This window comes from Sinohyriopsis cumingii, chromosome 3, assembly GCF_028554795.1.
Source record: "Sinohyriopsis cumingii isolate HCF-2022 chromosome 3, ASM2855479v2, whole genome shotgun sequence".
Classification (NCBI taxonomy): Eukaryota; Metazoa; Mollusca; class Bivalvia; order Unionida; family Unionidae; genus Sinohyriopsis; species Sinohyriopsis cumingii.
Window position 1 is genome coordinate 8,705,913 of NC_142963.1, and position 288,358 is coordinate 8,994,270.

The 288,358-nt window shown below is 35.6% G+C and overlaps 3 protein-coding genes across 6 annotated transcripts; 1 reads left to right on the top strand and 2 right to left on the bottom strand.

Moving 5' to 3' along the window:
- Positions 1-10,341: 10,341 nt before the first annotated feature.
- Positions 10,342-176,626, bottom strand: LOC149802441 (uncharacterized). 3 transcript variants are annotated; one of them, XM_089951665.1, is made up of 14 exons: positions 176,450-176,626; positions 173,933-174,106; positions 167,122-167,314; positions 155,509-155,617; positions 148,786-148,883; positions 140,162-140,241; positions 134,536-134,644; positions 129,312-129,409; positions 125,686-125,760; positions 112,811-112,911; positions 108,656-108,783; positions 70,797-70,952; positions 55,955-56,182; positions 10,342-10,799 (listed from the first exon to the last, which is right to left on the bottom strand). In XM_089951665.1, the coding sequence occupies exons 2-14, from the start codon at positions 174,076-174,078 to the stop codon at positions 10,650-10,652; spliced, it is 1,671 nt and encodes a 556-aa protein (XP_089807791.1). In that variant the 5' UTR covers positions 174,079-174,106; positions 176,450-176,626; the 3' UTR covers positions 10,342-10,649. The 3 variants fall into 3 exon arrangements, with proteins under 3 accessions (XP_089807791.1, XP_089807790.1, XP_089807792.1); XM_089951664.1 differs by having other exon boundaries at positions 176,345-176,626; XM_089951666.1 differs by lacking the exons at positions 173,933-174,106; positions 176,450-176,626 and adding an exon at positions 161,954-161,972 and having other exon boundaries at positions 167,122-167,294.
- Positions 176,627-176,873: 247 nt separating this feature from the next.
- Positions 176,874-196,987, top strand: LOC149802442 (cilia- and flagella-associated protein 299-like). Its single transcript, XM_089951667.1, has 6 exons — positions 176,874-177,028; positions 178,480-178,610; positions 184,829-184,919; positions 191,989-192,131; positions 195,687-195,816; positions 196,374-196,987. The coding sequence occupies exons 1-6, from the start codon at positions 176,921-176,923 to the stop codon at positions 196,470-196,472; spliced, it is 702 nt and encodes a 233-aa protein (XP_089807793.1). The 5' UTR covers positions 176,874-176,920; the 3' UTR covers positions 196,473-196,987.
- Positions 196,988-206,657: 9,670 nt separating this feature from the next.
- On the bottom strand, positions 206,658-236,008 carry LOC149802443 (evolutionarily conserved signaling intermediate in Toll pathway, mitochondrial-like). Of its 2 annotated transcripts, none has more exons than XM_089951670.1 (5): positions 235,906-236,008; positions 220,148-220,676; positions 217,721-217,944; positions 215,676-215,904; positions 206,658-206,981 (listed from the first exon to the last, which is right to left on the bottom strand). In XM_089951670.1, exons 1-5 carry the CDS (start codon positions 235,906-235,908, stop codon positions 206,701-206,703), a joined length of 1,266 nt encoding a protein of 421 aa, XP_089807796.1. In that variant the 5' UTR covers positions 235,909-236,008; the 3' UTR covers positions 206,658-206,700. The 2 variants fall into 2 exon arrangements, with proteins under 2 accessions (XP_089807796.1, XP_089807797.1); XM_089951671.1 differs by having other exon boundaries at positions 220,148-220,690; positions 235,906-235,987.
- Between the last annotated feature and the right edge of the window lie 52,350 nt (positions 236,009-288,358).

Consider the following 288,358-nt stretch of genomic DNA (forward strand, 5'->3'; position numbering starts at 1 on the left):
GAAATTAGATTTCATGATTGCCTCAAAACCCAGGCAAACGTTGGCCATTTTATAGCAGGCTGTTTGGTACAGAGTCAGCTGTAGTTAAGTACCTTGCACAAGGAAACACCACAGTAGCCAACCTGGATTGATCTGATGGTAGGATTTAAACCCACACCAATTTGGTCACAAACCTAGCACACTAACCAATGTGTTACCATAGCTCCTCAATTAAAAATGCTGCATGCTTTAATTCATCGAGGCACCCAAGGAACATATGTACATTTTTGTAAAGCATCCATCAAAAGGTCACCTTTTTATCAAACCCCAAAATTTATGTCCACAAAAAATACATCTATTAGCAATTGTGTACAGTTGAACAGTTACCTATATTCTGAAATGATGCATTTCGGAAGGATGAATTTTAAGTTTAAGGTAAGCAAGATATTTTCGAAATCACTATGCATATCCTTAGGCAGTTTTTGTATTTTACAAAAAATCTGGACAAAACAACTGCCACAGATGATTCGACAAAGTTCATGTAACATACACCTGTCGAAAAATCTGATCATCAACTGCTCAGCATAGGTAAGACATAGGTAAGGCACTTGCATTGTAAAATAAAATTAATACAATATGTATCATTTACAGAATATGTCACTGAGAATTAAATATGTCATAATTTGAAATAAGTTAGAGAGCATGTGACATAGAAATGTCATTAATGAGTACAATGGATGCATCAGACATGAAATTGATCACACTCTTTGATTAAATCTGTCAATTATGTACAGCTATTAAAGGCATGTGCTTTACTGAAAGTTTAAATTCTTGTGTGCAACATAAATCAAATGCCTAAACAATTGCTGACGATGTACTGTAAGAAATAAAATCTCAGGTAAGTAGGAATTTGTTAATAAAAGAGAATAGTGTAAAAACAAAACATTTAATTCCAATTTCAATGAAGACAGAAGTTTGTATCAAATACATTACAACACAGTTGTGTCAGGATGTACTTTCAGACATACATTTCTGGTGTAATACTATTTCATACATATACCATGCAATGCAAAGACTTCTAGAATTTCACTCATTACTTTGTACTTATACATAATCATGTAATCATGCACATGAAAATTTTTACAGTACCATGATGTAATCATGGAACTTTTTACTGTACCATGATGTAACCATGGAAATTTTTACTGTACCATGATGTAATCAAGGAAATTTTTACTGTACCATGATGTAACCATGGAAATTTTTACAGTACCATGATGTAATCATGGAACTTTTACTGTACCATGATGTAACCATGGAAATTTTTACTGTACCATGTAATCATGGAAATTTTTACTGTACCATGATGTAACCATGGAAATTTTTACTGTACCATGATGTAATCAAGGAAATGTTTACTGTACCATGATGTAATCAAGGAAATTTTTACTGTACCATGATGTAATCAAGGAAATTTTTACTGTACCATGATGTAATAATGGAAATTTGAACTGTACCATGATGTAATAATGGAAATTTGAACTGTACCATGATGTAATCATGGAAATTTTTACTGTACCATGATGTAATCAAGGAAATGTTTACTGTACCATGATGTAATCAAGGAAATTTTTACTGTACCATGATGTAATCAAGGAAATTTTTACTGTACCATGATGTAATAATGGAAATTTGAACTGTACCATGATGTAATAATGGAAATTTGAACTGTACCATGATGTAATCATGGAAATTTTTACTGTACCATGATGTAACCATGGAAATTTTTACTGTACCATGATGTAATCAAGGAAATTTTACTGTACCATGATGTAATAATGGAAATTTGAACTGTACCATGATGTAATAATGGAAATTTGAACTGTACCATGATGTATGGTTAATTTAAAAGGAATGTCCACAGAACAAAATGTTTATGGTTCTTAAACTGTAAATTGAACTTTTTTTTTCCATCAACCAGAGGTGACCATAAGAGATGCACTGACTTGTCATACCTGATCACACAAAAACAATTCTACATGAATGGTGAAAAACTTAAATTTTAGGTTAAAATAGGAACAGCCATGGCAAGCTGTGTACATGAATTCAGTGTGCTCCAGGAAGACTGAAGAAAGTGATAATTGTATATCTCAGATGACATATATTTTCACAAGAAATATCTCTAGGAAATTGTGACTTGATGCATCATGCTACATATAAATTCTAACTTCAAAATTGTGAAAATATATATTTAAGTAAATTAAAAAAAATTATTATAGCTCAGTATGTCCCCCTGAGGATTCCAAAGTGCACAGGAAGGCAACAGGGGATTTAAATAATCCTCCTGAGAATTCCAAAATGTACAGGAAAGCAACAGGGGTCTCAGATGATTCTCCTGAGGATTCCAAAATGTATAGGAAAGCAACAGGGGACTTAGATAATCCTCCTGAGGATTCCAAAGTGCACAGGAAGGCAACAGGGGGCTTAGATAATATAAGTAACAGTAGGATTTGTGTAAATCTATGAACAAGGAACCTTTTAGAGATCAAATTTATTTATTTCATGATTAACAAGCTTCTCTTCTTCTGTAATTGTATGCCTCTTTCTTCAACCCTTTTCTTTAAAATCACTGTCAACTATTCACAATATTAAATTCTAAAATTCTGCTGTACAATTAGTACATAATATTCCAACTCATATTTGGAAATCCTAATCAAGCAGAAAAAAGTCCCCTAATTTTGTCAATTTGACAAAAACAAGAATATGTCTTTACTTTATGAAGCTTCAGTCTTTCTTTTAAAAAAACATTGAACATTAGGTAGACTACCTTGATAATACACAACTAATTCAAATAACCTGACAAATTAAATATATCATGTGAACAGAAAGCATCAGGTTACCAATACAGACTGTTACATCAGAACTAAAACTGATACACTGCATGGACATTCACATATGGAGTAATTTCTGATTTCCTGGGAAATTCCCAGATTTTAATCGATGTGCAATACTTTTCATTCAGTTTCACCCATTTTGCACATATAACATTACAGTATTTCATTAATGAGCATGTCTTAAAGATCGACAATGGAGAAAATCTTCGAGATTCTTCATGCTTCTTGCAAAACATTATATGCAGATTAAAACTCCATTTTTCTAGTAAAATTTACTCCAAATTCTCAAAATTTACTACAAAAACTAGTGGAGAGTTGGATTGTCTTAGGTTACTGTTATCTCCAATGACTATAGTTTAATTTGCTGTTATGTGTGACATTGTTGTAGAATAAGCCAGACAGCTACACTGTACTATGAGGAAGTATTTTCAGTACATCATCATTTAAAGTAAAAATGACGAATTTTTGTGTGCAGTATACCTGTATATGGTTACAAACTAATCAAAAACAGAAAAATTGCCATCATTCTCCTTCCTTAAAATTCTAGATGAAGACACAGGAAACAGGATGTACCAATCATACCATATCAATTGGAAATTAAAGTTCTTTCTAACTTATTTTTCTCAAGTGCAGTACAGCAAATCATTGTAAATCCTTCTGAACAAGGATTTCAACTCATCATGTCTGCCATCAGCTGGGGAAAATGAAAGAGCAAGTGATAGTGCATACTGAAAAGTAAGTTGTTCCCTTTTTACTGTACAGAAATCTGAACTGCAAGCATATCTTCATTAAACCTTTGCATTACAGATTAAGGATGGGAAAATTAAAGGGTTACATTTTATGTATTGTTTCAATCATCCACAGTTTATTTCTGAAGCTGATGTTAATAATTTGGACTAAAAACAGGGATCAGACCTATTTTCGCAGTGCAGTAGAAGTCAGAAATAAGCAGAGATTATGCATTTTTTTCATTATTAAAAACAAAATTTTCATAATTCTTTCCAATAATTGTCATACTTTAAAAAAAACAAAATCCTCTCATTTGCTGGTGATGACAATCATTCATATGTCATATTTTGGTTTAAATTTCTTACATTTCCACATGCTCATTGTTCATTTCATAATATTTCACAAAACCCCTGCACTATATTCTCTACAAGTGACTTTACAGTTGTAGTGTCACTATTACCTACACAACAGAACAGATAATACCCATACCAACTTTAAACCCAATTATTTGTAAACAGTGTTGTATAAATTTTGAATTGCCCCTTGTGATGTCCATTTTTATGAGCCAGACAAATAAGGTTGCAATGATTGCCAAGATGTTTAAACATGTACATGATAACAGAAATTATGACATTTAATCAAACTGATTCCAAACCCAACCTCTCCCCTGCTCTTCACATTTGGCGTACAGCTGACAGCTATTTATATGTAAGCCACTGACAATGTGCATGCCAAACCTCAATCAAGCTGTGATTGTTACATTTGCTATTCATCTATTGCCTCTTTTTATGACAGGATTCAGTTTTTAAAACATATCTCTGTTGAATATATCTAGGTAAATCAATTTTGGATCATTGTAGTATTATTTCAAACTGCTACATACAGGTGCAAAAACTGACTGGCTTCTTCATTAAAAGTTATGCCCTGGTCTATATGTAGAAATGATGTTATTGTGTGCAATTCATTATTCTTCCAGTAAGAGTAGCCTTGACCTTTGTTCTTTTGGCTCCAAATCAAAGGGCTTCCTCCTTTCCCAAAGTGCAAGCAATTGATAATGTTGGATAATGATGTAAAACTAGACATTGCTTTGATATTCAGATGGACAATGACATAAAAACGTAGATGGACAATGACATAAAAATACACAGATGGACAATGACATAAAAATGAACAGATGGAAAATGACATAAAATGCACAGATGGAAAATGACATAAAAATGTACAGATGGAAAATGACATAAAATGCACAAATGGACAATGACATAAAAATGTACAGATGGACAATGACAAAAATATATGCTCGACCTTCTGATGGGCATTTTAAAAATTCTTAGACTAGAAAAAAATTATGTGAACATGGGAACAATAATGGAAAGAGCACAAATTATGCTTTTTGTTGGTGTTTACTGAAACTTATATGCTGACTTTGTCTTAGTACGATTGTCTGAAAATGGCAAATTTTGGTTGTCTTATGGCAGACAGTTGCTAGTCAATACTCCCGACAGGTAAATTTATGACCACTAGGGCTTAAAATTGTCTGCTAGTGACTTTACTAATGGGTTTATTACCTTAGAAAGTCAACTGACCTATAGCTGATCTGAAGTGATGACCATTAATTAAAAAAATTCAGACTGACATAAACACTTGCAGATTCTCTGCTTGTATTAGGAATTTCTATTGATTTTCTGATGTAAAAATCTTTTTTTGAAGAGTCAAAGGTGGACAAAACATGATTAAAATTATGTTTGTATGCTCTTTCAGTTCATTAACATATTTGACTTCATTGATGCGTATATCTTTCATACATATTCTATCCACAAATATGTCATGTACATGAAAAGATCTAACATAATGAAGACTGTAATGAGGACATTATACTGAAAAGATCTCCAAAACGTATCTCCAATGTTTTCTGTGGGCTGGCTGTATTAACTCTACTACAAATTCCAAATTGTTTATAAAAGCTTTTTTAAAACTTTGTATCTGGTCACACTGATAGTTTGACCTAGTAATGAAAAGTTAATACAGACCATAATCAGGGTTTAGCCAATCCAGGATAGTCTCAATCAATGATTTTCTAGAGTATTCATGTATTAACACTGCTAACAATCTTTGTAAGCACATTACTGACAACCCAATGCAGCATATTTCAAGGATTTTACACTTTTACCTCTCCCTTTAATTTTATTTACCTTTTACAGAGGTTAAACAATTGTACCTTTTATTTTGTAGTACATACTAGAATTTATCTGAAAAGGTTTGCCATTCTAAAGTTTCTCCTGTTTCTAATTCTTTATCTTTACATTTTCTGAATTTACCTTTTAAATGGCACCATTTAGCTGGCATTGTGCTGACTTGCCATCAAAACACACACACACACACACACACACACACACTCTCTCTCTCTCTCTCTCTTTCTCTCACTTCTACTACTGATGACTGCAATTTTTACAAGACTTGAGGATTTGGAAAAGTGTGAACACATTCCCAGATGTGTGAATGGTTTGAGCAAGCAGTCTATTATTTTATCTCTGCAGTTGTCCTGTAATGCAGACCATTATTCAATTTATCCATTATCCAACTTGAAATGGAAGCCTATGTCATAAATTATCCTTTTCACTTTACAGAAAGTGTCCTGCTTGTATTCTTAATCAATCTAAAGCAATTACTTCTTTAGTCTGTAAAGAATGTACGCATTTTTGCTTTAATATAACTCCTGGACTGGATGATGTGGAAGCTGTGAAAATCCCACTGTTTTGACATAATCATAAACACTGGGTATGAATCAACACTGCCCTACTTGCCATGTTTCAGTGAGGGCTTTTAACCCTGTAACAGTCAATTTTATCACTTTTGTCTCTGGAGTTGGAATTGGTTATTTCTTTGAAATAGCGGTTGCATGCTGGTAGATTTATATAATGAAACTAGAGCTGATATTGAACAGCCTGTAAAATATCCTGCCTGTTTTTGCATAGACTGATATTGAGCAGCCTGTAAAATATCCTGCCTGTTTTTTTTATGCCTGTTCTTTTTTAGACTGATATTGAGCAGCCTGTAAAATATCCTGCCTGTTTTTTATAGACTGATATTGAGCAGCCTGTAAAATATCCTACCTGTTTTTTTATAGACTGATATTGAGCAGCCTGTAAAATATCCTGCCTGTTTTTTTATAGACTGATATTGAGCATCCTGTAAAATATCCTGCCTGTTTTTTATAGACTGATATTGAGCAGCCTGTAAAATATCCTGCTTGTTTTTTATAGACTGGTATTGAGCAGCCTGTAAAATATCCTGCATTTTTGTATAGACTGATATTGAGCAGCCTGTAAAATATCCTGCCTGTTTTTTATAGACTGATATTGAGCAGCCTGTAAAATATCCTGCTTGTTTTTTATAGACTGGTATTGAGCAGCCTGTAAAATATCCTGCATTTTTGTATAGACTGATATTGAGCAGCCTGTAAAATATCCTGCATTTTTTATAGACTGATACTGAGCAGCCTGTAAAATATCCTGCACTTTTTATAGACTGATACTGAGCAGCCTGTAAAATATCCTGCAATTTTTATAGACTGATATTGAGCAGCCTGTAAAATATCCTGCATTTTTGTATAGACTGATATTGAGCAGCCTGTAAAATTTCCTGCATTTTTTATAGAATGATACTGAGCAGCCTGCAAAATATACTGCATTTTTTATAGACTGATACTGAGCAGCCTGCAAAATATACTGCGTTTTTTATAGACTGATTCTGAATTAACTCTGGCAGAAGGTAAAAGTTAATTTTGTGTAACATAAAGTCATTACCAAGAAACATCCATATTGCAAACTTGGTGGCAACAACTCAAGAAAATGGATTACAAATAGTGTTTAGAAGCGGAGAAAAAAACCATCTGCTAACTAAAGGACAATCAGTTGATAATCGATTAAAATATCCACATGATGCACTGCCAAACCAGCCATTTTTATTTTATTCAAAAAGACTAAAGCTGATGTGGTGGGACCGATGTAAAACTTTTTGGGACCAAACTTATCACAAAAACTGAAATTGATTAATTTACCAGTTCAATGAAAGTGACTAATGCTCAACCTGATCAATGAACTGGAACAGCAACAGTTACAACCTCATTTTTATGTGTGATAAACCATTCTGTATACACCCACACTGTACAGCCAGTTACAACCTCATTTTTGTGTGATAAACCATTCTGGATACACCCACACTGTACAGACAGATACAACCTCATTTTCATGTGTGATAAACCATCCTGGATACACCCACACTGTACAGCCAGTTACAACCTCATTTTCATGTGTGAGAAACCATTCTGGGACACACCCACACTGTACAACACCAGTTACAACCTTGTCTTCATGTGTGATAAACCATTCTGGATACACCCTCACTGTACAGCACCAATTACAGTCCCATTTTCATGTGTGAAAAACAATTCTGAGATAAACCTCCACTGTAAGCCAGTCCTCATCAGGCCTGCTGATATGAGGGTATCCTAAGCATGCTGAATTGATTGTTGAGGGGTGTGTGTGTGAACGCTCCGGTGGCCTGAGCTGTAAAAAATCTGCCTTGGATGCGGGAGGTTGCGGATCATACCGAGTCATACCAAAGACTTTAAAAAATGGTACTAACAGCTGCCACGCTTGGCGCTCAGCATTAAGAGGTTAGTGCTAGGACTGGTCAGCCTGGTGTTAAAATTGTTAAAGCTATGTTAAAAATCACACACACACACACCTATACAATTTGAGAAGCTATGTCCTTTAAATAAGAAACAACTTTTTGTCAAATTGTCTTATATTAGTTACAATTTTTTTTTTTTTCTAAGATGGGGATGAATTTAGGGTATGGATGGACAGTCACACAGAGAGACATACAAATGGACACCAAACTGACCACAAGGTTAAGCTTCCTGCAGGGCATGCTGAACCAAAACTATTAAGTTTGTGGCCAAGGTGCTAAACTGACTGAACTAGAATCACCTTTGTAGGATTTGATTAATCTAGAATCACACTTGTAAGATTTGATTATTCAAGCTGAAGAATAATGAAGGTAACTGAACTGTTATATGTGCCAGTTTGTTTTGATCAGAAATTCTTGTAGTTAACAGTCAAACCTGAATGAGAGTATTCAATATTCTAACACCAGATTGTTTGGATCAGAAATCCTTGGAGTTACAGTCAAACCTGAGGAAGTATTTAATCATTTGTTTGCTTTAATCAGAAATCCTTGGAGTAACACTCAAATCTGAGTGATAATAATTAAATACCTGTTTAAACAACAGCTACATTTTTACAAATTTAACAAGAGACAGGCAATGTATTAAACAGCCAAGTGACTAAGAAACCACTTTTCTCCACACATGACATGACAGGTGTTGACAGTTGATAGTTAGTGTAGGCATAAGGGTAATCTACTTGTAGGTTTGATGATACTGATGATAATTTTACCGTAACAAATCGTAAAATATATCATCGTTATTGCCGCCTTACCTGTAAGAAGACTGTTACTTTATAATTCATTTGCAGCATCATTTGAATATGACATGAGATGCTGATGAAATTGAGTGTTATTATCTTTACCATTATTGAGATCATCCGTACTTCATCTAAGAGCTGTGATTCTAGAAATGTTCATTCAGATAATATTTTATTGTCATAAAAAAATGATGTCATATGAATTGTTAAGGCCACAGCACTATGCAGACTCTTCCACCTCTGTAATGAATTGCAATACAATCTAGAAAGATTATTTTCAGAATGCACAAACTGTCAATTTTTGGGCTGAAGGGACATTTTCTCATGTTGCTACTCATATATATATATATATATATATATATATATATATATATATATATATATATATATATATATATATATCTATATCTATATATATATATATATATATATATATATATATATATATATATATATATACATACACACACATGTTAAATAAGACAACTTATCTATCCCACAATTCTGATAATTACACATTTATGACACATGAAATATCATTCCTTATATATCTACATATTTTTCAGATGTAAAAATCAAGATTTTCACATCATGCAGTGTTTTTGGGGTAGGGAACACTGCATGTTCAATTACAGAAAAAATTCAGTGTATATAGAAAAATTACTTTCATTTCCTGACCTAACAGTCACATTTTTCATCCTATGGCACACAAACAGTGGCATTTTCTCTCATCGTTGCATCACTTAGGATCATTTTCATGCTTCTGTATCACATGATGAAATTATTTGTGGTATTAATTTAGGACAAGAACATATCCTCCATTCTGTAAAATGTGGATATTGAGTACAAATGTAAAAATAAACAGGGAATGGTCAATTCAAAATGTAAAAATATGCAAATTTTGTGTTGAAATCAACCTAAAGATCTCTTCTGCTCTTTTCATGCTAACTTTGTTCCAAATTAAATGATTAGTTTGATGAATAATGAATCTATTAAGCTTATTCTGACATCAATCCTTTCTTTAATCAAACATTTGGATCAGATATTCCTTAAAATCAGACAGCAAAATTAGTTTACTTGTTAAATAATTCCTCTGGTTAAAATATTTCAGTATCCGTAAGCAGATATAAAATTACAATCTATTATATATATATATATATATATATATATATATATATATATATATATATATATATTTATTTGCATTTGCTTTAAGTCCAACTGTGAACTGCACAGATCAAGATATTTGTTGCATGTTGCATCAGTTGACCTGGGTCTATGCAGTTTATTCGAAGTAGTCAATAGAACAAATACCACAGACCCTGGCCTGCTGGTGCAGTATCTGAGAGGCAGATCAGGGTTTATGTTCTTTGCAGGGGAACTGGACTGATAAGTGAGCATTTATGGTAACTTTGATGATAAATATGTATATCCAGATCTTACAGTACATGTATGAATACAAACATGGTAGGGCCAGTTGATGAGATTAAGTCATGCCCGCCAAAACAGGCCACACATAAAAAGTACAAAATAATACTATTGTTGGCATTTGTTGCTATCAATCGGTCAGATAAGAGCTGGATCGTGATCCAATTCTCAAAAGTCGAGTTTGCTCTCTTTCATGCTCCACCAAATTGTGTTTGTCCTCCCGCAAAATCTGACGATGTTTCTGAAGCCTAAAATAGCTCTCCTCGCGTTCAGCATGGACCTGAAAAATGGAAATATAAAAACTTATGAACATTAGATATTATAAAGCACAGTATAATTAATTCATAGGTAAAGTTCTATATCCTAATTACATTATCATTGTAAAAGATAATATTCATGTACTGTTGAGAAGTCCTGTAACATGTTAACATTAAGGTAAGTGACTGTATTGGTGCAAAGATGCAATGCATACAATGTATCAAGCTAAGACTGCCATTTTGGCATTGCTACTGTTACCAAAGTAAATTTACTGAAAATTAATAGTTTCTGAACTTGAGCCTTCATTCTGATTTCATGTTCAGATTCAGCTGAACATCTTGTGACTAGTTAGTTTATCTTTGCATGAATGCTTTTTTTCAGGTAGCAGAATCAGGCACTCAAAAGGTCAATGCAACACCTGCACTTTGTGCAATTGGACATTTTTTCTCACATTAAGTAAAACATCAATGAAATCATGTAATATCTATTTTGTGTGAAGTATTAACGAACTCAAGATGTAACTGGGAAACAAGAAATTTACATGAACTTTATCTCATAAGAAATAAAAGTTTTCCCTGCCCAGCTAACAATGTTTCCCATTTTTTTAAAACAAGTCTATAAATCATTTAATTTTGTACTGAAGTTCACTTCAATATATTTCTCTCTACCTTTCAAATACCCAGGAAAATCCACTGCTTATATATTTTTATAGAAATGATGAAAAGCAATTCTTTCTTTATTGTCAAAAACACCAATAACAAAGCAGGGTCACTGCTGTAAACCAAAGCTTCTTCCAAACTCAAAACAGATTCTTAATCTCATCCAATTTCAATCAACACATTAAGGTCCAGCTTAAAACCGCTATTCCCCGAGATGGTTATTAGTCCTAATGATATTAACAATAATGATCAATCCTTAGAAGTCTTAATGATAATAATCATAATGGCCAACCCTTAGAAGTCCTAATGATATTAATTATAATGACCAATCCTTAGATGTCTTGATGATAATAACAATGGCCAATCCTTAGAAGTCCTAATGATATTAACTATAATGACTAATCCTTAGAAGTCCTAATGATAATAACTATAATGACCAATCCTTAGAACTGATGATAACAATAACGACCAATCCTTAGAAGTCTTGATGATAATAACGATAATGGGCAATCCTTAGAAGTCCTAATGATATTAATTATAATGACCAATCCTCAGAAATCCTAATGATATTAGCCATGACTAATCCTATGAAGTCCTAATGATAATAACTATAATGACCAATCCTTAGATGTCTTGATGATAATAACTATAATGGTCAATCCTTAGAAGTCCTAATGATATTAACTATAATGGCCAATCCTTAGAACTGATGAAAATAATTATAATAGCCAATCCTTAGAAGTCCTAATGATATTAACAATAATGACCAATCCTTAGATGTATTGATGAAAATAATCATAATGGCCAATCCTTAGAAGTCTTAATGACATTAACAATAATGACCAATCCTTAGCTGTATTGATGATAATAGCAATAATGACCAATCCTTAGAAGTCCTAATGATATTAACTATAATGGCCAATCCTTAGAAGTCCTAATGATATTAACTATAATGACCAATCCTTAAATGTCTTGATGATAATAACTATAATGACCAATCCTTAGATGTCTTGATGATAATAACTATAATGACCAATCCTTAGAAGTCTTGATGATAATAACTATAATGACCAATCCTTAAATGTCTTGATGATAATAACTATAATGACCAATCCTTAGATGTCTTGATGATAATAACTATAATGGCCAATCCTTAGAAGTCTTGATGATAATAACTATAATGACCAATCCTTAAATGTCTTGATTATAATAACTATAATGACCAATCCTTAAATGTCTTGATTATAATAACTATAATGACCAATCCTTAGATGTCTTGATGATAATAACTATAATGGCCAATCCTTAGAAGTCTTGATGATAATAACTATAATGGCCAATCCTTAGATGTCTTGATGATAATAACTATAATGGCCAATCCTTAGATGTCTTGATGATAATAACTATAATGGCCAATCCTTAGAAGTCCTAATGATATTAACTATAATGACCAATCCTTAGATGTCTTGATGATAATAACTAAGATGGCAAATCATTAGAACTGATGATAACTATAATGATCAATCTTTAGAAGTCCTAATGATATTAACTATAATGACCAATCCTTAGAAGTCCTAATGATAATAACTATAATGGCCAATCCTTAGATGTCTTGATGATAATAACTATAATGGTCAATCCTTAGAACTGATGATAATAACTATAATGGCCAATCCTTAGAAGTCCTAATGATTTTAACTATAATGACCAATCCTTAGATGTCTTGATGATAATAACTATAATGGCCAATCCTTAAAGTCCTAATGATATTAACTATAATGACCAATCCTTAGATGTCTTGATGATAATAACTATAATGGCCAATCCTTAGAAGTCCTAATGATATTAACTATAATGACCAATCCTTAGATGTCTTGATGATAATAACTAAGATGGCAAATCATTAGAACTGATGATAACTATAATGATCAATCTTTAGAAGTCCTAATGATATTAACTATAGTGACCAATCCTTAGAAGTCCTAATGATAATAACTATAATGGCCAATCCTTAGATGTCTTGATGATAATAACTATAATGGTCAATCCTTAGAACTGATGATAATAACTATAATGGCCAATCCTTAGAAGTCCTAATGATTTTAACTATAATGACCAATCCTTAGAAGTCTTGATGATAATAACTATAATGGCCAATCCTTAAGTCCTAATGATACTAACTATAATGAACAATCCTTAAATCTAACCATGCTTCTGAATACTAAAGCCATTTGGGTCCAAATCCCTCTTTTTTCTACCTAATACTAAAGCTATTTGGACCCAACTCACTAGTTCCTCCTAATACAAAGGCTCTTTGGACCCAACTCCCAAGTTCTTCCTAATATTAAGGCTATTTAGGGCCAAATCCCTAGTTCTTCATAATACTAAACCTATTTGGACCCAAATCCCTAGTGTTTCCTAATACTAAAGCTATTTGGGCCCAAATCCCTTGTGACTTTTTCATTTTGTACAGCTCTTGTTTCACCAGTGGTCATGAAGACTTCAGAGATACAGGTAAAACCCATTATAATGTGACTTGTTATAATGCAATTCCACTTATAACATGATGGCAGAATGGGTCTTTTTTTTTTAATTTAAGGAGACCTCTCTTTATAACATCCCAAATACATGCTCTCGGAAAAGCCAATTATTCATATCTGTAGCAGATTATATGATCAAGAGGTTAGTTAAAACTGATGCCATTGAAATTTCAATGCACATTTTCTATGGGGAAGATTTCTGAAATATTTGTTAACCTGATCCCACTTACATTGCGATGTTATTCTTTGGACCCTGAGCATCACATAATAATGGGTTTTACATATACAACTAAGAATTAACAGCTCATACCCACACATCCCCTATTATAGTTAACAATTTCTAATTCACATGTTATAGAAAACAACAACATTCTTCAATTTCAGCAAGATAAACTTCCTAAAATGCATACACAAAAATCCACATGACATAATCAACTGCTAATTGTATGTTAACTTAAGATGTCATAAAAATAATTCTTCAATTTTAGACTGCTCCCCCACCCCAACAAACAAACGTGGATCCTTCATGTGGCCTCAGCAGTTAGATCTGCAAATCTCTATAAATGTGCTGTTAAACATTTTAACAGCCTTTGAGCTGACAAAAATAAACACCCAGGTAAACAGAGTGAATATCATGGAGTATTTGTTGAGACTTGAAAAAATCATGGTACAAAATTTGCATGACTCTCAATAAGTCAAGAAAAAATTGATACCATCCTGCTGAGTAAATTTTTGAACACAAACTATTTAATTCCTGAATGCATGGATGCATGGGAAAACTTGCTTTGAAAGATGATAAACCATCTGTGAAGAATTATTAACAAATGTCAGAGAAAACTGTACACTTATGTTTATTTATTGATGCATATCCGGAAACGCAGGTGTGTTGCTTCAGGCGAATTGGAAATCTTGCACTGTATGTAGTCACTTTAAGTAGTACAAATTGTAGCCAATGACAAAATATAATTAAAATTATCTTACGGCCAAACCCATACAATTATGTTATCTTAAGAGCTCAAAGAAACACCATTAGCACTGCAAGTGAATAAATAATACCCCATCTCAGTGGTGTACAATATCACATATTTCAACTCTGTCAAAAACACAACTACAGTACCTATAAAACTTTCTATAATAAGCCACTGGATTTAGACATAAAATCTGACATTTATCCAGTGTTTTGTAATAAGCATTAAACTTGCTCATAGAGATAGAGTTAACAGGGTAATTGTGTTCATTCATGGATACAAAACATCCTTGATCAGTGACCTTAATCCCATAACTTTACCAAGCAGGTTTCTAAACAGATAATGTATTCCAGATAAGGAAGAAAGGTATCAGTTCAGAATGTTTAAATTATATTTAAATTCTTTTTATTTACCCTAGCACTATGCATTTTCTTTTGACCTTGAGGTAAGGGGCCTTACAATGGTGCACAATACACCATTAGATCAAGTTTCATGAAAATCTCTCCACATATTACAAAGTTATGGACCAGACAAGCAAATGTTAATGAATGAAAGATGCACACACACACACACACACACACACACACACACACACACACACACACACACTCCATAATACTTGACTTAAGACACAATTATGAAAATAAGATGATTCATTACTTTGGGAGCTTTGTGGTCTTGTGATCATTGTCTGTACTATCATATTTTCTGAGGAGACTTACATTATTGCAATATAACTCATTTTTGTTTTTAATGTTTAAGTAATCCATAAAAATATCAACATTATAGAATATATTGTTCATTTGATAACCCCATGTCAATATGACCATTTATTAATGATAAGTAATGATATGAGTTTCAATATGGCGGCCATACTGAATGTCCAAGCGCATGTCCAATGGGCACCATTTTCATTATGGCCCAACTAGGCATCAGATAAAGTCTTTTAGTAAAATCTCCACTGATATGACTGTCTATTCTGAAGTAATAGTGCTAAAAGATTTTTAAGATGGTTGCTATTATAGCCATATTGGATGTCAACATTTTCATTCAGGGCCAACAAAAGATCATAACAGATCTTTTAGTAAAAAGCTGGTGTCAAAATGAGCATCTGTTAGTTGAAATAGCAAGAACTAGATTTTCAAGATGGCTATGTGGCAGGCTTATTGGCTGTAAGATCAGCAGAATTTTCATTTAGGACCAACAAGACCTCATTGGATGTTTTTAGTGAAAAACCCACGCTGATATAACAATCACTTGAGGAGGAATAAAAGCAACAATGTAAAGATTTTCAAGATGGTCATCATGGCAGCCATATTAGAAGTCAGATTTGCACCATTTTTATTTAGGGCCAACTAGACATCATAAAAAGTCTTTCTGCAAAAAACCCAATTAGATGAATATCCATTTAGGAGTAGTAGCTAAAAGATTTTCAAGATGGCGGCCATGATGGTTTCGGGAAGAACAGTGATAACTAACTTGTGCTAATAATAAAATAAAATAGAGACAAACAGTCATACATATAATTATATTGTTATAAAGGATATACAATATATCAATTTAAATTATACAATTTTATATAGTGCATTAGCATTAAGTCCATTAGGATACAGAGTATCTAACTTATGAATCCAATAAGTTTCTTTTATGAGTCTACTCATGTCACCATGCACAATATCTATTGGCATGAAAGAAAAATCAAGTAGAGAGTGATTATTGGTGTTAAAATGTGTTGAAACATTAGAGGAAAACTGAGGATCTCTATAATTTTTTATATGAAAGCGATGATTATTCATTCTCTTAGAAACTTGTTGTAGTGTTTGTCCAACATATTGCATGCTACATTTTTTACAGGTTATTAAATAAATCACATCAGTTGATAGGCAGTTAGTGTTATTGTGTAGAGAAAATACCTCTTTTGTATTAGCACTACTGAAAGAAGTACTTTCTCTTATGTTTGCACATTGAGAGCACCGGTGTCTGTTAGATTTAGATGACTAAATATTTAGTTATTTTATCACAATAACTTGTGCTAACAGACATCAGATGATGGAAGGATGGATGGCTGATGGACAAAAAATCACTGTGTAAGCTACACTGGTCACAAACCAATTCAGCAAAAAATTGTTTTTCCTAAAGAAGCATATGGTTACACTATACATTTGTGTGGCCTCTTTTAGGTCAATGCTGGTCTAGGCTTGAAGCAAAAATACTTCTGGTAAAAAAAAGGAACATTATGAGAAAGTAATTAATTTTAGATCTAATGTCTTCTTTTGCATGATACACTCTTTTTGATGAGGCATTGTACACTTTGGATTGAAATGTAACCTTTGAATATTGATTGGGTGTCAAAATACTTCAACTGCTTCATCTGAAAGATGATACACGACCACACATTATGGACAAGGATCTCCTTCTAACCTATAAGAATCCATTAATTATTCAGCATTCCTCGTTTTCCTTTAAGCTTTTGAATGAAGGCTGCACCATATACATTTATTTGCTATAACATGGACAATGGACATATTGAAGAAGACAAAAAAGTATAGGATTCCTCCCCTGTAATTACAGCTTCCCTTGACGTGATCATCAATTCTGCAAATGAGATAATTATTAAGTAGTCTTTTTGTACTTTGGCAGCAAATTACAAGGGTAAACCCAATCAGTACTTTGATATTGGGCTGTAACAATGAGGCCACTGTGCATGTTGTCAAGTCCAACATTGCCTTATTTGTCTTCCAACAATAAGTTGTAAAATGGACATTGTAATGAAGTGCAATCTTTGTATAACTATAAGAGGTAGTCAGTAAATAATAATTCTGCAACCCCATCCACTCAATGTACTGAGATCCTAACCAATGGAGGAGTAACATATATCTTGCTTGCTGCACATACTGCATCTAATGCAACAAAAATGAAACAATATATATTCTTGATAGGTAACAAATAAATGGATCTCTATCAATGCATAATATATATCAAGATTTATTCTGTTACTTCTTCCATGCAAATTGTGTAGTAATTTCTGTTATTCCAATTACTCGAGTAGTCCTATTCTGTTAGTGCATTAACTGTGTAGTCCTATTCTGTTAGTACATTAATCGTGTAGTCCTATTCTGTTAGTCCATTAACTGTGTAGTCCTATTCTGTTAGTCCATTAACTGTGTAGTCCTATTCTGTTAGTCCATTAACTGTGTAGTCCTATTCTGTTAGTACATTAACTGTGTAGTCCTATTTTGTTAGTCCCTTAACTGTGTAGTCTTATTCTGTTAGTCCATTAACTGTGTAGTCCTATTCTGTTAGTACATTAACTGTGTAGTCCTATTTTGTTAGTACATTAACTGTGTAGTCCTATTTTGTTAGTCCCTTAACTGTGTAGTTCTATTCTGTTAGTCCATTAACTGTGTAGTCCTATTCTGTTAGTCCATTAACTGTGTAGTCATATTCTGTTAGTCCATTAACTGCATAGTCCTATTTTGTTAGTGCATTAACTATGTAGTCCTATTCTGTTAGTACATTAAATGTGTAGTCCTATTCTGTTAGTACATTAGCTGTGTAGTCCTATTTTGTTAGTGCATTAACTATGTAGTCTTATTCTGTTAGTACATTAACTGTGTAGTCCTATTCTGTTAGTCCATAATAATTAACTGTGTAGTCCTATTTTGTTAGTCCCTTAACTGAGTAGTCCTATTCTGTTAGTCCATTAACTGTGTAGTCCTATTTTATTAGTGCATTAACTATGTAGTCATATTCTGTTTTACAGATCTAGTCACTTAGTCATGAAACTAAAAAAGCAAAAACAAAAAAAGAAAGAACTCAGACATAAAACTCCACAAATTAAAATTCATACTTGGAATTCTTTAATATTATTCAAATTTACTAAACACATTTAGATAATAAGGAAATTTTCATGATCCTGACCTCTCTTTCACTGAAGTTATAGAAAAAAAATAACTGCTAAATCTGAGCACAAGTTCAAACAGTTTTCATGATTATGACCTTAGGGATGCTTATTTCACAACATAGATCTAATAAAGATAAACATGTAGATTTGTCTGCCAATGTATTAAGTCACAGCTGATCTGGGTCGATACTTTTTGCATTTGGATGGGAGCTACAAAGACAAAAATAAAACATCACCAGCAATGTGCATACTGCAGCAGCTATCCTAATTTACAAACAACTTGCATCATGGTGTTGCAAAAGCCAACTCAAGGGAACTGCAATGATGCTTTTGGCACTGATGATTGCTCAAATGAGTTGCACGAATTAAGTTTGGTTTTTGGTTTGCTGTTTTATGACACATTAAGACAAGTAGGTTATCTGGTGCCAGAACAATGAGAGTAAAGTGCCATGACCAAAGCCATGCCTTGGTTGCCATAGTCCACCTGGGTTCCATTTGGTTGTTAGTCTGGCATGCTAGCCACCAAGTCTGAGTCATTGTGGTTTCTATTTCAAAGAATTGCTATTTAAAAAAAGCTTGATGATGAAGAAACATGAGTTACCTCCCTCAGCAGTGTGTTCATTCCTAAGCATCAGACAAACCATAAACACACAAGATATTAAGGATAGTCTCATTTCATATTAGACATGAATTATTACAGAACATAAAATTCTGCTTTATTTCTCTGTGTAATTGTCAAAATTCCTTCTAGACATGACACTGGCTTCAGGTGGATAATTGGTTTACATATCACACCTTACCTCTATTCGAGTAGGTTTGAGTTTCAACTCAGCCAGTGTGGGTATGTGAGAAAGCTTGCCAGTGGGTCAACGGTTCTTTCCAGTCTTCTTGGGGTTTTAGGCCATCGAATATACTGGCCACCATGTATAGCCTATCGTGTGCTGAAAACTGGTGTCAAACACATGAAACATCAACAAAACCTTCTTAACATATACAAAAAGCATGTGGAATTCTTATCATGCAACACTTCAGTTGCAATAGGTTACATTTTCCAAGGTATAACTTAAGGGAATACATAGACACTAAGTCATGTGTTTAATTTTCCATTAGGCAAAAAAAATCCCCAAAACATATGTTTTCTATTGCAATGGCTTTAAAATGAGGGCAGGTAGGTAGTTGTTTTTTTTAAGTTTTAGTATATATTACATACTAAGTGCTTCAAGTACTGTGCAGAAACGGTGCAATTAGATGCACAAATCAACTTTAGGAATTAAATTTTTTTCCTTTTAACCCTGGGGGGAAACAAATGCTAGGGTCAGTAACAGGGTTGGCTGGCTGACTGGAAACATATTTTGTTTTTTAGGGGCTCTCAAATGTGTTTAACTGTATATTTAAATCAGTTACATTTTAACAAGAAGACTGAATATTTAACTTTCTAAAAGAACACCTAATATATGCTATCAATTCAAATTCTGATAAATTTCCAGAATGGATATTTGAAAAAATCAAAGATGTCATATATATGTATATATATCTACATGTATAAAAATATACACCAGACGGAGCGGAATGTGCTATCCCTGGATTCCTATAGAAGAATGCTTGATAACAGTAGGCACAATTAATATTTTAATACAAATAATACTATATGGTACAGGTTAGAGAATTTTTAATTCGTACTCTACGGAGATTCAAACACAGGTCTGCGGGTAAACAGCATCGATCGCCTTGCCTGCACACGAGCCCATATTCCCTCAAAATAAACACACATCGCCAAAAAATGATGCTACTCAATTGGTGTTACATTCACTCGTGTTTAGCAGACACACAAGTGCATATAACACCAACTGAGTAACATCAGTTTTTGGTGATGTGTGTTTAGTCATGAGGGAAGAATGAGCTCATGTGTGAAGGCAAGGCGATGGGTGCCATTTACCCCACAGACCTGGGTTCAAATCTTCATTGAGTATGAATTATTAATTCTATATATATACATATATCAGGGAGGCCAAAATTCTAATGGCTCTGTCCAAACATTTGTTCCTGAAAGGTAACATGGTAGTAATATATTTGTTAAATATTTAAAATAAAAAGCATTCAATGGATGTATAAAACAAGAACAGTCAGTGACTTAATAAAATGTATGAGAAAATATGCTATCGCCAGATCTGGCTTTAGTATTAGTGCTATCCTTCCATTTTTCACTAGTTTCCTATATAACAATTTTTTATTTAAAAAGATAATTTTTTCTTTCAGAAAGCTGTACTATAGAATTTCATGCAACATGAGTAATTTGTTCCATTCTACTGTTGCTAAAAATTAATCAATAATTGGCAACAAGCAGACTTGCTACCTTGAAAATATATAACAGGTGAATGATGGACATTTCTCATAAGGTTAACCGAGCAAAGTTCTGGAGGATGGTAAAAGTTAGATGTATTTTTCATTAAGTATTTACAATTAAGGTTTACAAACTTGGTTCTAAAATGTCTGAATGGCTGATATACCATGACACATATAGTTATCCTCCCTCCCCCATAAAAATATGGTGGGAAGGACTGATGTAATGTCTCTAGTACAGACCTTGGAGCAATCAGTCAGTCACAAGTACTGTAAAAGTCCAGGAGAGGGGCTTTCACATCTCTTTTGACTTGTTCTTTGTGGCTATGAAATGTTCAAAACAATTGTGAATTTATAATATTAATTATGGGCACCTTATATCTGGTGTCCAACAAATCAAGTTGGCAAATGATTTGACAGTTTTAAGCCCATTTACATGTCCTGCCAATACAGCAATTTTAGGGTCTCTCATATACCAGATATTCTGAAATCTGAATAGTTCTTGTGAGGCATTTTTTCCGTAAATTATGTTCTTGGCACATATTTGTGAAATTCATAATAAATTGCAAAAAACATCAAAAAAAGAGAAAATATTGATATACCTAATTATGAAATGTACTGGAACATTTGTACTTCAAGATTTGCTGCTTTTAGTGTTATCCATGCATGATTGGTTGCTTTTCTCTTGAACTAATTAGTTATAAAACTCACTTTTTCTTTCTTTGAGAAAACTATACAATAAAATTTCATCCAGCAACAGTATTTTATTTCACAATTTAAAAAAAGTAATTAATAATTAATTTAAAGTTGATTTGCTATATTGAAAATAGATAACACCTAATCAACACGCATTTCTGGTAAAGTAAGTTTGTTGTAGGTAGTATCTTTCTTATTTCTGACCATTAGGCTTCGCATATTTTGCTTTCAAGCTATCATGTGCTGACACACCTCAACACAAGCCACATGGCATGAGGGATTGATCTATAAAACAGTGTCTATTATAGAGTACTGACCCTGGGGCAATTGTTCAGTGAAAGGATTTTTGATAAGTCCAGAAGATAGGCTTTGATGCCATTTTTGTTGTGTGTTTTGTGGTTACATAGTATAGTGTGTAAACAATTGTGAAAATGTACTGGCCAAAACAAGCTTTATTGATGACACCACTATTGAATGTCTAACAAAGAAACCACCAATCAGACCTAGCAACCTTTTTCAAATTAAAATTATCTGGCAACATCTTTATTGGTTGTCATACAGATAAACAATCTGTGAACTAGATTTAGTGAACTTTGAATTTTACTATGATAAGGTATTTGTTTGGCAATTAAATGGATAAACAAATCATGTTAATACTTGAAAACTCTAAGGACCAATGTCCCTTTGCTCAAAGGATGTGCTAGTTAAAACTTTGGATTCACCAGACATGTCCAGCAAATACAGGGATTTTAGGATCTATGGCTGAAAAGATGCTTCAGGGATCAATTTAGCTAAAAACAACTGAATGAAGTACATGAACAATCTTATTTCTGTGACACTTATAGCTAACATTACTTTACCCCTAAAACAAGTAGAGACAGAAGTCTACACTTGTTTATCAATATAAGAAAGTAAATGATACACTTGTTAATTTTTTACATTATAACTGTCAACAGAGTAACTCTATTTACACCTATCCTGGTGTTAATTACCAAATATACCCTTTATGAGATCAGCCCAACTACAAATTGCACATACCCAATTCTGCCATCACATAATGCACTGGCAAATCTGGGTCTGTGCAGTTTATTATGAGCAATTAGTAGAACAAATAAAACATACCCTGAACTGCAGGCACATTATGTGACAGGAGATCAGGATCTTTATTGTTTTCAGTTTGACTAGACTTAATTGTGAACACATATGGTAGAAAAAACCCTCCAAACACCTGTCTTGACAGCAGTGCTTGAAAAGAGTAAAGATAAAGGTTTCCAACTAAACCTAAGACAATATACAAAAATATTTCAACCCTAGTATTCCAAATACATTTACCAATCTTCTGTATCTCATTCTTGTCTTTCTGTCTCTTTTTCTGGAGACATTAAGCCTAGTCATCTTTGCCCAATAGACAGTTGACCCTTTATGTGTCACTTATATAAGTACTGTATCCTTTTTTATCGGTAATGTCCAATACAGAATAACTGGGGAGGTACAAGTGCTTACCAACTTAACTGCTTCTTAATTTGAATTTGTCTGCAGCATGTCTGCTACCCTAATGTACTTGTATCATCAAGCACTAAAATCCCAGTCAGGGACATTTTATGACATTTTGCTACATGCAAAATCGGCTATTTTATTTGTAAATATGACATGCTATAGATTTGATTTCAAGATTTCCTCTTTCAAAAATTTTAGGCCTCAGAATTGTGAGTAATTATTTCGATCAAGATATATGTAAAGAATTTTGAATATAACAAACATTGGGTTTGGAGCTGTAAATATGTACTGATTAGACCCTGAGATCAATTTATCACCCAAGCATGACATTAAGGGGATGACCATTCATCTCGAGGGATGATAGGTCTGGGATTTTCTAAAAGAAACACTTCTCGCCAGCCAAATAGGTTGAAAAATATACTCTTGCTTCAATCTGAAGTAACCCTCCCCCCAACTAATGCATCCTTTACATCATTCTTGAAAAAAAATCTCCAGCTAAAATGAAGAAAAGAATCCTAGTTCAAAAGTAACTCTCAAGCTCCCACTGACCATTGCCTAAGATAAGCTATGCAGCTATCTCTTGCATTAACACTTGTCAGGTCATGCTGTATATACATTCCTGCATACAAGCTGGGTTCAACTGTAAACAACATAAACCTTGATCTGCCGATACACAATGCAGTTCAGGGTCTATGCTGCTGGATCTGACTTATAAAGGAGTACCCAAGGTATATCTTATATACTTGCTTATAAGTCTAGTCCAATAGCAAACAACAAAGATCCTAATATGCCAAGGCATAATGTGCCTGCAGGTCAGGGTCTGTTAGCAATTGGACTCAGCTTTTAAGCAAGTATATGCAGTAGTAACAATGTCTGCCACAAGGAACAAGATTCAACTTATACTATTCTGATAAATTTGATGAAAAAAGTTTTCCCATTTCAGGTAGTTGACATTTATAAGATAAATGCTTTCATTATGGTGTTACTCTTGGCATCACTTGTAATCTGATCTAATCACAATTTGATAAATTCTGGGGGAGACTGGATTCAAAATTACATGCTTGTGACTTCTATCTCTTATTAAAAAACGAAATGGAAAAATTGCACTAACAGTTCTACGAACGAAACAATAAAAACTAATGAAAAGTAGACAAGATCTTGGGAAATCTATAGCAGTTATGACCTGTTTTAGATTGATCACACATGCTTTCTGCTGCAATCAACCAGTGATTTCAACAACTGTGTTAAAAGTGAAAACAATTCACTTGCCAATGGCTACTTTTCTTCTTTGTGTTTTTTTTAAGAATGAGACCAGGCAATTTGGATGAACTTTTAAATCCTCATTAATATATGAGCAATTAGTGACAGGCTACTCCCCCCCCCCACTCTTGATATAATGACTCTTACTTGCAGATATATATTCAACTAGGAGTAGTACAATAAAAAATACAAATTTTGGATTACTTGGAGCCTTCACTATGTGTGTGTGGGGTGTGTGTGGAGATGTGTGTGTGTGTGTGTGTGTGATTTGGATTTTGAACTTAGCTTTAGCAATTTCAGTCATATCATTTTGATGTCTGCAGTGTGACAGTTTATAATGGTGTCTAGGACAGGAGCATATGATGCCGCAGACATGTAGCATAATGTCCCACCCAGTGACATTATCCTGACACCTGGCCAACCAGTCCTAACACTGACTTCTTAACACATTAACCCCTGGCAACGAGCTAACGTGGCAGGAGGTAGTAGCCTACTGCTGAGCTCTGTAGCATTATGGTCATGCATGATACACTAAAGTGGGTAGTATTATAGAAAGGTAGACAGATGTAGCTCTACAATGATACCAAATAATCTGGAATTTCTAGTTGCACTACAAAATACAGAAGGAAAAACCTCATTTTATGGACCCAATTTTTTGTCTACCCAAAATTCGCCCGTGGTCAGAATCTGATTTTGTGTCCGGATTTTAGACTTTTTGGTCTCAGATCTAAGGCAAACCGGTATGAACTGCAGACAGACAGATGAACCTTTGCAAAATGTAGGATAAGATGGGTATTTGGAATAAAAAGTGTCTTGATACAAAAATAATGGCTCTGTTTAGCAATAAAAAAACAAAACTAACAAAAAAATTTTTTTTTTACCCTTCTGCTCATGCGCGAGCCAAATAGCCAATGAAAAATGATGTTTCTAACACAACTAGGCAGTATGTTATTGGATGATCACCTGGAAGTTGGTGTTTTCGGATGTATTCAGAAATAGCTATCAAAATGTGTTTCCTGCTCGAATTTCAGGCAAAAACGAAAAAAAACTCCAGGGGTTAATGTATTAATGCCAGGGCCGTTAACTAACCATTAATACAAATTAAAAAAAGCAAATACTCCAATATTTTGCAAACAATCATCATTAATTTACAGGATTAAATGAAGAAATCAACTACTAATGCATTTCAGCAACTTTACAAGGAATAAATTCTGTGTATTTTAGATGATTTATTATTGCTGTCACTTACAAGAAGATTATACTGTCCAGAAATGTATCAGAACTATTATATAGCTATTAACAAAATGAGTTTTAAATTGATTATTTAGCTAGAAGTGAAGTACGATAATTTGACAGCACATGTGTAAACATGGGTATTTATCTCCACTGCAGAACATGATGCTTAGAGAGGCCCAAGTGGGCCTGATATTGCTTACCTGTTTTGCATAACAGCTGACCATTTCACTAAGCAGTCTATGTAGTATTGCAGTAACACATCCTATGTAACCTAGCTCAATTTATATCATGTTGATTTGACCTAATTATCCTGACAAAATTCTATCTGATAAAAAAGGCATAATTAATATGCAGTCTTTTGCTTACAACTGAAGTCATCCAGGATCTTGATGATATCAGCCCAACAGAATACAAGAGGTTTCAAGAGTGGTAACAAGGTCAGTCAATCTGAAACAAACTCAACTCATTAATATGCATGGATCCCTCCTACTTTCAAAATTGACCAAGATATAAACCCATATTCCACTCTGACCAAACTGCCATCAGAATCATGGCTTCCAGAGTGGCAGCCCATCACATACAAGATTGCCTCACACATATGCATAGTGTTTGCTCATTGCTCAAACGGTCTAAGATCATGACAATATAAGCATATTCCAATTCTGATCAAAACTGGATAAAAAACATGGCTTCCAAAATGGCACAAATCTTTTCCAATCATAAGCAAGATTACATCATTAATATGAGTAGAAGCTGCTCATTAACGAATTGATCCAAGAACTTGATGATATAAGCCATTATTTAAAGTCCTATGAAATCGAATTGATCCAAGACCTTGATGATATAAGCCATTATTTGAAGTCCTCAGAAATCGAATTGATCCAAGACCTTGATGATATAAGCCATTATTTAAAGTCCTATGAAATTGAATTGACCCAAGACCTTGATGATAAAAGCCATTATTTAAAGTCCTATGAAATCAAATTGATCCAAGACCTTGATGATATAAGCCATTATTTAAAGTCCTATGAAATCGAATTGATCCAAGACCTTGATGATATAAGCCATTATTTGAAGTCCTCAGAAATCGAATTGATCCAAGACCTTGAAGATATAAGCCATTATTTAAAGTCCTATGAAATTGAATTGACCCAAGACCTTGATGATAAAAGCCATTATTTAAAGTCCTATGAAATCAAATTGATCCAAGACCTTGATGATATAAGCCATTATTTAAAGTCCTATGAAATCGAATTGATCCAAGACCTTGATGATATAAGCCATTATTTGAAGTCCTAAGAAATCGAATTGATCCAAGACCTTGATGATATAAGCCATTATTTAAAGTCCTATGAAATCGAATTGACCCAAGACCTTGATGATAAAAGCCATTATTTAAAGTCCGATGAAATCGAATTGATCCGAGACCTTGATGATATAAGCCATTATTTGAAGTCCTAAGAAATCGAATTGATCCAAGACCTTGATGATAAAAGCCATTATTTAAAGTCCTATGAAATCAAATTGATCCAAGACCTTGATGATATAAGCCATTATTTAAAGTCCTATGAAATCGAATTGATCCAAGACCTTGATGATATAAGCCATTATTTAAAGTCCTATGAAATCGAATTGATCCAAAACCTTGATGATATAAACCATTCTTTAAAGTCCTATGAAATCGAATTGATCCAAGACCTTATGATATAAGCCATTATTTAAAGTCCTATGAAATCGAATTGATCCAAGACCTTGATGATATAAGCCATTATTTAAAGTCCGATGAAATCGAATTGATCCAAGACCTTGATGATATAAGCCATTATTTAAAGTCCTATGAAATCGAATTGATCCAAGACCTTGATGATATAAGCCATTATTTAAAGTCCGATGAAATTGAATTGACCCAAAACCTTGATGATATAAGCCATTATTTAAAGTCCTAAGAAATCGAATTGATCCAAGACCTTGATGATATAAGCCATTATTTAATGTCCGATGAAATCGAATTGATCCAAGACCTTGATGATATAAGCCATTATTTAAAGTCCTATGAAATCGAATTGATCCAAGACCTTGATGATATAAGCCATTATTTAATGTCCGATGAAATCGAATTGATCCAAGACCTTGATGATATAAGCCATTATTTAAAGTCCTATGAAATCGAATTGATCCAAGACCTTGATGATATAAGCCATTATTTAATGTCCTATGAAATCGAATTGATCCAAGACCTTGATGATATAAGCCATTATTTAATGTCCGATGAAATCGAATTGATCCAAGATCTTGATGATATAAGCCATTATTTAAAGTCCTATGAAATCGAATTGATCCAAAACCTTGATATAAACCATTCTTTAAAGTCCTATGAAATCAAATTGATCCAAGACCTTATGATATAAGCCATTATTTAAAGTCCTATGAAATCGAATTGATCCAAGACCTTGATGATATAAGCCATTATTTAAAGTCCGATGAAATCGAATTGATCCAAGACCTTGATGATATAAGCCATTATTTAAAGTCCGATGAAATCGAATTGACCCAAAACCTTGATGATATAAGCCATTATTTAAAGTCCTATGAAATCGAATTGATCCAAGACCTTGATGATATAAGCCATTATTTAAAGTCCTAAGAAATCGAATTGATCCAAGACCTTGATGATATAAGCCATTATTTAAAGTCCTATGAAATCGAATTGATCCAAGACCTTGATGATATAAGCCATTATTTAAAGTCCTAAGAAATCGAATTGATCCAAGACCTTGATGATATAAGCCATTATTTAATGTCCGATGAAATCGAATTGATCCAAGACCTTGATGATATAAGCCATTATTTAAAGTCCTATGAAATCGAATTGATCCAAGACCTTGATGATATAAGCCATTATTTAATGTCCGATGAAATCGAATTGATCCAAGACCTTGATGATATAAGCCATTATTTAAAGTCCGATGAAATCGAATTGATCCAAGACCTTGATGATATAAGCCATTATTTAAAGTCTGATGAAATCGAATTGACCCAAAACCTTGATGATATAAGCCATTATTTAAAGTCCTATGAAATCGAATTGATCCAAGACCTTGATGATATAAGCCATTATTTAAAGTCCTAAGAAATCGAATTGATCCAAGACCTTGATGATATAAGACATTATTTAATGTCCGATGAAATCGAATTGATCCAAGACCTTGATGATATAAGCCATTATTTAAAGTCCTATGAAATCGAATTGATCCAAAACCTTGATGATATAAACCATTCTTTAAAGTCCTATGAAATCGAATTGATCCAAGACCTTGATGATATAAGCCATTATTTAAAGTCCTATGAAATCGAATTGATCCAAGACCTTGATGATATAAGCCATTATTTAAAGTCCTATGAAATCGAATTGATCCAAGACCTTGATGATATAAGCCATTATTTAAAGTCCGATGAAATCGAATTGATCCAAGACCTTGATGATATAAGCCATTATTTAAAGTCCGATGAAATCGAATTGACCCAAAACCTTGATGATATAAGCCATTATTTAAAGTCCTAAGAAATCGAATTGATCCAAGACCTTGATGATATAAGCCATTATTTAAAGTCCTATGAAATCGAATTGATCCAAGACCTTGATGATATAAGCCATTATTTAATGTCCGATGAAATCGAATTGATCCAAGACCTTGATGATATAAGCCATTATTTAAAGTCCTGTGAAATCGAATTGATCCAAAACCTTGATGATATAAACCATTCTTTAAATTCCTATGAAATCGAATTGATCCAAGACCTTATGATATAAGCCATTATTTAAAGTCCTATGAAATCGAATTGATCCAAGACCTTGATGATATAAGCCATTATTTAAAGTCCGATGAAATCGAATTGATCCAAGACCTTGATGATATAAGCCATTATTTAAAGTCCGATGAAATCGAATTGACCCAAAATCTTGATGATATAAGCCATTATTTAAAGTCCTATGAAATCGAATTGATCCAAGACCTTGATGATATAAGCCATTATTTAAAGTCCTAAGAAATCGAATTGATCCAAGACCTTGATGATATAAGCCATTATTTAATGTCCGATGAAATCGAATTGATCCAAGACCTTGATGATATAAGCCATTATTTAAAGTCCTATGAAATCGAATTGATCCAAGACCTTGATGATATAAGCCATTATTTAATGTCCGATGAAATCGAATTGATCCAAGACCTTGATGATATAAGCCATTATTTAATGTCCTATGAAATCGAATTGATCCAAGACCTTGATGATATAAGCCATTATTTAATGTCCGATGAAATCGAATTGATCCAAGACCTTGATGATATAAGCCATTATTTAATGTCCTATGAAATCGAATTGATCCAAGACCTTGATGATATAAGCCATTATTTAAAGTCCTATGAAATCGAATTGATCCATGACCTTGATGATATAAGCCATTATTTAAAGTCCTATGAAATCGAATAAGAAATATATCTTCCAAAGTCTCATCCAACCAAATGCAAGATAAGCTCATTAATATGTGTGCATCTTGCTTGTTAATGAATGGGCACAATAATATAAACATATATTCCAAGTTTGATGAGACCAGAAATATGGACTCTGGATTGGAAGACATGGATGACATACAAGACAATACACACAATGGACTTGGCACCATACCATAAGCTCAGATGGTGTTATGGCAAAATGAGTTTAAAATTACATAGCAAGAATATTTGTTGATTTCAATTTCTGCGGTCTAATGCAATTCATAAAAAACTGAATTTAATTAGCTGCTTACATGTCTGGTTATGCGATACCTTATCAAAGAAGCTGCTTTAATTTTAAGTTTTCACAAATTCTTTATCTGCAAACTTTATGCAACTTTTCACTCTTCATGCAGATTTTAAGATAACACAGCATTCCTGATTTCTCACTCTGTATCTGCAATTAATCATCTATACAAGTACACAACTGCATCTGTAATTTTCTTCCATGAAAAATCTAAAATATTCAAATTATGTTACACTGACAGATTTTTTATTAATAGAAATACTGTGCAAGATTGGATTATAAACAATATACTAGTACAACAAGATCTACAATACCTTTGGGTTACTCGGTATCAAAATAATGGAAGAACAAGTATGCAAACCATAAACCTTTGTAAATTATTATTCAACAAATAATATGCTTTATTGAGTTCAAAGTTACTTTGCATAATGGACATTTGTTTTCCTAAATAATGCTGAATACACATTTTAAACCCATCCATCTTAATTTATAAATCTGATATCAAATGACTTTGATAAATGACCCCAACATACAAATCATACATATCATCAACAGATCTAAAGCCATAAATTCTTTAAATACCAGGTTTATCTCTTGGGGTCAATCTTCCTTGAAAGTGAATGCAATAGTGTAAGGAAATATGAAATAAGAATAAAAACTATAATTGCAAGTGACAGCTCATATACAATTTCTAACATCTGAAAGGACCCAAAATCACGTTACTAATTAAGTGTCTTTCTTCTTCTATGGTGATCTACTGAATGCCACCCCCACTAAGAAAATATCTCACATTTGGTGCCCCCCTGTGAACATGCGGACAATACACTGAAACTTGACCCAAATGGGAAATATAATATGTTAATTTAATATTTCTTTTATGTTTTTACTGCTGTGTTTCATTTGTTGAAAACTTGACTTGAATTGCCAAATTGATTTTTTATTGATCAACATTGTCAATCACCAACCAAGCAGTTCTGAAAAAAAATCTGTCAGATACCATAATTATCCTGGATGCCAAGATGGCGAAATATATCCATACTTAAAATAACTAATCTTTATAGAAACACATGAGGAGTACTTCTGCAATCACAAAACCAATACATTATCAAGCTTCCCCAATTTCATGTAAAAAAAATCAGTAGAGCTGTTAATGACAAGATGGCAGTTTTTGAGGTAATATTATATGTTGGCAAAGGTTCATCACACTGATTGCCATTCAACCACTTAGACAGCATCAGCTATATGTGTAAATACACAATTGATAAAACAAAATCCAATCAGGAATTTCTTCTTTTGACTGTTATTTATGAAGATCTATTGCAGGAATTTCTTTTTTTGACCCTCTGTTGTGAAGATCTATTGCTATCTGGACAATGAAGATATAAAGAAAAAACAAGGATTCAATTTAGAGAAAGGACTTTGTTCAGTCTGGTGTTTTTTGATACAATAACAAAAGTAGATAACATAGTGTTGAGGCAATTGGAGTAATGTGCCTTGCACAAAAGAAGCACTGCTCCGGTGGCCTAGTGGTTAGAGCGTCCGCCTCGGATGCTGGAGGTTGTGGGTTTGATCCCTGGCCGAGTAATATCAAAGACTTACAAAATTGGTACTAACAGCTGCCTTGCTAGGTGCTTAGCATTAAGAGGTTAGTGTTAGGACTGGACGGCCTTGTGTCAGGATAATGTGACTGGGTGGGACATCATGCTATGTGTCTGCGACATGATGCCCCAGTGCTAGGCATCACTATAAATTGCCACACTGCAGACATCTTAGCAATATGACTGATTTTTAGAAAAAGCTATGTTAAAATCCAAATCACACACACACACACACACATACAAATGAAGCACCATGTACCTTATGCAAGCTGATCCAATGGAAGAATTCAAATGGTACCTTATGCAAGCTGATCCAATGGAAGAATTCAAATGGTACCTTATGCAAGCTGATCCAAGGGAATAATTCAAATGGTACCTTATGCAAGCTGATCCAATGGAAGAATTCAAATGGTACCTTATGCAAGCTGATCCAATGGAAGAATTTAAATGGTACCTTATGCAAGCTGATCCAATGGAAGAATTCAAATGGTACCTTATGCAAGCTGATCCAGTGGAAGAATTTAAATGGTACCTTATGCAAGCTGATCCAATGGAAGAATTCAAATGGTACCTTATGCAAGTTGATCCAGTGGAAGACACCAAATCCACACCCTTTCAGCTACAACTTTGGTGCACTAAGCACTGAGTGAAAATATATTCACCTCTTATGACATGTGGGAGGACACTGGGCTTAGAATGCATCTCCCAAACCCACTGAGTGAAAATATATTCACCTCTTATGACATGTGGGAGGACACTGGGCTTAGAATGCATCTCCCAAACCCACTGAGTGAAAATATATTCACCTCTTATGACATGTGGGAGGACACTGGGCTTAGAATGCATCTCCCAAACCCACTGAGTGAAAATATATTCACCTCTTATGACATGTGGGAGGACACTGGGCTTAGAATGCATCTCCCAAACCCACTGAGTGAAAATATATTCACCTCTTATGACATGTGGGAGGACACTGGGCTTAGAATGCATCTCCCAAACCCACTGAGTGAAAATATATTCACCTCTTATGACATGTGGGAGGACACTGGGCTTAGAATGCATCTCCCAAACCCACTGAGTGAAAATATATTCACCTCTTATGACATGTGGGAGGACACTGGGCTTAGAATGCATCTCCCAAACCCAATGAGTGAAAATATATTCACCTCTTATGACATGTGGGAGGACACTGGGCTTAGAATGCATCTCCCAAACCCACTGAGTGAAAATATATTCACCTCTTATGACATGTGGGAGGACACTGGGCTTAGAATGCATCTCCCAAACCCACTGAGGGGTCAGAGGAAAGAAATGGAATAATTACACATCACAAAGCACCTGCAATCAAATCATCTTTTTAAAAACAGTCCCATGTTCCTGCAATATAGTGATAATTCAGAAATGGACCACTTTCCTTATGACTGTATGAAAACAGTCCAAATGTTCCTGCAATATCGTGATAGTTCAGAGCTGACCCATTGGTAAATTAAAAATAACCCCTTGAATTCTTAGAAAAGATAATTATTTGTTGCTGTGCACAATCACAACACAAAATAATCTAAAATGTTATGAAAAAGATAATTATTTGTTGCTGTGCACAATCACAACACAAAATAATCTAAAATGTTTTGAACAACATAAATAAACTTGCTAGGTCACGCTGTTATTTCATAATTGTGCACAATGATGTCACAAAATAATCTGCTATGACTCAATGGTCATAGGTTCTGTTACCTTATTGATAAAGTCCAAAAAAATGTGTCCAGTGTAAATTATTCTCTGGATGCTTTTATACTGCTTGTGAAGCATCATTTTTTAAACCTCTTTTAATGATATTTTAAATGGCGGGCAAAGAATATCATAAACTGGAGAACAAATAAAAACCTAAAAGACTACCATCTGGTATATGAGATGATGAACAGGATAACATGCAATGAAAATCAACATTTGTTCATACAATCTTCAGATCATGACATTATTTGGATGCTTTCAAACCTCATTCAAAAAAGGCATGGTAGAAACTCGCACAACAACTCAGTCAACTATACATTTTTCCAAGACAATCTTTCTGTTGGTGTCTTTATCTTTGTCAACATCCATTTTAAGATCATCAACACATTTTTGCAGGACAACCTTTTGGTGGTGCTTTTATCTTTGTCAACGTCTAAATTAAAGAACATCAATACATTTTTCATACATTTCAGCATGAAGTTTTATGAACCCTAGTTTTGATTTGATAACTTCCACAGCATTTACATAGCCCCTTCATTTTTATGAACCCTAATTTTGATTTGATAACTTCCACAGCATTTACATAGCCCCTTCATTTTTATGAACCCTAGTTTTGATTTGATAACTTCCACAGCATTTACATAGCCCCTTAATTTATTTCCAGCTGAGTAATTAATAATCTTTCAAAGCAAATACATGTTCTCCACTTTGACATTTTTCATATTACAAATGTATGTTCTTCCTCTAATACTTGGCCATTATTGCTCATTTGTCTATGTTGCTGAAATCTCAGTGTTCTCTGGGACTAATAATAGTTGTCTGACAGCAATGTTTTCAGTTATTTAAATAGCCAAAAATGGACGTCACATTTGGAAAAAGAAATAGCCAAAAATGGATGTCACATTTGGAAAAAGAAATAGCCAAAAATGGATGTCACATTTGGAAAAAGATGTAGCCAAAAATGGATGTCACATTTAGATAAGATACAGCCAAAAATGGATGTAACATTTGGAAAAAGAAATAGCCATAAATGGATGTCACATTTGGAAAAATAATAGACAAAAAGGGATGTCACATTTGAAAAAAAAAACATTATCTTGAAGAGATAGCACCACCTTAAGTGATAATGTTTACTCCATACTAATTATGATGCTTAACGATTTATCTATCAAAGAAAAAAACATTCACTTCTATGGGAATTGGAGAGTTCAAAGAGGAATCAAATATAACAATTGCAGATGGAATGTACAATGAGATAATAATTGTTCTGCAAATGAGATAGAAGAAATGGAATAGAAAAATCAAAATGATCTATGAAATATTTGTAAATGATTGAGCTGCACAAACTCCAAATCACTGTCACATGGTGTAATTTACTATCTGACATCAACAGTAAACAGATTTATTCTGACTGACAACTTGGTAATGTACAAAATCATCTTCAAGATTACTACATGACATCTAGTAAGATATGTCAATCAAGCTAAGTTAGCATCTATTCGTGTTGAGTTCTAGTATGACAATATTCAAACTTATCAATTTCAAGACAACATGCATGAAAATCATTTGACAACACTTCAGAATCTTCTCAATGATGACATTAGCTTTCTTGAATGATTCAACTTTTTTTCTGGTGCTCTTAAACTTCTTTCCTTTATAGAAGTCTTCCGCTTTGTGATCCATTTTGCCTGACCAACACATATCATTTATTTGTGCAGTTCATACTTCTTTGCTGTTCAGGATCCAATTAATGAAATGAAGCTTTTTTAATAATGTAATTCATGTTTAAGTCATCTTCATTGACACCTGGTTGGTTCCTGATAGATTCTGTAGCATCTCCAGGCACATTACTTAGAAAAGTGCGATTTTCTTGTGCAACAATGATATCATGCTTGGAATTGCTTTAGAAATTTAAAGATGACTGTAAGCCACAAATCATTCAAAACCCAGCTGGATAGCAAGATATTAAAATATAACACTAATTAATGAGGGCAATGGGCATGAAAATGGGGTTTGTGATTCCAAATCTAAACAATGCAACATAATGCATTATTTCATATTAAATGATAGGTTCCTCTTTAGAAAATCTCAAATAAAACATTTAGGTACCATGATTCCAATTCATCTGAAAAAGGCCTTCAAACTAAACAATTATGCATCAAAGCAAATCAAACATTAGACCGATTAGGACATAATTTATTATCTTGTGCACTGACTGTGAAAGAATTGGCTTTCAAGGGTTTACTAAGACATATTTCAGACTATACTTGTACAGTCGGGGACCACATTCTCTGGTGTTACTTCAGGAAATTGAACAAATCCAAAAGTAAGCAGCCAGGTTTGTTACATCCAGTTATGTCTATATCCCTGATGGCTAACATCAATATTTAATAAGTCATCTTTGATACCATGAAACCAACATAAACTGGAAAACTGATTAATATTGTATTTTTTACAAAGGTTTGAGAACAAGTGAAAATACCATGCTGCAATCTGATCAAAAACCAAAAAGAACCAGCAGAAATCAACATAACCATCTGATACCTAACAATGAACACCAACCTCACACCTAGCCATGAACACCCACATGATACCTAACCATGAACACCAACCTCACACCTAGCCATGAACACTCACATGATACCTAACCATGAACACCAACCTCACACCTAGCCATGAACACCCACATGATACCTAACCATGAACACCCACCTCATATATCCTAACCATGAACGATAACCTGATACCTAACCATAAACACCCACATGATACCTAACCATGAACACCCACCTCATATATCCTAACCATGAATGATAACCTGATACCTAACCATAAACACCACCTGATACCTAACCATGAACACCCACCTCACACCTAACCATGAACACCCACCTCATACCAACCATAAACACCCACCTCATACCAAACCAAAACACCCACTTCATACCTAGCAATAAACACCACATGATACCAAACCATAAACACCAACCTCATACCTAACCATAAACACCCACCTGATATGTAACCATAAACACTCACATGATATTTACCATAAACACTCATCTCATACCTACCTATAAACATCCACATGATACATAACCATAAACATCCACCTCGTACCTAACCATAAAGACTCACCTCATAGCTAACCATAAAAGCCAACATGAAACCTAACCTAAAATACCCACCTGATACTGATCCATAAACATTCATCTCATACCTAACCATAAACACCCACATGATATCTACCATAAACACTCACCTCAAACCTAACCATAAACTGTTATGTTTTCTTTGAAAGAACAATCAAAGAGTGGAATTCCTGACTACAAATATCATCCACAACTCATGATTATTCATATAACCAGACTGACACCTGTTCAAATTAGTAGTCCCATTTTATTTCTAAACATAAAGTCCTTTTGTAAATGTTAATACAATGTCATTATGATGGACTATCAAATTAATCAAGTTCAGGTTTTGGAAAATTTAGTGGTCCCTTAATTTCGTGTTTGATTTTATATTTTGCCTCAGTGCTTGCAAAATTCTACATGCAGCCAAAGGTGATAACCTGTGTTTTTCATCAGTCAAACATGACTAAAATACTTATTATAGTACTCTCTGTTTTCATCTCCCCATTTTCTCATGTATCATTTTGTACAATAACTATTGACTATGTTAAACTCAGTTATGTCTTTCTCTTCTTGATACTTTTGATAATCTTGAAGTCGATCTCGTCATTAACTCAAATAGATATGATATTATTTTTCACTGTGCACAGCAACATCATAACGCATCTTCCAACTAACCTTTGTGTAGATTCATCACTCTTATCACTTTCCTTGACAAACACATGGAATACAGCAGTGACAAAAAGCAAGATAAAAACAAGGCCAGCAAAGAAACTGAAAAGATAACTTCACAAAGGATAAAAGATGATCCCACTCAGTTGAACTTTGGAAGACAAACTGGAAAATGTCCACATGAAATCCAAAAGACAAAGTCTAAATGTTTTAAGAAATAACAAGATTCTACAAAATCATACAATGCTATAATGACACTAACTAAATGAAACAATACATATTATTATTTGTTGTAACCATCTGGTGCAGAACTGGCCAGTGTCCTCCTTACCCGCAGCTACCACAGTGCTGATTGTGACACGGACCATTCCCTCGTGGCCAGCAAGGTGCGAATATTACCCAAGAAGCTGCACCACGCCAAGAAGAAGGGTCACCCACGTATCAACACCTGCTGTGCAAGCAACCCAGAGAAAACACAGCAGTTCATCAGCAAACTGAAGGAAGCCCTCACCAAAGTGACACCTGATGACACCATTGATTCCAAGTGGTCCCATATCCGTGACTCTGTGTACAATTAAGCCATCACAGCTTATGGGAAGAGGGAGCGAAAGAATGTCGACTGGTATGAGGCAAACTGGGAGGAGATGGAGCCCGTGACTGAGGCAAAGAGGAAAGCCCTCCTGGCATACAAGGCTGTACCTAGCCCCAGAACACTACAAGCCCTAAGGATTGCAAGGAATAACGCCCAGAAGACCGCCCGCTGCTGTGCCAACACCTACTGGCTGAACCTTTGCAACAGTATACAGACAGCTGCTGACACCGGGGATAAAAGAGGAATGTATGAGGGTATCAAAAAGGCGACAGGCCCCCCCAGCTACAAGACCGCCCCCCTCAAGTCCAAGACGGGCGAAGTCATCACAGACCAGGGGAAACAACTGCAGCGATGGGTTGAGCACTATCTCGAGCTATATGCAACCCAAAACAATGTCACTGGAACTGCCCTGGACGCCATTCCAGACCTGCCTGTCATGGAGGAGCTAGACACACAGCCCACCCTGGAAGAGCTCGGAAAAGCCATCGAATGCCTTGCCTGTGGGAAGGCTCCTGGAAGCGACGGCATTCCACCTGAAGTCCTCAAGAGCGGAAAACCAGCACTGCTCCAGCCCCTACACACACTCCTCTGCCTTTGCTGGGAACAGGGATACATCCCACAGGACATGCGTGACGCCAACATCGTCACTTTGTACAAAAATAAAGGAGACCGTAGCGACTGCAACAACTATCGGGGCATCTCCCTCCTCAGCATCGTCGGAAAGGCCTTTGCCCGTGTTGCCTTGGCGCGCTTGCAGATCCTAGCCTCCCGCGTCTACCCAGAATCCCAGTGTGGATTTCGAGCTGGCAGGTCAACTGTAGACATGATCTTCTCACTACGTCAGCTGCAGGAGAAGTGTCGCGAGCAGTGGATGCCCCTCTACATTGCCTTCGTAGACCTGATGAAGGCGTTTGACATGGTTAGTCGGAGTGGACTCTTCAGACTCCTGCAGAAGATCGGCTGCCCCCCACGTCTACTTGCTGTCATGTCATTCCACGAGAACATGCACAGCACAGTGTGCTTCAATGGCGCAACATCTGAAGCATTCCCAGTCATTAGCGGAGTCAAACAAGGCTGTGTCCTTGCACCGACGCTCTTTGCCATCTTCTTCTCCATGCTTCTCCAGTACGCATTCAAGGACTGCAGCGAGGGAGTGTACACCCATATCAGGGCTGACGGCAAGCTGTTCAACATTGCCCGTCTCCGTGCTAAGACTAAAGTCACAGAGGTACTCATCCGTGAATTGCTCTTTGCCGACGATGCAGCCTTGACATCACACACGGAAGATGGACTTCAGCAGCTGGTATGCTGCCTCTCCCATGCATGTAAGGAATTTGGACTGACCATCAGTTTGAAGAAAACGAATGTCATGGCACAGGACACAGACTCCCCTCCCTCTGTCTCCATCGATGGGTACAATTTGGAAGTTGTCGAGAACTTCACATACCTCGGGTCTAACATCTCCAGCTCACTCTCCATTGATTCTGAGGTGGGCGGCAGGATTGCCAAGGCAGCAGCAGTGATGGCCAGACTTAACCAGAGGGTCTGGAACAACCCCAACCTCACAGAGAAGACCAAACTGCGTATCTACCAAGCGTGCGTGCTCAGCTCACTTCTCTACAGCAGCGAAACATGGACCACCTATGCAGGACATGAGAGGAAACTCAACAGCTTCCACCTGAGATGTCTGCGGCGCATTCTGCACATCCAGTGGCAGGACAAAGTACCCAACACAGAGGTTCTAGAACGCGCCAACATGAACAGCATGTTCTCCATACTCAGCGAGAGGCGCCTTCGCTGGCTCGGCCATGTCAAGAGAATGGACCCAGGTCGCATTCCCAAGGACCTGTTATATGGGGAGTTAGCAGAAGGTGCACGACCAACTGGACGACCACATCTGCGCTACAAAGATGTTTGCAAGAAGGATATGAAGACAGCAAACATCAATGTCAACAACTGGGAGAGCTGTGCAAACAACCATTCCAGCTGGTGTCTAGCTGTCAGGCAGGGAGTTCAAAATGCAGAGGAAAAGAGAAGAATAAAGCAAGCTGAAAAGAGAGCTAAAAAGAAGGATAAGCAAAAGCGTACTTTGGAGCTATGCCATCGTCTCTCGTAGACGGATGGATGCCAAGAACCATCTGGTTGGGATGGTGTTGTGTGGGTGGGTGGTTGGGGTCAATGTGTAGTGGTATTGGTTGTGGCATTGAGTACAACTACTTCTAACAGAAAGAATGTCACACACCATTTCACAACATTTGGAATTTGTACAGTATGATTACCTTGTGAGTTGGATTATAAATTCCAGATGATTTAGCAGGTTTCAATTTGTTCTCTTGTAAACTAACTTATTCAATGTTGCATAGTTAACATGTTTTGTTTCTTTTACAACATGCTGCCAATCTAGATAGTTAACAAAAGAAGTTATGTGTAGTTTTGTTAGGAGTAATCAGTAGAACAAACAATACTGACCCTGATCAGCAGGCACATTAAGATACAGCTGATCATGTTCTTTGTTTTTTGCAATTTGACTCAACATATAAGCGAGTATAGAGAGTAATCACTGCATTTGAAATTACCTTAATACAAAATGTAAAAACAGAACTGGGTATAAAAGGTGGATGAACTAAACAATATTATTTCCTGTCTGTGACAGTGCTAAGACTGGCCCTTGATTGATCAATAAATAGCTTACAGCTTTCCTAATTAGTCTTGGTCTCACACTAGATTCAGGTGAAACAATTTTTTATAAACCCTGTTCTTAATTAAGGTGTGATGGAAGGAAAGCTGGATGGAGAAGGGCAACACATCATTAGGGTCTGAAATACACAGCAAGCTGTAAATTTATGTTTTATTTATCTTTTAGTTAATTGTCCAAAAAAATCCAGCAGAAAATATTTGTGACCAAGATTAGAAAAAACTTTTAGTAACACAAGTCCTCAATTGTATTGATTAAGATCATCCATCTCCTGACTAGGATACATTTAAAAATCGTGTAATTTTCCAGTAAGCACCTACACAAAGATGAAGTTGAGGATGTCCTAATGAAAATGTTTTTGAAAAGTATCTAAGGATTAGTGGAATTAATTCCACCCAAATGTACCATATATGTACACCTATAAGTAGAGTCCAACTGCAAAACAACATATACACTGATCTGTCACTGCGTAAGGTACCAGATGATCAGGGTCTATTTTGTTTGTTCCAATGATCATTCCTAACATACAGCACAGACCAAGATCTTCCAGCAAACTATGTGATGGCAGATCTGGATCTGTGAAGTTTGCAGTTGGACTTGACTTATAAGTGAATATATATGGTAATAGCAGACAATTTGCTCCACTTGACAAGTCATTTTGCTAGTAGATTAAACAGTTGTAGTTAACATTTGTTGCCTGCTGCTTCATGCTTGATTCTAAACCTGTACATGCCACTACCAGTCATGGTAGGGCATAAAATGGTGATGCCAACTTTAATGAGGCACCCTAATGAAATTATGCTGCAAACATCAAATTTAGGAGAGCAGTGATCAGGTGTCATGACTTCTCTAACAGATATGATCCAAAATTCAAAAATCAAACTCATTTAAGGTTTCATCCATATAAGACAGCATGCTAGATTTTACTGAAATCCAACTAATGCTATACCAATTATTCAATTTTCATGCGTCAGCAAATTTCAGTTACATTACCAATTATGCAATTTTCATGCATCAGCCAATTTCAGTCACATTACCAATTATGCAATTTTCATGCGTCAGCCAATTTCAGTCACATTACCAATTATGAAATTATGATTTCAATGATTCATTATCATGAAATTCAGTTGGTTGTTGTTCAAACTTATTTTATATTTTATTAATGGAATTCATCATAACAAGTATGGTTGTTATTCAAACTTTTTATATTTTATTGATCCAGTTCATCAGTGTGTGCACACATGTACACTACAGTAATAGAGGTATTTATGTATGTAGGATTTTAATACACTGTGTAACCATTAATAAGTTAGATTATCAAGTAAAATGGCTTATCTGCACTGTGTAGTCTGTCTTGATTATCAAGCAAAATGGCTTATCTGCACGGTGTAGTCTGACCTGAATATCAAGTAAAATTGCTTATTTGCACTGTGTAGTCTGACTTGAATATCATGTAAAATGGCTTATCTGCACTGTGTAGTCTGACTTCATTATCAAGTAAAATGGCTTATCTGCACTGTGTAGTCTGACTTCATTATCAAGTAAAATGGCTTATCTGCACTGTGTAGTCTGACTTGATTATCAAGCAAAATGGCTTATCTGTACTGTGTAGTCTGACTTGATTATCAAGCAAAATGGCTTATCTGCACTGTGTAGTCTGACTTGAATATCAAGTAAAATGGCTTATCTGCACTGTGTAGTCTGACTTGAATATCAAGTAAAATGGCTTATTTGCACTGTGTAGTCTGGCTTGATTATCAAGTAAAATGGCTTACTGAAATGATCCACAAACTTTAAAAAAAGGGAGCAAGAATTATTCAAGATTAACCAATACAAAATCCAGAAATCTATTCTTGAAATTGAAGTGACTGAAATTTTAATACAAATTAGCTTACCAATTCAAAGTAAAAATGTACTTGTCCACAATATACTTTGAATGCTTTTTAAGTTGGAAGAACAGTACCGAGGACCTAAACTGTGATCGACTACCAAAAATTATTGCAATACACAATTAAAATTATACGACTATATTCCTGAAGGCAGTTTTCATTGTAAATATTGAAACACATAAAGTCCAATTTATTCTATTAATGCATTTCACAAACTCTTTATACTTTTACACTAAATATATGTAAGCGTGCTTGACTATTTGTTTTCTTTTTTTATCTTTTTCTTGCACTGGTATTTACAATAGTTTGTTAATCCTAACGACCTTAGGAAGGAAAATAGTACATTATAACTCAGTTACACTCATTAAATAAATTATTTATTATTATTATTATAAATTGCTTCTCGAGTTATTTCACTTAATTTTATTTCTTAGCCAATGTAGAGCAATAAGAATGCGATTTGACATCATTAAATATATGATTTTTATAAGAATGTGATCTGACATCATTAAATACATGATTTTTTATAAGAATGCAATTTGACATCATTAAATATATGATTTTTATAAGAATGCAATTTGACATCATTAAATACATGATTTTTATAAGAATGTGATTTGACATCGTTAAATATATAATTTTTTATAAGAATGTGATTTGACATCATTAAATATATGATTTTTATAAGAATGTGATCTGACATCATTAAATACATGATTTTTTATAAGAATGCAATTTGACATCATTAAATATATGATTTTTTATAAGAATGCAATTTGACATCATTAAATACATGATTTTTTTATAAGAATGTGATCTGACATCATTAAATACATGATTTTTATAAGAATGCAATTTGACATCATTAAATACATGATTTTTTATAAGAATGTGATCTGACATCATTAAATACATGATTTTTATAAGAATGTGATTTGACATCATTAAATATATAATTTTTTATAAGAATGTGATTTGACATCATTAAATATATGATTTTTATAAGAATGTGATCTGACATCATTAAATACATAATTTTTATAAGAATGCAATTTGACATCATTAAATACATGATTTTTGAGCTTTACAAACTATTATAAGACATCCTTTCATGATCGTCACGGAGAACACGGTTCCCTCGTATTTGTAGGATACTTTTCATGGCTCCCATGAAGTACATATTACGAAGAGAAATCATCACACTCCTCAGGATCCTTGCATATACTAGGTTACATGACTGTACAAACAATAACATCCAAGAAACCAATTGATCAGACATGTATATAGTTATAATAGCTTGTAAAGGACACAGTGACCTATGCTGGACTGGTGTGAAAGTTCTCATCAGAATTTGTGCATGTTTCATGACTATACGAGCAACACTGACTGAATAAAAATGACCTAAATATCAAGGATATACATCTGTAGCTAATGTGAAAGATATGACAATCACAAACATTAAGAACCCCTCCTCCAAAAAAAGAGATGTTCAATTTAAGCTAAGTCTGGTACAACACTCTTGTACAAGTTGTCAATATCACTGACATCTGCAACAAAATATTATTGGTTTCTTTCTCCTGCCTTATATCCACCAATGTCTGCCTATTTGACCCTTCCTATGAACTGTGACCAATTAAAACAACTGCCATGTAACCATACAGGTCACTTTCCAAACATTAGGTATACAAATATAATAATCTGAACTTCTGATTCTGCACACAACACAGTCAATTTCTGTAAAATGAACCTTTTTATTTGTTATCTATAGGTCAATATAGAATATCAAATGACACAAAACATGAAATTCTGCCTGAAAATTGCCATTATATTATCAGTGGTTGAAATTATCACTACATGACAAAAACTGTTAGAAAATGTGGGATAGTTTGTGATAAAACTGTCTTCTTAACACAACAAAAGACCCAACTATAACGCTGGCAAATATTACGGCAGACATATTAGGGGTCATTAGTTGTACACGTAGGTTTGACACTAATTATGACAAAGATTTTTCAGATACAATCTTAATTACCTCCCCTTATCTTCTACCACAATCTCCATTAACTTTTTCATAGATTACACAGAGCATGTAGCAATTATGTCACCACATCACAGCACAAAGTTTCACTTATAACAGATTTATCAATCATTCACTTTACTCTTATCGATAATTCATACTCATGGCCTCATAACAATCAAACAAAGTTGTGCAATCATAGTATGTAATTTTTACTTAAATTTCCTTTTGACACTGGTTTATCATGACAAAAAAAGTCAGAGTAAGATTGCATCAAACTGCCACACTGGGTTTATAAAAATCCTTGAAGGGTCAAAATATGTTACAGTAATTTTTGTGAGCTAAATGACTACTATCAAACTTTTTTCCTCTCATATTTCAGACACCAATTAACCAAACAAATAGACACATTGTAAATACATCATTGGCTAATTTGTAACCTCATGATTATACTCCTTGTAACCACATGATCAGACACCTTGTAACCTCAGACACCTGGTAACCACATGATCAGACACTTTGTAACCTCTGACACCTTGTAACCACATGATCAGACACCTTGTAACCAGAGGATCAATTACTGTGACACTTAAAGGGATCCCGCTTTATAACATTCATTGGAGCCAAGATAACAAGTGAGGGAACCATATACTTAGGGATATTTAACAAGGGTGTGTCTAGTTACTGTGTACAAATGCAAAATAGATGGTCTGAAGTCTCTTAATGTCACTTATATTAATGGCTATATCATGAGAATCATATATACTCCCTTATAAGTTAAGTCAAATTACAAACAACAAAGATCCTGATTGGCCATAGCATAATGCACATGCAGATCTGAGTCTATATTGTTTGTTCTATTGATTTCTCCTATCAAACTGCATAGACCCAGATCTCTTGGTACATAATGCGATGGCAGAGCTGGGTCTGTGTAGTTTGCAGTTAGACTTGACTTATAAGCGAGTATATATGGTAAGTGACTTTCCAATGGACAGACCAAGGTAGCAGACATTAGCAGGTATTATCAAACCCATGACCCGTGGAATACAAGTCTAACTCTCAGCTTCTGTATTTACTGATGTGAAATCACATAACCATGAAGTAAGAGCTAAAATAAAGTGAAATCAACAAAACACAATCTGGTCAATCTGACAGAATCCATGACCCTACCCATATTATGAGGTCATCAATATAACGTGGTGCTTAATAGTGAGGGACAAGTTTACGGCATATACAGGTTGCCATGCCTCAACCTGTTTCAATGTTGGAGTTCTTTGTCTCATCTGAAGTAGAACTGTGAGGTCTGAAACAGAACAGACTCAACTGATGGATTTCATTTTATCCACAAATATGAATTATCCTTGAAAATCTTCAAAACTTTCTGTGTGCTATTCTCCAATAAATACATAATGAAATATACAAAATGGGCTGTCTGATGAGGTGGATGGGGTCTTAATTGATTGGAGATGGGGGAGAGGAGGAAAATGAGCAAACAAACATAAAAAGAAATTGGTATGGTGGTGAGGGTCTAAAGTCAAATTAGCAATCATCAATCCCATGTAAATCAATCACTATTTAGTAACTAAAAACGAAACCTCTACAAACATGCTAAGTATGGTAAACTTCAATATATATGAAGACACGTTTAGTAGCCAATATCCTTTGAAAACCATAGAAGCATGACCATTTATTCAGAAAAACAAATCAATAAAATCCATAAAATTATTTGAAAGAGATAAAGATGTCTGAATAGTCTCCTCTTCATTTGTGTTTTGCAAGCTGTTTTTAAAACAAGATAAGAAAAGAAACACTCTTGATCTTTACAGTCATATGACTATATCAGATCATACAGTAAATGCAATAACAACCCAAACATCATGAACATGATCCATTCAGTATATTCAAGAATAAATGAAAAATCATGATCACAATTCATTCAGGACATGCAATAAAAATAAAAGTCATTATCACAATCCATTCAATGTAATAACCTAAAAATCATGATCATGATCAATTCAGTAATGCAATAACCTAAAAATTATGATCACGATCCACTCGATGAAGCAATAATAACCTAAAAATCAAATGATCCATTCAATGTAATAGTTCAAAATTCATGATAACAATCCATTCAATACATGTAATAATTACTTCAAATCATGATCATGATCCTTTCAATGAAATAACCTAAATATCATGATCCATTCAATGTGCCAACCCAAAAATCAAGATCCATTCAATGTAATAACATAAAAATCATGATCATGATCCACTCAATGCAATAACATAAATATCACAATCCATGCAATGCAATAAACTAAAACTCACGATCATGAGCCATTCAATGCAATAACCTAAATATCATGATCAAGATCCATTCAATGTAATAACATAAAAATCATGATCATGATCCACTCAATGCAATAACATAAATATCACAATCCATGCAATGCAATAAACTAAAACTCACGATCATGAGCCATTCAATGCAATAACCTAAATATCATGATCATGATCCAGTCAATGTAATAACATAAAAATCATGATCCATTCAATGTGCCAACCAAAAAATCATGATCCATTCAATGCAATAACCTAAGTATCATGATCCATTCAATGTAATAACATAAACATCATGATCATGATCCACTCAATACAATAACATAAATATCACAATCCATGCAATGCAATAAACTAAAAATCATGATCATGATCCATTCAATGCAATAACCTAAATATCATTATCCATTCAATGCAATAACCTAAATATCATGATCATGATCGATTCAATGAAATAACCTAAAAATCATGATCATGATCCACTGAATGCAATAACCTAAATATCATGAAACTTTAATTAATGGAATTTCCAACAAGTATGTGTGTGTTTTGAAGTGCATTCAAACATACACAAAAATGGAGTATTTAATGAATTACATTGCACTTGGTTCTCATGAACAAAAAACTACAATAAATGGAAATAAATTAAGTGGCAATAGTGCTGCCTCACTAGACATTCAGCATTAAGAAGTTAGTGTTAGGACTGGTCAGCCTGGTTTCAAGATAATGTGACTGGGTGGGACATAATGTTACATGTCTTTGGTATGATGCCCCAGTGCTAGACATCACTATGAACTGCCACACTGCAGAATCGTAGCAATTTGACTGAAAAATTGTTAAAGCTACATTAAAAATCCAAATCACATACAAGACACATACTGAGTAGCCTTGCCAAGACTGTATGCATGTTATAAAATGGGCATCATAATGCGAAGTAGCCTTGCCACAATTGTATGCATGTTATAAAATGGGCATCAGTAGCCTTGCCAAGACTGTATACATGTTCTAAAATGAGCATCAGTACATGAAGTAGCCTTGCCAAGACTGTATGCATGTTATTACATGGGCATCATTATACGAGGTAGCCTTGCCAAGACTGTACACGTTATAAAATGGGCATAATATACAAAGTAGCCTTGCCAAGACTGTATGCATGTTATAAAATGAGCATCAGTATACAAAGTAGCCTTGCCAAGACTGTATGCATGTTCTAAAACGAGCATCAGTACATGAAATAGCCTTGTCAAGACTGTACACATGTTATAAAATGGGCATCAGTATATGAAGTAGCCTTGTCAAGACTGTACACATGCTGTAAAATGGGCATCAGTATACGAAGTAGCCTTGCTAAGACTGCATGCATGTTATAAAATGGGCAACAGTATACAGAGTAACCTTGCCAAGACTGTACACATGTATGTATGTATGTATGTATGTATGTGTATATATATATATATATATATATATATATATATATATATATATATATATATATATATATATATATATATAACACAATACATGGGTTCAATAGAAACTTTATTGTACATATAAAATAATCTTTAGCATAACGGGGGCAAATCCCAACACAGCAAACTGCACCAGACAGCTCTGAATTTTTTTTCTGAAGGAATACTTCTGGATGAGAGACTTGAAAGAGTTTGTAGGGTTGTGAAGAGTGCCTGAGGGGCTGCTACGAGGTATACAGGGACACTGATCAACCAAAGCTCGATAAATCTGATCCTGAGGATTGCTATGACAAAAAAACATCAGCTGATACTCCATACATGCACTGTAGGAAGCGGGTATGAAGTATATGGGCATAATAGCTGAGTACATTTAAGTACTGACACAAATTGGGGGTCAAAAGCAAAATTGTGAATGCACGAAACTTGGAAATGGCCCCTCCCCCCACCCCCCGGACAAAGCTGGAATGGTACACTATGCAAGAAATGCCCCAAATAAACGACATGGTGGAAAGAGGGGACAATGTGATACCATCAAACAAAAACGGAGCCTAAGTCAGCCTGAAATTGGTTCCCTAGCTAACATCTGGCTGATAGCTAAATGCCAAGAGCAGTAGCCGAAGAAAAGTGGGTCATTAGTAGTGTAGCAATTTCTTCTAATGCTGTTGAGTGCATATGTAATGAGAACAACTGTTTAAAGGCTTCTCCATTTCTTATATCTTCATTCATATTTGATTGCACATGAGCATCATTTATCTGATACTGAATGCCAAGAAGCTTTCTGTCAAACTTTACTAAATTATGCTGAGCAGTTTTTTTGAGATAAAATTGTTAAAATGGTTTTCTATTTTTAGTAACAGTGGCTACATATAATATTAAATCAGCATCATTTGTATAAATTTGAAAAGCATTCAAGGTAGGATGCTTTCTGTCGAATTTGGTCACATTCTGTTCAACGGTTTTTGTGAAGCAATGTTTTGTATTTCTGGTAATGACAGCCAAATTTTATGGTGAAGAGGCATCCCTGGTGCAAATCTGAAAAAACTTCATGCAATGGTACTTTTTGCCAAATTGGTTAAATTCTGTCAATCAGTTTTTGAAAAAAAGGCAATTTATTTTTTTATATTTTAGCAACAGTTTCCATATTTGATGGTGGATTAGCATAATTTGTAGAAACTTTAAAGTCCCTGATGGCCTTCAAGGTCTTTCTGTCAAATTTAATGAAATTCTGTTCAAAGCTTTTTGAGAAGAAGTCAATTAAATGATTTTGTATTTTAGTAACAGTGATCATATCTGATGGCAGACTAGCATAAAATCTAGTTGAATTTTGTTGTTTTTGGTTTAATTCTCTATTTGTTTTCTTTATATAGCAACATGCATATCTGATGACAGATCAACACCATACTGAAAGCAGCACATTTGTTGGGTCAAACAAACCACAGTTTGATTTTATTATGGAGAATTAAGAACCATTCATGTCGAAAGGTTCTATATCACTTACTGGTGATTATGCCAGGCCTATCCCTATTAAAATACTAAGGGAAACAGGAACTTATTTTATTATCAGCTACTTTGCCTTCGTCTGAGAAGTCTTTTTCCAGTGAAAGTGTTCTTAGTCAGGTACTGGAATGCAGCTTAGTTAATGTGTCAACTTGGCATCAGAATTAGTCTCAGGACCTGTGACTGTCGGAGTAGTAACTTCTTTATGCAATGAGGGTATTCAATTGTTACCAGGTAATGACCGAGCTGGAGATAACGTTGTGGTAAATCCAATTGTAGCTGTCAATCCATCCTTGTTTGGATCAAAGAGTTTATAAAATCTAAATGAGTGTCTTACTATAAACTCCCATTGTATGACTAGGTCATTTTACAGTTGTTAAAAAAAATCAATCCTGTCAGACATGTCTGGCATACATGACTGATCCCAAAGGCCATATTGCCACACTATAAACTGCTATGTCTCTGAGAGAAAGAGGTAATATTTAGTTGTTGTAGGGTTTAACACCATTTTTCAGCACAAGAAAGCTATACATGGTGGCCAGTAAAATGGTGGGGGAAGAACCTAGGAAAACCATGGAAAGAACCACCTGGCCACAAGAGGTTACTGGCAAGCTTTCTCACATACCCATGCAGACAAAAGTGAGATGGCAATGATCCGTAACAGTGAGCGCTTTAGACCACTTGGCCACTCAGGGCCGCATGATATTTAATTATAATGTCATGAAGCTGATGACATGTTTAGACCAAAATTACTGCCATATCACAGGCACCTTGCATTTATTGCTAACTGGACAAATTGACCAGAGTGATAATAAGGATACCCAACCAGGAACAAATGGTATTCTTATCATATTTCCTACTTCAGATTCTTTGTTGTCTTTAATTACATTTTTAACATATTCAACAAAAGTCACATAAACTTATTTGCAGACTAATGTTTTTATACTCATCTTCATTCAAGCAACATATCACCTGTCCTACATTTTGACTGCAAACAGTGTTGAACATAAATATTCACAACCAAAATGGTGAATAATATGGTGTTTCAATAATAGACGTTGCAAAGTTTCCTCTTCTTTCTCATTTTTACAATTTTCATAAATATTTTACTCAGGAAAATTTGATTTCTGTTTACTGCTATTGCTAATCATTTCCAACTAACTGGTCTTCATAATAAAATGACTTAAAGGTAAGTCTTAAATTGCTCACAGATTCTTGCTGTTTTTAGTTCTGAAAACTTACTAAACAGATTATATGATATACTTCACTATCACTGCAACCTGAATTTAAGCAAATAATAAATGTTTGCTCATTACATAGTGTCCAACCAATGTTCATTGATGACATTTCTAAAAACAAATTTGAAACATACATGATTACAGTGTAAACAAAATATGTAACAGAGTAACAGTTTGGCAGCGATAATCCAAATATGCCAAAAGATGCCCAATGTTGCCATACTCAGCCCTAATGAACAGGCAGTGCTTAATGCCATTAGTATGAACAGCAGCAACCACAATCACTATTACATACTGGGGTGCACATGGGCAAAAAGGCCACATAGTTGTGCACATATGCATGATCTTCCTCTTTCCTCCCCTTCTGGAAAGTTTACAGACAGCATTTTGAGAGTTTTGGTGCTGTATGTGGTATTTTAAAAGAAACAATAAATTGTGTACACTCTTAATATTGAGTAGAAATAAAGTACTGGTTTCAATCACTGAAACAATCACATTTAGCAGATATCAAGGTGCGTATTTACGCAATATAATCCTAGAAAACTATAAATACCAAATTCATTTTGTAAAAATTTAAAAATCATATCTAACCATGGAAAAGACTGAGTTGCAGAAGGAGAAAGAGCATATAATAACTGATGGATACCAATATAGAAAAGACAGAGTAAATGCCGATGGCAGTGCATCATAAGATGCTTTAAACATAATTGTAAAGGGCAAATTAAGGTGATCACAGTGGACACAAGCACTGTGCTTTCTGAGCATAACCATGCTCCAGATCCGGAGAGCAATGAAGCGAAGAAGACCATAGCAGATATCCATCGTAAAGCAATGACCACATTGTCGGCACACTTTTGACCTGTGTGCTAACGGTGGGATACCATCATCAATATAGCATATGAGTATTGTCTATAGTCTAAAAGTAGTTTATAGTGTTGGGTAATATATATATATATATATATATATATATATATATATATATATATATATATATATATATATATATATATATACACACACATATACATACACACACACACACACACATATATATTGAAGAATAATGTCTATAGTGTAAGAGTAAAGTCTATAGTATAGGAGTAATGTCAATAGTGTATGAGTAAATGCCTACAGTGTGAAAGTAATATCTATAGTGTAGGAGTAATATCAATAGTGTATGGATAATGCCAATAGTGTGAGAGTAATATCTATTGTCTAAGAGCAATGTTTATAATGTAAGTGTAATGTCTATAGTATAAGAGCAATGTCTACAATGTAAGAGCAATGTCTATAATGTGAGAGTAATGTCTATAGTATAAGAATAATGTCTATAGTGTAAAAGCAATGTCTATAATGTGGGAGCTATGTCTCTAATGTGAGAATAACATGTCTATAGTGTAAGAGTAATGTCTATAAGGTGAGAGTAATGTCTATAGTGTAAAAGTAATGTCTGTAATGTGGGAGTGATGTCTAGCATAAAAGTAATGTGTGAGAGTAATGTCTGTAGCATAAGAGTAATTTATACAATGTAAGAGTAATGCCTATAGTGTAACAGCAATGTCAACAGTGTAAGAGCAATGTCTATAGAGTAAGAGTAATGTCTATAATGTGAGAGTAATGTCTATAATGTGAGAGTAATTGTCTATAATGTGAGAATAACATGTCTATAGTTTAAGAGTAAAGTCTATAATGTGGGTATAATGTCAATAGCATAATAGTAATGTCTATTGTGGGGGAGTAATGTCTAGCATAAGAATAATGTCTATAGTGTAAGAGTAATGGTATGAGTAATGTCCATAATGTGAGAGCAATGTCTAGCACAAGAATAATGTCTATAGTGTAAGAGTAATGGTATGAGTAATGTCTATAGTGTAAGAGCAATGGTATGAATAATGTCTATAGTGTAAGAGTAATGGTATGAGTAATGTCTATAGTGTAAGGGTAATGGTATGAGTAATGTCTATAGTGTAAGAGTAATGGTATGAGTAATGTCTATAGTGTAAGAGTAATGGTATGAGTAATGTCTATAGTGTAAGGGTAATGGTATGAATAATGTCTATAGTGTAAGAGTAATGGTATGAGTAATGTCTATAGTGTAAGAGTAATGGTATGAGTAATGTCTATAGTGTAAAAGTAATGGTATGAGTAATGTCTATAGTGTAAAAGTAATGTTATGAGTAATGTCTATAGTGTAAAAGTAATGGTATGAGTAATGTCTATAGTGTAAGAGTAATGGTGTAAGAGTAATGTCTATAATGTGAGAGTAATGTCTATAGTGTAAAAGTAATGGTATGAGTAATGTCTATAGTGTAAGAGTAATGGTATGAGTAATGCCTATAGTGTAAGAGTAATGGTATGAGTAATGTCTATAGTGTAAGAGTAATGGTGTAAGAGTAATGTCTATAATGTGAGAGTAATGTCTATAGTGTAAAAGTAATGGTATGAGTAATGTCTATAGTGTAAGAGTAATGGTATGAGTAATGTCTATAGTGTAAGAGTAATGGTATGAGTAATGTCTATAGTGTAAGAGTAATGGTGTAAAAGTAATGTCTATAAACAAAAACCAATTTCTATAGTGTAAGATGTATTGTCAAATTCTGTCTTTCAACTGGTTTTTCTTAAATATTCTTGTACTCTGCAGAAGGTGCCCTTTTCTGTAACGTCTGAAATTCATGTTAGAAATGTGTTTTGCAAAAGATATGTACAAAATGAGAGATTTTGCAGCAACTTTAGAAACCTAAAATGTGTGTTTGAAACTCTTACCATTATGTCTTGGATGATTTGTGTTGCAGAAATCATATTAATTAGAACACACTTGTGAGGCCCATTCAGACAACCCACAGAATGCACATAACTTGTAATTAATGCTGTTGGCCTCATCTGCTATTTGTCATTGGAAGAAAGAAAGAAAAACAATAACTGGAACTTTTCCACCCAAGAGATGATCTGCTGATAATAAAACACGATGATTGATGGCCATGAATATAGGCTATTTGCAAAATTTGCTTAAACATAATTTGGATTAAATTTTCTCAGTGTGAGTCTGCCATTCTGATTTTTATCATGCAATTAATAAGCGCAATTATGGAGAAATCTTCCACCATTGAGTCCTGAGATACAGGTATATATAATGAGAAAATCAATTAGACAGACAGCAATGCTGGCTTCTAAGGCATGTAAAGTGACAGTTTCTTCAATAACAGTATTAGTGTAGAACTGATGTGAATTACTGTTTAATAATGGAGGATTTTCTATTAAACTTGAAATGTACAACAGTTTCATTGTCAATATTTTTTAAATCTGTATTTCCTCTCAAAAACTGAAAACTGAGATAATGGAATATCATATACTTGTGGCTCTCATGTTCAAGTATAATGATTTATTTTTGTTGCATGGGGGAAATCCAAATAGGGGCTGGAAACCATCTGACTGGCATATGTATATAAGCAATGGAGATTCCCAAAATGGCATGTATACATAATCAAAGTGGCTAAGAGGTTAGCATGGAAACTACAACTGGACACTGCACACCCATAATTAACCTGAGGCTTGCCAAAACCCATATTTATTTCCTTCCATATTAAATTTACTCTCATAATAAATTTATTACTAAATCAAGAATTACATTTAAATTTTATTAACCAGTTAACAATGCTTTCACTTAAACTTCCAGTCTGAAAAGAAGTTTGTAGTTAATTTTCTGGCCTTGTTTCATTTCTTTTACAGTTAGCTCTCATGAAACAATCACGACTACATAACTCTTTAGTGGATGATGCTGTGTCAACCTTCATGTAGGAAGCCCATATATGGCAAACCAAAGTAGGCAAAACATATGAAATATATATGGCTGCCCAAATAGCCTGGTTAGGAGTGCCAACAAACATCAACCACAGGATGACAACTCTTGCGCCTGGAACCCTGGAGCTACAAAACTACTAGGTTGGGACTACCATATATTTAAGATTGGTAGACTAGTGGACTACTATATCATATCATGAATTATTCTCGTATTCTTCAAAGGAGATCTACTTTACAAAGGATTTTAATTTTGCTAATGACAGATAAAAATGTCAAAGGATAGTCCTCAAGGCTGAGAGTCTCCTTGCCTGTGTGTGTGGGAGGCTACTGAATTTATACTGTGCTACCAGTGTTTTTTTCCCTGGGCAAGCACTGAAACATTTTGGATTTTAAAGAGATGATATGTTGGGAATAATATAAATATACAAATAATAATCCTGCCACTATGACTTACTAAGAAGACAACATAACTTTGTCTAAAATGAAAAAACTGAAGTCATTTTTGCTAGGTCCAACACTTCAGTTTATGATGTTCTGGACATGTTTATATTATATCTGACTGTCCCTCTTTGGCAGCCATGTTACTAACCACATCAAAATGCTCTCTTACCTTGTCTAATTCTGCCTTTTCCTTTAGAAGTTTTTGTTCAAGATCCTTCTCCAATTGAAAGCATTCTGCAATCTCCTCCTTAACCTTGGATGCATTTTTCTTTCGTAGGTCACTAAGGGCCTGATGAATCCGCCGCACATTCTGCTCTTGTTTCTGCCGATTATATTCACAGTTTCGTACTTTTCCATACAACATCTGCTCCAGATCCTCGCCTTTTGATACCATTTTCTGAAACATAGGAGAAACAAAATCAACGTCTTAGACCATTCAAAACGAACCTTGCAACCTCCAAGAAGGCTTTTGTCTTTTTAAAGGGTGAATGGAAATGAAACTGCAGCCCACCATTTTGGGAAAAAATCGGACTGAATGGAAAACAAAATCCTGAAGAAAATTTCTAAAATTGGGAATTCCGCTTTATTTTGAAATGCTCATCCAGACAAAGACCATTATTAGCACAAAGGAAGCTATAAACAAGCCATGTCTAGTGTCACAGCTTGGCAGGAGTAATAAACATGATCAGGAGAAAGGTGATAAGAAAAATCACATATGTTCTTGCTTGTGAAAAAAAGCTGCTGTCAGATCACGTAAGTATTTTATTTAATTTGCCCTGTTTTATGAATGTAATATTAATCTGGAACACCTCAATCTCTTTTTGATGTGGAGATAAGCGATTCCAACTCAAAAAGACCTGGAGCCAATCAATGTGATACATCCCAACTCAATTTTTTTCTTCTTCTGGCAGATGAACATTCAGCCTGATGTGTGAAGAACAGATTCTTACAAAATGTTGGACTCTGACAACAAATTACACTTTGATGTTTCAACAATCATTGAAATACCTGCACTTTTAATATATAATGTTACCTGTGCAACATAGTAATGAAAACAATATGAAATCATTCAGTTTAAATAGCCTGAATTTATTGCTTATGTTATTGTGACATCATTATGTTTGTCATGGGCTTAACGGCAATTAAAAATGGCCATCATTTTACATCTTAGGCACTTTTTAACATTTGAATGAAAGGGCCAAGGGCATTACATAATATTATGGTGTGACTTCATGTCATTTAAAGACATTTATTGTATTGCTTATGCTCATTAACAACAAGAATTGGTCCACGACTCATTAAATCTTCTGCCTTTGCTATTGTAGACAGCATAACATTCATAATTAATTTAAGTATTGCAACCTCATCTGTCCCCAAAATATGGAAAACTGCAAAAGTAATTCCTATTCACAAATCTGGTTCTAAGGATGATGCTGATAACTACCGACCAATTTCAATACTACCAAACTTGTCAAAATTGATTGAAAAACATGTCCATGACTCATTCATGTCATATTTAACCAAACACTTGCTGTTACACCCTAATCAATCAGGCTTTAGACAGAACCATTCCTGTGAGACTGCCTTGATCTCCCTAACTGATAAATGGCTTCAAGCACTTGACCAAGGTAGAATAATAGGAACTGTATTTGTAGATTTCAGGAAAGCTTTTGACATGGTGGATCATGAAATCCTTTTGAAGAAACTGAAAATCTACCAGTGTGATGAAAGAACAATTAGATGGTTTACTTCATACTTAAATGAGAGAACACAACATGTTTACATAAATAATGTTCCGTCTGAACCTGAAACAATTAGATATGGAGTACCACAAGGCTCAATTCTAGGTCCACTACTATTCATTTTATTTATTAATGACCTACCACTTTTACTAAGAGACTCAATATCATCTACAGATCTCTATGCAGATGACACAACATTGTCAGACATCCAAAACACAAAGCATGAGCTCGAAATTTCTTTACAGAATGCACTAAACAAACTGGAAAACTGGTGCACATGTAATGGCATGGTGGTAAATACTGGTAAAACTAAAATATTACTTATCTCAACACGGCAGAGAAGGACAAATCTTGATAGTGATGAACTATGTCTGACATGGAAGGATACAAATCTGCAAATAGTCTGTCATGATAGGCTACTTGGTGTTCTGGTAGATAATAACCTATCATGGACTGAACATATCAAACATACCAGTAAAAAAGTCAATTCAAGTTTATGGCTTCTCAGTAGGATAAGACATTTTCTCCCTGAAAGGCACAGGAAACTATTTTATAACAGTTACATACAACCCTATTTGGACTACTGTAGTACAGTATGGGGTAATTCAAATGATAAAAACATAGCAAAGCTGGCACATCTTCAAAAAAGAGCATTTGGGCTAATATCAATCCAGAAAGAAAGCAAGGAAAGTTTAGCTGGTAGGTTAAAAATATTACCTATTAAAGACCGAATCTGTTTGAGAAAAGCCAAATTAATGTACAGGATATCTCAGAATAGTGCTCCTGAATATTTACAATCACTATTCCAGTATAGGCTACCTGGTAATACTCCCCACCTGCAATCCATGTCTACCAAACAGTATAAAATTCCCAAACCAAATAAGGAGTTATTTAAAAAAAGTTTCCAATACTCTGGAACTCTGCTCTGGAATAGTATTCCAGCTGAGATTAGAAATGCCCACTCTATTTCCTTCTTCCAAACCCAATATATTCAGTGGCTTCAGAGATGCAGCTTAAATAAATAAATTCCTTTGTATGAGGGCCTCAAGGTAGATTAGTTTTTAGCTAATTGTGTTACCCTCTTTAAATAAGGTCATTATTATTATTATTATTATTATTATTATTATTATTATAAGAAGCAGCACACAGGCCTGATAGGATACATAATGTCATGTATTAACTACATACAGGCCTGCTAGGATACATAATGTCATGTATTAACTACATACAGGCCTGATAGGATACATAATGTCATGTATTAACTACATACAGGCCTGATAGGATACAGAATGATAGGATACAGTATGTCATGTATTAGCTACACACAGGCCTGCTAGGATACAGAATGTCATGTATTAACTACATACAGGCCTGCTAGGATACAGAATGTCATGTATTAACTACATACAGGCCTGCTAGGATACAGAATGTCATGTATTAACTACATACAGGCCTGATAGGATACAGAATGTCATGTATTAGCTACATACAGGCCTGCTAGGATACAGAATGTCATGTATTAACTACATACAGGCCTGCTAGGATACAGAATGTCATGTATTAGCTACATACAGGCCTGATAGGATACAGAATGTCATGTATTAACTACATACAGGCCTGATAGGATACAGAATGTCATGTATTAACTACATACAGGCCTGATAGGATACAGAATGTCATGTATTAGCTACATACAGGCCTGCTAGGATACAGAATGTCATGTATTAACTACATACAGGCCTGATAGGATACAGTATGTCATGTATTAGCTACATACAGGCCTGATAGGATACAGTATGTCATGTATTAGCTACATACAGGCCTGATAGGATACAGAATGTCATGTATTAGCTACATACAGGCCTGATAGGATACAGTATGTCATGTATTAGCTACATACAGGCCTGATAGGATACAGTATGTCATGTATTAGCTACATACAGGCCTGATAGGATACAGTATGTCATGTATTAACTACATACAGGCCTGCTAGGATACAGAATGTCATGTATTAACTACATACAGGCCTGATAGGATACAGTATGTCATGTATTAGCTACATACAGGCCTGATAGGATACAGTATGTCATGTATTAGCTACATACAAGCCTAATATGATACAGTATGTCATGTATTAGCTACATACAGGCCTAATATGATACAGTATGTCATGTATTAACTACATACAGGCCTGATAGGATACAGACTGTCATGTATTAACTACATACAGGCCTGATAGGATACAGAATGTCATGTATTAACTACATACAGGCTTGATAGGATACAGTATGTCATGTATTAGTTACATACAGGCCTGATAGGATACAGTATGTCATGTATTAGCTACATACAGGCCTCATAGGATACAGCATGTCATGTACAAGCTACATACAGGCCTGATAGGATATAGCATGTCATGTACAAGCTACATAAAGACCTGACTGGATACAGTATGTCATGTACAAGCTACATAAAGGCCTGATAGGATACAGTATGTCATGTACAAGCTACATAAAGGCCTGATAGGATACAGTATGTCATGTACAAGCTACAGGATATAGTATGTCATGTAGCTAGTACATGACATACTGTACCCTATCAGGCCTATATGTAGCTAGTACATGGCATACTGTACCCTATCAGGCCTATATGTAGCTAGTACATGACATGCTGTACCCTATCAGGCCTGTATGTAGCTAGTACATGACATACTGTACCCTATCAGGCCTGTATGTAGCTAGTACATGACATACTGTCTCCTATCAGGCCTGTATGTAGCTAGTACATGACATACTGTCTCCTATCAGGCCTGTATGTAGCTAGTACATGACATACTGTCTCTATCAGGCCTGTATGTAGCTTGTACACGACATACTGTATCCTATCAAGCCTTTAAGTATCTTATGTATCAGCTACATACAGGTCTGACAGGATACAGTATGTCATGTATTAGCTACATACAGGCCTGATAGGATACAGTATGTCATGTGCTAGCTACATACAAGCCTGACAGGGTACAGTATGTCATGTACTAGCTACATACAGGCTTGACAAGATACAGTATGTCATGTACTAGCTAGAGAAAGCACTCCTGAAGAACTTTTCTGGAACTAAACTTATGGTTTGATAATTTATAAACAAATTATAGCCATATATTCACTCTCCACACACATGATTTGCAGCCTTTAATGTGAATTAGAATTTCCAAAAATGTTATATTAAATGGGAAATTACTTGTAAAATTTATCTTTATGAGCTAATTAATTCCAAACTAAACTGTAACTACTTAACTCTATTTTAAGCACTTGACACTTACTAAGAGAGCTTCAAATTTCACAACAAATGGTCATTAAACTAAATGTCTGACTATTAAGGGAAACTTGTTATCATTGATTTATTGTAAGTCTACAAAAACACAATCCCACCAATGTAATGGCTTCATTGTTTCAGTGGCTTCCCAGCCTGAACTGTAAGATAATCCCATTTGGGACTGAGTAGCTAAACATAGCACTATATTTTATTAACAGGAATCACAGCCACTAAATTTAGCTATAAATAAAGATGTACCTCTCCATTATTGACAAACAACTATTAAATTTATCAAGATAATTTAGATAATTATATAAAAATTTACCTTCTCTTCTAAAACATAGGTAAATACTATACCACTTAAAATAACTAAATTTTGCCCTATAATATAACTTTCCATCCAGGAGGAATAGTAATAATAAATGTTCTAGATGGCTGCTGTGATGGCCAAATTGGATAGGCATCATTTTCATTTAGGTCCAACCAGGCATCATACAAAATCTTTGAAATGAAACCCCCATGTTGATGTCACCATCCACTTAGAAGGAACAGTCATAACAAGATTGTCCTGCTGTGGTGGCAAAATTGGATATCCAAGCAGAACCATTTTCATTTAGGACCATCAACTAGCAATAACATTTTTTCAAGCTGACTGTAATGGGGGCGCTCACCAGTTATTATGTGCTTTTGAGAGAGTGACGTATGTAAGGCGAAGCTGTTTGCATTTAACACATGCACAATGGAGAGAATGTTGGCATACATCTATGCTGCTTTAATGTAATATGGCTGCCATTTCTTTGGATACTGTACTTTTGGAAACTGTACATGATCTAAGCACACTGCTAACTAAAATGACTGCTCCCTTGTGCTAAAAAAAATCAGCCTGAATTAGTCTAAAGTACACTATCTGTAGCAGCTATTAAAATAGGGAAAATGAATTTTGCCAGACAAGACAATACCAGCTTCTGAAAGTGCAATGAATGAATTACCAAATACATAAAATTTAAAAAAAAGTTATCAGCTCTTTTTTATACAATTTACCTCTGAAGTTCAGGAAGTGAAAATGACCAAGTGGAGCTAGTACTTTTTTGAAAGGTGCACATCTGGGGTAAGGTCAAGCTGTATACTCTATAACCCATATTACAACCATCAATTGTACACCAAAAAAAAGGGAATTAAAGGTTTTTTGAACTATACCTAAGATATACAAGGTCTTTTTTTCTTAAATAGCCAGTATAACCAGTGAGGAAAGCCAGGGAAATTCTTTTTCTTTAAAATTCTCACTCTATGCAAAATATGAAACTATAGAGTGCCACCTATGTTGGATGCCAAATCAGTACCATTTTCATTAAGGACTAACTAGACAACATAAAGTCTTACAGCTGAACCCCCATGCTGATTATGACTAGCCTTTCAAGAAGAGTATTGATAATATTTTCAAGATGGCTGCCATGTCAGCCATATTGGATGTCTTAGAAGCACCATACAGGACACACTATACCTTGGCATGAATGTGTGTGTAAAATTACATTGCAATCTTGCAAGTAGTGATAAAAAGCTTGTGCTAATGGAAAGACAGTCAGAGAGACAACAGATGAGTGTTGTGCATCACTGGACAACAGGCCATGCAATAAGTCTATGACTAGAAGTGATAAATTTTGGAAATATTCAAATATTCAACGAGATTCATAATATGAATAAAACAAATGAAGGTTTATCATTTAAGTGTTTAAAAGGTCAAGGCATGGCTTTCATTATTTTCAGATATCATGTAAACTTATGCTAACATCTTGTACATGTCTGACTGAGGAAACATATTCAATTTCAACAATATGAAAAGTAGTCATAAAGTGCAATCAGTTACAGTTTATGTTGTTTTGCCATGCTCATATACTGTAGATAAATATCAGATATGAAGAAATTTCACAGTTTAAATAAAATTTGCCCAAGGAGACCCAACCTGTTGACAGATTAGACACCTGTTTGCCAAATGGATATTTCTCCTGATATAGTAGGTCCTCACAACATGCTGATAATATCAGCAGCTGAGCACAATGCTAAACCAAATCATAAATCTTCTTCCAATTTGATCTTTCAATGCAAATCTGAAATACAACTTAATTTGCCTCTAGTAATAGCTGCTGGCATCAGTGAGGGAGGTCTAAGGGAGACTGTGACCCCAATTATTTATTTTCAATAAAAAGTAGGGACATATTGGCCTTATTTTCCCGCTGGCATGTTTAGTGCCAGATTATTTTTATTCTCCAATTAAGGTGTTTTCACCTTGGGGTTACTATTGAAGACTCACCTACATCATACAATCTGTACTGAATGGGCACAATACTTCAGTTTCATGCTAAGCTGTGAACTCTGTACAGATTTGCTGGTCCATTTAAGAATAGAATGTAGACACATACAATGGACTTAAAATGATAAAATCTGATTCTTTATAACCTGATCAAGTTACAATGTCCATATAAGAAGACTACTTCCATGCAGGCAAATATGGTAATATTTTAATATCTTTAACTGGATAAATCAAAGTCGACCACCCCTCTTGAAACCTACTGTGTATCAACGTAAGATGTAAACACCCATTTGTATGACATGTTTATCTGATTTGTGGCCAACATGTCTATGAATGGATGTTTTAGAAATTTTAGGATCTTGACCTTTTTTTACATTATCAATTAGAGATAGAGAGCATACTATTCTCATGTTCCAATGTGTTTGATAATGGCATGGAATAAAATAAGAATTGTTCCACATTCTTATATAATATGGCTTGGAGATCATAAATCTCTTCAACTTGAGACTGAGTTGCTCAGCCAATTGCCAAGATATTTACTTTTGTAACATCATTTTTGATTGGCTAATACTCAAGCTCAGAAGCTGTATGATTTCTAGGCCTGGAAATATTTTGTTTCTTTAATGTGTGCACTTCTACTAGCGATATGCGGAAATGCCAAAAAATGCTCAAGTACATGATTTTTGTTTAACACTCTTATAAGTACCTGGAATATAATAAGTACTAAGCAGTTACTCAATAACTGACAATGTAAGAATAATACATGGTTTGCTGTGTACAAAACTTTTGCTGATCATTCAGGAAAGACTCTGAATTCTCATATATATATATATATATATATATATATATATATATATATATATATATATATATATATCCCATACACCAAATAAAACTTGTTTTAGGAACATTTATGTACAAGTGTTAGAGAAATATGAGTGATGTAAATAAATTAATCTTCACATCTGACATTTCGAAAAGTGATTCTGTGATCAATTACTGAGGTGGTTATGGGTCCAATTATGTTTTTCACCTGGTCCACCATTCATGTTCCAGCTGACTAATTAGTTCAGAACAAAAATAAATTAATTTGTAGTGAGACAAAAAATTAAAATGGTTTTTGAACACAATTATTTTGTGGAAGAAAACAATGTGAAATTAATTACATGTACAATATTAGTTAAATTAATTTGGAAAAGTCCCTCCTTATATCTTCACATGTAATGGTACAGATAATTTAATTAATTAATAAACTCTAATTCACTGCAACTGAAAACATCTGATGACCTATATTGTGAGAAAAATGATTTTTTTGGGTGGGTTGTTGTTGTTGTTGTGGTGGGGTTTAACACCATTTTTCAGCACATGATAGGCTATGTATGGCAGCCAGTATTAATGATGGAGAAAGAACCCGGGAAAACCCCCAGAAAGAACCACCGACCCACGAGAAGCTACTGGCAAGCTTTCTCACATACCCACATTGGCTGAATCCGTGACTTGAACCCATGCAGACAGAGATGAGATGGCAGTGATTCATAACGGAGAGCGCTTTAGATCACTCTGCCACTCGGGGCCCCTTGGGTGGGTGGTGGGTAGGTTAAATGAATTGTTGAATTGTAAATTAGTAATTCTTAACTGTTGCTTCTGCATAGCTGGTACTTTTCCAGAGTAAAATACCTGGACCATACAACAAAAGTTTTGTCCTTGCATTACCATCAATCACAACATTCCAGAATAATGGATTGCCTTTGTGGGACACCCTGCACATGGTATCCATGTGAGATTCCAGAATAATGGACTGCCTTTGTGGGACACCCTGCACATGGTATCCATGTGAGATTCCAGAATAATGGATTGCCTTTGTGGGATACCCTGCACATGGTATCCATGTGAGATTCCAGAATAATGGATTGCCTTTGTGGGACACCCTGCACATGGTATCCATGTGAGATTCCAGAATAATGGATTGCCTTTGTGGGACACCCTGCACATGGTATCCATGTGAGATTCCAGAATAATGGACTGCCTTTGTGGGACACCCTGCACATGGTATCCATGTGAGATTCCAGAATAATGGATTGCCCTTATAGGACACCCTGCACATGGTATCCATGTGAGATTCCAGAATAATGGATTGCCCTTGTGGGACACCCTGCACATGCTGTCCATGTGAGATTCCAGAATAATGGATTACCCTTGTGGGACACCCTGCACATGCTGTCCATGTGAGATTCAAGAATAATGGATTGCCGTTGTAAGACACCCTGCCCATGCTGCCCATGTGAGATTCCAGAATAATGGCTTGCCTCTGTGGGACACCCTGCACATGTTGTCCATGTGAGATTCCAGAATAATGGATTGCCCTTGTGGGACACCCTGCACATGTTGTCCATATTTACTGCAATTCTCTATGCTTTTCAACTGAGCAGTCTAGCTTAGTGGGACATCAGTGTAGAACAGGTGGAAGGAATCTGGCAATAGCAACAGGTCAGTATTCCATCATTAAAATTGGTTGTAACCTCACTGAAAATAGCATTACTATCATACGTGTTGATACTGCATAGCTAAATTAGTCAGAGGCTGATGACTGGTGAGTAAAGACTAACACAAGGAATACTCACTCTCATTGAAGAGCAGGATACTACTGTGGGATGGAATCTGCATGGGCCACTTTCTGAGCAAATACTGATTGGGCCCAACGAGAAAATGCCTTTGCTTTTGTGGGTAATTGAGCAAACGTTAAAGGAGAAAAAAAGTAACATACGAGTGCAAAACATGTCTTCATCATATCTTCCAAAGAAAAATGATTTAGACAGGCCCATCAGGCAGGTTGAACCTAATGGGCTTTAATTTTCATGAAAGTCAGGTCCTTGTCAGTAAGGGACTGGTAAGCTCTCTTGACAATTAATCCAATCCACCTAGAAATGGTGAAAGCTGAAATATCAGTTGAACCTTTAATGAGGGGGAAAATATACTTCCAACCCTTCCTTCTCCCTTCCTGATGCTAAGGCAACAAAAATGCCAAAGATCTTGGTTCTTGAAGGAAGCTTCAGCTAAAGATTGCTACTGAAATACCACAAGACACAAGGCATTAAACATTAGAGAGTGAGCCACTGATAATTGCATTTCACAATACCTTGATCAGGTCTCCTAAGTCAGGATCAGTGTCCATTATAACCAGGCCTTTTGAAATATTGAGTGTGTTGGAAATTGTAGCTTGATAGCCTTTGCTTTAATAGTAGAAACTGAGCATGGTTCCTCTTTGGAAAGGAAGAAAATAAGCCAATGCAGTCAGTAGGAACAGCTAGGATTAATAAGTTTCCTAATACGCTAATCACAAAAGCTTCTCCATTTTGGCATCACACACCTTAGATGTCAACCCTCCCGTTGACTTATAGATGCACTCGATAAGATTGAAACCAAGCCCTCCTCCACATACCTCTTATGAGAGATCACTTGTCTTGAGACACCTGTGTGTATTCACATATGAGGTGGTTTCTCAAGACATATTGTACATGTACTATACTGTCTCTTGAGGCTGAAAATTCTTACAACAGAAGGTGATGTGTTAACAATCAACTTTCAGCTGACTGTGTATGGTACCACTTTAACAGGTAAATTTATCGTCCATTTTTGTTAACCCTGTGGCACAAGTTCAAATTTAGACCTTTTACAGGTAATTTACTTGTCAATAAAACAGATACAGCAAATTGGCTGGGTGACAAGTGTGAGTGTTTATGAGCTGACATTAAATTCTTGCTGTGGATGGAATTTTTATCAGTTTTATAAATATAAACCCTGGAAACAGTTTAAATACATTCTTTCTTCTCTTGCTTTGAATGGATGAATTAGCCTGCATTACTAGGTCCACTTACTATGATCACCAAAGCTTGGCTGAAGCCAGAGTATAACTGCTGACCCCTCAGAGCAAAGATTACTGGTTATCAAGTCAAAAAAGCAAATCATATGTACTTGCTTACATGATGAGCCCAAATGCAAACTGCACAGACCCAGATCTACCATTGCATAATGTGCCAGCAGATCTGGCTCAGTGCAGTTTGTTAGGAGTACTCAGTAGAACAAACAACACAGATCCTAATCTGCTGGCACATTATTGTATAGCAGATCAGGATCTTTGTTGTTTGCAGTTTGACTCATCTTATAAATGAGTACATATGGTAAATGACAGAATTTTACAGTAGAATTTAGTTTTACTACTAGACGAAAGGTTTAACATCAGGATTACATGAAATAAACAGTAATACTTTACCAAGCTTTGTACTAGTGTTAGCAATACATACTGTGACTATTTCAACACTGACAAAAGTGATTTTATGCCTGATATTCTGTATGTCACTTGACCACCTCGGGAGGTAGTACAAAACTATAGGTGACAATTTTATGACCTGCCACTGATATATGGAGATTTTCTTCCACCTGACATTTTGACATTTAGAAAAAGGTTAAAATTCCTTGGTAATTCAATACACAGATGACAAGAAAATCAGAAAACCATTTAAGTGGCATATTCATGGTTCAATGTAAAGTTACTTTAAAATGTCACTCAGTGATTTGTTGGGTTTTATTGCACAGCAACACCTAAAGGCTATTTTGTACCAAGGCCATTGAAGTGCCTTGCCCAGGAATACACAATGGCAACCAACCTTGCTGATCAAGTGGCATGTGAATCTGCATGTTGTGAATCTGCACACAGTGACAGCCAACCTGGCTGATCCAATGGCACAATTCAAATCTGTACACAGTGACAGCCAACCTGGCTGATCCAATGGCACAATTCAAATCTTTACATAGTGACAGCCAACCTGGCTGATCCAATGGCACAATTCAAATCTGTACATAGTGACAGCCAACCTGGCTGATCCAATGGCACAATTCAAATCTGCACACAGTGAGAGCCAATCTGGCTGATCCAATGGCACAATTCAAATCTGTACCCTTTCATTCAGTAGTCTGGTGAAATAACCGCTGTAGCTCATCACTGACTAAACAGTCATTATATTTTAAACTTACCTATGGTTGTAAATAGTGCAGTTTGAAAAATCTTAATTAAACTAAAATTGATGGCCTAACTGATGCCAGCACAGACCCCCCCCCCCCCAAGTCCCTTGAAGGAACTGACAAGACCATTTCTTCTTATCAACTGCTAAGTGTTAAAAAATCTCTGATATTCTTCAGCAACAAACACAATTTTCCTGCTGGCATCTGTAACAACCATATTGACTGTTAGGATGTCACCATTTTCCTCTAGGACCAACTAGTCATAATAATGTCTTTTGGTGAAAATCAATATCAACAAATCCTTTCAGAAGGAGCAATGTTCAAAAGTTTTCAAGATGGCTGTCTTGGTGCCCTGAATGGATGTGGTTATGTATTTTTAATTTGTATTGTGACCTTGACCTTGGTAAGCAATTGAGGGTAGAGGCATACCTGACTACTCATCATTTTTGTTTGTTTTTGTAAACAACATATTATACAGCTAATACTTATCTATGATTTTAGATTATATTTTGTAAACAACATATTATACAGCTAATACATATCTATGATTTTAGATTATATTTTGTAAACAACAGATTATACAGCTAATACTTATCTATGATTTTAGATTATATTTTGTAAACAACATATTATACAGCTAATACTTATCTATGATTTTAGATTATATTTTAAGATCATTATTACTTGGAGATAGACTTATTTACAGGTGTTGAGTTCAAGGTCTAGATTTAATGGAAATTAAGAATATTCATGAACCAAGATGTTTATAAATTTTCTGGTAAAATTACCCTCATCCTGGTTCTTTACTGCCTCTTAGCTTTTTATATAAATGTTGTTTACCTCAGAAGTTCTCATTCCTATCTTAACATCATTCTATTGACAAATCAATTTCAGTTGTTTCAGTTAATATTTAACAGGATTTATTCATTTAAATATTCATTGTAATTACAAAGTATTATTTGACTTTTCAGACTAAATCACATAAATAGTCCTTCGGTAAAATCTCCATGTTGGTATGACCAACCATCCATCCAGAAAGCATTGTGACAACAAAAATTAAAAAGATGGCCATCACAATGGCCATACTGGCAGTAATATCAGCACCATTTTCATTTAATGGCCATACTGGCAGTGATATCAGCACCATTTTCATTTAATGGCCATACTGGCAGTGATATCAGAACCATTTTCATTTAATGGCCCTACTGGCAGTGATATAAGCACACTTTTCATTTAATGACCATACTAGCAGTGATATCAGCACCATTTTCATTTAATGGCCATACTGTCAGTGATATCTGGACCATTTTCATTTAATGCCAACATGGCATCATAGCATTCTGGTGAAACCCCACATGAACATGACTTTCTGTTCAGTAGTAATGACAAAATTTTCAAGAAAGATGCTGTGGCAGCCGTACTGGATGTATGAGCAGCACCATTTTCATTTAGGAACCACCTGACTAATCATAAGAAGTCTCTCAGTGAAAACCTTATGTTGATGTTACCATTTATTCAAAAATAGTGATCACAAGAATTTCAAGGTTACCACTACAGTGGCCATACCAGATATCTGAGTGGCACACATTTTATTTAGGACCAACTAGGATGAATGTAAAGCTTCACGACAATCCTCCGAGTAGTTTAGAAGAAGTAGTGATAACAAACTTGTGCTAATGGATGGAACGACAATATACAACAGGCTATCCCATAGGTCCATAAGCTCTTGTCTATAATGAGTTGCAGAACATACTAAGTTGGGATATCTACACTGAATACAGAACATGTGAATTAGTTGATTTTCCAATAGAAATAGTTTAATGGCCTGAATTAAACCAATATTTTTTAACTGTGCTCAATAGATATGAATAACATCATGGTAAAATAATTTGACCCACCATTTTGTCACTGACTTAATCCAGTAGAGTAGAAAATAAAGTCACACATGTCATGAAGCAGTATGCAGTTCAAGTCACATGATACGCTTGATATTATTTTCTTCAACCGTTTTTAAAAATGTGTTTATGCACTTTCTGCCATGAATGAGGATACTACTGACATTTTTCCATGTGAATATATCGAAAAGACAGCAGTACATGAACAACAAATAGCTGACATTAATGTGCAAGATACAATAAGAAATCTACTACTTCAATATGTTCTACAATCTGTTGCTTGCCATTATGTTTGAGCATAAAATGAAAAGAAAAGTTTCTTGTTTTGAGTGAATAATGAATATATTTCATTGAGTGGGCAAAAAAACTTAAGTATTTTCATTGTGGCTTTGCCACTGTAAAAATACTTAGATTTTTCACCCCACTCAATGAAACATATCCATCATTCATCTGATCTATGCAAATTATTAGAAAGGAGATTATGAAAAGTATTTAGTATTTGCCACTAATAATATATCAAACATTTTGTAAGAAAGGTTAAAATCTATGTGTTCTTGTGTCATGATAAAAAATACATTCTAAGGCCAAGGAGTAAGAGGATAATGTTGCATGTTAACTATATTGTCAACCATCCTATATTGAACATGTCTTCTGACGAATGGTATCAATAAAACAGTCTAACAGAGGAGATAACAGTCTTACAGAGGAGCAACAGTATTAAAGGGAAGAATTAATCACCTTGAAAAATTTGAGGGAGTCTTCATGTTGCTTTCTTTGCTCTTCAGCCTGCCTTCGTCTGAACTTTTCTTCCAACTCTCTCTGTTGGATTTCTTCCTTTTCTTTCTTTTGCTTCATGCTGGTCTGCAGCTGGCTGACTCGCCTGGTACTGTGAGCCTGACAAAAGCAAGGAAAATAACTAGTCGTCTTTTGAAGGTTAAAAAAAACTTTTGTTGGGGAGGATGATACACTTTGACCAAAATGTTTCATATCCACTGGTCCCTGATAAATATCTCTTTATTCATTTAGGTGATAAAAACAATTCATCTTTGAAATGTATATAAAAAAACACAATCAAACACCTGCCAAAAGTCTTTGGTTCTTACCCTAGTGCATATTTGATTATCTATATTTTCACAAAGGAACATCTTTGAAGTTAATTGTGATCAAGAGCTCACAAAATACCCATCTTTGTTTAGTATTGCCTGAGAATTAGGTCACATCATCTTAATTTTAACTTTTATTTAATGATGTGCCAACGTGGCAACTTTGCTGGTGTTAGGCACAAAAGCATCTGAATTTAAACCTGCCCATTATCTTTTAAGAAAAGTTAATAAACTTGTAAAAGCAAACCGTTGAGAAAGGCTAACATGGCGCTAACATTGCGTATTTCAGTCTTAAGATGTTGGCATCTATTCATTGTCATTTAACACAAGGTAAACTTAAAATTTATTTTTGTATCAGTCAGATCCATACAATTAACCCTGTTTCTAATTTTTAAATCTTGCTAATTAAAACTTTACTACAACTACTATATTAAATATACTAATTAATAATAGACATTAGAATGTCTGGCCAGAACAATTTCATTTTATTCCATTTGTCTACTGGACAAGTAAAAACAAATTTTTACTTGCCCAGCAACAAATAAACTTGCCCTGCAAAAACATCTTTCCATAAACATTATCATTACTTTACTGCCCCTATTTTATACGCCAACTTTAAATTTTGGGAGTCTTTTATACTGAGCCAATTTTTCAAGGCTTCAGTTTTGCAGCACAAACTTCACATGATTTCAATCTACTGTATCTACTTACTTGAAAATTGAGTAAAACTGCAAACAACAAAGACCCTGATATGCTATAACATCATGTGCCTGCCAGTCAGGGTCTATGTTGTTTGTTCTACTGGCTACTCCTAACAAATTGGACAGACCCAGATCTGCCAGTGCATTATGCAATGGAAGATGTGGCTTTATAAGCTAGTATATACAGTTGAAAAACTACAACTGTCCATGCATAATAAAGAAAAGGACTATACATTCATTCTTCATAATCTAGTAATTGTACGAATATAGATATTAATGATTGCTAACCAACCCCTGAATTTGGTAGTAGTTGTTGTCATTCTTATGACTAGTTGCTGTTTGTATGTCAACATGCTGCACAAGCCAAGAAGGTCTTAGACTTTTAAATGAGTGTGGTTTATATAAAATATCTGACTTCTGCTTTTATATTGGTTTGTATGGATTTGTTTGGGTACCTAAGCTTTCTGGGCACTACAAAGCCATGATTGCGCTATGTGCCATTCGACCAGACACGTACGTCAAATTTTATTTGCATTCCAAAAACAGATCATAGAAATGGCAACAAGTGTGTGTACATAATCACAAAAATACCTTATCATTTACTGTCAGATAAACTCTGTCAAAGAAATATCTCAGCTTTAATTGAATGAACATTCAGATTATCTCTCATTGTTTATTCACAGGTTCAAGTGTCAAGTATGGATTGCCAACAACTCTCGAGGGTTTTTACTTTCTGTTGCAATATGCTTTGACAGAAAGCACATTCCTGGTTAACCAATATATTGCTTACAATCATGACATTTGTACAAACCAATCATTACAAGATTTGTAAGCATCTTTATATTTTGATAATGCAATATAAATACATATGAAGTGTATATTTACTAATTTTTAAATGTTATAAATGATGAAAAATGTTTTATATAAGGATTTTTTTGTTCTGTGACCAGCACATAACAGGAAGTCACAAGACAATTACTAGAATTATTTACATGATTAAAATGTGTTTCTTTTTATAATACAAAAATAAAATATTAATTCATGTAATATTTAATTAATGAAAATATCCTCCAAGGATACAAGATGTGATGGGCAAAGTATCCATCAGATCATATCAATAATATCAATGTGATAGTAATTGCAAGTCTGGATTCGGTACAAATGTCCTCCAAGGATACAAGATGTGATGGGTAAAGTATCTATCAGATCATATCAATAATATCAATGTCCTCCAAGGATACAAGATGTGATGGGTAAAGTATCTATCAGATCATATCAATAATATCAATGTCCTCCAAGGATACAAGATGTGATGGGTAAAGTATGTATCAGATCATATCAATAATATCAATGCCCAAGGATACAAGATGTGATGGGTAAAGTATCTATCAGATCATATCAATAATATCAATGTCCTCCAAGGATACAAGATGTGATGGGTAAAGTATGTATCAGATCATATCAATAATATCAATGTCCTCCAAGGATACAAGATGTGATGGGTAAAGTATGTATCAGATCATATCAATAATATCAATGTCCAAGGATACAAGATGTGATGGGTAAAGTATCTATCAGATCATATCAATAATATCAATGTCCTCCAAGGATACAAGATGTGATGGGTAAAGTATCTATCAGATCATATCAATAATATCAATGTCCTCCAAGGATACAAGATGTGATGGGTAAAGTATCTATCAGATCATATCAATAATATCAATGTCCTCCAAGGATACAAGATGTGATGGGTAAAGTATCTATCAGATCATATCAATAATATCAATGTCCTCCAAGGATACAAGATGTGATGGGTAAAGTATCTATCAGATCATATCAATAATATCAATGTCCAAGGATACAAGATGTGATGGGCAAAGTATCTATCAGATCATATCAATAATATCAATGTCCTCCAAGGATACAAGATGTGATGGGTAAAGTATCTATCAGATCATATCAATAATATCAATGTTCTCCAAGGATACAAGATGTGATGGGTAAAGTATCTATCAGATCATATCAATAATATCAATGTCCTCCAAGGATACAAGATGTGATGGGTAAAGTATCTATCAGATCATATCAATAATATCAATGTCCAAGGATACAAGATGTGATGGGCAAAGTATCTATCAGATCATATCAATAATATCAATGTCCTCCAAGGATACAAGATGTGATGGGTAAAGTATCTATCAGATCATATCAATAATATCAATGTCCAAGGATACAAGATGTGATGGGTAAAGTATCTATCAGATCATATCAATAATATCAATGTCAAAGGATACAAGATGTGATGGGTAAAGTATCTATCAGATCATATCAATAATATCAATGTCCTCCAAGGATACAAGATGTGATGGGTAAAGTATCTATCAGATCATATCAATAATATCAATGTCCTCCAAGGATACAAGATGTGATGGGTAAAGTATCTATCAGATCATATCAATAATATCAATGTCCTCCAAGGATACAAGATGTGATGGGTAAAGTATCTATCAGATCATATCAATAATATCAATGTCCAAGGATACAAGATGTGATGGGCAAAGTATCTATCAGATCATATCAATAATATCAATGTCCAAGGATACAAGATGTGATGGGTAAAGTATCTATCAGATCATATCAATAATATCAATGTCCTCCAAGGATACAAGATGTGATGGGTAAAGTATCTATCAGATCATATCAATAATATCAATGTCCTCCAAGGACACAAGATGTGATGGGTAAAGTATCTATCAGATCATATCAATAATATCAATGTCCTCCAAGGATACAAGATGTGATGGGTAAAGTATCTATCAGATCATATCAATAATATCAATGTCCAAGGATACAAGATGTGATGGGCAAAGTATCTATCAGATCATATCAATAATATCAATGTCCAAGGATACAAGATGTGATGGGTAAAGTATCTATCAGATCATATCAATAATATCAATGTCCTCCAAGGATACAAGATGTGATGGGCAAAGTATCTATCAGATCATATCAATAATATCAATGTCCAAGGATACAAGATGTGATGGGTAAAGTATCTATCAGATCATATCAATAATATCAATGTCCAAGGATACAAGATGTGATGGGCAAAGTATCTATCAGATCATATCAATAATATCAATGTCCAAGGATACAAGATGTGATGGGTAAAGTATCTATCAGATCATATCAATAATATCAATGTCCAAGGATACAAGATGTGATGGGTAAAGTATCTATCAGATCATATCAATAATATCAATGTCCTCCAAGGATACAAGATGTGATGGGTAAAGTATCTATCAGATCATATCAATAATATCAATGTCCAAGGATACAAGATGTGATGGGCAAAGTATCTATCAGATCATATCAATAATATCAATGTCCAAGGATACAAGATGTGATGGGTAAAGTATCTACCAGATCATATCAATAATATCAATGTCCTCCAAGGATACAAGATGTGATGGGTAAAGTATCTATCAGATCATATCAACAATATCAATGTCCTCCAAGGATACAAGATGTGATGGGTAAAGTATCTATCAGATCATATCAATAATATCAATGTCCTCCAAGGATACAAGATGTGATGGGTAAAGTATCTATCAGATCATATCAATAATATCAATGTCCAAGGATACAAGATGTGATGGGTAAAGTATCTATCAGATCATATCAATAATATCAATGTCCTCCAAGGATACAAGATGTGATGGGTAAAGTATCTATCAGATCATATCAATAATATCAATGTCCAAGGATACAAGATGTGATGGGCAAAGTATCTATCAGATCATATCAATAATATCAATGTCCAAGGATACAAGATGTGATGGGTAAAGTATCTATCAGGTCATATCAATAATATCAATGTGATAGTGACTGCAAGTTTGGATTCTGTACAACTTACATTTTGGTAAGGATTTTATCTTGTAAACATTTCAAGTTTTCTGGAATGAAATTTTCCATTAGGTAATATATTTTTAGTATAAAAATGCTGATAGTGACCTAGGTCAAATAGGGGGCTTTATAATCTTGTTTACTGTGAAAATTATTTATTCTTGCTGTAAGATCTTGAAGCAGAATCACTGTTGTGTTTAGTGTTTGATTTGAGCTGAAATTATTTAATTCAAATTGTCCTTTCTGGAAATACAAAGTGCTCTATAATATTCTTTGAATTAGACATTAAATGGGAACAAAAAGTGAATTCAAACTAGGAAACCTTGGATTATACTATTGTGATTCATCAAAAGTCTGTTGGCACATCATTACAATTCAGGACACTGGTACATTAGAGACTACAGGCCATTACAGGCACATCAACACTTTCAGTGTTGGACATTATTTGGAACACCACTCAAGTTTTTTTTCTAGAACTTCATTCATTCAAAACTGTGTTAGTAATTCTATGATTGTTTGGGATATAATTCACAATAGCATAAGTTCTTTTTACATTTTCACTTTTGTATTCTAGGGAAATAAATTATTTGATTAATTTTACAAAACTTGATGGCTTAGCTCTTTTTGATTACTTATTTTGAGACCAAAGAGTCATAATACTGTCATTCATTTACAAACTGGCAACATCAATTATGATTCATTTATATACTGGTAAGACCAATTACCATTTTACATTTATACTCTAGATAAACACTATCTTTTGTTGGATACTCTTAATTGTATTAATGAATACCTACCCAACAGTTACACAAATGTTGCTCCTAATGAACACCTACCCATCATTTGCCTTTTCATGTGTTGCTCCTAATGAACACCTTCCCATCATGTACATATACAACTGTTGCTCTTATTGAGCACCTACCCATCATGTACATACATAGGTGCTGCTCCTATTGAACACCTACCATGCTTTACGTACACAACTGTTGTGTATTAATGAACACCTACCCAATAATTACATACACAGATGTTGCTTCTAATGAACACCTACCCATCATTTACCGTTTCATATGTTGCTCCTAATAAACACCTACCCATCATTTTCCTTTTATATGTTGCTCCTAATGAACACCAACCCATCATTTACCTTTTCATATGTTGCTCCTAATGAACACCCACCCATCATGTACATACACAGGTGCTGCTCCTATTGAACACCTACCATGCTTTACGTACACAACTGTTGTGTATTAATGAACAGCTACCCAATAATTACATACACAGATGTTGCTTGTAATGAACACCTACCCATCATTGACCTTTTCATATGTTGCTCCTAATGAACACCTACCCATAAATTACCTTTTCATATGTTGCTCCTAATGCACACCTACCGCTCATTAACATTTTCATATGTTGCTCCTAATGCACACCTACCCCTCATTAACATTTTCATATGTTGCTCCTAATGAACACCTACCCATCATTTACCTTTTCATGTTGCTCCTAATGAATACCATCCCTCATTTACTTGCACTGATATTGCTCATCATGAACATCTACCCATATTTACATGCATAGATGTTGTTCTGAACATCTATCCATATTTACATGCATAGATGTTGTTTTGAATGAACATCTACCCATATTTACATACATAGATGTTGTTTTGAATGAACATCTACCCATATTTACATGCATAGATGTTGTTTTGAAGGAACATCTACCCCTATATACATGCATATATGTTTTGAATGAACATCTACCCCTCAATCACATGAAAAAATGTTGCTTTCAATGAACATCCCTCATTTACAAGCATAGATGTTGCTTTCAATAAACATCCCTCATTTACATGCATAGATGTTGCTTTCAATAAACATCCCTCATTTACATGCATAGATGTTGCTTTCAGTGAACATCTATCCCTCATTTACATTCACAGATGTTGCTTTCAATGAACATCTATCCCTCATTTACATGCACAGATGTTGTTCTAAATGAACATCCCTCATTTACATGCACATATATTTTTCCTAATGAACTTCACAAGTCTATATAGAAAGTCAGCCTCTTGCACGGAAACAACCTCAACCACATTCCAGAACATGTCATTAGTAAGCATAAATGTTGTAAAAAGAACCAATCCATTTGACACATGATGATCTATGCTTGTAAAAAGAACCAATCCATTTGACACATGATGATCTATGCTTGTATAAAATGTTAGGTCAAAATTTGTATAGATATACAGTTTGTATAGAAGTGACAGGCTCAGCCCATCAAATGCCAGAACAAAAAAAATTAGACATGCTTCCTAATTATCCTAATTACACCCATATTAAATCATTCTGATCTTAATTAACCCAGTGTTTCCCTTTACCTTCATTTGTACTCCAGGGACCTCCAAGATTTTAATTTGATCCCCAGATTTGATACCAAAGTTTGTTTTTTACTCAGTCTGATCCCAGATCTGACACAAAGGGGATTTGTGACTCTCACCCCATAGGGGGATACACTGTTAATCTGTATACATGTATGTACTAAGTCTGCTCAAAATCTGTTCAGAAATATAACATCTGGATTAGTAACAAGGCTTTAAAGGAAGAACAGCTGATTGAGCATGGTCCATAACAAAAGCCACTTTGTCTGAAGACCAGATCAACTAAAAATCTGCAGTCATTTTTTTGTTGGGTTACTTAAGAAATTTAATCACAGACCAAAATAATTTTGAAGTAAAATTAAAATTGTCAATGAAATAATTATCCACAACTGCCAAGCAAAGTATGTGAAAAAAAGGAGGATCAAGAATACCAAAACAGAACTGGGGAAAACCCCAGTATGAACCACTGACCCATGGGGGAAGCTACCAGCAGCTTTCTCACATGCCCACATTGGCTGAGTCCCTGACTTGAACCCATGTGGACAGAGGTAAGATGACAGTGATTGGTAAAAGCCGGTGCTTTTGACCACTTGGCCACCCAGGGCCCCTGAACAAAAACAGTTTAAAGTTTTATTTGTTCTATGTTAGCACCTACAGTCATATCTTATGGCTTCATTTATATACAACTGAAAGGTTTTCATATCAGGGCAAATTCATATGAGTAGTTTTTATAAAGTTTTGTTTTTACAATAAAAAGGCCATAATAGATAGTGGATCCACATCATTTTACAAAATTAAGAAAGTGTTTATGTCAGAATGATTCCTGCAAAATTCTGGATTTGAGAAGAGGATGAATTAGCAAATGTTAGCAGATGGATGGCACACAACAGATGACATCAGATTTACAATGCTTGCAGAATGAAGAGGCCTACCCTAAACTCGCCTGGCCTTATGTCAAGATGAGCTAAATGAAAGTAACAAATTCAAGTCATGCAGTGATATACTTATAGGAATAGTCAATATTATTGTTAAACCATCTTATTTTAATAATTGTTATCAACTGACCATCATACATAACATAAAAATCAGCTATGATCTAAATCCAGTGGTGGTCTCCCAGTGGTTGGAAGAATACTTTTTCCAGTTGTCTTTAAGAATCAAAGTTAACTATTCAGCTGTCTAAATTAGTATTACACAATGACTCAGCAAAGTGTACCTATCAATTCTTTGGCATCTGAATAAAAAAGTTAACAGTACCCCAAACAAAGTCTGGACAGCTACAATATCAAAGCCACAGGTATTTAGTGGGCCTACACCATAATTTATGAGCACTGTCATTTTCTAAATTGCTCATTTGACTAAGTAAATATAAAGTCTCTTGAGGTAAAACTGCCTAACCTTGTTCTGTATCATCGGCCTGAATTGAGTTGATTCATGGTTAATTCAATGCTAGTAACTGTGATTCAGATGTTCCATTGCCTGGTACAGAAAATCAAGTACATGTAAAACAGAGGTTTTTTTCCCCACACAAAGATTTTATTCCTTTTCAAATTATGAAAATCATGTGCATGAATTCAACAGTAATTTTATACAGCAGAACATCATTTATCTGTCTGGGAACAAAAATATACTTGAATATAAGCAACAGTTTACATGAACAAATAAATTTTATCCGCTCATTCAGGGAATATAAATGTGGTTCCAATCAAAGAAACTTTGGATGAACAAGGTTTCAATAACATTATTACACAGAACATGGGAAATTTTAAAGACTTGATAATAAATCAATGACAATATGCATGGGCTTAGACCTTCCTAGGCTAAATCAAACCAAAAAAGACCTGAATAATTACTCAAAACACACCAAATCTTCATACTCCAGTTGCCTCATTTCACACCCAAGAAAATAAGTAGTTTTGAGTATTTATTGTTGCATTACACTCAGGAAAATAAGGCATCAATTGTGTCTTAGTGGCTCAATTTGCTTGACTATGTACAGGTTCATGTACCTTGAAAAGCTGCTTCACTCCATTGAATATTTTCATCTCTCTTCAATATGACAGACATTAAATACGGAATAAAAGCAATATTATCTACGTACATTAAACATACACATAAATCAGTGATTTAGCTATTTCACATTAAGAAGATTTTCTTAAATTGCATATTGGGTACATGATTTCCATAAAGTATGAAAATTAAGATGTCACCTGTCATGCTGGGTATTGATTGCCACAGTGATGATGTTAGAAAGGATGAGCTTGCTTCTGATAGCATCCTATGTAATTCCTTAACTTCCTCTCAGAAAGGGGCATTTAGGATGACAGCTGACTTTTTCTAGTCAAAATCTGTCAACTTGAACAATTACAATGCAAAGTAAAAGTTGAATGGGAATACTACTAAATTGGGAATTTAAAAGTTTAAAATCTGAATAGGTATAGAATATACACAATGTGTGCAACAACTACAGTACAAATTTCACTGGTTGCCTGAGATCAGAAAGGCATGGCCACTTTAAAAATAATGAATCCTACTGTAAGAATATTTGATAGTTGTGTTTGAAAATAAATTCATTATAACATAATACTGATTCATGTACATCTAGTGCTACACTAAAACCTATGCAAAATATTTTACAGACCTTAAGGTCATTGGACAAAGGGTTACAAACAGGTTCTCACACCCAGACTGAACTCAAAATGCCGATAGCATACTGGCTATGCAAAGTCAGAATTTTGAGTTGAATGTGAATGTGAGAACTGTTTGATAACTGACACCAGATATTTTGTGACATAAAAAATATTGCCATGTTAGTCTGCATGAAGTCAATAAAGATTTTCTAAAAGAAAGGAAATTTAGTATAATTCTAAGAAGAGTTTCATTAATCATTTTTCATGGAAATCTATACAATGTCTAGGAAACATGTCTTCATACTTGCGTGTATTTACATCTTTTAGGACTGAACCCTTCAAGAAAACAGTTTCACATTTTATACAACACCATCTGCACTAAATGAGCGAAATTTCCATGTCACTTGGACAAAATTATGGAAAAAGTTTATTATATACATATTGTACCTACATGACAATCCACTGTAATTATTATATAACTAATATGCACCAGGTATTGTAATTGAAATTGATAAATATTAAGGTTGAACAAGCACTTTATGAACCTGTGCTTTATGAAGAAAATACCTGAAATAATAGCCATTTTTGAGGTCTTTACAACTTAAGAATAAACTCTTTATTGCATAATATATCATCAATTAAGTCAAATGAATACATTAATCAATTTGCATAATATATCATCGATTAAGTCACATGAACACATTAATCAATTTGCATAATATATCATGAATTAAGTCACATGAATACATTATACCATTTGCATAATATATCATGAATTGAGTCACATGAATACATTATACCATTTGCATAATGTATCATCAATTAAGTCAAATGAATACATTATACCATTTGCATAATATATCATCGATTAAGTCACATGAATACATTATACCATTTGCATAATGTATCATCAATTAAGTCACATGAATACATTATACCATTTCCATAATGTATCATCAATTAAGTCAAATGAATACATTATACCATTTGCATAGTATATCATCGATTAAGTCACATGAATACATTATACCATTTCCATAATGTATCATCAATTAAGTCAAATGAATACATTATACCATTTGCATAATATATTATCGATTAAGTCACATGAATACATTATACCATTTCCATAATGTATCATCAATTAAGTCAAATGAATACATTATACCATTTGCATAATATATCATCGATTAAGTCACATGAATACATTATACCATTTCCATAATGTATCATCAATTAAGTCAAATGAATACATTATACCATTTGCATAATATATCATCGATTAAGTCACATGAATACATTATACCATTTCCAAAATGTATCATCAATTAAGTCACATGAATACATTATACCATTTCCATAATGTATCATCAATTAAGTCAAATGAATACATTATACCATTTGCATAATATATCATCGATTAAGTCACATGAATACATTATACCATTTGCATAATGTATCATCAATTAAGTCACATGAATACATTATACCATTTCCATAATGTATCATCAATTAAGTCAAATGAATACATTATACCATTTGCATAATATATCATGAATTAAGTCACATGAATACATTATGCCATTTGCATAATGTATCATCAATTAAGTCACATGAATACATTATACCATTTGCATAATATATCATCGATTAAGTCAAATGAATACATTATACCATTTGCATAATATATCATCGATTAAGTCACATGAATACATTATACCATTTGCATAATGTATCATCAATTAAGTCAAATGAATACATTATACCATTTGCATAATATATCATGAATTAAGTCACATGAATACATTATATCATTTGCATAATGTATCATCAATTAAGTCACATGAATACATTATACCATTTGCATAATATATTATCGATTAAGTCAAATGAATACATTATACCATTTGCATAATGTATCATCAATTAAGTCAAATGAATACATTATACCATTTGCATAATATATCATCGATTAAGTCACATGAATACATTATACCATTTACATAATATATCATGAATTCTGTCATATGGTTAACATTAATTCCATTCAGCTTTGTACATCAAAGGTTCATTTAACTCCCAAGTTAAAATGCAGTAACATGTTCATTCAAGTTGTCCATAAAGTTCATCTGCATGATTTGTACATGTGCGATACATGTAGACACATTTATAAAGTTCTTTAAAGGTGGTAGAATGTAGTGGCGTACTAGCATCCAATGCCTGACCCATTTATGTACCATATATACTTGTTTATAAGACATGCCCAACTGCAAACGATAAAGACCCATTTATCTACCATCTATACTTGCTTATAAGACATGCCCAACTGCAAACGATAAAGACCCATTTATGTACCATATATACTTGCTTATAAGACATGCCCAACTGCAAACGATAAAGATCCATTATGTACCATATATACTTGCTTATAAGACATGCCCAACTGAAAACGATAAAGACCCATTTATGTACCATCTATACTTGCTTATAAGACATGCCCAACTACAAACGACACACTCATTTATGTACCATATATACTTGCTTATAAGACATGCCCAACTGAAAACGATAAAGACCCATTTATGTACCATCTATACTTGCTTATAAGATATGCCCAACTGAAAACGATAAAGACCCATTTATGTACCATCTATACTTGCTTATAAGACACGCCCAACTGAAAACGATAAAGACCCATTTATGTACCATATATACTTGCTTATAAGATATGCCCAACTGCAAACGATAAAGACCCATTTATGTACCATCTATACTTGCTTATAAGACATGCCCAACTGAAAACGACACAGACTCATTTATGTACCATCTATACTTGCTTATAAGATATGCCCAACTGAAAACGATAAAGACCCATTTATGTACCATCTATACTTGCTTATAAGACATGCCCAACTGCAAACGATAAAGACCAATTTATGTACCATCTATACTTGCTTATAAGACATGCCCAACTGAAAACGATAAAGACCCATTTATGTACCCTATATACTTTTTTATAAGATATGCCCAACTGCAAACGATAAAGACCCATTTATGTACCATCTATACTTGCTTATAAGACATGCCCAACTGAAAACGACACAGACTCATTTATGTACCATCTATACTTGCTTATAAGATATGCCCAACTGAAAACGATAAAGACCCATTTATGTACCATCTATACTTGCTTATAAGACATGCCCAACTGAAAACGATAAAGACCCATTTATGTACCATCTATACTTGCTTATAAGACATGCCCAACTGCAAACGATAAAGACCCATTTATGTACCATATATACTTGCTTATAAGACATGGCCAACTGAAAACGATAAAGACCCATTTATGTACCATCTATACTTGCTTATAAGACATGCCCAACTACAAACGACACAGACTCATTTATGTACCATATATACTTGCTTATAAGACATGCCCAACTGAAAACGATAAAGACCCATTTATGTACCATCTATACTTGCTTATAAGATATGCCCAACTGAAAACGATAAAGACCCATTTATGTACCATCTATACTTGCTTATAAGACATGCCCAACTGAAAACGATAAAGACCCATTTATGTACCATATATACTTGCTTATAAGATATGCCCAACTGAAAACGATAAAGACCCATTTATGTACCATCTATACTTGCTTATAAGACATGCCCAACTGAAAACGATAAAGACCCATTTATGTACCATCTATACTTGCTTATAAGACATGCCCAACTGAAAACGATAAAGACCCATTTATGTACCATATATACTTGCTTATAAGATATGCCCAACTGAAAACGATAAAGACCCATTTATGTACCATCTATACTTGCTTATAAGACATGCCCAACTGCAAACGATAAAGACCCATTTATGTACCATCTATACTTGCTTATAAGATATGCCCAACTGAAAACGATAAAGACCCATTTATGTACCATCTATACTTGCTTATAAGACATGCCCAACTGCAAACGATAAAGACCCATTTATGTACCATCTATACTTGCTTATAAGATATGCCCAACTGAAAACGATAAAGACCCATTTATGTACCATCTATACTTGCTTATAAGACATGCCCAACTGAAAACGACACCGACTCATTTATGTACCATACATACATGCTTATAAGACATGCCCAGCTGAAAACGACACAGACTCATTTATGTACCATACATACTTGCTTATAAGACATGCCCAACTGAAAACGATAAAAACCCATTTATGTACCATCTATACTTGCTTATAAGACATGCCCAACTGCAAATGATAAAGATCCATTTATGTACCATCTATACTTGTTTATAAGACATGCCCAACTGCAAACGATAAAGATCCATTTATGTACCATCTATACTTGCTTATAAGACATGCCCAACTGCAAACGATAAAGACCCATTTATGTACCATCTATACTTGCTTATAAGACATGCCCAACTGCAAACGATAACGACCCATTTATGTACCATCTATACTTGCTTATAAGATATGCCCAACTGAAAACGATAAAGACCCATTTATGTACCATATATACTTGCTTATAAGACATGCCCAACTGAAAACGATAAAGACCCATTTATGTACCATATATACTTGCTTATAAGACATGCCCAACTGAAAACGATAAAGACCCATTTATGTACCATCTATACTTGCTTATAGGACATGCCCAACTGAAAACGACACAGACTCATTTATGTACTATAACATACATGCTTATAAGACATGCCCAACTGAAAACGACACAGACTCATTTATGTACCATATATACTTGCTTATAAGATATGCCCAACTACAAATGACACAGACTCATTTATGTACCATCTATACTTGCTTATAAGACATGCCCAACTGAAAACGACACAGACTCATTTATGTACCATACATACATGCTTATAAGACATGCCCAACTGAAAACGACACAGACTCATTTATGTACCATATATACTTGCTTATAAGATATGCCCAACTACAAATGACACAGACTCATTTATGTACCATCTATACTTGCTTATAAGACATGCCCAACTGAAAACGACACAGACTCATTTATGTACCATACATACATGCTTATAAGACATGCCCAACTGCAAACGACACAGACTCATTTATGTACCATATATACTTGCTTATAAGATATGCCCAACTACAAATGACACAGACTCATTTATGTACCATATATACATGCTTATAAGACATACCCAACTGCAAATGACATAGACTCATTTATGTACCATATATACATGCTTATAAGACATGCCCAACTGCAAACAACACAGACCCATTTATGTACCATCTATACATGCTTATAAGATATGCCCAACCGCAAACAACACAGACCCATTTATGTACCATCTATACTTGCTTATAAGACATGCCCAACTGCAAACGACATAGACTCATTTATGTACCATATATACTTGCTTATAAGACATGCCCAACTGCAAACAACACAGACTCATTTATGTACCATATATACTTGCTTATAAGACATGCCCAACCACAAAATGACACAGACCCATATGGGACAGTATAGCTGGTTCCGTCCAGTTTGTTAGGAGTAATCCATAAAACAAATAAAACAGACCCTAATCTGCAGGTGCATTATGTAATCGTAGATCTGGAACTTTCTTCTCTACAATTTGACTCTACTTATACGTAAGTATATATGGTGCCTCATGAGCTTGTGTCACATTGGTAAGTTTTCAAGACTGTCACTCGTTCGAGTCTCGGATTCAGCTAATGTGGTTATGTCAGAAAGCTTGCCAGTATCTTCTCATGGGTTGGTGATTCTTTCCGGGGGTTTCCCGGGTTCTTCCTCCACCATTTATACTGGCCACCATGTATAGCCTATCTTATGCTGAAAAATGGCATTAAACCCTAGAACAACAACAACAAATCAAGACTGTCACTCAGATGCCTATGTACTTTGTTGAGGTGGTGCTTCCAAACCATGAAGAACATTAAAGTGCATTTATCAGGAAATCTGACCAACCTGACAAAAAATCAGTAACATTACCAGCCTTTTGATAAGACATGGTTTTAGGATTAAAACTTTGTAAAATCCTTGACAAGACCATTAAATGGCAAAGTTATCACACAAGTGAGGTCCAGTTGAAGGAGACCAACATCAAATGTATCAAGTGTTCTTAATTATTCAGTTTCAACTGGAAAGTTCTTATTGTCATCCAGCATTATAATTTTAACTTAACACATATTATCTGGAACTTCCCTCCAAACAGAGTTTATAATGATCAAATGAGTCAAAATAAAACACTCACTGTGCTTAGGACAGGAGAAATATGACAACTTTTGACAAAAGGCTTACAATTACATTGTTCTGTGTAATTTTAAAGCAAGGAAAATGTTCTTCATGCATTTTTAGTTAATTTATTTGTGTAACATTATGCAAATATAATACTTACCTAAAGTTCTGTAACAATGTTGCTTGAAATTTTTATTATTATTGTAAAATAACCAACAACATACTAATCCTCAAATTCTGATTGCTTTTAGAACACACCTTTTGTTTGCCACTAAGAACTTAAGTTTGTAATGATTTGTGACCTGAGTGAACATAGAAAGACAATGCTGTTATCGCTGGAGCTATCACTTCAAAACAAATAAATCACATTTTATCTGGGCCAAAAATCAAATGCAGTCGGTTCCCATTTTAGCTTCTGCATTGGAAATGTTTTACCAGCAAGTAAACAGCTTGTTATGTACCACATGAAAGTAATATAATCAGGAGTTTCAACTGCTTTGTACATGTAGCCATTGTACAGAAACAAACTTTGTAACATCATGGACAATATCGAATGGTGGACAACAGTGACAACAATAATACAGTACATTCAAGACATTTCATAGAAATGTTAATTTTTTCCCATTTTTGGTGTGGGAATTATAGAAAATATATTTCCTGCATACTACATGCAATAAATAAAATGAAACATTGATTTTTGTGTTTAAGATGGGTTGCCAAGTTTTGTTACCAGGAGCCCACTGGGCTACGATCTGATTTTTATATTTGCCAAAACCGTTATTTTAATCACACATGACATGACCCAATTCATATTTGTCATAAACAAATTAATTCATGTACTATTTTACATGTCGAGTTTATTTTGATGATTAAAAAATGAAGACAACCTATACTCTTTAACCAGAGAGACCTTACATCCATGTACTGTATATACTTGTTTATAATCCAACTGCAAACTGCACAGACCCAGATTTGCCATTGCATAATGCACTAGCAGACCTAGGTCTGTGCAGTTTATTAGGAGTAATCAGCAGAACAAAGAGTATATACATTGATCTGCATGTGCATTATGCTACAGCAGATTAGGATCTTTGTTGTGTGTGTGTATATATATATATATATATATATATATATATATATATATATATATATATATATATATATATATATATATATATATATATATATATATATATGGTATAACACCATCCCTCACTATAGCGTTCTTTAAAATAAGACCCAGATTAGTGTCAATGTGCACCCAATCTATATTCTGAATTCATTTTATTTTTTATTGCTATGCATAAAAATTTACAACTGAACAAAATATTAAGATGCTTCTCCTTGATGTTTTACAGCAAGGAAAACCTTGACTGTTCCATTTTCAGAGACATTTTATACATCAATAAGCGCTATTGTCCTTTTATTTGTATACACTGTGGGAGAACATTTTGATGAATAGTAAAAAAAATGACAGCACATTCAAGGATTCTCGTTAAGGAAAATGAGATAACATTCTGTAAATTACCTTACATTTCTAACCAGTAATGATGATTTGATACGACCCAAGTGACAGAGGTAAACAATAGTTTAAACAAACAAAATCTTTAAAATTTCAGGTTAGGCTCGATTGAAATGAAATGTAATCATCCAGCTCTCACAATGTGGCCTTTGGAAGTAATGATGTTTCCATCCAGGAGATTTTTTTCATTTATTATTTGGTATAATGACTATGAAAATGGTTGGCCAAAAAGGTGTTTGGTGGGCTTATCCAGGGTCACCACTTAAAGGCATGTATTTACTACCTTCCAAAGTGTTAAACACCTCTCTTTAAGGTGCGCTATAATAGCTGTATAATTTAAATGGATACAAAGTAAAATTGTCATTTCATAGTGTTGCCAGATCTTAAAAAGCACACACTGCCGTAATGGTCTCTTAAAATGATCAAACAGTTCACAGTCAAGAACCTTCAAGACTTCATAAATCATGTGATTACCTGGCAATTTATCAGATGATTTTATGAAAACAATCTTTAAACTAAATAAAACTGTTTACAATATTTAAAACCAAATATTTAATTACTAATCTTGGATAAATCAAAAGAATACTTAAAAATACTTGATTCTGTTCCCATTTTCAGTCTGTCAATAAGTTGACATAAAAAGAAGTATTAGAAATTTATGAGGATCTCCAAATGAGGAGAATAACAATGTTATAAACAGTTAGGAGTGATCACTAGTCTTCCCTTGACCTTATCAAAAGGAGTGCATCGGATGTATTTGGGCCTTAGCATGATGTCTTAATACCAGATAAACAGTAAATTCTAACTATCTTAAACATCAGATGTGGTCTTGAAAGAAATTCAAATCTCTCTTGACATGACTAAATTGTGTAAATCAATTACAATATGTTTCTAAAGCCCCTGCATTCTTTCCCTGTTTAATTTACTAGAATGGTTTTTATCAAAATTACCTAACATTTGGTAGATCTCTTTTGGGGGATAAACAAGCAACACGAACACTAGTACAAAAATGATTTAAAGTAATGGCTATATTGAATTTCATTCCATTTCTTTTTTTAACTTAAATGTTTGACATAAAATTTTGTAAATATATTTGTCATCATTGAGAATTGATGACTAAGATATGATACTAACTTACGTACAAGCCATTAGGCATATTCCCTAAAATCTCAAAAATATGCTGCACCAAATTTTTGTTTTGATACGATTTCCATTTTGGCACAATGGAATGTTGAGCTGTCTCTTATCCCCATTTCGATGAAAACGGCATGTTTTTCTATGTGAGCAACACCCAGGCAGTAAATGAAGTTAGAGTTTTAAAAAAATATTTATAACTGAAGAATTCTAATACAGATGGACTAGTGAATCTGAAACTGACTTATGATATTTGTAAGTCTGCATTTTTCATTATTTCTAGTAATGAAATGGATGCAATTTTAGAGCTGTCTTGTCAATGTCTGTATGCACATTGTATGTAACCATATACCAGTATCTAAAGCGCGTGTGCCCAACCTGCAGCCCATGTGCTGCATGCAATCCAGTCTTTCGTATGGTGCAGTCTGAGGCAATGTAGGCAGTCCTTTTGAAAATATGCATTTTAATTAATACACATAATTAGTGACAAGGAACTGTTCTTGATCATGCAGCCCAGGACCTAGAGCATTTTATCCATTATACATTTACATTTAATTTGTATTGTTACTTTTTTTCTCCTGATTATATGGTACAAATAATTATATGCTGGACTTGACCTTGTTAATAGTTAATACTGCCCTAGAAATGTGGGTTACCAGTGTTTCCCTTTACCCTCATTTGTGCTTCAGACATCCCCATATTTTTAACTTGTCCCCCAGTTTTGATACCAAAGTTTACTTTTAACTCGGTCTGACCCCCAGTTTGACACCAAGGAGATTTTTGACTCTCAGTATTGTACCTCTAGGGGATACACTGGTTAAATATTAAGATTATTATCAATTAAGGTAAACATATTTGGGTCTGAGTCATGGGTATCGGTATTCCCAATGGATAAGCCACGTCTACCTGATGTTTACCACATTCCTTATCATAATTTTAGGAACAGATCGTATCTATTTACAATGTAGATTGTTCTAGAAATGAACTTTTGTCCTACATCCTCGCTCTTCTTGTGTGTCTTAGTTATTTTAATATAATCTTGTTTACTTGAAAAATTATTCATTCTTTCTTGCAGAATCAGTCTTATTGTTGTGTTCATTATTTGATTTGGGTGAAATTATTTATTCAAATTATTATTCTCTGGAAATAAAAATGCTGGTGACTGGGAATGGTTCTGATGACTCACCATCAACCACAACATAAGCGAGCACACCATCATGAATTTGCCGAACAATTATGATTAATTTCTCTGGACAATCATATTTTGTCAATATCTTCCAGAAACCACATAACTAACTGTGTCATAGGCTTTCATCTGGTCAATGAATCTTGTGTACAGATTGGAGTTCTGTTCCTGCAATTTCTCACCTGGAGTTGATAAACTGCAAACACCACATCTGTGATTTCTCCATTTTCTGAACCCACAGAAGTCGATTCATCAAGGAGTTTGCTGGCTACTGATAGCAAGAATATGCCCTGACGGTTGTTGCAGGATTGTTTGCTGCCTTTCTACTAGCACAAGTGGAGGATGGATGCATTATTGTGTTCCTGAATTCTGTGCCATGTGCGAACCTCCAGCTTTGTAGACTTCTAGTGGTATAACATCCACTCCAAATGTTTTGCCATTTGACAGCTGGCCAATTGCTTTCTCATTTTCAGTCAACATTGGCTGATCAGCAAGTGATGTGTTGATTACTAGGGGCAGTCATCAGTTGCCCTTTCAGTGACAGATGACTGAAAAGATTGAGAATATTGCTGAAGTGTTTTGCCCATCTTTGTGGTAATGTTTCTTTGTTAGTGAGCAGCCTGGCACTGTCAGCACTCAGTATTGGAGAAATGTTCCTGATGAGTGTGGCCTGCAGGCTGTCTTCAAAGTATCACAACATGCCATTATTGTCTATGACTAAATCCAACTTGCTTTATTGCCAGGAGTCATGCAACTGGACAGTCCTCTTGGTGTATTGGATCAAGCATCTGCATGTAAGATTTACAAGCTGATTCATACAAAACTGAACAATAGTCAATACTAACGACCTGAATAACAGGACAACGACTTTCTGAGTTGCTCCCCAATCGTTTTTTTTTGCCACGACTTGTACTGCATTAATTCCATGGCTTTTTGACATTTGCCCTGGGGTATCTAATATGTAGAAGGAAACAGTTTACAACTAAAAATAAGCCCTAAATATTTAGATCTCCACACTGGGAAAAGGATGGCCATCGAGACAGAGCATTGTGTCATCATGAATATGATGTAATCAACATTGTGTCATCATGAATATGATGTAACAAGCATTGTGTCATCATGAATATGATGTAACCAGCATTGTGTCATCATGAATATGATGTAATCAACATTGTGTCATCATGAATATGATCTAATCAACATTGTCATCATGAATATGATGTAACAAGCATTGTGTCATCATGAATATGATGTAACCAGCATTGTCATCATGAATACGATGTAACCAGCATTGTGTCATCATGAATATGATGTAGCCAGCATTGTGTCATCATGAATATGATGTAATCAGCAGCAGTACATAAAGTCAGTTCTAGGTTTAGAAAATTTGAACCTGTTTTCTTCTGCCCATTTTTGACCCCTTTTTAAACTTATGTGCAGATGAATACTCTTTGACTGAAAGCAGATGAAAAAGTCATTAGTTCTAAGATGAAGGCATTTCACAATGAATTCTGAAGTCGAATAGGATGACTTTCAATATGATACTTAAGTTATACCCGTATCCCGCGAATTATTTTCAGAAAGGGTGGTAGCTTCTTTGATGTTGAAGTTTCCATCCATTCCAAAGTCTGAGATAAAATAGGCGACCCCTCACAAGATGTAGGATGAATGGACCATTCACTGTGCCACACTTCCATATGGTTTCATAAGCCTCTCCAAGTTGAAAAAGACAGCAAATGCTAGTATTATGTTCTTTCTTCAATAAATGCTTATATTTTGACTGATGGTCTATTTTGCTTCTCTGACATCTGAATTGACACAGAACAGCTGACAGTAGTTTGCTGGATTTGAGATACCAGAACAGTCAATCATATTTAGCAAATATTGCATGGTGTTACAGCTTGTTAATGATATGGGATGATAGTTGGAAGAGATGGTTTGGCTTTTTCCAGGTTTGGGTAGTAGTATCACTGATTCTTCTTGCCAAGACTGGGAGAGGTTGATAAGATTCCCATATTTTATTTAAAATGTTTAGAAGCATATTCAGAGCTGTGTTATGTAAGCGTTTTAGAAGTTTACAGTGGACATCTTCTGATTCTCTTGAAGCACCACGGGCCAAACCAAGAGTCTTGTAACACTCTGAGAGTCAAAGGTCATTAGAATCATCACAGTTAGCAGATTTGAAGTTTAGAGTAGTCTTTTCATTCAGGAATTCTGACACAGTGGAAAGTCTCTAAATAATTCTTTTGTGAGCAGTTTTTCTGAGAATATTTCAGCTGATGTATTTTAGATTTCTGTTATCGTTGTGACCATTTCATAAAATTTCTTCAAATGTATGATTCAGCTGCTTTAATTTTGTCTGTTTTTTTTCTGTGCTTATTTGATAATAATTTAATATAGGAGCAAGTGTTCGACTTGGAGACATATGAACTATACTCACTTATGAGATGAAGACAACTGTACACTGCATAGACCCAGATCTGTAGTAGCATAATCTACCAGCAGATCTGGGTCTGTGAAGTTAGGAGTAGTCAGCCAAACAAAGAACACAGACCCTGATCTGCAGGTGCATTATGCTACAGAACAGGATTTTTGTTGTTTGCAGTTTGACTCGACTTATAAGCAATTGTATAAGGTTTAATCTCCATGTTTTCCTCTTACTCTCTCTCTAATAGTATGATTTTAGCTTGTTAGATATGGTATTTGTACAGATTTCCAATTATTGGACAGGCATTGAAACACTAAAGGACCATTTCCCATTCCATCTTGGTATCTTCAGCACGTATTAAATCACGGTTTATTGACACAGTTTTGCTATTGTATTCCCAGCAACATTCTGAAATACCTTTGTAAATATGGGTTCTTGATCCATTATATTGTCAGAGGACTGAGATGTTTCCCACTCTGCCTTGTTTAATTTCCATCTCTGCCTAATGCTTGATCCATTATATTGTCAGAGGACTGAGATGTTTCCCACTCTGCCTTGTTTAATTTCCATCTCTGCCTAATGCTTGATCCATTATATTGTCAGAGGACTGAGATGTTTCCCACTCTGCCTTGTTTAATTTCCATCTCTGCCTAATGCTTGATCCATTATATTGTCAGAGGACTGAGATGTTTCTCACTCTACCTTGTTTAATTTCCATCTCTGCCTAATGCTTGATCCATTATATTGTCAGAGGACTGAGATATTTCCCACTCTACCTTGTTTAATTTCCATCTCTGCCTAATGCTTGATCCATTATATTGTCAGAGGACTGAGATGTTTCCCACTCTACCTTGTTTAATTTTCATCTCTGCCTTGTTTAATTTCCATCTCTGCCTAATGCTTGATCCATTATATTGTCAGAGGACTGAGATGTTTCTCACTCTACCTTGTTTAATTTCCATCTCTGCCTAATGCTTGATCCATTATATTGTCAGAGGACTGAGATGTTTCCCACTCTGCCTTGTTTAATTTCCATCTCTGCCTAATGCTTGATCCATTATATTGTCAGAGGACTGAGATGTTTCCCACTCTGCCTTGTTTAATTTCCATGTCTGCCTTGTTTAATTTCCATCTCTGCCTAATGCTTGATCCATTATATTGTCAGAGGACTGAGATGTTTCCACTCTACCTTGTTTAATTTCCATCTCTGCCTAATGCTTGATCCATTATATTGTCAGAGCACTGAGATGTTTCCCACTCTACCTTGTTTAATTTCCATCTCTGCCTAATGCTTGATCCATTATACTGTCAGAGAACTGAGCTGTTTCCCACTCTACCTTGTTTAATTTCCATCTCTGCCTAAGCCCTTGGGATTTGAGAATGTTACTTCTTAAATATAATGGAAAATGGTCACTACCACATAGTAATAAGAAAATTCCCAGAAAAAAGAGATGGAATGCAAATGGTTACATTGAGATATAAGTAGGTATCCTATGACAGGATGCAGGTAGGTATGCAACTTGATATTGAAAAGCAACTGTATACATGACAAACCCCTACGAGGTACAAACATAATTATTGCTAATACAAGTGACAAAAAAGCACAACTTGGGCTTAAAAAGTTGAAACTATATACTGTATTACATAACAGAATTACACCACCCTGTATGAAAATGATACAATTATTTTTTATACTAACCTGGTCCTGCAGCTTGAAAAAATTCTTCTTACACCATGCAGATCAGAACCAGAATACAAATTATGCTGGCATATTATTTAATATTTAGCGCTCACTTTAACTAGTCTATATGTGTAATTTTTGCTAGATGATCATGAACTTAAAGTGAATTCTGCAATGACCATGTACTCAGTTTGAGTTCTGTATTACAATACTCATATTCTTCCTGTAAAGTGGTGTTGATTTGTCCTTCATTCTGATCTGACATGACTTTAAGTTTGAAAAGATCCATCCACTCTAACATTTTCATTCATATGGTAAAGCCTGTTTTAATTAACACCTGATGCCAGTTTTTTTGAAAGTACAGACTGGTCCGATACCTAACAACCTTATCAACATAATGAATCTGTGAGACAAAGTTTCAAATTGATGAAACCCATCTGTTTTCTTGGAAATGTGTCATATACAGTTGTTATAGACAGAAGAAAAGGAAAGTACATGTACATTTTTGACATCACAGGAGTCTGACATTTTATCAATAAATCATTGATAAAACGTCAGACTCCTGTGGTGTGATAAGGAGATGATAATAAAAGTGACCAACAAAACTTTTTATTGCCTTATTTCTATTTTGTTTTTTAATGTATCAAAAGCATAATCCATATAGAGGCGAGTTAGATGAAACCTCGTGAAAAATGCATAATGATTATGCCAAAAGTGTAATGGTTGTCATGTATGCAAAGATTGTGTTTGAAAGTAAGTCTTTTATCTTCTGACCTCTCTCAATATCTTGAAGTTCATACAGCCAAATGCATATGGTTGCTACTCAATTTGATAAGGATTGGTAATGGGTCAACAAGATGGTCAAGATCAGACTGACCGACTTGAGTGCATCTATTGAGTTTTATGTAGAGACACACAAATGGCCAGTAAATTAGCATTCAGATTAATTTGACTGTAGCGAAGTTTTATTATTTATGATAAGGTACCATCATTCCTCCAGCAGTCTTATTGGCATATCTTGAAAAGCTGCCATGCATGGTTAGTTTTCAAGATCAACTCTATTGTTTTCTTTAACAAATTTCTCCTTAAGACAAAACAGCTATTGGATACATGTTCTTTAAGTAGATTAATTTCATCAATATTTAACTTCAAATTATGGCAATTCCATTGTATTAAAGTGTCATATATATTTATGAAATCGGTGGAATTAAGAGACTTCTGTGGTGCAGTATTGAGGGCTCTCTAGTGTCTAGACTCCCAATTTTACTAAACAGCATGATGGGATTGCCAGATCCTTTAGACAGTCTAGTAAATTCTGTAATCCCCTCTATATTTGGTTTAGAGCATGCATTTTCTCTGGCACCTGCAGTTGGCTGCTCTTTTGGAAATCCGGATTTAATCCATTTTTGTAGAGTAGAGTTATGACTATGTGTGATAAATTGCTGGGTAATCACATGATTTTTGTTTCTTTCAAAAACAAGAGCCAGTGATTGCTGCTCTTTTTGTGTGTTGGGTTTAAGTGCTTTGTCATTTGTAGTATTAGGTTCTTCACTGCTACATTGTCACATTGATTATTTTGATTTGGCTACTATTTTCTTGATTTGCATGGCTGCTAGTATGCATTTTAGTGGCATCAAAACAGAGTTTGGTTTGACTTTCTGGCCATGTAAAGTTGGTCTGGGTACAGCATTTTCTTGAGGGTTTCTTCTCCATTTTAGCTGCACTGGTGGAAGTTTTACTGGCAGTTCAAAGTTGTGTTGTGGCTTCCACAAAATTTCCTGTCATCAAGAAAGCTGATGCCTTTCTTCCATTTCATGAGCTGAATCTTAAGTTTTCACTTAGGGCAGTCTCTAAAGCATCAGAAATGTTCTACATGACAATTCAACAAAAGAATGTCTCTGAGTAGGATGATATATTGTCACCTTCTTTCCCATATCTGGGAGTGACTGGTTTTCTCTTATAACCATCTTTGTAATGGCCATATTTTGGGGAAGTTGAAACACTATGAGGGATTAGGAATGAAAGGGTCAATAGGGATGTTCAAGAACCAGACTTTGACCAATGTAGGCAAATCCTTTTGTACTTTTTTCAGCAAACATTCATGCATAATTTCTTAATGTAAACTAAAGCTTGTTTTGGCATTAATTCCTTTTCTGTTTAGCATATAGCCCTTTACTTTGTCCATCTACTGATAACTCAACAGACTTCTTCCTGATCCCAAATGCATGCCATCTACAAAGTCTGGTTAGCAGAGGTGATGGCAAACTCAAGTTATTGTGCAGAAAGCACTGTTCTTCTGTCAGTCAGTGATCTTGCGTTTGTAACTGTTGACCCTGATATTCATGAAGTTCTTCCTTACCCCCAGAGCAAGCCATCTACAAAGTTTAACAACCAAAAAAAACCTCAAGTTATTTTGTAAAAACAATTTTTCCTCTTTCAGTCAGTAATGTTGATCGCTGAAATTTCTTACTCTGTAATCAATAGGCTTTTCCTTGCCACAAATGCAGACTATCCACATCATTTGGTAAATGTAGCTGGAGGACAACTCAAGTTATTGTGCAGAAATGAAATTAGTGACAGGCTATGGACAGGCATATCAAACCTCGTAACAAAATATGCTCTTACAGCAGGCATATAAAACATCATAATATGCTCTTATGGCAGGCATATAAAATATCATAACATAATATGCTCTTATGGCAGGCATATCAAACCTCATAACATAATATGCTCTTACAGCAGGCATATAAAACATCACAACATAATATACTCTTACAGCAAGCATATAAAATATAATAACATAATATGCTCTTACGGCAGGCATATCAAACCTCATAACATAATATGCTCTTATGGCAGGCATATAAAATATCATAAGATAATATGCTCTTACGGCAGGCATACCAAACCTCATAACATAATATGCTCTTACAGCAGGCTTACAAAATATCATAACATAATATGCTCTTACGGCAGCCATATCAAACCTCATAAGATAATATGCTCTTACGGCAAGCATATCAAACCTCGTAACATAATATGCTCTTATGGCAGGCATGTTAAACCTTATAACATAATATGCTCTTATGGCAGGCATATCAAACCTCATAACATAATATGCTCTTAAGGCAGGCATATCAAACCTCATAACATAATATGCTCTTACAGCAGGCATATAAAATATCATAACATAATATGCTCTTATGGCAGGCATATAAAATATCATAACATAATATGCTCTTATGGCAGGCATATCAAACCTCATAACATAATATGCTCTTATGGCAAGCATATCAAACCTTATAACATAATATGCTCTTACGGCAGGCATATCAACCTCATAACATAATATGCTCTTACGGCAGGCATATCAAACCTCAAAACATAATATGCTCTTATGGCAGGCATATCAAACCTCATAACATAATATGTTCTTATAGCAGGCATATCAAACCTCATAACATAATATGCTCTTATGGCAGGCATATCAAACCTCATAAACATAATATGCTCTTAAGGCAGGCATATAAAACATCATAACATAATATGCTCTTATGGCAGGCATATCAAACCTCATAACATAATATGCTCTTATGGCAGACATATCAAACCTCATAACATAATATGTTCTTATGGCAGGCATATCAAACCTCATAACATAATATGCTCTTACGGCAGGCATATAAAATATAACATAATATGCTCTTACAGCAGGCATATAAAACATCATAACATAATATGCTCTTATGGCAGGCATATCAAACCTCATAACATAATATGCTTGTATGGCAGGCATATCAAACCTCATAACATAATATGCTCTTATGGCAGGCATATAAAATATCATAACATAATATGCTCTTACAGCTGGCATATCAAACCTCATAACATAATATGCTCTTATGGCAGGCATATAAAACATCATAACATAATATGCTCTTACAGCAGGCATATAAAACATCATAACATAATATGCTCTTATGGCAGGCATATCAAACCTCATATCATAATATGGTCTTATGGCAGGCATATAAAACAACATAATATGCTCTTATGGCAGGCATATCAAACATCATAACATAATATGCTCTTATGGCAGGCACATAAAACATCATAACATAATATGCTCTTATGGCAGGCATATCAAACATCATAACATAATATGCTTTTACAGCAGGTATATCAAACATCATAACATAATATGCTCTTATGGCAGGCATATCAAACATCATAACATAATATGCTCTTATGGCAGGCATATCAAACATCATAACATAATATGCTTTTACAGCAAGTATATCAAACATCATAACATAATATGCTCTTACAGCAGGCATATCAAACATCATAACATAATATGCTCTTATGGCAGGCATATCAAACATCATAATATGCTCTTACAGTAGGCATATCAAACATCATAACATAATATGCTCTTATGGCAGGCATATCAAACATCATAATATGCTCTTACAGTAGGCATATCAAACATCATAACATAATATGCTCATATGGCAGGCATATAAAACCTCATAACATAATATGCTCTTATGGCAGGCATCTCAAACAATTCAGCTGCACATTAAGCATTTTGTTCATTAAAAATTAAAATGAAACTGAAATTAAAGTTATATCCTTTTCTTAAAAAATGTCTGGATTACAGTAAAAGTATAACACTATAAGGAAAATAAAAGTTTTTAAAGATAGTAGACATTAGAATTTTGCAAGCTGACTTTTTCTTCTCTCAAAAAGAAGTGCAAGAAAAAAAAAACAAAGTTAAGTTTGAGCCTTCACATCAATGATATGTGCAAGACCCTTACAATTTTTCAGAATTATGAGATCACAAAACATTTTGAATGAATTTATTACCTATGCTATATAAAGAGAATGCAATCATCCAGCTGATGAGATGGTACTAATAATCATTATTGATAAAGACACAGAGCTGGGCATCTGTTACTGAATTCAGTTTATAAAATAAGGCATTATTGGTAGAAAACAGAAATACCATAGCAATAATGTTGTTGTTGTTGTAGGGTTTAACACCATTTTTCAGAAGATGATAGGCTATACATGGCGGTCAGTATTAATGGTGGAGGAAGAACCCGGGAAAACCCCAGAAAGAACCAACGACCCACGAGAAGCTACCGGCAAGCTTTCTCACATACCCACATTGGCTGAATCCGAGACTCGAACCCACGCAGACAAGAGTGAGATGGCAGTGATCCGTAATGGAGAGCATTTTAGACCACTCAGCCACTTGTGGCCCCCCATAGCAATAATAACAACAACAATGACGATGATAATAATAATAATAATAATAGGAAATAATAAACATAAAATGGGAATAACAATAAAGTTCCAAGAAATAAAATTTATTCCAGGTCAGATTGCATAATGCCATGGACTCTTGAGTCAAGCTTCAAATTAAATGTTCATACAGTTTTAGGAATAATAAAGGCCTAATGTTCTGCAAAAGTCTATTTAAATCATGACCCTGTATACTTCAGTAACTAGAAAGTAACTGAGTAATATCATTAAATTATTCACTCTTCACTCCTAATTTCTTTGTTTGCTGGACATGACTAACAGATCAAAGGTTTTAACTGGCACATACTCTGAATTGCTACACATAATCATGGACATCTCAAATGTAATTATATCAGACTATCTTTGATTTGCATATTTCAGTGTCCAATAAACACCCTAATGAAGTAAACTTCCAATGTGGTTATATATCATTTCTTTGTTGGACAATCAATACAGATGTTGCCAACAAAGCTTGCTGCAGCCTAACTGCTACCAGTAACATCCAACTGGTTAAATGGGGGGTAGAGAAGGGCAACTTGATTCTTTAATGAACATAGTATGATAGATTTCAAAGACTGGCTTCTTTGTAAAGATATTTGTTGCTACTCACAATCAGTCTGGCAAGCAGAAGAAAAAATTGAACATTCGTCGGAGGGTCTGTACTAACCACATTCAATAATCAATTACTAACACCACATGCTGTGCCTTTCAACAATGCATCAGCACAGATCACATAGCCTAGGCCCTAATTATATACAAAGAAAAAATACTATTAACAACAACTTAACCTTAGCCAAAAAAACTTTATTGTTGGACTTGAAATGCCAATCAATTAATAAGTGTTAATATTTGAAGGAGTAAATCTGCTTCTTGTCAAAAAGTAAATTATTTAAATATCAGAATGGCATAAAATGATATAGCATGAAATTCCAAAGAAAAATCTCATTTTTGATAAGGAAGTACGTTGATAAAAAATTATAAAAGTGTAATATTGAAGGATACTAAACATGAAGCAACAGAAAATCCATATCCAAAAAGTGACAAATTTTCTGGTAAATTTAAGAATTAAGTATATCACTGTTTTCTTACCTCCTTCTGAATGTTTTTATAATTATTTTCACAAATGTATGGCCACCACATACAATTTTGGTGTATTCATGTGATGGGAGCCATCAGAATTTTTGACACATGTATGCATGCATATCCATGCATGAATGTACACACACAAACACACACACACACACACACACACACACACACAAAAGAAAGCACTTACCACTGGATCCAACATTGTCTGTATGGATACATGATTATAAGGAATCAATTTATAAAGAATGGCACCAAATTAATGAAACAGGTTAGAGACTTCTTATCTTTCAAAGCAGGACTGGAACCTATGCACCAATACTCTAGCCAACTTGACCATGAACTCAGCCCCCAAAACAGCAAGGTTAACATGATTTCTCACTAAAATACTATTCAGTGGAACCAGAAAAGTACAGTAATATGGATATGGTCGCCTTATACTGGCGTACATTATATAATTCAAATAGATCTATTTAAAGCTCAGGTCTGTAGCACTCTGAATGTCCTGTCTTTAAGAGTACCCAAGATATTTCGGAATTTATTACAGTGCCACCATCATGGAAATTACTTAAAAAGATTATGGTCAAACTGAAAAAAATTAAATCAGTAACCTAGAACCAAATATTATACAAGTTTTGATGAAATGATTGCCAGATCATCTAAAGCAGCATTTACAAATCTCAGGTTAAGACCCAAATCAGGGTTGCTTAGGTGTGGGAGGTGGGGGTGGGGGTCCTTAGTAAGGGCTCAAAAGGTCACCAGAAGAAATTATATCATAAAACTAACAGTTGGGATGTGGTCAATTTAGGGTCACAGCCAAAAAAAGGAAGGTTGGGAACCATTTTTCTAAAGACTTGTTTTTGGCACAAGTATTTTCAAATTTGAAAAATCATATGCTGGTTTAGCACATGGCCTAACTTTTTGTCTGCTTCAGCAGTGTTCAGATATATGGGAGGAAACTTCTGCATTACATATGTATGATAAATTAGGTTTCCTCCCTTATTCAACAAACTGCCTGGGTCATATGTTTCTGCCATGTACATCATAATTATATAAAAATGTCCAAATTTTAAGTACACTGGATATTAAAAAATATACACAGCTGCAACACAGTCTGCTGAATTTTGTTTAACATATTAAGCAATTATCAATAAAATTAACAATACATATAGATTCATCAATAAATAATGAGACAAAGGTGAAAAAAGCTTATATGATAGCAAAAGAATGACAATTGTTATTTTATTTTACATAAATACGATGCAAATTACTAAGATAATACATAAAAAACTACAAAACAATTTGTAACAGATGACATACATTTTTCTTTTTAATTGTCCTAATTTATCAACATACACTGTAATTATGAGCTGTTATGAAAATGTAATTACTGAAAATTATTTCTAGCTGCCAGTCAGTACTTCTGTGCCAAGTGTGATATACTGCTGAAAAAAGAGGGAGATGCTGTTCCATGGTGATTTACTAAGTATGCCAAGTAATTTGTGAATTTTATAAAGATATTCTTAATTAATTAATTAATTATATTTTTGTGTTACTGGGCATATTATAAATATATTTTTTTTAGTTTTATTAAAATTACATAAAAAGTCTGAAATTATCTTGCTGAAATGTTTCCTCAGGAGAAATTAAAATCCTGATATTCTATACTATATTTCAGTTGTATGACTCACCATCTGTAAATATTTCAATAACTTCAGAGCAGATAATATCCCAGCACTTGTATAAATTCAAAATCTGGTACAAAAGGTGGTAGAATTCATTTTAATGACTACACACTAGAGAAGCAAAGATGATTTTATTTGAAATAATTCTATTCTGCATTATTTTTGTGCAATCAAAAACCATGCCAACTTTCACCCAGTGTCCTTAAATGACTCTCTGGAAGGCAATCTGGAGATGCAGGTGTATTACTTTTTTCAAATGTGTAATTGAGTGTATTTCAAATTCTTTAACTGAATTAAACAGTAACTATTTTGAAATGCAGAAATGGTGTGGCTTTTCTGATTTCCATTGGAATGCAATTTCAAAGTAGTGAGCCTAACTACTGAAAACTGCCTTGAATGGTTCTGTTTGGCTTAGGAAATTGACAATTTATGACAGTAGTTGAGCACAGAGCTGGTGTATTGACATATTCTCTGTATAGGGTTTATCCTGGTGTATTGACATATTCTCTGTATAGGATTTATCCTGGTGTATAGACAGTTTCTCTGTATAGGGTTTATCCTGGTGTATTGACAAATTCTCTGTATAGGGTTTATCCTGGTGTATTTAAAGATTCTCTGTATAGGGTTTGTCCTGGTGTATTGACAGATTCTCTGTATAGGGTTTGTCCTGGTGTATTGACATATCTCTGTATAGGATTTATCCTGGTGTATTGACAGTTTCTCTGTATAGGGTTTATCCTGGTGTATTGACAAATTCTCTGTATAGGGTTTATCCTGGTGTATTTAAAGATTCTCTGTATAGGGTTTGTCCTGGTGTATTGACAGATTCTCTGTATAGGGTTTGTCCTGGTGTATTGACATATCTCTGTATAGGATTTATCCTGGTGTATTGACAGTTTCTCTGTATAGGGTTTATCCTGGTGTATTGACAAATTCTCTGTATAGGGTTTATCCTGGTGTATTTAAAGATTTTCTGTATAGGGTTTGTCCTGGTGTATTGACAGATTCTCTGTATAGGGTTTATCCTGGTGTATTGACATATCTCTGTATAGGATTTATCCTGGTGTATTGACAGTTTCTCTGTAAGGGTTTATCCTGGTGTATTGACAAATTCTCTGTATAGGGTTTATCCTGGTGTATTGACAGATTCTCTGTATAGGGTTTGTCCTGGTGTATTAACAAATTCTCTGTATAGGGTTTGTCCTGGTGTATTGACAAATTCTCTGTATAGGGTTTATCCTGGTGTATTGACAGATTCTCTGTATAGGGTTTATCCTGGTGTATTGACATATTCTCTGTATAGGATTTATCCTGGTGTATTGACAGTTTCTCTGTAAGGGTTTATCCTGGTGTATTGACAAATTCTCTGTATAGGGTTTATCCTGGTGTATTGACAGATTCTCTGTATAGGGTTTGTCCTGGTGTATTGACAGATTCTCTGTATAGGGTTTGTCCTGGTGTATTGACAGATTCTCTGTATAGGGTTTGTCCTGGTGTATTGACAAATTCTCTGTATAGGGTTTATCCTGGTGTATTTAAAGATTCTCTGTATAGGGTTTGTCCTGGTGTATTGACAGATTCTCTGTATAGGGTTTGTCCTGGTGTATTGACAGATTCTCTGTATAGGGTTTGTCCTGGTGTATTGACAGATTCTCTGTATAGGGTTTGTCCTGGTGTATTGACAGATTCTCTGTATAGGGTTTGTCCTGGTGTATTGACAGATTCTCTGTATAGGGTTTATCCTGGTGTATTTAAAGATTCTCTGTATAGGGTTTGTTCTGGTGTATTGACAGATTCTCTGTATAGGGTTTGTCCTGGTGTATTGACAAATTCTCTGTATAGGGTTTGTCCTGGTGTATTGACAGATTCTCTGTATAGGGTTTGTCCTGGTGTATTGACAAATTCTCTGTATAGGGTTTATCCTGGTGTATTTAAAGATTCTCTGTATAGGGTTTGTCCTGGTGTATTGACAGATTCTCTGTATAGGGTTTGTCCTGGTGTATTGACAAATTCTCTGTATAAGGTTTGTCCTGGTGTATTGACAGATTCTCTGTATAGGGTTTGTCCTGGTGTATTGACAGATTCTCTGTATAGGGTTTATCCTGGTGTATTGACAGATTCTCTGTATAGGGTTTGTCCTGGTGTATTGACAGATTCTCTGTATAGGGTTTGTCCTGGTGTATTGACAGATTCTCTGTATAGGGTTTATCCTGGTGTATTGACAGATTCTCTGTATAGGGTTTGTCCTGGTGTATTGACAAATTCTCTGTATAGGGTTTATCCTGGTGTATTTAAAGATTCTCTGTATAGGGTTTGTCCTGGTGTTTTGACAGATTCTCAGTATAGAGTTTATCCTGGTGTATTGACATATTCTCAGTATAGAGTTTATCCTGGTGTATTGACATATTCTCTGTTTAGGATTTATCCTGGTGTATTGACAGTTTCTCTGTATAGGGTTTATCCTGGTGTATTGACAAATTCTCTGTATAGGGTTTATCCTGGTGTATTGACAGATTCTCTGTATAGGGTTTGTCCTGGTGTATTGACAGATTCTTTGTATAGGGTTTGTCCTGGTGTATTGACAGATTCCCTGTATAGCATTTATCCTAGCAATATAGTGCCAATTAAAAGTTATGTTCGAAAACTGTAAACGTAATGGTAAATATTGGAGAAAAAAAACCACTTTATGATGATAAGCCATTCCAAATATATGTAAATGTTTAGCAAAATGAGAGATAAAAGGTAAATAAACATCATTCATAAATTTTAATTGCTGCTATCTGAAACTTTAAACATTAAACATAAAAATTCAAAGCTGTCTATCAAATGTGGTCGAAACCCAACAATTCTTGGCAGAAACAATCAGTAGACCAGAAGATAAAATGAAAGACAACATAATACATTTATGTGAAATGATACAAATAAAACTCATTTAAGGATTCAACATAATTAAAAAGCTGCAGGCCAGATTTCTGGCTGAACTCCAATAAACTTTTAAACGTCAGGAAATCAAAGCCAGAAGGATGGGCAAGCAGGAGATGTCACTCTTGTAAAATGATGTTATGGCTGAAAATCACTCTTGTAAAATGATGTTATGGCTGAAAATCAAACTTGTAAAATGATGTTATGGCTGAAAATCAAACTTGTAAAATGATGTTATGGCTGAAAATCAAACTTGTAAAAGGATGTTATGCCTGAAAATCAAACTTGTAAAATGATGTTATGGCTGAAACTCAAACTTGATCACATCTCTATAAAGCTAAATGTAAAATTTGGAAAAAATCCAACAATTCCCTGTAAAGACAGCATATTGAAACCAAGCTGTTGATGAATGGATGGATGGATGGACAGACAGATAGCTGGACATGATAAATACAGGCCTCTTTCCATGTTGTCAAGTGGGGCCATCATAATAAAAATGTCAGGGTATCCCATTGTGACATTCAGGAAATATACCTTTAACAAAACATTTAATAAATTTGGCTTAAGATTTTCAAAGATTAGTGAATAAATTAAAGGTTTCTGTAGATTTTCACTGATAAAAATACTTTTTAATTATAAATTAGATTCATCCACTTTTTTTCACCAAATCCACTGATCAGGATATATCTTACCAATGCTACTGTATATTGTGTTGGTTCTACTTTTATATCATATTTAAATCATATTTATTCTTAACGATTTATACTTGTATAATCTGTACAACTGACAATGAGGTTGATAAAAATTGGGTGGAGGAAATGAGAGGAAATTTGACTTGTCATGTGAAACCCAAAATGCTAATTTAGCTCCTGTGCCCTTGACCTTTTATCTTTGGGCTCAAGAAATCAATAGGGAGGTGCCTCTCCCCATGTGTTGATTATCCCTTTCCTCATACAGCATAGTGGCAAAGTGCAGCATGCTATAAATAGAACACCTGTTACCTAGCCGACCACATACGCACAGGCCTGCCTGTGAATTGTTAAGCAATGTAGTGGTGTTACGTTTAACAGCAGTTTTAACCATTTTACGTTTTGGTAATACATCTATTATATGTGGAAAAATTTAAGAGTAAAGTCCGATTGTTATAGCTGTGTAATTATTTTTCACGGAAGAATATTTTATGTGCTTTAAAATTGAGAGAGAACTCATTCACCATCATGTCAGTGAGGCCGCGTGACCAACCGTAGCTGCCATTTTCCATACTCGAAATTTACATGTTTTTCGTCTGCATCTACATCACTAAGTCATCTGAATTTGATAATCAATAAAAACTAATTGCTGCTTACATAAATATCAGAGCCTTTACCTAAGTTATTGAATCTTTCGTGGTTTTGATTCTAATGATGAAAACTTCGCAAGTACTGAATGAAATCCTGCCTGTGAACTGTTAAGCAATGTAGTGTATGTAACGTTTAACAGCAATTTTAACCATTTTACATTTTTGGTACACATCTATTACATGTGGAAAAATTTAAGAGTAAAGTCCGATTGTTATAGCTGTGTAATTATTTATCACAGAAGAATTTTTTTATGTGCTTCAAAATTGAGAGAGAACTCGTTCACCGTCATGTCAGTGAGGCCGCGTGACCAACCGTAGCTGCCATTTCCGATACTCAGAATTTACAAGGTTTTCGTGTGCGTCTACATCACTAAGTCATCTGAATTTGATAATTTATAAAAACTAATTGCTGCCTACATCAATATCAGAGACTTTACCTAATTTATTGAATCTTTCGTGGTTGTTATTCTAATCGTGAAAACTTCATACGTACTGAATGAAATCCGCGGCTGCCATTTTGGAGAGTGGAGATTACGACCCAGTTACTTTAAATAGCAGATATCAACCAGTGCATGAATAGCGACCACGTGATCTGACATAATTGTCATTTGCAGAAATGAATGTAGCATCTAATAGGGGGTTTTTCCCCAAAGGTGGCGCTACGAAAACTAGCTCAAAATGGCTGATGTTTACAGCAGGCATCAAAAGGCACTTCCATGCGAACCTTGTAGAGGCGTCAAAAGGCGCTTCCATGCGAATGGAGTAGAGGCGTCCAAAGATGCTTGATTGAGGTAAAGGGTTAAATATCAATTTTGATGAAATCTGGATCCATGAAAACTTGAAAGCAGAAAAAATTAAAATATCCAGCACCAGTGACCTTGACATTTTATCTCTGTCTCAGGGTGTTACCCCTGCCAATGTCTTGTCTACCTATAAAGGACACTTGACTTATCATGCTGCAGGGAGAAAAAAAATTTCAACTCTAGTGACCTCAACGCTGGACTTAGCAGCTCCAAAGCACATATCAGTTTGAGAAAAATAACTGTAGCGATCAAGTTATGCTACAGAAAACACCTTGTGTACTGATGGATGGTATGAGAGATGGACTGAGAGACATCAATGTTGCTATATCCACATGTACCTTCAGTCAGGGAGATGAAAAAAAAAAACATTACCTTTTAACTTTTCAGTTGAACTAAGCAACCTTATATTTGCCTTAGCCTTGTGCTAAATTTTGCAAGCATAAAAGATGAAATTATCTTTTCATGGCTTACTAGGATAATGAAATAAAGCCAAAGCAACCTACCTCAACTTTCTGATCTATTTGTCTGGCTTTGAGATCCATTTCTGCATGAAAAGCAGCTTCATTTAGCTGTCTTTGGACATTAGAATTGTCAGCAAGTCGCATTTGAGTGTCTGTTAAATGTCGCTGTTCTGCAAAAAAGGAAACATCCTATATACTAAGGATCTTCCATCACTCAAAATAAAATTTACGAAAAAAGTCAAATAATCATTTGCAAGCTTTATAAATCCAAAGACTGAAATTAATAGACTCATTTCACAGATGTAATTTTTAATAAGGGCAAAAGATTCTATTTATTACACGTAGAACAATACTAAGAAATACAGATTTTTTTATGACACTGCAGATTAGTGTAGTGAGTTGATTTTAGACTGCCTCAGATAATATGTCTTTGCCTGACATGACATCATTTGTGATGTAATGAGGTGCTGTCACACGCTACTTACAGAAAGGTATGACAGGAGTATAATGACATAAATAAATAACACAGTGGCATGTGATAAATTTGAATTATGTCATTGCAACATGCTTTCTTAATGGTTCAACAGTAAAATTTATATCAGAAATTTATAAAACATTGTGACATCATTATGTTTAGTGCGACATGGTACCGAGGAATAATTTATGAGAACTCTGGATGAAATTTTGTTTGAGGATTTAAAGATGGTAAAGGTGGTTTTAAATTTGCTATCATCCAATGCTGTAATTATGTATCGAAGTCAATCTGCAACAGTGCAAGGATCATTAAGAACTACGTTTGCAAAGCTTACATGTGTGATCAGCTTAAGTTTGTTTACTCCCTGTAGATCTTTACAAATTGGCAACTGTATAAATGAATGTGCAAGCAATAATCTCCTGTAAGATGATGAGCATGTCCTCCACAACACGTCTTGTTACATAATTGTTTTTTACATCTTTCATATACATTATTTTTATTCAATTTTTCTTGTTTGTTGACTTTTGTCAGTGATTATAAGTTATGTATATCTGTGTTGTGGTTGACCTCAGTGGTCATTTAATGGCCTACCTGACCAGAGACATTCATTTTGTAAACAACATAATACACAGTTACCGGTAATATTTTTGTATGAATATAGATTTAATATTCAGAACATTATTAATGGAGGTAATCACATTTACTTTTTTATCCTAGTTCAGGACATTAGGTTTTAACTTGGAAATTTCTGATCCTATTGACAACTTAGAATGTTTTAGATAGGAAGCTGACCTTCACCCTTGTTCTGTTATTGTGTCATATTTTTTTAATATTAATGTTGTTTACTTAAGAACTGCTCATTCATCTCTTAACATCTAAGTAAAATCAGTCTTACTGATGTTTTTAGTGTTTAATTTGAGAGGATTTATTTATTTTAATTATTTACTGGAATTACAAAGTACTTTTTAATACTTCTTGAACTGCATCATTATTCTGGGATTATTGTGAATTCAATCAAAGACACTTTGGATTCTATCATTGTGATCCATCAAGACTGTTGGCACATTAGCACCTTTGAGACTACTGGTATATCAGCATGTTCAAACATGGAATTCATTCAGAATCACTACTGGAATTCATTTGGAATTCTATATTTCTACTTATGATAGAACTTTTATGACTATTTGGGATTTAATTAACACTACAGTAAGTTCTTGTTAAATTTTCACTTCTGTATTCTAGGGAAATAAATTATTTGTTGAATGTTACAAAATGTTTTGGTTTTCACTCTTTTCTGTAATTTAGTTTACGACAGTCATAACAATATGTAGCAGTACTAGACAATACTGCAATGATCCTATCAAAGTTGCACCTAAATTATCAGATATATTAAATAAAGACATGTCTTATAAACTGAATCCTGTCATATTAGGATGTAAATGATGAATGCCTGACAAAACAATTATAGGTTGAATGAGGTTTAGCGTATACATTGTCAAAGGCTTGCATATGCATATAAACCTGATGCATGCCATGTGAAGAAAGGATGAGTTTTGAATTGGTTTGATTAAACGACATTACTTCAGTTGTCCTATAGCCATTAAGACATTTTGGAATTTTGGTTGCAGTCTATTTAAACACAACTCTCTCATACAAAACTGTTATCTACCAACTAAAGCAAACCAAAAATGCATGAATGAAAAAGAAGGGAAAATGTTTAAAAAATTTCTACTTAATCATTTTTAGTCAGAAACCTTTGCTGATTTTAAGCTTCTGCAGCAGTTTTTTTTTATTTTTAAGTGACAATAATATTCTTCCCCTAAGATATACACAGAACTGCATATAGGTTAATATGCCTATTGCAAAATGTTCAATGTCATGACTAGAAAAACTATCAGCAAACTTAATGTACAACATTTACAAATGAATAGAGCTAGGTACCACAAAAAGTTTGTACTGTGTTATACCGCAGTATTTCTGAACATACCATGACAAATACCACAGCAAAATGCAATTATGTTAGGGACCAACAATTTTATTGCTCTGGGGCAGGGGCCTGAAATTTTTGTCAATTCCATCTGTCATGTGCTAAAAAAAATATCTAGTTGATTTATAGCAAAATAACACCAAACTATATCCATTATAATATCTGAAAAATATGAAAATAAAAAATAAAATATCTCAGCTCAAAAGAAAATTGCAGCCACCCTCCCAAGAAATGGTCAGCACCTTATTGTAGATGAATTTGCTATGTGCATGTTAATTGTTGCATTAGTTGTAATCTGAAAACTGTAACTAAAGTAGGGTGATTAAGTTTACAGTATAGCTGACACCCTTTGAAAGACATGGTGCTTATAAAAATAGGAAGTGTTGACAATCATGCATTCTACTAGCTATATTGTTGATATAATAGGCAGATAAACCTTGAGTGGGATGACAACCAATAGGCACTTCCTCAGCAAACAAGAAAACATATTTAGTGGATTTCAGAAAGCAACTACTCTTTTTCAAATCATTGGATAGTTTGCAGTCTTACAAAGGATTATGTGTTCTTAACACATTAATATATGTTAATAAGTAACTAAACAAATTAATTTTTCTAAATGCAAAATGTTTCCAAAAGTCGGATTTGGCCTCAACATTTTTCAAAACTTCCCATTTTGCCACCATGTTGGCAGGTGGAAATGTCAAACATACGATTAAAGGATCATAAATATAATTATATTTGTAATATTCAGAACTCATTGTGACACATAAAAATGCTTTTTATAAACATAATAATACTTTCTGAACTATCTTTCATGAAAATGAGTGTGTGTGTCATTTGGATTTTTAACGTAGCTATTACAATTTTTCAGTCATATTGCTACGACGTCTGCAGTGTGACAGTTTATAGTGATGTCTAGCACTGGGGCATCATGCCGCAGACATGTAGCATGATGTTCCACCCAGTCACATTATCCTGACACCAGGCTGACCAGTCCTAACACTAACCTCTTTTCATGAAAATGAAAACATGCTGTTAATATCATTAAATTCAAAACAGGAGTATTCAGGAATCTCATATATTCCCTACTGATGTAAACTACCTCAGTACTGGTACAATGAAAAAGTACCATGGTACGTACCACCAGAAAAAAATGCAGTGCTAAACTGGTAAAATTGGGTACATCTACAAATGAATGATACCTGCTAAACTGCCAACAGCAAAGACTAAGATCTGCTGGCAGATCAGGGTCTATATTGATCTGCTGCTGGCAGATCAGGGTCTAAATTGTCTGCTGCTGCAGATCAGGGTCTATATTGATCTGCTGCTGGCAGATCAGGGTCTAAATTGATCTGCTGCTGGCAGATCAGGGTCTAAATTGATCTGCTGGCAGATCAGGGTCTAAATTGTCTGCTGCTGGCAGATCAGGGTCTATATTGATCCACTGCTGGCAGATCAGGGTTTAAACTGATCTGCTGGCAGATCAGGGTCTAAATTGTCTGCTGCTGGCAGATCAGGGTCTATATTGATCTGCTGCTGGCAGATCAGGGTCTATATTGTCTGCTGCAAATTACAGATAGAACTCATAAATGAGAAAAGAGTAAGCAAGGAAGCATGAGGTTCACTGTTAAAATGAATGTCACAAACATACAAAAATACTGTAAAAGTCAAAATGACAAGCGTTACAAAACCTATCAACAATGAAAGCATGTTCAGTTTCTGGCAAAAATCTTACCATCTCTCTGCTTTATAGATAAATGAGACCTGGTTAGTAACATATCTGCACTGAGTTTTCTTTTATTCATCTCTGCCGCCTTAGTATCACCTTCACTTTTCCTAAAAGAAAAAGGCAAATATGAGAAATGATGGCAATACTCTTTGTAGCTGACATAAACATGTGTATGTATATTGTAAACCATTACAGACAGTGATATGCATCCAACCCTCTCATTCACCATTTATATGCATAATTCATATATGTAAAACTTTTTGTTTCTGTTGGATGAAAACTTGTGTAATAAAAGACTGATGTAACTTATATAATATGCCTTTTTCATTAGACCATGTTAAATCCCAAATATTAAATGAAACAATTGATTTCATGTATTAACCAGCAAAAATGTTGTCAGCTACAACTGTAATATCGTAACTGTAAGACACAATCATGCCACCATGCTTTTCTTCGCATTAAACTGCCAAAAATTAGCCAAAAGTGGAGAAGAAAATGAAAACAAAAACAGTTTATAAAATCAATGATATTGTTATCTATCTTTAATTTGCTTTGTTTGATAGTGTTTTAAATTTTTTTTATATTTCATTATATGCTGTGGGTAATGAAACATGTATTTAGTGACTGACCTTGTCCAAAATCAGTGACTGTTTTGGTGGAAAACTTTTATTTCCTCAGAGTGACAATTTTTCTTTTAAGCTGAGTCAAGGACATTGTATTTTTTACGATGACTGTCATATGTTTTATTGTGATTTTGGTAAGGGACTTTTTAATTATAACAAATATGTTTCTAAAACAATGTACTTCTGACCTTTATCTGGGTCTCTTTTTATGTCTTGGTTTAAAATATAAATCTTGTTTATCTAGGTCTCTTTTTACGTCTTGGTTTAAAATATAAATTTTGTTTATCTGGGTCTCTTTTTACGTCTTGGTTTAAAATATATATCTTGTTTATTTGAAACTTAGTCATTCATGCTTTAAGATCTAGCAGAATCAATTTGTAATATCGTTGTGTCCAGTAATTCATTTGGCATGGAGTTTATTTCCTCAAATTATGATTTTTCTCTGGAAATACAGAGTGCTCATAAAAATGTTATTCTTGGTCACAGAAATTCACTGGGATTTATAGTGAATTCATACCTAGAATTGAAGTGTTTCAACAAAAGACTGTTGGTACAACGCCATGATACATGCCATCACAGGCATGTCAACACTTTTAGTATTGGACTTAACTTGGATTTCCACTAAAGTTGATTCAGAACTTTTATTATTAGGACACTCTGTCTGTAATTCTATGAGTATTTTGGGATTTGATTCACAATACCATAAGTTCTTTTTTATTTTCATTTTCACTTTGTATTCATAGGAAATAAATTATTTGTTGAATTTTACAAAGCCTGTTGCTTTTTACTCTTTTCTGCCACTTATTTTAAGAGCACATACTGATAATAATATGATAAATGATGGCTATCTTCTGAAACTGACAGATACATTGACTGTTACATCATCACATGTGACAGATGTCATGTCAGAAGTATAGTTCACTGTGACCCTTTTGGGAGATTTGTAATTTAAAATTCTTTTGATGTGGTTTATTCAGCATAAAAAATAATCAGAACCTTGTTTGAGGGGTGCTATATAGGGGTGCTATATACATACAAGATCCTGGACATGTCAGACAGATTAAGGATTTTGATTCACTCTGTGACCAACCAGATATCAGTTATGGGATATCAAAATCATTTGTTCATTGCTTAAACTCTCAAACACCTTAGTTAAAAAACATTAATAGGTCACTAGGTCTCTTTACAGATTGTTTCTTTGTTTGGCAATCAATAATGGTGTCACCAACTAAGCTTAATTCAATGGTGACTAGGTCTAGGTGAACAGGTCTAGTTGTTACTAGGGATGGTGAGGCCACAGAGGTGATATAAACTGTAACAACTGATATAGCAGGTGTAAATGGCTTCACACTTTCCATAATACTTTCCTGACTTAGCTATGGACAGAGAGATGTTAATAGAAGATTACTGTTGATTTGTTGCTGTGAGAAGGTTAGGCAATTACATTACATAATCTAAATTTAAGTTTATTAAATGGACATCAGTATCAGGACTACAATCCAAGGAAGCAAATCCAGTTATTTTCTTGCCCACCACCTACTGTGGTAAAGATCACCAAAATTATACAATGATGAAATCAGATTGTAATTACCAAACATATACAATGATGAAATCAGATTGTAATTACCAGAAGTATACAATGATGAAATCAGATTGTAATTACCAAAAATATACAATGATGAACTCAGATTGTAATTACCAAATGTATACAATGATGAAACCAGACTGTAATTACCAAACATATACAATGATGAAATCAGATTGTAATTACCAGAAGTATACAATGATGAAATTGGATTATAATTTACATAGATTATACAAAAATGAAACTGAATTGTAATGACAAAAGTACACATTATAAAATTAGATTGTAATTACCAAAGGTATATAATGATTAAATCAGATTGCAACTACTAAAAGTAAACTGGGGGCCCCAAGTGGCCGAGTGGTCTAAAGCGCTCTTCGTTACGGATCACTGCCATCTCACCTATGTCTGCGGCGGTTCGAGTCTAAGATTCAGCCAATGTGGGCATGTGAGAAAGCTTGCCAGTAGCTTCTTGTGGGTCGGTGGTTCTTTCCGGGGTTTTCCGGGTTCTTCCTCCACCATTAATACTGGCCGCCATGTATAGCCCTATCGTGCTGAAAAATGGCGTTAAACCCCACAACAACAACAACAACAACATCAACAACAACAACTAAAAGTAAACTGTGATGGAATTGCATTATAATACTTGTGATAGAGCTGTAGAGTTCTGCAGCAAATGTGAAAAAGTTTCATGTCTCTCCATCTCAAAGGACTTTAAAGTACAAGTGCCAACAGGGTAAAGACACTAATCAATGACCTTGACCTTGAAGATGAAACCTTAATTGTGATACATGAGATGCCAATAGAGAAATATAAATGTAACATGGTTCATCCTTTAACCTCATAACTTTTAAGATAAAAATCAGAATCAAAAGCAACCATAAAATGTATATCTGTGACCTTGAAGACATGACCCCAAATATGGAATGCAGCAAATGTTCTGCTAACAATATACGAATGTTCCAATTTAAATTCATTTATTTTAAACTGCTCATAATTTGAAGAATGTAAGGGAAAATATATCTGAAATAAAAACAATACTGGCCTGTGACCATGACCATGATGATGGAACCAAATTGCAGTACACATGAACTATTCCAAGCTTCATCCCTTAATACGAAATGATTGTAAAGTTCTAAAATTGAAAGAAATATATAAAGAAAAAATTCTGACCTAACCCTGAAAATAGGAGCCCCCCCTTCCATGTATGCAACACATCTGCTGCTGCTGATTTATACACATACCATGTTTCATCTCTTAATATAAAAAGTCATAAAAGTTAGAGGGGAAAGTATGACCTTCACCTTGAAGATAAGACACCTATGTGGTTCAAGAGACAATTTCTATCGATAATGTAGTTATACCCAAATCTGAAAGGGCTGTGAAGTTATAGCATAGAGGAAAAGTGTGCTGAAAAATTTAAAAATACTGATCCATGGGGTTGACCATGCAAACAGGATCCCCATTGCAGTATATGACACACCTTAAATGAGCATGAGGTTTATTTATTAACCCCTAACAGCTCAAAAGTCACAGATTAGAATGGAAAGTGTGAAGGAACAGCTCAATAATGACATGTGACCTTGACCTTGAGGCTAGCATCTCCAAGGTGCTTTGCAACACACCTCTGAACGATGATGCACAAGTGTAACACTACTCAGTGACTTTAAAGTTATACAGCTGATAAAAATTCATGGATGGACTGATAGAAATGTTACTATTTTATTTGGTTTTTACATTAAGGAGGGGGACAATAAAACAAGCTAGATTATAAAAGTGATTTTTCCCATCAAAGTATTGGCTGATATAAAAATCCTGCTTTTATAACTCACTGGGTCATTATGTAAAACATCAGCAGGCAAGATGGAAATCTAGGGAAACAGTAGCATTAAAACAAGTAGATATATATAGTTTTGGATTAGTTGGTTCTGGCCAATGAACTACTCAGACGAAACACTGCATGGCAGGAAAATGACACCTAGAAGAGTATTCTTTCTTAATAAATACTAATTCTGAAGCCACTGAGGCCAAATGGGCAACATCTAAAACTTATAAATTAATCAAATGGCAGTATTGGGCATTCAAAATTATATTTTGCTTCAATAACCAAATAATAACATTAATTGAAACTCTAACATGCTAAAATTGCCATCTTAATCTGAGGTGCAGGCTTTTATTAAATTATTTATGTATTAATGTTTTCTCCCAAATGTGCAATGCACAAATCTCTATTTAATGTATGCCGCTTAGAAATGATTTTTTTGTAGTACAAATCTTTCTTCAATAACACTTACCTAATCAAAATACCTTAGAAGGTCTAATACATCCTTGCAAAATACATCCCTCCCAGGATAAAACTATTTAGCTAAAACAGCTAAAAGTTATGTGCTGACCTATGTGGCAGTTAGATAGAGTGATCAACCCTTGATACACGGATTGGTACGAAATACTGTGAATACTTCAATTACTACTGGAGTGGAAGGAGCTTCCTATATGAAAGTAAGTGCTGGGAGGCTTGGAGGGTGTGTGTATTATGATCAGGCAAGCATTACTGAAGAAACATACATAGAAAAAACTAGTTTCTTCTTCCAATGTTACTCAATCATAATACCTTAGGAGCATAGCTAATAGGTGGATGGAGATACATCCCATTATCCCAGAGAGGCCATCTCTGGTACCCTAAGGTATGTGAGACAGTCTCTAGATACTCAGACTGGAGAACACACTCCATATGCTGGAGAGTGGCAGCAAACATGAAACAATTTCCCTCCTTCAAATCCTGTGGAAGCTGTGAAGTCATGTCCTTAAAAAGCTGTTAAATGACCTCGTAAGGTAACGCACGGTACCACAGCACTAGGTCCCACCACATCAAGGTGAGACTTTTAGAATGAACAATCTTTGATATAAAAGCTAAATAAGCTTATTGTGATCTCCAATCATGGCACAGATAATAACAGAAAACAGTCTTGCTCAAATGCAATGTTGTGGTAATTGCCCTACTACGCGAGCAAAGATGTGATGTAAATTCATTTGGTCTGGGGTTATTTTCCGATATACAGAATAAATAAAACTGTTTTTCCAGGAAGAATGTGTCTGTGATCATATATCATCCTTTACACATGTTAGGGGTAAGAAGACACATGATCTCCCTCAATGGAACAGTTCAGTCCTGCTTCAGGGCTCATACTGGGTCCTGCAGACAATCTTGAGATGACAGGAATTTCATTAACAAAGTCTGTTTGCTTATGAATGGTAGTCTGTTCTTGGCAATGAAAGCTGCGGCCATCATGACTAAAGCTGACCCATCTACGAACTGCATGTAGTTTGGGTCCACTGATAGAGCACATATTTTGCCAATTCTGCCTACTGTTCGCTAATGCATTGAGGAAGCAGATCATACATGAGAGGTGAACAAATTAGACTCTGAAGAGCGATTCAAATGGTGACTTGTTTAGCAAAGTTAGTATCCATGCTGGAATTCACATGAGCAAAGAGACAACATCTTTGGATGTTTGTACTAATAACTGAGCAGAAGAGTGAATAGGTCTTTGTTTAACCGATATCTTCTCTTCCATGATGATACTGAGTGTCAGTGATCGTGAAACAGTAGCCTTTAATTGTGATTGGTGGTAACTATTTATCATCAAACTGTAGTTAGATATTTGAGATATTTATGCCTGCAGTGGTATAATGTGTTTTTGGGCACAGCACTTTGTGAAGATTTTTAATTTGCCTTCATACACCTTTAAAGTGGAGGTCCATCACTCTGAGCGTTTTCTCCACTACTGCTTGTGAGAACTGTCAGTCACTGATGGCTTATTTAATAGACATTCAGGTTCAACATCTCTGGGTTGGGATGAAATACTCTAACTGCCGCCTAGGTGGACAAACAACTTTCAGCTTTTTAGCTAAAAGGTATTAGACTGGAAGGGCTGGATATTTGAAGTGGTAGTTCTCATAAGGTATTATGGCCAGGTAATGTATTTGAAGAAGAAATGAGTAAGCCTGCTACCACGTGAATCCAGCCGTACTAAAGATGAAAATCATCTTTCCTGTCCATCTCAGTAGACAAAGGGCAATATTGCTTGCCAATTACATGCCCTTGCCACCATCAGGTGTAGAAATTTTTTAGCTCAGCAATATACTAACGAGGATGTTTGCATGGCAGGGTAGTTGGTAGGGATTTTAAGTAATGTGGTTGGTAAACATTCTTAAAGAAAATTCAATTTACTTTAAAATTTGCTTTTTTCCTTCAAGAACCAGCACTTGTATTATCACCACATATTCCATTTAAATAATATCATTATTTCTGCATATTCCTATCAGTATTTTCCCAGTAATATTAATTTCCTATTCCCAGTGGTATTAATTTCCTGATCAGATGTTGTTCATTTCTTGTGCAATTTTTACACATCAAGAATTCTCACAGTATCAATAAGAAAAATGTAATCTGCACCAAACTGAGTTGTTTGTCTTTGAGAAGAAATTCATTTTGTTTACCCCAAAATCACTGAAGCTATGAGTTCTGGCACTAAAGTCTCACATTAAATAACATTTAAAGTAGCCATGATAGCAATTTAGGATGCAACTGTACTAATTTCACCTTTGATATATTCAAGTCTTGAATGTGATGGAGGAACATGGCTCCAAAATAATCACATCAATATTAGAATCTGTTCATTGACAATAAATCAAGTTTATAATCCTGAGTCCAACTGAACTGTTATAAAAGTTTTAATTCTATTGACATCGTAATTATGTCAAATGTGGAGTAAGCCTAAGACCCCACCACACCCACGTGACCATGCCCAATGACATCAATTAATAATCACTATACAACTAGAGGTGACATCTCTTTGAGTATTTTGATTTCAGTAGAGCCTTAACAGAGTGGAACAGTAAGAAAGAGTGACAGATATTTAAGTGTTAGGGAGATATTGAACAATGGTTACTCGTCCCGCCACCACCTCCTCATCAGAGATGGCATACACACAAAACTTAGATTAAATCCTGAAATCCTGGCAGAATCCCTGCAGGGGAGATAACTTGACAATTTTATTTGATTTTATTGGTCTCTGGTTATTCAGGGGGCGCTCACAAATTAGTATGTACTTTAGAGAGACTGACGTATGTAAGGTGAAGTAGTTTGCATTTAAAACATGCACAATGGAGAGAATGTTGGCATACCTGTATGCTACAGTAATGTAATGTGGATGATATTTCTTTGGATATTGTACTTTTGGAAATTTTACATGATTTAAGCACACTGTTAACTAAAATGACTTCTCCCTTGTGTTAAAAAATCAGCCTGAATTAGTCTAAAGTACACTATACATAGCAGCTATTAAAATAAGGAAAATGAATTTTGCCAGACTAGACAATACCAGCTTCTGGATGTGCAATGAATGAATTACCAAATATGTAAAATGTAAAAAAAGTTATTGGCTCTTTTTTTTATACAATTTACCTCTGAAGTTCAGGAAGTGAAAATGACCAAGTAGAGCTAGCACTTTTTGAAAGGTTCACATTTGAAGTAAGGCCAAGTTGTATACTCTATAACCCACAGTACACCCATCAATCATACATCAAAATAAAGGGAATTAAAGGTTCTTTTAATTATACCTAAGATATACAAGGTCTTTTTTAAATAGCCAGTATAACCAGTGAGGAAAGCGGGGGAAATTCTTTTTCTTTAAAATCCTAACCCTATGCAAAATGCGAAACTGTATAGCGCCACCTCAATGGTATTTCTGTTACTTGAACATTATCTTACAGTGTGTCCAGTCAGTATTGTCGAAAAAGACATACAACCATTGAGAGTTGTTGAAGGACTCGCATTACTATAGATATGAAAGAATGAGAACCATACAATAAATCAGTGAATATAAATCAGTGAAGATAAAACAGAGTATATACCGGTTTGACTGTCCCAGATTGGTTGATAATGAAAGTAAGATTTTAGTAAAATGAATCTTTTGAGAGCTTGTCCTACCTGTAACTGAAAAAAGTCAGGGACGTTGTTTTATTAACATAATTTCCATCACTTTACAGACCTGAGTGTGGAAGACTCGTTACTGAAATCAGCACCCAACTCTTTGGTGTAGTATTAAAAGCACACATTTCAAACTTGTGTAGATCCAGAAAATGGCGCAGGTGTTATGGTTTTCTTTTCACAAAAGCTGTCATGACAGATGTGAATATACTGATAAAAATTTGATCAGGAGCACTCAAAATTTTAAGTTATTGAATTTTAATATCACGGTGTTTGCACAATTGGGAAGTTAGTACAGCGAGTCTGAACTCTTGAGTTTTGTGCGTAAAAATGGAATCCAAGCAGAATACATCCAGAAATGTAGAGGTTTTATATCTTGGATTTAGTCTCCCCATTGCATTTCACACTGATATGCATATTCACAAACAATTAGCATTGTGGTAAGAAAAGTAAGTGACAAATTTAGATGCATAAGACAAACAGTATGTGGGAGGATAAGATCAGAAGAACAGGATGGAATGGAGAAGTATATAGCAACAATAATGAGTAGAAGTGTGCCTCTTTTTTATGTGTGCAACATTATTTTCTCAGCTTCAGTAAGAAATTACATCAATGGGAAGACAATAAAGGTTGCACAATTAACTAAACCATCATGATTTAGCTACTTAAAAGATGTATCAAATCAATTTTATCTGTCTGGTTATATCTGTTCTGGTCTGTTCCTGTCCATTCTGGTGATTATGTCCACTGAATAAGTATGGATGGAAAAAATTTTGGCAGATTTAAAGATTGAAAATCTTTTGGCAGATTATGATTATACACTGTACTTCTGCTTAAGAGATGTGAATAATTTCATTTCTTGGTTTGCTGATTCTGGTTGTTGCTTAATTCAGATGCATCACTGAAAAACACTGATGCATTCTCATACTTAGTCTATTCAAAATATTTATTACACATGCACATCCCCTGATATCAGTGAATATAGCTTGAATAAAATAGTACAGTGCTGGTTGGAACAAATGACACTGTTAGAGAAACTTTAAGTGAGCTTAAATGTAAACTTTTTGGCAGCATGTGATGCAGGATTGATCAAGACTTCTCCATCTCATATGCTCACCATGAAAAATCCATTAGTACCATGACTTTTAGGTAACTGTCAGAAAGGCATAATTGACAATATTCAATGGTCTACAAAAATTACTAGAGTCAAAATTGATAAACTCATACAGCTGTGGCAAAAATGATGGACCTTTGCTGCTGTTGTGAATGTTGATTAGTTGGTTAAGTTAGTTTGGTGGAAGGGTTTTTTTTGGTGGAAGGGTTTTTTTTGGTGGAAGGGTTTAATGCCATATTTCAGTACATGATAGGCTATACATGGCAGCCATTATATTAGGTGGAAGAAGAACCCTAAAAGACCACCAACCCAAATTGGTTGATCTGTGAAACAAAAGCTCACTCTGTGAGATGTGCAAGTGATCTGTAAAAGCAAGCACCTTAGTACACTTGGGCAAATGGAGCCTCTGTTGATTTGATGTTTATCTCCAACAGCCAAAGTCATTTAGACATGAGACCTCAGGTTTTGGTAGATCATTATGACCATTACACCATTTTCAGATCAAGAGAATCTATATATGGCAGCCAGTTTTACTGCTAAAGAAAATCCAAGTACTTTTGAGACACCAAACACCACTTACGTAGAACCACTGACCTTCCACAAGTAACTGGCAACATTCTCATGTACCCATTGGAAGTAATCACATGACAAGGATCTTGTACCACTTTACCATGAAAGTCCCTCAGATCTGTATCACAAGACAAGCATCTTATACCAATCTGCCATGAAAGCCCCTCAGACCATAGGTATAAGTCTCATATAAAAGACTGGAAATGGAACCTGTGACAACTGGATTGAAAGTGCACAATGTTACTGCTAGGCCATCAGGGATGATGATGATGCTGTTGACAATACACTTAACTCCAATAACGTTGATTTTACAAGTACTCTGGGAAAAAATGATTCCTTGACTTTCATCCATTTTTTCAAATCTAATTTATGATATAAAATGTCTGACTTGCTATATTTCTTTTTTTAAAAACTTTATTTTAGTCTTGCAACAAGGCATAAAAATAAGACAATGGTAACTGAAATAAATGTTCTTACAAGAAATGATATAGTGTTAAAGTAAGCAGAAATAATGTGACATCATTTCCACTGGCATTAATGTTTTTTTGTAAAATCATGTATTATAAGTTTACCAAACATTTATTGAAAAAACAATAACAAGGAATCTGACTATACATTTAAAGCAATACAAGATTTAACTATTATTCAAATAAAAAGCAGCATCCCTGAGAACAAAAGAAAAAAAATATCAAAACATAGTGATCATTTTAGTAAATACACAGTTTAATAAGGATACCAATTCATGATTTCTGTTTTAGAATTGAAATTCATATTATAAAATCTGTATTCACGGATGTTAAGTTAGTAGGTATTAAGGGACTGATCAATTACATCTACAGATAATAAGCCACCAAGGAAATTTGTGATTTCACAGTATCAGACACATTCATGGCTGACATACAAAAGAAAAAAAGGACAAAAGATTAATTATAATGAATGAATACAAATAAAACTATGCAGTAGATTATATGATCTGTAAGTATTCAGTAGAGTACCTCCAGCCAGCTGTCATTTAAATCGCTGCTGTCCCCATCCCAATATTAAAATTGCTTCTACCGCCCACTAACCCGTAGCTAGAAATTATGTGAAAAAGATATGCTTCTGTAGGGGGTAGTGTTTTTTTAAAATTAAAACATATCTGACAGTGGATCATAATTTTTTTTAATTGCTTCTGTTATTGGTTGGTTGAATTTGAAAGTGCCTCCCCCCCCCCCCCCCGGGGGTATATGTTTTGCTGGAACAGCCCTTAGAAGGTCTGTTGTTAAAATTATTATATGAAATATGGAACATGTCAGGTAAGGTATGTTGATAGCATAATTCCAATAACCTAGATGCAGACCCAAATAAACATGTACTTCTATTAATAATGATCATAATAGTAAACTCGTGCAAATAGAGAATGTTTTAGCTATGTATTAGTTGTTTACAGAATTAAAAAAATCAATGATTCAGGTCAAGTAGAAAATGAACTTGATTTTGGACAAGGTCAAGTCCAACATACATTGTTACATTACAATAGCATGTGATGAAATACCCCCCCCCCCCCTTAACTAACTAACAAACAATGCAATTTAAATATACATAACACTACTGATACAGAAAAGATGATTTTCATCTTTTAGTAGGGAAGTATTTGTGAGATAGCAGGCTAATATTTCTAAGATAATGTAATTGTGGAATGTATTGGAAGGAAAAACTGCTAGTTCCACTTGGTCATTTGCAATTCCTGGACTTCAGAGGAAAAAAATTGATAAAAACAACAGCTGATAGCATTTGTTTTAGTTTTTATGTATTTTGTGATTCATTCATTGCATTAAAAAAAACTGGTACCGCCGAATCTGGCAAAATTCTTTTTCCGTATTTTTAATAACTGCTCAAGTTAGTGAACATTTGATTAATATGTAAAGAAATGACAGCCACAGTACATGAAAAGCAACATAGACATATGCCAAAATTCTGTCCACTGTTCATGTAAAAACATTCAAACATTTTAAGTTACACCACCAGTCTCTCTCTCAAAAATATGTACTATCTGAAGATTTTGCAATGAGATATTTTTCCTGATTACCTTTTGATTCCAAGCATTTTACCAACTGCACCTGGTGGCGATTTACAATAGAACAAATGCAGTCTTTGACATTTAGTGGTTAATATCTCATTGTTACACACAGTTCTAATGCATATAATGTGCAATTTTATTAACACATAATCAATGCTGCTGTACCAATAATGAAGTTTAAACTTCATCTTTATTCATTAAAAGTTATTTATCACAATCCTATAGGTTGAAATATATCCTATGGAGCCTATTCATATAAAAATGCACCAGCCTTTAATGAAAATGTGAGAGGAATCAAAATTTGTATAAGATGTGCATCTGACAGCCTTGGCAAAAGCAGCATAGGAGTTGTCAATAGATGGGGATATAATACATCTAATACAAGATTTCAAATCAGCCTTGGCAAAAGCACCATAGGAGTTGTCAATAGATGGGGATATAATACATCTAATACAAGATTTCAAATCAGCCTTGGCAAAAGCAGCATAGGAGTTGTCAATAGATGGGGATATAATACATCTAATACAAGATTTCAAATCAGCCTTGGCAAAAGCAGCATAGGAGTTGTCAATAGATGGGGATATAATACATCTAATACAAGATTTCAAATCAGCCTTGGCAAAAGCAGCATAGGAGTTGTCAACAGATGGGGATATAATACATCTAACACAAGATTTCAAATCAGCCTTGGCAAAAGCAGCATAGGAGTTGTCAACAGATGGGGATATAATACACCTAATACAAGATTTCAAATCAGCCTTGGCAAAAGCAGCATAGGAGTTGTCAACAGATGGGGATATAATACATCTAATACAAGGTTTCAAATCAGAATCAGTAAAAAGCTGACTTTATCATGAATTGCATAAAGATGGTGGTATCATAAATTATTTTATCGCAATGTAAATAGTTTTGTGATGATCTTTCGACTCCATACTTACGCCAATTTACTTTCAACACTTTGATCTGTTGTAAGATCCTCATTTATTCTTGTAACTATTTCTTTCCTTCTGTCTCTGAAATAGGTAAAAAGCATTTATTTATTTCTTAAGTCTTATTTTATGCCAGAAATTCCCTACCTTGCCCTCTAAAGTTAAGAAACAAAACTGTATTTAACATTGGTATACATTTTATATAACAGAATGATATAAACACTTAACAGTTATTCTAACACATCTGTGATCATAACAAGCTTACTGAATTGTTGAACATCAAAATTTACAGCAGTCAGATTCATTGTATACTGTCTGAAATACATTGTGATGTCATGACACTTTTTGTAATGAAGTACTGAAAATTAGCTGCTTTCAGCAAATATTCTATACATCTATTATATTGTGGATAAGTCTTGAATTGAGGATTTTAGGATGCTAACGATGGTTGTATTGATGCTAATGGTGGTTCTATTGATGCAAATATTTGTTTTGCAGGCTCAGCTGACATGTCACTGGCAAAACTCAAATTCAACCATAAAACCACCATTAACAAACTCATATACCAAATCTGTCAACTTTTCAAAAGCCAAGTAGGGAGACTGAATAGAAAAATAGGGAGATTGGGACCTAAAATTGGGAGTTTTTTTTGCTGCATTTTTAAGCCTTTTTTCAATCAAAATATTGACCAATCTTCTGGGTGCAATATGTATTAAATTCTCAAAGGATGTGTCGTTCCTCCATTTCACGTGCCTTATTTTTCCCCTGGACATGCCCCCCATTTCATATTCTGGTCAGCTGTAGGCAAACTACACAATAGCTAAAAGTCAGTCTTAAGTAAACAAGCAAGAAAGTCAGTGTGACTAATTAACAGTTAATCCTTATCATTGCATTTATCTTGTCAAAATGATGGTCCCTCCGATTTACTTCAAAGAAATCATTATCTACAGTGTGTTATGTAAGCACCAACAACTGATTGGCAAATAAATGATTTTGTTGTATATACATAGTTTCAAGCTACCGTACACGTGGCAACTATTTTTCCCATGTTTTATATCCCATTTTATTTCCTTATTCTCAACTCAATAGGCATTTAACATTGTTTACTAAGTAAAATATTATTCTGAATTAGTTCTTGGATGGCACATAACCTGTATGGCATGTTTCTTCATTCCTTCGTTTAATTTAATGATGGTAATTAACCGTTGTATATATGGTACAGTAATGCCAGGTGTTCACTTGTTTAAGTTTCTTTGGTGCGAATCGAGATACTACAGCATTCACCTTCATCAGCCTTGGGATTGAAACTATTATTGTGATTTATTTTTTGCTGTGGTTTATCATTTGATTTCAAAAATGCTTTAGGGTTTAAACAAATCATAAATTTATTAATTTATGATTTATTTAATTTATTGATTTATGATTTATTAATTTATTAATAATTTATTAATTTAATTTATTAATAATTTAATTTATTAATTTATGATTTATTTCATTTATTAATTTATTATTTTTAAACAAATCATAAATTGACATGAATAATGCTTAAAATTAACCTTCTATTTGCTGAAGAAAAAAGTTCTTTGTAGTGTGATAATAATTATTTCCTCATAACAATATTCACGAGTGTTACAAAGAATATGGCTTCTGTGGATTGTATAATAAATTGACAGACATATAGTAATAAATTGACTGACATAACGTAATAAATTGACAGACATAATGTAATAAATTGACAGACATAATGTAACAGTTCTCTGCAAAAGTCAGGTGATATTATCATGTGGAACAACCCCAAATTTGAGAGGGTTTTTCTTCTCCCAGTGAGAGAGTTGAGTTGACAGGTATGATATACAAAACTGTTATCTCCTAATTGAGCCAGTTTGATAGAATATGAATTCAACAGTCATATAGTTAGTATGGAGACAAAGTATTCTCATGTGTCCCTTCCCCAAAGATCTTGTTAAATTTTTGTAAACACTGAAAATGATTTTTCTGCATCTGTCCTGATGCAAGGTAGTGTTGCTCTGTCAGTTGATGTTGTAAAATCACTGCATCTGCCCTGATGCAAGGTAGTGTTGCTCTGTCAGTTGATGTTGTAAAATAACTAATGTCAATATGGTGTTTGCAGTATGTCAAAAACATATAAAATGCTCCCCAATACAAATGAGCTTTACAAAGTCAAACTCTGTTAACTTCTGAAATTGATTTTTGCTGGACTTTACCACCCATTTCACCTGCAAACACTGGTAACTTGAGTCAATATAAAAGCATACAACCAATAAAGTAACAAAGTTACAAGCAATATTATCCGTATCATTACAGCAAGGGTAATTCTGTGGAAGCACCAGTTTTAAACACTATCAAATATATAGCTTTTGTACCTTTTATTTTAAATCTTCCTTAAATATTTTATAGAATAGAATACTTTATTTCACTGCACTATATTGGAGTCTCAATAGTAAACATACCCGTATAGTCGTATCTGGTTGTACTGAGTCTTTGACTACACCTGTACACACTGCTGGCTAGAATGCATAACGTTCAAAAGACTGATATTTATACCCATAGCCTCAATGGTCTTGCTCATGACTGACAGGAGAAATCTGGGTTGTATGCTCACGAGGGAAACACTCACAGGTTTGAATGATACTTAATAAAACCTTAGTAACACTCAAAATTATGATGGCAGGTGGTTTACAGTTTGCACTCGTGCATGCAATTTGTCAGTGAAATCACATATAACTTTGACTTTTTGTGCAGCTAATCACAATGAAACCTAATCATGCATCTAAAAAATGTTAATATTACACTACATAGTGTAACAGGACTAAAAAAGGGGTGAAAACACAATGATCCAAAAGATCATTCTGGACCATAATGACAATGGAGACAAACCCATACAAAGTAAGGGCTAGTCACACCCATCCAAAACTACAATATACTAATTATTAAGGTATAAAAAAAAGACATTACAATACTTGTATTTTTATTTATTATGCCCAATATAGACATACAAAACACTGGAAGTTAGTGTTTAATGTCAAGACTTGTGAGAATATTTTAAAACTATTTATCTTTCATTACAACCAGAATGAATCAATGACTCTTAACACAAAATCACCATAGCTATTATCAACCAATTAAATAGTCTGTGCAATCGTGGCTGACTGACATCTGACTGCCTGTACCTTTTAATCACCTCTATGATAATTGGTGGCTGACTGACATCTGACTGCCTGTACCTTTTAATCACCTCAATGATAATTGGTGGCTGATTGACATCTGACTACATGTACCTTTCAATCACCTCAATCAGTCTTCCATTAGCATTAATAACTATTAGTGACAATACAGTCTACAGGTTACTAGCATATATCACAGTGTCAAGAAAGATTTATCTTTTTACTGTTTTTCTTTTGGGTGGGGGTGAGGGTAGGAGACAACAATCATGTTTTTCATGTTATGTTATGGGGTAGACAGAGGTATTCAATTAATTGTCTGATGAGGTATGATTAAATTATAATTTTATTTTAAATTCTCTCTTAACATGGAAAGATATGCATCTGCCTTAGAATGCTTTAAAATGGCTCGCTGAATACAGACTGCAAAATTCCTTATACATATTTCCTTACCTCTCAGTATCATATTTATGAACACGTCCTTTTTGTGCCTCCATATTTAAAGCAATAGCAAGTTCAGCTAACTCAGCTTTCAGTCTGTACTGCTCTTCCTGTAAATAACAAAATGCAACATCTCCTTATTATATGTAATCAAGTCCTACTCTGAATTACCTGAAACTAACAGAATTATATTGAAATTAGCCCATTTGTCAATCCATCTACCTATTCATCCAAGCCCATTTGTCAATCCATCTACCTATTCATCCAAGCCCATTTGTCAATCCATCTACCTATTCATCCAAGCCCATTTGTCAATCCATCTACCTATTCATCCAAGCCCATTTGTCAATTCATCTACCTATTCATCCAAGTAGGGACCTACTGTAACTTACACCTGTATCCACATCACAGTAAATAAAAGCACATTACAAAAAATCTGCTTGAAAATGATTCTTTCAAATATTCTGATTTTTTAAAACCAAACCTCCACATCACCATGCAAATACTACCATATTCATTTCCATCGCATGGGAATGAAACCACCACATCACCATGCAAATACTACCATATTCATTTCCATCGTATGGGAATGAAACCTCCACATAACCATGCAAATACTACCATATTCATTTCCATCACATGGGAATGAAACCTCCACATCACCATGCAAATACTATCATATTCATTCCCATCGCATGGGAATGAAACCTCCACATCACCATGCAAATACTACCATATTCATTTCCATCGCATGGGAATCAAACCTCCACATCACCATGCAAATACTACCATATTCATTTCCATCACATGGGAATGAAACCTCCACATCACCATGCAAATACTACCATATTCATTTCCATCGCATGGGAATGAAACCTCCACATCACCATGCAAATACTACCATATTCATTTCCATCACATGGGAATGAAACCTCCACATCACCATACAAATACTACCATATTCATTTCCATCGCATGGGAATCAAACCTCCACATCACCATGCAAATACTACCATATTCATTCCCATCGCATGGGAATGAAACCTCCACATCACCATGCAAATACTACCATATTCATTTCCATCGCATGTGAATCAAACCTCCACATCACCATGCAAATACTACCATATTCATTTCCATCGCATGGGAATGAAACCTCCACATCACCATCCAAATACTACCAAATTCATTTCCATCGCATGGGAATGAAACCTCCACATCACCATCCAAATACTACCAAATTCATTTCCATTGCATGGGAATGAAACCTCCACATCACCATGCAAATACTACCATATTCATTTCCATTGCATGGGAATGAAACCTCCACATCACCATGCAAATACTACCATATTCATTTCCATTGCATGGGAATCAAACCTCCACATCACCATGCAAATACTACCATATTCATTTCCATCGCATGGGAATCAAACCTCCACATCACCATGCAAATATTACCATATTCATTTCCATCACATGGGAATCAAACCTCCACATCACCATGCAAATACTACCATATTCATTTCCATCGCATGGGAATCAAACCTCCACATCACCATGCAAATACTACCATATTCATTTCCATCGCATGGGAATCAAACCTCCACATCACCATGCAAATACTACCATATTCATTTCCATCGCATGGGAATCAAACCTCCACATCACCATGCAAATACTACCATATTCATTTCCATTGCATGGGAATCAAACCTCCACATCACCATGCAAATACTACCATATTCATTTCCATCGCATGGGAATGAAACCTCCACATCACCATGCAAATACTACCACATTCATTTCCATCACATGGGAATGAAACCTCCACACCACCATGCAAATACTACCAAATTCATTTTCATCACATGGGAATGACTTATCTACTGGTAATCCTGGACCATTAAATTGGATCCCAAAAAACATTTCCATAATCATGACTTGCTTTATCCAGATGCATGCTGGGATGTTGTGGAGAATAATATAGGAACAACCCAATATTTTACATAGTTGCTATGGGAAGTATTTGAAGCCTACTGAACAGCCCATTCTTAAAAGAACAAACTGATGAATAATAAAAAACAGATCACTCATAAAAACACAAACTGATTCATTTGCCTAAAAATAGAAGTGTGTGAGAGTTTACTGTAATCAACAAATGTCCAAGTGACCAAGATGAAGATGCTGTAGGATTAACATTAGGCCATCTGTTCACTTGGAATGGAAATGGATACAGCAGCATTTGCATGGAAAGGCAGAAGAATGGTTCAAAATATCTGAATAAATTTTAGCAATATTGTGCTTTTATTAACACAGCTGTACACAGGGTGCATACTACAGTGGGTCCTAAAGTAACTATAGTAGTTTGTATAGAAAGCATTTAATGCCTTTTTGTACCATTTCTTATGGAGGGCAAGATTTAAGTTTCAAAAGTTTCCTTCATTTAATGTTCTTATCTTGCATTTATTCAAGTGACAAACATATTGGACAACAATAGCTGATTGAAATGATCCATATTAAAAATCCACTGATACCCCCACCCCCACCCCCGAGTATAGACTGGTTGCAAATAATGTGTACTGGTATGAATCTGGACTGTTTATTGAAATAAAAGGTTAATTTGTAATAACAAACAAAAATATCCAGCATGTGTCTACACTGTACAGTTAGATCCGATGTTTATGATAATTTTGACTAAAATACACTTTAAGGACAAACTATGGACCCTTTCAATTAATGTTATGATACTTTTGACTATATAAAATACACTTATACATAAAGGACAAATTATGAACCCTTTCTCTTATGCTTATGATGAGTCTGACTATATAAAATACACAAAAAGGACAAATTATGGACCCTTTCAATCATGCTTATGATGATTTGACTATATAAAATATACATAAAGGACACATTATGGACCCTTTCTCTTATGCCTATGATGATTTTGACTATATCAAATACACTGAAAGCACACATTATGGACCCTTTCTCTTATGCTTATGAGTTTGACTATATAAAATATACATAAAAGACAAATTTTGGACCCTTTCAATTATGCTTATGATGATTTTGACTATATAAAATACACATGAAGGACAAATTATGGACCCTTTCTCTTATGCTTATGATGATTTTGACTATATAAAATACACTTAAAGGACAAATTTTGGACCCTTTCAATTATGCTTATGATGATTTTGACTATATAAAATATACATAAAGGACAAATTATGGCCCCTTTCTCTTATGCTTATGATGATTTTGACTATATAAAATATACATAAAGGACAAAATATGGCCCCTTTCAATTATGCTTATGATGATTTTGACTATATAAAATATACATAAAGGACAAATTATGGCCCCTTTCTCTTATGCTTATGATGATTTTGACTATATAAAATATACATAAAGGACAAAATATGGCCCCTTTCAATTATGCTTATGATGATTTTGACTATATAAAATATACATAAAGGACAAATTATGGACCCTTTCAATTATGCTTATGATGATTTTGACTATATAAAATATACATAAAGGACAAAATATGGCCCCTTTCAATTATGCTTATGACGATTTTGACTATATAAAGAACGCATAAAGGACAAATTTTGGACCCTTTCAATTATGCTTATGACGATTTTGACTATATAAAATATACATAAAGGACAAATTATGGCCCCTTTCTCTTATGCTTATGATGATTTTGACTATATAAAATATACATAAAGGACAAAATATGGCCCCTTTCAATTATGCTTATGATGATTTTGACTATATAAAATATACATAAAGGACAAATTATGGACCCTTTCAATAATGCTTATGATGATTTTGACTATATAAAATATACATAAAGGACAAAATATGGCCCCTTTCAATTATGCTTATGACGATTTTGACTATATAAAGAACACATAAAGGACAATTTTTGGACCTTTCAATTATGCTTATGACGATTTTGACTATATAAAATATACATAAAGGGCAAATTATGGACCCTTTCTCTTATGCTTATGATGATTTGACTATATAAAGTACACTTAAAGGACAAATTATGAACCCTTTCAATTATGCTTATGATGATTTGACTATATAAAATATACAAAAATGACAAAATATGGCCCCTTTCAATTATGCTTACGATGATTTGACTATATAAAATACACTTAAAGGACAAATTATGGACCCTTTCAATTATGCTTATGATGCTTATGACGATTTTGACTATATAAAATATACATAAAGGACAAATTATGGCCCCTTTCAATTATGCTTATGATGATTTGACTATATAAAATATACATAAAGGACAAAATATGGCCCCTTTCAATTATGCTTATGATGATTTGACTATATAAAATATACATAAAGGACAAAGTATGGACCCTTTCAATTATGCTTATGGTGATTTGACTATATAAAATATACACAAAGGACAAATTTTGGACCCTTTCTCTTATGCTTATGATGATTTGACTATATAAAGTACACATAAAGGACAAATTTTGGACCCTTTCAAGTATGCTTATGACGATTTTGACTATATAAAATATACATAAAGGACAAATTTTGGACCCTTTCAATTATGCTTATGATGATTTGACTATATAAAGTACACATAAAGGACAAATTTTGGACCCTTTCAATTATGCTTATGACGATTTTGACTATATAAAATATACATAAAGGACAAATTATGGACCCTTTCTCTTATGCTTATGACGATTTTGACTATATAAAGTACACATAAAAGACAAATTTTGGACCCTTTCAATTATGCTTATGATGATTTTGACTATATAAAATATACATAAAGGACAAATTTTGGACCCTTTGAATTATGCTTATGATGATTTTGACTTAAATAATGAACACTTGCTCATAGAAGACACAATTTATGGATCCTCCCTCTCTTATGCTAATGAGTTTTGACATGAACCTTAAGGATGCCATATCCCTGAAGGCCAAGACTGCATGGTTTCTAAAGTGTCCTTTATAGATAGGTTTCACTATTAACTACTTTATAGATAGGTTTCACTATTAGTTCTATAATGATATATTACTATAATAATCATTTCTATTCATATTAATCAAACATTATATATGAAGAATAAAGTCATAGTATAGTTTAAAATGTTGCTGAATAGTACAGTCTAAGTCTATCTTTTTCTGTTTTGACATTCTTTTTAGTCAAATATCTGTTATGCTCATGAATTCTCTTTACCTCTTTTTGTCTCATTTTATTTTCAAATTCTTGGCTGAGCCTCATTACTTCAATTCTTTTCAGCTCCAAATCGGACAGTTTAGTATGATATTTTCTTGCTATGTCTGACCTGGAATATAAATTCTGGTTTTGACAAAAGAATTAAAAATTGTAAGCAAAGTCAGAGTTACTTACATGAGTGTATTCTATAAATAAGCTTGGTTTCAACTGACTGGATGCATACAATTATGTATTGTAAGCTGTATTCAGAGACAAGAAATGCATGGTTGAACTGAATGAGTAACTTTCTTGTTCTTGCAAAAAACTTCTGCAAGTAATTTATAAATAATATATATATATATTTGGCAATCAATAAATCAAATAAGAGTAACAACCCTACACAGTTTGCTAAAGTAAAATATTTGTCAAATAAATGGCAGAGAATAAATATTTTGCTTAAGCAAATACAAGTGTTTGAACTCCATAGTGTATTATCCATTTTTGGCATGGCAATATACATCATTGAACTCCATAGTGTATTATCCATTTTTTGCATGGCAATATACATCATTGAACTCCATAGTGTATTATCCATTTTTTGCATGGCAATATACATCATTATACTTAGTTATTTGAACCAAATGTTTGAGATGTTTTCCTTTTAAGATTGTTACATCTAATTTTCAAGACTACCATATTTCATGTTACTTTTCGTACCTGAAAAGATAACTGTTAATTTCATTTTATGAAAAATTATATGTAAAATAAATAATTATCATCTGGTGGTACTGTGTACAAAAATAAAGGGATTGTACCTGAACAAGTTCTACAGAACACACACTACTTGACAACGTAACAGTACAAACGTACAAAGTAAACATATATTTTCTGCCTCATTGTGCTCTCAACTCAAGAATCAAATTACAATAAAAATAAAAGTACTCAAAGATTTTTGTTGTAATTAGTGAGAGACAGAGACAGAGAGAGAGAGAGAGGATTATGTCTCAGTATGCAAGCTCGTCTGCATTTAGAGCATATGTAGCTGTTATGTTGTGTAATGTTGGCAAAATGATTAAGATGGTTTGAACATGTATTAGTTGTGAGTATTATTTATTGGTAAATTGTATGCAACAATATGAGGCCACATTTTCAAGAAATTAAGTGCAACTTGTATTTTTATATTAACAATAATCTCATTATCAAATTGCAAAAAAAAAAATTAAGAACTTGAAATCACGTTTTAGTTAATGCATGTGAACATGTGTGTGTGAGAGAGTGAGAGAGAGAGATGAAACAAAATTTTGACAGTCTACAAGATCGTGTTTATTCAGGGTGGTTTTTATTTGTAGCATTTGCAAAGAGAAATAAAAAAAGACTGTAACCTGATGATTGTGATAATCCTCATGTATTAAGACCATACTATATTCCATTATCAATAAACACCGCTAAATCAACAATTCATTCTTGTTTTAATTACAATGTACATTGTCACAACAACCACATGGCTATGTAGTGTTATTTACATGGTAATTAAATATGCTTAGTGCTTTGGGTTATCCCAGTTGAAACCAGACTGAGTGCAAGAATCGAGAGAAAAGGTCAAATCAAATCAGCGATGGCTGCCAGTAGAAAAATGAGGCTCTCTTTAGGGAAATGAAAATCCTGTCAATGTGCTATTGAAGCCGTTGTCCATATAGCAGATCTTATAAGGACAAGCAATCATATGCATTTCTTGTTATTCGAACTGGCCAATAAAGATATTAGTGGGGTATATCATAGAATAGAGTTGCAATAAAATGTTAATTATATTCAAGTCAAAACAGAACAAGTACTTAAAAGACAGTATATGTATACATGCAAATAGATTTAACAGAGTCTGTGACTTTCATATTTATGACAGAAAATGACTAGATTTTCATATTTTATGTTTGTATAACTATAATGAAACAATCAGACTAGATGACCAATGGTCGGTGGTTTTCACTTTAGCATGTACTGAAAGCATGTACTGAAAATGTTATTTTTGTTGAATAAGAAAACATCAAAGGTCTTCTGAACTCATTTTAAAATGCATGTGGTGTTTTGTTACGGTGACAGACTTAATAAGGAGAACTAATTAATGATAATATTAAAAGGTATGTTCTGTGAAGTCCTTTGTCCATTTGTTAATAAACACCAGAAGATACTGTAATGACAATAAGCGAGCTTAACACATGGGTGCAGGCAGGATTTTTTGCAAAGGGGGGGGGGGGTCAGACAGCCATGGCTGAGATAGTTAATATAGTAAACAGTCTGAAACTAAAGCTAATAATAACTAAGCATTTTGAACAGAATCTTGTGACATATTTTCAGCATCATTTGTATGATTAAACTTGTCAGAATATATATATATATATATATAAGGCTTGACTTTGGTTTGAAGTTAAATGAGTGAAAGATGTAAAGCTCCAAGCTGAAATGTCTGAAGACCTACTGAAACTTCAGTAAAATACCAAATAATATCAAAGTTTTAGTAAAATCTCACGAAAGTTTTAGTCAAATTTTTTGTGAAACCTCACAAATATTTCAGTGAAATTTTAGTGAGATCTCACCAGAATTTCAATGAAAGGTTTTGGTCGAACTATTTGTTTCAGTGAAATGAAAAAGACTTAAGTGATGCCATGATCATGAAAGAAAATGAGGACAAGAAAAACCTAAATCTTACTTGAAAATGTCTGACAAAATAAAATTTATGATCCATTTTCAAAATTATTGTGAATACACTGGACAACAAATTTTTACAAAAGTCATGTTACTGAAATAAAATTAGTCAATTCTTATCAATTTTTATGTGCTGAACACGAATATGACAGTCAAATTGCAAAATTGGCTCTAGTTTTTTTGTAATCTGCAAGAAATTAATGTTTACATAACGAAATGCATTCCAATAGTAAAAGGTCAACTGTAATAGCCTACCTATAAAAAATCAAGTCATTGACTAAATCTTAGATTTCTTCGCCTGTCTCTTGTACAGCTGTTCGGGAGCATCTCTGAGGAGTGTCCAGCAGTAGTCAGCCAGCATTGTAGTGGACCATTTTCCCTGGTATCTTTGTTCCATTGTTGCGATATCTTGATGAAAACGTTCGCTGTGTTCATCACTAACAATACCACAGTTGCTAGGAAAGAAATCCAAATGGGAATGAAGGAAGTGAATCTTTAGAGACATATTGCAGCCAAGTTTCTTATACTTCATGAACATGTCTTCTACTAGTTCCTTATAGTTTTCTGCCCTAACATTTCCTAGGAAGTTTGTAGAAACTAGGCGAAAAGCATTCCATGCTTGTTTCGCGTCACCTTCCAGCAAGTTGTTGAACCGGTCATCTTTGAAAAGCTCTCGAATCTGAGGACCCACAAAAACTCCCTCTTTAATCTTTGCTTCGCTGAGTCGAGGGAATTTTTCATGCAGGTATCGGAATGCTGGCAAAGTCCGGTCAATGGCTTTCACGAAGTTCTTCATCAAACCTAGTTTGATGTGAAGGGGTGGTAGCAAGATTTTCTGAGCCTCAACCAGAGCTGGGTGTTGGATATTCTTCTCTCCAATGGCTACATTCTGCCTGTGAGTCCATTCCTTCCTCATGTAGTGCATTTCCCTTGCTCGGCTATCCCACTCGCATAAGAAACACATGTATTTTGTATATCCTTGCTGCAGTCCCATTAAAAGGGCAACTACCTTCAAATCACCACAGAGGTGCCAGCTGTACTTGTTATACTCAATGGAATTCAGTAGCTGCCTTAAGTTATCGTATGTCTCTTTCATGTGGACAGCATACGCTACTGGAATAGATGGAAGAATGTTTCCATTGTGCAAAAGCACAGCCTTGAGACTCAGTTTCGAAGAGTCCACAAATAGTCTCCATTCTTGTGGGTCATGAGTGATTTTTAAAGCATTCATGAGGCCCTCAATATCGGAACAGAATATCAGATTACTTTCCTTTCTGAAGAAAGGCTCCAATTGCTGGTGGCGCTTTCGATATGCAGTAATTGTGACATCTTCTTCTAGAAGATTCCATTGTTGGAGTCTTGATCCTAGCAATTCTGCCTTGTTCTTTGATAAGTCCAAATCACGAATCAGGTCATTTAGTTCTTCCTGTGTTATTCTGTGTGGGGTTGATGATGCACCACAGTGAAAATCTGGATCACTGCATGCTGATGGACCAGGAGAAGAACAGGTCGACTCACCTTTGTCTTCGTCAGATGAATCAAGAGAATATTCTGCTGGAGGTTCTGGAATAGGAAGTCCCTCACCATGTGGAACTGGTCTCAATGCAGACGGAATGTTTGGGTAGACTATTCTCGACTTCTTTCGATTCGTTATTCCGCCGGAAAGAGGAGGAACCAAGCAGAAGTAACAGTCATTTAGGTGGTTGCTTGGCTCTCTCCACACCATTGGGACTGCAAACGGCATTGATGACCTTTTGCAATTCAACCACTGTGAAAGCTGTGTTGTACATGTAGCACAGCATATATGCGGAGCCCAAGGCTTGTCTTGGTCACCAACCTTGCATCCGAAGTAAAGATGATATGCCTTCTTCACTTGAGAATTGATACTTTTCTTCTGGTTGGCAAATGTCACTTCCCCACAAATATAGCAAAAATTGTCCGCGGTATTAACACACTTTCGAGGCATTACTGTTCTTTATTGTACGTAAATGGATAAAATAATAAGTTTTATGTAACAGTAGCTTGAACTGTCTCGCACAACATCTAAAATATTTTAAATGCTGAACCTATCTGATTGGGCTTTATATAGTACACTGCTTACGTCAGCTTCAGCAGCCGCCTGGCATTAGTATAATAGGCCTACACATGTATAGTACACTGCTGACGTCAACTTACTTCAGCAGCCGCATGGCATTAGTATTGCATTGCATCAGAAAATGATGCAATCAACTGTGGATGATGTGAGCATGATGGTATTATGCAATGTTACATCATTATTCCGGATGTTGCTGCAGTCCTACTGGAGAAATTTACACAGTGAAACATAGAAAATGAGGTATATGAATATCTTCAAAACGAGAGCCAATACAAATTTTTCACGGTTATATTCGTGTTCGGCACACCAAAATACTACAGATTAGGGCCTTTTCAAGTCAGTAATGATTTCACTGTTGACCAGTGATATTTATCATTGATTCCCAATAATGTCTAAGACTCATTAGGCAGTTTAATAGAAATCTGAAGCAGATTTTTTTATGGTTTAGGCAGAAAGCACTTAATAAACCCATCTGAAATCTGCCTTAAGTACACCTGGAAAATTAGTATGGGATGGACCATTACCAAATTCCATATGAACTATTACCCAATTCCATATGGACTAGTCACAAATTCCATATGGATAATCTACAGATCTCATGGACTAATTGGCATATTCCATGGGATTTTCCATAAGAAGTATGTAAGGAATCCATAACATTTCCATATGGATACAATGAAATCCATAAGAGTGGTTCAACTATAGAATAAAAATGTCCATATGGATATTTCTGTTAAAGTACGTATGGATTCCGTATCCAGTCCATATGGAAAATTTCATATGGGAAGGATTTATTTTGTTACTTATGACTTTAAGGTGACTTTTTTCCCAAGGATTTGTTTATTTACTTACGACTTTAAGGTGACTTTTCTTTCCAAGGATTTGTTTTGTTGCAGCTTTGTAATGCCTCTCTCTGTTCTTTGTTTTAACGTCTGAAAAAATAAAAATCAACAGGATTAGTTTTTTTAACAGTTAAAAGTTCAGATGTCTTGAGTAATAAGAAGAAATTTTTAAGAAATACCACTGGCTATATTTTCATTAATGCCTAAATGAAACAACTCTAGAAGTCAAAGTGACATACTCTTCGGTGTGTCATTCAGTAGCTGGCAAAATTATGGCATTTCATGTTTAATTACTTACAGCTGCAACATAATCTACATACAAAGCCCCAAACCAGAATTTGGTTTCAGTTTAAAAAAATCAAAAATAAATTGCTGGATGGAATCAAAGTCATGACAGACAAATTTCCTAAGACTGTGAGTTCTAATGAGATAATTCCTAAGACTGTGAGTTCTAATGAGATAATCTAAATGTGTTTGTGTCTCAAACAAAGTCTTGATCATGAAACAATAGCTTTTCTCTTGTCTGCAACTTTTGAGTAAAGTTGGAAAATAAACTGAATAACAAAAAGGATGCAATTATACCATGCAATGTAATTTTGTGCCTTTCCCTCTCGAGCTGCAGCTGAGAGAGAGAGAGAGAGAACTTTTGTAGAAAATCATCTTTTGCTTTGGAAGTTTATCCCAATACAACTACACCTATTAGCAGCTAATTTTCCTTCAGAGAGCAAATCTCTGAAATGCAGGTTCTTGTGTCAAAGGAGGCTGGCAGGAATCAATGCTACAAGCTATGATGAAAGAAAACCCAGACTAAGATGGCCAATACAGGATTACCATAAGAGCTTGAGATGGCCAATACGGGATTAGCATAAAAGCATTAGATGGCCAATATGGGATTACCATAAAAGCTCGAGATGGCCAATATGGGATTACCATGAGAGCTTGAGATGGCCAATATGGGATTACCATAAAAGCTTGAGATGGCCAATATGGGATTACCATGAGAGCTTGAGATGGCCAATATGTGATTGCAATGAGAGCTTGAGATGGCCAATATGGGATTACCATGAGAGCTTGAGATGGCCAATATGGGATTACAATGAGAACTTGAGATGGTTAATATGGGATTACCATAAAAGCTTGAGATGGCCAATATGGGATTACCATAAAAACTTGAGATGGCCAATATGGGATTACAATGAGAGCTTGAGATGGCCAATATGGGATTACCATAAAAGCTTGAGATGGCCAATATAGAATTATCATAAAAGCTTGAGATGACCAATATAGGATTACCATAAAAATCTGAGATGGCCAATATGGGATTACGATAAAAGCTTGAGATGGCCAATATGGGATTACCATGAGAGCTTGAGATGGCCAATATGGGATTACCATAAAAGCTTGAGATGGCCAATATGGGATTACTATAAAAGCTTGAGATGGCCAATATGGGATTACCATGAGAGCTTGAGATGGCCAATACGGGATTACAATGAGAGCTTCAGATGACCAATGTGGGATTACCAAAAGAGCTTAAGATGGCCAATATGGGATTACCATAAAAGTTTGAGATGGCCAATATGGGATTACCATAAAAGCTTGAGATGGCCAATATGGGATTACCATAAAAGCTTGAGATGGCCAATATGGGATTACAATGAGAGCTTGAGATGGCCAATATGGGATTACCAAAAGAGCTTAAGATGGCTAATATGGGATTATCATAAAAGCTTGAGATGGTCAATATGGGATTACCATAAAAGTTTGAGATGGCCAATATGAGATTACCATAAAAGCTTGACATGCCCAATATGGGATTACCATAACAGCTTGAGATGGCCAATATGGGATTACCATAAAAGCTTGAAATGGCCAATATGGGATTACCATAAAAACCTGAGATGGCCAATATGGGATTACCATAAAAGCTTGATATGGCCAATATGGGATTACCATAAAAGCTTGAGATGGCCAATGTGGGATTACCATAAAAGCTTGAGATGGCCAATATGGGATTACCATAAAAACCTGAGATGGCCAATGTGGGATTACCATAAAAGCTTGAAATGGCCAATATGGGATTACCATAAATGCTTGAGATGGCCAATATAGGATTACCATAAAAGCTTTAACAGCTTTGTCACTGTGATATTGTTAATTAATTAAGGAGAATGCACATATATTGATATGTTAGAATACTAATACATTTATTATGTGTCAGATTACTCTGAGGTTGAAGATATGAAAGATGACAACAAATTCTATATAAATAATGTATGATATTTAGATTTTCCAACTGGCCCATTACCACAAAAAAGGTTAATTTGAATCTTCTTAAAGAATTCATGACTCATCATGGATGCAGTTGTCTATATAACAAATCAACCATTATGGGTCTAAGCATTTTAACACTGTATGTCTTATTTTCAAGTCAACATTTTGGCTCTGCCGTATTGTATCATACAGGTTTATATGTGCCTTATTGTATCAGACAGGTTTATGCCTCATTGTATCAGACAGGTTTATATATGCCTTATTGTATCAGACAGATTTATGCTTTATTGTATCAGACAGGTTCATATGTGCATCAAAATCCTGATATAATTTAAGATCAAGAACTTTACCTCTTTCCTGTTAAGCTTGTTGATAGGCATCATCTAGTAAACTGACAAAAAATGCTGTCTAACAGAAAGAAATGTCTTGATGGACATCTGACTGGCAATATGTGTGTATATATATATATATATATATATAACTTTTTCATCCATAAGGATAGGTTCTGAATTGTATTGAATTAATGAGAATAAACGTCTCTGTGACAGAAGAAAGTGCCCCCATTGTACTTAACCATAAATCCCAAATAAACCTTTTCCTGGCATAAAATTATTATTTGTTCTGCATTAACATGTTGATGATGTCGTCAAGGATGTGTTAGTGACGGATACTTTTTAAAAAATCTTTATATATTTTAACAATGAATAAATGCATCTTTAGATCAGTGGATATGATAAAACCATTCTCCTACAATTATTTCCTGATCAACTGAAAAACCATCTTATTAAAAAATATTCACAAGCCACAAAGCCATTCCAAGTCTCTTGATTTTTATGCCTGGTGTGAATTTACCAATAAGTTTTGCTACAGAGTTGAAATAAACTCTTCCTTTTATGCTATAAAGGTATCAAAGCTCCTTTCCACAATATTTTATCTACTTTAATTGATAATGGAATCTTCTGTTCATCAGAAATTGTGATGCATTTTGGCATTCTGCTTTTGTTTCCAATTTTGTAAAATTCAATCTTGTAAATTCTTGTAACATACAATTAGCAGATATGTGCCACTGCCAAGCCAGAAGACATGTAGATATTTAGCTATGCATGAACTTGCCTGTCAGTTTTAGTTTTTCCTGCATCCTGAGGCATTTTGTTTCCTTCCAGCAATGAGTTGCATTTTTGTGGCCAAATATTATTTGGGGTAATTTTAATTTCATTGCCATTTTTATATATATATATATATATATATATATATATATATATATATATATATATATATATATACACACACACACACACACAGTGAAGATGTATCATTATTGATCAGATAAGGCAAAAACTCTAATAAATTATGATTATTTTTTCTTCTCAATACATTGAGCATATTATATTGCCTGTATTATGTCCAGGAAATGAGAGTTCTTGTAAATCTGAAACAAATCCAGTATGATGTGCATCAAACAGGTTCCTTTCTGAATTCAATACTGATCTAGAGTTTAAGCAACTCCAAGTGGAGTGCTGGATTTTGACAATAAATTTTCAAGCACAGTAGTTAATGTTTTCCTATTTGAGGTCAAATCCTGACTTGGGTCATGTAGTTTCTGTCACAAGTATCACTTTGTACAAGAGCATACATACTGCATATGCTATCAATTTTGGCCAATTATACTGGGAAGAGTTATCTGCCTTTACAATGCCAGTGCCATTTGTCAACCAGTGACTTGACTTTGTATGCATGCTTTATTCTTTATCATGGAGGATATGTCCATGTTATCATTAGTACCAGCAATACTGAACCCCACAGTGTCTGACATATCAGACTCCGAGGGGATGTGTGGTGGTATAGCATCCTTACCAGCAGCAATAAACCTATCTGCACAAAGGCTTTAATCAATGTACCTGAATAGTATTCATCGGTCAGCCGTTTTGGTAAAAATATCAACAATATAATAAACAGTATCAACAAAGTAATATGCAACATGTTTATTAATTTTTTATTTTGAAAAGAAACCCCTCAAAATACTAACTACACAGTTGAAAATCTCAGTTTGTAGTCAGTATACTTACCACTGTTCATTAGTGCAAAGTGAAATATGATGAGGAGTGGGGACAATGGAGTTTATATTTCATGTCTGATGTGATTCTATGGATCTTTGAAAAGTGCTTCTCAAGCAAGAGTTATGAAAAAAAAGCTAATTTATATATATGAGGCAGAATGCTTGAGAAAAATAATGGAAAGATAAAAATTATTACTGCATCTGTATACTGTCTTATTAAAATTGTGCTTTAATAAAACAGAAAATGCATAAAATTCAAAAGACTGAAATTAATTTATTATAAACTGCAAATGCAAAATATAGCTTCAAAATATTTATTCTTCAAATATGTTATCTAATCATAATGACTTAGGAGAACTACTACTACCTCACAAATCCAGCCATCTCAGGCTAAAACATTTTAGCTAAAAACTAAAAGTTATCTGCCAACATAGTGATCTCCACTTGATACCGGTATTGGTACTACATGCCATGAAATTGCCAGTTAAAAACTAAAAGTTATCTGCCAACATAGTGATCTCCACTTGATACCGGTATTGGTATTACACCCCATGAAATTGCCTGTTACTACTTCCATTCAGGCCGAGCAGCATGCTGTCTCATAAAATCCATACAAGCAGTTTCCTTGTTTTCTACCTCAAAACAATCTGGAGGAGTTTCATCTTTGAAGAGAAGTATACTCCATCATTAAATGCTTCTGTTCTTCCTACTGCTGACAACAAAGTTTCCTAACTTCTATCTTATCACTTGCCATCTTCACACACTTAGGCACCTTTGGTACATGTCTGCATGGATTGTGATGGCATCCCATTACACTGCAATAACTGCATTAAAAAGTTCATGCTTGGTGTGTGTTACAGATAATTCATTTAATATTGCTGTATAATTTCCACAGAGTCAGGACAAATGATAGCTAATTTCTATACTACGTCTTAGCATCTAATTCACATATGATGCTTTACTGATTTGACCTGTACAGAATGCCACTGGGCCTTTCCTACAGGTCACATTGTCTATTGATGGATATTGTAGCATCTAGTTTGTAAATATCAATAATGACACTCCAGTTTTTTTATGTGCAGGTTTTTGTTTCTAATGTAGAAAACTCATTTATATTACTCTATAGCTTCTGCCATAATTAGGTAAGTACAGGCAAGTTTCTATACATGGTTTACTCAATAGCTCATTGATTTTATCTGTATAAAAAGTAAAAAACTGGCCTTCAAATAGGTAAATTGTTACTAGAACTGATTATTAATACCTGTAGTTACTGCAAGTAAAGCATCAGTAGTTTTACCTGTACAGGCAGTCAAAATTGACCTACCTCATGTTTTTGATACTAGAATTGATTATTTAGCATCCACTTTGCAAACATTAATTGGAATGCTCTTATTCTCTATGTTTATAGGCCATGTGCACCCATTTAGAGGTATTTATCAAAATATCACTCTGCACGGATACTCATAAGTTCATAAAGCACTAGATGTATATACTGCCTGCTCTATTTTGTCTTACAGATTTAAACCATGGGTGAGACCAGTCTGACAACCACTCAACATGTGTAGTTTTCTCTGGTTGACATTCCTTGAATACATGTCAGACTTGCACAATATGGTCGGAAGTTAGCAGGTGGCAATTCTTTGGGTCCTAAGGGGAAGGCACAAAAGCATATAGCTGCGGGGCAAAAACACTGGCTTGCACACAATGGTTCAAAACCACATCATCAAATCAGGAGCATGATGAATAGCAAAAAAGCCTCAGTTACAGTCTTGCATATCAGAACTACAGGCTGACTATGTGATTCAATACAATGTCATGAGAACCAAGATGGTCATTATCCTTCATGAGTGGACTTGGCAATGTAACTCTTACTGGAATGGACCAAGACCACAATCAATCATACAGTATCAGCTGCCAGAAAATGAACTTATCTAGTTCTACAACTCACACAGTGCTGCTAGACATTTCCTGCATATGATGCCCATAAAACCAGTTATACAGCACATTAACCTGAATAGTGCTGCTATCATGGTTCACACACTTTTCTAAAGATAAATTTCCAGGTCATTTCCAGGGTTTTTCCAGGATGAAATTACTTTTTTCAAGGTTCACATATGACCATTACTGAATGGAATTAAAGAACATTTTAGTTATAAATCATGCATTTTCTAAATCTAAAGATGTTTCTCTTTTAAGACTCTCCAAAAAATATCGAAGTCAGAAAAGATGATCCTGTACAAAACCACAAAATGTATCACATGAAACAAGTTAGATTATATTCCTATAAATTTTCATGAAAAGTCATTTTAATGTACAGAATAAAAAATCTAACTTTATTTTGCTGCATTATGTTGCCAAGTGAGAACAACATAATGAACATAAATTATGTTTTGTTTCCTTGCAAACCTTTGTTTCTAAAGAATTCTACAGCAATATATATGTGTGTGTGTATATGTATATATATATATATATATATATATATATATATATAGATAGATATATATATATATATGTTTCTGGCATCAAGTGGTGGCAGAAAATTCATGGGTTTTTCCAGACTTTCGTCAATATTTGTGAAATTCAAGGACTTTTCATGGTTGGGAAAAAATTATCATTTGTCCCGATTTTTTCCTGATTTCCTGGTAGCGTGGGAACCTTGTGCTAAGCACTTTCTACAGATGATGCCCAGCCTATACAGGCACCCTCATGGATTTGTCTAATCTGCCTAGTGTTGCCGGGCACTTCCTAAGGATGATGTCCAGTTCAAATAGGCACTCTCATGGATCAATCCAACGTGCATGGTACTTCAAAACTTCTGATGTACCATCTCCATCTTGCTGCCTCAGTTTCCAAGAGATGTCTCTTCATTTGATCTCAAGCCTCTGCCACCCAAAGGGAGCCTCTACTTAGAGAAACTTTAGAAGTAACGGGGTCCAATGCATAACACTACTGCAAGTATAGTGGGCTGCCATCCTTGACATTCTTCTCCAACTAATATGCAGGCAGCACAAGAGATATCAGCTTTACTAGCTTAGTCCAAAACTGATCCTCAGGCGCCCTCATCTTTATTAGATCTTATTATAATGAGTGAAACTCCTCCTTGTAGACTCAGACTAAAAACATTTCCCCCCACTCCCACTGAGTTCTGTCCATCTTTTTCCTCTATATCACCTGTCCGGTGTACAGTTCTGACATCAGGTGATCATTGTCTACAGAAGAATATACTTTCAATTGCTTCCACAATCTGTCAAAGTTACTGACATTTTGGGACTGCGTACAACATCAATTACAAGTTCCTTGTATCTAATGACACTTTTTATCACAAATGCCTTCTCTAAGTTTTCCCTTTAGATACCCCTGAGTTGATTAAAAACATGATGACTGTGAGATCACGTTGTATCTAACATCTATGGCAATCATCAAATAAATGGAATACAGCTTACCTTCTCCCACCCTTAATCTCACTGGAAATATTTTGCAGTATGTTTATAGAATGGCCCAGTTTATAACATAGAGGCCCAACATACTGGCCATGGCTGTAACAGTGACAATGGACTTACAACAGGTGGAATGAGATGCAATGCTACATACCTCTACCTTTCTTAAAGATCATCATAGGCCAAACTACACAGACAACATTCATCATTTAAAATGTCCTACTGAATTTTCAACCACCAAAGCCCAAAGTTCTCCCAAACAAAGTTAAACAGTCCAAGGGAGGTTAACCATTTCTGCTGGCATTGAATGAGACCCTCCCTATCTCAAATGATATATATTCATGCTTCCATGATCACGGATCCCATTAGGGAGAAAGCTCAAATCCTTCCTTCCAAAAGGGAAGATTTATTAAAATGATACATTGACCCACAAAAAGTAAAAAACACAGTATTGTGTGGAATGAACTATAATAGTTGCAAAGATGTGGTGAGATGATATACACATATAAAAATTGCTAAACTTTCAAAGGAATAAAAAAAAAATGTTTGTTAGAAAAGAATTTTCTGCACTTGTGTTTTACATGGGAGTATATCCTTTTTAAGTTCAAAAGTCTTGCAATAGTCTATATGTAAACATATTACAACTAAATATTTTTTGCATTTATTTTCCCAGAAACATGGTAATGATATGATGTAACCAATAAATATGATTTAATGAGTTAATACAAAGAAGCCAAAAAAATCAAAGAAGCTAGGGATTCAAATTCTTCATTTGCTACCTTTTATTTCTTTCAAAATTTAAATGCATCTAATATGGTTGCTGATACTAATAAATATTAGACTGGTTCTTTTAACTATGGTGCTTACATCTTCCTTCTTATGGGTTTGCTCTCTCTGTAATTTGGTGTATTTTTCCAGCCCCGTGTTTAACTTCTTCTCCTCTTCCATCCTTTTTTTAGTAATAGCTGAAACAAAGAAAACAGAAAATTAATTAAGTTTGAATTAAGCCTGAAATAACTAAGATCTGCATGAGCTGTTGCAAAACATGCCCAAAGATCAGGGTCTATGGTGGTCTTTCTCTTTATGAAACAGTATAAAGCACAATGTGTAAACTATTCTCAGTCATGTACCTGTATGATGAATGAAACAAAATTTGAAGTCTTAAAACATACGTGCCAACTACAGTTTATTTTATCTTATCACAGTGACCCAAAATAACCTTTTCTGCTCCTGTATTTAGCAATATTGGGCCTGTTTTATCAGCATCCTAAAATGTAAATCTAGGGTGGTTAAAACTAATTTTTGACTGCAATACTTACCTGTGGCTACTGCAGAGATGGAAATTACCCTCATCTGTACGATGAGAATTCATCCACCAAAAGGGGGACTTTCTAGAAGATTCTCAAAGCCTACCCAATGACTTAGCACATGTCCAGTAGTCATCATCTTTTACAAGAAGAAAACCATTAATCAGACATCAGTGATGGGTGGAATCTGGCAATACGAACTGGTAAGTATTGCATCATTAAAACTGTACCCCTCTTAACAACACACACAACTACATTTTAATACGAACAATATAGTTACCTGTTGTTACTGTGTAGCTGAATTTCCAAGTTTGGTGGGAGGCTCATGAACCCCCAGCTCATCCACCAATGGAAAAGAAAACAAATTTTTTTTGCAGTTGGAGTGTCAATTACAATAATCTGGTACTCACTTGGACTATTGTTTGTACCATGACAATGTGCCCCAAAGAGAAAATGTCTTTGCTTTGGTGTGCCAAGGAACAAACGTATAAGAAGAAGGTAGTGTGAGAATGCCAAAATGAAAATGAACCATTAAGACAACAGGAAAAGGTGCTTCCTACCCTTTCTTTTCTCTTTGGTGGCTTCCAAAAAGAAAACTAAGGCCCTAATGGGGAATAACAGTTCCCAGCACAGATATGGCTGAACTGGAATCTGAATATAGAGAGGAGCTACCAATGCAAATTGGCATTTTGTTAAAAAAGCCCAAATGGCAACTCTTAGTTGTCACTGAGCTACATTTCCAAACTGCTGATGTGGAGGACAGCTTCTTCCTGGGATCAGGCACCTTGAAGAACCAGTCCATCGACTTCAGATAAGCCCCATCCTGAATCTGATAGAAGTGGGGTTCAGTCCAGTCTTGTCTGAGGGACTCAAATTGGCCATTGTGGATCAGTCAGTCATTGAATACTGGAGGATAGTGATCTCCAGTGACATTTGGTGGATGTCAACAAATTCCCATGACTCTGGTAAATGCTCTCAGTGCAAAAGACAGAACAAAAGAACAAATGGCAGAGTGCAGAATTGGAAGATATCTCTATCCAAGCAAAACTGGAGATACTTCCTGTGAGGAAGAAAGATTGTGATGTGGAAGTAAGCATTGTAAAGGTTGTTAGAGACCACACAGACACTGGTCATTTTGCATTTCTGACAGGCTTTGGTCTCCATCTTGAAAGGTTCCTCCTGCACAAATTTGTTTTTTAACATGGAAAGGTTGGTAATAAGATGGAACTTCCCACTCGTAGCGTGAATGATGAAAATCTGGGAGTAGAAAGCCAGAGACTGGTTACTTAATACCCTCCTGACTGCACCCTTCTGTCGAAGGGAGTGCACATATTCCTTTAGTTGCACCTGTTCAACTGGTGAAACCACATTAGGACTTTTACTAGAAGTGCACGTTCCTGAGACTGAAGCCAGTATCCTCTATTTATGATTGAGAAGATTGAATAATCATCCATTATGCTTGACCTCTAAAAGTAGGGATAGTCTGGTATCTACATGACATCTCGGAAGGACACACCACAGGAGAGGAAGCAAATCCCTTGGCCTCCCACCCATACCTTGGGAAAGGGAAAAGGGAATGTTGACTTCCTCTCTTGGCCTTGTCAGTGACCCCTGCTAGGGCATGATTGCTCAGAAGGATGTCTGAATCAGGGTTGCTTTTAGGAATGGGTGTGTGTGCATGTGTGTAAGTGTGATAATCTAAAAGCAATGGATAAGAAAAATCCTAATAAAAAATGTCAAGAATATTTAAATCCAAGTGTGAAAAACATTGAGAAAATACACTCATTACTAAGATACACATAATAAATATGCCCAATTCATCCAAACTGATGCAAAACAAAAGCAATTTATTGTTGAGTATACATCTCCAAACCTATAAAATGTCATGTAGAATAAAAAAGATGACTACTGGGCATGCACAGTACTATAGAATAGGCTTTGAGAATCTTCTAGAATATTACCCTCTTAGAGGACGAACTCCCACCATGCTGATACAACTCAGTGGTGTTAAACTATGTAACAGAAGAAGCAAAACCAGCAAGTTTAGAAAATTCAATAAATAATTTATTCCCCTAAAATACAAAATACAAATTTAAAAGGAACTTACAGTATTGTGAATTAAATCCCAAATAATCCAAAAGGTTCTATGACAAGGCCAAAAGTATAGAGTTTTTTTCTAAATGAATTCCTGTATTGAATTTGATGATGTGCCAACAGTCTTTATGTATAACAATGTTATAATCCAGAAGGTTCTTGAATGCATTCACAATAATCCAAAAAGAGTGACTTAGTCTGAAATGTCGATGAGCACTTGGTAATTCCAATGAATAATTTTTAAATAAATAATTCCTCTCAAATTATATCTGAACAACTAAAAGTGCTTCCACTAGACTGATGTTAAATTAGGAATAATTAATTTTGTTCATCATATTACTTGTTAAACAAATAACCAAACAGATGATTAATATGTGGCTCATTTTCCCATCACATTCATAAAAACATTCTCTTCTAGAACTTCCTAAGGTCAAAAGGCAATGTGAACATGCTTACAAATATCATCTTAAAGTTCAACCCACAAAATCATGGACAAAGATATGCAACAGGATGTTTATAAATGAACCTTGCAATCTACAATCCTGGACAAAAATTAAACATACAATATAGATATAAATAACGTCACTGATGAATGTAATTTATTTGCTTTGACTAGATGTTAAAAAAATATCTGGGCTTAAATATTATACCTGCCACATACAGAAGCAGTCCCTAAAGCCAAGAACTGAGGTCATGAATAGAACTGTGGTCATGTGCTTGCTCTGCACATTTATGATTTTGGGTTTGACCCTGTGAGAAAAATCAACCAAATACCTTGGGAACTGAGAGCACACAGTGTTTCCTTGTAATATAATAGAATAGTTCATAGGTATGACAGGACTGTCCACATTATAACTGATGCTATATTCCTATACATCTGTGATTGTATACAGTTATAAGAGTTCCTCATAGGATTTATGCTCTAAAGAATTTACAGGAATCTACAATAAGTCTCTTTCTTCTGCATATTTAATTTTTTCTACTGCTGAATGTTAAAACCATCTCAGTTATTCAGGTCACATGAGTAACAATTTTCATTTAGAAGTTGTCACAAATTGCTATAGTGTTTATGATTTATAAAAAAAAAACCCGCTGACATGACCATCCATTTGGCAGAAATAGCCATAACAAGATTTTTAGAATGGCCGTCAGACTGCCATTTTTTAAAAATGTTGGAAAGGCCACCAATTCTGGAGAAGTAGCTCTTACAAGATCTGTCAGGATTTGGGAGCTTACACTGGCATCATTTTTATTTAGAAGTAAGAAAAGAAAGTGTCAAGTTGTTTAATGAAAACCCATGTTAATATGACTATATTTAAAGAAGAAGTAACCATAACAAGAGTTTCAAGATGGCCACCACAACTAGATATCTAAATAAGCCCTTTAGTGAAAAAACCCATGTCATTTTTGCTATCCATTCAGGGGACATAATCATAACAAGATTTTCAAGATGTCCACCATCCTGGCCATACTGAAAACCTGATAAACATAATTTTTATTTAGGACTAAATGGACATAATAAAAGATCTTTGTGAAAACATCATGTAGCTACTGAAATCTGCTTAGAGGTATCAATAAGAAGATTTAGCAGCCATATTATAAGTCAGATTGGTACCATGTAGGCGTCAAGTCTATTAGTACCATGTAGGCATCAAGTCTATTAGTACCATGCAGGCATCAAGTCTATTAGTACCATGTAGGCATCAAGTCTATTAGTACCATTCAGGCATCAAGTTTATTAGTACCATGTAGGCATCAAGTCTATTAGTACCATGTAGGCATCAAGTCTATTAGTACCATTCAGGCATCAAGTCTATTAGTACCATGCAGGCATCAAGTCTATTAGTACCATGTAGGCATCAAGTCTATTAGTACTATGTAGGCATCAAGTCTCTTAGTTCCATGTAGGCATCAAGTCTGTCAGTACCATTTAGGCATCAAGTCTATTAGTACCATGCAGGCATCAAGTCTATTAGTACCATGCAGGCATCAAGTCTATTGGTACCATGCAGGCATCAAGTCTATTAGTAAAATAGTAGATATAACCATATAATGAGAAGCAGTGATATCACAATTTTGAAGATGGCCACTGGCAGATACATTAGATGTCCAAGAGGCATTTGTTTAGGACCAACCATATAGCATATCTGTAAATCAGTATAACTTAATAACAAGTTATGACACTTCTCTATGTACCAACAAACAACATGCCCATTCACATCCAATGATGATTACTGCAATCCTCAATGATAAATTTGGGAAATCTGAACTGTGTTCATGCAAGGCTTAGACTGCAAAATTATCCTTTCATGACAGGGTCAAAATGTTTCAAAAGTCTGCCCTTGTTCACCACAGGGTATCTGGAGAATTATTGCCAAAGGCAATCCTTTACCAAAAAGAAAGCAAATATTTTAGTAAATTATGTTTCTCCTAGAACACTTACCCAATCACATTAACATTAGGAATATAAGCCCTTCTACCTCATTAATCCAGCCCTCCCTAAAATGAAAATTTCTTTTTCTGTCTATAATACATAAACAATGGGCAATAACTTTTGTCCATTACCTATCCTTGCCATTTACATTTGATTCTTAGCTGAGCAGAATATTGTGTAATGGGATGCTTGCATTACAGGAAGGATGGCAGGGTATTAAAGTAATGTAATCTGGAGAAACATAATTTACTAAAATATTTGTTTTCTCCTTCAAATACATTCCCCAATCACATTAACATTAGGAGAATAGGCAATAGGTGGAGGGAATGTTGAGCATCCAACTTATACCCCAGGTAACCTCCGAGAGGAGAATATTGGATGAAGGTTAACATACTCTCTTAATTGTGATCAGCATAATTGGATCTGATGTAGTTTATGTCTGGAAAGAAGAAATAATGAGATCTTCTTTTCTGGGCCAATCCATCAAAAGCTGTGCAGGGTGCTCCTCTGCAGGATGCAAAACTAAGTCTTCACTGGAGACTCTGGTGGCCTAGTGGTTTGCTTAGCATTAAATGATTGGGTGGGACATTGTTCTTGTCTGTGCTATGATGCCCCAGTGCTAGACATCACTATAAACTGCCACACTGCAGACATAATACTGATATGACTGAAAACTTGTTAAAGCTATGCTAAAAATCCGGATCACATACACAAATCTGCACTGGTGATAACAAATTCACATAATTATGGTCAAAATTTTTAAAAATAATGTATACCACCTGTTGAGGAATCCTTAATACATCCGAAAATAACAAAATCCTCAATGGATGGAATGAAAATAGCATAAATACCTATCTGATTTCAGGAGGTGAATGTGAATATGATGTCTAGTCAATTCACAAACAAAAGCCCTAGGTGGCAAGGGTAGGTAATGTGTAAGAGTTATTGCCCTTTGTATATTATAGACAAATTTTTGCCTTGAGGTAGTAGACTTATATTCCAAACGTTAAGGTGATCAGGAATGTATTCAAAGGAGAAATCAGGAAGCTTGCTGGAAAATTTTTAATCATTTGGGTTACAAAGTGGGAAATGTAGTTTTTTAATGATTCATATGCAATTAGTTGGTTTGTAACTTTGCTACAATAAGAGAAAGTTAAAAGTTTAAGTGCAATGTACTTATAGGAAAATGAACCATTCAGCTCTGACAATTGGATGAATGTCCTCTAGGAAGAAGTAAAATAAAACTATAAAAGTACAATTTCATGGCAGGATAATATAGGAAGTAAAATAGCTGTCATTTAGTTGAAAAGGTTTATTTGGGTTATAAATTTATATGCAATGTATTGGCTTATAATTGTCTGATAAAAAGATGAGACTGTTAAAAGTGTAACTATAAACTGAAAGGAAAATGAACTAATAAACTCTTTGACTAGATAATGCATTTTTGATTATTGTGCATGTTTTTTGATTTGTCATTTTCAGACTGAGAAAGAGAGAGGGAGGGAGAAATAATGTAATGCAAGTTGTAATTTCCTATGTTCTGCTGAAGAAATTAGGGCTGAGATGGTAAGTTTTCAGTACATTTTTGACACCCACCTTTTTCACTTGCCTGCAGTTCTGACACCAAGTTTTTTTTCTAAGCCTCAATCTTATACCTGTGGGGGATACAAACATACTGATGGAGCTATACAAAAAAGGAAGGAATGAAATATATGATGACAGATCTTGTGTTTCATGTTTAAGACTTGGAGTTACCATTTTCATAATCCCGTAGAGTCTGCCGTACAGCTCTCTGATTCTTAACTATATCTCCTTCTATCCTTTTCAACTCTCTCTCCTCCTGCTTGTGTTGCCACATGTGATCCTGCAATGATATCAATATAAACTTAGTTACTTTAGTGTGGCCTCATCACCATTATAGAAAGCAAAGGAAACCAACAAAAGCATCAATATAGATTTCATTTCAATAACCAGAATTTATAGGCACAAAGCTCAATATAAGAATAAAATGATACGAGCTGAATAAATGCAAAGATAATGCCATCTCTTTTAACTCCAATTTCCTCATTTTTAATTCCCACTCCATTTCTGTCTTTGTAGGTTTCTGTGGTTGCTGTTCATATCTCTCGACATTCTGCTTGATCCCCTGTAATACATCACCAGAATAGTTTGAAACCAAGATGGGAGTTGAGAAATCATGTTCAAATTAAAGGGAATTCCAAAACAAAAACAGCATCAAAGAGGGGACAACTGGAAGTAATATCCTACCTTGATTGTATCTAAGAATTATGCTTGGACCTGCTTTTAATTTACCAGAAAATTCATTCAGGCAAACATTGACAATATGGAGAAATATATTCCTCTCAATTCATTCTAGTAGTAGCTCCTCAACCCAAGCAAATGATAAAATAATGTACATGACAGACTTCAAACACTGTACTTACGGCTGACACTGCTGGTGTCTTTGGTTTTATACACTATACAGTTTACAAGTGAACAGTTTCCCATTACAAATTATTTTAAAATTATTATTGTTCAGGGTACACTTTCAATAATAGTGTAGTCTAGCTGTATATGTACTGCATCAAATTAACAAGTGAACAAATAATATTGGTCTACAATATAAAACAGCATTAAGGTTCCTGTACACAATATGTAAGGCCTAAGAGTGTTTATGACCAGTCCATGATTTTTGAATATGCATCCATCAGTCTGAAATTTTAAGCTTAAAACCAACTATACTTCCATTTGTTTCTGTTGCAAGGAAAGTAACGTACAGTATACGATGTTAATGATGTTACATATATTGTCCATGTAGCGTCACATACAGAATTGAGTTCTACCAAAACAACAATTATACATCATGCCATGCAAAGTTCTACAAGTAATGTCATTCATATATCATTTCTATATAGAGTAGGCTATAGCACAATTACGGGCAATGCATTTCATGCATTCTATACACTCATGTCTGCTCTAAGTGTCAACTACATTTTCTTTGTAATGTAAGACTAAGTAAATTGTTATACACAAGAATCCTGCTATAATGCATCTCATTACAACAGATCTGGATACAACAAGGTTATGTCATCCCACTATAATGAATCTCATTATAACATGAATCTGGATACAACAAGATTATGTCATCCCACAATAATGAATCTCATTATAACATGAATCTAGATACAACATGATTATGTCATCCCACTATAATGAACCTCATTATAACATGAATCTGGATACAACATGATTATGTCATCCCACTATAATGAATCTCATTATAACATGAATCTAGATACAATCTAGATACAACATGATTATGTCATCCCACTATAATGAATCTCATTATAACATGAATCTGGATACAAAATGATTATGTCATCCCACTATAACGAATCTCATTATAACATGAATCTGGATACAACATGATTATGTCATCCCACAATAATGAATCTCATTATAACATGAATCTAGATACAACATGATTATGTCATCCCACTATAATGAATCTCATTATAACATGAATCTGGATACAACATGATTGTGTCATCCCACTATAATGAATCTCATTATAACATGAATCTGGATGCAGCATGGTTGTGTCATTCCACTATAACACATCTCATTATAACATGAATCTGGATACAGTGTGGTTGTGTCATTCCACTATAATGAATCTCATTGTAACATGAATCTGGATACAATGTGGTTGTGTCATTCCACTATAACACATCTCATTATAACACAAATCTGGATACAGTGTGGTTGTGTCATTCCACTATAATGAATCTCATTATAACATGAATCTGGATACAGCGTGGTTGTGACATTCCACTATAACACATCTCATTGTAATATAAATCTGGACACAATGTGGTGATGTCAATGGTCCCAATATTTTGTCTTGGATGTCCCTTATTCTTAACATTATTCAAAACTGTCTGCCAAGCTGACAAACAGATAAAATGAATTCAGTTAGGTTTCAGAAACCTATAGCTTACATCAGTGTTTAATGTTCAATGAATATGGGGCTATCTCAGTCCTAACTATTCGATAAATTCATTGGAAGTAAAATTATTACAATAGACCTGACTTGGTTGTTTTGCTTATTTTTTACTGTCTTTACACTCGTACATGTATTCATCCTGTTTTTTTATTCCAATACTGTGGTTTGGTACATTATGGAGTTGGTAGTTATGGACTATAACCGTGTTATATCTGGCTTCCCCTGTACAAATAATCTATTCCCATAATGGTTAACATTGAACAAATTCCAGTTTCATATGCATTTTCAACATATAAAACCATGCCTTTCATTACAATAAACTGAACTCTACTGCATTTCCATAGCACATGAAGGAAAATTCATCATGGTTAGAAACAGAGCATGATTCAGCAAAGCTATCAAAAATACTGGAAAAATACCTGCAGACATGACAATGACTAACTCTCAGATATTTGGAATAGCGAAAATAAAAAGAGATTTAAAGCAGTGAACAATGCTGGCCTCTATGGATATGAATGAGTCCTAAAAAAAATAAGTGTAAGACTTTGTGGCAATTTTAAGACTGTGGCAAAATATGAATTGATTGATTAATACAATCAACCCTTGTGATGATTCCACATGGTATGGAATGGTAGCCTTCTTACAAAGGACATAACACTATTAATGTTAAAACAAGACCATATGTGGGATCTTATCATTAAAAGCAATGACTAAAATTTCAAATGATGTCAAGTAATGTGTAATTTTGAAGAACTTTACAAGGTTTGTGACAAAAAAGCAGATAATTTAGGACTTTATTTTTAGTGTAAAGGATAACCAGTACAGGGTTGAGATCTCAGCGGATTCAAATCTTCTTTTTGTAAGAACTGAATCTCTTCAAATTTGTACTCAATCAGATCCAGATTTGAGAAAATTGAGATAAGCTTGGCATTTGTACAAAAGAAGCTTTTTGGAAGTGCAGCTATAGGCACTTTTACGGCTGTACTGGCTGGGCTAGGGACTTTTTCAGCTGTACTGGCTGGGCTAGGTACTTTTTCGGCTGTACTGGCTGGTCTGGGTACTTCTTCCAGTTGTACTGGCTGGGCTGGGTACTTTTTCCAGCTGTACTGGCTGGACTGGGTACCTTTTCCAGCCATACTCGCTGGGCTGGGTGTTTTTTCCAGCTGTACTGGGAGGGCTGGGTACTTTTTCCAGCTATAATGGGTGGACTGGGTATTTTTTCCAGCTGTACTGGGAGGGCTGGGTACTTTTTCCAGCTATAATGGGTTGACTGGGTACATTTTCCAGCTGTAGTGGGGAGATAAATATTCCAGTGATTAAAAGGTATGTTAATCTCACTATCCTCTGTCTTAATTTTTCTTTTCTGCAAACATATTCATGAAACGCTCTATTTTCTTTTTCAATGCATTAATATGATTTTATTAAACCACTGTTACAAAGACTAAGGCACAATACTGTGTTTCACATACAGTGTAAATGCGATTTATGTGAGGGTTACATTTTTGAAACGAGTGCATAATTTGAGATTCGCGTAAATTGAGATCATTTTCTCCATATAAATTCAGTATGTTAAAATTAGGGGATGCTTCTGCAAAGTAGATTAAAATAAAAAAAATAAATAAAAAGTCTTCATAAAAGCATAGGGAAACGAACTTAAAACATAGTTAACATAAAATAAAAACATGAAATTATGAATCTTAATCAACAAAACATATGTACATGTAACTGAAAAACGAAAGCTGCAATGAACAATAGTGTTCATCAAGCCACAGTGCCAACATCCTTTCCATCCTGTCCAATATGCTGGGGTGGATAAAGCAACTTTTCTGGTTCAAAAGGGAGGTTCGTGGTTTCACACTGGGTTTTATTTTTTCTGCACTGTCACATATTGTTCTACATGTATTTTCACTACAGTTCAAAGCATGCTTTATCATGGCGGTACTCTGGCCAGCTTCATAACTTTTCACTACTTCAAGTTTAACCTCTAAAAGAAATAGTCTTCCATGGTCTCATTGGACTATCACTTGCTGGTCTTTTAGATGCCATCACTAATAACGTTCCAAAATTGTAACAAACAATTTGTACATGTACATACAAATGCAGCACTGAGGCCACAATAAACAAAATGGTGGGGGCATAAGAGCTGGGCATTGTGGGTAATGTTTGCCTGCAAAAGTGGCACAATCTATATGTATGAGAGAATTATCTAAATGCTAGTGATCTTTTTTGCATTTTTCCCCATCTCGCATTATTTTGAATTTGTGCAAATTGAGATCGTGTAACACGCAATCACACTGTACTCTTCTATAACCATTCAATGATATTTCAGACTGACACAGCAACATTGTAAACATTGTCATTATAGTAACAACAACGTTATCCTAATATTTTATAGTTTTAAAGTACAACTCACATACACCATGTACATGCTCTGAGACACTTTTTGAAGCTGTAGGTGTCATTTTGGACATTACACATGCCTTTATATGGTGTTTACTTTACTTTGCTCCTTATATATCAAAATTACAATGAAGATTACGGTATAAATTCCTAGAGAAATGATTAATGGCAAATTCAATGATAACATATGTCAACATTATTAGACACAGTCATCCAAGTAGAGTGATCCCATTAAAACTGGTTTCTGTTGCACAGAAAGGGCCTGCTGTTAAGTTGTACAACAAACACAACCTGAGACATGACAATACCATCATTTAAAGACAAAGCCTGAGAAAACACTGGCAGGAAAAAATACCCACAAAAATAACACACAAGTGGAGGTAATAATGTAACTTTGTATATATCTTATGTATGGTATGTCATGTCTTTTATTTCAATTTGAACATACCGGTAATACTTATTTTTTCCATACAAATATCTTCCTTCATACAAGTAAAAGACAATGAGGTTGTCAAATATTAAGATTTATTCTAGTTAAAATTTACACTATACTAAATTATAAGTTTGAAGAAATGGCATATGTTAAAGTTAAAAAAACATGTACTTAATTTTTTTTTATGTTACTCCTCTTTCCCATTCACAGACGAACAACCATACAAGAGATGAATAAAATGCACATGACTTCTTGTTCACGTGATTGTAAATTGATTCCCCATGCACTAACAATAATTTAATCCAATATCAACTTCTTGACCCAGTATAATGCTGAAATGCCATTGTACATAGCAATCAACTTTTCATCTGGAATTTTTTTAATGACATTTAAAGTGCAGATAATTAAAAAATCACAACTGAAACAACTTTGTAAGATTACATTTTAAAACCAAAAGTAATCTGTAAGTTTATATCAGTAATTGCACATGCATGACCTGTGAGACTTTTACTATAGATGATGATGATGATGATGACGATGATGATGATGATGATGATGAACACTGTCACATGATGCATACAGGTGGCAGAGGAAGCTGATTTTTAAAGTAAGAGATATTTATCTCCCTTTAGATATTACAGTCCGTATCTATGGTAGTAGATTATGAAATCTAACCAGAGAGAATAAGATTTGTGTAAGGGACAGGATTTGCGAAGTCACTAGCCTCAAGCTTACTTAGTAATATTCCTATCCTGGTCATACACAATTGGAAGATTGTTTTTGCTCACCACATTTACTATTTTTGGATGCAAAAACTTGGTATAAAATAACAGTCTATGTAAGATTTTACAATTCGTACATGTGAATGAGGATAGGGGTCATGCATTAACTCCTGTAATCAGATACATTATCAAAGACAGATTAATATTTTGAATAACTTTGTGCAGCTGGAAAAAAAAACAACTCCATCTGATGGCTGAGGCCCTGGGCACTCACTTTTACTGATAACTGATATCTCACATTTGTCTGCATTGGTTTGACTCTCAGGTTTGGCCAACACAAGTATGACAGAAAGCTAGCCAGCAGCTTCCCTTGGCTCCATAATTCTTCCCAAGGTTTTCTTGGGTTCTTCCTCCACCAGATGTACTGGCATTGCCATGTGTAGCCTATCATGTGCTGAAAAATGGTGTTTAAGCAAAACCACTGACAGCTAAATGTAGTGACATAAGCTCAGCAACATGGGCTAATCTGGACCCATGCTGCGTCAAGTGAAAAATTATTTGGTATGAACTACACAAGACATGACAACTGACTTGCATGCTACACACATTCAACATGTCCTGGAATACAATAAAACTTACCACTGCCATGGTAATCATCCTGAATAAGCAATTAACAAAAAAACAGAAAATTTTTTAATAAAATAAATCATGCCCTGCATTTATAAAATTTCATAGACACACATTATACATTATTTGTTCTCACTGACATAATGGGACTATTTTGGCTCTTCAATAAAGAAATTTCACATAAATTTATTCCAGCAAGAATTATTCCCCTTGGATTACTTCTTGTAACAGATTAAAAAAATTCTTACCATTATTTAAAAACCAATCACTATCAAAACAGTTATTTTAAAGCTGTAAAATGATTCTGTCCCCTCATTTTATTGAACTTTTAAATATAGTTATTTAATAATTTTCCTTTAAAATTAATTTAACAACCACAACTGTTATTATGTAGTTGTGGGTTGTTCGGGTTTTTCCTTTTCTATTTAAAGCTAAGGGTGAAAAATATACATGGGCAAATGTTATGACATCTCAAATGAAAATGTTTTTCCATGCATTCAACTTAAGCAAAGGTTACATGGATACATAATTGCCCTAATGTTTGTGCTGTGTTTGCCCAGTTGTCCAGATACAGACAAATAAAAATGTGCATACCAGTGCCATGGTAACTAAAGATTAGAATGGCACTTGCAGTATTATTACCCTGCAAAATGATATGTACTGATAAAGACAACAGTTACCTGAGACAGGAAAGTCAGCTATATTTTCTATATTTTTTCCTTTCTTAGCCTGAGAAAACTGTTTGTGAACATAATTAGTACAAAAGACAATTGTATGGAACAAATCAGTATCAGTGATATAGAAAATTTTGGACAGTTTACAAAGTGGTTCATGAAATCTTGCTATTACTTAATATACAGAAAAATGTATGTACTAATACTGATAATGCATGATGATTTAATTCAGGACAGGAAGCAATAATTTAGAAAGGAAGTAAGGATAATCAATATGTATCTTACACAGAAATTATCATACGGAAAGACAAAACAAGGGTTTTAATCATTAAGATAAATGAGGAACTCACACTAATGCTAAAGAAAGTTTAATAAAAAGAAGTGCATACATGCAACCTGAATTATAAAAGCAGGGCTTTCCCTAATAGCTGGTAGCTTAGACATTTGGCTTAACCATCTAATGCTGATTGTTTTATCTCAAAATGGTACATGTCAGAAACAATGTGCTAGAACACGTTTTATCTCAAGTAAGTACATGTCAGAAACAATGCCTAGGAACATGTTTTATCTCAAGAAAGTACATGTCAGAAACAATGCGTTATAACACATTTTATCTCAAGAAAGTACATGTCAGAAACAATGCGTTACGAACACGTTTTATCTCAAGAAGGTACATGTCAAGAAACAATGCGCTAGAACACATTTTATCTCAAGTAAGTACATGTCAGAAACAATGCCTAGGAACATGTTTTATCTCAAGAAGGTACATGTCAAGAAACAATGCGCTAGAACACATTTTATCTCAAGTAAGTACATGTCAGAAACAATGCCTACGAACATGTTTTATCTCAAGAAAGTACATGTCAGAAACAATGCATTATAACACATTTTATCTTAAGAAAGTACATGTCAGAACATGTTTTGTCGCAAGAAGGAACATGTCAGAAACAATGCCCAGGAACACAAGAAATTACACCATTTTTGTATCTTTGATGTCAGATATTTATGGGGAGAATGCCTTGTATTTTATAAACAGTCACCTGTTCTGAAAATTAGGTAAAGCCCTGTAAAAGTCAACGAAAAATTCTCTACAGAAGGTGAAAATAGAGGCTAGTGTCAAAAGTCAGTGTAATAATTCTCTACAGAAGGCAATTATAGAGGCAATGCCAATGATAAAGCAGTGACACTCTTTCCAAATATTTTTAAACTCATAAAACTGTTTCAATATCATTCTCCATTGTCATCAGACAAAAAAGTTTCCTTTATAATGTGTTCCTTGAGGCAAATATAATAATCTTATAATATAACTTAAATTGCACTCATGGCTTAATTTCTCATTGGCTGATGGTGTTTTGATGTTTCTAGAATACGTCTGAAACTTCCCATTGGTTGAGCTAGGTCACATGTATTGGCCTATTTGATGCAAAATGAGTCTAATATGAAATACGGTCTGAACAGGCAGTGTATATAAAGAGAGAACTGAGCAATACGTTTTGTTCTGATTTTGGAATCATTCATATTTCTTGTGTTCCAGGACCTGTTGAAAGTCTGCAGATGTGTTATATGTTGTACTTGGATATTATTCAAGAGAAAAAAGATTTATTTGGAATGTTCAGTGGAAATAGGATACCGGTACAATATTATTCTGGAACTGTTACGGATTATTCAAAGGAATTCTGGACAACGCCATCTTGACCATGTCCCTGTTCTAGGACCGCTACAAAATTATGGTTTTCAAATTTATAAGAAACTTTTCATTCATTTAGGACTTTGACAGACCTTTATAATGATTAGTTTGGATTCACTTCATAAAGCTATAGTTTCCTCTTACATTTTCATTCATAACTTTGATAATAAAATTCTTTGTTAAGCTTTACAATACTTGGTTTTGCTTTTTTTCTGTTACATAGTTTGCGACTATAGAGTTGTAACAGTAGAGTAATCAGAACGAAGATACATGCAGATACTTTGGGTTCCTGTATCACATTTAGAACCCAAAGTGTTTAGGTGTGTATACATTGGGCCATTCCAATGTATAGGAATCAGCAATTAGCCAGGCCTTTGGGCTCATGATTGGTGTGACAAAGGTTGGGACTGTTGGCATTCCACCTTGTCAATGATGTCCATCATTAAGTTGAGCACATCAAGCATGTATTGCATGAAACTGAGGAATAAAAAGGCCATTCCATTTATACAAGTTTTTGCTTGCTGAAAAATGAGTCTGTCAACATACTAGCCAGCCTAGAAGACATCAAACTAAAATCTGGATTGTCACTGAGGATATCAAATTAGAAAACTCCAAACAAGAATACAAAGGTCTGGGTACTTGTTCCACTTCACTGTTTGAGATCCGTCACCGCAATGAAGTTATTCGGAAGAATGAAAACTATTCCCATGTAGGTTTGCCAGCCACTAATGACAGGCTTCCAAAAATGGCATCAGTTTTGATGATATAAACATATAAATAATAATCCTGAGAGGGCTACACTCGTATGGCAGACTGATGAGGTAGGAGACATGCTCCCCCCGTGTTCATCTCCATAGCGATAGAGATTGTCCAAGGATGCGTTTGCAGAGGAATTGCAGATGCAAGTCTAAAGTGCCTTCATGATGCAACTTCTAGTGGTTGCCACTTGAGAGAGCTGGTCCAATAGTCAAGGTTCAGTCTCCACTTGGATCAAGTAAACATTCTTATGACAGCCCAAAAAGTAACCAAGGACTAAGATGCCTGCTGTCGTAATAAGCAAAACTTGGCCAGCAAATGAATGTTCTAGCAGATGGATTGCTCCAACAAGGCATAGAACTTACAATTGCATGACTTTAAATCTCTTTTGGGGGGAAAGCACAACAAATTTAAGAGTAGCTAAATAGAACTTTTGTTTTAATATCATGATCATAAGAGCATAATTTTAAAAGCCCAAAATAGATGTGCAACGTTCACAACTTAAGGAATTCTAAATCAGGAGAGATGTTTGTAGGAGAACAACAGTATCATTAATTTTTTTCTAGATTTTAATGGCAAAATCATAAATAACTGTTAATGAGATTCTATAGGTTCTTTATACCATTTAATACCTACTTTAATCAGTGCTAGTATTAATACTGTGTAGCTACTAAAGTAATGGACATATGCTAATGGTCAAGGCACATATCTGCAAAACAGAATCCAAAAAGTGATATTCTGTAAGCACAGGATAAGCACTACATGTCATAATTCAATTCAAAAGATGATACACAAGTAATATTTTTTGTCAAAAATCACACAAAGGATGGAAAATCTTTACTACATATTACAAAATATATCTCTGAATGACCAGAAAAAAACAAAATTAGCTTACCTTCAGTATCTACATGATTTTAAGACAAAGTGAAAAATTATGAATTGTTATTTCAGACAGTGAAGGATACAGAACTGTTTTCATAAGCGTTGCATTACTTGCACTATTAAATTTGTCTTGTAAATTTGGGATACACCAGCTATGTAAACAAAACTGAATCAGCTCTTGTAAATATACCCTTCCCCTGCATACCCACCCTACTGCATGACAGATGAGTTTAAAGAAAAGATAGCATAAAAGTCTTCTAAAAATAGTAAGAGTGCAGCAGAACCTGTCCTGAGAGTCCATCCCTTCTATTATTCCTGGTTGTAAATGACTCAAACAGAAATTCAGTCATTAGATCAATGGGAATCACACAAATGTCAGTGCTCAGGTAAATGCAAGGTTAGAAAATTTATTTCATTTTTCCACATACCCCTTTTAATTTTGATGAAAATTTAATTTAAGTAAGAAATTCTGTTGTTTGTCAAGCTGTATATATACATGGATATATACATGAAATGCCATTGAATGAATATGTACAAAGAATGTCAATGCATGGGTTTATACATGGAATGCTAATGTATGGACATGTACACAAAATACCAATTTATGGATATGTACATCAAATGCGATGCATGGATATGTAGATGAAATGCCAATGCATTAATGCCAATGTGATTAGTGCATCAAGCTTCCACAAAGATGGACTTGACATAAACTTAGGAGCAATTACACTTCAGAACACAAAGCCATACCTGTACAGGGAGCTTTGGTGACAAAAGGGACGCAGCCACAGTTGTAACCAGAAAAAATGACACCATATATACTCTCTTATAAGTCAAGTTAAACTGCAAACAACAAATACCTAGACCTGCAAAAGCACAATGTGACTGCAGATCAGGGTCTGTGTTATTTGTTCTACCGATTGCACAGACCCAGACCAATTTCTGCATCTTACAAGTGAGTATATACATTATGTCTTATGATAGTTCATTCAGACGTGACAACTGTGTCAATTTAAGATCAATCTCTCCCAGAGTTCACAGCACTATGATATGCTTCAGTAATAAGTGATGCCTTTAACACATCATTACAAACTGCTTTTTAAAATGAAGGAATCCTTAAGTTATTAAATCTGGAGATAAAAACATCTTAATGGGAAAGAAGCTTAGGACTGAATTTTTACCTCAATAATTTTGATTCTTTTGTCATAGTCTTTCTTGTCCTTTTCTACTCGAGCTTTCAAGTGAACAACTGAGGCCCTGTTTTCACTAGAAGACCGAGCACGCTCTTTATCTTTTTCCTTTTTGACCATGTAGCTGTGGCTGTATTTGTTGGAATCCACAAAGCCATCAAGACCTGCCTTTCTTTCGTGTTCCCTTAAATAAGAAAATACAGGTATATAACTAAGGAAATCTGAGCTCTCGAATGAACCAAAAGACTTAATAAACAATAATAATAATAATAATAATAATAATGATAATAATAATAATAATAATAATAATATAATGCTTTATTTATAGAGGGTGACTCATTATTCAAGGACTTTTCTCCTTGAGGCCCTCTTAACGAAGAGTATAACAATGTACATTATATGAAGATAGCAATAATTACTGTTTATTTTAACATGTTTAGTATTAAAATACTAAATTCCATTATCTATTAGACGCCAAAGTAATATTTGCTATTAACTTTCTAATGATAATGTAAAAGTATACCAGTTTCATTCTTTAAGTTAAATGGGCTCTAAAGTTATAAGTGGAGAGCAAGAGAGGTGCAGAATACTGACCAATGACCCTGCCAGTAAAGACAGGACACCCAATGTGGCGCATAACACACCTTCTAAAAATGATATATGTACAAAATTACAGTGTAACCCCACTATAGCATGCTCCATTATAACATGAATTCAGATTTAACATGATCATGGCATGGCTCCCAAAATTTTATATGCATGTATTTTTCTCTAAAACAAAGAATGTATAAAAAGTTTATTCAAGGATCGTGCTGGGCTTTGTCAATGTTGAAATTGCAATTTGTTTCCTTATTGGCAAAAAATATACCATCTGCCAATTTTTTCTGACAAATAGTTCGCTGTTTAAACTTGTTTATACGATCCTGGGTTTGGAATGGAGAAATTTAAATGTATCATGAAAGGAAGCTGCAAACGTGAATATAAAATGCACTGGAATTTATCCATTATTACATAAACAAATCATTTGTTCATATTGACAAACCATCTTAACAGTACATTGTTATATCACAAGGCCCAGCAAAAAAATGTGTGTTGCTATTACACTGTTGGTAAAATTAGGGTAGGTAGGTATTTTTCTTTCTTATTTACATTATAAATATTATAATGATTAGTACAGTATACATAATCTACTAACCACTTCAAGTACTGAGCTAAACCAGCTAAATTAGATGCACAAATCAATTTCTGAATTAAAAAAATAGTTCATTTTTTTTTTACCATGGGGGGAAACAATTCCTAGGGTTGGCACAGAAAAACAGGGACAGTCAGGTGACCGGAAACGCAAAGTTTTTGTTTGTTTGGCATCTCTGCTTATGCTGACATCTGGCATGAGTAATGTACACTCAAAATAGTCATGTGACCAGACTAGCTACAATCAGCATACCTCTGAAGACCAGAACAGGAACTGCTACAATTGACCAAATGGCAGCTAATTCATTTTGTTTAAATGTACCCAGAAAAGATAGGTTGGCATCTGTTAGTCTCGAGAGGCATTGGAAGTGCGCCTATGAGAGATGTCCCAGTTGGTGGTTGTGCAGCATCTGCTGTGGTTTGGAGCTGCTTCTTCTTCCTCTGCGATCACTTGTCATCAGCTACCAAGTGTAGATTGTCCTTGCCGGCTTTCAGACTGGTGATCAGAGATTGTCACCATCTGGACCTGTCTAGAGCAAGCTCTTCCCTGGTGTTGACATCTATGTCAAGGGCTTTCATGTCGCACTTGCAGACATCATTGAAGCGAAGATGTGGCCATCTGATCGACCTCTTGCCAGAGGCAAGTTTTGAATAAAGAATGTCTTTGGGGATCCGTCCGTCATTCATCTGACATACATGGCCCAGCCATCTGATGTGACATTGGCGGAGGATTGTGATAATGCTGGGAATATTGGCACTTTCAAGCACCTCGTTTTTTGTTACTTGATCGCTCCAGGTGATCCCGAGTATGTGTTTGAGGCATCGCATGTGAAAGGTGCTCAGTCTTTTCTCTTGTGAGGTGTACAGAGTCCAGGTTTCACTGGTGTACAGGAGAGTGCTTAGCATGCAGGCAAGTACACGGAGATCTTAGTGTTCAGGGTCAGCATGCTGTTGTTCCACACTCTCTGCAACAACCTGAAGAGAGTTGTTGATGCCTTTCCAATCTGCTTGTTGAGCTCAGCATCGAGCAAGATGTTGTTGGTGATGGTAGAGCCGAGGTACATGAACTTACTGACTACCTCAAGTTCATAGTTGTTGATGAAGATGCTTGGGGGTCCACATCCTGAGCCATCACATTGATTTTCTTTAGGCTGATGGTTAGCCCAAACTCATCGCATGCTTTAGCAAAGCGGTCCATCAGATGCTGCATTGAAGACATAAACTTTACTTTGTTTTGTGCCTTCATGAATCTATCATCAACCATCAGCTGAGAAATAACATTCTTACCCTTAGGTAAGCTTGCTACTCTTGCTAACAATGGTCAGTCAGGAAGGTGTCAAGCTTTGATGTTATTTTAAATACCCAATGCTTCAAAAGATGTGTTAACTTCTAAATGAAAGTGTTTTTTGTTGTCATTATAAAATTAATAAGATTTTAGTTTGTGATAAACGAATTCTTAAAAATGTAATGAGGTTCTGCAAAAATCTTCATTTCAGAATCCATCTACCAACAAAATTTAGAAATAAACACTTTCTGTATTGAAAAAAGCCTGATGTAATTAATTGGGTTATCAGCCTGATATTATAGTGCTTTTCTTATCTGATTATCAATTCTAGCTTGATTATGAAGCCCAACTTCCTCATATTTAAGTAACAAAACTAAAAGCTTCAGAAATTGAATAAATTGAAGGTCACCTGTGCCAGCATTGGTACAATAATCAAAATGAACAAATGACCAGTATTTTTGGTGACCCAAAATTTAATACAGAATGTTATAAAAGATAAACAAGAAATGTCTGGGATTTACAATCTTAAGCCAAAACATCTTCCACCTGCAGTTTGCAGTGGATAAAGAAATTCTACCAAGAATACCAATTTAAAACCATTGAAAATATGAAGCTATATATTAATAGCAATAAATGCAATTAAAGATAAATTTTATTGCCTTAGCAAACATGTGACATAACAATTTCGGGGAATTTACAAGGCATTATTGACAGCACATAATGTGTTCTGCTTGTATGTGATACAACATATGCTACACAAGAAAAAAACAACAAACAAACTAGATATGAGAGAAAATTCTACATACACAAAATTAAAACTAAACTGATGTAAAAAAACTTGAGGCTATTTAATGAAGATACTCATTTCAAAACTAAATATGCATTACAGTAGGCATTCCATTCAATTTCAAAAGATAATGATGTTATAATGACAGACCAAGAGAAATTAACTGCTATTGCAAAATTGAAAAAGTTAGGCTTCAATAACTGGTCCCCCAGTTTTCTGTGCTTTGTCTCTCTTCAGTCATTTAGTCATTGATTATTCTTGATTTTAATTCTATTCCAAAATCCACAGTATGTTCAAATGAGTTTAAAAATTTTGAATTTTGTGCTGTCTGAGTGATTATGAAAATAATTTCAGTAATTTCACACTGTTTAATTACAGTAATTGTTAAACCCTGTATAAATATGTATTTTGTATGTGTTCCTTGGTGTTAAGATGTTTTATTTTGCATTGATGCCAACTTCTCAACTTAATCATTGGGTTTCAACATGCAAGAGGTGAGTAACTAAACTAAAAATAAAAAATTCACTTGACAATTGGGAAAATGTTATGTAAACTGAAAGATTACTGTATCAAGTGAAGATTTTTTGCATCACCTGAATATAATACATACAATTTTAACTCATACTGAAAACATTTATGGGAATTTGTTTCTTCGTCACATATGCCTGCCAATTTCGTAATGTTAAATTCGTCAGATGACCAAAGCAGAAATCATAGGTATATTTTGTTTGAGCTGTTGGCAAAAGAATACAGCAACAAGTGCTAAGTAGTGTCAGCATACAAACAGTAGGGCTATGGTAAAGGTAAACACATTTCTACATCTGAAGAAAAATGTGTTGAAAAGACATGTATATTTGACATAGAAGTATTACACAGAATCTTAACTAAAGGTTCTACAGACATGTATATTTGACACAGAAGTACTACACAGAGGTTGAATTAAATAACAGATGTGTATTTGACATAGAAGTACTACACAGAGGTGGAGCTAAATGTTGTACAGACATGTATAACTGACACAGAACTGCTATACAGAGGTTGAACTAAAAGTTATACACAAATGTATCTTTGACACAGAAGTACTACACAGAGGTTGGCTCAGTCAACAGATAAGTTTCACACAATGTAGTGGACATCCACCAGTACATATTTATATTGCTGTGGCTTTCTAATTGGGGAAATAAAACTTAATGTCTCTCTCTATTATTAAGATCACTGTATCATTAAGCTTTTTATATTTTGTGAAGCACCTAAATATTCTCAATGAATTCTTGTTTGGAAAGTTACCTTTCATCTCTCAAAATGTATGTATGTCAATGCATTCTAGTGCACACGTCTATGAATATTAAATGATATTGTGTACAACTTAAAAATAGCATTCTCCACTGTAAGTTCCATGTGATGTAGTGGACATCCACTATTACATATTTATATTGCTGTGACTTTCTATTTGGGACAATAAAACTTAATCTATCCACGACAAGGGACAATGTAACATCTAGAACAACCCATATATCCGATCAGTGACAACAATATGGAGGAATTAATTTCTACTTTAAAAAAGTTGATTTTCCAGAATCCATGATGCTTCTACTGTATGTACTGCTTGAGGACAGCAGAGTCGATTGGAGGCATGTGAGTCTACAGTGGCATGTGGAATTAATACCTAAACATGATAAAGCAGGGTTCTCAATAGTTTTCAAAACCAAGAGTCATTTTACCCTTGACCCCTGACCCCATAATTTTAAGAATACAATGGAAATGTCAAAAGTCAAAACTAAAGTCTCAATAGTCAATAGTTTTGACAATCATGACCTCATAACTGGGATTGTTCATCATTCATGGAGCAAACTGATGTTTAAGATTTATTATTTCATGTTGAATGAAGAAACACAAGTACAGTATTTTGGAAGAAACAGACAAAGCACAAAGTTAGACAAACATGGTCATTACTGAGTTTTGTACAAGAGTTTTTCTTTCTCTTAAGAGTTTCTCTTTCCAATTATGAAATAATGTGTGTATATTTAGTATATTAAACAGAAAAAAAGATTATTTTATACTTTATTTTTAAAGACTGGACCTGCCCTCTGTGTTAAATAGGTTTGATTTTGGAGCATCTTAACCCCAGTCAACACATTTGAATCTTGCACAATAACTGCACAATATTTGTAACCCTTGGAAATTCACTTATCCATGTTTCCTTCAATTTTCTTTTCTTTTTATTTTTTTCCTCCTCAGAACTGTTACTAACTTTTTGCTTCTTTGGAGTCTAAGAGTCAGAATGATCATCACTAGCAGGTTGTTGTTGTTGTAATAGGGTTTAATGTTATAGGGTTTAACATCATTTTTCAGCACAATATAGGCTGTACATGGCAGCCAGTATAATTGGTGGAGGAAGAACCCGGAAAACCCCGGAAAGAACCACTGACCCACAAAAAGCTAGTGGCAAGCTTTCACACATACCTGCATCAGCCGAGCCCAAGACTCGAGCCCACGCAAACAGAGGTGAGATGGTAGTGATCTATAACAGTGAGCACATTAGACCAATCAGCCACTCAGGACCCCCTCACTAGCAGGTAATTTTTAAGACTGAGATTTAACAGTTCACAAATACATCTAATATTACAAAATGAGTCCATTCTGTTATTCAATCTAGAGTAATCTCAGCACAAAATAAATCACTGAGTGTAATGTCAATAATTTCTTACTGAATGATACATAATTAAAACATATAAATTTGTACATATTTTGCTGATCAAAGTGACTTAATTGACAACTGACAATAAAATACAATTAAAATGTGTCCCCTTATCTTTATCTAACTGATTATAATTTGATGGGCAATCAAACAAATGCTGATATTTGATCAAAAGTTAATCCAATCATGTCATAATTGATGATTTCCTCTTTGTCTACGATAAATGTCCAAGATAATCTAAAAAGCATCTAACTGTGATTCAGTTATACGTGCCTAAGTGTGACATAAGTGACCTGTTAGCTACACCAAGTCAGATAATGAGTTTACATAGGTGTGATATTATTGGCCAGTAAGGTGTAAATAGTAGTTTAGCAACTGTCGATCACTGCAGCAGAAAGTAAATTTGTGGACAGTGCATGTACAGTAGGAAAGTACACCATGAATGAATCATGGTAATTAAGACTGATGCCTTGGCCTAAATCAATGAGAGTCAAAAAAACACACTGGTTGCAATTTCCATGCATCAGAAATAGGTCACATTTCAGTTCAAGTGTCGAAACCTGTGGGTACGTGTCTAATGAGAAACCTGTCAAGCAGATGTTTACTTGGAAATATATGGGAATCTCTCATCCACGTGAACTCAGATTTTGTGGATTACCAGAGTTGGTAAAATTACCCATAACTGTGAAAAGGTGCTTGGGAATCCACTGTGGTAAAGTAGGAATCCACAATCCCATATGAGATGCCATGTAAAGATGTTACAGCAGAAAGAGCAAAATACAATTATCTTTCGTATTAACAATGTGACTATATAAGGTATGCTGCAAACAGACATATTTACTTAAGAAATGCAGCATATTCTTTGCTTATCTTCCTTTTTCCATCCTCCTCTCTGATGGGTACAGGAGCACTGTCTGGTCGACGAAGTAGACTGTACCGATTGTGAATTAAAGAGCTGCGCTCAAAGGGTAGATCTGTCAGAACCATTTCTGAATTTCTTATTGGCTACACAATTCTGAAGAAGAAAATTAAAAATTTTAAATCTGATGCAAAGCAGAATGTTATATTACTCTTTGTCTTTCCCATTCACCTTGCCTTGTCTTAAAATCTATGAAATCTCAAACCTATACCTTAAATCCTGATGTTTGTCTTGTATCTAATAGTAATTACACACACACACACACACATATGCATGCAGTTTTACTTGTCTATGTTTCAGCTTCTTCAAAAAGTTTAGGGACAAAATGTTTAAAGTTCTGTGCGTTTGACATAATATCAATTTTTTACATCAATCAGACAAACATACTGTTTAGTAGCTGTTTTTTTTTAACCCTTTGAAACAGTTTTAATAAGATCTGTTTCCTTAAACCATCTGCCTGGGTTAAACTCATTTTTCTACTATCTCAAGTAGTTTTGTATGAAACTCATGTTATTATTTATTTATAAATTCCAGGAAGTGCTGTAACAACAAAGCAATTTTTATAATTTTATGTAGCTTTTTCAGTCACTGGTGACCCTGTTAATATTAAATCATGTTGAGTTTGCATACCAAGTACGCTGACAGCAAAAACATGTTTATATGAACCCACTGTGAAAATGCCAATAGCTAAGATATGCTGACAAATCAAAGAGATTATTGCATGAGGTAGGTAAATTATCTTTGAATCATTGATTCATGCAAGGTTCATGGATATTTTGGAGTGCAAGTTGTTCAAGGTATACAATAATGTTTTTCTTGACTCAAGAACAAGCAAACATGTTTCTAAATATAAGTGAACTGGTGGATCTCAACTCAAATTAAGTTGTAACTGAAGGTCACTCTATTTTTAAAGATAGCAACTACATGCATTGTAAGCTATACTAGTGGACTGTTCTAATAATGCAGAACACATGCCAGTTGTTATCAATGCACCATTCCTTGTACAAACACTGATCTAACACAAAAAGAATATTCCAAGTGAACAGTGGAAGGCATATCTGGTTAGAGAGAATTGCCAGCCATATAATAGTAAACTGTACATTAAATCTGTGCCATATTTTTGCTCAAAAAATTCCTAAATAGTTATTCTCAAATATCATTGAAAATGGTAACCATAACTGCATCTAATGTATTTCTGCAAACATTCTTTAACAATGGATAATGACACAGAGCTCTTTTGTTTTTTTAACATTTGATTAAAAAACCATTGCCATTCTTTCTCTTCTTAATGTGGACAATGCTCATTCCTTTAACCCTTGCAAGTTCAAGTCTCATTATTGAAATGGAGTTTATTTCCACTGTATGTATGTTTGTTTCAACTCACAAGTGATAATGATAATTTTCTGACAAATTTTTCAGTTAGTATAAATGATGTGGTTTCAATGTCATTAGGATATGCAATATTGTTATTCCAACAAAACTGGTGCTGGAACAAAACCTTGCGTGATGCTGTCTGAAACCAACAATAACAATACAAAATCTCTTCCTCCAGTATGAAACTAAAACTATGGTTCTTTCCACACACTATCATGAATTTTTCTCATTGAATTTTCACATCTTTGTCTTGTATCTTGTAATGTAGCTAAAATTACAGAATTTGTTTTGTGCACGAATGTTTCAAACAGTATTCACACTGACATACAGCACACGACCATCAATCCGTACATGCTGAAAAAGAGTGGTCTGTGTATATGTAATCCACCATGTTCATCCCGAGTTCTGGAAGAGTCCTTTTTCATACTGTAAAGAAATCAATGGTAGGCAAGTACATTATGGTTGAATATTGCCGAATAGGAAATGTGTCACTCTTTAATAAACAAATCGACACTTCCAAAGGTAATGGCAGCATAATTTATTAATTTTTTATGTAGAATAACCACCTGTTTTAACATGTATTTAACGAGAAGTGTTGTGTTCTATGTCAAGTCGAACAGCGTTGAAATAATTTAGTGCGTGAAACGATATAGTTACCTTTAGCTACATTACATGATTCTAACCTGGAAATTCACTGAGCTACAGATGCGGATATCATTCGCGATGCTGTACGGAACAAACTTATAGTATATTATGTTTGTGACAACACTTTGCATTGAGTGAATGAGAACTCTTAGAGGCCATCCATCACCATACAATGAACTTAAAAGCTAATTATTAAAATGTCACTACTTTAACTCCCATTTCGACCTCCCACCCTCCCGAAAAGGGGTTATTCGATCACACACCCAAAAGTTGAAGAAAAGAAAAATAGATAAATGAGTAGGAATTGAAACTTACATTTTGAGTTAATGCAGGAAAATATCATTGTTAAAATATATACTCTCTCAGTCTGATCTGCCTAATTAAGATGCAAATATTTATGTTCTGTATAACAATGAACACCTGTAACACTCCACAGCAGCCGCCAAACGTCGTCTTGGTGATTCTAAAGTAAGAACTCGAGAAGATAAGATTAAAAAAAAAACTTAACTGATATTTTTTTCCATATTCAATGCTAAATTTTATTGCAAAATTACACAGTATTAATGATTTATCAATAAAAGTTGTTATTATTTAGACTGTGTAAAATATCGAAATTATACAATAGCTCGAGACTTTGGTGCCTAGGAAACACAAATTCATACGCACTTCCGAGACCTACTTAAATCAGTTCTTCCACTTAAATAGGAGTTTCAGATTTTAAATAAAAACGTTTATGAAATATTGATGACAATTATAATTACAAACAAAATAAAAGAATTCAGATCATTTATTTTACATTAAATAGACTTGTCTAAGAATTGTATTGTGGATCACTTTTTATATCGCAGGACGTTGATGTTGACGTGAGTTGGTATGTAAACAAATTTAAAGATGGAGGAAGAGGTTCACAGTGGTAGCGACAATATCGTGACGGACTTCGCCACATATGAGCAATTTCTTGATTCACAAATAACTTCTATGGACTTGTTTTACCTTGAAGTATGTTAAACTTTTGTATTTAAGACATGTCGAATTTTATTCAGGGTGCTAATGGAAATTATCCACAACAACCCAACTTTCGATTATATTTAATTTAGTTTGTAAAATTGTGTTGCCATTCACTGCCATGCACTCAGTCAAGGAGTAAATGTTGACATCATTATTATGAGATGATGCTGAAAAGTTTTCTAGTGGGTAAATTGCTCCTTTCCTCGTCTGTAATCACCAACGCAACCGTTAAAATGGTATATAGGCCTAATCATTTTCATCCTGGTTAGGACTGCTCCGGTGGCCTAGTGGCTAGAGAGTCAGTCTCCCATGCGGGAGGTCGCGGGTTCGAACTCCGGCCGAGTCATACCAAAGACTTACAAAAATAGTACTAACAGTTGCCTCGCTAGGCGCTTAACATTAAGAGATTAGTATTAGGACTGGTCGGCCTGGTGTCAGGATAATATGACAGGGTGGGACATGATGCTACATATCTGCGGCATGATGCCCCATTGCTCGACAGTACTATAAACTGCCACACTGTAGACATCCTAGTAATATGACTGATTTTATTTTAAAGCTATGTTAATAAAAAAAACAATTACTCACTCTGGTTATATGTTTAAATCCAGGACTCCTCATCTTGAAACTCTGTTGAGGGCCCAGAAAGTGTTTTTGTTTCACATTGGGGAAAATGGTTGCCTGGCCTTAAAATTTGGTTGCTGGCTTCAAGGCAATGGATTTTGTTACCCCATAAATGATGTACAGTAAATTGAACAAGGTACAACAGTCACATTGTCATTGGCTTACATATAAATTGTTGTCAGCTGTAAGCTTTAAATGCAGATTAGGGAAAAGGTTTGGTTTTGAATTGGTCGAATGAACAGTTATCATTGAGGTTTTTGTATACTGTGTATATGTTTAACAATTGTGACAAATGTAGCCTTAGTATTATATGTGGATTTTATTCCATCTCACATTCTCAGATAATAATTAAATTAAAATTATACAGAATTCCATATTGTATTATTACACTGATCATCATTTTATTTTTTATTCATGTTTATCGCATTATGATTTTTGAAGAGAATAAAATATATTAATGATGCAATTTATTTTTTTCAAAATAATTCTAACAAATCTGAAATGAAAAGAAAAACTGATTACAGAAATGGAGAGGCAGTAAGCAGTCACTTTTTACACCATGGTCTAATTGGCACAGTCAATTTTAAATCACCAGGGCTTAAAATATATTCAATTGGTTACTTGTTGAGCTGGGCAAGTGAGATGGAGCTTTGTACTTGCACTGCAACAGTTTGTATTCAGGGGATGACTAGCCATCTAATTAGTGAAGATTTCTGGAATAGAGTACAAATTCAAAATTGCATAGCATCACCCCAAATTTAAAAAAAAAATCGTTGACAATTAATAAAAGAATTAACAAGGATTTTTTCTTTTACTAGGATGAGGAATTAGCTCGTCAACTGGTTGAACTTGGCTATAGAGGAAGCGGAGAGGTTTTGAAGCGAGAAGAATTTGAAGCCAGAAAGGCTGCAGCAGAGGCTAGTCGACTTTCAAAAAGGAGTCAGCAAAAGTAGGTTCTCTAGGTTGCAGAAAAGTTGTATTGGTGTTTATACATTGCTGCCTTGACCTTTAGTGTGCATCAGCACAGAGCACTTCTGAATTAAGGTTTGTTCACTCAGCCTGCCATGATACTGTAAAATTTCAAAAGCATTATGGATCAGACCGATTCATTGTCAAAATAAGGCAGATAAAATTAGCTCATGTTTTGTTCTGAAGTTGAACAAATCTTAGATGGTTGGAAAGAGATGAGAAAATGTTGGGAAATTTCTACCAGGTACCCATCAGTCCTAACGATCGGTTATCCAGGAACCTGATCAAAGCGAAATTGTATTAAATCTGAATCTGAACTGCTTTGTTGTAGGTTCACACATGCCAATCCCAAGAGAAGTATGTGAGCTCTCACTCCTCTCACAAAGAAATAAGTACTCTTGTTGTTGATTGTGGGATTTATGACTGTTGGTATGAGGTACAATTAAAAAAAAACAATACAAAACACATACTTGGAATACAAGACGAACATAATGCATAATATAACAAATATAATACACATTATATAACCCACCTACTGGCATTTATAATTTTATCACAAAAATAAAAACAATCCCTTACCAGACTCGAAGAGTATTACTTTCCCGAAATATATCAACGTATTCAATCCCTTTGTCTTTCACTTGCCTGAAAGACAAATCTCCGCACTGCTCGAGGTGTTGTATGACTCTCTCTCTCTCTCTAGCCTCGAGTAGTAATTCCCTAGCCTTTTATTAGTATCGCGGAGAGGTGGTTTTCATACACGTGATGCACGGGAATCATGCACCGCGATTGATCGCTCACTCATTCACTCACTCACAACAACCACGCACATTAGCACATGACGCAAGTCCCGGGTCACATACTCCCTCCTTACAGGTAAATGTCTCCCGACATTTAGCAAGAGTGTGCTTAAAAAAAATACAATAACTACAACTACCATTTTGAACCATCCTTCAAGTCTGGAAAGAGTAAAAAAACCTATCATACATACGAAATGTATAAAAATACGGAGCTTTAATTAATAATTTAAAATTATAATTGAATCGTCGTCGTCAAATGCCTTGCGGTATTTAATTTACACGAAAGGGACTCTACTGCATTGTTTCAGCTATCCACTGCTACAAACAGGCCTGAAATCTATAGATCTCAGTAATTCACACGTAGTAAACCATTTGCGAACACACCCACTGGCCTAGCCGGTCTGGTGGTTTTCGGTCTCTGGTTCAGTGCCTCAGCAGTTGCTGCCCTGAGTCGTCCTGTAGTGACCCCTGTGGCGCCGGTGGGCTTAGGATCAACCTCACAGACTGGTGGTCTGGGTCTCCCTCTAATCTAGTCAGGCTTTGAACTGACCTTTTGGCAGATATCTCTGGGGAACTGAACTGAGTACTCTTGGGTGAGACGTGAGAGAGAGTAGAAAAATGACTAGTAGGTTCACCTAAACTACTGCCATATTGCCTAGAACTACTTGTTTGAAAGTTTATGCTTTCAAATGGCATGCTAATATGGGGATCGATAATAGAGTGAGATCTATCATCAGAGGCAGTTCGTATAGGGTGTTCACGGAATTGAACATTATCTCATCTGGCCCATCCGGATCATCTTTGTGGTATAACATACCGGTTGGAGTCTGAGTCAGAACTTGAAGATTCAGAGCTTGACTCCAAAAGTGTAGCCTTTGGTACACCCGGTTTCTTCTGAACCTGTTTCATGGGGACTGGATCACAAGGAAGGTAGTCAAATGGCAGAAGCATATTACGATGCAATGTAAGCGTTAATTTCGAACCCTCGACCCTCTTTACTTTCTACACAGGTATATCTAAATTGGGGATTGATATCACCTGATATACATCCTTGGACCACTTGTCAGCTAATTTCTGTTTCCCCTTCAGTCCAACATTGCGCACTAAGACTCGGTCCCCTACTTCAAGTTTGGACTTGTGGACCCTTTTGTTGTACTGGGCCTTGTTCTTAGCATGGCTCTTGCTAGACTCCCTCGCCACGTCCGTGTAAGCAAATTGGAGACGGTCTTTCAGTTTTTCCACGTACGCATGAGGCTCTTCAGCAGCCTCTCCACTATCTGGTGTAGTGCCCAGATAGGCGTCAACAGAAATCCTGGGGTGCCACCCAAACATAAGAAAATGGGGCGAGAATCCGGTGGAGTCATTTTTAGTAGCATTACATGCATGGACAATTGGAGCAATATAAGATTTCCAATCTTGTTTTTGCTCTTCCTCCAATGTCCCTAGCATTTTTAAGAGCGTACCATTGAAACGTTCGCAAGCACCATTCCCCTGTGGGTGGAACGGGGAGGAGCGAGACTTCTGTATGTTCGCTAATTTGCATAACTCCTTTATAACTCCACCCTCGAAATTACGTCCCTGATCACTGTGTAGCCTTTCCGGAAAACTATAATATCGAAACAAGTGTTCATAAAGGGTTTTAGCGGTAGTCTGAGCCGTCTGATTGTGGCAAGGAATGGCCTGAGTATACCTGGTGAAATGATCAGTTATCACCAGGATATTCTCAAACCCTCCCTTAGATCGCTCAAGAGACAAAAAGTCTATGCAGACAAGTTCCATTGGGCGGGTGGTGTGAATTGGGGTTTAAAACATAGTGGTATATTAGATAAAGAAGTCAAAGCTGTCTCATTAAGTCAACAACACCTCACGCAGTGATCTATAAAACCCTCTTATATGTGGTGGTCAGATAATCTAATAATCAACACCAACCTGTATACATGTATTTCTCAATAAACGAAACTGATATACTATATCAATAATGTAAACAGAAAACAAACATATGCAAAATAATGGTAATTGTCATAAATGTCATTGCAGTTTCCATTGAATTAACGCAAAATTATATTCAGGTAACAAGTAAGTCCTTTGCAACTGCTAAATATTATGCCATGTGCATTATAGCCAATCTGTCAACAGGCTGAATTCACAACAATGACCCTAATCTCGATTTGACATGGCGATTTCTACATAGCGTCTAACAAGTGGGTCAAACCGTGCTGCTACCACGTGTTGAACTAAATGAATACTGTTCATGCACTGCTGGCGATAAGCACAACTAGAGTTAGAACGTCATTACTATTACTTGCAAATGACAAATAATGTATTGAATAGCTAACAAATGTATGGAAAATAACACTTACATCATTTCCAAATCCAAGAATCCTTCCATTCGAAACTATCACTAATCAAACGAATAACACGTAACACAAAACACGCATTACTCATCGTCCTATGCACAGTTAAATGTCATCAGCTGTGAAGATAACCGTGATGTCATCTGTCGACAGAGTTCAGTTTCATCTGCCAAGAACATTGAAAGTACTGCAAATGTTTCCTGTTCGGGCCAAGAAAAGAACACTACCAAATCATTTTGAAGCGTGCGCTAGCATCCTCCAGTACGCTTACACTCTCCAGTGTGGACTCCTTTTTGGGATCCCTTGCTTGCAGCCCTTCAGTCTGGTTTACCAGTCAAATAAGATCTTCTCTCCATCCCATGGGTCCCCCGGTGGGTGCCAGATGTGAGCTCTCACTCCTCTCGCAAAGAAATAAGTACTCTTGTTGTCGATTGTGGGATTTATGACTGTTGGTATGAGGTACAATAAAAAAAACCTAAAACAATACAAAACACATACTTAGAATACAAGATGAACATAATACATAATATAACAAATACAATACACATTATATAACCCACCCACCAGCATTTATAATTTTATCACAAAAATAAAAACAATCCCTTACCAGACTCGAAGAGTATTACTTTCCTGAAATATATTAACGTGTTCAATCCCTTTGTCTTTCACTTGCGTGAAAGACAAATCTCTGCACTGCTCGAGGTGTTGTATGACTCTCTCTCTAGCCTTGAGTAGTAATTCCCTAGCCTTTTATTAGTATCGCGGAGAGGTGGTTTTCATACACGTGATGCACGGGAATCATGCATCGCAATCGATCGCTCACTCATTCGCTCACTCACAACAACCACGCACATTAGCACACGACGCAAGTCCCGGGTCACAAGTATAAGCATGATTTATTACTAATACAAGTGGCAAAAATCGTAATCTGAGCATATAAAGAGCAATCTATATATTACATGTCATAATTGCAGAAAACTGGATGAAAAACATACATATTTATTTTATTTAATGTATATCTAGTTTTGCTACTTACCTGGATATGCAGTTAAATTTTTTTTCACAAATCTGCCAAATCCATTTGGTATAGTAGTTAATACAAGAGGATAGACACAAAAGAAATGAATAAATTATTTATGCATAAAACTCACTTTAACTAGTCTACATGACAACAGTATCGTTTGCAAATAAAAGTCCACAAACAATGACTGTTGTAGTATCCTCAACCTGCCATGGTTCATCTCTTAACAACGGTCTGGTGCAACATGTATTTAACAAAATCCCTCTTCTCTAACATTTTTCAGTCATATAATATCCAATGGTCACATCAATACGGCCTGTTTTTTTATATATATATTTAGTACCATTTATTTTCAATTTAAACTGGTCTGCAATGAATATAGTATAAAAATAGAATGAATCGGTGACAAGTGGTTTCACATTCAAGAATCCTGTCTGTTTTCTTGGAACCATTTCATGTAAAATTAATGGAAAAATTACTGTATTTACACACATGGTCAATTTTTATTCATTTATTTTTCAGTGTTATTAAATAACGAAGATTTCCTTTATATTTAAATATTTCATTAAAAAATTTTATTCTGTATAGCTGTCCTTTTCGTTCATATTTTTCTAACATGGTATAAGAAGGGCATGTTATGGTAACCAAGCTTTGTGTTGCCTTTGCCGTGACAGAAATATCTGTCATGGGTTTCCTGCTAATAAAAAAGGTCCAGTAAATGAGCACGTGAACAGTGGCCCTGACTTGAACAGCTATACTTGTTCCAGGGCCACAGACTTGAGGCTAAATTAGAATTGGTTAAACTGTACATCTATATAGTGCTTTCTTTTATTTGAACTCTAGTACATATTTCAGTTTATTTTATCAAATATTTCTTAATCAGTACTTATTGTTTCTGTTAACAAAAGGTATTGACCTAGTTAATGTCACTTGGATCTCAAAACAAGTGCATTAAAGTCGCGAGAAAAATGGTACATGACCCATGGACATGTACAAAGTTTGGACGGGCTAGCTTTAAATATCACTGTTGATTCTATTTTTAAATAGGTCAGGCAAGAAATGAGAGTGTCCTCCTTTGTATTATTATATTGTAAATGTATGACAACTAAATTGTAAGCAGCCGTATGAGCCCCTGTGATGATGAATTAATGTGCACATGACACAAACCTCGAGCTGTAATCATTATTCTTTGTCTTGATCTGAACTTGGAATAATTTTTTCTAGTGGGTACTCAGTTGTTCATTTTATTACCTGGGTTATTATCAACGGGTGGGTACCTGGGTACCCATTAGCATCTTTGTTTTTTGTAAAACACATATGTTTCCACTACAGCCCATAAACTTTATGTCCAAAAAATGTAGAAAGATAAGAATAGTTATCATATTTGCATGAAAATCTGGACATCTGCTTATGATTAAAAGAAGCATACCCAATTAACTTTGTCTATCTTAAGTTGTTTTTGTTTAATTAAGTTTACAAAGTGTATGTCAAGTAAGTCCATCACATTAAGTAATTTGTACAGATCTGAATTTTATTTTAAGATGAAAATACAATTATTTTCTTATGAATACAAATATACTTATCAAAGTTAGCCTACCACAAGTGGTTTGTACATAATTACAAGTGCTAACATGGTCAAAAAAAAAAATAATCAAAGTTTCTTAAGAGGACTGTAAATAAATTTCAGATATTTTGTAATTATTAGGTTGTTTATTTATCAAAGTAAATATGCTTACCAGATTTCATTTGTCTACCTCAAGTGGATTTCACTTGAACTTAAAAAGGACTTTTGGCAAAATGTCTATGTTGTATAACTATAAGTTCATAAAAGTATAATAAAAATTTGAAAATTGCTTGATTCTCATTTCCTTTGCATGATTTGAAAGGGAAGTTAAAGCCCACAAAAAAGAAAGCTGTGATGGCCTGAAAGAGAGCGAGATTTAACAAGTGATTGCTTTTTTACATTCATAAGAGTGTAGTACTCAAAGTAAAAATATAATTTTGTTGTTTTCTTATTTTCAAGAACATTAGCTAGTTCTGGGAAGGAACTCAGGGATCCATTTTTGCAAGCTCTTGCACAAAGAGAAGAAGCTAACAGAAGTGGAAAAATGACAGTGAGTTTCAAATCAAGTTTGGTTATCCTTTATGTGATCAAAATTATATTATATTTTCTTATTGAACAAATCTACTTATGTCTCTACATACAGTTGCACATTGAGTGTGGGCTCTTGGGTTTTGTCATATCACCTCCCAATCTTGACTCAGTACATGCCACACCCCTGGGTTAGCTTTTTCATTAGCGGATGTCTGTCCATACCTCTTTTGTTGCTAGTAAGGAAAAATGGTAATAAAAACTAAGATGTAAATGATTATTTATTTTCAAGCAATATATCTGGCAATAAAAACAATAAAGATTTATGGTGTTTGGCCAGTTGCAATGTAAAGTATTTGATGGTCATTAGAGTAAAATATTTTATAAATTAAAGTCACCCCTATGGCAAGGAAAATTTAATTTATGTAGAGGTTGAAGTAAAAGAGAATTGTCATTTAAGTAATAATTTGTCTGAAAGAAAAGTAATTAAAAAATCATGTATTTATTATAATAAAAGTTGATTGACAAGAAGTGTATCTAGATTTAAATGGGAGCAAGATCTGGAGGTGAAAGCCAAACATTTGAACATCTTATTATTTTCATTAGTTACTGGCACACTAACTTTTATTATAATATTGTACGTGTTTGTCAAAAATATGAATGCATAGGAGTACAGTGAATACCACAAAGATAAGTTGGCAAAACTGTTGAAGCAAATAGGATTGTCTCTATTTTTGTAACACTATTAGTATATTATCAACTGTTATTTTCCTTTGTCCCTAAGATGTTGTATGTCCCCAAAGAGTGAAGTATGGGTGGTTTATTTAATTTCATTTCCCACTTTTTATCTTTTATTGGCCAGGAACTTTAAACAGCACTTATCCAGTATACTGGATATTACTTCATGTAATAATAAATGGGACTTAAACTAATACAGCACACTAGACACAACTTAAATTGTACTAACTGGGACTTGAATCAATACAGCACACTGGATACAACATCAAGTAGTACTAATTGGGATTTGAATTAATCCAGCACACTACATACAACTTCAAGTAGTGCTAAATATAATTTAAACTAATGCAGCATTCTACAAACAACTACAAGTGGTACTGAATGGGACTTAAACTAATATAGCACACTAGATACAAATTCAAGTAGTACTAAGTGGGACTTAAACTAATACAACATGCTAGATACAACTTAAAGTGATACTGAAATGGACTTAATTTAATACAACATACTATATACAACTTAAAGTAATACTGACACGGACTTAATCTAATACAACATACTAGATACAACTTAAAGTAATACTGAAAAGGACAATCTAATACAACATACTAGATACAACTTCAAGTAATACTGAAATGGACTTAATCTAATACCAGATACTAGATACAACTCCAAGTAATACTGAAAAATGGACTTAATCTAATACAACATACTAGATACAACTTCAAGTAGTACTGAAATGGACTTAATCTAATACAACATACTAGATACAACTTCAAGTAATACTGAAAAATGGACTTAATCTAATACAACATACTAGATACAACTTCAAGTAGTACTGAAATGGACTTAATCTAATACAACATACTAGATACAACTTCAAGTAGTACTGAAATGGACTTAATCTAATACAACATACTAGATACAACTTCAAGTAGTACTGAAATGGACTTAATCTAATACAACATACTAGATACAACTTCAAGTAGTACTGAAACGGACTTAATCTAATACAACATACTATATATAGCTTCAAGTAGTACTGAAACGGACTTAATCTAATACAACATACTTGATACAACTTCAAGTAGTACTGAAATGGACTTAATCTAATACAACATACTAGATACAACTTCAAGTAATACTGAAAAATGGACTTAATCTAATACAACATACTAGATACAACTTCAAGCAATGCTGAAAAATGGACTTAATCTAATACAATATACTAGATATAACTTCAAGTAGTACTGAAACGGACTTAATCTAATACAACATACTAGATACAACTTCAAGTAATACTGAAAAATGGACTTAATCTAATACAACATACTAGATACAACTTCAAGTAGTACTGAAATGGACTTAATCTAATACAACATACTAGATACAACTTCAAGTAATACTGAAAAATGGACTTAATCTAATACAACATACTAGATACAACTTCAAGTAGTACTGAAATGGACTTAATCTAATACAACATACTAGATACAACTTCAAGTAGTACTGAAATGGACTTAATCTAATACAACATACTAGATACAACTTCAAGTAGTACTGAAATGGACTTAATCTAATACAACATACTAGATACAACTTCAAGTAGTACTGAAACGGACTTAATCTAATACAACATACTATATATAGCTTCAAGTAGTACTGAAACGGACTTAATCTAATACAACATACTTGATACAACTTCAAGTAGTACTGAAATGGACTTAATCTAATACAACATACTAGATACAACTTCAAGTAATACTGAAAAATGGACTTAATCTAATACAACATACTAGATACAACTTCAAGCAATGCTGAAAAATGGACTTAATCTAATACAATATACTAGATATAACTTCAAGTAGTACTGAAACGGACTTAATCTAATACAACATACTAGATACAACTTCAAGTAATACTGAAAAATGGACTTAATCTAATACAACATACTAGATACAACTTCAAGTAGTACTGAAATGGACTTAATCTAATACAACATACTAGATACAACTTCAAGTAATACTGAAAAATGGACTTAATCTAATACAACATACTAGATATAACTTCAAGTAGTACTGAAACGGACTTAATCTAATACAACATACTAGATACAACTTCAAGTAGTACTGAAATGGACTTAATCTAATACAACATACTAGATACAACTTCAAGTAGTACTGAAATGGACTTAATCTAATACAACATACTAGATACAACTTCAAGTAATACTGAAAAATGGACTTAATCTAATACAACATACTAGATATAACTTCAAGTAGTACTGAAACGGACTTAATCTAATACAACATACTAGATACAACTTCAAGTAGTACTGAAATGGACTTAATCTAATACAACATACTAGATACAACTTCAAGTAATACTGAAAAATGGACTTAATCTAATACAACATACTAGATACAACTTCAAGTAGTACTGAAATGGACTTAATCTAATACAACATACTAGATACAACTTCAAGTAGTACTGAAATGGACTTAATCAAATACAACATACTAGATACAACTTCAAGTATTACTGAAAGGGACTTAATCAAATACAGCATACTAGATATAACTTCAAGTAATACTGAAATGGACTTAATCTAATACAACATACTAGATACAACTTCAAGTAATACTGAAATGGACTTAATCTAACACAACATACTAGATATAACTTCAAGTAGTACTGAAACGGACTTAATCTAATACAACATACTATATACAACTTAAATTAATACTGAAAGGGACTTAATATAATACAACATACTAGATATAACTTCAAGTAATACTGAAATGGACTTAATCTAATACAACATACTAGATACAACTTCAAGTAATACTGAAATGGACTTAATCTAACACAACATACTAGATATAACTTCAAGTAGTACTGAAACAGACTTAATCTAATACAACATACTATATACAACTTAAATTAATACTGAAAGGGACTTAATATAATACAACATACTAGATACAACTTCAAGTATTACTGAAAGGGACTTAATCTAATACAGCATACTAGATACAACTTTAAGTAGCACTAAATATGATACAGCGTACTACAAGCAAATTCAGGTAGCATTAAATGTGACTTAAACTGAACCTGGGATACATTGTTACTGCCCTACAACTTGTGCAACTCATTAGAAACAGTTTCAAAATGGCAATCACTGCAGCACCTGTTAATTGTAGGGTTATAGCTAAAGTCAAAGTTCCTTCAAAATGTTGTGTTACATCATTTGCTGGCTGGGATCAGTGAATACAGGTGTCATTTAATTGAGCACAGTTTATTACAATGCCATAAGTACCTGCCATTTCATTCTTTGTACAAAAAAAAAGGATTTTAAACTGTCAAACACAACAATATGATTTTAAACTGTCAAACACAACAATATGATTTTAAATTGTCAAACACAACAATATTATTGTGACTTGATAAACATTTCAAAATATGCATCAATGATGGGGGAGGGGTTTCTCAAACATTATTAAAATCAAGTCTTTTTTGAAAGAATATTCTCAGTTTTAACAGGATGAAAACTGACATCACATTTATGCAGATTTTTTATTAGATTTTGCTATGTACCTGTGTCCTGTTTTATCATTAAGATCTAAAATGAGTTTGACTATGAGCAACATCGGTGCATATTAATGAGGTGATCTTGCATCTGATTGGCTGAGGTTGATAACCACTCAAGTGAAGTTTCATTTATGAACTGATATCTCCTGTTTACTATGCTTACTTCCTTATGATCTTTGACCTGATAAATTATGAGGAATAGTCACACACATTAATCAGGATAAATTGCATCAGATCTTTTGGAGCTTGTTACCTCTTTGTAGGCATTGTGTTTCAAAATAATGCTTGTTATCAAACTTAATGCATAGGTCAGTTTTAGCAAGAACTTTGACAAGATTGATTATGAGTGTGATTTGTGAAGATTATTTAATTATGTGGCAGCTGAGTGAGCAAGCTTAGTTCAGCACTTGAAGAAGTTAAATGCAGTCAAACCTTGCTACATTCTGTCCATAAGCCAGAGGGTAATTATCAGTCTCTAAATGCAGTCAAACCTTGCTACATCCTGTCCATAAGCCAGAGGGTAATTATCAGTCTCTAAATGCAGTCAAACCTTGCTACATCCTGTCCATAAGGCAGAGGGTAATTATCAGTCTCAGTAAGCTTAGTTCAACACTTGAAGAAGTTAAATGCAGTCAAACCTTGCTACATCCTGTCCATAAGCCAGAGGGTAATTATCAGTCTCAGTAAGCTTAGTTCAATGCTTGAAGAAGTTAAATGCAGTCAAACCTTGCTACATCCTGTCCATAAGGCAGAGGGTAATTATCAGTCTCAGTAAGCTTAGTTCAACGCTTAAGTTAAATGCAGTCAAACCTTGCTACATCCTGTCCATAAGGCAGAGGGTAATTATCAGTCTCAGTAAGCTTAGTTCAACACTTAAGTTAAATGCAGTCAAACCTTGCTACATCCTGTCCATAAGCCAGAGGGTAATTATGAGTCTCTAAATGCAGTCAAACCTTGCTACATCCTGTCCATAAGGCAGAGGGTAATTATCAGTCTCAGGAAGCTTAGTTCAACGCTTGAAGAAGTTAAATGCAGTCAAACCTTGCTACATCCTGTCCATAAGGCAGAGGGTAATTATCAGTCTCAGTAAGCTTAGTTCAACGCTTGAAGAAGTTAAATGCAGTCAAACCTTGCTACATCCTGTCCATAAGGCAGAGGGTAATTATCAGTCTCAGTAAGCTTAGTTCAACGCTTGAAGAAGTTAAATGCAGTCAAACCTTGCTACATCCTGTCCATAAGGCAGAGGGTAATTATCAGTCTCTAAATACAGCCAAACCTTGCTACATCATGTCCATAAGCCAGAGGGTAATTATCAGTCTCAGTAAGCTTAGTTCAACACTTAAGTTAAATGCAGTCAAACCTTGCTACATTCTGTTCATAAGCCAGAGGGTAATTATCAGTCTCAGTAAGCTTAGTTCAACACTTAAGTTAAATGCAGTCAAACCTTGCTACATTCTGCCCATAAGCCAGAGGGTAATTATCAGTCTCTAAATGCAGTCAAACCTTGCTACATCCTGTCCATAAGCCAGAGGGTAATTATCAGTCTCTAAATACAGCCAAACCTTGCTACATCATGTCCATAAGCCAGAGGGTAATTATCAGTCTCAGTAAGCTTAGTTCAACACTTAAGTTAAATGCAGTCAAACCTTGCTATATCCTGACTATAAGGCAGAGGGTAATTATCAGTCTCAGTAAGCTTAGTTCAACACTTAAGTTAAATGCAGTCAAACCTTGCTACATCCTGTCCACAAGCCAGAGGGTAATTATCAGTCTCTAAATGCAGTCAGACCTTGCTACATCCTGTCCATAAGCCAGAGGGTAATTATCAGTCTCTAAATGCAGTCAAACCTTGCTACATTCTGTCCATAAGCCAGAGGGTAATTATCAGTCTCTAAATGCAGTCAGACCTAGCTACTTCCTGTCCACAAGCCAGAGGGTAATTATCAGTCTCTAAATGCAGTCAAACCTTGCTACATCCTGTCCATTAGCCAGAGGGTAATTATCAGTCTCTAAATGCAGTCAAACCTTGCTACATCCTGTCCATAAGCCAGAGGGTAATTATCAGTCTCTAAATGCAGTCAAACCTTGCTACATTCTGTCCATAAGCCAGAGGGTAATTATCAGTCTCTAAATGCAGTCAAACCTTGCTACATCCTGTCCATAAGCCAGAGGGTAATTATCAGTCTCTAAATGCAGTCAAACCTTGCTACATCCTGTCCATAAGCCAGAGGGTAATTATCAGTCTCTAAATGCAGTCAAACCTTGCTACATCATGTCCATAAGCCAGAGGGTAATTATCAGTCTCTAAATGCAGTCAAACCTTGCTACATCCTGTCCATAAGGCAGAGGGTAATTACCAGTCTCTAAATGCAGTCAAACCTTGCTACATCCTGTTCATAAGCCAGAGGGTAATTATCAGTCTCAGTAAGCTTAGTTCAACACTTAAGTTAAATGCAGTCAAACCTTGCTACATTCTGTCCATAAGCCAGAGGGTAATTATTAGTCTCTAAATGCAGTCAAACCTTGCTACATCATGTCCATAAGCCAGAGGGTAATTATCAGTTTCTAAATGCAGTCAAACCTTACTACATCCTGTCCACAAGCCAGAGGGTAATTATCAGTCTCTAAATGCAGTCAAACCTTGCTACATTCTGTCCATAAGCCAGAGGGTAATTATTAGTCTCATTTGGGCCTCTAGTTGAACTAATTTATTTTCCTAACAGTATTCAAGACCTCACACAAATCTTTATTTTGCTTGTCAGACAATTATCTTCATTCGTGACAAGAATGCTAGAGGACAGGAGATATCTGGATATATTGATTATGCACACAGAATGAAGACAGAGGATTTTGAACCTTACTTTGCTGGACGAAAGAGATTACTTCCAAGACCATCAGATCTCAGGTAAGAACACGAGAAACAAGAAAAGCATTTCCAAGTTACATGAGGAATGTTCAATCCCTTTGAACATAAGAGTGTACTTCTCTTTTATAGGTGATTCCTTCTACAGTGACAAGGATGCTTCATAAGAAGGAATAATAACACAGGCATTACTCATATTGGGGGCTGGTATCCATTTCATCAACATTGTCAGGCAGTGAATTTTATGTTAGTAAAAATAATAGTAACTTTATTTCAGGCCATAGTCCATAGATATATACAGTACATGAAAGCAAATGAGTTAAAAAAACATATAACAGTCGGTTCCAGTAATTAATTAGAGTTGGGCCAAAACTGCATAAATGAAAAAAAGAATGTTTTCAAAATTTTATTTTCATTAGCATCCACTCATTTTTGAAAAGATTTTTTTTTCTTCAATAGTACAGCAAGGTTATCAACATTGTTTTTTATGGACAAACATGGTTGAAGATGGGGAACTTGTTACTGTAGCAAAGTGAACTATATTTTGTCTGTACATCACCATCATCACACATCACCCAAATACACAAGTTCATTTACAAAAGAAAGTTAAACTTACTACAAAGTCAAACTTCCAGAATAGAAATAATCTTCAGTTTTATTTTTGACCTGATGTCAGTCTAGTTATATTTGTTTTGACCTGATGTCAATTTAGTTATAGTTTGATTGATATCATGTAGATTTACCAAACAAATATTATCAAGTGCTATTAGCTTTTTCAGGTCTGGCAGAGTGCTACTTTAATGCATGTCACCTTGAATAGAATTGAGAATCTCAGTGAAATGGTTCTGTCACATCCAACTGTATCATTAGCAACTGAAATGGCATGCAAATAATGATTTCTGACACTTGTGGCATACATAATTCCTTCTAAAAGAACTGATATCTTTTTTTTTTTTAGTTTCTTCAGTGTTACAAATGGAACACACCTAAAATGAGTCCTAGATTTCCACAACATGTAAATAAAAATATAAAAAACTTGCCTCAGCTTGTCATTATTTCACCATAACCAATAATTGTTCCTTATTTTTTATATAGTCATTCCAACCTGGCACCACATATTAGTTTTAGCTTTGCGCTTTGAACAGTAGTATTGCTTGAATTTGCACAGACTTTTACAGTCTTGGTGACCATAAACATTATTACAAAGACTTTTCCAATCTTGTTGACCATTAATATTCTTGCAAGAACTTTTAGTCATGATGACCATTAACATAACATGGACTGTTACAATCTTGATGATCATTAAGATTACATGGACTTTTACAATCTTATTGACCATTAACATTACATGGACTTTTACAGTATTATTGACCATTAACATTATCATGAGGACTTTTACAATCTTGATGATCATTAACATTTTTGCAAAAACTTTTGGAGTCTCGATGACCATTAACATTACAAGGTTTACAATCTTGATGACCATTAACAATAAGGACTTTTACAATCTTATTGACCATTAACATTACAAGGACTTGTACAATCTTATTGACTATTAATATTATTACAAGGACTTTTACAATCATGGCCATTTACATTATTATAAGGATGTTTACAATCTTGATGCCCATTAAAATGATCACAATGACTTTACAATCTAGATAACCATTAACATTATTGCAAGGACTTTTGCAATATTGATGATCATTAGTATTATAAAAGGACTTTTACAATCTTTTGAACCATTAACATTATTACAATGTCTTCTACAGTCTTGATGAACATTGACCATTAACATTAATTATTACAATGACTCTTGATGACCATTAACATTTTTACAAGGACTTTTACCAATAATAAACAAGTTTAGAAAAATTAAAGGTTCCACCATTCATTCAGTGCTTTATTCATTGATAAATATATGAATGAGTTTTTGAATGCCACTTGTTAGAGCAGAGCATAGGAATCAAACTTTCATTTTAATTTTTCAAACAAATCGGTCACAAATCTGCAGTAATTTGAATACATGCCACTGCATTACTTGTTACTAAGGTGCTACCCTTATCACAGAAATCAGATTCCAATGAACAGACTCCATGGCATGTAATATAGAGGACATAACCCTTCCCATCAGCACAGTACCATGCATATTTATATCCATTGTGTTCTGTGTGACTTGTAATATGAAACAACTGACTGAAAGCTTGCTGACCCCCAATGACATGTGTCAAGCTTTGGATAGAATGCTCTGCTATTAGCATTTTGGAAGTCTTAAGAACATAAGTCTCCTTGGCAACCTCCGTAAATTATATATTTTTCTCTATAACCTCATTAGATATTATACGTGAGACCACATGACCCCTTGTGAAAGACCATTATCGGGCTCCCCCTCTCATCTGTCTGTTGAACCATCTCTGCCCAGCTCTGATCAGTACTATCATTGCTAAGACCAATTCAGTTCCATCACAAAGCTTGTCAGTATATCAATTATAAATATCACAATGCTAGCATACACAAAGCTTGTCAGTATATCAATTATAAATATCACAATGCTAACATACACAAAGCTTGTCAGTATATCAATTATAAATATCACCATGCTAGCATACACAAAGCTTGTCAGTATATCAATTATAAATATCACAATGCTAGCATACACAAAGCTTGTCAGTATATCAATTATAAATATCACCATGCTAGCATACACAAAGCTTGTCAGTATATCAATTATAAATATCACCATGCTAGCATACACAAAGCTTGTCAGTATATCAATTATAAATATCACCATGCTAGCATACACAAAGCTTGTCAGTATATCAATTAAAAATATCACAATGCTAGCATACACAAAGCTTGTCAGTATATCAATTATAAATATCACAATGCTAGCATACACAAAGCTTGTCAGTATATCAATTATAAATATCACAATGCTAGCATACACAAAACTTGTCAGTATATCAATTATAAATATCACAATGCTAGCATACACAAAGCTTGTCAGTATATCAATTATAAATATCACAATGCTAGCATACACAAAACTTGTCAGTGTATAAGTTATAAATATCACAATGCTAGCATACACAAACCTTGTCAGTGTATAAGTTATAAATATCACAATGCTAACATACACAAAGCTTGTCAGTATATCAATTATAAATATCACCATGCTAGCATACACAAAGCTTGTCAGTATATCAATTATAAATATCACAATGCTAGCATACACAAAGCTTGTCAGTATATCAATTATAAATATCACAATGCTAGCATACACAAAACTTGTCAGTGTATCAGTTATAAATATCACAATGCTAGCATACACAAAGCTTGTCAGTATATCAATTAAAAATATCACAATGCTAACATACACAAACCTTGTCAGTGTATAAGTTATAAATATCACAATGCTAGCATACACAAAGCTTGTCAGTGTATCAATTATAAATATCACAATGCTAGCATACACAAAACTTGTCAGTGTATCAGTTATAAATATCACAATGCTAGCATACACAAAGCTTGTCAGTATATCAATTATAAATATCACAATGCTAGCATACACATTTACATGCTGCATTACAATTTCAGCTTCTACAACTGGGAAACGCAGACATCAACCTCTAACCCGACACCAAATTACCAAGTCATAGCTGAGAATGCTTCAGGACTACTCTTCAAAAATAAAAGAGACAGGAAAATCATAAATGTGGATCCAAAAGTAAAAGAAAAAAATCTTATCATTGTTCTTTTATCTTTTTGCAGGTTTTCATACGGTATAAAAGCTATCATGAGTAATTCAAGCTCCAAAATATTGTCATTATTATGCTAGTGTCCAAATGATTTGAAAGTATGCTTTACTATTACTTGTAATATATAGTTGAGAGAAGATCCATGTTACATCTGAGTATTCTTGATTTATTGTATTTTTTTTCTTAAACCATTCAGCAATGGGTGCATTCTTTCCAGATATGTTCTTTTTTATATTTTATCCCCTTTGAAATTATGCCTACTATCTTCATTTTAATTTTTATGACTATGCCATAGAAATATATCATTGTTTCGTCATGAAAATTCTTGTCAGGGTTGTTCTAGTAAAACACATTTGGGGACCCAGGAAAGGCACCTCTAATGTGGAGTAGTCACCCATAGATGCAATTAAAATTTTTGTATAATTTCATACGAACAACTTTCAGCTATTTGTAGGAAATAAGGAACATTTTAAAAACATTTCATACTTCTAAATGCATTTGAATATGGATTCCTTTTTTGTTGCAGGCCCCATCTCCTGGTGACAATTCCACAAGAACTGTGATAGAATCGAACAAATACACACAAGTTGTTATATATGATCATATCACTAGACGTAAAACATAATAATATCATGTCTTTGAATCAAAGTGACAATTTTACCTTCATGCTGTGATATATCATTATATTAGACATCATCACAAAGCCTGTCGGCCAAAAAATTACTTGTGGACTTTGAAGAGTTTGCTGTTATACTGTTCATTAAGTTTGAAGCCAGATTTATTCCAAAAGAAATAAAATCAGTATCAGATTTAACCAAGATGTTAAACCATGGATGCCGTTGTGTAATATTATTGCTTATCTTCAGCTTTCAGTCATCTTTTGGCTTCAAAAAAATCTTTAAAGACCCAAGGCTTGGTTTCAATGGCTTCTTTTTACTCTTGAACCAGGATTAATATAGATGTTATTAAAATTACTTCTAAATGTGATTCAAGAAAAACACAACTAATTTTGAGCTTTGCAACTTTACTTCCTGTAAGTAATGCAGGAAAGGCCTCCGAAAAATGTAAGAAAGCAGTTACTGAATAATTACTGTACATGAATTGTGCATAACAAATAAAGTATGTGGCTTAAAAAGTAAATTATACTTAGTTTCATTATTTTTACATGTGTGGTTCCTGAAATACTGTCTTTAATATTTATTTTAGAATGCTGTTGACTAGAGATAACATTTTCTGAAGCCAAAGGTGCATAATAACATTAGTACCCTGACCAATTTGTTGGTTACATTTAATTATGGAAAAGGCATATTATCAAACACGAGGATCATCATCGCCAAAAGAAGAAGAGTTTTACAGAATGGCATCGTTATAGAGAAAGTTCCTTTTTGATTTATATTTTGTGCTTGACCTTTGGCAATGATTGAGGGTAAAGTAGTTATGGCCTACCTGATTTTTGGCATGGTTGCATGTTATAAATAAGTAGCTTACTGATATTTAAGGTCTGGCTTTATTTACAAACTTGGAAAGTTCTTGAAGAGAACTTGTGATCTGTATCCTGGTCATTTAATTGTGTTAAATTTTTATATAAGGTTGTGGTAAACAAAATTATTAATTCCCATTTTTTTAGTTCAGTCAGTGAAAGAAATCATTTACTGTGTTGTATTTAGATATAGTTCAAGTTGTTCGTTGGAATTATAAAAAGTACTCATTCCTTTTGGGGACTAAAACACTATTTTTGGATTTGTGTGAATTCATTTAAAGACAGCCTGGATTATATCACTGTCACACAGCAAGACTGTTGGTACATCAACCCATTCAAGACTATTGGTACACCAGCTATTTCAGTATTGAAATTCATTAGGAACATTCTTTACTTTTGGACTTGTGAGAGAACGTTTGGGATTATGTAGGATTAATTTCATGATACTCTAAGTTCCTCTTAAAATTTTTAATTAGTAACTTAGAGAAGTAAATTTAATAGTTGATTTTACTAAACTTATTGGTTTAGCTTCTTTCTGTTATTTAGTTTAAGACCAGAAATTTAATAAAACAAGATTATAGATTCTGAGGTCTAAATGTCTGGAGTCATAGTCATCATAAGTCTAATAAGAAAAGAATGGTTTCTGCTTGATATATATATTTCTTGGAGACCCCTTGGTTAATGATCTCCAACAGTTAGTCATACCATACTAGTGCATACACAGTGGACTCCTAAATACAGAGATCATAAGATGTGCCATTCATGGTGCTCTTGTTTAAATGTCAACTATTTGTTTTTCAATATTCAAAGAACATATGAAAATATGACATGAACATGGATCAATAAAATACTTCTCAATTTTGGTCTGAATTTATGTGCCTTGGTGATGGATGAAAATAAAATTTCAGTTCATCTGAACCATCAGGTATTCACTATTACCAACAGCTTTGTGACCTTCCATGTTGTAGCAAGGTATGCTGACATCCTGGCCCAGAATCCGGTCACAATTCTGATTTTTTAGGGCCAAGTATGAAATAAAAAATCATCATAATATTAGCAATGCATATTTAAAGACAGAATAATTTTGTCATAATTGGAATTATATTGAACTTATTTTTAATACTGGAAAGGAATACTTTATGATCCTTAAATCCAGAAGTTACTAATTCATACTTCCTAAGAACTCCAATAAAAGCAACCCATATAGCAGTTTAGAGCTGCAATGTCCTATAAACAAAGGTATTTGCATCTAAAGTATATTTATATAACCTATTTGATATATATTTGAAATTCTTTATGTTATATGTCTCTAGATATATGTTGCCAATTTTCTATCAAAATCCATAATTTAAATAAATACAAGAGCAGAATTTGTATTTAAATACTTAAATTTTCACAGAATTCTGAACAGATCTAAGCACGGGGAACAATAAGGATCCAAAGGAATGCAACGAAGTTGACAACACAAGTGATATTCGTGATTTTAAATGACTATTGCTTATACTATCTGTACAACTGTTTTAAACAACCAACAAGTGCAAATGCTCCATGTTTTTATGCATCTGCCTCCTAGTGTAAATGTCCCATGTTTTAATACTACATCCTAGTGCACATATCCAACTTTGTATGCATTTACCTCCTCATGCAGATGTCCAAATTATTTATATTACCTCCTAGTGCACATATCCAACTTTGTATGCATCTACCTCCTCATGCAGATGTCCAAATTATTTATACTACCTCCTAGTGCACATATCCAACTTTGTATGCATCTACCTCCTTGTGCAGGTGTCCAGATTATTTATATTGCCTCTTATTGCACATATCCAACTTTGTATGCATCTACCTCCTCATGCTGATGTCCAAATTATTTATACTACCTCCTAGTGCACATATCCAACTTTGTATGCATCTACCTCCTCATGCAGATGTCCAAATTATTTATACTACCTCCTAGTGCACATATCCAACTTTGTATGCATCTACCTCCTCATGCAGATGTCCAAATTATTTATACTACCTCCTAGTGCGCATATCCAACTTTGTATGCATCTACCTCCTCATGCAGATGTCCAAATTATTTATACTACCTCCTAGTGCACATATCCAACTTTGTATGCATCTACCTCCTCATGCAGATGTCCAAATTATTTATACTACCTCCTAGTGCAAATGTCCATTTAATTTAAAACTGAAATTTAGAGTAAATGTAACATTGTAAATGAATGCACATTGAAACAACTTTTCCAGTTGGTCTGGAATGGAGGAATTTTGTTTTTCTGTTGACCAAGCTAAATTCTGCTTTTATGTGTCCACCTTCTAGTGTAAATATCCAAAACAAATTATGTGTCTGCTTCCTTGTATAAACGTCCAACCATTTTGATACTACCTCCTTGTGTAAATATCCAATAATTGTATGTGCCTACTTCCTAGTACAAACATACAACCTCTTTTATACTACCTCCTAGTACAAATATCCAATCTTTTAATCCAATAAGAATGCTTGTGAACACCCAAATATTTCGTGAAATTTAAAAACAAGAACAGTAATAGAAATTAGTTACCTTGCATTAACAATTGTGTATGACTGAATACACAGTAGGGGCATACATACTCTTGAAGCTGTTATGAACCAACTGTGTATTCAGCAATACACCAAGATTCATACAATAAACTGTTATGAACCAACTGTGTATTCAGCAATACACCAAGATTCATGCATGAAACTGTTATGAACCAACTGTGTATTCAGCAATACACCAAGATTCATACATGAAACTGTTATGAACCAACTGTGTATTCAGCAATACACCAAGATTCATACATGAAACTGTTATGAACCAACCGTGTATTCAGCAATACACCAAGATTCATACATGAACTGTTATAAACCAACTGTGTATTCAGCAATACACCAAGATTCATACATGAAACTGTTATGAGCCAACTGTGTATTCAACAATACACTAAGATTCATACATGAACTGTTATGAACCAACTGTGTATTCAGCAATACACTAAGATTCATACATGAATCTGTTATGAACCAATTGTGTATTCAGCAATACACCAAGATTCATACATGAAACTGTTATGAACCAACTGTGTATTCAGCAATACACCAAGATTCGTATAAAAAACTTATGAACCAACTGTGTATTCAGCAATACACCAAGATTCATACATGAAACTGTTATGAACCAACTGTGTATTCAGCAATACACCAAGATTCATACATGAAACTGTTATGAACCAACTGTGTATTCAGCAATACACCAAGATTCATACATGAAACTGTTATGAACCAACTGTGTATTCAGCAATACACCAAGATTCATGCATGAAACTGTTATGAACCAACTGTGTATTCAGCAATACACCAAGATTCATATATGGTAGCTACCGCATGACCGTTACAACAAAGAAGCATACTACGGTTTTTTAGTACAATATTCAGATTGATTTGTGGAGATAAAATATCATTGGTAGACCATCTGTCATTAATTTGTAATGTTGAGTTCATAGCATAATGAACTGTTAGAGCTTAGGGTTGTTTACAACAAATCAGTTATCATTTATGTTCATCTGTCAATCAAACTGAAGTCTGGTTTTTATTTGCTGTTTTTTCAAACAGCATTTTGAACCCAATATTGGCTATATCGTGCCAAGGATATGGAAAGTTGTACCTCTGCCACAGACACATTGAGAAAGCCTGCTAAGCTGGCCTGGGTGGGTATTGTACCCACTACCCTTGAATTGCAACTCCAATACACAGGCAACTGTACTACTATGGTTCCCCCAAGCTGAAGTTGTACAGGAAAGGATGAATCATGAAAAAAACCTAATATTTCACTAGAATGAAAATCAGAACAAAATAAGAAAACATACAGTGCAGTGTCCTTCATGACATAATTTCAGTGAGATTTGCCCAGTAACTGGATAAATTATACAATAATTGGATGAACTGTACAATACCTGGCTTGTTGGGCAACTGATAACAGGATTTATCCAAATAAGAAAAATTATATTATTCACTAAGGCAACCTGGATTCATAAATTCTTGTAAAAACTGAGTGTAAAGTTACCAATTGTTTTAATAATTCTAATTGCTTAATTGACAAAAGACAGGAATGACTGAACCTATTTAAATAAATATGAATTAATCAGCATTTTCTGATAATAGTTATAAAACACCAATTATTTTCTGCTAGGTGAGCTTATAGCTTGTGTGAAACAGAGATAAATTCAGGCAAAGACAGCTACTTTTGGTTTGACCAATGATATGGTTGATTGATTGGACTTTATGGAACAGCATCAAGTATGCCAAACAATTATAGTAAAGTGTCTTGCATATGGACACACACTTGTAACACCTAAAGGCTGATCTGCTGGTAAGATATGAACTCGCACACTATGGCAACACTCACAGGCTGGTAAGATATGAACTAAGGTAACACAGGCTGATCTGCTGGTAAGATATGAACTCACACTGGTAACACTTGCAGGCTGATCTGCTGGTAAGATATGAACTCTCACACTGGTAACACTTACAGGCTGATTTGCTGGTAAGATATGAACTCACTATGGTAACATGTACAGTCTGATCTGCTGGTAAGATATGAACTCACACACTATGGTAAACCTACAAGCTGATCTGCTGGTAGGATGAAATCACACACTATGCAACACCTCCAGGCTGATTTGATGGTAGGATTTGAACTCGCACACTATGGTAACACCCACAGGCTGATCTGGTAAGATCTGAACCCATACACTTTGTCTAGCCATACCAGCTATCTGGTAGGATTTAAAGTTTTGCATTGTAACCACCACATCACTACAGCTCCTAACTCCATTTGTCGCTTGTTACAATATATGGGTGGCTGCATCATACCTATTGTATATCCTCAAGCCAGCAAGGGGCTGACCAATCGGGATCAACACAGAGAAATCTTGTTGTTGTTTTGGGTTTAATGACATTTCTCAGTACAAGATAGGCTATACACTAGCATCCAGTATAATTGGAGTAAAAACCTGCGAAAACTCCAGTAAGAACTGCCAGCCAATGGGAAGTTACTTACAGCTTTCTTACATAACCACATTGGCCTAGCCTGCAACTCGAACCCACTGGGAGCAGTGATAGGCAATGGTGAGCACTATAGACCAATTGGACACCTTGGGCCCCAGCAGATCTTTTTGGCATAGTACTGGTAAGTATATATATTGAGTGTCTTGAAGCACCAAAACAATTATTACCATTTATTATGATGACAAAATCTGTATCATTCTTTTCAGTAAACAGATACACGTGTTTTCTACACTGTAATGCGATCTTGATTGTTGGCATAAGAAAATCCAGTGTTACAGAATAAGGCAAGAAATAATTTGGTTTTGCCTGAGAATGATTTTATCATTTTCGTCATACACTCTTACAACATTACCTAGGATGGATAATTGTTTTCCTAGGTAAGCAACTGAACTAGCATGTATCTCATTGTAGATCATTTGCAGTGAGAGACACTAAAAGCATGGTATTCTTGGGTATTTTACCCTAATACTCACTCTCCTGTAGATTTAAGGCAAGTTTCTTTTCCTACTGACACACTGGTCTTTTGGATCTTGTCAGGGGATGAACATGTTCCATTTTTGTTCTACAGCCATAGGGATGAGTGTTACATTTGTATTTTGATATGTGAAGCATAGACAGTTTTTAATGTCATATCATAAAATGATGCCTTTACTAGTATGCGGATTTGAAACATTGTGAACTTCTGAATTACAAGTTGCTATTGGGGTTTAATTTAGTAGCATGTATCTATAGATTTTAATTCCATACTGGTTTTTATGACCAGTTTGGTTTTATTGTACCTGTCTCTACACATGCCTGTGCGTATGGTGGATCCATGAAGGGTGGGTGTGGCCAATACAAGTGGGCCAACCCAATTCAGGAGAATTATGTGCTGTCTGTACATATGTGTGTGCAGGTATATCTAGCCATCTGTGTTTCTATATGGACATGGAAGATGATGTAACCATCAAGGCCATACAAAGACAAAATCGCTAATTTGTAAACTTGTGTGCATGGTGGATCCATGAAGGGTGTGTGCATCCCATACAAGTGTGGGCCAACCCAAGAATTCGGGAGAACTGTGTGGTTTGTCAGTGGACACATTTGGAAGTTTTTACAAATATTATGGATCATACAGCTGTACAAAAGTCATATTTTTGTTCTAATTGATTGTTGTTTCAATTGAGTCATTTTGATTACACGAGATAATTTGAATCTTACTTTCAATGAGATTATTTGAATCTTATTGTCATACATGAGATTATTTGGATCTTAATTTCATTCCAAGAGATTATTTGAATTTCACTTTCATTTCATGTGATTACATGAGATTATTTGAATCTTACTTTCATTACGAGAGATTATATGAATTTTTTTATTTTCGTTTTTTTTGAATGTTTGGATAAAGTAATTGAATGAGTCATATATTTCAAGTGTGAAAGAATCACTGTATTTGTAGTGTATATACATATTTTTTATTAATTCATTAATAAATGTCCATCTTTTAACACATTGTGTTATGTTGTCATCCAGATCATTATGAGACCCAGAATATAGAGTCATGGTCTGGATTTGCTGATGCTGACAAGATTGAATTACTGTGATAATGATTTTTTTAAAATACCTATCAAATTTCATATAAATTTATAAAATCCCACAATGTAGCTGAAAAATGAAAGAGACTGTTTAACACTGCACTTTTCTGATATGAACTTCAGCTCAAGTTGTAAACCACATTTCAGTCATTTCAACAGCTGATATGTGCATGAATATCAGTTTTATGAATAAAGCATGTTTAACAAGGCACTTATTTCCATGTCAGTAACGAGTTCTTCATGGAGGCAGCAGAGCCAAATTTTGCATCATGCAAGATTTAACTAGCTGAATAACTATGTTTCTATATGAGGCCCTGCTTACAGTGTTTCAAGACAGGACAATGTGAGATTCTCTGATGGGAATTTGGCATGGGAATAAATCATTCATTGGAATTTGACGAAATAGATTTGTTAAAGAGAATGCTACACATTTCCATTTGTATGTCAAGTGAGGCTATGACACTGTTGCATTTTTGTTCAGTTGTAATGAGGAAACCTTGAAGAAAATGTTGCTCCAGCATCATATGAGAATATGGTAGCAGGATCAGAAAACAAGAGTATTATTTTTCTACTTTTGGGATTTGATGGAAAAATTCTGGCTCATTCTAGAGTAGAAAATTGATAGGAATATAATAAAATGATCTATGATCTCTAAGGAACATTGTCAGGTTATTGATGGATCAAGCAAGTTACTTTGAATCAATTTTAAGCTATGTATACAATAGCAATAGACTACTGCAGACATTATGTCCCATTTAAGTATGATGAGTGGTCACTCATATATTAGCCTGGCTGGCAGAATAGGAATTATAGGTTACTGCATTTGCATGGGAAAATATGAACAAGTTTTTCTGCGCAATACTGCATGATGTTAGGAGTGCAGTATTACTCGGAAAAAATGAATTCATATTTTATTTTATTCGAAAAAAGAATTCAAAAGCATTTTGTATTGTTCCAATGCACATGTAATGATAAAGTATTGGTACCTGTAATTTCCACTCACTGACTTAAATCAATATTTGAGATAAGTAAGGATAGAGGGAAACTAGAAAATACATAAGGTATTCAAACACTAGTAATACTGAAAATGATTCAAAGAATAATTAAAACAGTATATGAAAAATTAAGTGCTTATTAAAATTTATCAAAATAGTTGAATCTTTCTGAAAACATATTTCATTTTATCCATGCATTTTAATCCAAAGAACATCAAGCCTGCATAATAGCAGAATTATTGCTTGAAACACTATTATAAATAAAACATGTATATACATTAATTACAGCAAAGTATTAAGGCTCACACTTCACTGATTTTAAGACAAAGCCAATGTAATCACTTTGTGTCAACCAAATCTCATGGTACACACCAGTGGTTGTCTGGTAAATAATCCCCAAATTGCAGAATTAAGTCCAGCTTTCTCAAAACCACTAATAATTACATCGCATTAGCTACAATTATACATTCAGCATGAATTGCTTGATTAATGAGGTTGCAAGCTTCACTTATACAGTGCACCGACCACCAGTAAAATCTTCATTTTTTGTAATAGCCTGCATGACCTATTTAGCACACCAGTTGTGGAAGTGAGATTTTAATTCTTCTTTTGTACTCTTTATTTACTGTCAGATACAGTCAAGGTTAGTAGCATATTTCTTTCAAAATTTTCAAGGTTCAAAATCTTACCTTAATTTTAAGGGATACATAAATGAAATTATATGTAAACAAGTTAATACTTACTATTACTTCATACAAGGAACATTTCTTGCAAATTTATTTCTTCCAAGAAAACATGAAGTTAAGATTATGATCACTGATGTTATTTATTAATACAAAATATCCTACATATGGGCATTATGATAATGTACAGTCACTGAAATATGTTCATTTTACTCAGTCTACACTAAACTATTTACAAAGTCCAAAATATTTTAGAGTGAATTTTCCAGTTCCTGTTGTAGCTTGTCATAAAGCTGTTTTTTAAGTGCTCTAAGTTCAGTGATTTTGTCCTTAACACTTTTCCTCAAACTATTTTATGTCGTGATAAAAGAAATTTTCCTATGGGTCTCTGGTTTCAATGCATGGTCGTCAGCAGCAACTGTCATTATCTCAATGTGTTTTTCAGTACCTGCCTTTCTTCTTCACCCACCCCCATACAACAACAAAAAAGTAACAAAGATATTTTTTGTTGTTGTATTATAACTTATTTAAAAACAGCATATGGATATTTTAAACTATTTCATATTAGATATATTAATATTTTTCTCAGCTTAGCTGTAGTCTATACTTTTAGATTCATCATTTCCATTGCACTTATTTTCTGTCCTATTTCCACTCAATCAAAATATAGAACTGGATCAAACTAATTTCATAATTAAGACTATATACAGTTACTATTTTAACAAAATTAAATACCTACTAATATGCACATTTTGATATGCAAACCATGAAAATGTCTTTTTTCCCCACAAAACCATGAAAATTGAGCCACAAAAATAAATGATACTTCAATAATTAAAATGTATATTTTCTTTTTATCCACAGTAAATACCTAACCCCCCAATCATGGGACTTTTGAGTGTCTTTATTTACATTAAAAGGAAACAAAAAGGGAACAGGAAGGTGTGCACATAACTTCTTAAACTATATACATTTCACAACAAAAAGAATAAGAAGTCCTTTTATTATTTATTGGATAATTAGTTTAAAATATCAAGTTCTATTTTCAGTAATAACAGATTTGTTTTCTTTTGTCTCATCTGGAACTTGTACCCTTGTTTCAGGACTTCGCAGAGTAAACACAATAGGTATTTTTTCTAACTTGGGATTATGTCCTTGAAGATATCTTATCCAGGCAACAAGAGAGTCTTTCGATCCTGTTCCTGTGATACACATGCCAAGAACTATGCCATCTTCCTGTTCATGGACACTGGGCTTTGGAACTAAATCTGTGCGATGCTCATCTTCAAAAAATAGTGTCCAGTTGAACAGATCTGCAACATAACAAATGGCAAAATATTTAGTTATCAAGTTGTAATACATCAAGAAAGTTTATGCATGGAATTGTAACAGATCTGCATCATAACAAATAGCAAAATATTTAGTTATCCAGCTGTATAGTATGTCAAGAAAGTTAATGCAAGGAAATGGAACAGATCTGCAACATAACAAATAGCAAAATAACTAGTTATTTCTTGAGTTATAGTACATGATGGAAGTTCAAATACCATATTACCATATAGCAGTTTATTCTAGTGAAACAGAAATTTTAGCAAGTAAATGGTTTCAGAATGAAGCTGTGAAAACAAATGTGGTGAAAATTTTATATTTACTTAAATAAATTAGGTCACAATTTTTTATCATCTGAAAACAATCAGGAAAAAGATGAACATGACAGAACTTTCCTTCTGCATGTTGAAGAAAAAAGTTATTACACTTCACTGCACGAAATGAGAATGTTTTAAATATTTTTATTTCTCTCGTGATCAAAGGCAACTTTTCTTTGAAGTTAGATTATTATAATAATACATATATAAAATGCAATACGTTAATGATTTCATTAGCAGGATTAGCATGGAGTGTGTCACAATGCAGCTGTGATTCTAGGAAGGACGGGTCATCTGCAAGGTAAGCAAAGCCCAACAAAACTAAATTTCTGTGCTCCTGGTCAAAAGAGCTTAACTTTGTGAAGTGCAGTAGCAAGAGAGTGTATTTAGTTCTGTGAAAATACTGCAGACAGCATATCAACATGGGCAACCATGATTCGACATTCTAAATAGTGTGGCTATTGCATGTTTCACACTCTCTCACAGTAATGTAGCTACAGAAATATAATTTTCAATGCAATCAATCGTTGGAGAAGTTCAACAAACAGCACCATACAGTTTAAAAATACAAGGCAACTGACTGCACAGAATGGACCACACTTAGGTGTGTATAGTATCAATATGAACAATACCTGACGGCTTATTTTGAGAAATGCATAGATGGCACTGCAAAGGCAGACACACAAAAGATGCATGCATATATGGCACTGTACAGGCAGCCTGCCCACAACAGCTGCATGAATAGATGGCACTGCAAAGGCAGACACACAACAGCTGCATGCATATATGGCACTGTACGGGCAGCCTGCCCACAACAGCTGCAGACATATATGGCACTTCATAGACAGCCACACACCAGCTGCATTATTATGCATATTTAATTTGTATTGCGTGATTGAACTTTGTTCATAACTGAGGGTAGGTGTTTGGGCCTACCTAAGAAATGTTTTTTTGCTTGTAAACAACACATTTCAAAGCTATTTTTTGCCTACGGTTATAGATTTTAAGATAATTATTATTTATATGTAAACAAGTTTACCTGGATTTGAGTTCAGGACACAGGTTTTCTCCTTGAGAAGTCCTAGTTGACATTATGTTGGCCATTTCCTTTACAAAAGTTTTAGTAACAGACCTGATATTGTTGACAACTTTCAATGTTCTGGAAATAAATGTTGACCCTCATTCTGGTCCTCTTATTGTTTCTTAGGTTTTTATATTAAAGTTGTTTACATCAGAATTATTTATTCCTATTTTAACAGGTGAAGTTTTATGTCTTTTAATTGTGTTTCAGTTTATGTCTGAGAGGACTTAAATTATTCATTGGAATTACAAAGTGCAGATTTATACTTTCTGACTAAATCATTATTTTGGGATTAATGTGAATTCATTTAGAGACATTTTGGATTCTTTAATATATGTCATATAAGTGAAAATTATGTCTGTGAGCTTGTAGTATATTTTAGATAATCAATCTTTCTGCAACATCAAATGTTGACTACTGTTGGTTGATTAAGAAAGTACACAAAGCAAATAATATAGGTATGCATAGAAAGGCACATAAAGGAGGACAATATTTTGCTAGTAGTATGAGTGTAACATAGCTATAATTTAAATTGTTGTTCAATATGTGACATTTTCAAAGCAAAGCTGTAATTTGCACATTTTGGTGTAACTATATTTTAGAAAACAAATCAATGGCATATATATATATATATATATATATATATATATATATATATATATATATATATATATATATATATATATATATATATCACAGGGTTCCACTCTACTGGCAAATAGGGAAAAAGGTATGAGAAAGAATGAGTCTATTCCCAATTGTGAAAACCACATTAATTTTGAACATATTGATCGAAGTCAACAAAAACCCAGGAATTTTCAGCTGCAATTTGATCAAGGAAAGAATATATAATTTGTTTGAAATTGAACCAACAATGAGTTACATTTTTTGAGCTCTTACTGGAATCTCTGAGGCTGCAAAGCTCTTAAGTCAACTCAGGCACAACTGTTCTATGGATCATTTCATGATTGACCTAAACATATTGGCATAGTTAAACCAAGTCCTTAGGTGATTTGATTCATCAGGGTAGCCACTAACATTAAAGTCAGTGTCATATCAGTATTATTTTTTATGCAGAAAGGGATGAAGACCAGTCTGGTATCACACAGTGCCAACATGTTGTGTGCAATGTGTCATCTCTGTACATTGTACAGACAAATAATAAAGCTTATCTTTCTCACTTCTCACCGCTCTGGTGGCTAGTGGCTAGAGCGTCTGCCTCGGATGCAGGAGGTCATGGGTTCGATCCCTGGACAAGTCATACCAAAGACTTACAAAAATGGTACTAACAGCTGCCTTGCTTGGCGCTCAGCATTAAGAAGTTAGTGTTAGAACTGGTCGGCCTGGTGTCAGGATAATGTGACTGGGTGGGACATCATGCTACAGGTCTGTGGCATGATGCCCCAGTACTAGACATCACTATAAACTGCCACACTGCCGACATCGTAGTGATATGACTGAAAAATTGTTAAAGCTACGTTAAAAATCCAAATCACACACACACTTTCTCACTTCTCCTTTTTATATGTAAGTTTTCAGAAACAGGGTGTTAAGACTAACACTAAACCTCTTAATGCTGAGCACCAAGCAAGGCTGCTGCAAAGTACCATTATTATAACCCACCCAGAAACACTAACATGTGAACAGAAGTAAACATTGACTGATAACTCTGAAAATCTAAACATGTCAAGTTAAACTGTAATGAGAAGAAGTTTTTTCATTTTCAAGGTGTAAAGTTAAGAAAAAATGTTGACTTTTATATGCATAATTAATAAAGGTATATTATGGATCACATCAACTCATGCCTGTATGGGCATGGATCAGCTCATTTCAAGCCTGTATGGGCATGGATCAGCTCATTTTATGACTATTGGCATGGATTGCCCCATTTCATGCCTGTATGGGCCTGGCTCAGCTCATTTCATGACTGTATTGGCATGGATTGCCCCATTTCATGCCTGTATGGGCATGGATCACCTCATTTTATGCCTGTATTGGCATGGATCAACTCATTTTATGCCTGTATTGGCATGGATCAGCTCATTTCATGCCTGTATTGGCATGGATTGCCCCATTTCATGCCTGTATTGGCATGGATCAGCTCATTTCATGCCTGTATTGGCATGGATTGCCCCATTTCATGCCTGTATTGGCATGGATCAACTCATTTCATGCCTGTATTGGCATGGATCAGCTCATTTCATGACTGTATTGGCATGGATTGCCCCATTTCATGCATGTATGGGCATGGATCAGCTCATTTCATGACTGTATTGGCATGGATTGCCCCATTTCATGCCTGTATGGGCATGGATCAGCTCATTTCATGCCTGTATTGGCAAGGATTGCCCCATTTCATGCCTCTATGGGCATGGATCAGCTCATTTCATGCCTGTATTGGCATGGATCAGCTCATTTTATGACTGTATTGGCATGGATTGCCCCATTTCATGCCTGTATGGGCATGGCTCACCTCATTTCAAACCTGTATGGGCATGGATCAGCTCATTTCATGCCTGTATTGGCATGGATTGCCCCATTTCATGCCTGTATGGGCATGGAACACCTCATTTCATGCCTGTATGGGCATGGATCACCTCATTTATAGCTGTTATGGGCATGGATCAACTTGAAATGACTACCTATTACTTTCATTCCTACTTTTTCCATTTCATGTAATGGCACTTCTTGGCCGATGACAATGAATTATAATATGGTTTCCCAGGGCCATAGCTTGGGGGTGATTGAGACAAAGCATCCACTCTCAAACATTTTAAACATGCTGCAAAAAGTGAAGTTCACTTCACCTTGCTCTGATTTTATGCCAAACATCCCCCATTTCATTTCAATGCACTGCATTTATAATCAAAGTAATACATTAATTTTTTTTGTCCATTTTGACTTCCAAGAGGAACTCAGAAAGTTATGCTCTGTAGTTAATAGTATTTCATATTTTTATTATTATCTGGCACGAAAACAAAAGAACCAAAATTATAATTCTGAACATTCGAAATTCTGAATTTGCACACTCACAGCCACTTATTTGCGCACACTTTGTCCCATTCTGGCTGCTGGGAGAAATCATTTTGCCCAAATATTGGCACTGAGCATGGACCCTGTTTTCACATCATTCATACCAAAATTTATGTGATCTGGTGTACAACATTCCTAATTATGCTTATAATCTCTACTGTAGTACATGTATATATAGTAACATCACTTTAAACACTGAAACAGGTCTGTCCGAGGCAAACCTTAGCATAATTATGGTAGAATAGGTTCTACAGAACATGGTGTGTGTGTGTGTGTTTGATTTGGATTTTTAACGTAGCTTTAACAATTTTTCAGTCATATTGCTATGATGTCTGCAGTGTGGCAGTTTATAGTGATGCCTAGCACTGGGGCATCATGTCGCAGACATGTAGCATGATGTCCCACTCAGTCACATTATCCTGATACAAATGCCGACCAGTCCTAACACTAACCTCTTAATGCTGAGTGCCAAGCTGGCAGCTGTTAGTACCATTTTTGTAAGTCTCTGGTATGACTCGGCTGGGGATCGAACCCACGACCGCCCACTCTGAGGCTGACGCTTTAATCACTAGGCCACTGAAGTGATCTGTACGGAACATGGAACAAAATGGATCAAAATTAGCTCAATGTTTCCAAGAATGATGCCTGATAACAGTTCCACCTTGTGCAAGCATGAATATTTTTACAGGAGACAAACCTAAATATACCAGATCTGCTAGATGACTTGAAAATAGCAATTATTCATTTTATATTGGCTGGTATAAAGACCTACAGACTCTTATCCCTAAATTTTGGCCAGGAGCCAAGAAACAGTTCTCAAAGTACCCTAGTTTTCATGTAAGCAAACTCTGTTTAAAATCTGTGACAGCAGCAGGAAGCTCTAGCTATATGTTGGGAAAATAAACTTTATAGTGACTTATGTCAAATAAAAGCCAAAAAGAATAACAATGTGACCACCATAAACAGCTTGTGTAACACAGCATTCCAACTTATTTATATCATGTCATACACATTTTACGTGACACTACTGCACAACACCAAGCAGCACTATCCAGGACTGTCATACAATACATATGTAACACTATGACATAACACCAAATAACAGGAATGTTATAAACATTTTCCATGACATTATAACATAACACGTAACAGTATAATTGTAGAATGTCATGCTAAAAATATCTGGTATGCCACTATGGTATAACACCTAGCAACATCAAGGCGAAATGTCATGCTATAAATATCTTATGTAGCTCTATAATATAACATATAACAGAATCACTGTAGAATGTGATGTCAAAAATATCTTGTGTGACAATATCACATAACACCTAACATCATCCAGGAATGTCATATCATAAATAACTTATGTGACAATATGACATAACACCTAACAACATCATCATGGAATATCAAAAGAGCTGCTCCAGAAAAAGAAACATTGGACCCAGGGAATGGACATTCTACATGGAGTAACTACCCAAAGATGCAGTTTATAATTTTGAATAATTTTATATGAATTCTTTAGGTAATTAGCACCCTGGCACATATTCTGTATTAAAAACTATTTCCCATGGGTACCAAATGGAACATCCCTCAATAAATATATAACCCTTATAAACATTATCTAGGAATGACATGTGATACTATGACAATGTCTAGCAACATCATCCAGAAATATCATTTCATAAATATGTTATGTGACACTATGGATAACACCTAGCATCATCACTCAGGATTATCATGTCATAAATATCTTATATGACATCATGAAGACCACCCAACATTGAAAAAACCAAAATCAGGAAAATCACCATTAAAAATCAGGAGGCAGTGTAAAATAATCAGGAGGTACAAGAGTAAGGTGTATATATCATGATAAAGAGGTCTACTTTTGTTATTTCAGTCCATCGTATGTTGCATTTCTGCAAAAGTTCATCATTGATTTGTCCTTGGGTGCCAAATTTTCTAACAAAAAAGCTTCCAGGGTTGATCCTGACAGGCTGGCTTTTTGGCCAGTTCTGTTTTTTTCTGACACTGAGAATGTACTCTCAGCATTGCTGTTGCTGTACGGTATTGAAAGTGTTGATAGCATTACTCTCCCAAGGGTTGGAAACAACAGTCAGCCAGATCCATCCTTTTTTCTTCCTGAGAGCAACCCACTGATAATCTGCTCTTTCCTCATTCAATTCTGCATCTAAATTGAAGATTTGGAAAAGCAGAAACTCTATGCAGATCATCAGAGCTGATACCTTCCATTCGGCTGGAGAAAAAGGCCAGGTCCTTAAACAATACTACAGATTGTTTAGACACATCTGCATCGCTTGCACTGTGTTCATTAATGTCATCTAGACCACCACATCGTTTTGAGAGATGCTGTGAGCAATCATTGGCAGAATGAAAGATAGACCCTGCGAGTCGATGGACAACTGAAAGCAAACTGCTTCTCCCAATCACTTCTATATTTCTGATTCCATTTCTTTTTCTTGGCTGGTGAAAATTTATCAGTTAGTTCCTTTTCTTCTTTTTCTCGCTTCTTGCTGAGAAACCTATCCATTATGTTGCATTGATTTGCTGATGGTGTCAGAAAAAGAGAGCCACACTGTGAGACAATCTCTTTGAATTGGCAGATGAAAACCAGAAATCAAGCCAGATATGGTAAAGTACCTAGAAACATACCAGACACAGAAGAACCAAACACAGAAACAGGGAAATGGACAATTATCTTTTTGTATATAAAAAAAATTCGGATTTTTTTTCTCTCAAGGAGTTGAAAAATCTGGATTTTTTCTTACAAATTGGAGAATCGGGACATAGGTCCAAAAATTGGGATTCTCCGGATTTTTTCAATAGGGTTGACAGGCCTGATAATGGCATAATGTCCATCAATATCATGCAGGAAATGTCATGTCTTGAATGTGTGTGTGTGTGTGTGTGTGTGTGTGATTTGGATTTTTAACATAGCTTTAACAATTTTTCAATCATATTGCTATGATGTCTGCAGTGTGGAAGTTTATAGTTATGTATAGCACTGGGGCATCATGCCACAGGCATGTAGAATGATGTCCCACCCAGTCACATTATCATGACACAAGGCCAACCAGTCCTAACACTAAGTAAATTATTATGATTCTATGGTCTTAAACTAAGCAACAGAAAAGATAAAAAAAACAACCAAGTTTAACAAATTCAACCAAAAATTTATTTCACTAGAATGCAAAGTGAAAAATGTAAAAATAACTTATATTATTGAGAAGTAAACTCCAAATAATCCTGAATTTGTAACACAAGTCATAGTGACTGAAGTTTGAATAAACTTTAGTGGTATTTCAAAATAAATTCAACATTGGAAGTGTTGATGTGCCTGTGATGGCCTGTGTCATAGTAATGTGCCAACAGTCTTTTTTATTCAATCATAATAATACAATCCATGTCTCCATTTCCAAGAATGTTAATTTTTAGCACTCTGTATTTCTAGAGAAAAATAACTTAAATCGCATAATTTAAATAAATAAATTCCAGCCCAGATGAATTTCTGGACTCAACAATAAATCTGATTCTGCTCAGATCTTAGAGCACAAATGAATAATTTCTAGATAAATAAGACTGTATAATCCTCTACTTGACCTTAATTCACAATTAACAGTTTCTAGAAATAACCATCAGCTAATGGAAATTTCATTTAGGAAGGGTCCAAATGTTTGCAAGATAAAATCTCAACTACAATTAGAAGGTCTGTCACTAACACAATAATATAAAATGTGTTAAACAGCAGGAAGATCCAGCATTTCATAGGGAATTTCCAATGTTCTGGACTCAGATTGAGATAAACATGTTTACAAAAACGAAATCAATGATTCAGGTCAGGTGGAAAATGAACTTGACTTTGGATAAGGTCAAGTATAAAATACAAGTTACTAGAGCATGTAATGAATACAAAAAACATAATAAACAATACAAATTAAATATACATAACATAATACAGACATGTCATGTCATAAATATGTACACTACAGCACAACACCTAGCAACATCACTCAGGATGCACAATCTGTGCAGTTCTGTGTTGAAAAAATATTAAACTCACATTCATTAAATACAACATTTCTGAAACCCATTGAACAATGATATAAGATCTAATAAATTATTTTATTGTTGAATAAATTTTATATCTACTGGAGGCTCATGAAAGATTGTCCATTTCTTTAATGCAAGCTTTACAAAAAATACTGACATTGTATGTATACCTTCTTCTTTCTTTGTGTTTTTCTCATCTTTCTGAGTAATGTTAGGAGTAGCTGATTTTAAAATGAAGTAGGTGAGGCATTTGTTTCTAATCCAGGTGGTGAACCCTCCTTCTACATAAACTGGCTCATCCACAGGATGACTGTCTATTAGTTCTTCCTGCTTTGGACTCATGGCACTTGCAATGAAGGTCTCATCAGTTTTCGAGTCAAACTCTTCCTCTTCTCCAATCTGTTAATTAACATCAAAATTAAATCTTAAAGGTAAAAGACAAACAATGGTTACAAAAAATAATGCAAACAAATGTTTTCTTAAAAATAAAACTAATACATTAAATGTTCTGCTTGAGACAGGATTTAAGTAATATTGATGACATAGAGAATGTATTGCATTTGTTGTCCTGGATGCAAAACCATTTTGTCAGAGCAAATTTTTTTTTGTAATATCCGATAAGAGGTCTAGGTCGTCCCATATTTCAAGGAGGATTCATTACAAAGACTTGAATAGCTACTATATCTTTCCAAAGAGTCAAAATATTGGGTAGTCAAATGGCAATGTCATCTACTTGCATAGCTGCCAACCTTCCAGGCTCACAATTAGTGAAAATAGGGATAAAAAGTCGTGAATTTGGACATGAATTCGTGAAAAATACCATGACAATAACTCCATCCACTCTGACCACTCCGACTGTCAATACTACACTATATCAAGTTCGCAATATAAAACTAAAACACTACATATATGCAGAAATATTTATTTATCAAGACATGATACTGTGGCAGACTTGAACTTCCTCAACTGCTTGATCATAAATTTGTTTTCTAAACAGTTCAGACTTCTTGCCTGCTGGTTGATCTTGGTGACTACAATTGCTGACAAATTTTCTGCAGCTAAGGAGGCCTTAAAGTCTGTCTTATTTTTCCTCACTAGAGAAAATACTTTTTCACTGTAACTGTTGCTGTGTGGAATGCACAGGAGCTGCAGCACTTTTAGTTCTTCCACAGGAAAATTTGGAAGCGATTTTCGAGTCTGGGAACATTTGTCAGAACAAATGTTTAGCCAGGTCTCCAGCTGATAAAGGTAGATTTTTTCGACAAGAAAACTCACAAATAATGCTTCAGCGCTGGTAGCCTGCAGGTCTTCTGCCAATGGTTTAAAATATTCCAGAGCTGTAATATGCGAATTCTTAATATTCCCAACTTCTACGTGTTTTTTGCAACCGACGTGCTTTCCTCACATCGTCTCTGCGACGGCACACTGAGTGCAAAAAGCATGATGAATATCAATGTTTAATGGCAGAATGCACGGCCAATTTTTGATATATTCCAAATTAAACTTCACTTTTTGAGTAATACATTTCTTTTTCCTTGGTGGTGAAGACATTTTCAAGATCTTACATGCGATGCTGAACGGTAACTCAAATCAGTGTTGGTGACGCATGAGTGGAGCAAAATTCCGGTTAGGCCCCAGTTTCTCTCAAAAGCAATTGTAAAACTACTCTTATACATATAGATTAAAATAGGCTAAAATGCTTGCTACCGGGCCAACTATACTAATCAGCTGTAGATCTAATATCGTGACCAGCAGTACTGGACTGTTTCAGCAACTGCGAATATCACGACCAGTGCTTAACGAGAAATCAGTTATTTTATTAAAGATTTAAAACAATTAAGGATTGGAGAATTTGTGAATTTTTGGCTTGCAACGTGAATCTGTGAACCGCTGAAAAAGTCGTGAAATTCACACCAAATTCATGATGGTTGGCAGCTATGTACTTGTAGATTTCCTACAATGTCATCAAAATTTCTTCATGACTTCATTTTCACCCAGAGTTATCAGCACATTCACATTCACTGAAAACTTGGCAGTAACACCTGTGTGAGGTTAGAAATGTTATTATCTTCAAAAAAATGTTTAGCTGTTTTGATTGGCTATCTGAATTTGTCTATATCAGTTGCTGTGTTTGATAACTGTCACAGTGATTAATTTTGTGTTTGATAACTGTCACAGTGATTAATTTTATTATAGTGTTTGTTAATATGCTTACCCTCCACACAGAAATTCTGTTTTCTAAATCTACGGCCATTCTTTTAAGTGCAATAACTGCCATCATTAAAGGGTCTTCTGGAATTTCCCGAGGAACTGGGTATGGATTAATGTTCTTAAATTTGGGTAACCAATACATCATTCTTCTGTATTTCCGGAAGGCATGAGCTTTAGTTCCAAATATTTCTGCAAGTTTGCAACCAAAGTCCTCATCTGGAATAACACCTACAGCAGAATTAAAGTATATGTCATAAGAGGTTTTCTAAAAAATAACAGCATTCCACTCCAATGTCATTTTCAGTATTGTGAAATTTACCTGGTTCTGCATCTAAAAAGAATCCTTTGAAGTAACTGATGCTCTAATTGCAAAAATGAATTTCCAGGAATCCAAGAATAGGCCATTACTGCTTTTGAACTGCTCAGTACTGAACTCTGATATTCTTGAGAAACCCCATACATACTCAAATTTGGTAACAAAACTGTTTCTTATGTTTGATCTAACATGTTCACAGGACACCTGCATGTGCAGAATCAAATTCTGTATCATGTCATAGAGAGAAGACGGCAAAGCTTGTCTCAATGTCAAGGTATAACGACATAAATCTGATAAGACCTGTAAGTAATATTTCTTGGAAAACATGAGAGGTAGTGATAACCAGATTCTTAAGATGGGTTAGGTGTGATGCTGGAGATGGGTTAGGTGTGATGTTGGAGATGGGTTAGGTGTGATGCTGGAGATGGGTTAGGTGTGATGCTGGAGATGGGTTATGTGTGATGCTGAAGGTCTTGAAGAGCACCATTTTCAAAATAACTAGCAATAATTTCACAATAAGTAACCATATGAAGAATGTCAGGCTGACCATCAAGGCAGGCAGTTTGGTGGGTTATTTTAATTCAGGAACAATGGTAATAAAATTGTGAAAAGATTTGTATACAGTTATTAATGCTGACAGAAAGTGAACTATATTATCCATTTTTCATGACACTTGCAGAAAAGCATTTCTAGATGCAGCACCATCTCAATTTAGGATACCATATGAAAGCAACTATAATACAGTGAACATGGTTTATGATGAACTCAAATATTATGCATCTTTGTTATATATGGTATAATGCCCATTATTCACACACAAATTATCCTGACATTACCTGTCCAGACCAAATGCATTATGGACTTTATGTTGATCAGTAGGATGTACCATGCACTTCATTAAAACCAAATATACCAATCACTTCACCTGGACCAGTGAGAAGTACTTGGACTTCATTACTGACCAACATAATGAATCATGGACATCCTCCAAGCCAGTGGAATGATTTATGTTTTAATATTATCTTTCACCATGGCCATCCTTTATCTGGACACAATTTATGTAGCCATAGTTGTCTGCTTAAAGTATAACTGAAGCAAATTGCTATTTGACTAAGTTGAGATTGTAATATGAATCAATGGAGTTTTTATTATGTCATAATTATATTTAAACAACTATAATTCATTGGTCTTTTAGGTTTTGTTGCAAACTTGTTCAACTGTATTTAATTTATGTGAATTTGTAAAGAAGCCGAAAATCTTACATTAAATTAATTAATCTCACATTTTCTGTGTAAACAGCAGCTTGCCATCCACGTCACACAGTTGCAACCACCAAAGTCCCGAGTAATCATGCATCGTTCTGTGTTCTGTTTGATATAATTCATTTACTGTAGGAATCAATCAGTCAAGTGATATGCATGCAAAATAAATGTAGCTTTAATTGGTGATCAAGTTGCTTGGTGTGTGTGTGTGTCGTGTGTGTGTGCATGTGTGTGTATGTACAGGGTTTAATAGCACATCAGCAAAATTTTGGACATATAGTATGTTTAGGTATTCAAATTTAATCATATAAAAATAGATAAAAGACAAATGTAAGCTCCATTAAAAATACATAGTCAATTTTTTTATAGAGACTGCACTTTAATAAAAAAAAGTTCAAGACCTCACTTGGAACATCATCAAGGTATGCAATCTCAGGGCCAAACAATTGCATCCATTAGTCATAAAATAAGTGCTTTATAAAACAATAGTCTCTCACTATTCTGTCCTTCATTATTATAACTGAAAAGCATCTGATTTCACTTAAAATATACCGTGTCATAATATAGTTTCTGTGTACCCATAATAATATACCCTGCCTCGCTCACAATGCATCCCAAATATGGGCAACCTTCCATGTATAACAAGGTACAGCCCCATGCCTCTCCTAAATAGTGCTATACTGACTGGATATTGTAGGATTGGCTTGCCTGTAGAAGGCACAGAATAGGCCAGCCAAAGGAACATTCTGCCAATTTGTAACTGAAAATTCTGCTTGGCATCATGGCTCCATTGTTTACACCTTGACACTGCGATCCCTAAGCCTTGATTAGTTTGATAGGTTCATTTACCTACCCTGGTATTCCATCTGATCCATGAGGAAGATGGCAGTCTGCTGTTGTTTGGGATAGTGCATCAGTTCCACCTGCCAATCTGACTTCGGTATCATCTTTCCCTCTGGAAACAGTTGTAACATTTTCTTGTAACAGTCTAAGTCTCTGTGAACTCCAAAATCCTTCATCTTTGCCATGGCTGTTTCCATAAATTCTACATGTCCTCTTCTGTAAACAGACTCTCTTTCAAGATATTTATCAATTGCTTGTATGAAGCTTTCTTTGTTCTTCGCTTTTTCTGCAATACTCTCCAACAGAGCTGATGATTTTAAAAGTAGCCTTTTCTCCTCCTCTGTGTTTTCATACTTTTTTAAGGGATACCTCTGTGCTTGATGCTGTGCTAACAGGTGGAAGTGTTTAAAGTTGGTATTCCTCTGGGGGGCATGTCTGAGTTCCACGTGGAAGGCACTGCAGGTACATTGTGGAGCAAGTCCTCGGAGTCTGTTGTGCAAAGTGGCCAGAGCAATCTGTGGAACCCTTGCATGGGACATCTACAAATAAAGTACTGTAATAACATTATTTTCTCACATAAGATTACTGCTATGCCATTTTTCAACTTAACTGATATTCCAGTTATCACCTAAGATTATTGATATGCTATTATTACATAAGATTACTGCTATGCCTTTATATAACACAACTGATCTGCCATTTATCACACAAGATTACTGATATGCCATTTATCACATAAGGTTACTGATATGCAATTAATCACATAAGATCACTGATATGCCATTATCACATAAGATTATTAATACACCATTTATCGTATAAGATTATTGATTTGCCATTTATTACATAACCTTACTGATATGCCATTTATCAAATAAAATTAATGACATGACATTTATCAAAGTTACTGATATGCCATTAATCCCATAAGATTATCAATATGAAATTTTACAACATAACCTTACTGATACGTAATTTCTAACAGAAGTTTATTGACATTCCATTTACCACACAGGGTTACTAATATGCCATTTTACATAAAATTATTAATATACCCTTTATCACATAAGATTATGGATATGTCATCTTTATTACATAACTGACACACCACTTATCACAGAAGATTACTGATACTACATTTAACACACAAGATTATTAATATGCCATTTTATTAATAAAATTATTTATATGTCATTTGTCATATGATTATTGATATACCATCTAATACATATTATTGATATGCCATTTTATAAAAGAACCTTATTAATATGCCATTTATCACCTTAAGTTATTGATATACCATTTAACATAAAATTAGTGATATGCCATTTCTGACACAAGATTATTACTATGCCATTAAAACATAAGATTACTGATATGCCATTTATCACATCAGATTATTGATATGCCATTTATCACATCAGATTATTGATATGCCATTTATCACATCAGATTATTGATATGCCATTCGTCACATCAGATTACTGATATGCCATTTTAGAAGCCTATACAGTGTATTAGAAGCACCAGCAGAACAAGCAACACAGACCCTGATATGCTGGCACATTATGTGATGGCAATCAGTAGAACAAGCAACACAGATCCTGATATGCTGGCAAATTTTGTGATGGCAATCAGTAGAACAAGCAACACAGACCTTGATATACTGGCGCATTATGTGATGGCAATCAGTAGAACAAGCAACACAGACCCTGATATGCTGGCACATTTTTGTGATGGCAATCAGTAGAACAAGCAACACATACCTTGATATGCTGGCACATTATGTGATGGCAATCAGTAGAACAAGCAACATAGACCCTGATAGGCTGGCACATTATGCGATGGCAATCAGCAGAACAAGCAACACAGACCCTGATATGCTGGCACATTATGTGATGGCAATCAGCAGAACAAGCAACACAGACCCTGATATGCTGGCACATTATGTGATGGCAATCAGCAGAACAAGCAACACAGACCCTGATAAGCTGGCACATTATGTGATGGCAATCAGGGTTTATGTTGTCTGTAGTTGAACCTGACTTGCATATGACACATTCAATCATGTGATGAATCACATTATTCATGTGTGCAGTTTTCTTCAGAAATATTTTATGAAATGCTGGGATTTAATTGATCATAAACAACAAAAGTTTGCAAAATATAGAAATTATCCATCTTGTTACAAATCTGACAACTTGTTTACAAATCCGACAGGTAGTGTTGCTCTTATGTATGATACTCCATTTGTGTGTGAATTTGGATTCTTAATGTAGCTTTAAGTTATGTTCTGTAGTTAACAGTATTTCATATTTTTTTAATAATATCTGGCATGAAAACAAAAGTGTGCGTGATCTGGATTTTTAACGTAGCTTTAACAATTTTTCAGTCATTTTGCTACAATGTCTGCAGTGTGACAGTTTATAGTGATGTCTAGCACTGAGGCATCATGCCGCAGACATGTAGCATGATGTCCCACCCAGTCACATTATCCTGAAACCAGGCCGACCAGTCATAACACTATCCTCTAAATGCTGAACGCCAAGCGAGGCAGCTGTTAGTACCATTTTTGTAACTCTTTGGTATGACTTGTCCAGGGATCGAACCCATGACCTCTCGCATCCGAGGTGGACATTCTAACCACTAGGCCACTGGAGCGGCACCCTCCATTTTTGATTTTACTGATGGTGTATTAGTAAAAAAAATAGATTAAAATGTTGGGTATGTATACAAATTACAAGACATATCATTGTTTGAATTCTTAGTCATTTGCATATTTAATTAAAACAATGGGAACAAGATTAAGGTTTGGGATTCTCTCAGTTAATTTTAAAAGATTATGTGGATACTAGTATCTAATTAGTATCAATACATTTATGTTTTGAGGACTTATGTTTTACCTTTATCTTTATTTAAATTTTACAAAATTGTATTACCTGGTGTCACTTTTGTTCAACCCCAGTTCATAAGTCATGTATAAACTAAGGTATTATTATTACAAGCCATGTTTGATGTCTGAACATGCCGCAGACTAGAGTTAATCTCTTATGCAAGGCTAATGTGACAAGAAAGACGACCAGACATCTTGAATCAGCATAGGCGTTAGATCAAGTGACTTCCCACCTATATGTTACAAAGATCAGAAGAACCCGTGAGGACCAGGAAGTGTTCTAAATCCGTTCCCAAATAGACAGACAGCAAGAAGAACATGGTCCACTAAGTTTAATTGGATCAAATCAAAAAGACATCCAATTGGAATTGAGATGGAGGGTGTGGTAACAATTTTGATCCGAATTATAACTTCTAACAGGCAAGCAAAAATTTAGTTCTCCTGGTAAGATTGCTGAGCAAATAGGATTACTCCAAGAAAGCCACTTGTACTTTGGCAGGAAAACTTAGAAACAGACTCTAAGGAAAGGCAAAGCTTAGTAAAGGTCAGTAGGTTATTTGCTCGAATTTTGCAGAATATTAGGGCATTGCAATTGTAATTATGTATTGCATGTATACTTAATTACTAGGATCATTTAGTATGTAGAATTACCTTTGTAGTGTTTAATTTACACGTGTAATTGAGAAATCAGTTTGAGTATTATGAACAGAATTATGTAGATTGTTAGCTTGTGGTCAGAATTAATTTTGTAATTCGCTATTAGATTTAATTTCGTAGTAAACTAGTGCATTTATTCGTGTGATAAATTAGATTTTACACATGCTTGAATTGTGAATTTGGAAAATGGTTGAAGTGTGTAAGATTAGTTAATATGGATGTATGGATATATCAGAGCATAGATATTTTAATATTTGTGAACTTTGTATGAGTTGTAAAGAAATGTGTCTGATTGTTGTGATATTGTTTTATATAATGGGATTAGGAATATGTATGGTTGTAACGCAATTTATTGATGCATGCTATGGTAAGTCGAGTGTAAGAAGAGTACTTGGGAAATTTTAATCATTTGCTTACTGAATTGTCATTGTTATTAGTTGAATTTCACTTTTTGTATATTCAATCAGTGAATTGTCAGCATTGCTGACTGGGGGGCTCAAAGCTTCACATCTATCTTCAGTAATTTAACTTCCAACCAAAATTGAGACTGGGTGGGATTTCTATAATAATTTAAATAAATACTGGAAGCACCCCACCCCACACCTACCACAGTTAATAAGAACAGAAGGCTACTATGCCCTGAATCCATTCAGTTAACAAGAACAAAAGGCTACCTTGCCAAGAATCCATTCAGTTAACAAGAACAAAAGGCTACTTTGCCAAGAATCCATTCAGTTAACAAGAACAAAAGGCTACTTTGCCAAGAATCCATTCAGTAAACAAGAACAAAAAGCTACTTTGCCAAGAATCCATTCAGTTAACAAGAACAAAAGGCTACTTTGCCAATAATCCGTTCAGTTAACAAGAACAAAAAGCTACTTTGCCAAGAATCCATTCAGTTAACAAGAACAAAAGGCTACTATGCTATGAAACTATTCAGTTAATAAGAACAGCAATTATATTATCTTTGAATAATAAGTACATGTGCACTATATACAAATCATAGCACAATTGTCCTAATGAATACTCCCATGAGTTCAACTCAACAATTAAAAAATAAATAAAAATTCTGCATTAAATAATATATGTTATTTGCAGTGTATCACTTGTGAGATATCAGTTTCATAAAGGTGATGCATGTTGCTGTTAGAGATTTCCACGTACTTCTGAAGCAGTAGCATTTAGCTGTGATATTACATAAATGTAAATGTATATAAAAAACAAACTTCTTGGCTTCAAATTTGTTCAGTTGTGTTAAACATTTTGTCCATGTTAAAATGTCTGCATTTACTGCATGACCACTATAAAGTTTTAGTAGTGTTACTATGATCCTAAAATTCTATTTACTTGGGAAAGAGCAACAGACTCATAATCCAAATGTGATGGGTTCAATACACACATCCAAACAGGCATGGATCAATTGCTGTAGTGTGCTCTTGGCAAAGGCATTTAGCTCCCATTTCTTCTGCATAGTACACTGAGATCCCACTAAAGTACACATCATTATAGCATAAATTCAGACATAACATGGTACACTGAGATCCCACTAAAGTACACATCATTACAGCATAAATTCAGACATAACATAGTACACTGAGATCCCACTAAAGTACACATCATTACAGCATAAATTCAGACATAACATGGTACACTGAGATCCCACTAAAGTACACATCATTATAGCATAAATTCAGACATAACATGGTACACTGAGATCCCACTAAAGTACACATCATTATAGCATAAATTCAGACATAACATGGTACACTGAGATCCCACTAAAGTACACATCATTATAGCATAAATTCAGACATAACATGATACACTGAGATCCCACTAAAGTACACATCATTATAGCATAAATTCAGACATAACATGGTACACTGAGATCCCACTAAAGTACACATCATTATAGCATAAATTCAGACATAACATAGTACACTGAGATCCCACTAAAGTACACATCATTACAGCATAAATTCAGACATAACATGGTACACTGAGATCCCACTAAAGTACACATCATTATAGCATAAATTCAGACATAACATGGTACACTGAGATCCCACTAAAGTACACATCATTACAGCATAAATTCAGACATAACATGGTACACTGAGATCCCACTATAGTACACATCATTATAGCATAAATTCGGACCTAACATGGTACACTGAGATCCCACTAAAGTACACATCATTATAGCATAAATTCAGACATAACATAGTACACTGAGATCCCACTAAAGTACACATCATTACAGCATAAATTCAGACATAACATGGTACACTGAGATCCCACTAAAGTACACATCATTATAGCATAAATTCAGACATAACATGGTACACTGAGATCCCACTAAAGTACACATCATTATAGCATAAATTCAGACATAACATGGTTCACTGAGATCCCACTAAAGTACACATCATTATAGCATAAATTCAGACATAACATGGTACACTGAGATCCCACTAAAGTACACATCATTATAGCATAAATTCAGACATAACATGGTACACTGAGATCCCACTAAAGTACACATCATTACAGCACAAATTCAGACATAACATGGTACACTGAGATCCCACTAAAGTACACATCATTACAGCATAAATTCAGACATAACATGGTACACTGAGATCCCACTAAAGTACACATCATTACAGCATAAATTCAGACATAACATGGTACACTGAGATCCCACTAAAGTACACATCATTACAGCATAAATTCAGACATAACATGGTACACTGAGATCCCACTAAAGTACACATCATTATAGCATAAATTCAGACATAACATGGTACACTGAGATCCCACTAAAGTACACATCATTACAGCATAAATTCAGACATAACATGGTACACTGAGATCCCACTATAGTACACATCATTATAGCATAAATTCGGACCTAACATGGTACACTGAGATCCCACTAAAGTACACATCATTATAGCATAAATTCAGACATAACATGGTACACTGAGATCCCACTAAAGTACACATCATTATAGCATAAATTCAGACATAACATAGTACACTGAGATCCCACTAAAGTACACATCATTACAGCATAAATTCAGACATAACATGGTACACTGAGATCCCACTAAAGTACACATCATTATAGCATAAATTCAGACATAACATGGTACACTGAGATCCCACTATAGTACACATCATTACAGCATAAATTCAGACATAACATGGTACACTGAGATCCCACTAAAGTACACATCATTATAGCATAAATTCAGACATAACATGGTACACTGAGATCCCACTAAAGTACACATCATTATAGCATAAATTCAGACATAACATAGTACACTGAGATCCCACTAAAGTACACATCATTACAGCATAAATTCAGACATAACATGGTACACTGAGATCCCACTAAAGTACACATCATTATAGCATAAATTCAGACATAACATGGTACACTGAGATCCCACTATAGTACACATCATTATAGCATAAATTCGGACCTAACATGGTACACTGAGATCCCACTAAAGTACACATCATTATAGCACAAATTCAGACATAACATGATTGTGGCATGGCTCCCAAAATTTTGTATATCTGTTCACTTGTGAAAAATTGATTTTTAAAAAACGAAAACAAATGTGTCAAAAGATAATTATCTTTTGGGTGGAAAAAATCATGTATGAATTCAGATATAATACCAACACAGAGAGGCTCACAAGATTTTACAATAATTTCACCAATTTATTGAAAAAGTGCAAAGTTTTGTGCCAAAATAAGTAAGATTTTGATTTAATAATTTGGCAAGATGTGATGCTTTCTTGAAGCAAAATTTGTCTTTTGTCTGCATTTTTCTTGACAGGAAAAGAATTTTAATCAGCTTACTTTCTTTGAAAACTAAGCTAAGCAAAAAAGGCAGTGATCAACTACTGACATATCTGAAAATGAATATTCACAAACAAAAACTTTGAACATCTTTATTCCTATCAAGAAAGATAGTCATATGACAAATTTTTTCTTCAAGAAAATGTTGCATACATACATACATACATACATACATACATACCTACATACATACATATTCAATATGGGTTTATAGGAACTAGGTATCAAATCAATGGTCTTTGAGAGTACTTTGGTACTGACTAGATTTTCTCAAGTAACTGTCAATGGATTCCTTAGGTCACTAGTCAAAGATACAGTCATAGCTATTCAGCAGACTATTTTGCAATGGGCATCACTGAAGTTTAATAAGAGCAACTGTGATGTGATGTGATTCAGATTTTTAATGAGACTTTTAAAAATTTTTCAGTCATATTGCTATGATGTCTGCATTTTGGCAGTTTATAGTGATGTCAAGCACTGGGGCATCATGCCGCAGACATGTAGCATGATGCCCCACCCAGTCACATTATCCTGACACCAATACTGACCAGTCCTGACACTAACCTCTTAATGCTGAACACCCAGTGAGGCAGCTGTTAGTACCATTATTTTAAGTCTTTGGTACAACTCAGCTGGGGATAGAACCCACGACCTACTGCATCTGAGGCAGAATAGCAGTTGTTACTAGCTATATAATTAGATATTTTGAAAGTGGTTGTGTATATACATATATATATATATATATATATATATATATATATATATATATATATATATATACAGTGTGACCCCGCTATAACACGGTAGTTGGGAGCTATAGAATCCAACCGTGTTATGAACCGAACTGTGTTATAAGCAACCAAGTCAGTTAGCTGAAGAAAATGTACGCCCCCCCAAAAAACCACCAAAGAAATTGGGGGTGGGTAATAAATGCGGGCGGTAAAATACATGCTTCGTCGGCACAGTTGCCATCTTGAATTGATGCATATTAAATGAGAAATACACCTGTAGTGAAAACAGAAGACATAATATAATAGTTTACTTTATTTAGAGAACCATGAATTGGTACATATACGTGAATCCTGTTTATATATAAATGTCTAATGTATAGTAAGAATAGAGTATCAACACCGTGTACTCACCTGCGAACCTCATCATATACATTGAATCCATAATACAAGTGATTCCATCGAAAATATGCACACACACAGCTTTAAAATATTCAATCATTTTGTAACAGGTCATATTGGTCTGAGTTCAGTGGAAAAACACAGCACAATCATGTAACGAATGACGAAACACATTTACTTTAAAATACGTTCCAAGTCGGTAAAAGTTAGTTTGCGTTTTAAGCCGCCGTTGGTAGCATTCGTAAGCATAAACTTTCTCCTACAAAAAGGAAACTTTCACAGCACAGTTAACATGTTCCAGTCATGTTGGAAAATGCAAAAATCCATCAGATTTCATCACTTTTATTTAAGTCTGGTACTCACTTCCTCTGAAGAAAAGTTCTTTACTGTTATTGAAAGATTGTAGTCGGCTTTCTTTGATGAAGGGTGCATGCGCTATTGAAGTCACCGCTAAAGGACAGCTTTGGAGAACCAAACGAATGCCCATTTCTTATTGTGGCGGCAACATCAAATAATTGTATTGCATGATTGAGACTGATATTTTTTTCATCTGCTGAGCACGTTTTTATAACAGTCGGTGCTTCAAAGGTAATCTGTTTCCTTTGAAATTTCAGCAATCTATTTTATCTGGGTACATTTTTAAAAAGGAATTGGCTGTCGTTTAGACTATTCTAGTTCCTGTCCCTCCATGCCAGCTGAATAAACCAATAAGTAAGATGTATTTTTTTTCTCCATTTGTGGTATCAGCATCATGCTGCCTTCCATGCATGCGTCTGAAAATTAACAAAGGGTCAACAGACGATAGAGATGCAGTGTTCTGATGATAGGGATTATTACAGAAAATGTGAGCGTTCTAAAGAACTTAATTCTGAGTGAAACGAAGAGGAATTTTACTTACCATCCACATACAAATGTCAGTCTTTGTAAATATTTTAATTACTAACAATCGGCCTAAAATCCGATGAAAGATAGATTACGAGACAATGCCTCGCCCGGTTGATCTCCATTACCAGAAATGTCAACAACAAAAAAGCGGATATTTCACAACATACAGAACTCATGCTAGATTTCAGGATAAGTGGATTATGATATAACAATGCACTGTTTAGATGGTTTGTCAGTATGGACAAAGAATTTGTTTATGTAACAATAGATAAATTTCTGTGCATTTTATAGCCAGTTTGCGGCTTCCTTTCATGGGGCCTCTGAATTTCTGCACTCCAAACCAATGGTTGTATATAAAAGTTTAAACAGCCAACAATGTCGCCAACAAATAAAAAAGCCACATGGTATGTTTTGCAGCCAATAAGGAAAAACAATCCAAGTTTGCGACATTGGCGAAGACCTACGCGATCCCAGAATAAATGTTTTGTGTTTTTTTTCTTCTTTTTACTTTTAAGAAGAAAAACAAAATACTTTTTCGTGTACAAGAAAAATACATATAAAATTTCAGGAGTCTTGTATCATACATATGCGATCTCTTCCCCAAAATGATAAGCAACGTTTTACCTTTTTTTTTGTAATACTTAAGAATTGTTTTTGTTCACAAGAAAAATATATGTACACCGCTCCCTCGATAATTCGCGCACAACGGGGTCCAAAAACATCGACCGCACTTTAAGCGAGGGTGCAAGTTACCGACGGACCTATAAAAAAACTAATAAAGAGATGGAGATCGACAGAGAGAGGCGAAAGGGGAGTGTTGCATTGTTAAATACTCGTTTTATAATCGTGCTGAAAATAACTGTGAATAAATATTTCTTCATAAAGATGCTGTTCGTTTTTCTTTATAAATTACCTTTAATTTCTGGATAAAGTATCTTGAAAAGATCGTAAAAACAAACATTATTCCACGAGGTATCAGTACTCTTAACATGTGTATCGCTAAACACATTGTGTATTACATCACTGCTTTTTGTGTTGATTTGGATACATTCTAGTTTTATTGTTTGTTCAAAATGAATCAAGATTTCTTTTATCAAAAAAGATAACATTCATATCGAAAAACGACAACATCGAAACTTGTGTTGCTCTAAAAAAAATCTGCTATCACTAGATAGATAGATAGATAGATAGATAGATAGATAGATAGATAGATATATAGAGTAAAATTCAAAAAAATAAATTCACAAAGATAAACCATTACCAACCATGAATTTAATGGGTCTAAACGTCAGACATGTAAAAAAAAAAAAAAAAGTATTTAAATACAAATACGCGAGTGAGAATACGACAATATTTGCTGGGCAATTGTCTTATAGCAGTAGAGCTTTCTCCTCTAAGCCCCTGGATCGCAGGTGGTTTCTGACAGCGGGGACAAACATCTTAGAAAACCACTCCGTAAATATTGTTGCAGTCATCCATGCATTTCCACTATTTCTATATACAAATGGAAGGGTGTCCATATTCATGTGATGAAAACAACGGGGAGACTTGTATTTGCCAACACATAATGGTTTCATTTTATGTGTGCCAGTTTTGTTAACACAAAACAAAAGTGTTAATCTCTCTTTGTTCAGCTTGAAACCCTCATTTTTGTGTGTATCATCTCTGGTAGCTAGAGTTTTGTCTGGTATCATCCGATAGCATAGACCAGCCTCATCACAATTATAAACTTGGTTGTCTGTATATCCATCACGGGTCAGTATCTCTCGGAGTTGGTTGGGATAACTAGATGCGGCCGCCTAATTTGCTGAGTGTATCTCTCCCGACAACGAATTTTGTTTTATTCCATGTTGGCACTGGAATCTCCAAAGCCATCCATGGCTTGCCATGAAATCTGAATCAGTATCCATAGTTTTGGCCATTTTCTCTGCCTGGGCCTTGAGAATTGTTCCCGAAATCGGAATTCACGTTGCTGTGTGAACCAGGTGTACACAGCATCATCTAATTCTGTGTCGTTTGCAGTGCGTGCCCGTTTCTGTTTAAATCCATCATCAGAATCAACTTCATGCAAATAATCCCGAAATTTCTTCTCATCCTTGAGCCAACCTCTGAGTATCGACTCGGCAAGTTTAAGTTCACTACAAACTTTTGATCTTCATTCAGCATTACGAACCCTCTCTATGACAGTAAGCTTTTCATTCACCGAGTACGCCTTTTGCTTGATTCCCTTGATCTCCATGATCACATTTACAAATGATTAGGATAAATTACTGATTAATATATACTTTAATGACAATAAGTACATACTATTTGAAACCATGTTCGATTGGTTCAATTAAATTGATTAATGTTGAGACACGATATTGACCACAAAAGTTTATGCATGTAGCATTTGCATTCCTTTGAACTTTTGTATTTTTGTAAGTCTTTTACCTGATTTGATACAAAAGACCAACTTAACGTGATAAAACAAAGCAGGTCTATTTTAATTGATTTTTACAATGCAACAAACATTTCCCCAAATCGTCAATCAAAACGCAGCCGGCATTTAATTAGGTTCTCACAGATGTGCTCGCAGGCATCGATGTGACAGTCAATTGACTCTTTTCATGTTTGAATAGAAGAGAACATGCAACGATTATACTGCTTACACTGCAACACAATGAAAAGATTAAAACACTAATTTCCCCTGACAAGACATATTTAATAACTGTTCATTTCATTCAGTGTTGCCACCTGTTAGCATTTACTATAATTCATTGATCGCTGTTTCGCCGTATACATATACAGTGTTATTATTTACGGTGAACTGAGAAAATATTTTTTCCGATAAAATCTAACAAGATATGTGATTCCTTATTAAAACCTGAAAATTTCACGATGTTGATTCTAACTTTTTGGGCGCTAACCACCATTTTCGACGATAAAACGGGCAATATATCAAGGTTTCATTCATCAGTTCTGATCATGATTTTCTTCATTTTTTAAAAATATTTTCTTTTAAAAATAAACGGGATCCACGCCAGACACTGCGTTATAAGCGGGTTCGCGAGTTATCAGGGCGCGAGTTATCGAGGGAGCAGTGTATATGAAATTTGAGGAGCCATGCCATGACCGCGTTATATCCGAATTTGCGTTATAACGGAGCACGCTATAGTGGGGTCACACTGTATGTGTGTGTATATATATATATATATATATATATATATATATATATATATATATCCTTTAATCTTATTTTCAGGACAATATTGCATATTTCCTTTAAAAAATAATAAATATACAGTGAAATCCTCAAAACAGAAACCTTAGTACACCAAAATCCCTTCAAGACTTATATCTTTTAATTCTTGAATTTTTCCATATTTAATATCATAAATTTTTACAAGTATACCAAATTCATGCAACTCAGAATACTGAAACAAATTTGTATCCCAAATTTAAAATGATGCTGAAAGAGAACACCATAAAACTTAAAAATCAGTTCAAACTTGGAAATATATCTTAGCTACACATTCCTGACACATGATGAAACCGATAATTATGTGTGTGTGTGTGTGTGTGTGTGTGATTTGGACTTTTAACATAGCTTTAACAATTTTTCAGCCATATTGCTATGATATCTACAGTGTGACAGTTTATAGTGATGTCTAGCACTGGGGCATCATGCTGCAGACATGTAGCATGATGTCCCACCCAGTCACATTATCCTGATACCAGGCCACCCAGTCCTAACACTAACCTCTCAATGCTGAGTGCCAAGCCAGGCAGCTGTTAGTATTATATTTGTAAGTCTTTGGTATGACTTGGCCAGGGATTGAACCCACGATAGCATGATGTCCCACCCAGTCACATTATTCCAACACCAGGCCGTCCAGTCCTAACACTAACCTCTTAATGCTGAGTGCCATGCGAGGCAGCTGTTAGTATTATTTTTGTAAGTCTTTGGTATGACTTGGTCAGGGATCGAACCCACGACCTCTCGCATATGAGGCAGATGCTCTAACCCCTAGGCCACTGGAGCAGTTTGCAGATAACTGTAGCTAATAAGTGCTGTAATGGGATGATGTGTGAAACACATACCCGGTAAATGCCCCTGGGACATGCAACATCAAAATAATACTTTTGATGTGTTCCTACTCAGATTCAGGCTGACAACAGGCTAATCTTAGATCTTACAAAAGAGCCAGCTTTAAAAACAAATGAATATTAATGATGGAAGGAAAGCCATTTAAGAAAGACCATGTTTATCTGCTAATTACAATTATGACAAATGCTATGCTCACAATTTTTGAGAAAATAAATCATATTCCTATCAATTTCATGCAGGTATATCTTGATGAAAGGTCTTTCAAGTTTGATGGGCTGGCTAGTAAGTGGCTACTCGATGCGAATTCCAACTTTTTGATAAGGAATGGACTATGAATCTACACCCAAACATGAATAACCAAATATCAAAAATGGGGTGACAAGGGTCAGAGGAAATTCGGACTATAGTCTTACCATAAATACCAGTTTGTTTGTATCCTGCTACCAATTTCAATAAAGAAAATATTTAATATGATAAAACATGCACAGAACTTAGTCAACTGAATCACTTATTTATAATTTCTAAACAGACTGTGACCAGAATGGCACTAATACTGGCATCTCCCTGCACCTATCATGCTTAACGGACTTTCCATACCAACACACGCCATATTGCGTAAACTATGGGCTAGTTTATTTCGATCAGACAACATAATGATGTAGTTCATCCTATTCTGTAAATTACCATAACGTTGAGAGTTTGGAATTATATCCCTCTACACACATGAACAGAAATTAAACTGCATGTTAAATCCATGTGAAAGGCAAATTTGTTGTTGTCATTCTTTTCCTTTGCTTGTTTTGACATTGTAATTATTGGAAGCAGATGACATATGTATGTCAATCTATAGTCGTGCACACACCCCTTTGCTGAAAATGGACTTGTCCAGGAACTGGGAATGGATCTCTAGCATGTCCGTCTATTATACTGAAAACTTCCCTAAGTATGAAATGTGCAGTTGATGCCAGGTTAGGGCTACTCTACTCAGTCAGGTTAGAAATTATAAATCAATGAATGAATTGACTAAGTTCCTTGTACTTTTTACTACATTAAAGGTTTCCATTATAGAAATCTGTAAGGGGGTATAAACAAACGGGGAAGTATAATCAGACTATAATTAGAGCTATCCCCTCCTTGCTTGCACATAGCTAATGCTAGTCCTACAATGTAAGACAAAACACAAGTTGGTTTTGGTTTAGTGCTATATCTTACTATCCAAATAACGGACTTGTATAGCGTGTTCCGATGTTGACATCAGAATGAGTAGTCAAAGTTTCAGGAATATCTCACACATTTGGTAGCATATATCGACACTCTTCCACTAATTTATGTGTAATTAATATGCTTACTCTGCTGTCTTTATCCTGACAGAATGAAAATATGACACTAGCAAATGCACGCATTTTCATGTTCCGTTGACATACATTTCAATTTGTTGCAATGCTACCATAGTTGAGGTATGCCGAAGTATGTTTAAGTAGGTTCATGTGGCAGATATGTTTCTTGAACAAAATGAAACGTTGCTTTACTGTTCTAATAGGCATAACATATTTTTATTCATTTCGTTAAAGAATAATATTTCAATTTAACCAGATTTCGGCATTCCTGGCTTTCATCAATTTCCAGTCAACTGAAATGTAGGCCAACGAAACTTGAAAACAGGTCCATATCTTTTATGAGAATTTGAATTTATTAGAGAAAAAGACACCAGAGTAAGTAAAGTCCGACTAAAACATTATAACTTTACTTTGCAGAAAAGAGTCGTTATTTTAGTTGCCAGTTGTGCGAGATATTCCTGAAAATTTGACTTTCGTTACGATGTTAGTCGACATCAAAACACACTACACAGCGCTGTTAGTTAGGCGGTAAGACCCTGACGCCCAACACATAAATATCAGCGTCAGGTCTTACATGTAGGACTAAGCTAACGCTAGTGTTAGGGCCACTAGTCACATACAGGTTAGAAATATAAATAAATTAATCAATTGACTATGTTCAGTGCAGTTTTTGTCGCACTAAAGATTTTAGTTTCTGAAATCGGTAGTGGGGTACAAACAAACGGGGAGGTATATTCAGACTAAATAAGCCTCGGCCTTCATAAATTAGTTCTCAGCAAAGGTTGCACCGGTATCTCATGGTCGTGAATGATCACGGCAAGGATACTTTTTGTTGGTATCATGCACGACTTAAAGTTACTAATCTATGAAACTTCAGCCTTTTTGAGTTTATATTACCATAATATTTTATCTTTCGTCTCAAAACTCATCAAGTGACAACAGATTCTATTGAAAACAGGTACCGGATGGAAGTTTGTCCTTCAGAAGAGTCAAGTAAGGGAGGTAAATATTTCCAGCAATAATGCCAAATTAAGGTCTAATCCAGTTGCGGTAGAGACTCAAGTACACGACAAAAGCAGGTCGTACTTGTACAGATACGAGCATTAAACAGCTAAAGAAATATGGCTTGAACTGAATAAACCTACATCATAATTAGAGGTGATACTTGATAGTCGAATGGGAATAATATGGTAACCAGAGTGACGCGATCACAGACCTAAACGGGAATTTGACATTAGAGACAAGATGTAATGTATATAACTGGTTAATAGGTTTCACATAATAATTCTGTAAGTTGGAAATGTAAAATTTTAACATGTTGGATATGTCTGGCAGGTAATTAAATATGGTAAAATGATGGGTCTGTCTGGCAAGAAACGTAATATGCAGGTCAGTTTAGCCTTTAACTGAAATACATATTAACGTCCTGTGCTGAACATTTGGTGAGTGGAGGAGAGGCCTCTAACAATAAATTTAATATTAAAACTACGTCAACTGTTTAACATCCCTTTTGGAATTACCAACATTCACCCATTTGCTGACTACACAGAGTTGGATATTAAAAAACGGATAGTTTAGATCCCTTATAAATAAAAAAACAATTATCTATCCCCTACCACCACATCATCTCCAGATAAATGAAGTAAGAATTCTAATCCATCTCAAATGCCCATGCCATTACTTGTTCTAGAAAAAAAATAGAAAAAATCATCCCCTTACCATCGTCATAATCCTTATAATTTTAACGTGGAGTGAAAAAAGAGAGAAAATATCGGACGGACATCCACAGGCTTCAGGACAAGGAACTCGCTCACTTTTATTTACATTCCATTAGTAGTGAATGGGGCCACTATAGGGACAATGGGACTTACCATTAAAAACACTCCTGGGCCACTATAGGGACTATGTAAATTTAATATGGGGAAAATTGCTGGGCCACTATAGGGACAAGGGAATTTAACATGGGAATAGATTTTGGGCTTGTCTAGGGACAATGGGAATTTAACATGGGAATAGATTTTGGGTTTGTCTAGGGACAATGGGAATTTAACATGGGGAATAGAGTTTGGGCTTGTCTAGGGACTATGTAAATTTAACATGGGCGATATTGTCGTGCCACTCTAGGGACAAGGGGAATTGAACAGGGGAACAGAGTTTGGGATTGTCTAGGGACAAGGGGAATTGAACATGGGGAATAGATCGTGGGACTGTCTAGGGACAATGGGAAATTTAACATTACGAAAATCCCTGGGCCACTTTAGCGTCAATGGGAAATTAACATGGGGAATAGAGTTTGGGTCTGTTGAGCGACAAAATGGAACAGGGTCGGGACCTTATTTTAATAAGGTCCGGACCTGAGGGGTCTATGGAAAGGGAACAGGGGAGAGGGATAGAACACACACACACACACACACACACACACACACACACACACACATATATTAAATAAAAAAGGGTAGGCAATTGAAAGTCGATCTCTTTTCGAGAAATGTGGGTGGCCCTGAAAAGGGCCTTTGGGTTTATATATGCCCTTAACATGAAGGGCATCTGTGACTTCTTCTTGTCCTTAGGCTTCGTCTCACTGTAGGACCGTAAATCAGGACTCTTTTGAGGCATCCTTGCCTCTCCACGTAAATCCTACGTATCCATAGGTTGCTGGCGGTCCTATGGACAACTGTCCATTCGGATCGGACATACATCGGTATGTCCGTCCTGAACATCATCGAAGACACAAGGGTGGAAGATTCAACGTCAGTCCACATGCTGAGGCGACGAGAACAGGTAAATCAATGCAGTGAACTGCGCTTATTTATAGGTAGAGGAAGGATTGAAACGGATTGAGTTCATTGACCAATCCAAACACGCGTTACAAAATTCAGTCAGCTCGCATCCAATCCGAAGAGAACAGTCTCTGACGTCACGTGGTCTATATAGATTCGCTACCGCCTGTGTGCAGTCAGTCGATGCGAGACAGTGATTCAACATGACGGAAACTCAGAAAACGATCCATTGGGGTGCACCAGCAGTGGAGACTACACAAGGGAACCAGGACTTACTTTCAGAAGAGGTACATTGGGATTTTGTGGATTTTCTTACCTCGCAAGAATCTGTTCCGGAACCTTCGTCACCTTCATTACCACAGGTGGAGAATTTTAGACAGAGACAGAAAGAAGAATTGGAGAAATTTATACAACGACAAAAGGAAGCGGAACAAGCTTTTCTTTTACAGCAACAACAGCAAGAAGAGGTAAGAAAAAAACAACAACAACAACAAGAAACAGCAGCAAAGAAACAAGAGGGTGAAAATCAAACAGTCACGGTACTGTTAGACATTTTAGCGGAGTTAAGAAGTCTGAAACAAATGTATCAGACTTCTTTATCACGACCGAAGAGAATACGACCTTCCCGAGCTAAACACGCCAACCCTGTGACTAAGCCTACCGTACCACCCTTAGTGATTACAACCCAATCATCATCATCAGAAGTAGGCCTCGGCCGTGGCAAAGGCTTAAGGCAGTTAAAGTTGATTGCTTAAACTCACCTCTACACCAAAAACCAAAGGCCCTTTTCAGGGCCACCCACTTCTCTCGAAAAGAGATCGACTTTCAATTGCCAATAACTCAAAAAGAACAAAAAAACCCCATTTTACTCCTATAGTACGTGTATATGAGTGCGTGAGTGTGGCGTCTTATTTAAAATCAAAACTCAAAGACACTTACCTTTTTATAAATAGTTACAATCCAATTCACAATTCACAACAGAGCACTTTAAAAAGTACATTCACTTCTTCTGTCTCACTGTTTAGTCTCTCTGTTTTTTAAATTTCTTCAACGTCACAGTCTTTTCCTCCTCTTCCTCATCACTTTCTTCCCTTCTTCTTTTCTTCTCCTGTTTCTTTTTTTTCACCTGTCTGCTATCTTCCTCCTCTCCTTCCTCTGAAGAATCCCTCTCTTCTTCTGACTCCTCTTGTTTCTTTTTTGGGCAATCTGGAGACCAATGTCCTTTTTCTTGACAATAATAACAGGTATCTTGACTTTTGTCTCTTTTAACCCCTGTTTTTCTTTTCTGACGGTCTGGACACTCTGAAGACCAATGCCCTTTCTTCTGACAGATATAGCAAGTATCTTGACTTTTATCTCGAAAGGAAGGAGAGTAGTCCGTAGGCTGGTCTGAAGAGAATTTTCTAATGACCCCTCGCAAAGCTCTGATGAAACGTTCCATCTGGGTAGTCTCTTCCATCGTTGTGCTCGGTTTGAGAGTGAAATGAATAGTGAAAGGACAAGATACATACCCTTTATATACGCTGGTCTGCTAGGACTATAAATTAGTCCATGGTGTTTAAACTTTAGTCATTTGACGTTTTGCACTCAAGATGAAACGAGCCAATTCATTTGAGAAGAAAGAAGAAGAAGAAAGTAAGAGGCAGAAATGTGATCTATCGCCTCGTACCAGAGCTGAAGTCTTGGCACAAATTCATGCCAGTGATTTTGAAGAGGAGATGAGTGAACCAGAATCCGAACCCTCTAAACAAAGTTCACCACCCTTAGTTAACCCTGAAAAGTACTATTCCATTCGAGAGACGGAAAAGCGCTCCTCTAGAAAATTTAGAACCACGGCTTACAAATACGCGGTGAAGTTTAAACATTTCAAGTCCGAAGTACCGTTAGAGAAAGCAGAAGGGTTCATCACCGGGGTGTGGGATTCTTTGCTCACCACACTCAAGCGACAATGTCAACCCAAAGAAGACGATCGCTTGAGACTTTCCATACAACACGACGGTTTGAAATCCCCTGTTTGGATCGAGTTTAGCACCCCTGCAGAATTGACCGCTTCCAAAGTCATGGACAAAATTCAACACGTACAACAATCCAATGACCAGTTTGACATCACCGATGGAAAAGCCACACTGGACATGACCCACGTCTCTCCTCCTCAAGGCACTGGACGCAAAAAGATGTTATTGGTGGACGAGCTTCGCAGCACCAAAAAGAGTCTCGTCCGAATTCACAACCCTGAAGAAAAGATGTGTTTAGCCAGGGCCAACGGGGTGGGACGAGCCTATGCCGATAAGAACGACACGGCAGAATGGAAAAGAGACTGGGAGAACATTCGAAAATCGAACCGAGCCAAACAACGATATGAAGCAGAACTCCTGTTGCAACAAGCCGGGCTGTCCAAAGTCACACCCTGCGGCATTCCTGAAATGCAAAAATTGCAAGATGCCCTAGCTCCACGATACACCTTGAAAGTGCACCATCAAGAAGTGCGCGGACCTCTGTTGTTTCGAGGGAAAGACTTTAAGGATTGAAAATACATTCACGTCTATCATCACGATGACCATTTCGATACCATTACCAGTATCACCGGATTCCTTGGATACAGATATTACTGTGAGAAATGTGACTATGGTAATAATAATCGAGAGCAACACAAGCATTGCGGATCGAAATGCTCAGGATGTTTGGCCTCTCCACCCTGTCTGAGCGAAGGACCAGTGCATTGTTCAACTTGTCACCGCACGTTTGTCAGCCCTACCTGTTACCAACAACATTTGAGGACGCAAGGTTCAGAGCAGAAATGCGCTTGTCAACTGCTGAGATTGTGCCCTACGTGTGGACAAGGCATACGTACCAAAAGTGCCAAGGCACACGTATGTTCAGGAAAGAAAAAATGTCACATTTGTCACCACATCGTGGACTTGGAACACCAATGCTACGTGCAAAAAAACCAATCCCCACCAGAGAAAGAGGACGGTCACAAGAAGAAAGGCAATTTCATCTTTTTTGATTTCGAATGCATGCAAGAGACCGGTATTCACGTTCCTAATTTGTGCGTGGCTCATCGAGCGTGCGAGAAGTGCATTCAAGAACCTATCTTCAGTCATTGCCCTCACTGCAGCAAGATTCCTGGAGGACGGGAAAAAATCTTTCGGGGACCGAACACGCTAGCCGATTTTGCCCAATGGGTCTTAGACCCCATCGACAAGACGTGGAGCCAAGAGGACATCGAACGTTACGGAGATTGTCATCGTCATGCCACGGTGATGGCTCACAATTTCTCCGGATACGATGGACAGTTTCTTTTGAGATACTATACGGAACAAGGCACCTAGCGTCCTAAAGTGACTTTGAACGGAACCAAAATCATTTTCATGCAAGTGGGACAAGTACAGTTTAAAGATTCGATGAGTTACTTGGCCATGCCTTTGAGCCGAATGCCTAAAACGTTTGGAATGACAGAAATGGCTAAAGCGTACTTTCCACGCTTTTTCAATACGGAAGCCAATCAACACGCCATTCTACCCCATTTACCTGAGGCTCACTATTACGACCCTGACAACATGCGTACCGAACAACGAGAAGCTTTCTACGCTTGGTACCAGGCTCACGCCTCGGATCCTTTCGACTTTCAGGAAGAAATGTTAAAGTATTGTCGTTCCGACGTGGACATTTTACGACGCTGCTGTGGAAAATTTCGAGAACTGTTCATGGAACACGGAGGGGTCGATCCTTTGAAAGAAGCTTGCACCATTGCCAAAGCGTGTTCCTTAGTGTACCGGCAACGATTCATGCCTGAAAACACCGTGGCTGTCATCAGTCCTCAAACGACCAACTATGTCAAACGTCAATACTCGGTCAAAGCCGTACGCTGGTTACGTTACTTTTGCGACAAGGAAGACAAATGGATTCAGCATGCCCGCAACGGAGGAAACGAAAAGACCATCGGAACGCATTCGGTCGATGGCTGGGACTTAGAAAACCCCAAGATCGTGTACGAGTTTAACGGTTGCTTATTTCACGGATGTCCCGTCTGTTACCCTGACCGTGGCACTAAAAATCAGTTTTTACAACGAACTATGGAAGACTTGTACCAGGCCACTTGTCAGCGACGCCCTAAGTTAGAACAGCAAGGATACCAAGTGGTGGAAATGTGGGAACACGAGTACGATCACCGTTTGAAAACCGATCCCGAATTTAAACGCCTCGTGGAAAGTTACCAGTTCATGGACCCCCTGAACCCGAGGGATAGTTTGTACGGAGGAAGGACCAATGCCACCTGTTTGCTGTACCAAGCCGACGAAGAGAAAGGAGAAGAAATCAAATACTTGGACGTGTGTTCGCTGTATCCCTACGTGTGCAAATATTGTCCCTTTCCTGCAGGGCACCCGCAATTGTTCACGGAACAGATTGACCTGAAAAACATTCGACAATACGAAGGCTTGATCAAGTGCAAAGTTTTGCCTCCCACGGACTTGTACCATCCCGTCTTACCTCACTATTGTGAAGGCAAACTGATGTTTCCTTTGTGCCGTACTTGTGCCGAAACGTGCAACCAAGATCAACCTTGCCAGCACACCCAGGAAGAACGCGCCTTGACGGGGACGTGGGTCAGTGTGGAATTGTTCAAAGCTCTGGACATGGGATGCCAACTGTTAGAAGTGTACGAAATTTGTCACTTTCCCAAGACACAACAATACCACAAGGGTGACCCCACGCAGAAAGGCATTTTCGCAGACTACGTGGATACCTTTTTGAAACTGAAGCAAGAAGCCAGTGGCTATCCTTCCTGGTGTCACACTCCCGAAGACCAAAAGACATTCAAAGAGAAATACTGGGAACAAAAAGGCATTACTTTAGATCACATCGAGAAAAACGAAGGCAGGCGATCGTTTGCCAAAGTGATGTTAAATTGCTTGTGGGGTAAAATGGCACAACGACCGTGTTTACCCAAGACGGAATATTTGACAGAACCTTTCCGCTATTTCCAGATGATTCACGACAAAACCAAATTCATGAAACACGTGGACGTCGTTCGAGAGAATTTGATCTTGGTCAATTACGAAGAAGATCTGGACTTTGTACAAGACGACCCTTTTGGAAATGTCATCATTGCGGCTTACGTGACAGCTCATGCTCGCTTAAAATTGTACGAAGCTTTAGAACTGTTAGGGGAACGCGTCCTGTACTTTGACACGGACAGTTGCATTTACATCCACCACCCGAGTCAACAGCACCCTGACATCGAAGGAGACCATTTAGGAGCCTGGACAGACGAGCATCCCGGCGACAAGATTCTAAGTTTCGTCAGTGGCGGTCCAAAAAATTACGGCTACGAATACCGGGACCCACAAGGAGAAGTGCACACGACGTGTAAAGTGAAAGGATTGACTCTGAATTATCGTACCAGTCGTGTGGTCAACTTTGGGGTATTGAAAGAAGCCTTGCAATCTGGAGAAGATGAACACTTTAAAGTGACCACCTATCAACCGAACAAGATTGTACGTTTACCCGCTCACCACATCGTCAGTCGACCCTTGGAAAAAGTCTATCAAATCGTGTACCAGAAGCGAGTGCGACTTCCCAATCATTTCACCTTACCGTATGGACACGTCGGTATTGGTCTGTATATAAAAAGGAACCCTAGGCAAGATCGATAGTTCATTGTGACTACCAAGACCAAGCGAACAAGATGAATACTTTCAGAGAAACACAAAACAAGTTTAGAAAGGCACAATTCAAGTGTGGGGCTTCTGAAGTGGAATGCGATTGTGAGCCTTGCGACTTTTCAAGCTGTGTTAGTGACAGTACCAGAAGAACCCGTCACCCAGGACAGTACTGTCGTGGGCATCCCTGAAAGACCCTTTCGGGAGGACAATTGTGTGACCTTACCCCCTATAGAACTGGTCAGAACATTACCCAAAGCATTTTGTACAGACACTTGTGTTTATTCCACGTTGATAGTTATCATGTGCCTTTTATCGTTGTACTTAAGCCTTTGGCTTTTATGTACTTTTGTCTTTCGTATTCATGTTTAAAACATTCAATAAACGTGTACTGAAAAAAGTATATAAACTCTCGTCTTGTTTGTTTTCGTGTCACAAGTGACATTTCTCACACTATGGCTACCTCTGCTGTCTCTGCTCCCTCTTCCTCCACTGTCAAAGTCATCGACGAACACTTAGATCGTGCCAGTTGGGAGGCTTTGTATCTTCGCCATCCCTTTAACATGCTCATTGCTGGTTCAGGCAAAACCGAATTCGTCAAACGCTTGATCGAACATAAACATCATTTGATCGATCGTCCACCTCAACGCATCGTGTGGTGTTACAAAGAGTGGCAATCGGCGTACAGCCTCTTGCGAGAAAGTCAAGGCGATTCCATCGTGTTTGTGGAAGGCATTCCAAAAGAAGACGACGGCATCGTCTCTGACTCCCGTCAAACCCATTTGGTCATTTTTGACGATATGTTAGGAGAAGACGAAGAAGAAATTAAACTGTGGTTCACGCGCAAAGGGCATCATCGTAATGCCAGTGTCGTTTACATCACTCAAAATTTGTTTCAACAAAGTAAAGCCCATCGCACCATCAGTCTCAATGCGCATTACGTGGTCTTGTTTAAAAGCCCTCGAGATAAGAATCAAGTGCAAGTCTTAGCCAAACAGTTGGGGACACCTTGGCTGACTCAGGCGTACGACGATGCCACTCAAACTCCGCACGCCTATTTACTCATCGATTTGAAACCTCCGACCCCCGAGGATTTGCGATTTCGTACCCACTTGTTTCACCACTGGTGCCAAGACGGAGGGCCTGTCCTGTACACGTCTCCGTCCTCGACTTAACTTCATTCCACAAAAAAATCTATAAAAACCTCAGACCCTTTTCGTCTGTCTCACACACATTTTGAACATGACGTCCCTTCAGTCGCATCTTCCCGTCAAATTGATTCGTGCCTTGTATGGCATCAGTGGAGAAAAAAATCCACAAACACGAGCTCGTGTCTTAGAAGCTAGTCTCAAAGAAGTCTTACGATGGTTCACGGTGACGGCACGTCAATTACTCCAAGGGATCATTCAGATTCCTCATCAAATCAAACAATTTTTTGATCGAAACAAAGTCGCTTTGACCCAACTAGCCGATCCCCGCATCGACGCTCAAACCAAAAAACAAATCATTTTGAAACCTGGAGGGAGTGGTACTCTAGGAGGGGTCATCATTCGCTCTCTCTTAAGATGGGATCCTAATGCCCCCAAACTTCTCCCCAAGAAAAAAGTCAAACGAAGCTCCAAGAAGAAGAAAAAGACCAGGTCCCCAAGGAGAACTTCTCCAGTGACGGGACCCTCCTCTTACCAGACACCACCCCGGAAAAAGAAAAGAATCCCCAGAAAAAGAAACAGAGAAAAAGTCCCCAGAAAAATAAAAGTCCACAGAAGAAAACTAGTCTCAAGAGAGGCACTTTGGCCAGGACGCAACCTTACACTCGCAAACCACGACCTGCCACGGCGGTGACCGCGTCTCCGGCAGCCTCAAGTTCATTCACTTCTCCGTTGATGACACCAAGAACAGAAGAGTACTTGGAGACGTTGATCACACCAAGAATTTCTCCGTTGATGACCCCAAGAACTTCCCCAGTGGCAGGACCCTCCCATTCAGTGGCAGTGGCTGCTGCTCACAAAGTACCTTCTCCCAAAATCAAAGTCCATGAAAGATCGGGCATGTTACAAAGTTTACTGGATTTGTCCAAGCAAGAACTGGCTCGATTTAGTCCGTTGCGTACCCCTGCACGACGTGTCATGCCTGTCCTGAAGTTGATACGACGTAAAGACAATCAGTGGCGACGCGTTCCAGTATAAAAAAGTTGTGTGACCAAGTCGGGGTATCAGTGTTTAGGTGCTTCTGAAGATGTCACCCTCCAGAAAACATCCCTCTTCTAAACAACCCCAAGGAAAGAAAAGGAAAGGACTGCCACCACGTTTAGTCAAACATGGGGACATGTTATCTGTCCTGTCAAAAGCTTCTCCGCCCCTACGAGAAAAACTCATTCAAACAGCCTCCAAAGAGGTCATCGATACCGTGTGCGAATGTTGTTGAACGTCTTGAAATGTACGATCCCTTTGTCCAAACACCAAAAACAATGCTTAGGCAAACATCGTCACGTTCTTCGTCAAATGGTTCAAAAGAAAATCCCCCTTCGTCAAAAGAAGAAGATGTTGGTCCAACGTGGAGGCATTTTACCCCCTCTTGTTAGGTCCCTTGCTGAATGGAGTCTTGGGAACCATGTTGGGAGGACTGGTGGGAGCAAGATAAAAAGGCCCTCTGAAGTCCCAAGATCTCAGAATCGACCCTTGACAACCCCATGGAAGGACGAAAACTAGCTTTAGTGCCTTACAAACGATGGATGGAATACCATCGTTGGCAAGAACAACACACCCCGCATTTACCTCCCAATCCCCAGTTGAGCGAAATGTCCCAGTTACAACACGAATTGCAGTCCTTGATGGATCGCCAAGATTTTTCCGAAACAGAAAAATCGCAAAAGTACGGTCAACTCTTGCAACGACTACAACTCTTTCACCAGAAAGCTTTAGACGAAACAGCTGCACCCACTCTGAAAGATTTTAAGACCTTGATGAAAAGTCCAGCACCATCACCAGTACCACCACCACCACTACCAGTGACCAAGATAGAAAAAGAAGAAGAAGAAGGGTTTGCAAACTCCACCAGAAAAGGTACGCAAGTTAAGAACACCAACTACCTCCAGAATTGGATGGATTGAAAAGATGATGACCACCCCTTCTTCATCACAAGAGAAAAAGAAAGTGAAGACAGAAGTGAAGACGGAAGTGAAACAAGAACCGATATCCCCTGTTCCGACATCCTCCTCTGCGACACCTATTGCTAGTCGCACAAGCAAAGCATTGCAATCCAAGAAAGTACCCCAAGAGAAAAAGAGTAGCATCTTCCAAGACTGGGTGCCTTATTAACACACAAACACAAACTGGAAAAAGTGTTAGCCAGCATTTCCTACGATCCCTCGCATCCTGCAGGTTACGCAGGAGTTCAAAAATTGTATCGTGCTGCCAAAATGCGACTGAAAAGTCTCCTTTTACCTCAAGTGCAACGATGGTTACAAGATTAAGCTACCTACACTTTACACAAACCCATTCGAGGCAAGTTTTCCAGAAGTCGCACCCGAGTGGAAGCCATCGATCATCAATGGCAAGCCGATTTAGCCGATGTCTCTCATTTGGCCAGCTACAATCGTGGCTACAAATATTTGTTTTGTGTCATCGACGTCTTTTCCAAATTTGCCTGGGTCGTGCCCTTGACTTCCAAATCGAGCAGCGAGTTAGTGCGAGCCCTGCAACGAGTGTTGAAACAAAGTGGTCGTCACCCTCTTCGATGGCAAACGGACAAAGGCACCGAATTTCTGATCCAAGCTTTCCAAAAAGAATTAAAAAAACGTGACATTAATTTTTTTTACCACCGAGAATCCCGAAACCAAAGCCAGCATCGTGGAACGTTTTCAACGCACCTTGAAAGAACGTATGTGGAAATATTTTACGCATCACCACACTCTGAAGTACATCGACATCTTACCGCACCTGGTGCAAGCGTACAACCAATCTTACCATCGAAGCATCGGACGTGCCCCGCAAGAAGTGGCTCCCGAGAACGAAGTGCTGGTGTTTGAGCGCCTGTTTGGTAGGTCCCCGACGAGGGCTGTCCCCAAGAAAAGTGGATTGTTGGCCGTAGGAGATTGGGTACGCATTGGCAAAACCAAACCCACTTTCGACAAGGGTTACTTACCTAACTGGACGACCGAATTGTTTCGTGTCACTGGACGAGTGCATGGCCGTCATCCTGCCGTCTATAAATTGGAAGACATGAACGGAGAAATGCTCAAAGGAACGTTTTACTTACCCGAGTTACAACGTGTCACCAAAAAAGAAGACGACGTGTACGACATCGAAAGCATTCTCGAACGCAGAACCCGTAAAGTGGGCAAACGACGTGTCAAAGAAGTCAAAGTACGTTGGAAAGGATATCCACCCAGTTTTGATTCTTGGATCGACGCTTCGCAAGTCATCGACTATAAAAAGAAGTGACCATCATGCCCTTTCACACAGACGCAGCTACGTCGACCCCTCCTTCACCTAGTTCTTCTGTGCAAGATTTACAAAAACAACCCTTGTGGGTGTGGTGTGGAGAACGTGTGCCTAAAACGCAAATCGTCTTTTTCTGCCAAATCTTCGTGGTGTATTGTGTCATCGGGGCAGCCATTGCCAATTTGAGCTTGCAACAAGGAGACAAACAATTGTGGACCATTTTATTGAGCAGTTGCATCGGTTACCTGCTTCCCAATCCCTCCCTGCAATTCTCCTCGAACGGGAACCACGGGAACCTTGTGTCCAGTGCCAGTGCCAGTCACCACTCCAACAACAACAATAACCCCATTTTGAGCGGAGACACTCCTCTGACGTCCAGTAGCCCCTCGGACAGCTACAGAACTCTGGAATTATGAGTCACCAAAACCAATTTTACTTAACCTTACCCAGTGACAGTTCCATGGAGGTGTTTCCCAACAACAGATTGTGCTGTTACACGGCCAAATTACCTCAGACCATCCCATTAGATCACGAAGCCCATTGGGAAGTGGCTTTCATTCACCCGACCCAAGTCCTCAATGTCCTTCCCAATCAAAATTTTTTTGATGTGGAAGTTCATGACGAACAATTGCAACAGTGCTTGGATACCCATGGCAAATATGACAAGAAAACCCCTGGCACAAAAAATCAAAAGTACACCACCTATCACTTTTTCGTTCCTCCAGGCTATTATTTTAGTGGTCAACATTTGGTGAGCACCATAGCCTCCATATTTAATGTCGTGTTTCTGAAAGCTTTGGAAAGTGTCAAAAAAAGTGTCACCATGGAATACCACAAAGCAGCTCGTCGCTTCTTGATGAACTTTGACGGGAGTAAAATCGTGTCCATTTTATTTTGTCGTGAATTGTTTAACATGTTGGGCGGAGACATGGACATGAGAATGGCCATGATGAAGGAAAACGAATTGCCATTCATTTACGACAACGAGTCTTTTAGCAAGTTATTTCGTGCCCCGGTAGAACTGAACCAAGGACTGAATTTGATGTTTGTGTATTCCGATGTGGTGGAGTATAACGTGGTGGGACACACCTCTGTGCCGTTACTGCATGTCATTCCTTTCAAAGTGGATTCTGCCACGGTGACTGACGAGGAAGGTGGAAACACTTACCACGTTCACCGCGAATTTGTACATCTTCACTATTTGCCTGTCAGTAAGTCTTATTTGGACACGGTCAACATTGCTATAAAAGGAGATCTGGGACAAAATATTTCATTCACCAAAGGAAAAGTCACGGTGAAACTCCATTTTCGAAAACGGTTCTCTCACGATTCGTAAGTCATGTATCCAGTGTACCGAGGGGTTGCTCGACAGCGAGGACACGGTTTAGGAGATATGTTAAAATAGGCCTTTCGTTCGGTGGCCCCGGTGTTGAAACCGATGGTGACACGCGGATTGCACGCCTTGAAAGATGCGGCACTGACACAAGGCAAAGAATTTCTCCAAAATGTTATCATCGACAAACAAAATCCTAAAGAAGCCTTCATGAGGGCAGGCAAAAATGTCTTGCAGCAAACGGGCAAAGACATTTTGGGCCGACGAGACACACCTATAAATGCCCTGCACGCTACCGAGTCAAGCATTCAGCAAGGACAAGGCAGAAATAGATGACGAAGAAAACACCCTTTCAGCAGACTTCACACGTCTAAAGCTAGAAAGGCAAAGAAAAGAAGAACCGTTCGAGACTTAGACGTTTTCGATTATTGAGAAAGAGAAAAAAATGATGCACCGAGAGTCTTGCGCCTGTTCCAAATCGGAACTGGATCTGTTTGCCATGCCCTCCACCATGATGACCATGCAAGAATCCCAATGGGTGGAATTTCATCCCGTCTCCTCTTTGACGGATTCCGCTCCCATCGAGTTTGAAATCAAAGGACAACCCGAAGATTACATCGATCTGAATAGCAGTTACCTGCATTTGAAAGTGAAAGTGATCAAATCGGACAACACCAATCCAGGAGGCGATGCTAGAGTAGCTCCTGTCAACAATTTCATGCATTCCTTGTTCAGCGAAGTGGACTTGTACTTGAATAACAAACTGGTCAGCAGCAGCATGGATACTTACCCATATCGTGCCTACACGGAAAATCTCTTGACGTACGGAAAAGAAGCCAAGAATACTCATCTGGATGCTTGCGTGGTATGGAAACCTGACACGGCAGGTGTAGGCACGTTTAGCGACACAGTCCTGACAGAAGATGACAATCCTCACAATGTGGGGTTTAAAGACCGTCGTAAGAAAATTCTGCAAGGGCGAAGTTTAGAACTGATGGATCGTTTGCATTTGGACATGTGGTTACAAGAAAAGTATTTGCTGAACGGGGTGGATATCCGTCTGAGACTGAATCGTAGCAGTGCCGCTTTCCATTTGATGGCCCATGCCAATGAATACAAAACTATCATTCAAGAAGCCCGACGTTACGTGCGTCGTGTGGAAGTGTTACCTAAAGTGGGAAACGACGTCAGTCAGACGTTGAGCAGAACGACCGCCAAGTATCCGATACGACGCGTAGAAGTGAAAACGTTCACCATTCCCGCTGGACAGCGATCTATGATCGAAGATCATCTGTTCCAAGGACAGTTACCCAAGTGTTTGATTGTTGGTATCGTCAGGAATTCAGCCTTCAACGGAACCCACGATCAAAATCCTTTTGAGTTTCAACATTACAATGTGTCCAAGATCGAAGTCAGTCGCGACGGCAAGACCTTGTGTACCCGACCCTTTGAGCCCAACTTTGGTGTCGCGAAGAATTATTTGAGATCGTACTTGTCCCTGTACGAAGCCACGGGACAGTTAGGAACCAACACCAGTCACGGTATTTCGTACGACGATTATGCAGAAGGCTATGCTTTGTGGGGTTTTGATTTCACTCCATACCAAGGCAGCGACGTTTGACATTTCCACCCTATAAAATCGGGTCAGATTCGTGTGGAACTTCCACCTCCAGATCACACAGTGAATGTCCTCCTGTATGCAGAATTTGACAATACCATAGAAATCAACAGTTTGAGAGAAGTCATTCTAGACTATAAGAAGCCATGGAAGACTTTTATCCCTCTTTGCCTAGTGGAGAAACTTTGAAGATGTGAGGAGACCGGGGAAGAAGAATCTCAAGACAAAGACGAAGAAGTGATCATGATGAAGTCAAGATGGCCAGAACAAGAACCCTATTTAGTCTCCTGTTTTGCCAAACACTTGGTCGAAAAAATGACGGAATTGATCAAGAAAGATTGCTATGGATGTCAAAACGATCATCCCAGTCAAATTCAACACGATAAATGCCTAATGCTGAGTCAAGAAGAAAAATTGAACGAGTATCTGGACGAAGCTTGGAGTCTCATCTCGGACGAAGTCGTGTTGCATCAGTGGTATAAAGACTTGCGTGAACATTCTTGTCCACCATTAACCACTCAAGAGATGCATCGTATCGAAGCTCTCCTGAATCAGAGTGGGGAGACGAAGCGAAGAAACGGTTATTTGTCAGAGATTTCCAAACAAAAAGTCAGGATCGAATTGGTCACTTATCATTACCTGTGAAGAAGAAAAAAACCCCACACAAAACATGGATACCTGGGAACTTTATTACCTTTTGAACCACAGTTCGTATACGGCTTCTTGGAATCCTGTCGTCTGTGCTAAAGATGAACTCCCTCATCGCAAACCTCAAGACCATCTAGCTTACGTGATCAACACGGACGACAGTCATCTCCCAGGAACCCACTGGGTAGCCGTCTACTTTCCTCAAGAAGGATGTGTGGAACATTTCGATTCGTACGGATTGCCTCCTTTGGAAGACGATATCATTGACTTTATGAGAAGAAATGCTCAGACCACCCGATTCAATAATGTGAAATTACAAGGCACAGATTCCTTGGTGTGTGGACAATATTGTGTGTATTTTCTGCATCATCGCAGCCTGGGCTATTCGTTAGAACATTTAGTGACTCATTTTGATCCTCGTTCTTCTTCTAGAAACGATGTGAAAGTAGATCGATGGTTTTGTGACCAGTATGCTTATCTTTTGTCTCAAGCTAGGAAACGTAGTGTCCATCAATGGCCTAATGACTTCCAACAGTGGAAATCACAATTTCATTCACAACGTTGTCAGCCCTGTTTAAAGTAGAGTGTTAATTGAAAAAAATGTTTGTGATTTGAAAAAAATGTTTGATGTTATAGTGTTGGATTATTGTTAAAAATGTAATAGTTGTTTGTTAGTGTTAAGTGATTTTGAATAAAAAAATGTTGTTTTGAAAAAAATGCCTTTGTCTTTTGTTTGGCTATAGGAATTTTGATTCATGCTCTTTGACTTCTTACTATCCCTCTCATGACACTCATTGAACGTTGCGGCTCGAAAACCGTGGAGGGATGTTTTCGCTCACGTCCGCGCTTTGACTTTAAAGCCGGGGGTAGCCTCCAGTCTAACCATCCATTGTCGACTCATCCTCCTACGAAGATGTGCTCCAAACTAGCTAAGCTAAACGAAGCCTACGTGAATTTGCATAGGGTCAGACACAGTCTGATACCGAAGCTAGAAGAGATAGAGAATGTGAGAATGTTAAAAGTCACTGAAGACCTGATAGAAGAGCTCTTCAGAGAAGAAGTGAACAGGGAGAAAGAAGAATGGACAGAGAAGTACAGACTTCAGAAACAGCAGAGAGAGCAGCAGCAGCAGCAACAGCAGCAGCAGCAGCAACCTGAACCTGATAGAGGCTTTGTCGATTGTCGTAGCGACACCAAAGAGTTCTTCTTCTCTTTCCGAAGAAGCAGACCTATCGCCAGAAAGTCTATCGTCAGAGGACATCGCATTCTTAGAAACTAAAAGAATGCCATAGCAAACAAAAAAAAACCCAACCCTTTTCAGGGCTACCCATACCTCTAGAAAAGAAATAGTAATCCATTTGCCAATGTGTGTATGTAGAGTAGTGTGAATATAAACACTGACTCTTTTTTATAGTGCGAGTGTATGTTTTTGTTTATATGATTGTGTGTTTGTAAGTGCTCACGTACGTTGGTGTGGATAGTAGATTAAGATCATGTTTTTTTTGCTGTTTGACGTGTGGGGAGAGTAGATTTGGGGTTTGATTGGATTGCTTTGCGTATGTGGATAGTATATTATTGGTTTAATAAAATTTTTAGAATAGGAATGGGTAGTATAAAAAGTGAGTGAGTATTTCTTTTAGGTCCGCGTGTTTGTTTGGTTATGATCTAGGTAAGATCAATTTTGTTTTAGGGGGATGTTTTCCATCACGTCCGCGCTTTCAGTATAAATTAAAAATCGTTCGGCAGTCTAGCTACCCTTGTTGATTGATCAACCCCACCAGAATGAAAACCAGACTAGCTAAACTGCTTGAACTTCATGTACACCTGGAATATGCCAGGCGTATAGTGAATGAGCTTGCTGCAGAGGCCATCGTAGAAGAGGGAAGGATGAAAGAGGAGGAGAGAAGAAGCAAAGAAGAGGAGGAGAGAAGAAACAAAGAAGAGGAAGAAAAGGAGAGAGGAAATTTCAGAATCCCAGAGACAGAAGACTGGGGTTCTGAAGCCACTTATCCCGCCTCTGCTCTCTCCCAAAAAAGAGTGAAAAGAGACTGGGGAAGAAGATGTGTGTGTGGTGCCAGGCCTGGAAGGTGCCATCATTAACCATGTGTCACTGGAGTTCAAAAACAAACAGCCCTTTTCAGGGCTACCCAAATCTCTAGAAAAGAAATAGTAATGCATTTGCCAATGTGTGTATGTAGAGTAGTGTGGATATAAACACTGACTCTTTTTTCCTACTGTGAGTGTATGAGTTTATGTGTGTGTGTGTGTGTGTGTGTGTGTGTTTATAAGTGCTCACGTACGTTTGTGTGGATAGTAGATTATTGGGTTATGTAAGAGCTTAAGTTGGTTCGTGTGAATAGTAGATTAGGGTTTCATTTTAATGCTTTGCGTGTGTGGATAGTAGATTCGGGGTTTGTTTATTGCTGTTTCACGTATGTAGATAGTAGATCATATGAAATGAGAAAAGTAGGGACGTTTTCCTTCACGTCCGCGCGTTTTAAATGATAATCGAGGAAATATCAATTTTGTTTTAGGGGATGTTTTCCTTCACGTACGCGCTTTAACTATAAGAACCCACAAGGTTTGATGTTCGAACCATTCTACGGAATAATAAAGACGAAGATGGTGGTTGCAAGTGAGTTGTTCAACAACTTGGTACATATATACAATTGGATAATGGATGGTATCTATGTAGTGGAGAGACTAGAAAAAGAATGGAAGATAGCAGAGTATCTGGACTACGCTAAATGCCTAAACGTAGCAAAAGAAGTGATAGCAGAAATGATAGAAGAGGAGGAAAAGAGATTGAGAGGTATGATAAATCCCACCTATGTCAGAGTGGGAAGCCTAAAGGAAGCACTTGACAATGCAAGCAAAGTCAGGTGCTTTCTTGAAAATATGTCACATGGGACAGAGTGCTCTTTTGTGGAGAGAGGTCAGGACAGACTGAAGAAAGGAGAGGAGTTGATGAGAAAAGTGATGGAGGTAGAGGTAAAGAAGATTAAAGAGAGATGGAATAAAGAAAGAAAAGATCAGGAAAACAAAAAGAAACAGGCAGATTTTGAGAGGCTCAATCAGAATTGGATCAAAGTCCAGAAAAAGTTTAGAGCCTTGGGCCATCCAGACTGGATGCCAGAGGAGAAAAAGAAGAAGAAAGGAATAATAGAAAAAGTGAGGACTTGGTGGACGAAGTGGAGGAGTTAGAAGAAGAAGAAGAAGAAACCCAAAGGCCCTTTTCAGGGCCACTCATAGGTCTCGAAAAGAGATTGACTTTCAATTGCCTACCCATTTTTTTATTTAATGTGTGTGTGTGTGTGTGTGTGTTCTATCCCTCTTCCCTGTTCCCTTTCCATAGACCCCTCAGGTCGGGACCTTATTAAAATAGGGTCCCGACCCTGTTCCATTTTGTCGCTCAACAGACCCACAATCTATTCCCATGTTAAATTTACATTGTTCCCAGATTGTCCCATGATTTTTCCCCATGTTCAATTTCCCTTGTCCCTAGACAATCCCAAACTCTATTCCCCTGTTCAATTCCCCTTGTCCCTAGAGTGGCACGACAATATCGCCCATGTTAAATTTACATAGTCCCTAGACAGGCCCAAACTCTTTTCCCCATGTTAAATTCCATTGTCCCTAGACAAGCCCAAAATCTATTCCAATGTTAAATTCCCTTGTCCCTATAGTGGCCCAGCAATTTTCCCCATGTTAAATTTACATAGTCCCTATAGTGGCCCAGGAGTGTTTTTAATGGTAAGTCCCATTGTCCCTATAGTGGCCCCATTCACTACTCCCATTAGTGCCGGATTAAGCTACTGCGGGGCCTGTAGCCTATGTTGTAAAAGGGTCCTAATAAAAAAAAGCATAAATATTACAACACAAATTTTTCAGAAATTTGCACAATAAAGTAATTGTAATTTTTCATTTGCTCATTCACATTCACATTCGTCAGCGAACGAAGCAGGAAGCTACATGGAAATAACAGGGGGGTCTGTAATGCTAATTCCCATTGTCCCTACACCGTTCCCCTACACTACTAACATGGAAATAACAGGGAGGTCTGTAATGCTAATTCCCATTGTCCCCATACCTTCCCCCTACACTACTAACATGGAAATAACAGGGTACATACATGTAATGCTAATTCCCATTGTCCCTATACCGTCCCACTACACTACTAGCATGGAAATAACAGAGCTAGCGACCGATATAATGCTCGCCCAGGCATCTGCATCACTAAAAGGCTTCAGCCTTGCAGTCGCAACAAGCTGGAGTTTAAGAGCGAAAGCCAATAGAACGACTTTGCTCTTACTGTGAGAAAATAATGAAGCAGAAGATAAGAAGAAAAGGCACAAGAGTCGGAAAGTGGGTGAAAAGCAGAGACAGAGGGAGCATATGCAGACCCAGTCGAACTGCCAACCGCCTACTACGACCCACAAAGAGTCCAGACCCCAGCAGCCTACCGAGCCAACTACTACTACTAATGCTACTACTACTACTACTACTACTACTAGTGCCCGGCCACCGGTATTGACTACCCTGGAACAACCAGACCACGTTCTGGAAGAACAACAACAACAACAGTCTCGCGAGGGATCATTTGCTATTATTGTTGCAAAATCGCCACCACCACCACCAAAAATTAGGACACCACCAATGACCATTACTCCTACTCCTACACCAAGAATACAGCAGGTAAGCCAAGAGCAAGTATTCCAAGATATCCAGAGGCTCTTGGAAACACCTCATGAACCGAGTTGACCGTTCCCGGAAAAAATAACAATAACCGCAGACGAAAGGAACAAAGAAGAGACAAAAGGGGCAACAACACTTGATGATAGCGACACAGACATCAAAAGGCTCAACACATTGGGACTTAGTTTGGCTGGCAGTGGCGGACATCAGGCTATCAATGGAATTCATCAAATCAACCGAAATCAAAGCCTGGAGATCCCTCAAGACAAAGAAACCTACGGCAAAACTATGGCACCAGGGAAGACACATCATTCAGAGACGTTTTATCATGGCGTACACAGAACACCCATATGTCAACCCTAATAGACGCTGCGGAATTTCTATGCGAATTCCATAGTTTTGAGGGATACTCTGCACGCAAGCGAAGAGAAACTCGGACGGATGCTGAACTGTGTGAAGAGGAGGACAGCCTGAACACCTTCCTTCCTGCTGTATAAAAACCCTTCTTAGGGCTACTTCCAAATTGCTTCTTATCTAAGGGTACCTTTTTTGGCTTGTTATCCCTATTCGATAGAACCACATTACTGACTTGATCCTTTCGCCACCACCACTTCAAAAATTAAAACTTTTTTTTAACCTAATATTGACTAAACATTTTGTTATGTCGCTTAGACATATTAGTTAATAAATTGTTAGGGCATCTACAATGTACACTCTGTACTAGAATTTCTTTTAACGGATAGGACATAGGACAATTTTAGGACTTGCATGATTTGACTCAGTTGCGAAGGTGGCTGACACAATATTGTTACTCTTTATTGCCCATTTAAATAACTGGACTAAATTTGGTTAAATGCGAGCTGGCATTTTGGGGAGTTCACGACATCCATGGCCGGCTTGCCGAGTTCCTTACCTCCTTGCTCCTCTTGGACAACGTACACTGACGGAGATGTTGAACCATTTCCACCAGTCTAAAGCTAGGTGTCCTGATGTGACGTCATCGCTGCGACCAATCGCAGCGGACGTTACAAACTGCTTGGGTTGACACCTAGTGCAGTCCACAACTGACTGAATTCCGAATTCTTGATAACATGAGTGTGTGTTGGGTCTATTCCCACTCATGATAGCCCTTCATTCAGGTCGTCAGGGGCACCTAATCCCACGACCTGATGGCTAAATTAACAGTGTTTTGTGAGCACATAAACGGCTGGGGAATGTGGCTCTAATTCCTTCCCAGGAACAATTATCAATAAACCAGTGGCACATGCACCCCGTGCGAATGCCTCTTAAATCCAAATAATCAATCAATTAATCAATTTTTCATTTGCTATCCAGCCAGATAATATGACAAATATGTCTGACATTTCAGTAATAGTATTATTTACCTGTAGGTAATTGATAGCTTGATGGCATTTAGCGTGGGTCCCTTGAAAGTGCAGGGCTCGTAGCATATGCTACTTTTGCTACTAGGATAATCCGGCATTGGATCCCATACACAAACATATTAAAGACATATATATTAATTTTATGTTCCTTATCTAAGAACGTCGAGTTTTATAAGACAAGATAGGAATTCTTTCTTTCAGACTACATATTTCATACATTTAAATTAAAATATAGATATCAAATAAAAGTATTTTAAACATAAATGATCACAGATATCTTTTGTACAGTTAAATTTACACATCTACAACTCTGGGCTGTGTCCGACATTGTTAAAAATGAAATTATATAGCATACGTAAAGTGTAATTGTTCTATCTACTTATAATACGAGAATTTAGATGACTGGCAGTGTTCCATAGAGATTTTAAGATACAGTTCTATCAGATGTTCTTGTCATCGTTGAGAACTCATACTTTCTCATTACTGCATCAAAACTGAATACGATATAACTTCCAAACATATTGTAGGCATTGTTCCATCTTTGAAGGCTTAATAGAAAACGAAGACTATTATTATAACCAATAACTAGTTGTCTTTTCATACATTCACTAAAGTTAGTCCACAGAGGAGTACAATACACTGTGCAGCAATAAGATTAGAATAATCTAATTTTGATATTCAATTACCAGTTCCTAAATGTGCGTAAAAGCATGTTTGTTCGAGTACACAAAAAGCTGTAATGTCTCATCATATCTTCATTCTTCGACTGGATGTTAAAATATGACCCAAATACGTGTAACTGTTGACACACATAAGAGCATGGCCGTTAAGATGTACAGGGGGAGGAGATGGTAATTTGAAAGAAGCTGACTGAAAGACCAGGCATACTGATTGTTGTTTATTATAGATGATACCATTCTCTACTGCGAAGTGTTCACATATCTTTGATAATTTCTTTAAACTGCGATAGAAGGACTTATCTTTGACATATAATTAGCAAAACTAAAAGTGTTAAGAAATGACACAACTAGTGGCAGATGTAACATGAACTTCTTCCATTTCCCTAATGAAAACGCTTTGGCAATATTTCAACATTCCTTCTTGAAAATAAAAATGGTCTGAAAACTGAAGAATGAGCTTGGTACAAGGCGTAAAAAGCTACTCGTTGTTCCGTGTACCTACCCTCCGTGTCGTTTGCGTGAACTTCGGGCAAAAGCGGGAGCACTACGTTTTCAGTTACTTCAATAATGAAAAAGTGTGGCAGATATCCTTTAGCCATTTAAGTCATTCCAAATGTTTATGTCATTCCAGCCAAGGCATGACTAAATAACTCTGGGAATCTTTATACTGTAGGTATCCCACTTATGTAAATGATTTTGGCTCCGTTCTTGACGATTGATGAAAATAAGGATACTTGTCTTGAATACTGTTTTAAGAGAAACTCTTTATGATAGTATGAAAACGTGTGAGCCAAACGTGTAGAGGATTCCAAATGAATTCCAGAGGTGTTCCGATATTGAAAAAGCTGATGTGCGAGTAGTGTGGAATAGTACGTACTAATAGTCTTGCTGTATCACAGTGATATAATGAAAAATGTCCTTGAATTAATTTACAATAATTCGTAGATAATAACCTAGTCCAAGATCAAAGAGCACTTTGTAATTCTGACGAATAATTGAGAACAAAAATCCTCTTACCTGAACACAACTTGATTCCCTTAAGACTGATATTAAAATATGGAATGAGTAATTCTGAAGTAAACAGAATTTATATATAAAAAGCTAAGACATAAAAACAGAGCCAGGATGACTCCTATCAAATTCATGGACAAGTTGATTCTACCACATTCTTAATTTATAAATGAAGTTCGACATTAAAAACAACATCTGTAAACAGGTTTACCACCAAGTAATAATGATCTTAAAATATCATCTAAAATCATAGATAAGTATTAGCTATGTGTTGTTTATTCTCAAAAGATTGAATTAGTCAGGTAGGCACACAACTCAATTACTGACCAAGGTCAACAACACACTACAATTTACATATACATATCAATACTAAGAGTGATAATTATCATGACTACGACTGCTACTGCAGGTGTAAGCAGTCCTTTTTTCTTCCAAGAAGATGAGTTAAATTTAGTTTTGACTTATTTACTGTCGTCTTCGCAAGACTGTTTGCATGAAACAGTATTATTAAATTCACCTCCTTCTCCGTTCTTACTGTTGGTACACGATATCAGAAAGAAATAAAAGGAAGATTTGGAGAAGTTTGTGCAATCATATAAAGAAGCAGAAGAAGTAATTGTTCAATAACAACTGCAATAATAGAAAAAGTGAAAGCGAAATGAATAAGAATAAATGACGAAACCTTTAAATTGTGAATGACAAAGGAGGGGAGTGAAAACAAACTGGTGAGTATGTTGCAGGACATTTTGAAGACGCTAGAGTAGCCGAGACAAATGTATCAGACTGCCTTTACTAAACCTGATAGAGGAGACCTCCCATGTGCCAAAATTTCTAAACCTTCCATCATTACATCTTTTCTCAACAGTAGCAGCAGAAATAACTACCTCGACCAAAGCAGCAACAGTGGCGACAGGAAGAGCAGGACGTGGCCGTTGAAATGGATTAAGACGGTTAAAGCTCGTGATGTCAAGTGTATCAGTTCTTTTGTGATTCAAGAACGATCAGTCAGGGAAACCTATATGTCTTAGAAAAAAGACACTTTCTATTTGAATCAAAAACACAATGAAAATTCATGGCATATCATAAAAGTTTAATATCTTATTTTTTCAACGTGTCTATTCATGAGTTTTCTCTTCAATTTCTTCTATTGCTCTTTTTTCCTCTAGAATTTCTTGAATGATAGCGGTTTTTCTTTTATTTCTGTTTGGAAGAATGCTCATCCTCCCTGCTTCTCATGCCCTTTATCTTGGTATTGATAATATCAGTCTTTCATCTCGTTTCTCTTTTATCCTCTTTTTTGCCACCGCATACAATTGCACGGTAAAATTTAAAGACTTTAGCTGTGAAGTATCATCAGAGAAAACATCAGGTTACATGACAGACGAGTGGAGTTCTTGTTAGAGTACTGACTGGATCGAGTTCAGCATATCGGCTGAAATAACACACTGTCCCAAATCATCGAACAATTCGGCACGTTCAGAAATCCACCGAGGAAATTAACATAGCTAACGGAAAATACACTTTTCACTCCTAAAGGTAGTAGCAACAGAATAATGTTATTGATGGAAGAACTCTGTTGCAAACTGACAACATACATGACCAGAGTAACTACCTACCTTTGGTGGGGCATGATTATTATCCCTTATGCACTTTAGAAGAGAACATTTGAAGTCCGCCTCCTGAGCTATGAAAAGCGTTTATATAGAGCTTGTAATATATTTATGTGACACGCTAAGAACATCCTTTACGATGCAGACCAGTTTAGGCCAGTGGTACCTGAATTTTGCCTATCAAGGGTAAATAATTGACAAGATTACGATCTTCACGAAGGTAGGATTTAACGAACGTCAAAACAACATCAAACAAAGATGCAGTATAAAAGTGATGTCTGATTAGCATTGAGACATATAGCTGGAAAGATCAATATTTGTAGCATAAAGTAAATGTACTCCTAATGAGACTAAATCTAAGTCGTACCGTATTTCACTGAATGCCAACGAGTACCAAACCATAAACGAAGGAAACCAGACTTTACGTCCGCCATGTGAAAGGTTTATCTCAAGTGGGAAATGACATCAAGCTTTGAGCAGAACGACAGCCAAGTATCCACTATGACCAGTGGAAGTTAGTATCTTCATCATTGTCTCTGAATTATGATCCAGGATAAAATATCATGTTTTCCAATGATGACTACCCAAATGTTTGAGATATTATTCTTATTTGTCATTTCTTTTGTGTTTGTGTATGTCCGTGCTGTTTGCAACTAAACTCAAAAATTATTTTGCCTCTTCTCTCCTATGTGGGTTTGTATGTGCGTTATGGCATAGCATTGTGTCTATAGATACTTGTTACCCTTGTGTGTGGTAGTATGTTTATATGTTTGTCTGAAAATGCGTGTACAAAATTCCTACCCTTATTGTTGGAGTGTAAAGGTGAGTGTTTGGAATGTAATCAAAATGCGGTCACTAGATTACAGGTGCGTGTTTGGATATGTGCATGTATGCATGCATCGTGAATTGAGTAAAATATTAATACCTATCTAATCAGGTGAACGACTAATTGCTTTGTTAGTAAGATATGTGGAAAAAGAGAAATGAATTACGTTTTGCGAACTGCCTTCTAATGTATTTGATATGCCAACCACGTATGCCATAAACTTGCTTTCCGCATACAATGGGCTCATTTCAGATCATGTATTACCGCAAATAGTGCATCAGGCTGGATAATACAGGGAATCCTTCCTGTATGATTGTAGTTAGTGCTAAATCTAATAACTAAATATCTTCACTCTAAGATTGCCTTTCGTCATAGTCATGTGAATTATAAATAATATTGGAATGCAGACATTCCTTCTTTTAATATAAATCTAACTTCATCACTGAAGAGAACTGACTGCTTCCCTACTTATTATGGATAAAACACAGCAGTTGCTTAGAAGAATTATAAGCAAAACTTGCCTCAAACTAGATTTATAAGCACTGATTAGGTTTCAGCTCCGTCCTAATCAGTCTGTATCTGCCCGTTGAGAAAGTATTGAAAGTCCCAGTTGGAAGGTATTTCAACAGAAAAAACCAGATGATTTTATTATATCTCAATCGACCATATAATAACTGAGTTATTTTGTTTGATTTGTTGACCACTACGGGACTGAATCTTGTTTGCACAAGGATATTGTTATCTCTGTTTTCAACGTATCTTGCTGAACACGTGTTGATAAAAAAAACAAAATTAATTCTTTTTTCTTCAAAGGTTCAGAGTGCGTACTTTGTTTGATATTTATAAAAAAATGTGGATTTTGCAGTTAATGAAAGTGGACTAGTGCAAATCACGTGTGCGTGATTAAAATTTTGTTACACGAAGCTAAGAAGCTTGACAGGAAAAAAAAAAAAACAACAAAACTCCAGAAGCATAACGTGGAATCCTTTACGCAATTCATACTGCCTACGCCTAATATCAAAATACAAACGACTTGTAGTTGCACTGTTTTCTGTCTACCCTCAGAAACGCAACGCATAGGAATAGTTTAATATAGCGAAATAAGAATCGAGTTACTATAAATATAATAAATTTCATTTTCTCTTAATTGGTTTGCTTTCTTGCATTATTACAACAGTAGATACATCACACGGATTCTATTCTAATATTATGATTTTTAATTTTCGCCTTCCAGGTTATTAAAAGTTTTTTATTTTGTTGTCAAATGCCATTTCTCAGCAAAATAAAATGTTTCTTCTTTGCATTTTGTTAATCAAGGTGAATATTTATGGCCCCACATAGTTATCATGTGTCAGGAACTGTTTTCTTAGATTGCTCTTGTCTCGATATGACAGTTGTATTTGTTAATCCGCTTGTCATCTGTGAAGACTTCCAAGAGACTTCTTCGATCGCTCCGCTTGTAATCTGTGAAGACTACCAAGAGACTTCTTCGATCGTTCCGCTTGCCTTCTGTAAGGAATACTACCAGACTTCTTTGATAATTTCACGCTCTCTTTGCTAGCGATAGTTGATCATCTATGCCGCTTACAGGGTAATCAAATCAACAGTCAATATAACTTCATTTGGGAAGGTATTTTCTCAGTATTTATCCTTATAGACCTCATAACTTCACCGAAACAGCACTGGCTTGTGCTTTATTTCTTTGATTCTGTTAATTTTAAATAGAAACATCAGCGAGAATTGGTAATGTAAGATAGTGGATGAAGTCAGAGAAAACCGAATGTTTTCGATTTCTGTATACATGGTTTTGAATTGCATGATTAAATTATAGATATTACCTCAAACCAATTCTGATAGAATCCAGAACATTCCGACTTTTGGGGGGAAGGGGTCTTCAAATATGTTTATAGACACAATGAGAAAATTACAAATGACAAGAAATCTGAAGTTTAAGCTTAATTAGCTCATTTCTCAGAGAGAATGCAAAGTAAAGAGTTTTTTCACTTTATTCTTTAAAACTGATTGCTTTTATTATAATACAGTGGGGATAACATTAAATGCTTGTATGAAATATACTGGTAGCTTTATCTTTCAAACGGCACAGGTTATGGTTCACACATTCAATGACGAGCTGACAGAACAGTTTTAGAGAGCGCGGTAAAAAAAACTCTGACTAATGTTCAAATAATAATAATAATAATAATAATAATAATAATAATACAACTGAATTTTTAGAAAAGAATTTGTTAGTACTTTCACCATATTATATTATCGCACGTTTGTAATTTTTAAAAACATATCTATAGAGAGAAAATAATTTTAAAGCGATGGACGAAAATTTTAAGTTCAATATCATATAAAACTTGTTTAAAAGTTTATTTTGAAATGCCATGCTGACAGAGGGCCCCGCGCGTAAATCCAGGAGGCCCCGCCAAAAGATCAAAATCAGGCCTCGAGTTTGTTAAGACCGTTATTGATTACTTATGTGTTGTTCTTTTCACCATTACGCGCTGATTGATAACGGGGCAGCTCTTCTATCAAAATACCGAGTAATGGAGTTTCTGGCCTCCTTTACTAAGGTCTCACACTTTGTGATGTGCATAGTTACATCGTTGGTGTGTGGAGAGGTACTGAGTTCGAACTTTAAAGAAAGGGCAAACTATCTGAAGTATTGGCAGTTTTTGTTGTTGTTGAAATAATACAACATTCGATTTAGAAACAATTACACACCTGAAGTGATACATTGTAGATACAGAAATACATATAAAATTATTGTATTCATCCGCGCTTATCAACTTCACACAGTTCTCTGAGACAGCAATTTTCTTAACGCATTATCTGTGCTGTGTAATGTCATTAGCTTAGAAATATGAGAAATCACTTTATTATATGCCTGCAATGTAAGAAGTATCAGAAGGTAGGTTGTAAGAATATAAATTGCATTTTATGAAAATTCATAGAAAATTCATTCGTATATATATATATATATATATATATATATAGAGAGAGAGAGAGAGAGAGAGAGAGAGAGAGAGAGAAAGAGAGAGAGAGAGAGAGAGAGAGAGAGAGAATCTGTGTTTTTTCTGTTATTTTATCTTTCATTTTAAAATATTAGAGTTTTGAAATGACTGTTTCATGCTTGCCCTTCGACTGCACGTTGGTTGTGTCTGTTTAGTCGATAAATGCATTCATTAGGAACGTCTTATGTTATCGTTTTGGCGATGTCACCAAATTAAGATTAGTTTTTTCCGACGTTGTCTGTTAATAACTGACATGACATTTTACAAATGTCTTCCAATTTACATAGAACGGAATTAATTGAACTTTTCTTTGATACTGCTGAGTATATTTTTATTTTATAATTATGTTATTCGTGCCGGAGGGAACGGGAAGTAATTATGAAAGACCACAGCTGAACAATACCGCAGCCCCCCCCCCCCCCTTCCAAGCAAGGACCTTCTCCTGGCTCATATGAAACGAAAGCTTCGATTTGGCTGTAATTAAGTGCTGAAAAATGTTTGACACGATATAATGTCCTGATACTTGCGAAAGAGGAAAAACCTAATCGACTGTAAAGATATAATGAAATACCGTGAGGCAATTTTGGTTGAGCTTTCGCTCCTGAACTTCACATATTAGTCGCGATTAACTTGAAATATCAAAAACAAGGAAGAAACACCGAGTGCTCACCATTTCTCCATCTCTTAGTTATCATATGTTAGAATACTTCGGAAATATATACACAGAGAGAGAGAGAGAGAGAGAGAGAGAGAGTTAAACGCGGCTTTTAAAAAAGTCAATTTATGAAAATCTGTATTTCTAATAACTTCTTTATTTATAGCAAATTCGCTCAGTGATTGCTTCAGTTCTACATACTGGGGGCTTCTGATCCTAATTTCTGTAAGCCTAAACAAATGCATTGCTTCAGAAACTATAGCTTTTGTTTGATAGTTAATAAAATGTACCAATTTTTTTTTAAAATGATGGTAACAATATTATTTCTCCTTGATTATTTTAAGTGTAACAACTATTTATTTAAAACTTAAGAAAGGGACAGACGAAAGTAGGAACAAATGAACAAAGACACAGAAGGTATTACATAGACAGAAGGAAAAGATATGGAAAGGCCGATTAGTGATGCTTGATGCGTAGTCTAATATTTACTGACGTTGCAAAAAAAAAATCAATCAAAAGCAGAAAGGTAATATTCACCGACGCCGCAGACCTGAGGTCAATATCATTTTACTTGCTTGGCGATAGAAGTAAAAAGTCAATAATTGTTGTATTATGCGACTTTTAATTTTTTCATAGTCTTCTACCGCAATGTTCAGGAGACTCAACGTGGTACATTTGTTAAATTACAAACCATACGTGCTTTTTGTTTCATAGATTTTTGTTGTTGTTTTTGTTGGTCTTTTTGCATTGAATTAGGACAGAAAATTATATCTACTATTGATATTTTCCGTGCGAATTTAAACAAAATAACAGCATAAACGTTAAGCACCTGATATTAACACGCGGGATACCGTACGAAATCTGCTACTTCAGTCTGTTACACCCGTTTGTAGCCAATACGTTTGAGCATACAATAAAAATGAAAATTAGCTTGTTCCGAGTGAATAACGGATAGATTTCATCTCGTTGTTAAAACTCAACTATTTTACATGGAAGCTTCGCTACTGAGTTTTTCACACACTTAATAATATACTGGATCGAAGGAAATACATCTTGTAAGGATATCGTATTTATCAATCTCTTTATTGCAGTTGGTAAAGACGCTGTTATAATAAACGTTACTTTGGCTCATCCTTATATCATTGATATGTCGCAATGTTGAATAACTAGAATGTTTGCTACTCGTCAATATTAATATGATAATACTTTCGCAGTGGTTTCCGATTTCTGTGTAAATTACGAATGCTTTTATTTGTTATTTGTTATACTATCTGAGGACACTAAACAACTCTTACATAGTCGTGCGTTCAGTTTTCCAAAGACTGTATGAAAGAAAAAGCTTGTTGACAGCAATAATCCATGTCCTAGTGTAGAACAGAGAAAGTGAATAATCAGGAACAAATGGCTAATTAAATATGTATTCGTAACTTGGACAATATTTATTCTGTCCGTAAACACTCGAAAGAATATTATAAACTTGTGTGTCATATGACAAAAGAAGTTTTCAACCATGATACTTGGGAGCACTGATGCGAATGGTTCTATGTATGTAGCATTTCCCGATATCGATAAAGCACGTCTTAATTCCTTTTTTCACTATTACAGCAAATGTTGATGCCACCAATGTTAGTCCACCTCCTGCAATGTACTTGAGAACTAATAGCAATCTGACACACACACACACACACACACACACACACACACACATCAAATATATATCAATGATAAAACAAGAAGTTTTTGATGTAATCATATTGCCCACTTACCACGATGGTGGGGTGGATACAATACGTCACTATAAGAACGATCACATCCACAGTTAAACTACATATATATATTATTAAAACATATATTTAATCTTCTGGAAAACCGTAAAAGTAATGACAGTGTTCTATTCAAATTGCAAGCATATTTTCCTATTGAGTTGTGTCGAAACGTTGTGGAAAAATACTTTTAAACATCGCTACAGCTACCTTGACTTCAACGATCTTATATTCAAATTTAAATCCAGTTTTCTTTCCAACAATTCTAGAGTATATAATGTCATAGTTAGGTACCACATAATATGTATTGAGCGCGATAACAAAGGTGACGTTTGTGTTTTCATTTTCTACGTCTCTAAAACATTTGATATTTTTTGACATAAAGGTCAAATGCATAGGTTAAAGTGCCGTGGCGCTCATCGCTCTCTTTGTTGATTGGTCTACTGACTACATATTGTAGCGGAAACTCCCTTGGCACACTAACCAGAATCTCGCTACCTCGAGTTCTTTGGGATAGCTCTTTGTATTTGGAGTAATAGCCTGCTCGAGAGTGCAACATATTTCTACACCAGCGGGATACCGTCTTATTCCTGGCTTGTTGTCGCCCACTGGGTCATCATGTGGTAGCCGACTGTGTCGTGGACTATGTCTTTGACAAAGGTCGTGGTCGCGCGTCATTACTCGCTCGCTCGATCGATCGAGAGAAATAGTGCAAAATGATGAGAGAAGATAGACGTTCAATAAAAATGTGTATTGTCGCAAGGTCGGGATTCCAAGATTATCCCGCTTCTTGTACAAGACTTGTAGCGCCTGTATTCTGGTTGTTGAAATACCTAGTCCCTACTCTTTTTAGATTCCCCGGCCTGGCCCTTCCTACTCAGCAAAACACGACAAAATGTTCTTGCTCCGGCGAGGTCGTTATATTGCTTTACTGAGAGACGTCTTCACACAATACCGCTTCATAACACATCACAATTCCAGCCGCAGTTGGCACATATATATATATACCAAAGCAGAATCACATGATCCCAAACATCAAGACGCTAGACTGTACTACAAAACCAGCTAACATTTAGAATAAAACAAACTTTAACCAAACGAAAATTAGCTTATACGAAACGAAAAAAAATTACTGTCCAAGTTTTTTCTCATTACACAATCTAATAGACTCCGAACGGTTTCTGTAAATAACTGCCGAATCTAGTATCTTAAATGGCGCTGCTGGCGTACCTCATAGATGTGTTTTAGGTCCTTTATTAATAATTGTATAAATTAACGATATAGGCGACAACGTATTGAGTGTATAGATTTTTTGATGATGGCAGCTTTCTGGTTTATTCATTAAAAAATGCTTACGAAATTGAATATGCAATGAATGCATACTTACAAACGATTGATGGCAGTCTGTTGGTTTTATTCCAACCAAACCCGATGTAATATTACTATCGCATGGGCAAGAGTCTATTGTGTGCCTGATCTAAAATATTAAAAAAATGAACCGTCTATTTTTTGTTGACAAGCATAAATATTTTGGCGTAACTGTTAGCATAGGTAATTGGACCAAACATACTGATGACATTTTCAGTCTATCTAAAAATGATGACTGCACCAAAAATACTTAAATGTAAAATTTAGCCGAAAATGTGTTTTTAGTAAAGGATACTCATCTGTCCTTCAGTTGAATATGCTAATTTTCAGTGGCATAGCTGTTAGATTGAAGACTTGAATATACTAATGTTCAGTGATATAGCTGTTAGACTGAAGACTTGAATATGCAATTTTCAGTGGTATAGCCGTTAGGCTGAAGACTTGATTATGCTAATGTTCAGTGGTATAGCCGTTAGGCTGAAGACTTGATTATGCTAATTTTCAGTGGTATAGCCGTTAGGCTGAAGACTTGAATATGCTAATTTTCAGTGGTATAGCCGTTAAGCTGAAGACTTGATTATGCTAATTTTCAGTGGTATAGCCGTTAAGCTGAAGACTTGAATATGCGAATTTTCAGTGGTATAGCCGTTAGGCTGAAGACTCTCCCTAAATAGAAAAAAGGAGTGCAATTAGAAACTGGTCTAACTGTATCGTGTACCATGTAAGATTTAGGTAGGAACTGCTGGTTGGCTTTCACTGGCCGATATAAAAAAATTCATAAACTGTGTAGCTTTAGTAAAATTTTTATATTGCGTCTCTCCATCATGTTGATCTCCTACCACCACTGGTTGGTGAAACAAACACGTATAATCTTGCAACAACTTTATTAGAATTATTGTTAAACTCAAATTAAATAGAAATTCGTTAATTCGCTCTTCTGTTCATTTTTGAATACACTCCATGATTCAGTCAGTTGTGAAAGTAACTATTGTATCATAAGAAGCAAAACAAAGGCTATGGCTCACCCCTCAATTTCATAGTTGGTAACATCAATCATCTATTCTACATACAAAGCAACAGTAGTTCACATCATCATTTTTGTCTAACTATTTCAGAGATAATCAGTTGTGTGGTTGTAGTGAAAATTAATAAACATTCACATCATTACCTATTTATTCGCAAATACCATAGAAAACAACGTAATAAACTGCTTTAAAGACTGACCCATCTTTATATACCAGGTTGCAAGTATGTTGTTATATGGATCATCTAGGTTTGCTGAGAAAGTTTATATTCGCTTATTTGTATTATTCGAGTCATACATGAAAGACGAGAAGTATTATTTACTTGTTATTCAAAGTTTTATCAACTACGTAAATAAAAAAAAGAATAAAAAAAAACCAAAAAACAAAAAAAAAAAAACCAACAACAACAACAAACAAACATGAAGTTATTCATTCCTAGCTATTGATTGATTGTTGTACTCTTGTCAATATCTGAATATATCTGCCATGCAGTGGTAAATGGCGCCCAATGCCATTTGCGTAAATGGCGCCCAGGGAACGATTATGGGCCACAGGGCAAGAATACAAGGCCTGAATGGTCAAAGCCGTGGGAGCGCTGTGAGATTTTTATCAGTTGTTTTGTTGGCGCCCGGGGCAACCACCCAGTCACCCCACCTCGTTAGTACGCTACTGCTGCCTCGATCATTAATCTCTCTCTCTTTCCCTCTCTCTTTCTCTGGTATGAAACCGTATTAAATATGTACTGTTATCTCTATCAATTTCTAATCCATTGTAGGCAAAAGGCTTATTCTAAGTTGTACAAATATTAATCCCAACCACACTTGGCAACATTTATGGTACTCTTTAAACGAATATGATGGAATATAGAAACTAATTCAGTCATGTGACTAAGATTTTTACTATTCCGAAATCGTATTGAGAGCTTGGTGCTTAAGCAATGTGCCTGGTATCCTAATTTCGTTTCTAAACACGAAAAAAGGATAAGCTATCGCTATATTAAAGTTAAATAGACATGATAATTTTATTATTCGTTGGCGTAGTTTCATAAATCAACCTGGATGATAACAAATCGCAAAAAAATGATTTTGTTTTTGGCATGATATTATATTTTGTCAATAGTTGCATTATTCTGCTGTATTTTCAGGAAAATTAAATAAAATACTAGGATACAAGGAAAGTCCAACAATATGATTCTCACATCCCTTTCAACCACACAGGTTCATTAAGAGGCTACGTACGTCTCCAGGACGTGATCTAGATTTGAACATAACCCTTTTCAAATGTTGCAAAATAATTAATGTATTTTTCGCTCTTGTACTTACGCAAAAGTTAATACGTATTTTGCCCTAAATTGTGGGAAGAAGAATTAGGTATTGGGTATTTATACAAAATACGAAAGTGTTTACTTATTTAAAACATCATTTACACGAACAATTTTGGGATTCAAAGCAAATTGGAATTTTATGAAAGTTCGATTCGGTGAAATGAGTGTCAACTAGTGACGTCAGCAAAAGAATCCAAATTAGTGTCAGTTTAGGACTGCAATACGAACTTGTATGTTGAATAAACATACTTAAGGTTAGATGAATCATAAGACTAGACTAAACTAGACAAAAGAATATCATAAAGTTAAATAATCTGATTTTAAATTTAATACAATCAGACGCAGCGCAACTTGCTATTTATGCGGAATAAGATTAGGAGGTAAAAAGCAGTCCTGTAATAATGCCCTCCAGTTGTAATTTGCAATTTCACAGAATCAGCTTATTTTTTTTTACATTCTATTGGTTTTGCGCTATAACACCTATCTAATACAAAGTCATCTATAGGGATGAGGTCAAACTAGTCAAATAATAGGAAAGAGAAATAAGCTTTAAAAAAGCAAACATAAATATTCCCTTTTTTCAAGAACAATACACCAATGGAACAAGCTACATGCTGAAATGCACACGGTCTCGGTCCCTCAACTTGCGACAAGATATTGTTTGCAAGTGAAGATGTTTTAAAACTCGATCTCACCATGCAGTCCAGCATAATATTTTCAGTTTAGTGCATACAAAACTGTGAAAAACATAGACAAAGGAATAATGAAGCTCACCAGTATTAGTACCCAAATGTCTTTTTTCCTGATGCAGTATATATTTACAAACACTGAAGTTTCTGGACTGCATTGTATATGCACTTTTGTAGCAGATACATAGTATAATGGAAGGGCTTGTAATCTAATTTTCTATTCGCATTCTAGAAGCTGTTGACTTTGCTTTGCACAAAAAGTTTAAAATCAAGGGACAATTTCTTTGCGCTCCTCGTTGGAAGTGTGCGACGTAATGACATCCGTAGGCTGACCATGTTTGTTGCTCTTTCTACAAATTGGCGAGTTTTCATTACTTTGAAATAATAACGTTTATATATTTTCAAGTTTGCTATTATTGCCAAACTCTCTCTCCAGATTCCCCACCTCAGTTTATCATGCTCATTTACATTTATTATCGCTCACCTATCACAGTGATATTATATGTTCAAAAGTACAAACAAAAACCATCAATAGAACCCCCAAACATATTGCCTCCTACCCCACAAATAAGAACGGGTTTAGACAAATCTCTATGTCACAAAATAAGCAAAAGGAATGCTGAAGAAACATTATTTGATCACACAATTGTATGTAATGTGTCTAGCTTTCACAAGAAATCACGAATCATCGCCACTTTGAAGTAGACAATACTCCGAAATTAAGACCTTATGCATGTGTGGTCCAACGATATACAGATTAAGTTTTGATGAAAACGTGATCGCGGGCATATATTATTAGTCAAACTACAATTAGCATATATATATATATATATATATATATATATATATATATATATATATATATATATATATATATATATATATATATATATATAATCAAGTGATATTACCTACATTTTTCTTGACTGAGGTCCAAGAATTTATTTTAATTACGCTCTCCTCGGAAATTTACTAATGAAAACTTGTGTACCGTGATTTACCAATAATTCGTTTTTCAGATATTCTCATGTGGTAGACATCATCTGTGGACGATTTTAGACATTGCCTACATAAGCGTCATATAGATCAAATCGCTGTTTAAGGCAAGAAAGCGAAACGTACTGTTTAATCAATATTACATTTTAAATGTACGAAGGCCAAGTTCTCATTCAAATGATTCATTTGCATTGTTCTCGTGTCTGCGTTTTAATTATTTCTTTTTACTGATAAGACTTGAGTCGCAAAACTTCATCATAAAATTTGTAACAAGTTTAGATTCTATGAATTATGTTTCCATCTATTATTGTTTCTTTTCTAAAAATTAAATAATTCTAAAGCCAAATTGGCTTAGCAAGAACGCATATTAACGTAATAAATTGTTTCTTCTTTGGCACCGTGTCAATAATCAGGAATATTTATGGTTTCAAGCGCTATTATATTCGATTCCTCTTACTCACTATGTCATTTAGTTTTTGCTTGTGTTTGTTGCTGTATTTCTTTGATAACCTTTGATTGTCATTGCTGTAATCATCTAAATCATGTCTGGACTGATTTATAAAGCATTTGACTTCTCTAGGCGCCTCGTAAACATTAAAACAATTAATATGAAAACTGTAGCAAGAATAGAAATAACAAGTTTTTAATCTTATTACCGAAATCTTATCAGTTTGAGAAAAGTACACACAATACATTAGAACATAAATGTATCTAAAATATTCCAAAGGAATACCCAAATATATGTATTCCAGTTTTGCACTCTCCAACAGAACGCTGCCAGCAGGATCGAAGACAAATGAAAACCTCAGACGAAAGAACATAATCACGCTAGTGGATTCAACAAGCATGTCTAATAAGCCGGGCATGAAATCTCTTATCCAAGGGTAGCGAAACGAAGTTACTATTAGAAGTCCGTAAAAAGACATGTTAAAAATATGGTACATTAACAATCATACAATGTAATGAGGTACAAACTAATGAAAACGAACAGCTGTATCATTTGCTAGACTATTGATTACATATTTCTTTACTTTTGAATAGAAGACGCGGTGGTTCAGTTGCTAGGGTCGTGGACCCAAGACCGAAAAGGTTTGAATCCTACCATCGGACCAACCAGGGTCACCTACCGTGGTGTGTCCATAGGGAAGGCACTCGACTTCAATTGACTTTGCACTAATGAACGTGTATTGCTGCCATAAAGCACCAACCTAAACAATCCTTTCCTACAATTTAAGTATATGGATCTAGTTTAAACGATTCATAATGTATTATCGTCTGCTCTTTTGACGGCCGTTCTGATTTTACTGGGGATCATTGTCAGGACATGATATGACGTTGTCCTATACAGATGGCTGGATGGAAGCATGTAAAACAAACACTGCATCAGTATTGTTTATATCGATACACCGATTTTGGCATGCATGTTTTTATTTGCTTTTCGATGTGAATGTTGTATTTCGCTAAACATTCGTACGCAAAATGATATCTCTTCAGTAGTGTCACTATTCCGATTGAGCCCCATTACGCCTTTCTGTTCCTTATATATCTCACAGGCTCTAAACTTCATGACTCGTGCCGAGTTTGGCAAGCAAGCCTTATACTGTTTGCAACCACTGGATTATTAATCCCTGAAAGTGACCAAATTGCAGACACATTCTTGAGGCTGTATGAGGTATGATTATAAACAACAGCAAGCGGTTACTAAGCAGCAGTGCTATCGGTTGATACTCACAAGCTATACATAGCACTGCAGGAAAGCTATAACCAGTGCAGATAGTCATCAGAACAGTTTATTTTAAGTGTGCCAGAAACTTTCGAGAGAAAAAGTAACTCTTTTTATTTAATTTAGCAAGGGATTTTATTTCGGCGTGTTTAACGTTCAAAGCGAAATTAACACAACTATGACAATGTACGGGTAATAAAAAAATCTGTTTTGCCAGTATCGAAAAATACGTGCAATATTTCTAATGGTAACGTTTGCAATATCCAGTTGACCTAAAATAACTATTTGTTGGTTATGTGTGCTTACCATTATAGGAGGCTGTGGATATGCATACTATCATGACTAATAATTTAAAATGACGTTTTTATATAAGCCTAGGGGAGGGTAAATTGTGTGTTGCCAAGCAGTGTCTTAACTTGAAATACGTGGTTTGTGTATATATTATCTTAATACTTGATAATGGCTGTAAAAGCTAAACCGTTGTGCTATCAAACAGCATTGTTGATTCAAGCCCAAGTTTTGGTGAAAACTTTTCTTTAAAGATTTGGGGTGACTACCGAGTCTGAGCTGATGAAATATTAAAAATGAAAGTCAATTAGGTGATGCAAAGTTGAGGTCAGCTAGGGATATGTGGCATGCATAATCTCTGAATCTTTGAATCGTATCTGACACTAATATGGATTGCACACTTTATCTTATTCATAAAACCTCATATAACGCTTATAAATTATTCATGTGCCAATAGTTGCATATATAGATTTAACAAATAGGCTCAAATATGTTATATGCGTTTTCAGAGACATCACTGAAACATTGATATATTGATTAACTAGAAACTATCTTAGAAATGGAACGGAATAACTAGAATAAGCGTATCAGCAGGAACAATTATATAATATTGATCAAGAAAAAATTGATTCCCTAAAATTGAGTAAATAACTATCATCATCTGGCGCAAATGATGATTGTTATTCGAATGAATCCTCTGATGATCTGAGCGAATATTTTTGCTGTAGTGATGAAGGTATACAAGAGTGAATCAATTAAACAAATGTTTTGGGGTATTAATTCAAGGATGGAATCTGGGCTCACCAGTCTTCAGTATATCTAAAAAATGTGGTACAAAGAGCAGAAAGGAGCAATTCAAACACCAGAAATAATTTTCGGAAGCTATTACTACAATAAATGAAGCAAACGCTATTTAGGAAATTTATGAATGCTCTAAGTCACTGGATGTAATTGCATATAAATGCACAAAAAGAAGTCTTACTCTAGTTGGTGTATTAATCAGCAATCGGTCATTTGAGTTACTTTGGGCTGATACTAAGTTGTAATATATTGTATCCGAGTTTGCACATGATTTTACACCTACATTTACAAAACGTTATCTCGATTTAAAATTTCGAGTTACCATAAAATCGTATACTTGGCCATGTACCGTTCTCGGTCAGCAAGGTCTCAATATCAGTATACCATTTGACGCGTAAGAGGGGATACACAGCGGTGAATTGTACCCATACCCAATCGGGTTGAAAAAATGGGAGAAAGCTGTGAAGACTATGTGCCCAGCAATGTGGATTTTTCAACTGTATCAATTTTTACATATGTAAAAAGCTAGATGCAAAATGTCTGCCTTGTAAAATATGAACTCTGAAGCAGATCATGCCACACATTTGCTGGTCTTACGTACTGGATCCGGTTCTCGACCATGTCTTAAATGTGGCATCAAATCATGTAATAAGCTTTGCCCGCCATATGAATCTGTTCGTGAATATTATCACGAGCAACGTCAGAGTTTGGTACAAACAACCGATACTGATAAACAAATCCATAAAACAGATACTGAAATAAATGAAGTGATAGCTAGGATTGAAAGAATTGTAGTTTCTAATTCTTGTAGAGTGCGATAATTAATACAAGTTATTGACGGAATTCTTAATGCCGACTGGGCTTCAGCTAAAACAAACCTCACAGCCACACGAAATGCGAATATGTAGTAGTATGTAAAAAGCTTACATAATTGAATTATATAGATCAATAGTTGCACTGGATCAATTTGTTTCACACCCAGCCACGAATCCACCATCGCTTACCAAGCAACAAAGACCGTTCAACAACTGAAACGAACACCAAGAGGTGTGAGAGAAACTGTCATACGTACATTATTAGACGCGTCTTGACAAAATCATAATCATATTGAGGATGAACCAAACCGTCTTATGTTATGATTGAGTGTTTGCTGCTGTGTGATATAATTGGTCCGGAGTCGGTATCGCATTATGTGTGGATAAAGAACCTTGCCCGATTGAGAACCGACACACCAAGCACGCATATAAGAACTTTCCATGCAGACATAGCATACATGTATTTGACACTGAACAACTGCTCACCAACCATAACTTTTATTGTGGTGGCATCAGTAGAAAACCACAGAGGCGATTGTGGAAGTCAAGTGCGACGTTAGTAAAATTGGAGAAACCGTTGGTGTACTTTCAAAAGGAACACGTATGTTTGATGAAGACGTGAGAGAGGTAGTTGCCAAAATACCTGACGTGTTACCAGAGTACAAGTCAAATATACAGACACCAGTTCCATACTTTAAAAAAAACACATTTCTGCTGCTGTTATTTCAAAAACTATATTCAGTGATCTTTACAGAACGAAGAATTGGAAAGAAAATAAAAGTCCTATCCAAGACAACTGATACCTACATGGACATTGAATAGCATAATGTACCGGTGATCAGTGCTCTTTTTTATTATAACAGTTTAATGCATTTATGCGCGGAGACATTGAACGTTGCATCTATCGACCAAATCTACGGATCGGTAACACTTCAATAAGAGATGAAATTACAACCACAAGAACTTCCTAGAGACCCAAATTCAGACCTAGAATGGCGGAAGATCTTAAACGTATACAATATGAGCAACATGCATATCAGGAACAAGCCAAATGCACATATAAAAAACATCAACAAAAAATCAAGCAGCAAGTGTACCCAAATAGTTAGACTTTCACAACCAAAATGTATTACCAACTACAGACACATCAGATGAATTAACACAAGAAAAACGTAGCACCTGCTCCCACATATGAGCAACCAAAATCAAGAAGGTCCTGGTGGACTGTGACCCTAAGGACGTTGCTGATCTATTTGAAACACTTGTCGGAACAGTTCGTGCGGACAACAACGCAGCAGAAGTCATTAATATAATCGCATCGATTTGTCGGCAGTTGCTCACCAATCATATTATGGACAGAAGTACATTATCGTGTTATGATGTGTGCATACGTTAAAGATATCAATGATATATGTGTTCAATTAGGAAACAATCGAGACACTGCATGTGCTATTCAAACTACGCTGTGATAAAACAGGCAACATAAAGCGTTACCTCGATGACCATAATCACATCAACGACACATGAATTCAGTGACGTTTCTATATCTGTTCCCTACAGCTGAATCACGCACACATGTGATTGCACTAGCATCCCTGCGATTTTATCACAGTTGGCCTAATATCCGATCACAACCGTTTGGGGGTCTGCCCGAGAACTTATTTAGGTTTTCAGCAGACACTGGTGCCACGTGGCAAAATATTGAATCTGTCTTGGGCACGTACGCCATGAAATCAGTCAATGAACAAACTGACGAAGAGTTTCATTCTAGCAAACAGTCTAAAATTCATATACGTGCCAATGATCTCACACTCAGTTCTGTATTCTAAAAGGAATTTCAATGGTATGCGGTTGACATAGCACATTCATCAATAAGATCAGATCTAGGTTGGCATCACAACGTTCCAGATGATAAACGAAATTTACTTACGGGATATCATTGTAAGAACTATCGCAACGACGCAGAACACGTGACGCCATTAGTGGTAGTTATGAAAGCATACCTGTAACGACAGGCGTGGCAATTCAGGTTTATTCAACAACACTAGAGTCAGATGATTTGATATCAGTTACTTCCTTCTGTGTATCCGTGTATCTTCCACGTCACATTTAGTGGACACATTCATTTTATCCTTGTATATCAAGAAGGGCACGTTCTAGATTTTCGAAATGAAACATTATTTATACACTTATACGTTAGAGATCGCGTTAATATTTAATGAGAGTCGCATGTTGATGTGTAGAACATGTGCGTACTGTTTAACGCGAGGAAATACGTTAAGCGACATTTCATGGAAATAGTCAGGTAACGTTATTCGTAGAATGTTTACATGTGTACCAAAGGTGCATACAGTCTTTTTGCAATACAAATCGTTCATAGCATCAGAAACGTTTGCTGTGGACCGGATGAAAATAAAAAATTGGGATTACAAGCGACACATTCGTTTCGAGATCGTTTACAACAACAAATAATGAATCGACCACCATCGAAAGCATTTAAACTACCATCAGCAGCAGGGGGGGGGGCGAATCCGACATTTTGTCCAATCGTCATTTGGCTTAATTAATACTTTTTGCACTCAGCGGATCCGGTGTAGTCAGCGCCGGTAAAAAAAAACGACGTCGGTCCATCCTACACGACGGTGACGTCATCTGGTTTCTGCGAGCCGATCCCAGCGTCGTCAGCGTCCGGTAAACACAGCGACGACCGCGTCGATGTCATTTCCCCCCCTGCTGCTAAGAAGTTATTTACAATGAAAATTATTTACAACTAACCGAATATTTGGTCAAGTCCGATACGATATCGTGTCCGAGGATCATGTAAATTTATCGTTACAAATCCATGTGGGGTCGACTGAGCATGACTAAAAAAGTTTCGAAAACCATTAAAGTCCATGTCACCGCCACACCAAGTTTGCCAGATATTTCGTAGCGTGTGTGTATCAACGCCGTTGAATACAGCAAGAATATTACAGTTGTCTCTGATTACTTTTGGAATCTGAGTGTATCGTTGAGTGACATATATCACGTCGGTGTTTTTATGCCTGCCTCTGGAAAATATCCTAGCTGGGTTTTTTTGATTGTCTAACATAACATCATCGTACACGAATAGATTGTTAACGTCGCCATCAATATCATCAATGCCTGGTGCATCATTGATATCTGTAATAAACTCAATAACATTTTTTTCAGCGATCGCTGATGCATTCTCGTTAAAATCTTTCAACACCTCGTAGCATCGTTGATCATCCACGCTAGGGGCGATTAAATACAACTTATCCCACTTCATCCATCTCATTATTAAATTGAGTAACAATTGCGTCTTGCCGGATCCAGATGGTCCGATGATAATCATCCGCATCGAGTTTGGTAACGCTGCAACATGCTTAACTGGTTCTCTCGTTTTAGTCGCCGAAAAATCAATTATATTCATATCTCTATACATAAATTATGGATCTATATTGTGTGAAGTGTAGAGTGCGTACTGGCACAAATGATATGACAACCGTTACAACAAGAAATAACAGATCGGCACTTGCTGGTAAGTGTGCACGATGCGGTACAAAGAAATTTAGATTTATTTCTGCTAGACCCGGGGATGCTTTAAAAAAAAGCGAGGAGGTGATATTGCAGCCAAGTTATCAAAACTCCCCGGAACACCGTGGGCAAAGTATCCAGGAGAAAAGCACCTCCCAGGATATAGCTACTGTGGCCCCGGAACACGATTAGATATCAGACTCGATGATCAAAATCAGCCCAAACCCGGTGAGTATCCAATAAACGCTATCGATAAGGCGTGTCATGCTCATGATGTTGCTTACTACAAAAGTAGCGATCTGCAACAGCGTCATATCGCGGATGTAAAATTAATTCACGCGTTAAATGCTATTCCTGATAAATCATTCAAAGAAAAATTGGCTTCATGGTTGGTAAAATCGGCTATGAAAGGTAAATTAATGATTGGAAGCGGAGCTTCTCGCGCTGGTAATTGAAAACGCTAGCGTTTATAATAACAACATGGAATCCATCTATTATTCTCCGAGAGGATACTGGAAGGGGAAGGCCGCAATTGGTAAACTCGCAAGCGCTGCAAAGGTAACAAAGGCCGTTGCGGCTAATTGGTTATCCAAACAGGCTATATGGCAAATCTATCTACCACCACCTAAACAAATCAACTTCTCACACTTTGATGTCAGCGTACCCAATGAAGTTCATCAGGCTGATATACTATTTCTGCCGCATGACAACGGTTACAAATACGCGCTAACCGTAGTTGATGTTGCGAGTCGATACAAACAAGCGGAGCCGTTAAAAACAAAGTCGGCAACTGAAGTAGCCGATGCGTTTGAGCGGATTTACCGAAGGGGTCCTCTGCGCTGGCCAAATCTATTACAAGTTGATCCTGGTAGTGAATTTCGCGGCGCTGTTTTATCAACGCTGAAACATCATAGCGTCGCGATACGACGAGGTCATACTGCGCTACATCGTGATCAGGCAATTGTTGAACGATTCAATCGGACTCTTGCTGAACGGGTATTTGGATATCAATACGCGAAAGAATTCATCCAGGAAAAACGATCTCGTGAATGGGTTAAAAGATTACCAGGCGTAATTACAGCGTTAAATAACGAGATTACCCGAGCAATCAACATGAAGCCCAGCGACGCGATTAAAAAAAAGTATATACCCGGAAGATCAAAAATAGATAGCGTTTCCAAGCCGATTCTCGGCGATGTCACTGTTAGATATCTGTATGAACCAGGAGAGCTTGAAGGCGGTAAAAAAAGAGCTACTGATCCTATTTGGAGTGTTACCACGCATAACATATCAACGATAACACGATCAACTGGTAGACCACCGATCTATAGACTGGATTCAACTGCCCCACAGCGGGGGTTTACACGCGAGCAACTCCAAGTGATACCTGACGATACTCAATTGGCCCCGCGTGGTCTTAACTAGCGCCGTTGCGTCTATTGCACTCAAGACAGGTCAACCTTACATTGTTTTTGACATGACCGAGACTGTTATCGATCCTGTCCACGGTAAATTGGCGAGCGTCTTTATCCGAATAACGCCAGCGCATTACACAATTGCAACTCGCGCAGTGATTATTCTGTTGTTGTCGTAACGCAATTATTAATTCGGCATCAATATCAAAACGCCGCTGTTTTTTTTTATCCTGTTGGCGGTAACCCGAGAGTTTTCTATCAATGACGCTTGCATCGATGATGTCATCGTTGTCACTGGCTTCGTCAATAACAATTCTTCGAAGCTGATTTATCCTCCGTACTCTGGACACTGCGAGATAGACTAAATTTGACCATTCGATGCGATTATCAACCATCCAAACAATTGTGTCCGTGATGGTTAATCCCTGCGAGGAATGTATTGTCGTTGCGTATCCTAGCGTCCACGGGGATTTATCAGCACGTAGCGCGTCCTCGACGACGCTGATATCAACGAGCACAATATCATTCAGCACAAGAATTTGTTTTTTTGTCCCTGACGCTGTCGGGCCCGGGATTTCAACTTCAATGTTCTGCCGCCGTGTGTCCGCGGGTCTATAACACAACGGCACTGGACGCGTTGGAAACTTTTCCTTATGCAACGCAAACAACTTCCGCTGAAGTGTGTCTCTGACTATCTTTCTGCTCGCTACAATCAAATCGTTTGGTTTCCATGTTTCCCAGAATTCATTTAACGGCGTTTCCGGAATCACCTCGCGGATTATTTCACACTGAACTCTATCCGGCTGTAATCTGATTAGTTTTTTAACCTCGCGCAGTTGTTCATCAAGTGCTCGGTAATCAGTATCGGTTTCTTCATAATAGTCCACAAAACCCTTTAACCAATCATGTGGACCCTCGCCGACAAATGGTGGTGGTTGGCCATGGTCGGCACACATGATTACCGCTGTATTCGCGCGCAACAACCACTCAAGAAACATTTGTAAAGTATCTAACGAAACAGTACATATCTCATCCCAGATGATAACCTCAGGAATAAATTTTTCACCCATTCGATCAGGAGTCCACTCACCGCCGCTGTATCGAAAAAAGCTGTGATAAGTAACGGCGTCAACATTTCGTTGTTTTATCTCTCGCGCTAGTCTATGGGTCGGTGTAAGCACGATTATACTTGCCCGCGTTCGAAATAATTCAATTGCCCGAGTCGTCTTTCCTGACCCGCCACAGCCGCTTAAATAAACTGTTTTATATTTACAAATTGGATCAGAACACGGTGGTGCATTAGACCATTCTGATAAATTATCACAGCGTAAGTAATTATTTTCAACGGTGACATCTGCTGACGGGGAATAATCGCGTCGTATTTCATTTTTAATTCTCCATATACCCCAACTCTCGTCCGGACTAGTAAACTCGGCTATGTTTCCCTTGTACTTTACGTCTATGTAAAATGAATCAACGGCTACTCTAACCGCGGTGTCGGGGAATCTATTTATCATCGAGAATAAATTGATAGCGGCGTAACCCAGCATAGACGCCCTCAAATGCGGATATGCCGGGCTGTCTCCATCGCTGTAGGTAACAACTGTACCCAACTTTGTTCCATTGGACAAGAAAGCTGTTTTGCAGTTCACGTATCTATTTTTTGCCACTGCGTCCTTGATTACGAAATCATATTCTGCGTCATCTATAATCAGCCGTGAGCAATATCGTTTGTAGTCGCAGTTTTTTCCACCTTGTGTGAACTTACCAATTATTCTTCTACCGAGATCTTTTGCCTCGCAGTTTCGTTGGTTGAATATCTTTTTGGACCATTCGATGATATATTCCTCGTCAGCATCAATGTGTGCTCTGGATTCGTCAATTATGCTATCTAGACGCTCTGGTTCTGGTAACCAGACTTCAGTCTGCGCCCGATATGATATAATCGCGTCACTGACAATCAACGATACAAGCATGCTACAATCAATCATATACCGTAGCAGCGCTATTGGCAGCCACTTCTTTTCAGCCATGTGTCTACCGATCCAAATATAACAACAGCGATGAAGTCCTGCTGAGAATTCAAATGATACTATGCGAGCGAATCCGGTTAAATCAAAATCAGGCAGCGGCCCATTAATAGCAACACGAGTCATTTCATGTCTGGGGTGTCCAAATCGTTCAAAGTACTCAGCGGCGGATCCATACCCGAGAAAACTCGCTGGATAACAGGCAACCATATCAACGGAAATCATAGCGTCGCGGTTGTATTCAGTGTTCCATAGTCCACCGTGATAGTATTCCAAACAACTGGATTGTACATCCGGTAGAAATTCCTTGCGCGTTGGTCTCCACGCATTTTTCCTTGCTGCAACATGAGCCGCAACCGATGGAATCGTAAAACAATTTGTTAGCAGTTGTTCATCATGCTCTTCAAATTCCATGGCGGTTTTTTTCATCTTGTTGTGAAATGCTTCAGTGCGATATAATTCACCGTTTGGTCTTACAAACTGATCAAAGGTATCCATGTCGTTTTCAGTGCTTCGAAGTAACCACACTGACACAGGGTCGTTTTTACACAAACAAGCAATAGCATCAAATAGTTTCCTCTCCGCGAGAAAACCATCCTCTCCCAGGAATTCCCCGGGGATATACTTTACTGTTCTATCCCGTGGAAATATTGTGACCGCGGGCGTCCACGCGTGTTCGTTATGATCAATAATTTTGATTGGGGCTCCATTTGATTTATACTTTGATTCATATAATACTTCACCGGTTATTGTTGTAACGGTTATTGGAAATCTCAACGACGTTTCTAATTTCGCTATGTCGCTGATGGTCGCTCCTCGCTCGCGCACTGTCTCCTCCCATTGGTTTATTTTGCTACGTCGTAAATCGGTCAGTTTATTTCCTCGACACGCATTTGTAAAATGCTCTATTACTCGTTCTGCTACACAATTTATCCCCGTTGACTGTTTCATCGGCGCTAGTTTTCCGATATCAGGTTTCTTATTTAACGGGTATATTCCATAGACAACTGCTGTTTCAGGATACGCTCGTTCATAGTATGGTCTGTCAATTCCGGTTAACAGCCCTGGCTTGGAGTCGCGGCTAACAATAACTGATTTCTTGTCGCTGAGAACCGGTTCAAATTTATCACGTATGATCCAATTACCTGATTCCACCCGGACAATGAATTTTACTCTGAAGAAATACTTTTTACCGTCAAGTTGTGATATTATCGTTGCCGCGCGTTTGTCGTTCATGGTAGCATCAACAACGCCATCAATTCGAAATGTTGACCAACTATGAGATGCACCATCACGCTTGAATTCATTGATACAGTCGCGTATTTTATTCAACAGGGTTCTATCGTTTATTAACGCTTTTGGTGCGTCCTTGAGGACTCTATCGAGATTGAACTTAATATTTTTCCAGGGCTTAATTGCTGCTAATCTCTCGAACTCCTCCATATAATTAAAACAAGTATTTAAATGAAAGAATATAGTATAATGAATCACTGCAAATGGTTGATGATTGGGTCGACAACCCCATGCAATAAATCATGTAGAGGTGAATTCTGCGGGTATCATTTACAAAGCGTTCGTAATGGTTCTCTTGGCCCCCTACCGTGCTTGGTTTGCCACGTTGGTGTAAGAGGAAAATCGCAATTATGTATCAATTGTGGCGGAAAGCGATACAGGGAGTTAAAACGTTATTACGACAAGCGAATAAAAAATGCCGTCATTGACCCCACCGCTGACTCAGTCATCAAAACTCCTCAGGACTACATTGCAAGGTTTATAATTAAACGAAATAATGAATTAGACAAGTAGTATTATTATACAAATGAACCAAGAATTTCAGCCGCATCCTGTGCTCGTTAATTACGAGGCATCTCGCGACGGCGTTGTTAGAAATTGTAGACTGAAGAAGCCGGCTGGTACCGTAAATAATCAGGGGTATTTGATGTTTGGTGCCGAAAAGAAGAATTATTATGTTCATAGGGTGGTATTTGAAGTATTCAACGGATTAATCGAGAATGGGCTTGTGATTGATCATATTAATAATAATAAGACTGATAATTCTCTTATAAACTTGCAAGCCATCTCGGAAAGTCAAAATACCAAAAAAGGCCAAACTGGTAAGTTTTCAAAGCAAGCAAAAAGCGTAAAGTCATTTGATACAACAACGCACGAAGAAGAAATATTTCAGTCGATGAATGAGGCAGGAAAATATTTCGATATTTGTAGAGCCTCAATACGATTTGTTGCAGAAAAAATACAGAATTCAGCGATCTCAAAAAAGACGGGTCACAGAATTCGATTTTCATATGTAACAGAATCCTCCGATTATATCAGCGAGTGACAAGGTCACCGGCGCCTATGGCGCTGACGAAGTCGCCATGACGAAATACTTCATACTAGATAACACACCTCGGGATTGATACGCAGGGTTCATTTTGTAAAATAATTTTTTTTTTTATTTAGAAATAAGATGTTTTATAAGAATATGAATATCGAAGACATCAATAATATATTAACCGAGATTTTAAAATTAAAAAATCAAGGAATTGTATTATCTGATAAGCTTGATAACCAAAAAATATTGTCCGATTATGAAATTATTAACGAGCAATCAAAGAAAGGTCGATATACCCTGCCACGCGAGTATTCTTTTATAAAGCGATTACAATATACGATCAATGAAAACTTGTATGGCAATGACGTAAATGCATTTTTTGGACTATTTACTGCCGTTGAGACAGTACGAAAAAAACTCGGACAGGCTTTTGAACGACGGCGGGAGATTTCTAGTAAGATCAAAAACATTAGAAGGATTATAGACGAAAACTCCCTGGAGCCCCCGATGGGACATATCCCCCCGCCACACTCGGCGGGAAATTAGAAACTACGGAGCAATTGCAATAATGGTAGGCGAATCACTTACTACTCGGCTAGCCAGAGAGCGGCTAGTAGCGCTTAAAAAGTTCATACCGTTACGAGACAGGGTCCGAAAACAACTTCAAACGCGGCAACAACTACAAACTGATTTTGCTGTTGGAAGCGAACAGCTCTTTGCTCCTATAAAGAGTGCAACTGTGCCCGTCCTCGGTGCGCTTGAAAAGATAGCGGCTCAGACCGAGCAAACAAAAGAGTCTCTGGAAACACTCCCTGCGAAAATAGCGGTTGCTACAACACGGAGGCCGCCACCACTCGCTATAACGGACCCACAAGAACCTTATGTTACAATGGCCGATGAAGAAGAACTAGGCGCCACCGCAAGAGAACCAGAAGAAGAAATACCGGAAGAAATACCGGAAGAAATACCGGAAGAAATAGAGAAAGAGGGGAATATACCCCGTAATGTGCTTAAAAAGAGCACAATAGACACAATTAGAAATCTCGGCTACGAAGAATTAGTTGATTTTACTGTTACAAATTTTGCTAAGGGCACACGAGATGAGCATATCAATAGCGGCTACGAGAAAAATATAAGGTCGTTAAAGGACTGGACAAGAATAGTGTATTTGGCAAATAAATATAAAAATGAATTACCACCGCGTGATAATAATTATATAATATTCCACAATAAAGTAAAAAGTGAAAGACCAAAGCACGTAAAAGGATACTCTTCTGGTTTCAACGCTAGCGTTACTTGTCCTGGTAGTGTTCTCAGTGATATATCACGGCTAGAAATACTAATCGGAGGAAAACGAGCCGGAAATAACTCTCCGGAAATAATCAATGAGGCCGTTGATATTTGCAGGCGGTTATTTGCCGGTGGTATCATGGACATAAATGTATATCGAACGCTCATAGACGAACTCGTGGACCACGGTCATTACAGCGATTGATCAATCACTGGTGATCAATCACTAATTGGAAAACACTGGTGTTTTTTATAATAAAGATGATTATACACTACAACCATGATAAACCAGTCAGCGTCTACGTGGTAAACTCACGATTGCCTGTATACCGCGCGTGGTACGGAGACGGTCTCGGTAGCACCATTGCGGGGTTATTTACAAGAATGGCTCCAAAAGTGGCGCCGTTAGCTAAACAATTAGGAATGAAGGCTATTGATGTTATTCGTGATAGGGGTATTAGTGCTATTGGAGATGTTGCCGGAAGGGCGTTTTCTGCAGCACGAGATAAACTAATGTCGTTGGTGAGAAAAAGAAAACAGAAACCACCGGTGATGCCATCAACGACAGTGATGCCTGCAAATGTCAGTAAAGTAATAAATAACGCCGTGGAAGAAAAACTAGAGTCGTTGGCGGCTCTGGCAAAGCCATCCACCGATGCAACAACCAACGCGCTCATGAACGCGATAGCGGGAAGTGGCTTAAAGAACTTACGACAAAAACGACGTTGATGAATTAAACATCAACATGATAAATAATAAAATGTTTGCGCAAACCGCTGATCCCGCGTTTGATATAGACGCCCCAGTGCGCAGGGATGATTCTGTCCGTATTTATCAATTTTATTCCTATCAACCACCACAAGCCAACCTACGATCGCGAATTGAACTTCAAGTCCAAGATACCAGTAAATACTTTTTGCCGTGTGAAGCGTTTATCGAAATTGAGGGAGAACTTGTAACAAATGTTGCCGATAATGCACCATACGCAAATGACGGTCGTGTTCGAGTTGGCTTCGTCAACAACGGTATCATGGCGTTATTTGAGAGTGCCAGATATCTTATTGACGGACGAGAAATTGAATCAATAGAAAACGATGTTGATGTTGCAACAACGATAATCGGGCTAGCAAGATATTCTGATGATTATACAAGATCGGCGGGCCCATCTATGATGTTCGCGAAGGATACCACTAATAGCGCTGATCATATTCAGTACATTAATGTGCTGACGAAGGGAGATACCGCAGTTGATAATCAAGCTGAAGCAGACCATCCAGACCGCAGAGTAAAACCACTCGCTAATTTCACTGTTATAAGAAGTACTAACGATAATTTTAATCTCGGGTTTGCAACACGAGTAGCAACATTACAAGGACAACGCCGACAGTTTTCATGCGCGATTCCACTCCATCACATATTCGGATTTTGTAGAAATGTCAGAAAAGTTATCTATGGGGCTAAGCATACAATTGCGCTATCGCGAAGGGGCGATGATAACAATGCAATATGGCATGATGCTGGTGTCGCTGCCGGTAAAGTCGTTTTAACTAAAATAGCATTGTGGATGCCGGTGTTAACTCCATCAGTT

Bases quoted from the DNA above. Each gene is read 5' to 3' on its own strand.
- LOC149802443 (XM_089951670.1), bottom strand. The intron at 217,945-220,147 runs GTAGGTAAATGA...ATTCTGCTGTAG, and splicing joins GGATCAGATGGAATACCAGG to GTGTTATTCCAGATGAGGAC. The intron at 206,982-215,675 runs GTATACATACAA...GTTATGTTGCAG, and splicing joins AAACACAAAGAAAGAAGAAG to ATCTGTTCAACTGGACACTA.
- LOC149802441 (XM_089951665.1), bottom strand. From the start codon at position 174,078: ATGGTTCTGACAGATCTACCCTTTGAGCGCAGCTCTTTAATTCACAAT. The intron at 155,618-167,121 runs GTAAAAATTCAG...ATATCATTGCAG, and splicing joins AAAGAATCAAAATTATTGAG to GATCACATGTGGCAACACAA. The intron at 56,183-70,796 runs GTGATTAATTCT...CCTATGTTTCAG, and splicing joins ACTCCCTCAAATTTTTCAAG to AAAATGGTATCAAAAGGCGA.
- LOC149802442 (XM_089951667.1), top strand. From the start codon at position 176,921: ATGGAGGAAGAGGTTCACAGTGGTAGCGACAATATCGTGACGGACTTC. The intron at 184,920-191,988 runs GTGAGTTTCAAA...TTTGCTTGTCAG, and splicing joins ACAGAAGTGGAAAAATGACA to ACAATTATCTTCATTCGTGA. The intron at 192,132-195,686 runs GTAAGAACACGA...TTACAATTTCAG, and splicing joins CCAAGACCATCAGATCTCAG to CTTCTACAACTGGGAAACGC.